The sequence below is a fragment of the Balaenoptera musculus genome, chromosome 14 (genome assembly GCF_009873245.2).
Source record: "Balaenoptera musculus isolate JJ_BM4_2016_0621 chromosome 14, mBalMus1.pri.v3, whole genome shotgun sequence".
Classification (NCBI taxonomy): domain Eukaryota; kingdom Metazoa; phylum Chordata; class Mammalia; order Artiodactyla; family Balaenopteridae; genus Balaenoptera; species Balaenoptera musculus.
The window spans coordinates 1,669,652-1,915,153 of record NC_045798.1 but is presented as its reverse complement, the minus strand read 5'-3'; the positions used below and the strand labels follow the sequence as shown (position 1 = coordinate 1,915,153).

General features: G+C 49.5%; 2 protein-coding genes across 5 annotated transcripts; both read left to right on the top strand.

Annotated features, from left to right (window-relative positions):
• Positions 1–22,763: 22,763 nt before the first annotated feature.
• On the top strand, positions 22,764–27,767 carry RAN (RAN, member RAS oncogene family). 2 transcript variants are annotated; one of them, XM_036823596.1, is made up of 7 exons: positions 22,764–22,876; positions 23,469–23,514; positions 23,932–24,016; positions 24,096–24,221; positions 25,432–25,619; positions 25,743–25,913; positions 26,003–27,767. In XM_036823596.1, exons 2-7 carry the CDS (start codon positions 23,479–23,481, stop codon positions 26,045–26,047), a joined length of 651 nt encoding a protein of 216 aa, XP_036679491.1. In that variant the 5' UTR covers positions 22,764–22,876; positions 23,469–23,478; the 3' UTR covers positions 26,048–27,767. The 2 variants fall into 2 exon arrangements, with proteins under 2 accessions (XP_036679491.1, XP_036679492.1); XM_036823597.1 differs by having other exon boundaries at positions 22,786–22,876; positions 23,472–23,514.
• A 63,748-nt stretch (positions 27,768–91,515) lies between these two features.
• ADGRD1 (adhesion G protein-coupled receptor D1) lies at positions 91,516–241,628 on the top strand. 3 transcript variants are annotated; one of them, XM_036824040.1, is made up of 26 exons: positions 91,516–92,192; positions 92,277–92,313; positions 99,856–99,939; positions 102,082–102,177; positions 103,988–104,110; positions 119,199–119,378; positions 122,178–122,432; positions 124,599–124,663; positions 125,441–125,596; positions 129,632–129,691; positions 132,211–132,328; positions 133,313–133,423; positions 135,238–135,313; positions 145,162–145,303; positions 186,277–186,350; positions 190,538–190,661; positions 208,858–208,961; positions 210,461–210,572; positions 213,093–213,246; positions 218,629–218,695; positions 221,094–221,160; positions 231,811–231,902; positions 235,969–236,095; positions 237,345–237,386; positions 238,706–238,798; positions 240,151–241,628. In XM_036824040.1, exons 1-26 carry the CDS (start codon positions 92,127–92,129, stop codon positions 240,244–240,246), a joined length of 2,721 nt encoding a protein of 906 aa, XP_036679935.1. In that variant the 5' UTR covers positions 91,516–92,126; the 3' UTR covers positions 240,247–241,628. The 3 variants fall into 3 exon arrangements, with proteins under 3 accessions (XP_036679935.1, XP_036679936.1, XP_036679937.1); XM_036824041.1 differs by lacking the exon at positions 102,082–102,177; XM_036824042.1 differs by lacking the exon at positions 122,178–122,432.
• Positions 241,629–245,502: the final 3,874 nt, after the last annotated feature.

Sequence of the window (245,502 nt, the reverse complement as noted above, 5' to 3'; positions counted from 1 at the left end):
TTCTTGGATTATAGTAGAGGAGCAGGGGAAGCAGATACTAGACAGTTTAGAAACCAAAGATAGGGACTTAAACTTGGGTGGACTAGGGGCAAATTTGTCTCTTCTTAATTTATGACTTTGTTATGTTTTTCATAATTTAAATCAAAATCAATAATTTGATGGATATGGGTTGAACAAAAATCCTCCCTTTGACTAAGCAATTAAAATGAGGTGTGAGCAGGGGGTGAGGAGGCAGTAATTGTACAGAGCTTTTCTGAGACTGGAGTTAATATAAAGGGGGTAAAACTGAGTGAGGGTAGAAAAACACCTGGTCCTGGACACAGCGTTTGAGCTCCTGTGTCAAGCAGTACTTGGAACCAATATACCGCAGGACTTTCATAAGCCAATGAATTTCTTTTTCAGTTTTTTCACTTAGAATGAAGACGTCCTAATACATTGCTGTGAGAATTTACAGACTAAGAGGTAAGCTACTTCTGAAATGTAGGGTCCCGGGGAATAGGGGCTTTGGTCTGTTTTGTTCACTATTGTGTCTCCGATTCCTACAAAATGTCAGGCACATTGTAGGCACTCAATACACAATTTGTAAAATAAAATAATAGATGTTCAAAAACTCTAATTCAAGAAGATACACACACCCCAATGTTCATAGCAGCACTATTCACAATAGGCAAGACATGGAAACAACCTAAACGTCCATCAACAGAGGAATGGATAAAGAAGATGTGGTACATATATACAGTGGAATACTACTCAGCCATTAAAAAAGAATGAAATACTGCCATTTGCAGCAATATGGATGGACCTAGAGACTATCATACTAAGTGAAGTAAGTCAGAGAGAGAAAGACAAATACCATATGATATCACTTATATGTGGAATCTGAAATATGACACGAATGAACTTATCTACGAAACAGAAACAGACTCACAGATATAAAGAAGAGACTTGCGGTTGCCAAGAGGGAGGGGTGTGGCAGAGGGATGGCTTGGGAGTTTGGGATTAGCAGGTGCAAACTATTGTATATAGGATTGTATATACAATTTTATATTGTATATTGTAACAAGGACCTACTGTATAGCACAGGGAACTATATTCAATATCCTGTGATAAAGGAAAAGAATATATATATATGTAACTGAATCACCTTGCTGTACATCAGAAATTAACACATTGTAAATCAACTATACTTCAATAAAATTAAAAATAATAATAATAATAATAGATGTCCAGTCCTGGCTTTGAATCCCAGTTCTGCTATTTACTCTCTGTGTAACTTTGGATTGTGAAAACTAATAAAGGGAAACCTCACTAAAATGGAGTCAAGAGGCCAGAGGGGGTGCTCTCACTCAATGTTGCTCTCACTCAATGTCAATACAGATCCCAGCAGGAAGAGATGGTACCTCACATCCCCTGTGGGAAGTGACATTACTACCACCAGCGAGAGGAAGATTTTCTCTTGGCCTGGCAACAGCTCAGCCAATGAGAGACCATCACACCTCAGCCAATGAAAGCCACTGTGTTTCAAATTCCCAGTTTCTTCCAACGGACTTTTTGTTTTTAACAGCCCCTCCCAAGTTCCCCTTCTCCTCTACAAGAGTTTCCTTTCTTTTGTTTTACCAGACTTGCTTGTAGGTTGCCGTAGTTGCACATCCCAAATTGAAATTCTTTGCTGCTCAGGAATAAACCCATTTTGCTGGTAAAATAACTGACTTTTATTGTCTCAGGTTAACAGGACAAAAAGACTAATTTCTCTAAGCCTCAATTTTCCTGCCTGTGAAGTGGTGAAAAGGCAGCTTTCAAGCTGAAAGGCTGTGACTTTCCCATTTTGACCCCACTATGCCTCCAGAGACTGATTCACCCTACTCATTTGCCCTCTTAATTGCAAACAATGAGTATGAATGATGTCCGTTTAATCAATTTATGCTTATTACTCTTAGAAACAATTAACACCTAATAGAAATCTAAACTACACATGGTAAAATTTGTTACAAATTTAAAAAACCGATTGAAAAGTTATATCTGGTTAGCAACAGCAGAAAAAATTACTCAGAAAAATTAGGCTTCGTAGAAAGAATCATTAACATAAAATTAACTTCCTAAAAATGCACACTGCAAAATTTGCTCTTTAAAAATTGATGAAAGCATCAAATCTTAACAAACCTTAGATGTGCAAAATGAAGCCTGGAGAAACTGCACTGAGTAAAAATTATTTACCTATCTGCACACACACCAATACTCTCCAATGCCAGAAGCTGTAATAAATAAATGTTTTATGCTGGAGAGCTGATTAATGAGTAAACTCTTCGCAGCGGAAAGTACAGGGGTAGTGTACTGAGTAGTAGACTACACAGGTTTGAGTAGTGACTCAGACAGGCGGGTCTGATCCAGGTACTCAGACAGTCGTCAGGGCTCAGCTTTCATCCGCCAGGTGACTCCTCTTTATTGGCCTCTGGCTCTGGCGGGAGCCAGATTCAGTCCCAGGGAAAAGAAAGAGCACCTTTTCTGGGTTGCAGCCTCAGATTCCCGAACTTCACTCTGATTGGATCAACTGGGGTCATTTGTCTACCCCCGAACCAATCACCAGTCAGGTGGCTCTGTGGTTGTGATAGGTCAAACCTGGTCATGTGACCTCCCTGGGACCGGAAATGCCTGTCCCGGAATTCACTGGCAGATGGAGGTCTAATGAACGGGGCTGAACCCTGCAGAAGGACAAGGGGTTCTGCGTGGCTGAATAACCACCCCATGCCACTCCATCCCAGGGAAGATAAACTCACCAGCAAGAAATGAAAAAGGAAGACATTGGGGTCTTTCCATTGTACTGTGTAGAACGCTAATTAAGGCATTGATTTACCCTAACACGGTTCCCTCTGGAAAACACTTTCTTAATGAATCCTTACTGATGTCAGAACAATTTTGACTAAATGTGTTTATCCATAAATGTTCCCTGGATTCTGAATGTGGCATCTAAACATCCAGTTTCTGTGGTATCTCACTCGAAAAAATGGAGTCCCACAGTCAAAGCAATTAAAAATGAGTCCAATCTTTATTAAGTTATCCCTAAGAATATTAGAAGAGGTCTCATTTGTAACCCCCAAGATCACTCTTTAAATCCTTTCTACAGTCTTCTAGTGTTTCATGTCTTTTATATGCTATACTTCCCAGAGTACTCTTTTTCTCACTCAGCACCCCCTAAACTTCCCCACCAGGGCACTCGTACTGGGTCAGCACTTTCCATCCATCCACCACCACTGTTAATTTCTCTCCAATAAGTATTGGCCCTGCCTTTTCCTCCCCCTCCCCCAACAGATTATTCCAAAGCATATAATATGGGGAGCAGTTGGATAATGTTGAATTGTCAGCCAGAAGTTTCTTATCCTGCCAGGGGAAGAATGAGGGTGTGGCTACTAATACATAATTTGTCAATTTTCCCTTATTTCTTACATACATAGGCAGTCAAATGTCTCTGGGGGTCAAAATATCAGTCAGATCACGGTAGTGCGTTCAAAACAGCTACTTACCAAGATTGAAAGAGACCTATGTTCCTAAGAAAGAGAATCTGATTACCACCCCCTTGATGGATGGGGGTAGTTCTCGAAGAAAGGGGGTCATTGTGAGTTGGACTTAGACAAGGCCTGAAAAGGTATCCTTTCCTACAGTAGGCCACCTTAGAAAGGAGAGAAGGGAGAGAGAACAGGGGCAACGAGAAAGGTCATTAGTCACTGGGATAAGCATCATAATGCCCCCCCATAGATGTCCACACCCTAATCCTTAGAACCTGTGACTGTGTTACCTTATATGGCAAAAGGGGCCTTGCAGGCTCTTGGACTTTCCTGGATTACTAGGGGTGGGCCCAGTCTAGTCACCTGAGCCCTCGCAAGCAAAGAACTTTCTCCAGATGAAAAAGATGTGGCAGAAGGGGCTGTCAGAGAAACTGCAAATGTGAGGTGTCAGTGCCACATCACTGACTCTGAAATGTAGGGTCATGTGCAAGGACCCAAGAGACTTCTAGGCCCTAAGGGTGGACACCAGCTGACAGCCAGAAAGGAAATGGGGCCCTCTGTCCAATATCTGCAAGGAACTGGGTTCTACCAACAACCTGCGTGGGCTTGGAAGCCGATTCTTCCTTGTACCTCCCTATAAGGGCCTGGGCATTGACACTTTGATTTCAGCCTTATGAAACCCAAGCAGAGAACCCAGCTGAGCCACCCAGACTTCTGACCTATGGAACTGTGAGCTAATAGATATATATTGTTTATAGCTGCTGAGTTTTCAATAACTTGTTATGTCAACAATAGAAAACTAATATAGTCATTTACTAAAATTAGGAATTTAGCTCCTGGAAGATAGGGCATATATCTTAATATTATGTGTCCCTTTTCAAGGAGTGTTACAAATAAATGAATGAAAGAATGAGTAGGGCAAGGATGGTGACACACTGATCTTTCTATCTGTCCTCGCTACCCACATAGCTATGTTTTGGGTTGACATGAACTGAATAAATAAATCATACCTTTAGTTGCCACAGAGTGAGAAGGGCCTACAGAGAGCTAGAACAGAACTGAATGCCTCCTGAAATCACGGTGGGAATCATGTGACAATTCATAGGCCAGAGACTCACAGTTAAGGGTGATGTACACCCCAGCACATTGGCTCCAGCCTTCTCCTATGCAACCTAGAATTTTCATCTAGACCATCGGTTTTATTTTCCGCACCTGATTCATCCATCAGAAATGGTTGACTCTTCAGTACACTAAAGTTGAAGCCAACACTCTGGAGGTTACAGCACACTGATAACATGCTGTGCAGATTGATGGGACCGTTTATAAACCCTATATATATAAAGTATTACTCACTCAGAGTAAAAACTAAAGTCCTTATAGTGGCCTGCAAGGTCCTGTCCAATCTGATCATCCTCCAAGACCTCCAGAGCCTTGTTTCCTCTGCACTTCCCTCCACTGACTCCCAGCCAGCCATGTGTCACCTCAGGGCCTTTGCACTGGCTGTTCTTGTCTGAATGCTCTTCCCCCAGATATCTGTGTAGCTTGGTCCCTTACTTCCTTTAAGACTTTGGTCCAGTGACACCTTTTCTGGGAAGCCTGTCCTGCCCCACCCTGTTAAAAATTGCCATTTCTTCTTCACACTCTGAACCCTCTTACCTTGTTCTTTTTTCTCCTTAACACCTACACCCTCTGACCAACTATGTCCTATACACACTTATTTTGTATGCTGCTTACTATTTGTCTTTCTCCTCCGAAAAGTCCACTCCATCAAGGGCAGGGATTTTTGTCCGCTTTGCTCAGCAATTCTCGCCAACACCTGGAATGGGGCCCAGCACATAGGAGGTGTGTAATAAATATTTGTCGAGCAACTTATGCTGCAAAATTTGCTTAATACATGTATTCATTCAAAAGTAAACTTTATTACCGTGGTGGGAAACTTAACGGAAAATTACAGGTTCGTGAATTTCTGGCCAGCTGCAGAGTTTGAATTTGAACCTAGCAAAGTTCCTGCCTATTTTAAAATTTGTGACTCTAAGTTAATATATTTATTTATTTTTTTAAACATCTTTATTGGAGTATAATTGCTTTACAATGGTGTGTTAGTTTCTGCTGTATAACAAAGTGAGTCAGCTATACGTATACATATATCCCCATATCCCCTCCCTCTTGCGTCTCCCTCCCACCCTCCCTATCCCCACCCCTCTAGGTGGACACAAAGCACAGAGCTGATCTCCCTATGCTATGCGGCTGCTTCCCACTAGCTATCTATTTTACATTTGGTAGTGTATATATGTCCATACCACTCTCTCACTTCATCCCAGCTTACACTTCCCCCTCTCCATGTCCTCAAGTCCATTCTCTACGTCTGCATCTTTAGTCCGGTCCTGCCCCTAGGTTATCAGAACATTTTTTTTTTTTTTTAGATTCCATATATATGTGTTAGCATACGGTATTTGTTTTTCTCTTTCTGACTTACTTCACTCTGTATGACAGACTCTAGGTCCATCCACCTCACTACAAATAACTCAATTTTGTTTCTTTACATGGCTGAGTAATATTCCATTGTCTATATGTGCCACATCTTCTTTATCCATTCATCTGTCAATGGACACTTAGGTTGCTTCCATGTCCTGGACACTTAGGTTGCTTCCATGTCCTGGCTATTGTAAATAGTGCTGCAATAAACATTGTGGTACATGACTTTCTTTGAATTATGGTTTTCTCAGGCTATATGCCCAGTAGTGGGATTGCTGGGTCGTATGATAGTTCTATTTTTAGTTTTTTAGGGAACCTCCATACTGTTCTCCATAGTGGCTGTATCAATTTACATTCCCACCAGCAGGGCAAGAGGGTTCCCTTTTCTCCACACCCTCTCCAGCATTTATTGTTTCTAGATTTTTTGATGACGGCCATTCTGACCCATGTGAGGTGATACCTCATTGTAGCTTTGATTTGCATTTCTCTAATGATTAGTGATGTTGAGCATCCTTTCATGTGTTTGTTGCCCATCTGTATATCTTCTTTGGAGAAATGTCTATGTAGATGTTCTGCCCATTCTTGGATGGGGTTGTTTGTTTTTTTGATATTGAGCTGCATGTGCTACTTGTATGTTTTGGAGATGAATCCTTTGTCAGTTGCTTCATTTGCAAATATTTTCTCCCATTCTGAGGGTTGTCTTTTTGTCTTGTTTATGATTTCTTTTGCTGTGCAAAAGCTTTGAAGTTTCATTAGGTCCCATTTATTTATCTTTGTATTTATTTCTATTTCTCTAGGAGGTGGGTCAGAGAGGATCTTGCTGTGATTTATTTCATGGAGTGTTCTGCCTATGTTTTCCTCGAAGAGTTTTATAGTGTCTGGCCTTACATTTAGGTCTTTAATCCATTCTGAGTTTATTTTTGTGTATGGTGTTAGGGAATGTTCTAATTTCATTCTTTTACATTTAGCTGTCCAGTTTTCCCAGCACCACTTATTGAAGAGGCTGTCTTTTTGCATTTGTATATTCTTGCCTCCTTTATCAAAGATAAGGTGACCATATGTGCGTGGGTTTATCTCTGGGCTTTCTATCCTGTTCCATTGATCTATATTTCTCTTTTTGCGCCAGTACCATATTGTCTTGATTACTGTAGCTTTGTAGTATAGTCTGAAGTCAGGGAGCCTGATTCCTCCAGCTCCGTTTTTCTTTTTCAAGATTGCTTTGGCTATTCAGGGTCTTTTGTGTTTCCATGCAAACTGTGAAATTTTTTGTTCTAGTTCTGTGAAAAATGCCATTGGTAGTTTGATAGGGATTACATTGAATCTGTAGATTGCTTTGGGTAGTATAGTCATTTTCACAATGTTGATTCTTCCAATCCAAGAACATGGTATATCTCTCCATCTATTTGTATCATCTTTAATTTCTTTCATCAATGTCTTATAGTTTTCTACATACAGGCCTTTTGTCTCCTTAGGTAGGTTTATTCCTAGGTTTTTTATTCTTTTTGTTGCAATGGTAAATGGGAGTGTTTCCTTAATTTCTCTTTCAGATTTTTCATCATTAGTGTAAAAGAATGCAAGAGATTTCTGTGTATTAATTTTGTATCCTGCTACTTTACCAAATTCATTGATTAGCTCTAGTAGTTTTCAGGTAACATCTTTAGGATTCTCTATGTATAGTATGTCATCTGCAAACAGTGACAGTTTTACTTCTTCTTTTCCAACTTGGATTCCTTTTACTTATTTATTTTTTTCTTCTCTGATTGCTGTGGCTAAAACTTCTAAAACTATGTTGAATAATAGTGGTGAGAGTGGGCAACCTTGTCTTGTTCCTGATCTTAGGGGAAATGGTTTCAGTTTTTCACCACTGAGAATGATGTTGGCTGTGGGTTTGTCATACATGGCCTTTATTATGTTAAGGTAAGTTCCCTCTATGCCTACTTTCTGGAGGGTTTTTATCATAAATGGGTGTTGAATTTTGTCAAAAGCTTTTTCTGCATCTATTGAGATGATCATATGGTTTTTCTCCTTCAATTTGTTAATATGGTTTATCACATTGATTGATTTGCGTATATTGAAGAATCCTTGCATTCCTGGGATAAACCCCACTTGATCTTGGTGTATGTTCCTTTTAATGTGCTGTTGGATTCTGTTTGCTAGTATTTTGTTGAGGATTTTTGCATCTATGTTCATCAGTGATATTGGCCTGTGGTTTTCTTTTCTTGTGACATCTTTGTCTGGTTTTGGCATCAGGGTGATGGTGGCCTCATAGAATGAGTTTGGGAGTGTTCCTCCCCCTGCTATATTTTGGAAGAGTTTGAGAAGGATAGGTGTTAGCTCTTCTCTGAATGTTTGATAGAATTCGCCTGTGAAGCCATCTGGTCCCAGGCTTTTGTTGTTGGAACATTTTTAATCACAGTTTCAATTTCAGTGCTTGTAATTGGTCTGTTTATATTGTCTATTTCTTCCTGGTTCAGTCTCGGAAGATTGTGCTTTTCTAAGAATTTGTCCATTTCTTCCAGGTTGTCCATTTTATTGGCATATAGTTGGTTGTAGTAATCTCTCATGATTCTGTGTATTTCTGCAGTGTCAGTTGTTACTTCTCCTTTTTACTTCTAATTCTATTGATTTGAGTCTTTTCCCTTTTTTTCTTGATGACTCTTGCTAATGGTTTATCAATTTTGTTTATCTTCTCAAAGAACCAGCTTTTAGTTTTATTGATCTTTGCTATCATTTCCTTCACTTCTTTTTCATTTATTTCTGATCTGATCTTTATGATTTCTTTCCTTCTGCTAACTTCGGGGTTTTTTTTTTTTGTTCTTTCTATAATTGCTTTAGGTCTAAGGTTAGGTTGTTTACTTGAGATTTTTCTTGTTTCTTGAGGTAGCCTCGTATTGCTATAAACTTCCCTATTAGAACCGCTTTTGCTGCATCCCATAGGTTTTGGGTTGTCGTGTTTTCATTGTCATTAGTTTCCGGGTATTTTTTGATTTCCTCTTTGATTTCTTCAGTGATCTCTTGGTTATTTAGTAGTGTATTGTTTAGCCTCCATGTGTTTGTATTTTTTACAGTTTTTTTTCCTGTAATTGATATCTAGTCTTATAGCATTGTGGTCGGAAAAGATACCTGATGCGATTTCAATTTTCTTAAATTTACCAAGGCTTGATTTGTGACCCAAGATATGATCTATCCTGGAGAATGTTCCATGAGCACTTGAGAATAAAGTGTATTCTGTTGTTTTTGGATGGAATGTCCTATAAATATCAATTAAGTCCATCCTGTCCAATGTGTCGTTTAAAGATTGTGTTTCCTTATTTATTTTCATTTTGGATGACCTGTCAATTGGTGAAAGTGGGGTGTTAAAGTCCCCTACTATTATTGTGTTACTGTCGATTTCCCCTTTTATGGCTGTTAGCATTGGCCTTATGTATTGAGGTGCTCCTATGTTGGGTGCATAAATATTTATAATTGTTATATCTTCTCCTTGGGTTGATCCCTTGATCATTATGTAGTGTCCTTCTTTGTCTCTTGTAATAGTCTTTATTTTAAAGTCTATTTTGTCTGATATGAGAATTGCTACTCCAGCTTTCTTTTGATTTCCATTTGCATGGAATATCTTTTTCCATTCCCTCACTTTCAGTCTGTATGTGTCCCTAGGTCTGAAGTGGGTCTCTTGTAGACAGCATATATATGGGTCTTATTTTTATATCCGTTCAGCCAATCTAGGTCTTTTGGTTGGAGCATTTAATCCGTTTACATTTAAGGTAATTATTGATATGTATGTTCCTATTACCATTTTCTTAATTGTTTTGGGTTTGTTATTGTAGGTCTTTTCCTTCTCTTGTGTTTCCTGCCTAGAGAAGTTCCTTTAGCATTTGTTGTAAAGCTGTTTTGGTGGTGCTGAATTCTCTTAGCTTTTGCTTGTCTGTAAAGGTTTTAATTTCTCCATCGAATCTGAATGAGATCCTTGCTGGGTAGAGTAATCTTGGTTTTGGTTTTTTCCCTTTCATCACTTTAAATATGTCCTGCCACTCCCTTCTGGCTTGCAGAGTTTCTGCTGAAAGATCAGCTGTTAACCTTATGGGGATTCCCTTGTATGTTAATTGTTGCTTTTCCCTTGTTGCTTTTAATATTTTTTCTTTGTATTTAATTTTTGATAGTCTGATTAATATGTGTCTTGGTGTGTTTCTCCTTGGACTTATCCTGCATGGGACTCTCTGTGCTTCCTGGACTTATTGAGTATATCATTTCTCATATTAGGGAAGTTTTCAACTATAATCTCTTCAAATATTTTCTTAGTCCCTTTCTTTTTCTCTTCTTCTTCTGGGACCCCTATAATTCAAATGTTGTTGTGTTTAATGCTGTCCCAGAGGTCTCTGAGACTGTCCTCAATTCTTTTTATTCTTTTTTTCTTTATTCTGCTCTGCAGTAGTTATTTCCACTATTTTATCTGCCAGGTCACTTATCCATTCTTCTGCCTCAGTTATTCTGCTATTGATTCCTTCTAGAGAATTTTTAATTTCATTTATTGTGTAATTCATCATTGTTGTTTGCTCTTTAGTTCTTCTAGGTCCTTGTTAAACGTTTCTTGTATTTTCTCCATTCTAATTCCAAGATTTGGGATCATCTTTACTATCATTACTCTGAATTCTTTTTCAGGTAGACTGCCTATTTCCTCTTCATTTATTTGGTCTGGTGGGTTTTTATCTTGCTCCTTCATCTGCTGTGTGTTTCTATGTCTTCTCATTTTGCTTATCTTACTGTGTTTGGGGTCTCCTTTTCGCAGGCTGCAGGTTCATAGATCCTGTTGTTTTTGGTATCTGCCCCCAGTGGGTAAGGTTGCTTCAGTGGGTTGTGTAGGCTTCCTGGTGGAGGGGACTGGTGCCTGTGTTCTGGTGGATGAGGCTGGATCTTGTCTTTCTGGTGGGCAGGGCCGCGTCCAGTGGTGTGTTTTGGGGTGTCTGTGAACTTAGTATGATTTTAGGCAGCCTCTCTGCTAATGGATGGGGTTGTGTTCCTGTCTTGCTAGTTGCTTGGCATAGGGTGTCCAGCACTGGAGCTTGCTGGTCATTGAGTGGAGCTGGGTCTTAGTGTTGAGATGGAGATCTCTGGGAGATTTTCACCGTTTGATGTTTCGTGGGACCGGGAGGTCTCTGGTGGACCAACGTCCTGAACTCGGCTCTCCCACCTCCGAGGCTCAGGCCTGACGCCCGGCCGGAGCAGCAAGACCCTGTCGGCCACATGGCTTTTCTCCTATTCGACTCTTCTCCCATATTTTGGGGTCCACTCTCTCTCAGCTGTTCATGGCCCAGGCGGAGGGGATCGGGATTGCTGGCCGAACCATCTCTGTCAGCCTGAGTCTCTTTTAAAAGGGAAAGATAGCAGCGGGAGTGTGGCAGACAGTCCTCCACGGCTTCCCGCGCCCCAGGTTTGCACAGTATCCATATCAGCAGCCGCCGCAACCACCACCTCCTAAGCCGAGAAACAACCAGTTAACTTATTTTTATTTGACTTAAGGATATACTAGGGGACATTTTCAAAATCCATTCAAATTCAGACCTCTAAAAAATGATTGTCGGCCTTCCCTGGTGGCGCCGTGGTTAAGAATCCGCCTGCCATTGCAGGGGACACGGGTTCGAGCCCTGGTCTGGGAAGATCCCACATGCCGCAGAGCAACTAAGCCCGTGCTCCACAACTACTGAGCCTGCACTCTAGAGCCCGCAAGCCACAACTCCTGAGCCCGCGCACCTAGAGGCTGTGCTCCACACAAGAGAAGCCCCCGCAATGAGAAGCCCGCGCACCGCAACGAAGAGTAGCCCCCGCTCGCCACAACTAGAGAAAGCCCGCACGCAGCAACAAAGACCCAATGCAGCCAAAAATAAATAAATAAACTTATATTAAAAAAAAAAAAAAGACTGTCAATTGACCACAGGATTGTTTGCTCTGATTGTGAGTTGAAGACTGGGTTAGAATTCACTTTGTCTTCTCCTGACCCAAATACAGAATGTACATTTAAATGAGAATGAATCTTTCAAGGTATTTGGAAATGCAATAGCCTTGTTTAATTTATCATGTAAAGTTTAGAAACAGGCTACCCTTTTAAAGATGGGACTGAATACGTTATCTGGAAACAGCCTTATGATGTCACATATTGTATTAATCTCCTACTGCTGCTATAACAAATTACCACAATATTAGTGGCTTAAAACAACGCAAATTTATTATCTTACAGTCATAGGGGCCAGATGTCTCACTGAGCTAAAATCAGCCTTTTCTGGAGGCTCTAGGAGAGGTGTGTGTGCTTCCCTTTTCCAGCTCCTAGAGGTGCCCATGCTCCTTGGCTCACAGCCCCTTTGCTCCGTCTTCAAAGCCAGCAGTGTAGCACCGTTCTGACCTTTCTTGCATTATCACATGTTTCACTCTGAACACAGCCAGCGCTCCACTGTGTAGGACTCATGTGATCAGACGAGGCCCACCTGGATAGCCTCTGCACTCAAGGTCCCTACCGCTAATCATGCCTGCCAAGTCCCATCTGCCATGGAAGGTAACACAGTCACAACAGGCTCCTGGGACTAGAGCATGGACATCTCTGGGGGCCATTTTTCTGCCTACGACACATACTCTTGGCTTATTTTTCAGAGAATTATTTAATGTATTCGCTTATGTGAGTGGAAAGGAAACAGGATGACGTACTCCACAGATCATGACTCATGACTTTTGTTTTGGCACTGATATTATCCAAGAGAAAAAAAAATACTTGAAATGCTATCATCAGATCATTCCTGAGGAGACACTCTTTGAGCTACGAGGCTGAAATGGCACATGGGGATCAGAAAGATACACATATCCCTGATAATCAGGAAAAGCAAATCAAAACTACAATTCAACACTATTTTCCCAACTTCTAGGGAAAATAAAAAATACACATCCCTTTGACGTAGCAATTCCTCTTGCGGAAGCTAAATTTCCATGACTGGAATCCCCTGGCGGTCCAGTGGTTAGGACTCTGCACGTTCACTGCTGAGGGCCCAGGTTCGATCCTTGGTCAGGGAACTAAGATCCTGCAAGCCACGAGCGCGGCCTTAATTAATTAATTAATAATTAATCAATGAAAGTTCCATAACAACAATAGCCCCAGGATGTAAATAGATGTGTTTAAGGATATTAACTGCTACATTGTTTTAGTGGGAAAAAAGCTTAAAAGCAAATGACTACTGGTAGTGGAAGATTTGAACAACTTGGGATTCACCAGTGTAGTGACTATTATGCAGGAGGACACAGAGTCCTGCTGCTTCCCCAGCCTCCATCTCAGTGAGATGTATACATCCAGGCAGGCCTGACACGTGCTGTCAACACTGGCAGAAGAAAACAGTCATCACACTGCCTTAAGCTTGAGCCCCAGGTCTGATCCATTCTACCAAAGCATACTGTGAATTCATGTATTTCCTAAACCCTGTGTTATGGGTTGAATTGTGTCCCCCCCAGAAAGATACGCCTAACCCCTGTACCTGTGAGTATGACCTTATTTGAAAATTGGGTTTTTGCAGATATGATCAAGTTAAGAGGAGGCCGAGGACGGGTCCTCATCTTATAAGAAGAGATTAGGACACAGACACACACGGAGGCAGGGACACAGGAAGAATGCTATGTGATGTCAGAGGAAGCATTGCAGTTTTATCTGCAAACCGAGGGGCCCCAAAGATGCCAGCAAGACCTGCAGCCAAGAGAAGAGCCTGGAACAGATTCTCCCCGAGAGGCTCCAGAGAGCACGGCCCTGCCGTGAAGACCTTAATTTCAGACTTCCAGAACTGTGAGAGACTAAATTTATGTTATTTTAAGGCACCCAGTTGGTGGTAGTTTGTTATAGCAGCCCTAGGAAACCAGTACACCCTGGAATTATCTTATAAATAGCACAGGGATGCTATATTAGTGATTACTCTGTCTTATAAGAGTTAGTTTGTACAGAGTAAGTATTCAAAATGTATCACAATTTTTTGAGTTATTTGTAGTGAGGTGGACGGACCTACAGTCTGTCGTACAGAGTGAAGTAAGTCAGAAAGAGACAAACAAATACCGTATGCTAACACATATATATGGAATCTAAAAAAACAGTACTGATGAACCTAGTGGCAGGGCAGAAATAAAGACACAGACGTAGAGAATGGACTTGAGGACACAGAGGGGAAAGGGGAAGTTGGGATGAAGTGAGAGAGCGGCATGGACATATATACACTACCAAATGTAAAATAGATAGCTAGTGGGAAGCAGCCGCATAGCACAGGGAGATCAGCTCGGTGCTTTGTGACCACCTAGAGGGGTGGGATAGGGACGGTGGGAGGGAAGGAGATGCAAGAGGGAGGGGATATGGGGATATATGTATACGTATAGCTGATTCACTTTGTTATACAGCAGCAACTAACACAACATTGTAAAGCAATTATACTCCAATAAAGATATTTTTTTAAAAGTACCACAATTTTTGAAACCCTGAAAAAATATACATATTGAAATTTTAGATTTATATACTATTAAATATATACTCGAAAACAAATATAGTGGAATTTTTCATACACACTTAAAATTATACACCTATATATCCACATGTCTAAATATCTATCTATAGATATAGATACTGTACAGACACTATACTGTATATATATTACAGTTGACCCTTGAACAATGCAGAGGTTAGGAGTCCCACCCTCCATGAAGGCAAAAATCCACGTATAACTTACATAATCCTCTGTGTCCATTGTTCCTCCAAATCTGTGGATTGAGCCAACCACGGATCATGTAGTATTGCATTTTTTTTTTAATTAATTTATCTATCTTTGGCTGCATTGGGTCTTTGTTGCTGTGTGAGGGCTTTCTCTAGTTGCAGCGAACGGGGTCACTCTTCATTGCGCTGCCCGGGCTTCTCATTGCGGTGGCTTCTCTTGTTGTGGAGCACGGGCTCTAGGCGCGTGGGCTTCAGTAGTTGTGGCACACGGGCTCAGTAGTTGTGGCTCGTGGGCTCTAGAGCGCAGGCTCAGTAGTTGTGGCGCATGGGCTTAGTTGCTCCGCGGCGTGTGGGATCTTCCCGGACCAGGGCTCGAACCCGTGTCCCCTGAATTGGCAGGCGGATTCTTAACCACTGCGCCACCAGGGAAGTCCCAGTACTGCAGTTTTTTTGTTTTTGTTTTTTAAATTTTATTGAAGTATAGTTGATTTGCAATGTTGTGTTATGTCTACTGTACAGCAAAGTGATTCAGTTATACATATACTGAATACTGAATGTATATATATACACATTCTTTTTCATGTCCTTTTCCAATCTGGCTTGTCACAGGATATTGACTATAGTTCCCTGTGTTATACAGTAGGACCTTGTGGTTTATCTATTTTATGTATGATAGTTTGCATCTGGTAACCCCAGACTCCCAATCCACCCCTCCCCCTCCCACTCCCCCTTGGCAACCACAAGTCTGTTCTCTAGGCCTGTGAGTCTGTTTCTGTTTGGTAGATATGTTCATGTGTGTCGTATTTTAGATTCCACATATAAGTGATATCATATGGTTGCAATTTTTACTGTTGAAAAAAATTTGTGTATGAGTGGACCCATGCAGCTCAGACCCCTGTTGTCCAAGGGTCAACTGTATATAGTTACTAGGTATCTGTCTACCTATATCTGGAAGTAAATATAAATACCTAGAGATCTAGATAGATACACAGACAGATGGACAGATAGATAGATAGGTAGATAGGCCTAAAATGTCCAGGCCTGTCTCAACCTCTGAGAAGCCCTGTTATACCCTACTATATACTTCTGTTTTCTTATGGCATTTTCTAGCCTCTTTCCTCAGACTACACCCTCCTAAGGTGACACGGGACACAGAATAAAAGCCTCTTTCACAGAGAGGGCTCTGTGCTACGGTGGACTGCCAACAGGCAGCTTTTAAAGTTCTTCTTGCTAAAAAGAAACAACCGTTGTTCCTGACACAAGAGGCCCCTTGCACTCCTGCGGAGACCCTGAGTTTACACAGAAATACAGCCAAGTGTGAGCCCCTCCTGTGCTCTCTGAGCTGGTGCCCTCCAGCTGCACGTCTCCTGGCAGCCTCGGCCTCAGTGCCTCTGCCCTCCCCTCCCTACCCCCCCAGCCACGAATTCTCTTCCCTCCAACACCTGTGTGGCTCCTTCCCTCACCTGCAGGTCTCTGCTCAAATGTCACCATCTTAGGGGAGGTCTGTTGGTCACCCCATCTCACTGTCACCCCCTTCCTCTGGCATCTGTATCTTCTTTACCTGCTGTATTTCTCACCTGAGCGGTGATCACTATGTCACACATCTATCTCACTTACTTGGCCAGTCCATGTCCTGTTCTTCCTTCTAGGACGAAAGATCCATGAGCCCAGGACCCTGTGGGTCTGCTTTGTTCGCTGCCCCCATCCTCAGGGAGTGCCTGGTCCCTCGAGGTGCTCTGTAAACATCAGCTAAATGAATTAATGAATCTGTATTTTTTCGTCACTGTGTCTCAGACTCACTCAACGAGAGGTTGTGAATTCAGACATCTCAGGGTGCAGGCAGGTCAGTGAGTAGAGCAGGCTGGGTGTCAGATGACAAGTGACCAATAGCAAATGACACCAGGCCTCAAGTCTGAGACATGATGGGGAATGGTGGGGTCCGAGGCAAACGGCAGTGTCTGCCCCAGCCGTGGGGGGCAGTGGTACTTACCTCCAGACAGCGCGGCGATGCAAGATATCAGGCCCAGTGCTTTCCAATCTTGATGTTCAACAGAAACCAGGTATCTGGATTTTTACAGGAAATATCCTCACTTTTTGTGTTAGTTATCTATCACTGCAGAGCAAATTACCCTAGAAGTTAATAGCTTGAAGCAACAATTCACGGTATTATATCACACAGTTTCCAGGAATTCAGGAGTGGTTTAACTGCGGGGTTCTGACTCAGGGCTCAAGAAATTGCAGGTAAGACGTAGGCCTGAGTGGGGCTGGCAGATCCACTTCCCTGATGCTCCCTCACAGGCCAGCAAGCTCCTACTGGCTCTTTGCAGGGGGCCTCAGCTCCTTGTCCTGTGAATCTGTCCAAAGGGCTGTGCCTGTCCTCACCGTATGGTGACCGGCTTCCGGAGTGAGTCGCCCCAGAGAGCAAGGTGGAAGCCTCAGAGCCTCAGTGACTTAGATTTAGAAGTCCACTGTCCATTGTGACACCCTCCATTGGTTAGAAGTGAGTCACTAAACGCAGCCCATGCTCCAGGAGAGGAGAATTAAGCTCAAGTTTTTGAGGAGAGGCGTATCAAAGAATTGTGGACTCATTTTAAAATCATCACTTTTTTTTTTTTTTATTTTGGCCGCGATGCACGGCTTGTGGGATCTCAGTTCCCCTACCAGGAATTGAACCCGGGCCACGGCAGTGAAAGCCCAGAATCCTAAGCACTAGGCCACCAGGGAACTCCCCGAACCATCACATTTAAAAACGCTGGCAAGTTGTTCAGATATAAAGCGTGTTGCTCTTCCCCACCCAGTGTAGGACAAACAACAGCTCTGAAGGCTGGATTCGTTCATGGACCGTCAAAGCATATCCTCTGCACCATTCTGTGGGATCAAAGGGCCATATGGCAATAATATATGCAATCCTCACCTTATTTATGGCTGTGTTGGGTCTTCGTTTCTGTGCGAGGGCTTTCTCTAGTTGTGGCAAGCGGGGGCCACCCTTCATCGCGGTGCGCTGGCCCCTCACTGTCACGGCCTCTCTTGCCGTGCAGCACAGGCTCCAGAAGCGCAGGCTCCAGACGCGCAGGCTCAGTAGTTGTGGCTCACGGGCCCAGCTGCTCCGCGGCATGTGGGATCTTCCCAGACCAGGGCTCGAACCCGTGTCCCCCGCATTAGCAGGCAGACTCTCAACCACTGCGCCACCAGGGAAGCCCACCCTTTTGATTTTAAGGAAAACAATTTCTGTGCTAACGCTAAGAAGTAGCACGTAATCTGTTCATCGTTGTGGTCCCTATGTAGAAAATTGACTGTCAGATAAAGAAAATATCTCACAAGTTTCTGATATTCATCAGCTGGATTGATGAATGAATTAGATAATGAAATTTTTAAGAATAGCTTCCTTATTGGTCTGCATCGTCAACAAAATTGATGGAAACCGCACAAACAGAAAAGTTTGGGGACTTCCCTGGTGGTCCAGTGGTTAAGACTCCACCCTTCCAACGCAGGGAACGTGGGTTCGATCCCTGGTCGAGAAACTAAGATCCCACATGCCACATGGCATGTCCAAAAAAAAGAAAAAGATTCCCAAGTGATTCATGTGTACAGTCACATTTGGGAAGCAATGTTAAAAAAAAGAAAGGCTTGGCCCTGTACGTGATAAATGTTTGTTATTTGCTTTGTGATTAGTCTTTGATATGAAATAGCATTATTTAAATTCTAATAAGTTGTGTATTTAAATCACTATCATTTTTATTAGATTATAATGCTGCTGTTTCTGATGACTCTTTCTGTATTCAGATGGGATTCATAGCAATTCACTTGATAATTCAACAAATATTTACTGAGTTTCCGTTCGGTGCCAGGCACCGTGTCAGATACCTTGAATATCATGACAAACAAGGCACGTAGTTTATTCTAGTGAGGGAAAGAAAGATTTAAAAAAGCAAGCATGTGAATAATTAAGCAAGGTATTTTCAGTTAGTGGTAAGTGCTCTGGGGAAAAGTTGAACAGTGCCTGAGATGGGGAAGGGCTGATGTGGTGACACCACATGAGAAAGGGTGATCAGGGTGGGCCTTCTGGAGGAGGTGACATTTGCCCTGCGACCTGAAGGGTGAGAAGGAGCTAGTCATGCAAAGATGTGGAGAAAGAACATTTTAGGCAGAAGGACCAGTAACTGCAAAGGCCCTGGGGCAGGAATGAACTTGGCCGAGGAAAGATTCAGAAAGGTTTGTGTGGCTACAGCAGAATTACACGGAGAGAGACCTGACATGGGGCAGAGAGATAGGTACAAGATAGGTCATGTAGGACCTGGCTGGCCTTGGGTTTCAGTTATCTGAATGTGATAGATAGGAAAGCATTGCAGGGGTTAAGAGGGGAGAAGGATGGTCTGATATGTTTTCAGAAGATCATTCTGTGCCTCCCGATAAGATGCACTGAGAAGGACATAGCATCACTTCTGGGGTGTCCCAACCCAAACTGCATACCCTGAATCTAGTCCTGAGGAAATATGAGACACATCCAAATGGAGGGACCTTCTACAAAGCAATGGGCCTATGAAATACTCAGCAAAAGGGTCCAGGCCATGAAAGACAAAGAGGAAGGTACTGTCCTAGATTCAAAGAGACTAGACAGAAAGAGAAAGACAAATACCATAGGATATCACTTATATGTGGAATCTAAAATATGACACAGATGAACGTATCTACGAAACAGAAACAGACTCATGGACATAGAGAACAGATTGGTGGTTGCCAAGGAGGAGGAGGTTGGGGGAGGGATGGAGTGGGAGGTTGGGGTCAGCAGATGTAAGCTTTTATATACAGAATGGATAAACAAGGTCCAACTGGGGCATTCCCTGGCAGTCCAGTGGTTAGGACTCCACACTTTCACTGCCAAGGGCCCAGGTTCGATCCCTGGTTGGGGAACTATAATTCCACAAGCCATGTGGCGCAGCCAAAAACAAAAAAAACAAAAAAAAGGTCCAACTGTATAGCACAGAGAGGTCCAGTGGTTGAGACGCTGCACTTCCACTGCAGGGGGCGCAGGTTCGACCCCTAGTCAGGGGTACTAAGATCCTGCAGGCCTCGAGGCGCGGCCAGAAAAAAAAAAAAAAGAAGAATGTATATGTGGGGCTTCCCTGGGGGCGCAGTGGTTAAGAATCCGCCTGCCAATGCAGGGGACACGGGTTCGAGCCCTGGCCCGGGAAGATCCCACATGCTGCGGAGCAACTAAGCCCGTGAACCACAACTACTGAGCCTGCGCTCTAGAGCCCATGCGCTACAACTACTGAGCCCATGCGCCACAACTACTGAAGCCCGTGTGCCTAGAGCCCGTGCTCTACAGCAAGAGAAGCCACCGCAATGAGAAGCCCGTGCACAGCAACGAAGAGTAGCCCCTGCTCGCTGCAACTAGAGAAAAGCCCTCGCGCAGCAATGAAGACCCAACGCAGCCACAAATAAATAAATAACTATTTAAAAAAAAAGAATGTATATGTGCATAACTGAATCACTTTGCTGTACAGCAGAAACTAACACAGCATTGTAAATAAACTATACTTCAATTAAAAAAAAAAAGAGATAGAGATTAGCAGGACAGGTCAACGTAACGTGCAATCCTGGAGGATCTGCACCAGATAAGGGCAGGAGGGAGACAACTGCCAATTAAGTCCTGTACATTTGATAATTCGATATTCGATAACATTCGATATTCGATAACAATATGAATTTCCCAATTTTGATAAGTGTGCTGTGACTATGTAACAGAATGTCCTGAGGTTTTAAGCAGTACACACAGAGGGGTGTCCTGTTTGCCATTTAGTCTCAAACATCGCAGTGGGAAAAAAATCATATATATATATGATCTACAGAAAAATGTATGTACGATATATATACTGTGACAGAAGGCTAGGATGGTAAAGAAAAATGATCAAGTAAATAATGTTAACGTTTGGGGAAATCAGAGGTAATGGATGCTGAAATTCCCTGTACGATTTTTGCAACATTTTTTTTGGTATTTGGCAGCAATTTTTTTAAACTACAGTTTAAGCATGGGCTTGCAATCCACACTGGATGCCAGAGACAAGTAAGTACCTCTGTAAACTGCAAACGAACCAATCACCCAGGAGCTCTGTCTAGAACAGCTAGTACTCTTGGTTTGGTGTATATCTCCTTAGCATTTTTGTCGGAGGAAATTTTTTTTTGAATGACAAAAGGTATAAACAGTGGTGTTCTCACCACCCAGAATTATATAATGGTTAATAGGCTGTCATATTTGCTTCAAATCACCTTTTAGAAAAAAAGAAGCAGACATCGCAGATAAAGTTACGATCTTTGTTGACCTCTCATCGTTCCATCACACTCCTCGTCACCATTTCTTGAAGCGACAGCCATCAGAACTCAGTCTATATCCTTGCACTCAATTTTTAAAAACCTACATTCAAGAACTAATATGGTTTCTGTGTATTTGTAAAAAACTTACATAAGCAGTGTTATACTATATGTATAACCTCTATAAAATTATGTATAGACTGTATAAAGCTATTATCACATCTTCCTTGAACTTGCTTCTTTTTTCTCAACATTAGCCTTTTGAGATCTACCTAACCCTGTTGATTAGATGAGCTTCATTCTTTTTAAATGCTGTACAGTAAATCCATAGTCTAGATAATAGATTTTATTTATAAATTTCCCTACTGATGGACATTTGTGTAACTTTAATCTTTTGCTATTATAAATAATGTTGCAGTGAGCATTGTGATATTTGTCTTCTTGGGCATATGTGTGAATTGAACTCTACGGCATCTCCCTAGAAATGGAACTATAAAGGTCATGAGTCATGGACACTTATGTGTTTTATTAGTCTCTACCTTCCCAAGTGGCCAAACCAGTTTACACTCCCACCAGCGGCATCGAGGTCGGCTTGGCGTTTGCCTGAGGGTCCTTAGGGACCCTCGGACCTGAGTTCCCAGTGGGCAGGTTCTCAGATCTGTTGTGCCCAACTTGCATCACTTGGGTTCCCAGCAGACTTGCCTGCAAGTGTGCTCAGGACTAGGCAGCTAACTCCTTGTCATTTGGGGTTCTCTTTGCTCTGGGAGGACTCCCCATGGTGGCATCTTTCCCGGGGAACTTGACTGTCCTGATGGGGCCGTTAGCTGTCTGCTCTTGCTGCCAGCCGTGGATGCTTGCTTGGGGAGAGGGGCCACCATATGAGTTTAAGAATCCGTGGCTGTCCAGACAAATGCCCCAAACTGGCCTTTTATATTTAGGATGTGTGTGAGTTTGGAGGACTCCCTTTGGCCAACATCTTTGCTGAAAGCCAATGAAGGATAATAACCCACACTTGTTGAGCTGGAGGTGTACCTTACTTTCCATCTTTGACAATACTGAGAGGAGGCTATGCCCCAGGAGAATGTAAGTTCTATGCGTGTACAGTTCTTGTCTGGACCCTTGACCCTGGAACCTAAATACTCATGGATTGCATCCCTGGTTTGTCACTAAGATGAGAAAAGCTGCCACGGTTGGAAACACTAAATTTCATCATCCTGTTTGCAGAATTAGGGCCACAAAGGCGGCCGACCACTTAGATGCCCTAAGAATAAGGTGGCCGTCTTTCCAGGGTGGGAAAAGCATCGGTCTCTACTTCCTTTACTTCCCAGAAGGTCCTGACCAAGACGGGGGCGCGGGCAAAGGGCCGGAGGGAAGGGCGGGTGGGGCGGCCCGCACCCCAACATGGCGCCCGCCCCGGACCCGCCGTGCCGTGTTTGTACGCAGGGGCAGGGCCTTTGTGTGGGCCACCCCGCGAGTTTCCCGCCCAAGGGGGCCTCGGCCCTCTCCTTCCACTTCTGTTCCCGCGGTGGCAGCTGGGCGCGCCTCGTCACCGTCGGCGCATGCGCGCGCGGGAACACGCCCTCCGGGCTGGCGCACGTGGCCCCGCGGGCCGGCGTGCGTGCGCGCGACCGCATAGCCTCCCGCGCCCGGCGCGCCGCGAGCCTCTCCCTATGCGCCAGGCCGACGGGTACAGCCGCCGGATCCGGGGCGGCGTGCGTGCGCGTGCGCGAGGGGCCACGTGGGAGCGACGCGGCGCCGTTGCCCCGCCCTCCCTCGGCGCGCGCCGGCGTCGGCTGCGTCTCCGGGCATTTGAATTGCGCTTCCGCCATCTTTCCAGCCCTCAGTCAGACGGGCGCGGAGACGCTTCTGGAAGGTAGTGGGACCGGGGCGGGGGTCGCGGGGCCGGGGCGGGGGCGGGGATCGGGGCGTCACAGCGGCGGCGGGGAGCGGCCGTGAGGCGGTGGCTGCGTGGGGACCCTGGGCTCCGGGAGGAGAGCCTTCCTTCCTCTCTGGCCGCGAGGGCGCCGGGACCCGAGCCGCGGTGGGCCGGGCGGGCGGCCGGGGCGGAGGGGAGGCCGGGCGGCCGGGCCGCGGGGCTGCAGGGGAGATCCGGCCGGGACGGCCGGGCGGAGTGCCGGGGGGCGGTCGGCGCAGCCCGGGCCGGCCGCGGGCCGTGACCGGGCGCTTTTCGCGCCGGGGCCTCGGCGCCGAGCGGGTCTGCGCTCCGAGCGGGCGCGAGCCGAGCCGGGGAGCAGCGCCCCTGCCGCCATCGCCGTCGCGCACCCTCGCGGCCCCCGCGCGCGCGTGTGCGTGTGTGTGTGTGTCGGGTTGGGGGTGGGGTGCGGGCGGCCGGGCTCCGGGGTGGAGGCCTTTGTGGGCCCGGGCACGTGGGGCGGGTCCGGCCATGCGGCCCCCGGGCCGCGCCGCCGTGCAGCGGGCCTCACTTCTTTCTCCTCTGCCCGCAGTAGCATCGCGATGGCTGCGCAAGGAGAGCCCCAAGTGCAGTTCAAGGTGGGTGATCCGAGGGGGTCGGGAGGAAGGGCGGCCCTAGGGAGGGGCGGGCCCGCGTCCGGACGGCCTTAACGGCGGCGTCTGCTTCGTGACTGCGGCCGCGTGCCGTTGGCCGGTGCTGCGGCAGTGCCTTCGGTCCCCTGACAACGGGGCGGAGGGGGAGGGGAGGGGAGGGGAGGGGGGAGGGGGCGAGCCCCGCCCTGCGCGCGGGGAAGCTGGGCTCGCAGCTCCGCCGGTTCGGGTCGTTCGTGAGATGGGACGGGGCCGCTGTCTTAAGATGCTTTGTCTTCGGTGTGCTCAGGGGGCATGTAGAGTTCTTCCCTGTGAGACGGCGGTCCAGAGCACCGGGACAGTCTCACAATCCCGAGGTCCTGAGACCCGTTCCGCTGTTTACTTCAAAGATGTGTTTCCCAACAGCTCGTATTGGTTGGTGACGGCGGTACTGGGAAAACTACATTTGTGAAACGCCATCTGACTGGTGAATTTGAGAAGAAGTATGTAGGTACGTGGGGGAAAGGATGTGTGAAAACGTGTGGGAGATGGATGAGGTCACTGACTAACTTTCCGCGCTTACGTTCCAGCCACCTTGGGCGTTGAGGTCCATCCCCTTGTGTTCCATACCAACAGAGGACCCATTAAGTTCAACGTATGGGATACAGCTGGCCAGGAGAAATTTGGAGGACTGAGAGATGGCTATTACATCCAAGGTAGGTATCTGCCTCGTAACCGCCGCCTTTGAGAGGATTTGTAGCTTACCGCCCAAGGCAGCTTACAGATCATCAGGTCTGTTCTGGCAGACACATAATGCCGACTGACCTGGCCATTGCGTGAAGCGCTTCGATTCAGGAGCTGGGCGGGCTCCCGAGAGCTGACCCTCAGTGGAAGGGGAGGGGGGAGCCTGTGAAGGTTGTCTGGTGCCATTTGATGGCGTGCTTGCGTCGCCGTAGGCACTGTTTTGAAGGAGGTGATATGATGTATGTTGAGGCTCTTAATTTGAAAAGTGGGAGCAGCAGACAAGGTGTTGCTGCAGCCCCAGGGTCTGAAACCTTAGGTTGGGGTGTATATTTTGGTGGAAGTCGATGATCATTTCTCTGCACTCCATTAAAAAGATAGTAAACAGTTTGACCGGATCCTGGACCAGAGGCCCTAGGCTTTCTATCTTATAAAATGTTGTGTAAGACCAGCCAGTTTCTTTTTAATTTCACTAGGTTTTGCAGAATATTTTTTTCAGAGTGCTTGATTTTAAAAGTGCAAAGGAAATAAATGCTTCTCAGCAAAAAGATGAACAAAGAAAATGCTCAATGTAAGGCTTTCTCTTCTCATGAAAATCGTTGCGAATCTTTCCATGTCTTTTGCTGTACAACTGCAAAGATTCCTCCTTTCCCCTCCCCGCCCCCATTCTTTAGCTAAAAATCTGTTTAATGTATCGCGCGTACCCAGTGGCTTACCAGCTTTATCATGGCTGTTTCTGCAGGTCAACATAGAGAGTTAACTGAGCTTTTAAAACTAGGCACATTATATCCTAGTGTGTTCAGCCATTTAAGAACCTTTTTAAAGAGTAGATTGTTAGATCCTCAGAATATGGGAGGTGAGTTTCCTGGAATGCTGATTTATCATTGATCTACTTGATACTTTTTTGGGATGAGGAAGAATTTATGAAGTATCACAGGTAGATTTCATATGGTAAGCTGGTCTTTCATGGTTTCATGTACAATAAAAGGGACTTTTAAATAATACTGTGTATTAAAATGATTTGAGATTTTTGGAATTGGTAGAGATCTTGAAAATGAGTAGAGAAATGTAGCTGACCTGGAGTTAGGCCTGAGACTGTGAATCCGAGTCCATAGTTCTTAGCGTGTTTCATCCAGGTAGCAAATTCCTAGGCCTACACTGATTTATTGTAAATGCTTCTTTCAGCTCAGTGTGCCATCATAATGTTTGATGTAACGTCAAGGGTCACTTACAAGAACGTGCCTAACTGGCATAGAGATCTGGTGCGAGTGTGCGAGAACATCCCCATCGTGCTGTGTGGCAACAAAGTGGACATCAAGGACAGAAAGGTTAAGGCAAAGTCGATTGTCTTCCACCGAAAGAAGAATCTTCAGGTATGTTTCTTAGAACTTACTGGACTTATGATCCTTACGTAAAATTATAAGTCCATTAAAGTGCTTCATTAATGTCTTTGATGTATGGGTTTTTAAAATTAATTTTCTCTCTCTTTTAAACAGTACTATGACATCTCCGCCAAAAGTAACTATAATTTTGAAAAGCCCTTCCTCTGGCTTGCTAGAAAACTGATCGGAGACCCTAACTTGGAGTTTGTCGCCATGCCTGCTCTCGCGCCGCCAGAGGTGGTCATGGACCCAGCGTTGGCAGCGCAGTACGAGCACGATCTAGAGGTACGATGTGTGCGTCTCGGTAGTGAATGCTTTCAGGTTCCTAGTGGTTTTCATCTGGAGCGTTACAACTCTTTCATCTCTTTGTCTAGGTTGCTCAGACAACTGCCCTCCCGGATGAAGATGATGACCTGTGAGAAAAGTGAAGCTGGAGCCCAGCGTCAGAAGTCTAGTTTTATAGGCAACTGTCCTGTGATGTCAGTGGTGCAGCGTGTTTGCCACTTTATTATATAGCTAAGCAGAACATGTGCTTAATCTTTGGGATGCTGAAGGAGATGAATGGGCTTTGGAGTGAATGTGGCAGTTAAAAAAAAAAAAAAACAAAAAAAAAACCTTCATTTTTTTGGACCTGCATATTTAGGTGTTTTGGAACACAGTTGTTTCCTCCTTGAGTTTCAAATATAAGACTGCTACAGTCACATCACAATATTCAGTGGTGGCATCTTGTTTGTTACTGTCATTCCCATTCCTTTTCGTTTAGAATCAGAATAAAGTTGTATTTCAAATATCTAAGCAAGTGAACTCATCCCTCGTTTAAATGAGCCTTTTAAAACCACTAACAGGGAAAATTGTGCCATGTTAGTATTTGAATTGCCTTTGCTATTACTACTTAATTTGAAGTCTGTTAGGTTAAATTCTTCTAATTTTCTGTACATGTGAATCATTTCACACAAATGGAATGACAGGTCAGCAGTATTGTATTTGGTAAGTCGTTAAGACGTGTAAATACTGTCAATGCAGTTAGGCTAAAATAATACCTACCCCACCTGCCTTTTGGCCTAGGTAGTGTCACACCTAGGGAAGAGCTTGTTTGAGATTTGTGTGACCTGTCAGAATAAAAGTGGTACCTGTTTTAGACGTTTCAAATAGAGATCTTAAGAATTATAGTTGCTTTTGTGGCAGAAGTAACCATGTTCTAATGTAGAGCTTCTCAGAGTCTGATGAAACCATACAGATGGTTGCGGGAACTTGAGGGACGTCTCATCTGTTAAAAACGAATATAAATTGTGCGTTTACTTGCCTTTTGTTTCAGCGTTAACATGTTTAACGTAAAGTTGGTATTCTAGGAGGATGTTCCACGTTTACCTGCTGTTGTCAAGTACTCCCAAGCTTTAAAGATGTCAAAGATTAAGGATTTCATTGGACGCATCACAGCTTTGATGGTTTTTCTCCCCACAAAGAATTTTTGTGGGTGATGCAAGGACACAGCAGGATGCTGCAACAGAAAAGTAGGGCTTAGATTGGCTTCTCAGTGAAGTGAAACAAGACTGCCAAAGGCTCAGTAGGTTAACCACTTATGTTCGTGTGGTTTCCACATGTAAACGTGAATTGAGTCCGTCTTGCCTGAGTTTGATCCCATCGACACCATACTGTAGCAATTAGAAGTCAAAATAAGAGCTGTTTTGCTCATGTAAGTACTACTGTACTATAGTGCAGTTTACCAAAGTTCTTTAGGTGTCCAATTATCCTTAAATGATTACTTTCCTACCTAAAAAGGGAAGGATCACGTCAGTATGTGGAGAACTGAAATATAAAGGGTAAAATTGGATGCATTTTAATTTGTTAAAATATTGAATAAATATTAATAGATTCACTTACAGATTTGAATTGCTGTATATGCTATGCTATATTCAGAACCAGATTTTAGCAGATGTGAAGTTTCTTCCCATGATCAGGATGAGACCTTTCATTCAGATAACTTACGTGAAGGATATGTGTGTGTAACCTTATGTAGAGTGACAAATCCGCTGAATCTTAAATGTAACAGTTAAAATCTTGCAAGCTACTTGGAGGTGGGAGAGAATTTACGTCACTCGTCGGAAGAAAAAAATTGCCAAATACATTGCTTCTACTTTGCCTGGATTTTCTGAATCATCTGGTGTTCAGTTATCTTGTGGGGAATACATTTCTGTCTCGTTTATACAAATGGGGACGTTTTCCCCTCAGTTTGAAATCTAGTCTCTAACGGGGGGGAGCCTTCAGTTGAAAGCCAAGCTAGAAGTGGCTTCTAAGAACAGAATTGGTCAGAGTAAAAGCATGCAGTGCTTTTGAAGGCAGTTGCACGATGTGCCCTGGCCAATTTTTAACAAACCCCACAGAATGGGTCTTTGGTCTCATCCATCTCAAAATATCTAGGAAAGGGCAGAGATTGCTGAAAACGCATTGAACTTGTAAGACGAGTTGCCTGGCTGATCGGGTGCACCAGGTTCTCGTGAGAATTTCTGGTCCCTTGTGTACAAACATCACTTGAAGAAATTGTGTCGAGCAAGTGGTTCAGAATTGGTCTGACTCGGGAGTCGCGCCTCGGAGATGAAGATGAGTGACCTTGTGTAGCGAGGATGCCTTCAGCCGTGTGGGAGCCCTGCCTGACAGTAACCTGGGCTTGTTCTAAGGCGCCCTGCCGGGCGGGCACTGCGCTAGCGGCGCATCCTTCCCACTTAGAGCCGTGTTGGGGTGAAAGGCGGCCCTGGCCCGTTGCACCTTCCCATTAGCGGGCCCTGAGCGGTCCTTGGGAAGCGGCTCTGACCGGCTCCACGTTGCCTCAAGGCCTTGCACGCGTGGGCCCTGCCCTTCTGGGCTTTGCAGTGTTCTTCTGCAGAACCTCCTTTCTCTTTCCTGAAGTAAGCCCACCCGTCAAGTGCTGCAGCTCCTTTACAGCTCACACGTTGGGTTTTGAACTGGGTCGGGGGTCCCTGCCTTGGCCTTATCACTGGACCGCCTTGGCCCGCGTCAGAATGGTAGATTTGCGTTAGAGGTGGTCTCCCTCAGCGGGCCAAGGAGCGTGTCTTTGTGTCTCGTGATATTAAATTTCTGAACCCTGAGGAGGAAAGGAGCTTAGGGGTTGGAGATAGGGCTGGGATCGATGGGATTAGGGTGGGAAGAGGCAGGGAGGATTTTACGCTATCACAGTCTGGTGGTTTTGAAGTTTTTCCCTCCCGGAATTTGTAGTTTGCACTACCTTTGATCCATTTATTCCAGCTTGTCGTATTGACAGGAGTGGGCAAAGAGTGGACCGTCGGGAGCTTTGCCAGTTGTCGAGTCACTAAGTTAGGACAGTGCTGTTGCATGGTCTGCGGTGCCTCAGGTTGAACCATAGGAAGTGGAAGAGGACCCTTGAGTTGGTTTTCAGTCCCCTGCCCTTAAGAAGCAAAGGAGAAGCCACCCCAGATGGGTAGTCTTTCTATAATGTGGGCAGTTCACTCCCTAAATTCTGAGCTCCGTGACCAGGGGTATCATGGCTGGCCGGGCAGCTTTCGTCCTGGGAGGTGGGCAGGCAGGAGACGTCTGCAGAAATGTTAATGACTGTAGTGAGTGCTCAGATGGAAACTCAGACAACGCTGTGAAAGCATGACAGGAATTGAATCTGAGTCCTGGGAGGAAGGGCAGTGATCTGAAGGTATTCGAGAGAAAAGCACGTGAGGCAAAGGGAACAAAACCCCGGGGGCAGAGAACCTGGCTGGAGAGCCGCTGGGTACGGGGCGGCTGGAGACCCGTAGACAGGGCTTTTCAAGCCCAGGTACAGATTTCGATACTCGGGACACGTGGGGAGCCCCTGGAGGAGGGTCAGAGCGTCGTTTTAGAAGCTGTGGCAGCAGGAATGGGCGCCCACGGGCCAGTGACCGTCCAGCCTTGCCCCACCCGAGTCCATTCTCGACTTTCGCTGCAATATTTCAGAGAAGGGAGGGTGACACCGTGGACAAAGCCTCTGTTCATCCAACAAGCATCTCAGCGAAAACTAAATTGAATAAATATCCGCTGGGAGTGCCAGGCACCCTCTTTTTTGCTAGGCACCACACTCACGTTTCTTCCCCAACTTCGTTGAGGTATAATTGACACAGCTTGTGTGTGTTTGCGGTGTGCACTGCGGTGGTTTGATATACCGTCCACCATCCATCACCTCACAGTTATTTTTTGCGTGTAGTACGAACATTTCGGATTACTCTCAGCACATTTCAAGCATACAATGGAGTAGTATTAACTACAGTCACCATGCGGTACTTTTGATCTCCAGGCCCTGTTCGTCTGGCATAACTGAAACTTGGTGCCCTTTGACCAACATCTCCCCATTTCCCTCTCGTGCACCACTCCCCAGCCCCTGGCAGCCAGCTTCCTACTCTGCTTCTACAAGTTCATCTTTTTCTTTTAGATTCCACATGTGACTATTGCCATACACTATTTGTCTTTCTGTCTCTGGCTTATTTCACTGAGCATAATGTCCTTGAGGTTCATTCATGTTGTAAATGACAGGATTTCCTTCTTTTTTAAGGCTGAACAATTTTCTGTCATATATGTATGGCTGGATGTATGTATGTATGTATAGATAGATATATACACACACACTACATTTTCCTTATCCGTTCATCTGTCGATGGACACTGAGGTTGATTCCGTATCTTGGCTGTTGTAAATAAATTTGCTTCTTAAGACAAGGGGGTCTTAAAAAAATTGAGCTTCCCCAAGCAGTAGGAGTGAGACTTAAACCTATTTAAAGTTATGAATTCAAGGCCAGTTGTTTACAGACAAAACTATCGGTCAGGCGAGATGGTTATGTTGTGATCCCCTAGGCATGAAAGATGGGAAACCAAACTGTTAGGAAGGATCCTTTATTCTAGACAACACTGAAGCCAGCCTGGCAGAGTGAACTGATGGGCCATTTGGGGGTGAGTAACGTTTGCTTTTTTTATTTCCTCACACGTCTGACCTTTTTTTTCCCAAAGAGAAAAATGTCATATACTTTATGGATTAAAAGTTTAGGGATTTGAACAGTTAAAACATACACAGCCAGCACATTTTCCCTTTAACCATTCAGAGGTAACTTGTTGACATTTTGTCGACATTTCAAATCTTCCCTCAAAGAGTGGGATTGATTATACTATAATATTGTTTCATAACCATTTTTCACTTTTTATTAGGGGCTTTTCTACATCAGGTGGTTTTATACCACTTTCAGTAATTACCTAGTAACCCACAGCGTGGATGGGCCACCCCATTGTCAGACACATTCTTTCGTTCGGGTTATGTGTCTGTTCTCTGCTCTTCGTTTGGTTTTCAGAAAGTGTCTAGCTCTTATTTCCAAATGCATTGAACTTCCACGTTCTTTCACCTCCATGTACTACTAAAACTGTCATGTTTCTAAATTTTAACTTTTGAAGATGGGTGGAAAATCAAAATTATTTTAAAAATCTTTTGCGTGTGTGTTTTGCCATATCATCTTCAACTTTCTATCCCCGTGTCTGATTGATGCAAGATGCAAACACACTAGTCTGTGCTGAATTAAACACATTTTATTAAATAGTTTCCTTGCTGCTACTTATCTGTGAATTCATGTTTTGTGTTTTCACAGACACTCAAAGTGAGGTGTATACTCTTACCCCCTTTTCAAGTATTTATACTGTGTTATGCTCCAATTTGGAGCTCAGAAAATATTGACTGTGATGGGATTGGATTATAGGGAGAAGATCTGGAAGAAGAGTAGGGCCAACCAAAGAAAACTGCCCTGAGGAAAAGGAAGTGGAAAGCTTAACTCTCAAAAACAGAACCAAAAAAGCACATGATGGTCCAGTTCTGGAAGGGAGCGAACTAGTTTCTTTTTGTGAGCAATTTTACCCCTTCAGGCATAATCTTACCTTTTACTAATAGTTGGCAGTAATTAAATAGTGGGGCTAAGGTGGCCTGTTCTTTCTTTTTTTTTTATTTTTGGCTGCGTTGGGTCTTCGTTGCTGGGTGCGGGCTTTTCTCTAGTTGAGTCTAGTGGGGGCTCCTCTTCGTTGCGGTGCGCGGGCTTCTCACTGCGGTGGCTTCTCTTGTTGCGGAGCACAGGCTTTAGGCACGCGGGCTTCAGTAGTTGTGGTGCACGGGCTCAGTAGTTGTGGCGCACGGGCTTAGTTGCTCCGCGGCATGTGGGATCTTCCCGGACCAGGGCTCGAACCCGCGTCCCCTGCATTGGCAGGCGGATTCCTAACCACTGCGCCACCAGGGACATCCCAGCCTGTTCTTTTCTAAGACCACGTTTGGCCGTTCGGTTGCTGTCAAGTCCCGCTGGGCCGACTGAAGAAGGATGAGCGGGTAGGAAATATAAGGAGTCTTGTTACCTGAGTCTTCATGATTTGAGGCCCTCTACTTATGGGGTTGTGTTAGAAGGTAAACTTTGTCATCACACAGAACTGTTAATAAACTGGTGACTTGAAACTCTAGTTCCCAACTCAATCATCACTTCCTCTGAACACCCGGGGGCTTCTGTCTAGGCCCTCGGCCACTGATGCCTCGATTCCAGAAGCAGGGCCGCTGCCCCCGCCCTCGCCGGGATTAGGAACGCTGTCTCTCTATGACTACTTCTGACTCAAAGCCTGGGGCTAGAGCAGCCAAGAGGCAGAGTCCCTCAGACCCTTTCGTCTGGTTGTGGGAGATACAAAAGAGGGTGCTTGGGAAGGGACGGGCCTGACGCAGACCCAGAGCAAAGCCGGGCTTCTGTTCCCACGGCAGCAGGGCCGAGGTGGGAGATGGCCTTGGGGTGATCATTCACCCTAATGATCACACACTCTATTAAAAATGATTATGTACTTTTCAAATCATTGCTAATAACCAACTTATGCCCATTTTTTACATAACTGCAATGAACATGTTTGTATATATGGTTTGAACATTTTTTTCCTTAGAAATGGGCAGGGGATTATCTGGTCGCAGTTTATGAAAATCATTGTGTTTTAAAAGGCATTGTCCGATTTGTAGCAACATGGATGGACCTAGAGATGATCGTACTAAGTGAAGTAAGTCAGACAGAGAAAGACAAATACCATATGATATCACTTATATGTGGAATCTAAAATACGACACAAATGAACTTATCTATGACAGAAGCAGACTCACAGACATAGGGAACAGACTTGTGGTTGCCAAGGGAGAGGGGAGGGGAGGGAAGGATTTGGAGCTGGGGTTAGCAGATGCAAACTATTATATATAGAATGGATAAACAACAAGATCCTACTGTATAGCCCTGGGAACTCTATTCAGTATCCTGTGATAAACCATCATGGAAAAGAATCTGAAAAAGAATGTGTGTGTGTGTATGTGTGTGTGTATAACTGAGTTAATTTGCTGTACAGCAGAAATTAACACAACGTTGTAAATCAGCTCGACTTCAATAAAAAAATGTTTTAAAGGCATTGTCAGACTCCTCTTTTGGGACCTGATTTATTTTTTTAATATCTGACATTATTTTCATAATTTCCTTTTGCTCATTTTGAAATATTAAGGTTATAGTTTTAATCTTTTTTAGAGGAGGCATCTTTCTGGCATCATTTCATTGTCTGCAGCTACGTTATTTTATTTACTTATTTTGTCTCTTTCAGATACTGTCTTGTATGAGATTCCACCATAATCCCTTTCTCTTGCTTATTTTTGGGGGCTTAGTGTCCTGAACTTTCAGAAGGGAGGGATGGATTAGAGTCGATTTTCTGTGGGATTCGTGACGTTTAAGAAATATCTCCCTACTTGGAAATTTCCTGGTTCTTACCCTTTCCTGCTTTTATTTGGACTCTGGTTTTCCTTTTGCTTCTTTTCCCAGCCCTGCCTACTTGGGAATCCACTCCTAGAAGCTTCTCCTCAGCGTGGGACTGTGCCCGCTCAGGCTGCTGTAGCAAGGTACCACAGGCTGGATGGCTTAAACAAGTGACTTTTATTTTCTCACAGTTCTGAAGGGTGCTGCAGGGTTCGGCTTCTAGTGAAAACTCTTCCTGGTGTGCAAACGGCCCTTTGTCCTCGCAGAGCCTTTTCTCTGAGTGCTCTCTGGAGGGAGAGAGATCTCCCTCTTCCTCTTCTTATAAGGCCACCAATCTATCCCATTAGAGCCCCACCCTCATGACCTAATTTAACCTCAGTTCCCTCCCTGTAGGCTCCTTCTCCACATACAGCCACCCTGGGGGTTAGGGCTTCAACACATGGAGTTTGAGGGCCACAAACGTCCAGCTCGTACAGCTTGTTAGTTTCATGTATTCGTAAGATAAAGATGCTCCAGTCCCTGTTGGTCCTTGAAGCACCGCCTTCTGATGTGTGGGACACCTCTCAGTTGCTGTTCTCAAACCGGCCAGCTTTCTGCCTCTTGGTGACGAGCTTGTTGACTACTTTGGGATTCTGCTTTCAGACCCTGCAGCGGCCCTGCTGTCTTTTCTTTCCCTTTTCCCATCAAAGGTGCTGGTACTAAATGGATCATCCAGGAACCAGTGATTTGTCCCCAGCTTGGTTTTTTGTTTCTTTGTTTTTTTTGAGATGCTGTAATACTTTTTGTTTTGCTACCTTAGGTTCTCTGTCTGTTTTCATAGGCAGAGGCAGAGTAAAAATATGCCACCATGGCCGACATCATAATCCAAAGTCCCACCTGTGAAATATTACTGCCCAAAAGTTTAACCTGAAAAATCGATCGAATCAAGCTCTTAAACTTAACCACCAATTTATAAAAATATGGGATCAGAGGAATATGTCGAATCACACTGTTCAGATCAAGTCTGCAAAATCCAGAATATGAAAAAAACTGAACAGAACAAATTCCTTCTAGGAAAAAAAAAAAAAACCAAGGGAGAAATGATAGCTTAACAGACACTTAAGATCAACATGAATTGGAAGCGATCTGTGGCCCTCGTTTGGATCTGTATTTTGACAAAGTCTAAAAAATTACGTGTTTGGCAGACAATCCAAGAAATTTGAGCGTTGATCGTGTATTTGATGACCCTCAGGAGTTACAGTTCATTTGGTTTTGCTGTGATAAGTTTTTTGAAAGTCTGCTTTGGCATATGGATGAAAATTTACGTAATGAAAATCTAACTGATAAGCGTTCTGCCTCAATCTTTCACCTGATAGCTTTAGCAGTCATTGACCAGTTCTAGATCCATCGGTTCATTAGGGATGGCAAAAAGGCCATCTCCTAGTTCTATCACTCCTCCTACATTTGTTGGCTGGACTCTTTATCAGGAATAACTTCTCTTCATCAACCGTTTGGTTGCCCTGAAGTATGGTCCATGAGGGACAGACAGAATAAATACTTAAGTCCTGTCCTCCATAAATTGTCTGAGTAATTATTTGATGCTGTAGCAACCCTCACAACTGACCAATGAGGTTTTTTTTTTCTTTGTAGTATCATTAGGTACACATATATTTTAATATATTTGGTATGCTTCAATATATTGTAGTCCTTATGTTCTTTTTTATGGTCAAATTGTACTATCTTTATCCCATGGGGACCCCATCCAGTTAGTTCCTGTGTAATTTTGATATGACCCTTCTCTCTTTTAATAACATTTTTGCTTGAGGTGGAACAAGATATCCTCGGGTCCTTCCATACATTTCCTCTTCCAGACCTCAGAGATTTCTCCAGGAAGTCCTAGAGAGATGCTCTTTTTTATTAATTTATTTATTTATTTATTTTTGGCTGTGTTGGGTCTTCGTTTCTGTGCGAGGGCTTTCTCTAGTTGCGGCAAGCGGGGGCCACTCTTCATCGCGTTGCGCGGGCCTCTCACTGTCGCGGCCTCTCTTGTTGTGGAGCACAGGCTCCAGACGCGCAGGCTCAGTAGTTGTGGCTCACGGGCCTAGTTGCTCCGCGGCATGTGGGATCTTCCCAGACCGGGGCTCGAACCCGTGTCCCCTGCATTGGCAGGTGGATTCTCAACCACTGCGCCACCAGGGAAGCCCCTAGAGAGATGCTCTTTAGAGACCAGAATCTGGGTGCTAAGACTGTTTGTTGTTACTAGTTTGTCATTTCTTCTAGCCTTTCAGTTGACAAAGATAGGAAACAAGTCTTTTCTGAAAGGGAAAAATGAGTTCCTACTGTTATTTTCAAGTAAACATTAAGAATGCACTTTTTACTTCTTTGATTTTATAGTTACATCTTTTTATGCTGAAATCTTGGTTTTTAACAATGTTAATGCTTTATCCTACTGCATCTCATAGATCTAGAATAACAATGCCAATATTACCACTAATGAGAACAACACTGAATGTAGTTTACAATCTCCTTCTGTGTATGTGTTTTCTTTCCCACTAACAGCACGTGGTCAAAATACAGTGTTTTAAAATCACTTGAAATAATTCTTCTCTTTTTGCTTATACCATCAACTTGGTACAGAGTTAGGTTTGTTTATTTCTGTTTTGGCCACAATCATTGTTAAAAAGTTATTCATTTTACAAAATTTTACATAAAAATTTAGATTTTCTCTTTCTCTTGAGATTTGGAAAGATCTGGGGACCCCTCTCCTATTCCCACGTGGATGGGATGGGTTCTCTTGGTTGTCAGTACTCCCGCTGCTGACAGATTTGTGTCTGTTTTCTTCCACTCAGCCCAGGCATGGGTTTGTAGGCATTTGAATTTGTGAATTCTGTTATAAGTGGTACTTCATGGTTTTAAATCATCATTACCTGTGACTGAGACAGAAAACGTATCTGCTTAAGCAGTGCTTCCATTTGAGAGTGTGTATGAGTGTGTGTGTGTGTGTGTGTGTGTGTGTGTGTGTGTGTAGAGAGGGCTCAGTACATTTTATACAGTTTTTATGCAACATAGAAATCTGTAGATCTTCAGGTTTTAAAAGTTTTCGTTATTTTCATTGTATAGAAATTGAGTGGGGTTTGAAATAGTGGGACTCTCAACTTTATTTTAGGACCTTTTTTTAACGAGAAACCAGCACAGAGGGAAAGGTATCTGTGTAGGTTAAGTGTGTGGGACCTGGCCTGACCTCGAAATCCAAATCAAGAGTCCGATTTTTATGTCAGACAATTGAGAATTGTCACAGGAGTATGAAGAGGACAGGCTTGGAACGGTGCTTTTGGTGGCAATAATATCACTGCGATGTTGAGAAAGATGCAGATTTTGCTGGTTAGTGATCGTTCTAAGATTAAATCACCAAATATTTGGTAATATTAAATCCTTACAATACTCTAGTTTAATAAAGTTCTTTGATTTATGTCCTTGTAGTCTAATAAGTATTAGAAGTAGTCGCTTGAGATAAATCTGTTTAAAACAAGGATCAACATTTTCAAGTGAAGAGTGAAAAATGATTACGGCTTTATTTTGAAAAATGAAACTAAAAATTATGACAAGTTTTCTATCTAATGCCATTGAGTTTGTAACTGAAATTATATACTAATTCTCTAAAAATGAACTGTGTTAATTTGGGAGGAATACAATTTGTATGGTAGTTATAGTATGTGCTTCAATTCACACTTAATTTTCACAGCATAATCATAATTTTTTTTTTTTTTTGTAAAAATATCTGATTAGGTCTTGATTAGTCTTTCAGGATTTGAATCATTCCCTTTTGGAGCACCGATCACCCCTGTTGATTTCTATTCTGCAATTGTAGCTGGTCAAATTCTGCCAGATAACTTATTTTTTGGTAACCTTGCATGAAATTTGGGCAGTTCTTCAACATGCCTTTTATCCAGTGTATCAAACCTTGCATCTGTTGCAGGACTTAAAATCGAAAGAGATTTTTACTACTACTGATTTTTTTTTTTTAATAAATTTATTTATTTATTTTATTTGGTTTTGGCTGCATTGGGTCTTGGTTGCGGTGCGCGGGCTTCTCATTGTGGTGGCTTCTCTTGCTGCAGAGCACGGGCTCTAGGTGCGCGGGCTTCAGTAGTTGTGGCTCACAGGCTCTAGAGCACAGGCTCAGTAGTTGTGGTGCACAGGCTTAGTTGCTCCGCGGCATGTGGTATCTTCCCGGACCAGGGCTCGAACCCGTGTCCCCTGCATTGGCAGGCGGATTCTTAACCACTGCACCACCAGGAAAGCCCTGCTACTGATTTTTTACTGTAATTCCATTAGTCGGAGAGGGCTGGAGTCACTAAGATGGGAGACGTTTGCCTCCTGGCTTGGGCCACGACAGATGCAGGCACTAAACAGGGAGAGATGTTTAGGAGTCATTTTAAAAATGGTCATTTGTGGGACTTCCCTGGTGGTGCAGTGGTTAAGAATCTGCCCCCCAATGCAGGGGACGTGGGTTCAATCCCTGGTCGGGGAACAAAGATCCCACATGCCGCGGGGCAACAAAGCCCTCACACCGCAACTACTGAGCTCACACGCCTCAACTAGAGAGAAGAGACCCGACGCAGCCAAATAAATAAATTAATTAATTTTAAAAAAAAGGTCATTTGTGAAAAATGTTGTGTTTTGCCGTTTGACCCCTTTCACAACCTCTTATTAGGAATAAGGGGTGATGAGGCCCTCCTGTACATTGTTTCATTCTCAGAGTGATCCTGTCAACAGACAAGGCCTCACAGCTAGGAGACGGTGGTCATTCTGGGCCTTTTGTCACATGCTAGGCCTGGAACTGTGACAGAGACTCTGAAAAGATGACATTTTTAGAGCTGTCAACAATGTGAACATGCATGCCTTTAAAAAGTCTTAAATGTGGATTTTATTTCAAAGAACTCTCTTTCTTTGCTTCTTAAGATTAAAACAACTCTCACATACATACTGTCAGTGTTTTCTTTCATCAAAACTCAAGCAAATACAAAAAAAGTCCAGAAAGGGCCTGAGTGTGCAATGCATTGGGAAATAACAAAACAACTGATCCTGCAAATTTGTACAACTAGGTAGAATCCCGATAGCCTCTAAAAGATTAAGACGGTGATAAATTGGTTTTGATTTGAGTTAAAAATAACTCAGTTTCTTCATGGAAGGCATAGCTTTTTGATATATATTAGTGGTAACGCTAATAATATATATGTTGTTTGTATCTATTTTTATATGATATGTAAATAAAATATATATTATTAGTGTTAAATATATATAAAAACATATATATATATATAATAAAGACAACCAGTGTTTATGACATGTATGAACCAGACACAGTAAGTACCTTCCTGACATGTCATTTAATCCTTTTAACAATCCTAATAGATCCATTCTATCGCTTTCCTCATTTTAGAAGAGAAAAAATGGATGTTTGGAAGATAGATATTAAGACCTTGTCTAAGCTTCACAGTAATGGAGTCAGGATTTTGACTCAGGCAGTCTGCTTGGTTTTTAAAACAATTTTAATTGAAATATAGTGGATTTTCCATGTTGTGTTAGTTTCAGGTGTACAGCAAAGTGATATATATATCTATATATACTGTTTTAGGTTCTTTTCCATTATAGGTTATTACAAGGTATTGAGTATAGTTCTCTGTGCTATGCAGTAGGTCCTTGTTGTTCATTTATTTTATATATAGTAGCTTGTATCTGCTCATCCAAAACTCCTAATTTATCCCTCCCCACCCTTTCCCCTTTGGTAACCATGTTTGTTTTCTATGTTTGTAAGTCTATTTCTGTTTTGTAAATAAGTTCATTTGTATCACTTTTTTTAGATTTCACATATAAGTGATATCGTATGATATTTGTCTTTCTCTGTCTGACTTACTTCACTTAGTATGATCATCTCTAGGTCCATCCATGTTGCTGCAAATGGCATTATTTTATTCATTTTTATGGCTGAGTAATATTCCACTGCATATATGTACCACATCTTCTTTATCCATCCATCCGTTGATGGACACTGAGTTGCTTCCATGTCTTGGCTATTGTAAATAGAGCTGCAGTGAACATTGGGGTGCATGTATCTTTTTGAATTAGAGTTTTCTCTGGATATATGCCCAGGGGTGGGATTGCTGGATCATATGGTAGCTCTATTTTTAGTTTTTAAAGGAACCTCCATACTGTTCTCCATAGTGGCTGTATCAATTTACATTCCCACCAACAGTGTAGGAGGGTTCCCTTTTCTCCACACCCTCTCCAGCATTTATTGTTTGTAGACTTTTTGATGATGGCCATTCTGCCCGGTGTGAGGTGATACCTCATTGTAGTTTTGATTTGCATTTCTCTAATAATTAGCGATGTTGAGCATCTTTTCATGTGTTTGTTGGCCATCTGTATGTCTTCTTTGGAGAAATGCCTATTTAGATCTTCTGCTCAGTTTTTGATTGGATTTTTCTTTTGATATTAAGTTGTATGAGCTGTTTGTATATTTTGGAAATTAATCCCTTGTTGGTCGCATCATTTGCAAATATTTTCTCCCATTCCATACGTTGTCTTTTTGGTTTGCTGATGATTTCCTTTGCTATGCAAAGTCTGCTTGATCTTAAGTCACAACACACAATGAGCTTTCTCCACTTTGCCACCATTCATTGACAATTTATATTATTTCCAGAGGCATTTACTGTGAGTCATTTGTGCAGAGGTGATTTGGGGAAGTGGAAAAAAGACAGTGCTTTTGAGTTAAGGAGACATGGGTTCAGACCACATGAAATCTATGGGCCCCAATTCTTTCCTCCATAGAACTGATTTCTTTCTTCCATTTTCACAGATCATCTGGGTTGTGATGGTTACTCTAAGGGTAGGAGCGGCCAGGCTGACAGAGAAATGCTGCAATTCATCATGTCCTCACACTGTATGAGTTTCCCTGAACATGTCATAATGCAATCTAGTTCCCACAATGACCAGAATTGACATATTTTATTCATCATCCATTTAAAATTTTATTTTTATGGAAGATAACAAAAGTATTGTGTGTCTCAGTTTCCAGGGAAAACTGTGAGAAATTACTTTCTTTTTAAAAGAACTGCTGATGTAAGAAGAGAACAGTGAATTTTTCTCGTGATTCTCAAATCACACTGAGTTGGAATGCGTCTCAGCAACTTTACTCTTGAATCATTTACGTCAACTAACTCATTTTGTATTGTAAAATTTAAGACTTTTTCTTAAGAAAAATATCCAGATGTACAGAAAATAGAATCATATAATGAACCCTATCTAGCATGATCTAGTGTCAATAATTAACGAATGCATTTATAAACCACTAAGTTTCACAGTAGACATTATTTCATGACCATATAATTATCCCAATAATGTTTCCCAAGCCTTGAAACTGAATATCAGGCATAGTGGTCCTGAGGATTTCTATTTAAGAGAATAAAAAAGTATAGGATAAGACACAAATAGAACTGAATTTGGAATGTGTTATTTCTACCTAAGAATATAGTAAGGTGTCTCAATAAGCAAAGAAAATTCTCTTTTTAAAAGAAGATATCCATATTTCTGATTTGTAAATTTTCTTTCTAAAGATGGGCTAAATGTTTTCTTTCTATGGTGTAAAATCTTCTTTGGTTTTTCTTTTTGAGAAATAAATGGTATTTTTGACTTGTTGAAAATTTTCTATGAAATGAAAATAACCAGTTTTTGATTACACAATAGTAGATGTTAATTATATAAAAAATCCAGACTATCTATCTATCTATCTATATATATTAATATAAAAGCCATCTGAAATCACATGTTCTGAGACAAGCACCTTTTTTGGCCTCGTGGTTCGTGTCACCATTCATGTTCTTTTTCTCTTGCACTTTAAAAAAGGACAGTCATTTTCTTTTTCTTCCATCCTCCCACCCAGTAATCAATGGTGACAAACTGGTAGGATATCGTTCCACATACCATACTGTGTGTGTATACAGATTTAATGAGGTTTTAATGCTTTTAATGATGTGAACAGGGCATGCGTAATACATTCATTTGGTCCAAAAATGAAGACACACCAAAAGGCACCCTGGTGAAAACTCCCTATCCTGGCCGTTCCTGTCTCACCTCAGCAGGTAACGGCTTTTATTAGTGTCTTTATGTATCCTCCCATAATTTGTTTATGCATAAACAAACACAGAATATAGACTCTTATTTTTCTACCATTGAAAAAACCACAAAAGTCACCTTACTTACACAATATGCATTTGACTTTTTTCTGCCTACCAATAGACCTTGGAGATCATTTCACATTGGAGATCATTCCACACTGCAGATCATTTCACACTGGAGATCATTTCACATTGTGTAAGAGATCTCTCTCTGTACACTCTTTTTGTTTTTGGCTGCACCACGCGGCATGTGGGATCTTAGTTCTCCACCAGGGATCGAACTTCTGCCCCCTGCAGTGGAGGGTCAGAGTCTTAACCACTGGACCGCCAGGGAAGTCCCAAGATCTCTCTTTAAATAGTTGCATTGCATTGCAGCTGTATGGATGCATCAGAATTTCTGTAACCAGTCTCCCGTTGAGGGTATCTGGGTTGTTTATGATACTCTACTATGACAAACACTGCAGTAAGTATATCCTTGTGCATTTGTTATTTTGTGTGTGTGTGCATATATATCTGCAGGATAAGTTCCTAGAGGTGGAATCATGGTCACCGATTAACTTTGATAGCTGTTACTTACCTGCCTTCCCTAGTGGTTATTTCAGGGTACCTTTCCCCTGGCAAAATTGAGTTCTTATTCTCCCGTAGCTTCAATAGCAGTGTGTTTTATTCAACTTTTGTAATTTTGCCATTATGATCAGTGAAAAATAGTGATTCCGCGTGGTTTTAATTTGCAATTCTCTTACTACCAGGGAGAATGAACCACTTTCTACTTACAGTGGGAATCATACAGCAGGTAGCCTTTCCGGCCTGGCTTTTTTCACTTAGTAATGAGCAGCTAATGCTCCTCCATGTCTTTTCACGGGTGGGCAGCTCATGGCTTTTTGGCACTGAATAATATTCCATTGTCTGGATGGACCACAGTTCATCCATCCACCTCCTGAAGGATATCTTTTTTAAAATTTTTTAAAATTTTGAATATTTTGGCTGCGCCTCACAGCTTGTGGGATCTTAGTTCCCTGACCAGGGATTGAACCAAGACCCTCAGCAGTGAGAGCTCGGAGTCTTAACCACTGGACTGCCAGAGAAGTTCCCTGAAGGACATCTTGGTTGCTTCCAATTTTTGGCAGGCATGAATAAAGCTACTATATACATTTGAACTGATTTGAACATCAGTTTTTCATCTTCATTGGGTAAATAGCAAGAATTGTGATTGGTGGATTTTATGATAAAAGGATGATTAGTGTATAAGAAACTGTCAGATTGTCTTCCACAGTGGCTGCATTCCCACCAGCAATGAATGAGAGAATTCCTGTTGAATTGGTTTATCCTCTGGAACCATATTCACCTGCGGATATTTAAGGGTCTTTTCCTATCACTTTCTATGCTAATATAACAATTCTTATGAAAGCAGTTTTGTTAGATTACACTTTCTTTGAAAAATAAATATTTCCTTTAGGTCTTCTAGTTTATTTTCATAGATGTAAACAAATTGTTCCCTCCAGTTTTCTTCAATTTTCTTTCTCTGCAATTAATTCTCCTTTATCATTTATTTTACATTTGAATATTCTATTATTTTTCTTAGATTAGTTAAAAAACCTAAGTTCTTGGATTTTTAAGATAGCACTCACATTTGTATGTTTCTTAATTAACATTTTATTTCCTCTTTATTAATTCCTTCTTCTTTCTCTGGAATTTTTTGATCTTTTTCTAATTTCTTTAACTTTAACTTAGATATTGAAAAAATTAATTCTTATTTGTTAACAGATTATGTTAGACGGAATATTTTTGTCTAATGCTTTCGTTGGTTTCCATTGCTTCTGTTTCAGAGTTGTCATTTTCTGTATAATGTGCAAATTTATTTTGTATTAAGTCTAAATATTTATGAGCTATTTTTAAACAGTTCCCAAATGGTGGTGTTTTAATTTTTCCAGCTTTATTGAGATATATATATATAATATTGTGTAAGTTTAAGGTTTACAATGTGATGGTTTGATACTTGTGTATATTTTACAAAATTATGGCCACAACAGAGTTAATTAACACCTCCACCACCTCACATAATTATCATGAAAGCATTTTATTTTATTGAAGTCTAGTTGATTTACAGTTGTGTTAATTTCTGCTGTACAGCAGAGTGATTCTGTTTATATATATACATATATATATATATATATATATATTCTTTTTTAAATATTCTTTTCCATTATGGTTTTTCACAGGATATTAATATAGTTACCTGTGCTATACAGTAGGACCTTGTTGTTTTATCCATTTTATGTATAATAGTTTGCATCTGCTAACCCCAAACTCCCACTCCATCCCTCTCCCACCCTCCCTCCCCCTTGGCAAGCACTGGTCTGTTCTCTATGTCTGTGAGTCTGTTTCTGTTTTGCAGATAGGTTCATTTGTGCCATATTTTAGATTCCACATATAAGTGATATCATGTGGTATTTGTCTTTCTCTTTCTGACTTACCTCACTTAGTATGATCATCTCTAGGTCCCTCTTTGTTGCTGCAAATGGCATATATTTCATTCTTTTTTATGGCCAAGTAATATTCCATCGTATATATGTATATTTTTTGTTGTCGTCAGTTTTGTTGTGGTGAGGACATTTAAGATCTACTCTCTTGTAGCAAACTTCAAGTACAGTAAGTCCCCTACATATGAACGAGTTCCATTCCGAGAGTGTGTTCGTAAGTCCAATTTGCTCATAAGTCCAACAAACTTAGCCTAGGTACCCAACTAACACAATCGGCTATATAGTACTGTACTGTAATAGGTTTATAATACTTTTCACACAAATACTAACAAACACAAAAAAATAAAACATTTTTAATCTTACAGTGCCGTCCCTTGAAAAGTACAGTAGTGCAGTACAAGAGCTGGCGCACAGGGGCCGGCATCGAGTGAACAGGCAAGAAGAGTTACTGACGGGAGGAGGGAGAGGAGGAGGGAGATGGTAGAGCTGAAGGGTCGTCAGCAATAGGAGACGGAGGGCAAGCTGCAATTTCACTCAGGCCTGACTCTGATGGCACAGGTTCTGGTTCCTTGTTGGATTCAATTCTATCCACCCTCTCGAAAAAATGATCCAGTGATGTCTGGGTAGTAGCTCTTTTTTTCTCATCGTAGATGACACGGTAGCACTGGATTGCATTCTGATCGGCTGCTGCAACCCTCGTGTACTGTTCTGCGTTCGGGTCCTGTGCCTCCAAAACTAACAGTGCCTCCTCAAATAAAGAAAATCCCCTGCCATTTCCTGCGTCGTGAATCTCTTCGGTTCTTCAGTTACTTCTTCTTCCTCTTGTCTCTCTTCATCCTTTCTCTGGGCCCCCAATTCCATCAGGTCTTCATTAGTAAGCTCCTCGTGTTGCACAGCAACAGTACTGTACAGTAAAGTACACAAAAGCACCACCAATTGTAGAGGATGCACACACGTGACAATATACGCCAGACACATGAACTAGCTTACGTGATTGGACATGCGAACGCACGTTCACATCTTTGAAAGTTTGCAACTTGAAGGTTCGTATGTAGGAGACTTACTGTACACAATACAGTGTTGTTGACTATAGTCACCACACTGTACATTAAATCCCAAAACCTATTCTTCTTGTAACTGTCGGTACCCTTGGACCGACATCTCCCCATTTCTCCCACCTCCTTCCCCTGCAACCATCTCTCTGCTCTGTTTCTGTGAGTTTCACAGTATATTTTTCTACTTGTGAAGATGTTATTTCATAATGACACATTTTAAAATTCATCTTATACTTTTATTTTAACTTTATTTTAAAATTTGCATTCTATTAGACAAATGGAATGTTTTTCTCCATTTTAAGTTTTAGGTGGTTATTGCTAACATGGAAAAAAAAGTTTTTAAACTTTATCTTTAATCCAATGGCTTTAACACACTCCTTTATTTTACAGGTCTTTTGCTTTTTTTCTGAGTATTCAATCACAGTTAGCAGAAAGAGACTATTATGATGTTTCTAATATTTATATTGATTATTGTATTTTCTCATAGTTTTGAATATTCTGGAACCACTAATCAATTTGAATAATAATGGCAATTATTCATATCAATGTCTTGTTCCTTATTTTAATGGAAAAAGCATTAGTATTTACTACTTTAAATGATCTTTACTCTTGGTCTTTGGCAAAGAATTTTTAACATATTTAAGAATTTTATTTATAGAGATTTTATTAGAAACGATTACCAAACTCTAACTATTGCCTTTTCAGCATCTACTTATAATAATTTGTTTTTTCCTCCTTTGATGTAACTTTTTAATGTCGATAGATTTCTTTTTTTATTTTATTGAAGTATAGTTGATTTACAATGTGTTAATTTCTGCTGTACAATGAAGTGATTCAGTTATACATACATATATATATATATACACACACACACACATTCTTTTTTAAATATTCTTTTCCATTATGGTTTGTCACAGGATAGTGAATATAGTCCCCTGTGCTCTACAGTAGGACCTTGTTGTTTATCCATCCTGTACATAATAGTTTGCATCTACTAATCCCAAACTCTCAATCCATCCTTCCCCTAACCCCCCTCCCCCTTGGCAACCACAGGTCTGTTCTCTATGTCTGTGATAGATTTCTTAATATCAATCATTCTTGAATTTCTGGAATACATTGGTTGTAGGATTTATGTGATGCATTTCTGCATCCTCTTTGTTAATTTTTGTGTCTTTATGAGGGGGTTAGATCAGTCGTTTTCTGGTTTTATATTACCATGATCAGGGTTTGGTGCCAGGCTTTGGGAACAGACTGCCTGGGTTTGGGCCCCATTGTCCCCACTCACTGGCTGTGTGTCCACGGAATACTTCCTCTTTCCCTTTTCGTGGCCTCATCTGTAAAGTGAGAATACAGGTAATACTTCTCAGGATTGCCATGAGGATTAAATGAGTTACTACACGTAAAACACTTAGAAGAGGGTTGACATACATTGTGCTCTTAAATGTCAGGAAAAAGTTGTTCTGTCTTCTATTTAAAAAAATTTATTGAGGTATAGTTGATTTACAATGTTGTGTTAATTTCTGCTGTACAGCAAAGTGACTCAGTTATACACATACATTCTTCTTCATATTCTTTTCTGTTACGGTTTATCACAGGATGTTGAATATTGTTCCCTGTGTGTGCTGTCTTCTCAAAATGAAATGAGAATCCTTTACTATTTTCTCTAGTCTGGAATTATATAAGGAATTTGTCTACTGACTTCAACCTTGTACCTAAGGCCCTAAATGTCAAGCAGTCTTGAGATGATGAGGGTGCCTGACGTCGGAAGATCTGAACTGAAAGTGTTTTTAGAGAAGACAGGTCATCAGTGTGGCCTTTGTGGTATCTGACCTTTTTGATGCAGATAGAAAAATCCCTCAAATACTGAAGTTTAGGAGGGGGGCACAAAAAGTCCGTGTCCCCCTCTCGGAAAAGGCCAGAAAGAAGGAATGGGAGGTGTTATCTCCTCGGTGCACAGCTGCACTCTCTCTGAAACTCTCAGATTCTCTGCTAAAACGTTTGACACTCTCTCTCTTATCTCTTAAGAGCCCATGGTCAAGTTGGACCTCTGTCTTATAGGTCATTAAATAGCAATATATTCCAGGAAGATGGGGGTTTCTCTTTCTGCTTTATTTAAATGAAGAGCGTTATTCTCCAACTCGGGAGCAGATTTATGTTTCTAAAGAGAAGACTCACACTCACCCAACTTTAAATATCAGGTTGTGTGTCATAGGGGAGTGAGAAGTAGAGAGTTAAGTTCCTAGGTTAGTCCGGGAATGTCTTACTTAACCAGGTGGTAGAGTTATTTTTGAAAGAGGGCAAACCATGGGACTTAGTCACTCCTGGTGACGTCTGATGTCTCCGAGAATAAAATATAAAGCCTTATCTTGATTCTTCAGTTGATCGGCCATGACTGTCCCCATCGCTCCAGGCACATCATTATTCTCTCTGTCCCATGAATACGCCACGCTCATGGCCTTCTTTTCCATCCCATTTGCCTGAAAGGTTCTTACGTGGCTGGCTCTGCACAAGTGCACTGCTTGACCACCGTTTCCCAGCATTGTCACAGGCTCCATGTGAGTTCTTCTGTCTTCCTGATGGCTTTACCCCTAGTGTCAGGACCATGGGCGGGGGGTGGGGGGGGGACACATAAATAAACTCGCTCACAGGATGCCTAGCCTGTACCAGCCAGTGTTTTCCCTCCTGGGAGCAGCAGACCAGTCAGCTCACTGCAAAGTTTTGAAAAAAATATTTTGTTGCACGGTATGAATTCACTGATAGTTTACCTGGTTTTTTTGTTGGTGGTAGTGTTGGCTGCACCACACAGCATCTCAGCTCCCGACCGGGGGTCGAACCCGCGCCCCCTGCATTGGAAGCGCAGAGTCCTAACCGCTGGACCGCCAGGGGAGTCCGATAGTTTCCCTTTTGACCTACAAAATAGCAAGTTCATACGATCAAGCCTAATGATTGGACACCTTTCGGGCTCTTCGTTTAGATATTTCTCCCCAGTATCCTCGAACAGAACAAAACTCTCCCTTCTACCCACCCAGGCGTATTTTTCTCCTGAAGCTTGCTCTATCTCCTCTCCAAATTTCAGACCATTGCTCACCTCGTCCCCCACGCCCCAAACTAAATTTTTCATTGTCAGTCTGGCTAATCTCAGCCAGCTATTAGGTGGGAAGCAGTCAGAAACAATTTGCATTCGTATGAGAAAGAGTTGATAGCTCTTTGCTCTTACTGGAAGTACTGACATTTAAAAAAAGATTGTTAGTAAACCGGTGAATCTTCAATTGACATAATTGAAGACACTTTAACAAAGTAAAATGAAACAGTTCAAGACGGTGGTCGTCTTTGTCAGCGGTTTTTTTTTTTTTTTTTTTCCTTTCTATTGCACATGACAGAACATCTAAAAGTGGCTTAAAGAGTATTTATTTTGGGCTTCCCTGGTGGCACAGTGGTTGAGAATCTGCCTGCCAATGCAGGGGACACGGGTTCGAGCCCTGGTCTGGGAAGATCCCACATGCCGAGGAGCAACTGGGCCCGTGAGCCACAACTACTGAGCCTGCCCATCTGGAGCCTGTGCTCCGCAACAAGAGAGGCCGCGATAGTGAAGGGGCCCGCGCACCGCGATGAAGAGTGGCCCCCGCTCACCGCAACTGGAGAAAGCCCTGGCACAGAAACGGAGACCCAACACAGCCAAAAATAAAAATAAAAAAAAAAAAGGAAAAAGAAGAGTATTTATTTTCATGTAATGAGAAGTCTCAACTTCTGCTTCTACCCCAAAGGGAGTGATAGAGACTGGATTTCGCCTCCTCCCCTCTACACAAACACCCGAAACAAGTGAAAAGTTGGGCAAAATAGATACAACAGTGGTTTTTAAGACTTGGAACTTCAAGCAGTGAAAACCAGTGATCCCAGGGAGATGGAGGACACGTGAGATGAGCTCCTCAAATGCACCAGTTTGCTGCCCGGAGAGAGTTTCCAGGCTGGGCCCGGGGAGGGTGATGAAGAGCAGCCCCGCTGGCCCCACATCGAGGAGATGGACGTGGGGGTCAAGGAAGCAGAAGCAACTAGAGTGTGAGGGCAGAGTCCTGACACATCCAAGGCAGGGAGAGAACCACCCAGAAGGACTAGAGAGAACAAATCTCACAGCACACACAAGGCTGGGAAGCGTGCCTGTCCCACCAGCTTCTAGGAAAGGGAAGGAAAACTGCATAGTTTCTGGGCATGAGGTAAAGTACTCAAAAGAATTTGCTTCAGAAATGGTACAAAGTTGGACTTAGACCTAAAAGCTGCTCTAATTTTGCCTAAAAACTTAAAATCAAGACCCGAAGGGGTTAAATTTTTCCAGATAACTGAATACATCCCAGAACACAGCTTGAGAATATTTATAGGATACAAAAACATCCAACAATCAACAATGTAAAGTTTACAGTGCTTGGCGACCAATAAAAAACTACAAGGCATGCCAAGAAGTGGGACAGATGTGACCCATAATAAGGAGAGCATTGATCACAATCAATCCAGAAAATGACGCAGACAGAATTATTAGAAAATGATGTTAAAATACTTATTGTAACCACATTTCATTTGTTCAAGATGGTATATATACCTCATACGATCACCCCAATAGAATCCTGGTGAGCATTTGACAAAATCCAATAGCCATTCCTGATTAAAACTGCCAGCAAACTGGTACTAGAAAGAAATTCCCTGGGCTGGTCATATATGCCTTAATTGTGTCAAGGTACGTTCTCTCTGTATCCATGTTGAGAATTTTCTCATGAAAGGAAGTTGAATTTTGTCAAACGTTTTTCGGCACCTATTGAGATGATCATATGATTTTTATCATTCCTTTTGTTAATGTGGCGTATCACCTTGATTGATTTGTAGATATTGAAACATCCTTGCATCCCTGGAAAAAATCCCACTTGATCATGATCTCTTGAAAGTACTGTTGAAATCAATTTGCTAACATTTTATTGAGGATCTTTGCGTCTGTGTTCATCAGGAATGTGGGCCTATACAGTTGACCCTGAACAACACAGGTTTGAACGGCACGAGTCCACTTATATGCAGAATTTTCTCTCTTTTTAAAAAATAGTTTGATTTATTTTTTCCTTCCAGTTTTATTGAGATATAATTGACATACAGCACTCCATAAGTTTAAAGTGTACAGCATAATGATTTGACTTACATACATCATGAAAAGATTATCACAATAAGTTTGGTGAATCTCATATAGATACAAAATTAAAGAAATAGAAAAAAATTTTCCTTGTGATGAGAACTCAGGATTTACTCACTTTACTTTCATATAGAATGTACAGCAGCACTAATTATATTTATCGTGTTGCACATTACATCAGTAGTACTTATTTATCTTATACCTGGGAGTCTGTACCTTTGACCACCTTCATCCAAGTCCCCCTCCTCCCACCCCTTGCCTCTGGTAACCACAAAACCGATCTCTTTTTCTCTGAGTTTTTTTATTTGTTGGTTTTTGAAGTATAATTGACCTACTACACTATGTCAGTTTCTGTTACACGCAGAGTAATTTGATATTTCTATACATTTCAAAATGATCACCATGATGTCTAGTTACAAATATGTTGCCATACAAAGCTATTGCATAGTTGTTGGCTACACTCTCCACACTGCACATTTCATTCCTGTGACTCATTTATTTTGCAACTGGAAGTTTGTACCTCCTAATCTCCCTCACCTATTTCTTCCCTTCCCCTATGCCCCTCCCCTCTGGCAACCACCTGTTTGTTCTCTGTACCTATAACTGTTTCTGTTTTGCTATATTTGTTTATTTGGTTTGTTTTTTAGATTCTGCATGTAAGTTAAATCATAGAGTGTGTGTCTTTCTCTGTCTGACTTGTGTCACTTAGCATAATGCCCTCTGGGTCCATCCATGTTGTCGCAAATGGCAAGATTTCATTCTTTTTTTTTTTTTTTTTTTGGCCATACCTTGCAGCTTGCAGGATCTTAGCTCCCCGACTAGGGATTGAACCAGGGCCCTTGGCAGTGAAAGCGCAGAGTCCTAACCACTGGACCGCCAGGGAATTCCCAAGATTTCATTCTTTTATGGCTGAGTAGTATTCAGTTATATTGGGTTAGCCAAAAGTTTCGTTTGGGTTTTCCATAAGATGGCACAGAAAAACCCGAATGAACTTTTTGGTCAAATATATATATATACCTCCCACATCTTCTTTATCCATTCATCCAGTGATGGGCACTTAGGTTGCTTCCGTATTCTGACTATTGTAAATAATGCTGCAATGAATATATAGAGGTGCATATATCTTTTCTGATTAGTGCTTTTGTTTTCTTTGGCTATATACCCAGGAGTGGAATTGTGAAATCATATAGTAGTTCTTTTTTTAATTTTTTGAGGACTCTCCATACTGTTCTCCATAGTTTATATTGCAGTTTACGTTCCCACCAACAGTGCACGAGGCTTCCCTTTTCTCCGCATCCTTGCCAACACATCTTTCTTATCTTTTAGAAAACAGCCATTCTGACAGGTGTGAGGTGTTTTGGTTGGCGTGGCCGGCCCGTGGTCTGGTTGGTTGTCAGGCCCTGCCTTGTGTGGAGGCTGCAGACCCCGGGGGGTCCTGGGGATGGCGCTAGCCCACTGGCGGGCAGAGCTGAGTTCAGGTGTGGGTGGTTGCAGAGCGGGGGGTCCCAGATCTAGTGTCAGCCTGCTGGTGGGCAGGGATGCTTCCTGACGTGGCTGGCCGAGGGGTCCAAGGTGTCTCAGAGCTCGTCTGGGCCTGCTGGGGGGCGGGGCCAGGGCCCAGGGACTCTGGCTGCAGGGCCCTGGGGTCCCGGAGTGGGTGTCGGCCTGCTGATGTGTGGGACCGGTCCTCGACACGGCTAGGGCGGCAGGGTCCAGAGCTGATGGGGGGGCGCTGGATCCCGAGGTGGCTGGCTGAGGGACCCGAGGGGTCCTGGGGCTGGTGTCCACCCACCGGGGGGCGAGGCCAGGTCTGGAGCTAGTGCTGGCCTGCTGGTGGGTGGTGCTGGGTCTTGACGGCTGGCTGTGGGACCCTGGGGTCCCCCCGGGCTTGTGCCATTGACCTGGTGTGCCGTGCCGGGTCCTGGGCCCTCCGGTGGGCTGGGCTGGGTCTCAGCGTGGCTGTGGGCTCAAGGGGTCTTAAGGCAGCCAGCCTGCTGGTGGGGGCGCTGTATCAGTGCCCAGTTAGATGCTTGGCCTGAGGCGTCCCAGTTCTGCTGCGGGTCGGGTCCTGGAGCTAAGGTAGGACGGCTAACAACGCCACTCGTCCGCACCTGTGTCCACTCAGTAACGTGCGCCTCCCCCCCGATGGCTGTGCCAGTGTCTGTGTCCCCAGGGGGGGGCGCCCATGGCCTCCTGCCTCTCAGGGAGGCCCTCCAAGATCAGCAGGTGGGGCTGACCCAGGCTCCTTTCGAACTCCCCCTTCTGCCCCGGGTCCTGGAATGAGTGAGGCTCTGCGTGTGCCCTTTAAGAGTGGGTCTGCTGAAGGTAAGCCCCGCTGGCCTTCAAAGCCAAAGGCTCTGGGGGCTTGTCTTCCTCGTGCAGGAACCCAGTGCGGGGCTCGGACCCCTTGTTCCTTGGGAAGAACCTCTGCAGTTGCAGTTGTTTTCCCGTGTGTGGGTCGCGCGCCGGGGGTGAGGGCGGGGGGTTGACTGTAGCACGTCTCCACCCCTCGCACACATCTGGCTGTGGTTGTTTCTCCCCGTCTTTAGTTGTAGCGGAGCTTTTCCGCTGCGTTCCCGTCTTCCTCATCAATAGCTGCCCTGTAATTTGTTGTGACGTTGGTGCCCGTGAGAGGAGGTGAGCCCAGGGTCTTCCTCCTCCTCCATCCTGGCCAATCCCTCTCCGAATTTTTTTCAATAAATATATGGGATTTTTTTTTTTTTGAGATTTGAGACAATTGGAAAAAACTTGCTGACAAACCCTGTAGCCTAGAAATATCAAAAAAAGAAAAACTTAGGTATGTCATGAATGCATACAACATATGTAGACGCTAGTCATCCTTACTTAAACTGAGTGGCATGTGATATAAAATTACTAACGTGCTAGTTTCCTGCTGCTTTAAACCTTTGCGTCTACAGCGTGACCCTCCCTCTCATAACTGGAGAAACTGCATGTCAGCCGATCGTGCGGGTAAGAGGTTTTTAAAAAATGTAACAATGTTTCTAATACTGTGTTATGAATATGACTGTAATGCTGTAGGCCGTAAAAATTTTATAATGATTCATTCGTTAGCGTGTAGGCTGGGCTACCATGAAGCAACCACACTGATCACACTAGGTGACCATAAAGCATACTGCAGCTTCTTCCTTACCAAGGCCTGAACCGTTATATCTGTAAATACATGTGGATTTCTTTTTCACGTTATCTTTTCACTTTTTTTAATACACTTTTTTTTTTTTTATAAGTTTATTTATTTATTTATTTTTGGCTGTGTTGGGTCTTTGTTGCTGTGCGCAGGCTTTCCCCAGCTGTGGCGAGTGGGGGCCACTCTTTGTTGCGGGGCTTCTCATTGTGGTGGCTTCTCTTGTTGCGGAGCACGGGCTCCAGGCACACAGGCTTCAGCAGTTGTGGCGCACGGGCCCAGCTGCTCGGCAGCATGTGGGATCTTCCCGGGCCAGGGCTCGAACCCGTGTCCCCTGCATTGGCAGGCGGATTCCCAACCACTGCGCCACCAGGGAAGTCCTTTAATACACTTTTTAAAAATTAATTAATTAATTAATATATTTATTTTTGGCTGCGTTGGGTCTTCGTTGCTGCGTGCGGACTTTCTCTAGTTGCGGCGAGCGGGGGCTACTCTTCGTTGCGGTGCCCGGGCTTCTCATAGCGGTGGCTTCTCTTGTTGCGGAGCACGGGCTCTAGGCGCGTGAGCTTCAGTAGTTGTGGCTCGCGGGCTCAGTAGTTGTGGCTTGCGGGCTCTAGAGCGCAGGCTCAGTAGTTGTGGCTCACGGGCTTAGTTGCTCCACGGCATGTGGGATCTTCCCGGACCAGGGTTCGAACCCGTGTCCCCTGCATTGGCAGGCGGATTCTTAACCACTGTGCCACCGGGGAAGTCCTATCTTTTCACTTTTGATGTCAAGTGTTAGTAACACATAACATCTATAGTGTTTTGTATCATATAAGGCAACATTGATGTAGGTACTGGCAGACAGATGGGCATTCATCTCATAAACAGATGATGTAAACGTACAATGTTAACACAGTCAGTACTGTAAATGCATTTTCTCTTGCTTATGATTTTCTTAATAACATTTTCTTTTCTCTAGCTTATTTTAAGAATACAGTATATAATACACATAACATACACAATATATGTTAATCAACTTTGTGTTTTCAGTAAGGCTTCCAGTCAACAGTAGGCTATTAGTAGCTAAGTTTTTGAGAAGTCAAAAGTTATATGCGGATTTTCAACTGTACAGGGTGCAGGGGGCGGAGTTGGCACCCCTGACGAGGGTCAACTGTGACTTTCTTTTCCCGTAATGTCCTTGTCTGGCTTTGATATCAGGGTAATGCTGGCCTTGTAAAATGAGTTCGGAAGTGTTCCCTCCTTTTCTATTTTTCAGAAGAGTTTGAGAAAAATGGGTGTTAATTCTTCTTTAAGTGGTTGTAGAATTCACCAGGGAAGCCATCTGGTCCTGGACTTTTCTTTGTTGGGAGGCTTTTGATTACCTGATACAATTAAGAACCTTTGTCATGATTGGTGTGTTCAGATTTTCTATTTCTAAAACACCTAGGGTACAGCTGAATGTAGAAATTCCCAGACTCCACCCCATACTTAGTGAGTCAGAATCTTTAGAGGATGGGTCTGGGAATCTGTCCTTTTAAAAAGTCCACTAGGGCTTCCCTGGTGGCGCAGTGGTTAAGAATCTGCCTGCCAATGCAGGGGACACGGGTTCAAGCCCTCGTCCGGGAAGATCCCACATGCCGCGAAGCAACTCAGCCCATGCGCCACAACTACTGAGCCTGCGCTCTAGAGCCCATGAGCCACAACTACTGAGCCCACGTGCCACAACTGCTGAAGCCCACGCGCCTAGAGGCCGCGCTCTGCAGCAAGAGAAGCCACTGCAATGAGAAGCCCATGCACCACAATAAAGAGTAGCCCCTCTCGCCACAACTAGAGAAAGCCCGTGCGCAGCAATGAAGACCCAACGCAACCAAAAATAAATAAAAATTTTAAATGTCAGCTTAAAAAAAAAAAGTCCCCTAGAATTACCTTGCCATCAGTCAAGTTTGGAAAATCACTAAGATGTTTCTCTTCTATCCAGAATGATGAAGTGCTGATTTCATCAGACAGTTTGCCAGTGGTTGTGTGCCCCACCAGGCCTGTGCATGGTGTCCTCGTGTGATGAACGTGTGCAGGGCTGTAGCTCCGCCTGTTTCATAAGCAGATTCAGATCCACCATGTCTCCCAAGGCCAAGAAACAAAATTCTGTTAAATAAAAGGAAAACCTTGCGAGTGACCTCTTTAAAGTTTAAATGATCTATGTAAGTACACTACGCAAAGCCCCCTGAGAGTGAAACCCAGCCTTCCCACGGTCAGCCCTGCAAGGACCCCTGACTTGGCCGGTGCTTCCCTCCTGGACTCTCTCCCTCTCCGGCCTGTTCCCTGGCCCTCAGGTGCACCAGCCTCCTGGACCCCCGGGGCCTTTGCTCTGCTGCTTTTCTCTGCCTGGTCTATGTTTCCCTGTAACCTCTCTCTCTCTCTCTCTCTCTCTCTCTCTTCAGTGGCTTAAAATAAATTTAGTCTCTTACAGTTCCGGAGGTCAGAGTCAAAAGCCAAGGGGTTGGCAGGTCTGCGATCCTTCTGGAGGCTTCAGGCGGAATGGTTTTCTTGCCTTTTTCAGCTTCAAGAGGTCCGATCCCTTGGCTTGTGGCTGCCCCCTCAAAGCCCTCCGACTCCTGCTTCTGTCCTCACATCTCTGACGCTGACCTTCCCCCTCCCTCTCACAAGGACCCCGTGATGACACTGGGGCACCAGGATGGTCCAGGACCCTCTCCCATCCCGAGCTCCTAGCTCAGTCACACCCGCACCGGCCTTTCACCCTGGTGAATTCCACAGGTTCAATTAGGATGAGGACGCAGACGTCCTTGGGGGCACAGCGGGCACCTCCCCGGCTTGTGTGGCACCCCGCTCCCCCGGGGAGCTTCCAGCCCCACAAGGGCTTCACGCTGGGCTCCTTCTCGGGATCCCAGTCTCAGGCCATGCAGCATCTCAGAGGGGTGCCTCCGTGACTCTGGTCCCCTGGCCCCGGTCACCCTCTGCTGTAGCAGCTTTTACGGCGGTCCCTCCTGGTCTTGTATTTTCATGTATCCATTTAATGCTGTGTGTTGAGCACCTGTGTCAGACCCTGTTGCAGACACTCAGGACCATCGGCGAGCAAAGCAGAAGTGCCCGTCCTGGGGGCCTGGACTGGACTGTCGGGCGTCCATCTACTTCTTCCAAGTACCCAGTGTCCCATCCCGCGGGTGCAGAGCCCTCTATCCAGTTCAGTTAGGAGTCGCTCAGGTAGTTACTGGATGAATTCCCCTAAGAGCCACCAGGGGGCACTCACGCTCCATGCTTGCGGCCACACACACTGAGAATCTGTTAAAAACAAAACAAAATTGTCCATGATAATCACCCCTCCAGTTTACCGTCTGGAAAGGGGACGTGAGTGAACCTCCTGTTATGAGTGACCGCAAAACGGATTTGTAAGCTATTAGGGAAAAGAGGCCACCCCGGTGTGTACCAGGGGACCAGTACAGTTTGGCTGCCTGGGCTGGACCAGAGGACCACGTGCCTTTTGGTGTCAATTTCCTTAGCTCTCGCCCAGGTTGTTTGTTCACTGCCAGAGCACCGAGACTCGGGGTGGGCGGGGTGGGACAGGCTGATGTGTCTTGTGAAATGCCAGGCAGAGGCCCGGGTGACTAGAAGTGCTTTACACTCGGCTACTTGAGCTGAGGACCTCCAAGGAGGGAGGGGGTGAAGCCTGGGGCTCGGCACGCGAGGCTGGAGCCGTATTCAAGCCAAGGCTGGTCCTTTGATGCTTGCAGTCGCACACACGACATCGCAGGGAGGTTTTTAGGGAGGTGATCATGCACTTTGGCCCTGCGTCCTGACATAATTTAATGTTCTAAGCCTAAATGAGATTGTGTCTCTGGCAGACTAAGAGCTGAAAATAAAAAGTCAGTCCAGCGAGCCAGACTTTGCAGCAGGGCTTAGGGGAGCGAGTTAACGGTGGAAGCGCCAGGCCAATGTCTGAAGCTGGAAAATCCTTTGAGGAGTCAAGGTGCTTTGTAGGACAACACAACTCTCTCTGCCAAAGGCTGCTGCTTTGGGGGCTCCTAAGATCTTAGAGGTTGTTAGATGCTTGGAAAGAAGAAAGGGGCAAGATTTTAGCAGAAAGACTCGGAGACAAAAGCTATAGCTTCTTCCTTGTTTACGTGTGTTTTCTAAGGAGCACGGGAGTCACCTGGGAGCCTGTCCAACAGCAGCCTCTGACTCAGCAGGTCGGGGGGTGGCCTGAGGGTCTGCGTTCCTGGCCAGCTCCCGGCAGATTCTGAGTCTGTGGTTCTCGGACCACACTTAGCGTTGAGGTGCAGCGCGGTGGGCATCCTGGGGAGATGACTTCTACAAGGACGTAGCCTGTCTCACACCACCTACCCTTTTCATCCGCTTCCGTCATTCAAGAGCACTGAGCTCCCACCACATGTCCCAGTGGCTGGAGGGGAATGGCTAGTAAACTTGAACTTGACCCCTGTCCTGTTAGGGTTATTATTTTCGTTTGGGAGACACAAAATTACAGGGATGGGCGATTCCTAGCTTTCAATGCCACAAGCAATGAAGCATGGCAGAGAGCCTCAGACACATGTCACAGCTTGTGAGCTGGTTTCAGAAGTCAGGATGGAGCCCGAGAGCTGCGGTCTGAGGGATGAGGGGTGATCAGCTGAGGGTCTCTCAGGTGGTGGTGCTGGGGGGAGCACGAGGGGGCCGCGTGTGCAAAGCCCCGGGCAGGAGGGACCCGGGTCTCTTTGAAGAGCTGGAAGGTCCACGTGGCTGGGACACAGTGAGAGGGGGATATCTGGAGCCTCGGCTGGAGGGGACGGCAGGGACCTGGCGGGGTGCGCTTCCTGCTGGAGCGCTGGGTGGTCCTGCCCGGGGGGGTCAACGTAAGGCTACCGCATACTAAGGGGAAGTGGGGTCTCAGACGCCCTGCCTTTACCGTAAGTGCAGCCTGTCTCCATCAGACAGACTTATCCTTGCAAAATGTGAGCACGTCACGGGGCCCAGGGAACCGAGAGGCGTGCAGGAATCTCCACGTGAGGGCAGCAGACCAGCGGGCTTGCGGCTCCCGGGAACGGAAACTGTGTTGCCATTGAATCCTGACGCTGAGATTCCAGATACCTTGGCAGAAACCTTCGCAAACAGCCCACATGCGCTGTATCCCGATTGTCTGGCATCCGTCCTTGTCGGTTTCCAGGTGACAATGACAGACGGAGAGGGTGAAGGGCACCTACCCGCTCCATGTCGCCTGCCTCATCCGGAGCGAGTGGCTGGCGCCTCCCAGGGCGACGGTGGACGTTCATTCCCGTCCGGATATGTGGCAGGGGTCCTGGCAGACACACACAAGCTTTGCCAGATGGTAAGAGTAATTAAATCCTGAATTAGATCTGAGGGCGAGCAGGAGAAGCCGCCCACTGGAGCGCTGTGGGTGGTTCTGGGGACAGGTGGCCAGAGAGCTTCCGTCCCATCGCAGAGGCGTTAGGCTGCCCATCCTTTCTCCATTCAGAGGAAGGAGCCGCTGGCAAACAGCCCTCCGGAGAGGAGGAAGGAAACAGCCGCCAGGTGAGCGAGTTTCCTGCCAGTGTCAACGTCCGAGTCGTGAAGGGGTCTCTTTGAACCAGTGTGTGAGGGGAGCTCTTTCCTTTCTTACATTTTCTTTTCTTTTTCTTTTTTTAAATTAATTAATTTATTTATTTTTGGCTGTGTTGGGTCTTCGTTTCTGCGCTAGGGCTTTCTCTAGTTGCGGCGAGCGGGGGCCACTCTTCATCGCGGTGCGCGGGCCTCTCACTATCGCGGCCTCTCTTGTTGCGGAGCACAGGCTCCGGACGTGCAGGCTCAGTAGTTGTGGCTCACGGGCCCAGCTGCTCCGCGGCATGTGGGATCTTTCCAGACCAGGGCCCGAACCCGCGTCCCCTGCATTGGCAGGCAGATTCTCAACCACTGCGCCACCAGGGAAGCCCTTACATTTTCTTTTGTTTGTTTGTTTAGGTGGAGACGGTGAGGCGGCCCCGATCTCCCCACATCTCCGGGCAGCGGGGGTCAGCCAGTTTCCGAAAGGGCGCGATCGTGCAGAGTGGACACAAGCCCCCCCAGCACCCCTGCGGCCCCTCCTCCAGCACCTACAAGGAAGCTTGTGTATTTCCCTGCACTGACGTCAGAGCCGCCAACTGGAGTCACACGTCGCTCGTCCCGTCCCGGACTTGGCTCCGCGGGGCGGACAGGCGGCCTCGGATGTGCCGGTCCCGTCAGACACGTGCTGCTCAGAGCGGGTGGCGGGAGAGCGGCGCCCCCAGCCTGGGGGTCCGTGCGGGGCTCACATCTTTCCTTCCTTGGTGGGCACAGGGCTGATGGCCGGGCTCCCGGGGCAGGTGGGCGTGGCTGGGGGAGGTGAGCGGACTGATGCGACGCTTCCGGGCCTGACCTGGAAATCATTCCGCACCGGCAGCCATTTCCCCCGGGTCCCGGCCACTGGCTTGAGGGGGGTCAGTGGCATGAGGGCATCTGGGCACCCGGGTCCCTGGTCACCGCACGGGGGGATGCCGCCTGCTGAGTGGCACTGCCATTTGGGGTCCACGCGAGCAGGAAGCGACTGTTGTGTGTGGGCACTGGTGATGTTGGATCCGCTTGTTCCCTGTCTTACCTTGGCACTGTCTTACCTAACAGAGAGCTAGGCTGCCTTTCGGGTTCGGGGACTGAGGGGGCATAAGGAGAACCGGCTGGTGGCGGGGGGATTCTCCAAACTGCCTCTGCACGCGTGTTGGTAACACCATTGCAGCGTGATCCGTGTAACAAAACGGCGTCGAGGGTTCACCCAGGTTCCAGGGGTGCCGTCTTCAGGTGGAGGTGTGAGCTCCCCTGACCTTTCTCCTAGCGGAATCAGGTTCTATCACGTAGGCTCAGAAATCAGACACTGCTTGTGGAATTCAGCACCACCTTCACCGGCCCTTCTCTGCCAACGCGCATTTCATGGCCAAATGATGACCAGGCCTGGCTGTTTGGACTGTCGTAAATTCGCAAGACATGTTCCTGCAGACCTTGCCAAGGGCGTGCCTCTTGGCCGTTGCCTCCCATCTAGTTGTGGGGAGGAGGGGTGGCCGGCTTGGCTGAGAACAGACTAAGTATGTGTAAACATTTTTTCCCTGCTGATATCAAGCGTATTAGTCAGGGAACTTGGTTGCAAGCCATGGACCGACCCTGGCTCTCTTGTGCAAAAAGGAAAGTTTTGAAAGGATGTGGAGGGTTCAGAGCCATTGGGGGGCTGGAGGGTCAGGCTTGGAAAATAGAACCAACAGAGGGGGCTTGGGAAGGCTGGGCTGCAGGAAGCACAGCGAGGTCGCAGCGTGAGCATGCACCGGCCATTGCTCCCTGGGACGCAGAGGCCCGGCTAGAGGACCACACTCGCAGATCCCAGGTCACGCATGGGTTTCCCTGACCCTGCCAAGGTGGGGAAATGGAGGATCTTGTCCCCTTCATCCTCCAGGGTGGGGATAAAGGTCGCCTCCTACTGCACCCATGTACAATGGCAAATTCCTCCAAAACAATTAAGATGACAAAAATGTCTTTCTTTCCTATGGAAAAGTCTAGATACATGTTCCTCGTTGGTGATGCTCTGCCATGCAGAGATTCAGGGATGCAGGCCCTTCCAACCTGGGGCTCAGTGTCCTCTGCCTTCAAGCAGAGAGATGGGGGAGGTGCCCCAAGTACCTCTTAAAGGCCTGACCTGCATGGGAACAGGGGAGACAGGTGACACACACCCTTTCTGCTCACATTCCCAGAACTGGTGACAAGACCAATGTCACTTCAAGGGATGCCAGGAAACAGAAGCAAAAGGATACAGGTGAACGCTATCAGGCCCTGCTAGAGGGTTCTCTCAGGGAGAGGATGCTTGGCTCCGAGACAGATAAAAAGTAACCAGTATCAGCTCCTGGGGGTGGACATGAGTGTGTGGCGTCCTGGGAATCTGAGGAGACAGGGTGGGTACCAGCATTTGTTGAGGGACTACTAGATATTAGGCAGTTTGCTAATATAGTCTCATTTCATCCTCAGCACAACCCTTTGGAGTAAATATCACTCTTTGCACCTTACACACGAGAACACTCACTTAACAGGCTGCAGAGGGGTTCCATCAACCAGCAAGAATCAGAGCTAGGACTCACGCCCAGGTTGTCTGCCCCAAAGCCCGGCTGCCTTTCCATCACGACCCGATTTAAGGATTGCTGGGCTCTGGCCTTGACTTGGAATATACTCTCCTTTTCATTGGGAGGGTTTGGGATGAAAGTCTAGATGTGAATCAAGATAAGCCATAGGCAGTAAAAGTAAGCAGCAGGGGTCAGAGGTTGAATTTCCCAGGGAGACACAATTTTGGGAAAAGCTGGAAGGGGTGCAGGGAAGAAGGGAAAAGGGAGAGCCTGGCTCAAGTGTGGGCGCTTATCATCAAATATTTCCCTAATTACCAAAAAAATGAAGGGACTGAGGGATGCCAAGAAAATAAAGTACAAGTGTACTAGGCGTTGGCTTTTTTGGCAAAGCAAATTTGTCTGAGATCACTTTTAACAGATATAAAAGGAATAGCCTCACACAATGTGATCACTTCAGCCTGGCTTTTATCTGTTTCTTCAGAAACATTGCATTTGAAGGAAGCGCATTAGCTGAAGATGGTGGATTTGTCTGTTAATTGCTTTCTATTTTAAATCGAAGCAATGTTTTAACTCCGCGGGGGAATGTGAAACGATCAAGGAAGCAAAAAGCAGGAATGGTCTTTTTCTGAGTTGACAGTTCTGTTTTCCTAGAATGAATGTTTTAATGTTCACAGAACACCATTTTGTATCACTTAGGGCAATGCTGGGAGCAGAGATTATAAAGCTCCAAGAATCTCGGGTGCTTGATAGGTCTTGTAAGAAGCATCTGAGGCTGGTCACTACTTGGCAAGGTCGTGCTCATCAGTACGCAGCCCTAATAAAAAATATTTGATCCTGAGCCTGGAATGGGGGAGGGGAGATGTCGCCATGCATCTCCCTGCATTTAAACATCTGTGAGGGCCTTTGACCCAAGTGGTATTATTTTCTTTGTCAAATCCCTTTTATAAATTGGTCAGGGACTTCCCTGGTGGCGCAGTGGTTAAGAGTCCGCCTGCCAATGCAGGTGACACGGGTTGGAACCCTGGTCCGGGAAGATTCCACATGCCGCGGAGTAGCTAAGCCCGTGCGCCACAACTACTGAGGCCACGCGCCACAACTACTGAAGCCTGCGCACCTAGAGCCCATGCTCCGCAACAAGAGAAGTCACCACAGTAAGAAGCCTGTGCACCGCAATGAAGAGTAGCCCCCGCTCGCTGCAACTAGAGAAAGCCCGCGCATGCGCACAGCAACGAAGACCCAATGCAGCCGAAAATAAAAAAATTAAAAATTAAAAAAAATTGGTCAGTATCCTCTTTTACAGACACTGAAAACTGGTAGCCCTTGGGCCTTATTTGGCCTGCATACATCTTTTCAGAATATTTGAGTTATTGCCAATTTGCCAATGTTGAAAAATTTGAATTATTGCCAATTATTGCCAATGTTGCCAATGTTGAAAAATCAAAGCGTTTTACACAAAATTTAGAATTTCCAGCTTCTCCAAAGACCCCACAGAAATCAGAAGATCCTGCAAACCTGAGCCCTCATGTCTACCTGGCAGAAACGACCGTATCCCCAAGATCCCCAGGAAAAGCTGTGGAGCCTCCAGAGCAGGTGCTGATTACTTTTCTGCTGCCCAGAAGCCAACCACTGTCCTTTCCTCCCTCGTTCTAGCAGACGCGGTTCGTCCTCGCCAGCGTCCCTTAGCTCACGCTCCCAGCGGTGTGGGAGAGTTCAGACTCCGCCACGTCCTTGCCGACAGTTGGGGTAGCCCGTCTTTGTGATTTTAGCCATGCTGGAGCGTGTACGGTGGGCAATCATGGCGGTCTCAGTTTGCATCTTCCTAATGACTAATGTGGTTGAACACCTGTGCGTTCACGTGCTCGTTGGCCCTTTGCATCTCTTCTTCTCTGAAGGGCCACGGGTGCCAGACACGGCTCTCTACCCCGAGCTTTCCAGCTTCTCCCTGCCCTCCCAGGAGCACCTTGTCACATGCTCGCAGGGACACCAGCCCCAGCTGGGCAGCCCCTCTGCGTGAAGGGTTGGCTCCAGCTCCTTGGGGACCCAACCGAAGCGAGATGCAGGACAGACACCCTTCGTTGCTACCATCTCTGCCGGTCTGCCACCTTTCACACAGAGCCCAGGGGAAAACACAGCGAGAGTTTAAGCCTTAGTTTGCTTTTCCATCAGGCGACTCAAGCCTTTGTGTCTGGCCTGGAGGCAGAGTGACTTGGAGAGCTCGTGGCTCAGGTGGACAACCATGTGGGAGGTGGGGGAAGACGGGGGGACAGAGGGAACCCACAAACGAATACCAGAAATATCATCCTACCTAGTACTGGCGCCCGCTTATCCGGTGAAATCCTCTGCTGACCTCTCAACCATCACGCAGATAAGATACCCTTTGCCTGCCACCACTGCCATCACATCATCTTCCTCCTACAGAGGCTGTGGCGAGTAGAGACGCCCTCACGTTACAGAGTCCAAGCTCCCTCTGCTTGCCGTGGGACAGGCCAGGAAATCGGGAGACAGGGTGCTGAGGCAAAGAACACGACTTTATTCGGAAAGCTGGCAGACCGAGAAGACGGCAGACCAGTGTCTCCAAAAAACCATCTTCTGGGGTCTGGATGCCAGTTTCTTTTACAGAATCAGAGAGGGAAGTAAAGTAAAAAGGCAGAATAGAGAGGGAGAGGTGGGGAGGAAGTAAAGTAAAAGGCCCGTCAGTCTTGCAAAACATCTCCTGGAATGGCCAGCCTTGGGGAGGGAACATTAATAATAATTTCTTCTTTCTTGCAGCCATTCACTGGTGGGTGGGGTTCCCTGAGGCAGGCCATGATGTATGACGATAATAACAGAAGCAACGAAAAGCAGAAGCTAAAGTCAGAGGAACAGATCCAACAAGAAGTCAAAACTGGCTCTTCCCTGTTACATTTAGGTTGACGGCTGCCCGTCACACACCACTTCTGTGGTCTTTACTCTCGCTCATGTGGGTCCGCTTGGTCTTTCCAGCAGGACTGGGAATTCTTTGGGTCAGGAGTCATCTGTTGTATTAATCTGTGTTCCTTCCAGCACTCAACAATGAGCCATGTACCATCCTCGTTTTTGACAGATGGCTGAGTCCAACAAGTCCAACCAGGCAGTAAAAAGTAGGGACTGTGGTTTTCCAAACATAGACCAGTTTCTTCCTAAAGAAGGCAGACACTGCAACAGGGCCGGTGACATTGCCCAAACAAACAGTTTTTCATCTGAAGAAGCTTGAGCTGAATATAGAAGTAAATAGAGGTCAGAAGCTTTGATAACATATGGCATTCTTTCATCTGCTATTTTAAAGTCTTAAAATTGGTAAAGAATATTCTTTATTTTCTGCTTCTGAGCGAAAGTAAGGGATACATTTAGTTTATGTGGTTTGGGGGGAGGGATGTGTCTCTGCTGTTGATTGATCTCACTCAAGTTCTTGGACCTCGTATGGGTGAATTACATGCATTTGGAAAAACAAAAGATGAGTGAAGAATTGAATCTATAATAAAAAACAGTGCAACAAGCTGGTTTTTAAAAAACGTATTTTATTGAAGTATAGTTGATTTACAGTGTTCTGTTTCTCGTGCACAGCAAAATGATTCAGTTACATATATGTGTATATATATATGTATATGTATACATATATATATATATATTTCATATTCTTTTCCATTACGGTTTATCACAGGATAATGAATAGAGTTCCCTGTGCTATACAGTAGGACCTTGCTGTTTATCCATTCTCTGTATAATAGTTTGCATCTGCTAACCCCAAACTCCCAATCATTACCTTCCCCAGTACCCTCCCCCTTGGCAACCACAAGTCTGTTCTCTATATCTGAGTCTGTTTCTGTTTCATAGATAATTTCATGTGTGTCATATTTTAGATTCCACATATAAATGATATCATATGATACTTTGTCTTACTTCACTTAGTATGATAATCTCTATTTGCATCCATGTTGCTACAAATGACATTATTTCATTCTTTTTTATGGCTGAGTAGTATTCTATTGTGTATATGTACCACATCTTCTTTATCCATTCATCTGTCAGTGGACATTTAGGTTGCTTCCTTGTCCTGGCTATTGTGAATAGTGCTGCTATGAACACAGGGGTGCGTGTATCTTTTTGAATTATAGTTTTGTCCAGATATATGCCCAGGAGTGGGATTGCTGGATCATATGGCAACTCTATTTTTAGTTTTTTAAGGAGCCTCCATACTGTTCTCCATAGTCAAGCTGGTTTCTTAAAATGAGAAGTCCTCCTGTGTGCTCTAAACTTTCATGAGACAGGATTTAGTTAAGTCATGTGCTGGAGCCATTCTTCTTGTAAAGACGTGAAATGTTCCGTATAAGACTAGACCTCTTTGACTTCTGGCCCCTCTCTCTGTTTCCAGAGGTACATTCTTTTCTGAGTTTGCTGCCTATGCGTCCAGAACTTTTCCTATGCCTTTACACACATTTATATGTTCTGTGGACAAAGAATGTCACCTGCCACTTCAGTAAACAAAGGATTTGCAGCCATAAAACATCCACAGCAGCTGCCCTGAGGGGATTCAGGATGGAGAAAAGCAGGACACTGGCCCTAGCCAGCTAAGGTGCACATCAGGGGAATCATTTCAATCAGCCCAGACGCTTGCATCTTCCCATACATAGAAAAGCACCAATATCATTAACTTGAGATGCTTGTTTTTTTGTGAAGCAGTAATATTTTTTTGATGATCGACTACATGTTTTTTTTCCAGCAAAACTCCTCTACATCTTGGCTCCTCCCTGACCTCTTTGGAGTGGTCCCTCAGAGCTCTCAGAGAGGCTGCCATCCCGGGCTACAGTAAGGCCACCACATAAAACATGATTCTCAACTTTTAGACTGTGCATTGTTTTTCAGTCGACAGTGTCCAGAGAAAAATAATGGTATGTGTGTGTGTGTGCATGTACTTTACATAAATGGTGTCACTTATATCAGTGGTTCAGTAACTTGTTTTTTTCATGCAGTATTTCTTGTACATCTTCCTAGGTTGGTACCTGTAGACCTTATTCATTCTTTTAGCAGCTACACAACACCACAAAACAAAACATCAACGTGCATCTGTTTATTTAGCCATTTCTAAAGCATTTTGGGAATTCTGGGGCCTCTAAAATTCATATAATTTGACTTGCTTCCATTACCAGGGAATGTGTAATTTTTTTTTTCTTTTTTCTTTTTCCTCTTTTTATTTTTTGGCTGCGTTGGGTCTTTGTTGCTGCACGCGGGCTTTCTCTAGTTGCAGCAGGCTGGGGCTACTCTTCGTTGCGGTGCGCAGCCTTCTCATTGCAGTGGCTTCTCTTGTTGCGGAGCACGGGCTCTAGGCACGTGGGCTTCAGTAGTTGCAGCACGCAGGCTCAGTAGTTGTGGTGTGTGGGCTCTAGGGTGCGTGTGCTTCAGTAGTTGTGGTGCACGGGCTTAGTTGCTCCGCAGCATGTGGGATCTTCCCAGACCAGTGATCAAACCCGTGTCCCCTGCATTGGCAGGCGGATTCTTAACCGCTGCACCACCAGGGAAGTCCTCGGATATTATTTTTGTTTGTTTTTATAAATTTATTTATTTACTAATTTATTTTTGGCTGCGTTGGGTGTTCATTGCTGCATGCGGGCTTTCTCTAGTTGTGGCAAGCGGGGGTTACTCTTTGTTGCGGTGCATGGGCTTCTCATTGCGGTGGCTTCTCTTGTTGCGGAGCACGGGATCTAGGCGCGTAGGCTTCAGTAGTTGTGGCTCACGGGCTCTAGAGCGCAGGCTCAGTAGTTGTGGCGCACAGGCTTAGTTGCTCTGCGGCATGTGGGATCTTCCCGGACCAGGGCTCGAACCCGTGTCCCCTGCATTGACAGGCGGATTCTTAACCACTGCGCCACCAGGGAAGTCCCCCTCGGATGTTTTTAAGCTTCCTAAAATCCCAATCATTTTGAGGTTTCCCCCTTAAATATCTGCAGCAAGTCAGTGTTCCTTTTTGGAAAAATGGTAGTGTTCTTATTTCTTAACTCAGGTTTGACTGCTCGCTGCTTGAAAGCCAATACTCGAGAGACAAGTGTTGGTTGGAAAGGAAAGTTTGCTTTATTCAGGAGGCTGGCAACCTGGGGAGAAGGCAGACAGGTGTCCAAGAAACCAACTCCAAAGATTCTGCCCAACCATGAAAGTTTTTAAAAGGAGAATCATTTGGGGAGGGGTCAGAGTCTCTGTTATCTCCTGCTGTGTGCAGGCTTTCTTCTGATTGGTTGGTGGTGAGGTAACAGGGCGGAATCTTGCTCCAGGAATCTTGCCCTCAGCCTCATTGCCATTTTCCACCTGGGTGGGGGACTTGTTCTGCAGGAGAACTCAAAGATATTATTACATATGTTCCTTGAGGAGGAACCAGGACCCTGCCCCATCCTGTACTGTTGTGTCCTGACTGCTTCTCCTTTGTCTCTGCATCCCCTCCCTTCCCTGATTAGCAACTGTTTGAATCTCCCCTTTGGAACTTAGGGAAGGTCAAGGAGGCTGAAAGAAGCCTATTTCCTATAAACAAGAAATGGGGGACACAGAAAGGATTTGTTCCTTGGAGGGTCCCACAGGGTCCTTCTCCATTTCATTGTCTGCTGTGAGACCCCCTTGTTCTCCCGTATGTTCATTTGCCTAAATTAATTGGTCACTATGCCCTCTCCCATTTCTTGATAACTGAGATTTAAACTGTCATGCTTTTTCTATGATTTTTGTCAGAAACTGGTCTGAAAACATAATCACAATGAGTCAGAGAGGGAACCCAGGCCTGGAGCTGCTGGCATCCTCCCACATCTCTTCACCACAAGGACAGGGTCTGGGGATACAGCTGACATTGGGAGGGCAAAGCTGCATGACAAGATGTCATTCAAGCTCCTGGGTTCGGCTGTGTCAGTCAGAAAGCCCCACTGGCCTTTTCCTCCAGTGGACCAGTAGTACGTTTTCCTTCTGCCTCTATCAGACGGGTTGGCAGCAGATATGGCGCTCACTGGCAGAGATTCCATGTCAGATTTTTTTCCACTCTCGTGGTATGTTTCTTTCTGGCTGCAGCACCCTCCAAGGTGCCCTTTCTTCACTATTTCTTTCAACCTTGCAAAAGCCCAAAAAAGGTCAACAGTCTGTATACAGCTTAAGTCATGACTTATTTGACTGCACAATGGTCACTATGGGTACTGTGTATTAGTTCATATTTGGCTTAGGTAACATGGCAAAAAAAAACCCAAACCCTCCAAATCTAGCATGAATTCTTTTCTCTGCAACTATAGCATAACCTACTTGGCAACACATTTTACTGGGAAAGTAACATATGGAGAAGCTTTGCTACCTCCTCATTACATTTGTGTTTTCCTGTATTCATCATTCTTGAGATCCTGCCAAAAGTTTACATCTAATGGCCTCTACATCCCATTTTCCCCCCTCAAATAGAAAAAAATTGTGTGCCTTATGAATCGTTATAAACACTTTCACTGCACATTGATTTTGTTTTCTTATTCCACACGGACTCACAAATTTAAAATTCTTCGTAAGGTGCCTCAGACTTTATTTCAGGCAAAGCAAAGTGTGAGTGGTACTATTTTTTCCTTATTGAGAATACCGCTGGACATATTGGCCAGCTATTTCCATGCTTTATTATGGTGGCAAATGGGAAGGGACTATTGTTAAAAGGCTCAAGCAGAGATGGAATATGAAGGTTTTTTTTTTTTTTTTTTTTTTGGTAAAGAAAGAAGCATTCTCTTGAGAGGAAGATGTTATGAGACTGGGAAGATTTCCATTTCCAAAGTCTTTGAATCGTTGCACATGAAACCACTGTAAAAAATTTAATTCCTTCAGTGGTGCATGCGAATGTGAGACTGTGTGTATGTTTGAAGAAAAACGAAATTGAGGCAACCATAAGTTGTGTGTGTGCTGGTGATAACTACGTATTTGTGCACTAATGGAATATAATATCAAGGTAGTAGTAACCTTTAAAAACATACACTTCTGGGACTTCCCTGGTGGTGCTGTGGTTAAGAATCCACTTGCCAATGCAGGGGACATGGGTTCGAGCCCTGGTCCAGGAAGATCCCACATGCCGCGGAGCAACTAAGCCCGTGCGCCACAACTACTGAGCCTGCGCTCTAGAGCCCGCGAGCCACAACTACTGAGCCCGCGAGCCACAACAACGGAAGCCCATGCGCCTAGAGCCCGTGCTCCACAACAAGAGAAGCCACCGCAATGAGAAGCCTGCACACTGCAACATCTTCACTGCAGTAGCCCCCGCTTGCTGCAACTAGAGGAAGTCTGCATGCAGCAACAAAGATCCAATGCAGCCATAAATAAATAAGTAAATGAATTTATATATATATAAAAAAACATACACTTCTTTCCTATGAAACATTTTTCTTTTGGAATATTTAGGACATAGAGAGGCTGTACAGTGTAGTGGTGAAGGATGTGGATCTAGAGCAAGACTTCCTGATCTTTATCCCCCTACTCAAGAACTGTTTGATCTTAGGCATCTTACTTCACCTCTTTGGGCTTCAGTTTCCTCATCTGCAAAGCAGGGATTAAAAATAGTGTGTATCTCTAGCATCCCACTCCTGGGCATATATCCAGAAAAGATGAAAACTCTAATTAAAAAAGATACATGCACCCCAATGTTTACTGCAGCACTATTTACAATAGCCAAGACATGGAAACAACATAAATGTCCATCGACAGATGAATGGATAAAGAAGTTGTGGTACATATATACAATGGAGTAGTACTCAGCCATAAAAAGAATGAAATAATGCCATTTGCAGCAACATGGATAGACCTAGAGAATATTATACTTAGTGAAGTCAGTCAGACAGAGAAAGACAAATACTATAGAATATCACTTACATGTGGAATCTAAAAAAATAATACAAATGAATCGATATACAAAACAGAAAAAGACTCACAGACATAGAAAACAAACTTATGGTTATCAAAGGGGAAATGGAGGGGAGGAAGAATAAATTAGGAGTATGGGATTAACAGATACAAACTACTATACATAAAATAGAAAAGTGACAAGAATTTACTGTATAACACAGGGAATTATATTTGATATCTTTTTTTAAAAAAAATAATTAATTAATTTATTTTTGGCTGCATTGGGTCTTCGTTGTGGTGTATGGGCTTCTCATTGTGGTGGCTTCTCTTTGTTGCGGAGCACGGGCTCTAGGCACGCGGGCTTCAGTAGTTGTGGCACGTGGGCTCAGTAGTTGTGGCTCGTGGGCTCTAGAGCACAGGCTCAGTAGTTGTGGCTCGTGGGCTCTAGAGCACAGGCTCAGTAGTTGTGGCGCATGGGCTTCGTTGCTCAGCAGCATGTGGGATCTTCCCAGAGCAGGGCTCGAACCCGCGTTGCCTGCATTGGCAGGCAGATTCTTAACCACTGTGCCACCAGGGAAGTCCCTATATTTGATTCTTGTAATAAACTATAATGGAAGATAATCTGAAAAAAAAAACCACTGAATCTCTTTTCTGTACACCTGAAACTAACACAATATTGTAAATCAACTATACTTCAATTAAAAAAATTAGCATATATCTCATTAGGGTTGTTGTAAGAATTCAATGAATTATCATAGGTAGGTACTTAGAGAATAAGGTCTGCACAGGGTTATTGCTTCATAAACGTCTGCTCTGAGGATGATGAAGGTGATGATGAAGAAGATGATGTCTGCAATGATGAAGACGATGATGATGTTGTCTATGGTGATGAAGGTGATGATGAAGATGATGTCGTCTACAATGGTGATGAGGATGATGGATGATATCTATGATGGTGGTGAAGAAGATGATGGATAATGTTGCCTACAATGGTGATGAGGATGATGATATCTATGATGGTGATGAAAAAGATGATGATGATGATGATGACGAAGATGGTGACAATAAGGGGTGTGATCTAATCTACTTCTACCAAGACTTTGCAGTATCTAGTAGTTGGCCTGATTGAGGAGCTCCTCATGAGTGCAGAGACAAAATGTCAAAGCAAACTGAAAACATGCTTGTTAAAAATCTCAGAAGGTCATGGTTTCAGATATATTTTCTCATTTTCCAAAATGAATGAAAACTTCACTATGCCACTGCCTCTTCTTTGGCTCTTAAAGGTCTTAGATTCTGGATTCCTCTGGATATCCAGTTCAGCAGTTGCACAGATTCAAGGAAAACAAGGCTGGTTATAGAAACAGTCATGCTTTTGGAGCAGGGCTACATGCAAGGGTTTTTTTTCTCCCACTTATATAATGGCCATTCCTGTAGGTCTAAATAAGGTGTGTGACAGTCTGCACAGTTAAGCTTAATCTGTCTTGCTGTTTTATAAGCAATGGTTTGTTCTTTTCCTACACAACGGCCTTCACGGTGCTTTGTACTCCTTGGAAGTACTTCATTCTGAACTTGCAAATGACTTTGAGAAGATTTTCCTGACATTGTCCGTGTATAGATTGGGAGCCTTTTGCCCTAGGACATACTCCAGTTTTCAACTGGAGTTGAAAACAGACAGACTTTGGCCAGTCCACCATCTCCCACTACAGGATATGATTTTGAACCTAAACCAACTGCTCTCAGAAGAATATACTGGGCTTCCCTGGTGGCGCAGTGGTTAAGAATCCGCCTGCCAATGCAGGGGACAGGTGTTCGAGCCCTGGTCCGGAAAGATCCCACATGCCGCAGAGCAACTAAGCCCGTGCGCCACAACTACTGAGCCTGCGCTCTAGAGCCCGCGAGCCACAACTACTGAGCCCACAAGCCACAACTACTGAGCCCGCGTGCCTAGAGCCTGTGCTCTGCAACAAGAGAAGCCACCACAATGAGAAGCCCGTGCACCACAATGAAGAGTAGACTCCACTCACTGTAACTAGAGAAAGCCCGCGCAGCAATGAAGACCCAACGCAGCCAAAAATAAATAAATAAATAAATAAATAAATAAATAAATAAATAAAAAGAAGAATATACTGTTGAGTAGTTTAATATCATTAATTTAAGTTGATTAAAAACAGTATTATTCTCTGCATTTATAATTAGTATGTGTCATGCTCTTTGTCTGATAAGCTCTGAGTACAAATACAAGGGAAATAAAGAAAAGGATTGTTCCTGCCATTATAGGAATAATTTGATAAAGAGACAGAAAAGGAATGAGGTGCATAAATGATGCCCATGCAACCTGCATATTAACATTAATAACAGGAATTAACTAGTTTAAAGTAACCTGTAAGAGATTAGGTTCAGGATTCAGGAAATAGGATCTTTAATGATTGCAGAAAGAGTGTATTTTTCTTCAACGATGTGGAAAAATTTGCAATTGTTAAATGTGAGACAAACCGATGAGTTTAGGGCATAAAAACTTTGTAATTTCAAAAATTCTTCACATTCTGAGACAATTTCTTAGGTGTGGTTTAGAGACATCCAAAATTTAGTGTCAAGGAAATAAAATCATTCAGACTGAGACACATGAACTGTTTAGGTATCTGAGTTCCATGACCTGGATTACTCTACTCTGTGGCAAATGTGAAAAAATCCAGCAATTAACATCAGTGATCACTGGACAGATGTTTTCTACTGTCCCTTGACCCCCTGAGGCTGGGGGTTGAACACTATTTCAAAAGTACAATTTGAGCATTGGCATACTTTTTTTTGGTCACTTTATTTTATTTATTGATTTCTAATATTTATTTATTTTTGGCTGCGTTGGGTCTTCGTTGCTGCACGTGGGCTTTTCTCTAGTTGCGGTGAGCAGGGGCTACTCTTCGTTGCAGTACCCAGGCTTCTCATTGTGGTGGCTTCTCTTGTTGTGGAGCACGGGCCCTAGGCACACGGGCTTCAGTAGTTGTGGCATGTGGGCTCAGTAGTTGTGGCTCACGGGCTCTAGAGTGCAGGCTCATTAGTTGTGGCACACAGGCTTAGTTGCTCCGCGACATATGGGATCTTCCCGGACCAGGACTCGAACCCGTGTTCCCTGCCTTGGCAGGCAGATTCTTAACCACTGCGCCACCAGGGAAGTCCAGCATTGGCATACTTACACTCTTCTTCCCCCACCCATTTCCCCTGTACCCCAAATCTATAAATGCACTGTGGCTTTTGGTCCTCAAAACCATTCCCCCATAAGCAAAATCATTCCACTAAGAGCACCTTTTTAAATTCCCTTTCTCATGAGAGAAGTGTCAGACCCATATAAGCAGTCAATGGCAGTCATCACTTTATTTTAGAAACAGTGCTACGTGAGATAACCTGTCTTCTCTGGAATTTTTAGTGGGTTGTAAGTCTTTTTTTTTTTTTTTTTTAACTTTTGGGTTTATTTATTTATTTACTTATTTATTTATTGCTGTGTTGGGTCTTCGTTTCTGTGCGAGGGCTTTTCTCTAGTTGTGGCAAGTGGGGGCCACTATTCATTGCGGTGCACGGGCCTCTCATTATCGTGGCCTCTCTTGTTGCAGAGCACAGGCTCCAGAGGTGCAGGCTCAGTAATTGTGGCTCACGGGCCTAGTTGCTCCGCGGCATGTGGGATCTTCCCAGACCAGGGCTCGAACCCGTGTTCCCTGCATTGGCAGGCAGACTCTCAACCACTGCGCCACCAGGGAAGCCCCTGGGTTGTAAGTCTTTATGGGAAATGAGGTTGACCAGGAATGAAATGGAACAGCTGGAAGTTTGTTCAATTCTTTTCTCCAAGGATTTATGAAAGATTTTAAGACCAGCGATACGTAGGGGTCTCTTAGCTATATTATCAACTAAATTCCAAGTGAATTTGTCTTTTTTACTGTTTAAAAATGAAACTATATATTATCTTCTTTGGGACAAAGTGAGATTACAAAAAAAACCCAAAGGCAAACAAACATACAAACCAAAAAACCCAATGAACGGAAAACAAAACACTGATGAGATTTCTGTCAGCCAGAAAGGGAGAGTTTTAATAAGTTCGTTCTCCTCCCTGCTTTGACATACCTACTAGCCAAAATCACATCTAATCTATTGAATTCCAAGTGATTTCATTAAACAACAGAGGTTGGTTGGGGTTTGAGGGCTCTGAGATTGACATTGGGTCTAATCGTGCTCTAGGGTCTCAGAAGAAAAGATCAAAGGAAGGGACCTTATATTCTGGAAAGATCTGTGATAGCGGAGAAGGAATAGAAACAGAGAGGGTGCTTTGTTCTTGTTTTTTCCAAAGTTACTTTTAAGGAATTGACTGTAGTGTCAGCTGCATCCTCTCCTGTTCTGTTCCAGCTCAATTGGCAAGAGAGGTACATTCCACGGACACTTAGCAAAACACCACATTGAAAACAAATAAATATGGGTGAGCCCCCTAGAAGGATCCTAGGGAGAGGTCTATGGGGCCGTGAAAGGTTCTTTTGTTAACAACTCCAGCTGCTGGGACCCAGGGATGGACACAGTGGGACCACTCCACTGAAGTGGAGATAAACACACTTCAGAAAGCAAACTGAGCAGCGGGTGTTTCCACCCCTTAAAATTACAAACCAAAAAGTCAAGAAGGACATTTTTAGTTATGCAAGCGGTTTCTGAAGTGGTTCTTGTGGGCAATGTGTGAATTCTGAAGAGCTCCACCAGCCCATGATGTGGAGTAGCCCAGGGAGCTGTGATATATGATACAACCTTGAGATGCGGGGACTCCAGGAGCCCTCAGGGGTCCCCGTGTCCCTTCTTCTGCCTCATAGCAGATCTGCTCTTGGATCCCAAGTGGGAAGCTTTCACATTTTTTGATGTTCTCACAAGTCCCCTGAGTCTCCCAGTGTCCAGGCCACTCCTTGAGGGCCCCCAACATGGCAGCAGGGCGAAGATGTGCTCCAGTCAATCTGCCTTCATGTCAGGAGTCACAGCTCACATCGGTCACCATCTAAGGCCATGTGGGTCCTGGCAGAGTGGCGGGGGGGCGGGAAATCCCTTGGAATCTGGTTATCTATTTAATTCTCTATTTCCAGTGGGTTCAGTACCTCCTTCCCCTTGATTCCAGTTCCCTGCTGCCACCAGCCAGTTCCTTTTCAGCTTCTTTCTTCTTAAATTGCAGAAACACTGATGCTGAAAATTTGGTCTCTGTGCACAGGTGCCGAGTCGAATCTCAGAGACAGAGTGAAGTAGAAAAAAACAGCTTTATTGCTTTGCCAGGCAGAGGGGAACACAGCCGGCTCGTGCCCTGAAAAACTGTGAGTCCCAACCTGGGAGGACTTAGTGAGGAGTTTTATAGCAATGGTTCAAGGATGGGGCTGCTGGTAAGGATTAGGGCCTGCATTCCTTTAATCTGGCCTCAGGTGATCTCCTGATGACCTTCTCCCTGGAATGAAGAATGCTTCATCAGGTAGTTAACGTCTTCCATTTGTTGGGGGTTTAGTTCTGCAGAAGAGCTCAAAGATACTGTTCTGTGAATCCCTTGAGGGGGAACCAAGGCCCTGCCCCAAGGCTGCACTATTGTCTCCTGACTACTCCCCCCTTGTCTCTGCATCCCCTCCCTTCCCTGATTAGCAACTGTTTGAACCTGCCCTTTGGATCTCAGGGAGGGTCATGGAGGCTGAAGTCTATTCCCTACAGATAAGAAATGGGGGTCACAGAAAGGCTTCCGTGCCCAGGAGCCCCACAGGGTCCTGCTCGGTTTCACCATCTACCTGGCTGCTCAAACCAATAGCCCAGGAGACAGTGTAGACTTGTCAGAGTTTCTCCTTGGCCTCATCCAATCCATCATTAAGTCCCAGCAGCTTTATTTCCAAAGTACCTCTTCATCCCCACGGCCACCACTCTGTCCAAGCCACCATTCCCTCCTGGTTCGATGTCCCCCAAAGCTTCTAAACTGGATTTCCTATCTATGGTGCCCAATCTCATGTAAACCAGATGTCCTGCATGCAGTGGTGTCCTGCTCTCCAATAATCTACTATCTATCTATACAGCCGCTGGAGCAGTCTTTTAAAAATATCAAGTAGCTCATGTTCTCTGCTCTTCAAAACCTTCCAGTGGTTTCCCATTCTACGTTGAATCCATGGTCTATAGAGCTGTTCACGGTCTGGCCCCTGCATCTTCCACCTTCCTTTTGGACCACTCTGCCTTTGCTTACTGTGTTCTAGCCACATCAGTTTTTCTAATTCTTGCAGATACCGGGCTCACTTTTGCCTTAGGGAATTTAATCTTTCTTCATCTGTCATGCTCTTCCCTCAGTTTTGCATGCTTGGTTCCATTAAATCACTCAGGACTCGGCTCAAATATCACCTGTTCAGCAAGGAAGGCCCTCCCAGACCATCATCTAGAGTCACACTTCCATTCTCTCCATCCAGTCACAAACACCAAACAGTGTTTTATTTAAAACACTTATCACAATTTTCAATTTTCAATTGTTTTGTTTACTCATGTCTTGTGTGCTTCTCTTGCTGGAACATACATTCCTGGAGGGCAGACAACTGTTTTTCTTGTTCACTGCTCCATTCCCAGAAGAAGAATAGCTGGTATGGAAGAGTAGCTGGTATGTAGTAGATGCTCAATAAATGTTTAATAATAAACAAATCCTCTGAAAAGAGAGTGGCAGGGGGACTGCAGACAATGAGGTGTTTTATCCAGGGTCTTCTAAGATGATGGGTTTATGGGTGTACATGAAGCTTATCCACAGATGACTTCTCCCAGCTGAAGCTTCTGTGAGGGTGCGGATGAATTAAAAACAGTATTTTGGGGGGAAGGTAGTAGTGGGTGCAAGATAAAACGCCAAAGCTAAGCACTATTTCATGACTTCTTAGCTTCCATGATCATATGAGACAATTTCTTGTAGTAAATCAATCTCTCTCTCCATATCTCTGTGTCTCTATACATCTATCTATCTATCCATCTATCTATACTTCTGTATATATAGAATATACAGATATATATTTACTTGTTCAGTTTATCTGGAGAACCCTGACCAATACATCTTCCCTCTGTCCCTCCATCCCACAAATTTGTATTAAGCCTGAATTCAATTTAATAGAAAGTCGATATGACCTGGCCGTTGTGCTCTAGGAGCTAATATTCTAATAAGAGAGTTAAGGACACAAAAACTCAAAATTCAAGGCAGGATTTAATAGGTGACACAAGTTAGGTGTAGACATGACATTCTGAGGGTGCAGAGAAGGGAGGCAGACCTTAAAGTGGTTGGGAGAATTAATTCAGGAGCCAGGTTGTCTGAGTTCAATTACCTGTTCCCCTTTTTATTACCTGTGTGATCTTTGGAAAGTTATTTAATGGTCTGTGCCTCACTTTCTTTACTTATAAAATATAGAAAAGATTACTATCTACGTCATAGAATTATCAGAAATGCTAGGCAAAATAATGCATATTAAGACACTTAAGACAGCACCTTAATATTAAGTATTCAATATGTTGCACTGAGGATGGAGACACTTTATCCTAATGTTGGGTAGGATTTAAACTTAATGTGAAAATGGGCAGGGAAATTCCAAGTGGAATCATGTGAACAAAAGTAGCAGGAAGGGGTGAATGATGGTAGTTGAAATATTCAGTTTGGTTGGAAAACAGGAAGGGGAAGACGATGATATTGGGAAATCGTGTGGGACCATAACAGAGAGGGACATATTAGTAACCAGTCTCTTTTTGGTGAGTAATTATATATCACTGAAGATTTCTAAGCTGAGAAATTGTCTAGATGCCTTAATTTCTGCAACAATTTACTGGCTCAGAAATCTTTGGTGACCTATATAATGTCTTAGCAAAACACTTCTTTCCTTCTGCTTGATTTGAGTTTATTTTACTCTTTCTGTTCTAGTCTTAACATGAAACCTTAGTTTATGGATTTGGGATCTTTTCTTCTTTTAATATACTCATTCCATGCTATAAATTTCCCTTTAAGCACTAGTCTAGCTGTAATCCATAAATTTTTATATGTTGCATTTTCCTTTCCGCTGCATTCAAAAATGTTTCTAATTTCCCTTGAGTGTTCCTTGTTTACCTATGGATTAGTTGGGAGTCTGCTGTTTCATTTCTAAGTGATTGGAAATTTACCTGTTCCTTTTCTGTTATTGATTTCTAGTTCAATTTCGTTATGTCCAGAGGGCATACTTTGTATGATTTCACTTATTTAAATTGGTTAAGATTTGTTTTATGGCCTAGGATTTGATCCATCTTGGTGAATGCTTCATGTGTAGTTGTGTATCCTGCTGTTGTTGGGTGGAGTGTTCCATAAATGCCAATTAGATCCAGATGGTTGATCATGTTGTTCATTTCTTCTGAATCCCTTCTAACTTTCTGTCTCCTAGTTCTATCTGTTACTAAGAGAGGAGTATTGAAGTCTCCAAATCCTATTGTGGATTTGTCTCTTTCTCCTTTCAATTCTGTCAGTTTTTTTTTTCATGTGTTTTGAAGCTCTGTAGTTAGGTGCACACACATTTAGTATTGTTATATCTTCTTGATGAGTTGACTTTTTTTATATATGTGTTATTCCTCTTTATCTTCAGTATTTCTCTTTATTCTGAAGTCTATATTGTCTGATATTAATATAACCAGTCCAGCTTTTTTTGGAGGGGGTTAGTGTTTGCATAGTATATCTTTTTCCGTTCTCTTACTTTTAACTTATCTATATCACTATGTGTGAGTGAGTTTCTTGTGGCCAGCATATATATTTAGGTCATCATATAAAACCTAATCTGACAGTTTCTGTCTTAAAATTGGTGTGTTGTATATAATTTACCATTTTATTATTTTTTTGTTTAATTTTTTATTTCTCTATTTCCTCTTTCCTGACTTCTTTTGGTTTATTGGATTGTATCTTAGCATTTCATTTTATTTATTATTTTCATTTTGACTATGTCTCTCTGCATAAATTTTTAGTGGTTTCTCTAGAGATTACAAAAATGCATTCTTGACTTTTCACAGCCTATTTAGAATATTACTACTTCAAATTTGAACATAGATATCCTGTCCCTCTATAGTTTCCTTTACCCCCCTCTCTTTATGCATGGTTGTCTTACATATTACATTCACATACATTAATGACTCCATTGGTCAATGTTGTCGTTGTTATTATTATTATAATATGATTTTGCTTTCAGCTGTCAACATGTTTAAAAGAACTTTGGGAGGGGAAGTATAGTATATTATACTTGACCATATATCCACTCTTTCTGTTATTCTTTCTCCATTCCTAGAGAATTGAGGCAACAGAAAGTAAGTGGAGACTGACAAATAGAGAAAAACTAAATTTCTGATGACCTTGACTGCATTCTGAATATGGCCATATTATCCTCTGGACTTTTTGTAACTTTTCCCCCCTTTGTTTAAGCCTGTTTTGAGTTTGATTTTCTGTCCTTTCCAACGGAAAGCACCCTGGTTGACACAGTCTTAAGGAGGCGATTTTGGGGAAGGGTACTGTGAAAATTTTTTGTTATGGTTTAAGTTGTAATAGGCTAATAAATGACAAAATTGTAGCAAAATTCAACTGGATTTCAAGTCCAGATATCTTTTTAAAAATTTCTAGTTTAATTCCATTTGTAGGGTCTTTATGAAAGTCAGGATTAGAATATTTGTTGATGTAGGCTCTCCTGGAATAAATCCCTTGAAATGCAGCTCTATCTTTGAAGGTTTTTATGGAGCTTGACATTGTTATTCACTGAGACAGACAGTAAAGTATTAACTAATTGCTAGTTTTGCTGCAGTGGTCCAGCATGGTTTTCTAAAAGGGGCATGATGATTGTCTTTTTCTCTGCAGCTGATTTCACTTCTAAATGGCAGGTCCTATTGTTTGCTGGAGGGTATGTTAATTGCTCATATGATGATGGTGGTGCTAATGACACATGACGATTACTTAGTCCCTCGCTGGCACTGGACCCATCTCTTAATATCTAGAGTTGTTTATTCCTCAGTTGCAGGCAGACGAAAATGAACACAGACTTGTAGGTAGGTACCCGTGACTGCTTAAGTGGCCGAGTTCAGACACAAAGTGGAAAACTCACTCTGGACTGAGAAATCACCTAGGATGAGTAATCATGATGACGTCCAAATCAGCATGGCATCCTGTATCAGTTGGAGATTATTTTCATGTACACGTAACTGAAACTAGACTCCAGTGGCTTAGCTAAATAGAGGGACAGGTATGGTAGTTCCATGATGTCATTAAAGACCCAAGCTCCTGCTCACCTTTGGCTCTGCCATTATTAGCATACACGACTTTGGGGGCAGGGTTATATATATAATTCATATGTACAGAAAAATCACCCTTTTTAGAGTCTAGTTCTATGAGTTTTGACAAACACATAGAGTCATGTAACCACCACCATACCAAGATATAGAACAAACTCAACAACCCCCAAACTTTTCCTTGTGCCCCTTTATAACTAACATCTTCTTTCACCTCCACCCAGACAACCACTGATCTTTTTCCTGTCTCTACTGTTTTGTCTTTATAAGAAGGAACTCATATGAATGAACTCACTCTTTCACTTGGGATAATGAATGTGAGACTTATGCTGCTGTGTGTATCAATATTTTTCCTTTTTAGAAAAACTGAGAAGTACTCTTTTGCGGATATCCCTTTTATGGATGTGGTTTGTTGATCCGTTCACTCATTGAAGGACATTTGGGTTGCTTCTAGTCTTTGGAGATTATGAATAAAGCTGCTATGAACATCTGCATCCAGGCTTTTGTGTGAACATGTTTCATTTCTCTTCAGTACGCACCTAGTAGTGGGATTGTTGGGTCATCTGATGGGGATATGTTCAGGTTTATACAGAACTGCAAACTTGTATTTCAAATGGCTGGACCATTCTTAACAGTAATGTCTGAGAGTTCCAGCTGATTTATCTCCTCACCAGCACTTGGTCTTATAGTTTCTTCTCAATCTAATACGGGTGTAATCCTTGTGGTTTTAATGTGCATTGGTATTATGGCTAGAGCTGTTGAACATCTTTACATGTGCTAATTTTCCATCAATATATCTTCTTTGGTGAAGTGTCTTCTCAAGATCCTTATCCATTTTGTACTGAGTTGTTTGTTTTGAGACTTGAGAGTCTTTTATCAAGATACGCATTTTGCAAATATTTTCTTCCAGTCTTTTGTCTTCATTTACTAACCACTGTCTTTCCAAGAGCTTAGGTTTAACGTTTTGTTTAATTGGATGAAGTCCAATTTCTCACTTTTTCTTTCATGGTTTGTACTTTTTGTGTCTTTTCTAATAAGTCTTTGCCTTACTCAAGGTCACAAGTATTCCCCCCCACCATGTTTTCTTCTAGAAGTTTTATAGTTTTAGACTTTATGTTTAGAACTATGATTCAATTTGAGTTAATTTTTGCTGTGTGGTGAGGTGTGGGTTGAGAGTCCTTTTTTTTAGCTTGTGAATGTCCAATAGTTCCAGCCCCATATATTGAAAAAAACTTACCCTTTCTCCATTGTGTTCCCTTTGTTGAAAATCAATTAACAATATAGGTTAAGTTTACTTCTGCCTTCTCTTTTCTATTTCATCCACATAAATGTATAACATTTTGCTAATACCACACTCTGTTGATGACTGCAGCTTTATAGTAAGTCTTGAAACCAGGTATTAAAGCTCTCCAACTTTGTACATATTTTCCAAAATAGTTTTGGCTATTCCAGTTTCATTACACATTCATTTTAGAATCAGCATGCTGATTTCTACCAGAAAACCCTGGTGGGATTTTGATTGGGGTTGTAGAATTGAGATTTGAGTGGGATTATCTGGGGGAGAATGGACATTTTAACAGTATTCAATTATCTACTCCATTTATTTAGGTGCTCTTTGTACATATTTAGATTTATACCTATTTCATTTTGGGGCACTATTATAAATGACATTTATATTTTAATTTCTAATTATTCATTGATAGCATATCAAAATACAGTAAATTTTTTATGTTGACCTTGTTTCATGTGACTGTGATAAACTCACTTGGTAGTTCTGGTAATTTATATACTATAAAGTTCATCCATTTAAAGTGTACAATATTTTTAGTGTATTGACAGAGTCATGTAAGCGTCACCATAATCTAATTTTAGAACATTTTAATCACCTTAAATCCAGATACCTTTCTTTCATTTGGATTTCTAGTCTAATTCCATTGATTAGAGAACATACCTTACATGATTTCGATATTTTATATTTGTTGAGGTTTTTTTTATGATCAACCTTGGTTAATGTTTTATGTGCACTTGAATATGATCTATTTTGGTTAATGTTTTATGTGCACTTAAAAGGATATCATTTCTCAGTTGTCGAGTGTTTTATAAATGTCATTATATATGTCAGCAATGTACATTGCTAGTGTTGGTCAGGTCTGTATCCTTAGTGATTTTCTGCCTACTTATTTTATTGATTGCTGAGGGAGGAGTCTCCAGATATAACTGTACGTTTGCCTATTTCTCTTTTCACTTATACCAGTTTTTGTATCATGTACTTTGTGGTTCTTTTGTCCATTGCACACATGTTTAGGATTGTTATGTGTTGCTGAATTCATCCTTTTGTAATGTAATGACTCTCTTTATCCCTGATAATATCTCCTGTTCTGAAGTCTAATTTGTCTGATAACATAGCCGCTTCAGTGTTCTTTTGTTTAGTGCTTGCAAGATATACCTCTTCTCTCTACTTTAATTTTTAACTTTGCTGTGTATTTATATTTAAAAAGTGTTTCTTGTAGACAGTATATGGTTTGGTCTTTCTATTTTACCGAGTCTGGGAATCTCTGTCTTTTATTTGATGTGTTCAGATCATCTAGATTCAATGCAATGACTGAGTAAAATCTATTCTCCTTGCTAGTTATTTTCTTTACTTTTTTTTTGCCAGTTATTCTCTATTTGTTCCATCGGTCCTTCCTTCTCCCCTTAGCCCTTGTTTTTGGTCTGCTTTTGGATTAATTCAGAATTTGCTATGATTCTATTTTATGTATTATTATTAGCTTATTATTTATACCTCTATACCATTTTTTTCCAGTGGCTGTCCTAAGGTTTATTATACTTTTTTCCAGTGGTTACCTTAGGATATATTTCTTTAATAGGTCACATGCTACCTTCCAATCATATTATACCACTATGTGTAGTGCAGACCCCTCACAGCTGTGTACTCCCACTTTTTCCCTCCCTTCTTCTGTGACATTTTTCGTACATTATACTTTTACATATGCTATCAACCTACAGCATATTCTACTCTTTTTTTGGACAACTTAGTTTTTATAGCAATTAAAAATAAGAAAAAAAGTCTTTCCTATTTATCTCAATTGTAACCATTTCTGGATAGATTCATTTCCTTGCGTAGATCCACGTTTCTGTCTAGTGGCCTATTGTTCTTTTACATTTCTAGCAGTGCTTGTCTGCTGGCAATGAAATCTTCCAATTTGTGTTTGTCTGCAAAAGTTTATTTCTCTTTCATTTTTAAAACTGAAGTATAGCTGACTTACAATATCATTAGTTTCAGGTGTACAACATGGTGATTTGATATTTTTATAGATTAACTCCATGTAAGGATATTTTAAAATACTGGCTATATTCACTGTGCTGTACATTACATCCTTGTATCTTATTTATTTTATACATAGTAGTTTATACCTCTTGATCCCCTTCCTCCACTGCCATCCCCACTTGTAACCACTAGTTTGTTTTCTGTATTTATGAGTCTGTTTCTGTTTTGTTATATTTGCTCATTTGTTTTATTTTTTAGATTCCACATATAAGTAAAAAAATACAGTATTTGTCTTTTTCGGTCTGACTTATTTCACTGAGCACAATACCCTCTAGGTCCATCCAACTCACTTTTTTAAAGTGCAAAATTCAGTGGTTTTTAGTGTATTTGCAAGGTTGCGCAACCCCCTGCTGTCTAATTTCAGGACATTTTCATCGTCCCCCCGCCTCAAAGAAACTCTATACCCAGGACCAGTCTCTCCTCACTCCCCTATTCTCAGCCTTTTCTTTCATTTTGAAAAATACCGTTACTAGAGGTAGAGTTCTAGGTTGCAGGATCCCTCTTCCCCCGCCCCAAATGCCAGATATTTCACTACATTGTCTTTTGACTTCCATAGTTTCTGATAAGAAGTGTACCGTAATTCTTGTCTTTGCTCCTCTGTATGTAATGCGTATTTTCCTCTTGCTGCCTTTGTGATTTCTCTTTTGATGTCATGTGTCTAGGGGTGTGCAGTGTGTTTATGTGGTGTGTGAGGTGTGTGTGTGTGTGTGTGTGGTGTGTTTGTGTGTATGTGCATGTGTGGTGTGTGTGCACGTGTGTGTATGTATGGTGTGATGTGTATGCATATGTGTGTGGTGTGTGTGTACACTTGTGTGGTGTGTTTGGGATTTATCTTTCTTGGGATTGTCTGAGTTTATTGGGTCTGTGGTTGAATGTATTCCATTATTTTCGAATATTCTTGGCTGTTAGCTCTTCAAACATGTTTTTCTGCCTCATTTTCTCACTTCTACTTCTGGAATTTCCGCTATACATGTGTTAGAATATACACATATCAGAATATTGGGACACTGCTCCTTCATGCTCTGGGTTTTAAAAAATGTTCCTTTTTTTCACTTTGTGCTTCAGCTTGGATCATTTTAATTGACCTAGCACAGGGTTCACTGATTTCTTCCCTGCCTGTACGGAGTCTACTGATGAGCTCATGGCAGCAGTTTGATGTGTTATACGTTTTACTCTTAGCGGCAGCATTTCCATTTGACTCCTTCATATAATTTCTATCTTTCTGCAGAACTTTCCCTTTGTCCATATATGCTGTCACACTTTCCCACTAAAGCATTTAACATATTAGTCAGGGTTATTATTTGTAATTTTCTGACATAGTTTTGATTGTTTTGTCTCTAGACAGTGTGTTGGTTTTTCTTGCTATTTTTGTGTGTCATACTTTTAGAATAAATGCTGGGCATCAGGTGTAAAACAGTGGAGACTGAGGTCAACAGTATTCATGCCAGGAAATGGGTACAGCTCTTTTCTGCTAGGCCATTAGTGTGCGTGTGTGTGTGCGCACTGGTGCACACATGTGCTTGTGCATGTGTGGAAAGGCATGTATGTGCAAGTATGCATGTGTGCATGCATGTATAAACATGTATTTTAATGCATGAGTATGCACATGTCTATGCATGTTATGCATGTGCGTGTGTGCGTGTGTGTGCATGTGTGAGCACATGTTTGCCTGTGCATGTGTGCAGTGTGCATGTGGGTGTGAGTGCACGCACATGTGTGTATATGTGTGCACACATGTGTGTAGGCATGTGTGTGCACGTGTACGTGTGTATGTGTGTGTATGCATGGGTGAGCACATGCTTGCTTGTGTCTGTGCATGTGTGTGAATGCACGTGTGTATATGTATATGTGTATGTAAGTGTATATGCAAGTATGTGTATGCCTGTGTGCATGTGTGTGCATGTTAAGTCAGTCTGGTCGGGAGTAGAGCTGGCTTGGGTTCTGTCGCCATGGTTACCATCAGTGCTACACGGGCTTCAGACTCCTCTGGCGTAGCCTTGCGCCTGGGGTGGGGTTGGTTTGGCAGAGGGAGCCCCTCAGTGTCCTTGCCCCACTTTCAGTTCCAGGACTTTCTCGCCAGCCAGAGCAGCTCCCCATGCTCTCGCCTCTCCATTACCAGGGTGCTGCGTCCTGCCAGCCTGCAAGTGGGACGGCGGGAATTCTGTTTCCCTGGTCAGCCTCAGGCTCAGGTGGCCTGAGTTCCTGCATCTCGGGTGGATGTCCCCAGTGGCTCTGCCCCTCTCCCAGTACAAAGGGATCTCTCTGCCCCTCTCTGGGGACAGAGGGTGGTGTCTCCCCTTCCTCCAGCTGCACAGGTTCTTCCCAGTGCCCTGGGGTGCAGTGTTGGCTGTCCTTCTACAGCAACTTCAGGCCTTTGGTGCCTGGGGGAGAAGGTCCAGGCAGGCGTCATGCCTTCGCTGTGGCGGCCACTCACTTCTCCGGTGAGCCCTGTTGAGAGGTTGCCTCCAGACTCCCACCTGCCATGCTCTTCCCCTGAGCACCTGCTGGGGTCATGGAGAAGGGCCTGGGGTGGGGTGCGAACTCCCCTGTGTCTGCAGCGGCCGAGGGCTGTGTGCTCTCACCTAGCCCACCTTGGCCTTTCCAAATTCACTGCAATTCTTTTGCTGAATTCTCCTTACTGGCTTGGGCCCCGTTTCCCCCGTGCCCTGCCTCGTGTGAGCCAACACTCATGCCCTCCTCTCCTTAGAGGGGTCTGCCGTTTCGGACCACACTTCAGGCTGCGTGGTTTCCCTGACCTCTGTTTGCTGATGGACTCAAGAAAAGTCATGAGTTTGCAGATTTGGAGGCTGCTCTTGTTGTGAGGCGAGTAATGCTCTTTCCAGCTTTCCATGTCCTCAGAGAAAAAGCTTGGGTTTCCATTCCCATGACTGCGGGAGAGCTGCACCATCTCTTCTTATCACTTCTATGCTCCGGCCAGAAAAAAGGTCAAGGTCAGCAGGCTTCAGGAAGAGCAGAGATCAAAAGCGTCTTCTCGAAGCCTGTGCCGCAGACGTCTGCCTCTATCTCGCTGTGTGTAGCCCCCTGGCCACCCCAGCTGAAAGGGAAGCGGCCGTTTTTAACTGAGATTACGGGCACCCAGACACACTTGGGGTACTGCCTGGGGAGAAGGGAGAGACTGGATTTGGGGCAGGGAGTGAGCCACGTCTGCCAGGCACAGTCTTCTTAAAGCCTTCCTCCCCAGCTCAACAATTTCTTAAGATTGCACCCCTCACCTCCTCTTTGGAGACGGGATGAAAGCTATGGACACCGTCCCCGCAGAAGTTCACGTGTGTGCCTTCAGAAGAGCTGTGCATGCGACTTCAGGGCATTCTGTGACCCCATGAAGCTGCGCCTGAATGTCGGGACCCATGGAATCGTCACCCCTGATGGCCGGTCTTATCCTTGGTTCTCCAGGAGCAGAGCCTGGGGTTGACATGTGTGTGTCGTGTTCTTGGGAGCCGATTCTAGGGGCAACGGTGTTTCCACGGGGAGTACAACAGGCAGGTGGGAAAGTGAGCTCAAGGAGCTGTCACTGAGCTGCCGCTCCTGGAGTGGAAGAGAAGGAGCGGGTGTCTATCCACTGAGTCCTGAGCCGCACTGGTCAGGGCCGTTCCCTGGCAGCAAGGTCCCCGTTTCTGGGTGCTGATGCACGCGGCTGCATGGGACCCCCGGGCGTCCCGCCTGCCGCCGAGTGGGAGAGGCCCCTGGCAGAGGCACACCGTGGGGAGGGAAGCGCGGAGGCTGGTGTGGGGCTGAGCCTCCCAGCGCGTCTGGAAGGAGAAGTGAGGCCGCCCGCCGGCCGGGCAGTGGCGAGGGGAGGGTCTGGTACACAGGCCAGCCAAGCGCCGCCTCTCTCTGCCTTCTCCCTCCCCCCCTGCCCTGCTGCCTCCTGTGCCTACGCAGTCACCGAATGACAAACGACTGCAGCTTCTCAAATTCATCCCATTCACCAGACCTCCGACGGCAAGCGACAGAAACTAAGCTCAGACTTTCTCCCGGGAAACAGGAATGGATCGGTGCCTCTCGGCGAAAACTGCCCCTGTATCTCAGGTCCAGGAGCTCAGCAGACACCATCGAATCTCTTAGCTCAGTCTGTCCGTTCTTTCTACTCTTTGTAGAGGCAAAGTGGGCGTGAGCAGCCTTAAGTTAAGATCCTTGGGGGTCAGCAGCGCCACCGGGGGAGGGGAGCCTCCTCTCTTCCAGGGCGGGTGTATTAGCCCCGGGAAGGCGCTGATCAGAGCCCAGGAGGACGCGTGACACGTCTGGTCAATTGCAGGCCCGGGGCGCGCCGAGGTGCTGCAGGGGTCCCGCCCGCCCCGTGACCATCTGCCCACCGGACGGGAGCACGTGGCTGGCGTAGGAAGCACCCTGCAGAGGAAAACCTCACGCTTGTGTCCACAGCAGGGGAAAGCGGGGGGCTGGGCCGATGGTTTGCTGAGGGGTGTGTGGCATCTGGGGAGGTGTAGCTGGGGGAGATGAGACCCGGGCCCTAAGAACTCGGCGTCCTCACAGCCTGGCCGGCGCTCCCAGCACCTGGGAGGTTCTACCGCGCTCCTCCTGAGGTCCAGGCTGTCCGTCTCGGCCGGCGGACACGTCTCCAGTTGCGGGTGAATAATCCACTTATGCCCCCGTCTTCAGCTGGCTTCACACTTCGCTTCATCCCTGTAAAACTTTATTGAATAGAGCCTAATTGGAATTTAAGGTTCCTTTTATTCTTTTTTTTCAGCTTTATCACGGTATAATTGACAAAATTGTAATAATATATTTAAGGTGTGCAACGTGATGATTTGATATACATATGTATACACTGTGAAAGGACTCCCACAGCAGAGCTAATTAACACATCCGTCACCTCTCACCTCACATATTTATCTTTTTTTTTTTTTTTTGGTGAGAACAGAAATTCTACTCTGTTACTCTCTGTTGAAATTGCAAATTTCAATTACACGGTACAATATTACCCATTATAGTCACTATGTTATATATAGATCCTTGGACCTATTCATCTTTTTTTTTTCTTCTCCCTATTCATCTTTTCACTTCATTTTACTTATTTTTTGTTTTTTAAAAAAGATTTTTATTTATTTATTTATTTAGGCTACGCTGGGTCTCAGTTGCAGCACGTGGGATCTTCGTCACGGCATGCATGTGGGATCTAGTTCCCCGACCAGGGATCGAACCCAGGCCCCCTGCCTTGGGAGCACGGAGTCTTACCCACTGGACCACCAGGGAAGTCCCTTCATCTTTTTTTTTTTTAAATTTATTTATTTGGTTGCCCTGGATCTTAGTTGCAGCAGGCGGGCTCCTTAGTTGTGGCATGCGAAATCTTAGTTGCAGCATGCATGTGGGATTTAGTTCCCTGACCAGGGATCGGACCCAGGCCTCCTACATTGGGAGCATGGAGTCGTATCCACTGTACCACCAGGGAAGTCCCCACTTCATCTTTTGAAAAAAATTTTTTTAATTATAATTGATTTACAATGTTGTATTAGTTTCTGCTGTACAGCAAAGTGAATCACTTATACATATACATATGTCCACTCTTTTTTAGATTCTTTTCCCATATAGGCTGTTTCAGAGTATTGAGTAGGGTTCCCTGTGCTCTGCAGTAGGTCCCTATTCGTTCTCTATGTTATACATAGTAGTGTGTGTGTGTGTCAATCCCAATCTCCCCATCTATCCCTCCCTCCCCCCCACCTTTCCCCACTGGTAACCGTAAGTTCACTAAGTCTTTGAGTCTGTTTCTGTTTTGTAAATAAGTTCATTTATACCCTTTTTTTAGATTCCGCATATAAGCGAGATCATGTTTGTCTCTCTCTGTCTGACTTACTTCACTCAGTATGACAATCTCTAGGTTGATGGTGATTTTTATGGTTAAAAAAGGAACAAACCGGCGTGGCTGGGTCTCGGTGATGGGAGAGGTCCATTTAATTAACAATCTGTCTAATTCTTGGTAAATTAAGACCTGGACTAAGAAAAGTCTGCCTCTGCTGTCCCTCCTCATGCATCTTTCTCTTTCCTCCGGAGGCAGGCAACAGGAGGAACAGAAAACTGGTGAAATGCAGAGATAAAAGTTGTAAATTACTTTCCCCTTAGGCGATCAGCCTAGGCGGCAGGATAAAGGTGGCAATTACCACAGTGGAATTCACCATTTTTTTCAAGTGGGGAAGAGATAGAGAAACGTGCACATGAATTTCTGGAGCCCTGCTGAAGCTGTGCCCCGTGGTTCAGCCTATCAGATCATCTGGAAGGTTGTGGGCTGCAGGCACAAGTTAAAAGTAATCGCTTCACGGTTTTGACATCACATTTTTTTCTCCCCCGTGGAGACTGGAGGTCATTTTCTTATCCTCTTTAGGAAGTACTTGGACTCAGGGCTCTGTTCCCATTTAACGTCAGGACAAAGGAGCTAATAATATTAGCTAACATTTAATGGGTGTTATTTTCTACTTTATAATAATAATAACCACAGCTAACATTTATTGAGTGACATTTTTTCTTTGCAAGAAATAGCTAGCATTTATGGAGTGCTACGTATTTTCCAAGCGCTGCTTTGAGAACCTTGTATGTATCCTCTCATTTCGTGTTACAACTCTATGGAGCGGAAACTATTACCTCCATTTTACAGACGAGGAATATGAAACAGAGAGGTTCAGTAACTTGCCTAAGAGCACACAGCCAGTAAGCACTGGAGATGGTACAGTGAGGTAAGTGTTATTTAAATCACATAGCACATTATAGCAGTGATTATAATCATGCACGCATGTGTGTGTGTGTGGACATGTATTCAGTATAGATAAAGTTTTGGTCTCTAGTAAAGTGGGCTGAGGCTGGCTAAGGGCCTGACGCTTTACTATCACCTTGAACAGCGGTCCCCAACCTTTTTGGCACCAGGGACCGGTTTCGTGGAAGACAGTTTTTCCACAGAGCAGGGGAGGCTGGGTGGGGGGCTAGGGGTGAGGTGGAGAGGGTGGGGGGAATGTTCAGGTGGTAATGCAAGCAATGGGGAGCAATGGGGAGCGATGGGGTGCAGCAGAGGAAGCCTCACTCGCCCGCCGCTCCCCTCCTGCTGTGCGGCCTGGCTCCTAACAGGCCACGGACCAGGACCCGTCCACGGCCCGGGAGCTGGGGACCCGTGACCTTGAGAACACTACCCTGGATGCTGTGGTGGGCTGTGGGGATTGGTGTAATCGCCTAGTGCACCTTGTAAATAGTTTCATTCGTCTCTGAAAGGGTTAAAGAGAAAACGTGGCCAGCATCACGTAGAGGGCACGAGGGTGCGGTGTATTTTCTTCTTCCATCCCTAAGTCACCTTCCTTCTCTCTCTGGGCAAACAAGGCTCCGCTCTAAACAGAGTTTACGGTCTGTTGTACGTTTTGTATTTATTAATACTTCTGCTGACTTTGAGGCGCTGGTGGAAGGTAGCTAACGTATGTACGCGCCCCGTGTCTGTCTGCTCTGCTTCTGAACCTCAGACCCTGAAAGTAATTCCCAGTGGTTCTTAACAGGCTGGTGTTAGGACCCAGGAAGGACACAGCAGCCGCGGGATATAAATAGAGAAGCAGAACAGAACAAAGTTTGAGGAGAGAGCCTTACATCCCTCACTCTCTCCACCCCAAGCGCTGGGGGACAGACAGACGGACGAGGTGTAAGCCTGAGTCACACCAGAAGGACTCGGGCAGCAACGCACCAGCCCAGGAGCCCGAGGGAGCTCCAGACACAATTCCTCCCACTTCCAGGAAAAAGAGAAACTTCCAACTCCGAACCTGGGTGGATGCCACTGGAGACTCTTGACAGAAGCAGAAAACCGTGAGGGACCCACGATCACCCCCTGAGCCTCGGCGCTGCAGTCACAGCCCTGGATTTCTTCCCGGGAGCCGGGATCGGAAGCTGCCCTTCTCCTCCCTGCGTCCCCGTGCCGGTCTGATCGTTCCCTTGTGTTTATTGATCACCGAAGACCCTTGAGTCCGGAGACGAAGACGAGACACCCATTAACTCTCACGACCCTCTGCCTTAACTCTCTGCAGTTCACAAACTCTAGTGAGACAGAAGGTTTTCTTCTTTCTGGAACCTGTGAAAATGTCCCTTTCCCAAGGGAGTGAAAGTTAAAGGCGCCACTTCGTCACAGACCCTCAGGAATTCTGCACGGATTACATTTTCACCTCTGTAAACACCATGAGGAAACTGCTGCCTCTTTGCTGCTGGCACTCCTGGCTGCTGTTGTTTTACTGTGATTCTCAGGTAGGGTCCCCAGGTGGTGCCCACCGAGACGGGACGCGCCGGGACGTTCCCTGCATGTCTTACAATGTGGTGTTTTGTGTGCAGGTGCACGGAGCCGACGCCAGGTCACAAGCCCATCCAGGTGAGTAAGGCGGCTTCCCTCCTGGTCTGCTCACTACCTGCTCTCCCTGCCCAGCCCGGGGTCTGGAAGCAGTTTGCTTGTTTGTCTCTAAGACTGCGGGCGAGAGGCCCTTCTTGGGCTCCTCTGGCCCCGCCAGCTGTCCTGGCACCTGGTCCCGTGGGTCACTCATCATCCTACACCTCCATCTTGGGGAAGCAGGTCTCTCCGTGCCCGGATGCTTCTGGTTCTGGGGCATTCAGGAAACGGGGTGTTCACCGGTGAAGCACCTTCTGTCTCTTACTTACATCGTGTGTCTCCAGCACAGATTCACTTGAGCTGACTTAGAGCATCGCCCCCTTCCCGCGCCGCCCCGTTGTGTCCCCGTCCCTCCGACGGGAGCTTGGGTCCTCCGTTCCCTCCGAGGAAACCCCTCGCCCATCCGGCTGGGTCCGCTTTTCCTGTGCCCTCCTGAGCCCTCAGTCTGGAAGCACAACCCTGAGGCTTTCCTCGGGGAGGACAGAGGAGACGTGAAAACTTCCCTTGCCCCTTCCCAGAGGGGGAGGCCTGCGTGACGGCGACGGGAATTCGCTTTGCCGGCCCTTGTTCCCGTTTGCTGCTCAGCTGGCATGCGCGTGGTAGAGGGGACCCTACACTAACGTCCCCAAGTCCTTGCCTTGTCCTGGGGGAGGACAACCCCGGGCTGGGGGTGAGCGTGCCTCTGGCCACGATGACTGTCACGGGCAGCCCTGCCGACTCCACGACCCACCAGAGATGGTGGGTACAGCACCCCCGGCCCCATCCAGCTGGGAAGCCAGTTCCCAGGAGCCGGCTCCGGTCTGGTGGGGGCACCAGAGCCGTGCTGGGCGAAGGTAGACGAGGGGTGGGGCTCTGTCCCCTTTGGAGTGACGCGGCCGTCGCGGTGGGTGCTGGAGCACCCCGCTATCGCTGCCACCTCCACCTGCCGTCTCGGTGGTACAGGGGCTGCCGTGTCTCTTTCATTCGCATGTTTAAGTTCAGTCTTCGGTCGAAAAGGGCGCGAGGGCGGTGAATTTCCACAGGCTTCCCTTTCCTTAGCCAAAACGCTGAAAGAAGGGTTTGGGGATAAATAGAGCATCTAGCATCGCATCAAACGGGGGCCGTTCGTGCCCTGTCGCTAACTCACAGCTCACGCTGGTTTCCCAGGAGAGATGTGTGTGGCCAGGAAGGCGACAAGGCAGCCCTAGGCCCCTGACCGCAGTCAGGGTGGGCAGGGAAGCTGTAGGGTGTTTGCCATGTGGTCCCCTGGCCATATCGCGGCCCGCCGGTTCCACCCACGGCCACTGGCATCCTTGACCCTTAGCTTCAAGGAGTGGCTTGAACTCAGTCTTGGTTCCGTAGAGAAACTGCTCCTCTTGCATTCTAATTTAGGGTAGAAGAAACATTTCTTGATCAACTAACTACCTCAGAGAAATAATAATAAAACTGACGATCATAGAAATGTTACTAAAAAGGAGCAATGTGCACAGAGGCCTGGGGGGAAAGCTGGAGTGCAGGGAGTTTGGGGTCTTAAGCTGCCCTGTGGGCAGCGCTCTGTAGCTGCGAGAGATTCCTCCTCGTCGATTCCTCCCGTCTCCAGCAACCTCTCTTTCTTCTTGTTCTCCCCACCCCACTTTTAAATTTTATTTTAATTAAAAATGTTTTTATTACTCTTTATTGGAGTAGAGTTGCTTTACAATGTGCTGTTAGTTTCTGCTGTACAGCAAAGTGAATCAGCTATGTGTATACACATAGCCCCTCCTTTCTGGATTTCCTTCCCATGTAGGTCACCACAGAGCACAGAGTAGCGTTCCCTGTCCTATACAGTAGGTTCTCATTACTTATCTATTTTATACATAGTATCAATAGTGTGTATATGTCAATTCCAATCTCCCAGTTCATCCCACCCCCTCTCCCCCTTGGTCACCCCACATTTTTAAATCTTTATTTCCTTTTCTTCCTCCCGCCTTCCTTCCTTTTTAGAATAAAGATGAAGGCTGATATTTATTGAACACCTAGGAGTTTTATTGTTTTTATTTTATACCCTATGGACGAAACCCTATTGCTTCCTCTCCTTCCCCCCTTCCTTCCTTCCTTCTTTCCTTCCTTGTTTCCCTCCTTCTCTCCCTCTCTCTCCTTTTCTTTCCTGTCATCCTTTCTCCCTTATCTTCTTCCTCTCCCTCCTCCTCCCCCAGTCCTTTTATTTTGTCTTCTCTTCCTACTCAACCCCCTTTCCTGCTGAAAAGTCTGACCCCTGTCATCTGTGCACCATCAGCACCTGGGAGGCCTGATGCATTTCTGCTTCTGACCTCGGAAGCCTGCAGCATCCTGAGGGGAACCCCAGTGGAGGAAACCTGATTCCCAGGACTTCCACCCAAGGGCATCCGCCTAGGCACACAGTGAACATGCAGAGACCCTGTTCCCAATGGGAAGAAATTTGGAAACACCCTGAATACCCATCAGTGTGGGAAAGGCTATATAAGTTGTAGCATTTTATTCTAAGGAGCGCGAAGCGGTAGATAAAAATGCCAATATGATGGTGTACTGGGTGCTTTTACGTAGATTCTATACAGTCGCCCCAGTGCTTTGAAGCAACTTTGTCAGCCTCCAGGTGACGAAGTGTTTCTTCCCAAGAGTACGTGCTCTGCCCAAGCTCCCAGCACTAATAAGACATAGTGGTAACTAAGGACTCACAAATTTGGAGGGAGCTGGGGGTGGTCAGACTCATACAGAGGTTGAAGATGAGAATAGCGTGGTCAGCCCAGTGGGGGAGGTACGCACGGGAGGTTTGGTGAGCCGGGGTCCCCAGTACAGGCTGGACCCCTAGTGTCCTGAAGGGCAACCACACCAAAGCTTCCTTTCTAAGGTTCTAGGAGGACTAGTGAGCGTTTCCTGGTTTCTCGGTATGGTACCCAGCCCTGTGCCTTATAGATACTAGGTGCTCAGTAAATATCTGTTGGCTGGATGAGGCATTGTCAGTTGAAGATTTGCTGGTTGTCTGGTGAGCTGAGTCCCTGATGACAGCCAGCCTGCTTGATTTTAACACCCAGCTGGGGGTTTTGGCTTCGTTTTCTGCCTTGCCTCTCTATACTAGCCCAGGTAACTCGATATTTTCCTGGTCTTTATCTGTACCGCATAGATAGGTATTTAGTTTCATCAGTAATTGGAAAACAACTTCAAATCATTTCGAGCATTTGTGTGTTTTGTGACTGTGGACTGTCATTTTGTGCCAAACTATAGCATGCTGTTGGAAGGACCACCAGGGGCTATTCTAGCCCACCTCCCCATTCGAGAGTTGATGGAGGTGAGGCCCAGAGAGGGGAAACTGGGGACTCCATCCCACACCTGGATCCTTTTCTCTGGCCCCAGGCTGCCCGATTTCTTGCTCTGGCCCCGAAGACAGTGCTAGGAAGCTGTGTTGGTGGATAAATCTAAATCCATAAATGGCAACGGCCAAGAAATTGCACATCACTTAAAAAAAGTTTATAAACATGCCTTTTACAGATAACTTTTGTAATGAGGGGACTTAATAAACCATGTCGTTATCCAGAAGTTTCCTGGCCCTGGGGTACGCAGAGTGGCTGGTTCTGTTTCCAGGAGATGGGGGCAGCTCATCTCATTGGCCCCATTTAGATGGCAAGGAGGCTAACACAGGTGATTATAGTAATTATAATTCCCATAGTTATGTAGTGGGTTTTTTCCCCTGTGTGAATCAATTGTTTGTTCCCTTTATTTATTTTTATTTTTTAATTGAGATATAACTGGCATGTAAAATTAATGAGTTTCAGGTTTACAACATCATGATTTGGTATTTGTATATGTTGTGCAACGGTCAGCACAGTACGTCTAGTTAATATCCGTCACCAACATCGTGTTGTATTGTTTATAAAGGACCCTCAGGGTCACTAGGTCATGGTAGGAACTTCATTCTTCATCGTCCTAGTGCAAACACAAAAGTGTTTATGATATAATTTTTAAAAGTAATGTTTATACACTATTGAACAAATGGAAATTTGGCATTTAGAGATTGGGGAGCATCAGAATTACATAGTCTTTCTAGGTTTATTCTTTTATTTATTCATTATTGCAATTTCATTCGTTCCACCTATATCATTTTTTAAAAAAATTTTATTTATTTATTTATTTATTTATGGCTGTGTTGGGTCTTCGTTTCTGTGCGAGGGCTTTCTCTAGTTGTGGCAAGTGGGGGCCACTCTTCATCGCGGTGCGCGGGCCTCTCACTATCGCAGGCTCTCCTGTTGCGGAGCACAGGCTGCAGACGCGCAGGCTCAGTAATTGTGGCTCACGGGCCTAGTCGCTCCGCGGCATGTGGGATCTTCCCAGACCAGGGCTCGAACCCGTGTCCCCTGCATTGGCAGGCAGATTCTCAACCCCTGCGCCACCAGGGAAGCCCCCTATATCATTTTTTTAAGAATTAATTGCTAACATTAAAATTGGGGGGAGAGTTCAAATGCAAAAACCTAGATTTCTGACACACACATACACATGCGCATGCACTCACACACATACACACACGCGCACATGCACACACACACATGCACACATACACACACACACACACACACACCAGGCTGTGTTTTACACACGGGGCTAAGGTGCAAATAGAACAAATTCTCTGCACTCAAGTCGCGAAGAGTCTGGTATAGGAGACAGACAACAAACAAATATACTAACAAACAAAAACTTTCAAATTATAGTGTAAACCCCACGAGAAGACAAAACAAAGCATTGGGAGAAAGAGTGGATGGTGGTGGTGATCAGGGCAGGCCTCTTGGAGGGGGTGTCCTGAGGGCAGAGGTTTGAATGACAGAGTCGGTTATGCACAGCGAGAGAAGAGCACGGGGGACAGCAGGCGAGTCCCACTGTGGAATGAGCTTGGTGTGTCATGGGCCAGGCAGGAGGGGTCCAAGATCTGCCCAAATTGGCAGGGACCAATTTTCCTCTGTGTGGTGTAGATTTCTGTTGAATAAAATCAGTGGGCACGTATTGCCCTACACAGATTCAAGGGGTGAGGGCGTCCCTTTACTGACACACAGAGTAAGTGACAGGGAAGGGGTGGAATGGGGAAATCTGGAATAAAAGCTGAAAAGGAAAAATTAAAGGTTTTATTAACTTTTCTTTTTGAATATTGATACCCCTCTCTCCCTCCCTCCCCCTCTCTCTCACCAAACTGGATCAACAAAACATTAAGTATGGATGAGAAATTATTGCTGAAGAACTGATTTTGAAAAAAATTATTTTGTTGAAGTATAGTTGATTTACAATGTGTGTTAGTTTCTGCTGTACAGCAAAGTGATTCAGTTATACATATATATTCTTTTACATATTCTTTTCTATTACGGTTTATCACAGGATATTGAATAGAGTTCTCTGTGCTGTACAGTAGGACCTTGTTTTTTACCCATTCTATGTATAATAGTTTGCATCTGCTAATCCCAAACTCCCAATCCATCCCTCCCCCACTCCCCGTCCCCCTTGGCAACTACAAGTCTGTTTTCTATGTCTGTGATTCTGTTTCTGTTTCATAGATAAGTTCATTTGTGTCATTTTTTTTAGATTCCACATATAAGTAATATCATACGATATTTGTCTTTCTCTTTCTGACTTAGTTCACTTAGTATGATAATCTCTAGGTCCATCCGTGTTGCTGCAAATGACATTATTTCATTCTTTTTTTTATGGCTGAGTAGTATTCCATTGTGTGTGTGTGTGTGTGTGTGTGTGTGTGTGTGTGTGTATCACATCTTCTTTATCCGTTCATCTGTTGATGGACACCTAGGTTGCTTCCATGTCCTGGCCATTGTAAATAGTGCCGCAATGAACACTGGGGTGCATGTATCTTTTCAAATTAGTTTTCTCCAGATATATGACCAGGGGTGGGATCGCTGGATCATTTGGTAAATCTATTTTTAGATTTTTAAGGAAGCTCCATACTGATTTCCGTAGTGGCTGCACCAATTTACATTCCCACCAACAGTGTAGGAGGGTTCCCTTTTCTCCACACCCTCTCCAGCATTTATTATTGGTAGGCTTTTTGATGATGGCCATTCTGACTGGTATGAGGTGGTACCTCATTGTAGTTTTGATTTACATTTCTCTAATAATTAGCAAAGTTGAGCATCTTTAGTAGATATTTTTATGATTTTTTAGTTTTTTTTAAGTCAAGAATAGGTTAAGTCCTTCAGTTTTTCAAGGGTTCTTTTATATCCGTTAGCATGATTTTATTGTTTTCTTCATGAGAATGTTGTATAGTTCTTATTCTTTTGTTCTTAAATGTCTTGGCTGCATTTATAAGTGAGAACCTTTCTTCTGTTTTTTAGTATTATTATTTGAATACAGGAGAACTATTGACATTTGCATATTTAATTTGTGTCAGCCTCCTTACTCAATTCTTTTATTGTTTGTAACAGTTTTTCACTTACCAAATTCTTTTCTTATTTGTAATAGTTTTTCATTTTCATTATCAGGCATATATCATTTGAAAATAATGATTATATTATAATCTCCTCTTAAAAAAACATCTTTTACAATGAACAACGCAAAGATTACTTTATTAATTTTATCTTTTTGGTGATCTGGCAGACATTCAAGGCAGTTGATTACTATTTAGTCATCTGGGCCATTATTTCCACTTCTGGGAACCATTCACAGAGAAATAATCCAAAAGAAGATCCAAGTTAGGAGAACAATTCGATGTGTGATGGTGTAGCCTCTCCAGGGACTATTACCCAAACTCGATTATGAGAGTTAGAGAGAAAAAAATAAATCAAATAATGTGTACGGTATTAAGTGAGAAGAGCAGAATAAAAAAGAACCTATCTGCATAAAATGATGTCTACGCAAAGTACAAGGAACATAAAGGTAATTCTGAAAGGATTCGTTTTTAGGATGGTGGAAGCAGAGAGATAATAGAAAGGTCAGGACCAATTCAGGAGACGTGTATGGAGGACAGCATCTAACACCAGTCCCTGGGTGACTCCTGAGGGGGCATTTTATTCCTTGTCATAACAGATAGGCTGAGAGTACAGTTATAGAGTATCATTAGAATGAAACGAGGAAGTGTTTGTAAAGAACCTCACACAACGTCTGCACGATATCGGTATTGGTTTCCTCCTCTTTTTCAACCTCATTTTTTTCTCTTGTCTGATTGTATCAGCTGTGTCTTCTAAAACGCAGGAAGTAACAATGGGATAATGGACATTCTTGTCTTTTTTTCTGACACGTATTGGCGTGCTTCTTGCGTTGCACCATTAGGCATGGTGGCTTTTATTTTCTTTGGTTAAAAGGTATCTCTCTATTCCTATTTATTATGTTTTATTCTGTAAAAACATTCATTTAATTTACTGAGTTTTTTGAACACTGCGAGTGTGTATTGAATCTATTCAAATGCCTTTTGAATACATCCCACAGCCACTCTGATACTTTTACTCTTCCCCCAATTCCTGATGGAGGTGGTAAGTAGTTCCTTATGTCCAGCTCTTTCTTTCCTAATGGTGATGTAATATTTTTATTCTTTCCTCCCCCAAGGGTTTGACGTCTTGGCTTCTGCTTCCCATTACTGGCCGTTGGAAAGTGTGGATGGGATCCACGAACTTCAGGAGACAACTGGAGGTAGACGGGGTGGGCACAGTGACCCGGGCCCCAGGAATGCACTTTCCCTGGGGAATCGGGGCCGTTGGGAGGGACAAGGGAACAAAAAGCATCCGCTCTGAAGTCAGCCCCGATGACGGAGATGACTAAACATTTGTGTAGCTTCCCCCTAATCATTGTTATTGCAAAGGATTTTACTAGAACTTTTATATGATTTTATGGTTGAAGGACAGGATTTATGCTTCAGAATATTAAGATGTGCATTTCGTCCAACAACCTTTAAACAAATGCAGTTGTTTTCGGCTTTAAGCGGTACACGATGGATCAGTCTCTGTACAAGTCCGGATGCACGTTTTCTAGGTAGGCACAAATGGAGTCATCTACATGTCTGCCAAAGCAGGGACCCATTGGAACCTAGGGCCGAACGTCGTGCCAACGAGGACTGACCCGCTGTTTGCGGGGTCACGATTTCACTTAGCAGAGGTACCCCCCACCCCCCACCTACCCATCATCTCCTCTACACGTCACTGGAAGCCCCCCCTGTGAAAAGGTCCAACATCACCTAAGATGCTTCCAATGGTCCCCAATTCCATGGAAGATAAAGTTTCTCTCTGAAGCAATTCAGACATTTCGAGAAGGAGAAACCCCAGACAGCCCTGAGCACTTTTTGCATTCCAATAAGAAGCTTTTTTAAAGTCTAAGTTTTGAGTGATTTGGGATGCTGTGACATTTTAATTTTTATTTCCTTATTCCTCTTGATCATGTCCAACGACTGACGTGTATAACAGGAGAGTTATGTACAACCATCCTGGCACATGCTCAGATTGTCTCTACTGCTTCTTTGTAATGGATTAAAAAAAACCCCCACACGTTGCTGATTACTATGCTTTCCACAACCAGCACACTGATATTTTCCTTATCCCTGGGACTTCATGTGCTGCCATCAGTTGCCACCTCAGATTCTAAAACATTTTTTTTTTTAATTTGCAAATTGAGAAGCATTACAGCTGAAGTCTGTCCTGCTGGCATCCTTAGAGGAGCTCAGTCAAGGAGCAGGGCCCTCCAGAAGGGTGCTGTCCTCCTGTGTAGGGCCACCGGAGGCCCTGCCTTCTTCTGCATTGCCTCTTGCTTGTCTGTGTATCAGGCAGCGGTGGCGGCCACAGTGAAAACCTTCACTGGGCCACTGGAGCTCCATACTTTCTCCAAATAGTCTGTACCACAGGGATGGAATGTCCCTGTGATAGTTATTTTATGACCACCTCAGGTTAAAAGAAATGGTTTCCCCTTGTTATAATCTAATTTTCTTTTCTCAGGGCCTTTACTTTAAAGCCTTTGAAAGGCGATCATTCCAAGTGGAAATTGCATTGTCAAAATAGCTCCTTGTTTAGGACCCAGGCGCTATTTTAGGAATTACTTCAAACAGAGCTCAAATAATGATCCGTATATTTCTCTCCTCACCCCCTCAGCTCATTTCACTGCCATAGATTATCAGATACAATTACACTGTGGTTGAATTTGTTCACCCAAAGTATTATTTTCCCGTAAAACTCGAGCTATATTGGTGTTTGTCCCAAAACACTTGAATGATGAAGGTTTCACTGCGCTGTTCTATTGGGTCCATTCTTTATGTTATTGTGCTTTACTGGCATATTTCAATTTGATTACAGGCTTCACATTTTACTTCTGGGGACAGTTGAATGGTGCTGGGAATCATTGCGTGGAGGCACTGCTTTGTCATTTGTCGCTGAATTCCCTGTTGTTTTGTCCATTTCTCATAATAACATGCAGTTGTTTTCATGCCGTGTTGCTGTTTCATCAGTTCTTGTGACATCACAACCGTTAATCCTTTCGTTAAGGCTATTTTATGGCCAAGTTCAATTTCGTATCTCTCAACTAAGTATCTGGATGAGGGTGGGAGCCAGCAGATGACAACCAAATACAGCGGCGACCACGCCCCAGGTTTGGGACTGAACGGGGTCGCTGGAGTTGCCGTACTGTCCCCTGAAAATATTAGAGGGAGGTGGGGTCGGAAGAGAAAATCCAAGCTGTTTGCGGGATGAAAGGCACACTTGTCGATGCGTGTTGAGTTGAGAGATATGTCGGTTCCATTTGTTTTTTGTGTCACTCATTCATTGTGCTTTTTTCTTTTGTTGTTTCACCCAGCATTGCGAACCCACAACCTCACTGTGCTTCTTCCCCATAATTCTACCTTTGTATATACCAATGACTCTGCCTACTCAAATTTCTCTGCAACCGTAGGTGAGCACATGTTTCTTCTGTGTTTGTCGAGTTTGGATCTGCAATGAATTGAAAGGCCATTCCAAGTTGGTTCTATATGAATTCACAATATGTTGACTAGCAAACAAGCAAATAACCAGAAAAAGAGCCAAAGATCCAGGGTATTGAAGATAACAACTTCGAATTAGGTCTAAAGGAATTACCACAGATTGCAGTACATTAGGGGGCATCTACACGCTTTCAAGGGACCAGGGTCTTCCAAACCAGCTGCTTGTTTTCAGAACAATACAGACATAAGATGAGTCGTTTCTAAAAATAGAACTTGTTTGGATTTTTAAATGGATTATATTCTTTGGGGGAGGAAAAACATGCCCTCTGAATGGAAAATTAAAGTCGATTTAAAAGTACCTCATCAAAAATTTGATCTCTTACAAACATTAAAATCGGCATTTCTTCTGTAGCTGGAATTTTTTTTTTTAATCATTAGAAGCTGTTTTCTAAGACACAGCCACAAGAGTCATGGCTAAATGACTATCTTATTTAATAACCTCCAGAGCCCGTATGTTTCAGATTTTGCTTATGCAGCACAGAGCAGAATGGATAGTAGCAATTGGGCAGCTCTCTGGTCAGTACGGAGAGTCAGCTCAGATAATTTAGGTCTCACTCCTGATCTTTTTACAATATATAACCTGATTGCTCTTTCAACTATGGGGTGTTTCGCTTCCAAAATTAATTTTGCCAAGCAAACAGTCGGGTTTAAGGGTTTATACAGCCTCATTCAATCACATACTGTGAGTTGCCCATGTAACTTTGTAATATGTAGATCATCTCCAGCAATAAACGAGATAGATGAAAAAAAATAAGTTTAAACACGATAAGGAAAAACTTGAAGCCCTTTGAGTTGGTATCCACATGCCAGTGATTGTCAGAAAATCTGAGCTGGGGTAGCAGTCGGTCAAAGAGCCTCTGATTCTGTACATCTTCATCTGGGTCGACGGCTCCAAGGGCAGGAGGCATGTGCCACAGGGCAGAGGGTCATCTGGGCGACTTTGACCCCAGTCAACAATACGTGACTCATCACCCTTGGCTTCAATTCTGTAAACCACTGACATCGCACTGACACCATCAGAGAGGTTTGCTATGGGAATGGGGCAAACAAAAAGATGACGGAGCTGGGGTCTCTGCCAGGACTGCTGGCCCTGCGGTCTTGTCGTTGGCGGGCTCTTCTGGGACGACTCGAAGTGTAGCTCTGCACGTCCTTCCTAGTGTTTGAAAATGAATTCTCTTAAAATCATGGGCTCCCATGTCTAGGATTGGGGGCTCTCAATGAGAACTCAAAAGGAGAGAGCGTTCATGTGTAGTTTTACGTTCAAACTTGAATCTCAGTGTTTCACTTGGAAAGTCTAGTGTGAAGATGGCAGTGAGAACTCATGAAGAGGTGGATGGAATGAAAGTTTAGGGCAGTAGGAGATTCTAATCACATAGCTTCCGGTAACTCAACTGTCGGCCAACATAGCAATTATAACAGTGTTCTATTACAGTACATATTATACACTGGTATGATATTAATTAATGTGATACAATATTAATAGGATAGAATACTTATTATTTAATATTGACACGAATGTATATTATTTGTGATTTAGTTCTTAATTATAAAATGTTAACTACCGTTAATATTATATAATAATATATAATGTTAGAAATATTTAATTATAAATACAAATAACACAGTATACTTAGACGTAAGTTGTTTGTAAGCCTGACACATCTCTGCACGTTGCATCTCATGCGATTATTAACCTACAGTGTTGCCATTCTTCTCACTTAGATATTGTAGAAGGAAAGGTCAACAAAGGCATTTACCTCAAGGAGGAAAAAGGAGTCACATTTCTCTATTACGGAAGGTACAAAACTTCTTGCATCAGTAATCCAGCACAGTGCGGCCCTGAGGGTGAGTGATGAGCTCCATTCTTTTCCTTTTTCTTCTTCTTCTTTTTTTTTTTTTTAGTTCATTTCATTGCCAGGTACCATCTGTTGCTCTGGGCCGTGGCAGATGTGAAGGCGAAGTTCGGCTGCAGGACGCGTGCAAAATGTCACATACGGCTTTGAGGGGAGGGGAGGGGAGGGATAGGGAAGCAGACACCTAGAATCCTAATGAGAGACTGGTCCTGGAGATGGAATTAAAACACCGTCTTGTGAAGGTGTGAGAGCAAAATATTTAATCTTGTAAAGCAAAAACAAACAAACAACAACAACCAAAAAACCCAAGAAACAAACAAAAAAGAACCCTCCATAAAAAGCAGGCACAGTGATGTCACACTGGAGTTTGGATGGGACCATGGAGCTTGTGGGAAGTAAATTGATGGTGTGGCTCACAGAACGTTATTTCTGGCTCCAGGATGTTGGCGATGGATCTGGGCGGGGCGTGCCTTTTAAGACTTGTGCCATGGGTTTGCTCCTTTTATATCCATCAAGATTGGAGGGGGCAGTGGAGAGAGATGTCCTAGCAAGAGGTTGCAGGTCTGTGGTTGAAATAATGCCATGGACGAAACACACAGATGCAAAAGAGATGTTAGGAACCTATTCCTTCTTTTTTTTTTTTTTTTTTTTCTTCTATGAAAAGTAAACTGCTCTCCAGTATCTGAGCTTCAGACAATGGACATCTGAGCCACATTTCAAAACTTTCTGGGAAATTGTTCTCTGCCATCCAAATCAGCTTCAAGCTTCCAAGTTCCATTATCCTAAGGAAATAAAAAATTTTCTTTCTAGGAAAGAAAAAAGTTTAATGCAAGCCAATTTGAAAGCCCTAAGGCTTTTTGGACATCCATGGCCTTATCAAAACCGCCCTGTGATGAATTCATTGTTCTTGACTCTGGGCCATAATGGGTTACATTCCAGTAAAAGTAAACAAAAGCTTAACAAGGTGATAACATGTGGAAGGAAACATTTTGGACTTCGCAGAACCCAGAGTTTTGAGAAAGGGTTTCGAGGTCCAAAACCACGCCAGGTTTACAAATCCACAGTTCAAGCTGTTCCTGAATTCAAACAGCGCTATAAACACGGCAGCCTTGTTTATTCCTCTAAATTTAAAACAGCCCCGCCTCAGCTACAAGGACTAAGAGAAGCAAGGAGGCAGTCACGCCTGCCTCGCCCCTTCCCTGCCTCGGTCAGGAAGGCGGTGAGGGGGGGCCTCTGCCTGATTTCTCTCTGGGTCTGCAGGGAGCGGCCTCTCCCGGAGGACAGGGGTCTCTACAGCCTCAGCTACCAACCGGAATTGACCCGTGTGGGATGCAAGGTCCCAGGAATTCCAGTGACTGGGGGTGATCACAGATGACCAGTCTTTGAAGGGTGACTATGATGGGACCAGTGGGGCAGCCCAGCTATTGCAAATCAGAACTATTGGGAAGTTTTACCTGAACTCTGCGGTCATAAATTAGAGGCGTCCGAGCTGACTCTGGCCCGTGGCTGCGTTTCGTTTTGCAAAAGCACGGCGTTAAAAACTTTTAAGTAGTTGCCAATGTTGAAAAATAGGAAGATTTCACATAAAAATATGAATTTCCAATTTCTCTTGAGAAATCCACCCCTCCACCCAGCCCCCGGCCCATTCTGATTGGGTGGGGCTGAATGGAACGGCCCCCTTTGTGATGGACATTGCCCTTTGGTTCATCACAGACTTCGGACCCTTTGATCATTGGGCCAGTTGGACACAGAGCACGTTAACGGCATGGGCTCCGAGGCCAGGTGGCCTGGGTTCCAATTCCTGTTCTAACGCTTTCTGCGGTGACCTTGGGTAACCATTTAACCTCTGAGTCCAAGTTCCTTATCTGTAAAATGGGTCCATCAAAGTACCTTGCTCATGGGGTTGTTCTGAAGACTGGCACGTGGTTGGTCCAGCATTGAGAGGCCCTTGGGGTCAAGTTTGGGTGGCTCCAAACTTCCCTCCTGTCACCAGGATCTTGGTCCTCACCCAATCTGCCCGCTTGTATGTGACCCTGTGACGGGGGCTGACATGGTTGGACTGATCATAATAATGACCCACAATTGTTTATCATTTACTTTGTGCCAGTCAATGTTCTAATCCCATTACATGTATTAACTCATTTCATCCTCAAAAAAACGAGACAGACGAGAGCTCAGGTGGTAGAGAGAGCTGTGAACTTTGGCTTCACCTCCCACCCCGTTGACAACTTTTCCTGTGTCACGTTAACTGAAGCCTTTTAAGGTGTTTTTCGGATGGCCGCTTTCTCTAGAGAATGGCCAGATATCCAGGGAAGCCAGGAAGCCTCAAGTCAGCCTTGGCCCCCAGAGACCGTGCTGCTGGGGGGCTTAATGCGGATGCGGAGGGAGGCTGGGTATTCCTCCATCCACCTCCCTTGGTGTGGTCTTCAGACAGGGCCACCGAGCATGGGTGCCATCCTAAGGACCACTGCATGCGTTTCCCCATTTTACTGACCATATCCTTTGCTCTGGTGGGTTTCCCTGGAGCCTCAAATAGCTTGTATTTCTGGGTTTAAGGAGAACAGGGAAGGTCCGTCCAGCATTTTCCAAATCAAAGTCCACATAGCATGTGAAGTAGGTGAGATGATTTCAGGCTGCACTTGGAGCGATTAAACAATTAATGGTTATGTTTTTATTTTAAGATAGCTCGTCAGAAGCTTAAGATAGCTTTCATAGATATTCTTTAGGATGAGACTTCAGTAAGTAGTAAGCTTTGAAAATGGGTTGACTTAAAGAACAGTGTTTCATAATAATAATCTAGGTGCTGTTCAGATAAGATGAAAATGTGAGTGATTAAAACGTAGGCAACATTGGGTCAGCCTTTTCAGATACATTGATCGGGCGTCCTCCACATGTTTTTTGGAGGTGATGGTGGGCACAAATGTATAACCCATTATTCTTATCACAACCATATATATATATATATATATATATATATATATATATATATATATATATATATATATATATATATATATATATATATATATATAAGTTTCGTTATAAGAATAATGGGTCATATATATATATATATATTGGCCTCACTGCACAGCTTGTGGGATCTTAGTTCCCTGACCAGGGATTGAACCCGGGCCCCAGCAGTGAAAGTGCCGAGTCGTAACCACTGGACCGCCAGAGAATTCCCCCAACATTTAAATAAAGAGAGAATCGCTCCCCATGCCCAGTCCAGCAGGTCAACTGTTTTCATATTTGTGATTTCCCAATTCTCTTGGCCTCTGTTCATATTTTTGGCTGATTTTTTTTTTTTAAAGAATGTTTTAGGAGACAGGATTGAGGTTAGAGCCTTTCAAAAAAGGAGAAAACATCTGAGCAATTCAGCCGTCTGTCCCTCTCCAAGTTCTCAGGTAGAACGTGGAATCGTCTTCCTCTGCCAGGCTGCCCACTCCAGACTCTTGAACCCACACCCTGCTCACCCTAGGGCTCCTCTCCACCCGCTCAGCCGGCTTCCCTTGCTTCTCTGAGCTGAACGTGGGGCCTGCCTTTTGGCAAATGGTATCTCCTGGGCAAGTGTTCTTATGGGTGCTGGGTGCAAATGCAGGAGAAGCTTTTGAGGAACTTTTGAGAGAAAAAGGCTATTTGAACATTAACCGAAGGAAACACAGTCTATGTTCCTTAAATGCCAAGGTGTCTCGCTGCCAGCTTCCACGACCAGCAAACACACAAGCGGGGAAACTCAGCGTGGGAAGGGACTCTTCCTGAGATGTTCCAGCCTCTTGTTTCATTCCCCCGTAGACCCTGAGAGCTCGGCTCGAGTGTTACTTTTGCAGGGATGAGTCCCAGACCAGCTGCGTTCCTCTGTCTGTGCTCTCACATCTCCCTTTATGTTCTCCCTCTAGCCCTTGCACCGGTGGTGATGACCTGCTCGTTATCTGTCTTCCTTCTTTGGCCTTTAGCTCTGTGAAGGCAGGGACACTGTCTGTCCTGGTCATTGCTGTATTTTCAGGGGTGAATATCAGCATCGTAGATGTTTGATCCATGTCGCTTGAACAGATACGTCTAGTGTAATTGTCTCTTTGATGTTAAATTCCTTTGAATGCTTCCCCAGCAAATGACTGACGGGCTGTCATTTGAATGTCACCCTTGATGGGTCCTTCTCCATTCCTAAAGGGGCCCGTCCCATTTTTGTTCTCCTTGGACCTCCAGAAACTTATTTCTGATATTGGATTAAATTCCATCTTGAGTAATTATCTCTAATTTGAGTTCAACTCTAAATCACCTTGGCTCCCCGCAGGAAAGACATTCTCTCTGTTTTACTCATTAGCTTTACCTTTCCTCCCTCTGGAAACGCGCCCTTTGTTTTTCCCTCTTTTGCATTAGAGCTTCCCCTGCTTATAAACACCAAGAAGCCTGCTATAGCTCCGTAGCAGCAGCTGGGAAATCTCACCATCCACATTCCCTTCTTCTCAACTTCGATAGGACTTTTTTGCCCTTTGCGTTAGGTTACTAAATTTAAAAAGCTGTCAACAAAAGGCTAAAATAGTTGCAGAATTGAGTTTCAGGACGGTAATTTCCAGAATGGTCTGATGGTTACAGGCTGGGCATGGATCCAACTTCTGTCTCCCTCAGATGACTTGGGGTTATGGGGCTGTTGGAAAGCCTGAAGGAGCCTCAGAGAGAAGTATTCATTCAGTATGCCCATTTCACAGAGGGGGAAACTGAGGCCCAGAGGGGGCACAAGACAGCCTAGAGCCACATGGCGATTTAGGGCAGAGTATCTCAAAGTGTTGTTTCCAGACCATCAGCAGAAGAGTCTATTGCAGAGATCGTTAAAAATGGAAGTTCTCAGGCTCCAGCCCAGAACCCACTGAGTCAAAATCTCCATGGATGAGGCCTGGGAATCTGTAGTTTTAGCCAGGACCTCCAGGTGATTCTCATGGACTGACTCACAGAACGAACTGGCCAAGGCTGACTCCGTCCCACAGATGTGTTTTGTTTGCTGGCATTATGTCGATTCTCGCATATTTTATATTTTAATCAGCTTTCTAAATTGTTCTCGACAGGATGGGTGGGTCCAAATAGCCTGGCTCACTGTTTGCAGAAACAGAGCCTCTCTCACAGTGCTTTAAGTTAATATTTAATTCCTATATAAGAGAAAATTTCATTAAAAAATCTATACTTCTGACTTCTCTTAAAAAATCAGAAAATCCAACAGTGTTCCCTGCCCACCTGGCAGTGGTTGGTTACTGACCGTTTCCTTTGGAATGGTCCGATGGTCTCCAGATTTCCTGAGTCCCCAGCGTTCTCAGTTCCCTGCTTGCTGAGACTGAAGGGCAGCTGCCACTCACCTGTTGGTCTCTTAAAACAATAATGAGAAGAGAAATGGTTAGTGTGAAAGAGAGTCCTACAGCACCAGGTATTTCTAGAAGAAATTAAAGAGAGCCTTTTTGGGGAGCAAGAAGGGTAGACATGAGTAGTATTTGATATGCGTGTTTGATCTGAGAAAGTGTGTCTGCATGTTGAAAGATACAACCTGAGCTGCCTTCGAGAAACACGCTGGCTGTCTTAGAGTTAATCCTCCTGGCAAGATGGGCTTTTGAGCTTATGGCCTCTGTCGTGTACACTAAACTCTGAGAAACACTGCCCCTTTGGGTCTCTATCATCTTTCTCTCTGCATTTCATATATCACATGTTCTCCTACCACTGCAAACTCAACTCTGGCTGAAGATGGAACTCCTTATCTTTCACCCGGTGTCTCTTCTGTTATCCAGATTCCCCGCCACTATGACCTTCAGCTCTTTTTCTCTCCAAAGTTTGCTCTTTGCTGTATCATTTCTCCCACCTTATTTGATTGTTACTTCCTTGTCTTGAAATCATGGAGCTGGGAAAAAAAAAATCTAAGGATATAGTGTGGAAGCTTCACCATCTTCACAGCTTCTCTTTGTCAAGTAAAAATCAGATATTATAAAAAAAAAATCAGATCTTATTAGGGAAGACAATGAACACTGGGCCATGGAGTTGATACCTTGTAATGTTTCTACTTTAAGAGTAAGGTCTCTTGTATTCACTGGACCATATATAACCTCACACTTTGCTCCTCAATTGTTCTGTATGTTTAGGATGAATAAGACAATCTTATGAACCATTCTCTTTGTGTTTTTTGGCAGCTGGGTCTCCACAATATTGAGAATGGATGAGAATAGATCACTTGAAATTTGTACCGAGGAAACTTCCGCAGCCAGACGTAATTCTATTCTCATAGTCCTAAAGTGGACAATAAAATGGCATGTCATCCCCTTAGCTCGACTTTTGTAACATCGACTATCAAGGCAGTGAGGCTGGATGTGTTTATGCCAAAGAAGAAGTCCAAGGGCGGCTTATTTACTTTAATAGGTTGAGGTTGAATGATGTAATTATCTAAATTTCCAGTCATGCTAGAATGTTTTTAAGACTAGTGATTCTTAAATTTCATTCACTTTTAAATTGCTTTTATGATTTTTTTTTTTTACCATATACACATAGCACCTGAGCTATAATACTTATACCTTTTCTTTAAATTTTACTTACTTTGATTCAATTGAAAAGGAAACTTTCTATCACCCGCAAGAACTGAAAACCAATCTTGGTTCCCATAAGTAGAAGATACCTATATTGTTGAATTCTACGTGGGTACCATGGCCCACCAGAGGCTCTAAATTTGAGATGTGGCATTTCTGTGTTAAAATGGGGATTAGCAATTGTTACTTACATACGAATGGACTTTCTCTTGTCACAATCAGAAGAACCGGAACACCATCGAGAAGGGACTCATGAGATTCATGTTATGTAAAGACATGCCTATATGCTAAAATTCTCTTGGAGAAAGTGTCCGACACCAGAGGGGGTGGAATTGTCAACTCTTAGAAAGATGTAGGTAGAAATCATCATATCAACCTGTACTCTGCTGAAATGCAGAAGTAGGGATCAAACTTTAGGGTCTTACAAAATCAGAGTTAGGCATCTACGGCAGAACCTAGCTGGTGGGCTGCTACCTAGGCGTCTGGGTCTCTTCTCAGCTTAGCCAGAAAGCCCAAATCTCCCCATCACTCTCTCCCAGCCTGTGCTCTTTTGGAAGCGCTTGGCAGGTGGTCACTCCATAGAGATGCTCTGTCATCAGAACCCTGCACACTTGCTTCTTTCCTCCTCCTTCTGGGCCACACCGCACAGAAAACCCACTTAGAATCCTACAGTTGGTAGATTCCCTTGACATCCTCTATTCTTTATAAAGAAACCACAGCCCCAGTTCTGGAGCCTCTCTTGACCAAAACCTGGGAGAACATCCAACTTCCATGCCTGAGATACGCCGTAATAAAATTGGATGTTGAACCAGCCAGGTCAGATTAAAGGCCTTCCCAAACGAGCAGAATCTCTTTTTTTTTTTTTTTTATGAAATCCTTTTTATTTTGAGATAATTGTCAATGAACACGCAGTCAGCTGTAAAAAATAATACAAAGCAACCCCACGTACCCTTAACCCATTTTGCAGTGGGTGAAACTGAGTGATTAAGTCAAGGAACTTGAGGTGGGGAATGTCCTGATCTTCCTTGTGGGCCCAGGGTCATGACAGGGGTCCTTACAAAGGGAGGGGGCAGAGGGGCAGAGTCAAAGAGAGGTGTGAAGATGGCTTTGAAGTTGGGGGAGGGGCCAGGAGCCCAGGAACGTGGGCGCCTCTAGAAGCTGGAAGAGGGTGGGAACAAATTCTCTTCTGCAGCTTCCCAAGGGGACGCAGCCCTGCTCACCTCCTGATTTTAGCTCAAGTGGGACTTCTACCTCCAGAGCCTTGAGAGTGAATCGTGTTGTTATCAGGCATAGAACTATGCGGTGATTTGTAGGAAACTAACACAGAGGTGCCGTCTCAGATTTCCCTCCTAACCCTAACCGCAGCTCTCGGACCCAAGTCTCTCCTGGCCACAGCTGCCTCACCAGCCTCCCCTCCTGCTTCTCTCTTACCCTCCTCGCCACATCTCGTCACAAGACTGACATGAGGTCTGCTCCTTCAGTGTTCCCCGGTCCTTCGTCCTGTGCCTTCCCTTGTCCGAGTCACACCCGTTCCCTTCAGATCTCAGGCCCACAGTGACCTTCTGGAAGCCTCTCTCAACCTCCAGGGTAGCTGGCGCCCTGCTCCGAGGCTTGCTGTGCATGTCTCTCCTCCCTTGCCCTCATCACAACCATCACCGGGGAGACTCCCGCGTGACTATTCACGTCAGTCTCTCCCTGCCCACGTGGCAGTAAGTCCAGGAGCCCAGGGACCCCGGGGTCTGCTCACTCTTCTGCCTCCAGACCCTCCCTCATAGTGTCTGATGTGTATCAGCCACTGATTAAATGTTTGTTGAATGAATGAATGAATGAGGGTGCTATGAACTGAATGTGTGCTCCCCAAATTCATGTGTTGAAATCTTATCCCTATGATAGTATTTGGAGGTGGGCCTTTGGGAGGTGCTTAGGATTCAATGAGGTCACGAGGGTGAGGGGTTAAGGCCCTTATAAGCAGAGGAGGAAACACGGGCTCTCTCTCTGTGCACGTACCAAGGAAGGCCACGTGAGGACAAAACCAGCAAGAGGGCTTTGCTGGCAACACGATCACAGCCTTCCAGCTTCCAGAACTGTCAGAAATAACTGTCATTTAAGCCAACCAGTCTGCGAGATTCTGTTATAGCAGCCCGAGCTTACTGAGTCAGGTGTTATCTAAGGTGAGACCGCAGCCCGGGAGTGAAATTGATGGCCTTGTTTCTTTCTTTTTAAGTTTTATTGGCTTTAATATCAAAACATTTTTTATTGAAGTATAGCTGATTTACAGTGTTGTGTTAGTTTCTGCTGTAAAGCAAACTGATTCAGTTATACATATGCATACTTTCTTTTTGGTATTCTTTTCCATGATGGTTTATCACAGGATATTAATATAGTTCCCTGTGCTGTACAGTAGGACCTTGTTGTTTATCCATTCTAGATATAATAGTTTGCATCTGCTGACCCCAAACTCCCAATCCATCCCTCTACCACCCCTCTACCCCTTGGCAACCACAAGTCTGTTCTCCAGGTCTGTGAGTCTGTTTCTGTTTTGTAGATAGGTTCATTTGTGTCATAGTTTAGATTCCACATATAAGTGATCTCATATGGTATTTGTCTTTCTCTGTCTGACTTACTTCACTTAGTATGATAATCTCTAGTTGCATCCATATTGCTGCAAATGGCATTATTTCATTCTTTTTCATAGCTCAGCCGTATTCCATTGTATATATGTACCACATCTTCTTTATCCATTCATCTGTCAGTGGACATTTAGGTTGTTTCCGTGTCTTGGCTATTGTGAATAGTGCTGCTATGAACACTGGGGTGCATGTATCTTCTTGAATAAGACTTTTCTCTGGATATATGCCCAGGAGTGGGATGGCTGGGTCACATGGCACTCTATTTTTTAGTTTTTAGAGGAACCTCCATATTGTTCTTCATAATGACTGCACAAATTTACCTTCCCACCAACAGTGTAGGAGGGTTTCCTTCTCTCCACACCCTCTCCAGCATTTGTTATTTGTAGACTTTTTAATGGTGGCCATTCTGACCGGTGTGAGGTGGTACCTCGTGGTAGTTTTGATTTGCATTTCTCAGATGATTAGCGATGTTGAGCATCTTTTCATGTGCCTGTTGGGATGGCGTTGGTTTTGATGCTCTCAGCTTCCCACTCCAGAACATTCTTGAGCCTGCTCTGCTGGCTCTGGGTGGTTCTCATGGAAACTTGCTTTCAGCTGGTTGTCATAGTCGACATGTGTGGATAAGCTCATGTCCTCTCGTGCCATTGCACTGTAGGTGGACGTGTGTCTCACACAGGCCTAGGGCCACCTCTGTCTTGAACCAAGTCCTCTTGGAAACAGGAAAGGATGGAGAGTCTCCTTGCTCCCCCTGTCGCCCTGCAGCCGCTTCTCCAGCAGCCTCCCCCGAATCAGCCACCCACAGTCGTGGTCAGGAAGGAAGGAGGGAGCCACGTGCACATCCTTGTGGTGGCCTTTGGTGGGACTTTGGGGTCAGGAAGGGGACTCCTCTGTGGATTGTCAAACTTCAGCTGAAAGGTTGGAAGCAACAGAAACGCAACTCAGCTAGGCTTGGGGGATTTACTGAGTGGATCCAGGTAAAGACTGTGTTCTGGTTATCGACTGCTGCGTAACAAGCACTCCCAAACTTAGCAAGTGCAACACAATTTAGCATCACCTCTCATGGTGCTGGGGGTTGCCAGGGCTCTCGTGCAGCTGCAGCCATGGTGGCCAGGACTGGGTCCTCTGAAGGTGCCCTTGAGGTGGATATCCAAGACCACTTTCTTCACTCACATCTCTGGCACCTCCGGCTCTTCTACATGGTTTCTTTCTCCACCAGCAGAGCCTGGACTTGTTCCATGTTGGCTTTGAGCTCCAAGAGGCAGAAAGCTGAAGCTCCCAGACAGTTAACGGCTGCACCTGGAACTTGGCCACGGCCACTTCTGTTGACTCCGCTTGGTCAAATCAGCCAGAGGGCAGGTGGAGAAATTGGCCTGAGTCTTGGTGGAGAGCGGGAAGGTCACACGGCATGAAAGTAGATGGGATGGGAGATGGTGTGGCTTCTTTGGGAGATGGAGCCTGCCACAAGCTGGGTCCAGGTGCTTAGATAACGTCACCAAAAGTCTGTGTTCCTCCATCGCTCTGGCTCCGTTCTAAGAAGGCTTTCCAGGTGTGATAGCAATGTCTGCTCAGAGTCTCCAGGACTCCCTTTTATTGGCTGAAGCCTGTCCATCTCTGAGCCAGTCCCTGTGATTCCAACTGGTCCAGCCCACGTGAACCTGGGGCTGTGTGGTCAGCCCCACCTGATCTAGAGGAAACAGGGGTGGGGAGGATGGTTCCCCCCAAGAACGTGGAGGTGCTGTGCTGGGCGAGGGAGGATGGATGCCGGGCGCCTACATCCCCTGCGGGTTGCCTTGCCCTCCCTGCTGCCTGCTGCTTTGGTCCACTTTGAGTTACCAACATGCAGGGCACGGTGCTGAGTCCACGGGTCTGGGAAGAACTGCTCCTCTACCTGGAGAGATTCCCTACCCACCCCTGCCTGCCGCCTCTGCCCCGCCCACAGCAGACACCGAGAGGATAACGCACAAGGAGACTTCCTCGCCTAGCCCAGGTCTGTAGTGTGCATTTTTCTCCTCCATGGAATGCCTTCGAATCTTTTTTGTCTAATTCAGTGAGTGAGCCCTCTCCCAAACAACACTGTCTCCAAGGGAAGACAGAGAGATGACAAGTGCAGACTCCAGAGCCAGACTGCCTGGTTCAGATCCTGACTCTGTCACTGGCTGTGTGGCCTTAGACAAGTTACTTTACCTCTCTTGGCTTCAGTCCTCTCACCTGTAAAATGGGGACCGTACTAACATCTAGTTCATAACCCTAACTGTAACCCTAACCCTAACCCTAGTCGGGAGGACTAAACGAATTAATACATGAAAATTCTTGGGACATTCTATCTTGCTCAAAGTAAGTTCTCCTTAAGCAGTAGTGATCCTACTTTTCTTTCTAAAGTGTTCTTTATATAGTAAGGAAATTCATTTCTTGTTTGTTCAGTGTTTTACAAATAATTTTTTCCTGGGTTGTCATTTGTCTTTTGACTTTGTCATGGTAAATTTTTTGCCTTGCAAAATTTTATAACATTTATGCACTCAAATGTATCCACCTTCTCTTGGGACAGCTGGATATTTTTTCTTTTCCTTTTTTTTTGGTCTTATTGAGAAAGAACTTTCCTCACATTATTTTTTTCGTACGGATGAGGATTCAATGCTCATAAGAAGAAGAAAAGTATTGAATCGATTTGTCAATATTGCATTTCTTTTTTTTCAGATTTTTTTCTCCTTTGTATTGACAATTCCAAGTGCAAGAAGCAAAGTTCCTGAAAATGCTAATATTAGAGGGCTCATTGTGAATCTTTTAAGACTCTGTGAAGACGTAAATTGATATTTAAATACAAGCTGTTCCTCAGATAGAAATGATTATTTTGTAGGCTGAATGGACAAAAATGAAAAGCTTGGCTCACAGTAACCATTGTTTGCTTCAATCTTCCCTTACCTAATGCCAAATTGAATGTTTTATTTTTATTTGTCTTCCTGGACAGAAAGATATTTGGCCAAGACAGGACTGAGTGAAAGGAATTTTTAAATGCAGCAAAGTGTTTGGAAAAAATGGACTTTTGTGAATCCCGCTGGGACTTTGTTTCATAACAAAAGTTTCACAATGTGCCGTGTTCGTGTCCCTGTGAAATCGGTTGTTTCTGAGTGGAGAGGCATGGCAGGAAGGCGTGGGTTGTTTTTGGACTCTGCGCCACTGCAGTGCGAGGCAGACAGAAGTACTGGGTGCCCCGGGCCTGGGAGTCCCCTCCACCTGCTGAGAGGATCCGTGTCTGGGACAGCCCAGCCGCCCTCTGAGCAAACTGCCGGAGTCCCATCCTTTTGTTGGCGTGACCTGTGTCCCAGGGCACTTTTGGGGACTTTTCTTTTTCCTCAATAACCCTGAGAACGTACGCCTTACGACTTGGAGCTCTACCCCGGAGTCTCTCTGAGCCTCGCCCGTTATTTTGAGGTTCCTCTTCACGTTAAAAAAAAAAATTAGAGAAATTCCAAACCAGGGTTATATAATCATGCCATGTTTTCCATGTTTATATTAATCGTATTAAGGCTTTCGACCTACAAAGGTATAATGCAATGTAATTGTCACAATTATATTGTCACAAGACATCTGAACAACTTGTGACAAATATGTTGATTCATAAAGCATTACAGCCAGGATGGGTGGTGATGGGACAGAAGTTTATACCTGATGACAAATGTCTTCTTTTTTTTTTTTTTTAATTAATTAATTAATTAATTAATTAATTTATTTTTGGCTGTGTTGGGTCTTTGTTTCTGTGCGAAGGCTTTCTCTAGTTGCGGCAGGTGGGGGCCACTCTTCATCACGGTGCGCGGGCCTCTCACTGTCACGGCCTCTCTCTTTGCGGAGCACAGGCTCCAGACGCGCAGGCTCAGTAATTGTGGCTCACGGGCCCAGCTGCTCCGCGGCATGTGGGATCTTCCCAGACCAGGGCTCGAACTCGCGTCCCCTGCATTGGCAGGCAGATTCTCAACCACTGCGCCACCAGGGAAGCCCGACAAATGTCTTCTTTTAATGCAGACTCTCTTAGACTGTGCCCATAATCTCATTTGAAGATAAGATCCAAAGTCTACAATCGGTGCCATTTATATAAATAAGGCCCAGGGCAAATGGCTGCCCCTGCGCCCCTCCCAGCCCCATCCTGGGCCTGTTTTGATCAACTCTGGGCACCTCCTCTCTCAGCATCAATGAAGCCTTCCCACCACAGAGCCTGGGCCAGGTTGGGAGGCCTGAGGCCGCCTGATTTATTTCCGGCTCTCACCACCGAGTCCAGGCAGGCTGCATGCATTCACACACACACACACACACACACACACACACACACACACACACACACACACACACACAGTTTACTCATGGGCAAAGAAAGGGTAAATGTTACTGGATTCAGAGAAGCAGAGTGGAGGTAATCAGGGATCCACAGGGCAATTCCAGGAGCCTCCGGCCAGCTGTGGCCACTGTCGCCCCTCCCCGGGGAGCCTGCCCCTGGGCTGCAAAGTGATGGTGGGTCAGGGTCTCCGGCATCAAGAGCTGGCCTCGCTCCTCACACTCGCCCTGCTTCCCGTGATGGAGACACACCCACCAGTGGGCCAGCTCGTTCACGTGGAGGCTGGGGACCGGGCTCAGGGGTGTGCGGCTGCCAGGGCCTTCGGGTGCCCCGCTTTGTTGGGAATGAACAATTGTAGGTTTCAAAACCTTACAAAGTGGGCTTCCCTGGTGGCGCAGCGGTTGAGAATCTGCCTGCCAACGCAGGGGACACGGGTTCGAGCCGTGGTCTGGGAGGATCCCACATGCCGCGGAGCAACTGGGCCCGTGAGCCACAATTACTGAGCCTGCGCGTCTGGAGCCTGTGCTCCGCAACGGGAGAGGCCGCAATAGTGAGAGGCCCGCGCACCGCGATGAAGAGTGGCCCCTGCTCGCCGCAACTGGAGAAAGCCCTTGCACAGAAACGAAGACCCAACACAGCCAAAAATAAAATAAATATTAAAAAAAAAAAAAAAAAACCTTTCAAAGTGGCTTCCTCTTTGACTAGAAATGCCCTACTGGGAATTTACCCTAAAGGCATATAATCTGAGACGTGCAGAAAGGTTTAGCTTCCAGCTCTGTTTGGGTAATTAAAAGTTGAAGGAGACTTTAAGACCCAGCCATGGGGAGAGGGGTTTGCTGTTTTTTTTTTTTTTTAAAATTACAGTTCCTGTTTATTTTATTTTTTGGCCATGTCACGTGGCTTTCGGGATCTTAGTTCCCCGACCAGGGATTGAACCCGTGCCCTCAGTGGTGAACGCACAGAGTCCTAACCACTGGACCGCCAGGGAGTTCCCTAGAGTTCCTGTTTAGAACGTCATGAGGTGCAGATACAAACAATGATGACATAGAGGTGTATTTAGGGACATTGGAGGGGGTCTATGATGTAGTAAGTTTTCAAAACATGTGGCTTATAAACCGGTATGTATGAGTTGGTTCCTTTCTCTGTAAAATATGTTTATGGAGAGGCTTTGGAAGGAGCTACCTTAACTGCCGAAGTCTGTAGGTCAGACTGAGTTTAGGTCTAATCTGAGTCAGTCTCTAGTTCGGGGACCTTGGGCAAACCGGACTCAAGTTTCTTCATCTGCCTAACGGGGTAAGCCGATGAATGATAATCGGGTTTTGTAGTATTTATGAGGAGAGCATTCATTTAAAACCCTCAGTAAAGTGTCTGGTACTTAGTGAGTTGTTCATAAATATCACCTGTTTTTATGGTCTGTATTTTCTGGATTGAGCATACACTGTCTCTGGAATGAGAGAAAAGAAAACTGCCTTTTAAATGAAAATCAAAGAGCAGCGAGAACGACCTGCTTCGGTGAGGTGAAGTCCCATCCGTTCTTCATTAAAAATAACCCCACGCCTTTTCTGTCCTCAGGGGTCACGTTCTCTTTCTTCTGGAAGACGCAAGCAGAACAGTCCAGAACAACCCCTTTCGCGTTCGGGGGACAGGTCATTTCCAACGGGTTCAAAGTCTGCTCCAGCGGCGGCAAGGGCTCCGTGGAGCTGTACACGCGTGACAATTCCATGACGTGGGAAGCCACCTTCAGCCCCCCAGGTAAGGGTGCCGCTGGCCCGGAGGGAGGCTCAGGCAGGCGGGAGGGGGTCAGACGCTCCGCTGTCGGTCCCCTGGCCTGCGGGCGGGTGAGCCCCGTCCCCTCAGGGGGCTGCCTGGGAGGACTTGCTGGAAAGGGTGAGATGGCATCCTTTGCGGAGATGTCTGCACGGCGGTTGAGGGGCGGGGTCCTTCGGGCGGACGCCTGGGTTCCCCCTGACCGCGGGATGACTGGGTCACTGCGCCATGTTACTTAGCGCCCCGAGCCTCAGTTTCCCTAGTGAAGGCATTAATGATACTTACCTCACAGTTTGGGGGAAATTACATGGAATATTGCACGCGGAGCGCTCAGCACAGCGGTTATTGTTCCTCCTTCTTTTCCTGTCCTCCCCCTCCTCTTCCTGCATCTTTCTTTTCCCTTCTCCTCCCGCCCCTCCTCCTGCCCCTCCTTCTTTTTAGTGGTGTAGACTTGCAAATGTTTAGACTTTGCCGTGAAAAAGCTTTTGGAAAAGAGGGGCTGACGATTAGGGGAAAGAAGGGCTGCCGGAGGGGAGGCGTGTGGGCAGCAGGCCAGTGAGGGCCTGGGGTTCAGGAGGGAGGGTCTGGACCAGCGTGGGGCCTGGGGTTCAGGAGGGAGGGTCTGGACTAGCGTGGGGCCTGGGGTTCAGGAGGGACGGTCTGGACCAGCGTGGGGCCTGGGGGTTCAGGAGGGATGGTCTGGACCAGCGTGGGGCCTGGGGGTTCAGGAGGGACGGTCTGGACCAGCGTGGGGCCTGGGGGTTCAGGAGGGAGGGTCTGGACCAGCGTGGGGCCTGGGGGTTCAGGAGGGACGGTCTGGACCAGCGTGGGGCCTGGGGGTTCAGGAGGGACGGTCTGGACCAGCGTGGGGCCTGGGGGTTCAGGAGGGACGGTCTGGACCAGCGTGGGGCCTGGGGGTTCAGGAGGGACGGTCTGGACCAGCGTGGGGCCTGGGGGTTCAGGAGGGACCGTCTGGACCAGCGTGGGGACCGGGTGTGTGCAGAGGTGGCTGAGTGCGTAGGTGGGTGTTGGGAGGCCACGTGGTTCTGGCTGCCGATTCCTATTTCCCCCGGGGCTCAGTGTGACCCGTCGCTGGCCGGGCATGAGGTCGGAGGTGTGGGCCAGGAAGCTGGGGGAGGCTGGAGGTCTGGAGTGGGAACTGAGATGGGGAGAGGTGACGGGGGACTCAGAATGTCCCGAGGTAGCGTGGACGGGCTGCCCAGTTCAGACTGGAGACTAAGAAGGGAATCGCGGAGGTGGAGGGCAAAGTGAGAGTCTAGAAGGATCTCCTTCAGGAGGAAATGACATCTCTGACATAGGCAAGGAAAATTCATTTTCGGACCATTTAAAGGAGGCTGCGTGTCTCAGTTGTTAAAAAACCATGGACCCTGGAGCCACGCAGCCTGGGCCAAATCCCGCTCTGCACCCCTCTGCTAGCGGTGCGCACCAGGGCGCCCGACTCGCCTGCCCTGTGCCTCAGCGTGTTCGTCTGTAACGTGAGCTCGATAACAGTATTGGGTCATAGGGTGACTGTGGGAGTGGAGAGAGCTAACGCGCAAGGAGCCTACAGGAGAGGGGCCCCGTGAGCACTGACGCATCTGCCTGACTCTGCCGCTGCTGGGAGCTGGGACCAAGCGCGTACCTCCACCCCCGGAAAAGGGGCAAATTCAGCGCACACAGAGTTGGAGAGAATCCTGCGTATTTGCCCTCTCTGATCCCCGAGGCCAGAGCTTGTCTCTGCGTCCTCTACCTGCTCAGACCTGCCTGTCCTGCCCCTGTTCATGGCTCTTATCACCTTCCACCTGCTATCAAGTCTCTTCCGTGAGAGTCTGATCTCCGTGCCCCTTGGGGCTGACACAGTCTCAGGCACCCAGTCGTTTATCTTGAACATATTTTAAGGTCAGATCTGCTGAATCCTGATTGTTTCCCCACCCAGAGAAATGGGGAGAACTGTAAACATTTCTGCCTGGCAATGTGCTCTTTATTTGTTCATTGAAGGGATTTTCACACTCCAGGGCAGTGATACTTTGGACCTGTCTCTGATCCAAGCGCTCTTCGGAGACTCACGGTTAGAAAGTTGCGCAATCCCGAGCGAGGACCCCGGGGTAACTGCTGGGTGATTTAAGATGACCACCTGGCTCGGGTCGTAGGCTTCCTGTAAAGGGCGTCTTCCAGCAGCAGGTCCCTGAGGACATCTGAGCACACATCTGCACAGCGAGGTGTGGCCCTTTGTGGGGCAAGCTGCCACCAGAGTCCAGTGAACTTTCTTCTTGTTGGTGAACGTGGTTCTCATGACACAGAGACGAGTCATCACCAGGGCTCCTGACAGAGGATCCTGGCGGAGCCAGGAGTGGTTTGTTCTCCCTCGGTGCTGCCATGTTGGTTGCTACCACCTGCTTGAGGTCAGGGCAGAGGTGGGTATCAGTGGCCTTTGGGCTGAATCAGGCCCTCAGATAGGTGTCGTTGACCTGCCCTGTGCTGGCCTAGGCTGGATTAAAAAAATATTTTGAACAAGTTATGACCATTAGTTATTACTTCATTTAATTTAAAATGGCAAAGGGTCTCCTTGAACGACTTCTGGGATTTGCGGGGGGCGGGTAACTTCTTTCCTGTGCTCCTGAGGACTGAGGGAAGTGAGATGTGCATTAGGACCTATACGAGGACTCAACCAACGGTGGCACTGACCCATCATCATGAGAAAGACAAATGTGCTTAAAACTAGAATGACCACTGCATGGGGAGCTCGACCCACGTCATCAGAAGGGTGTCTCTGCTCTTTCCCAGGACCCTACTGGACTCATGTTCTGTTTACATGGAAGTCCAAGGAGGGCCTGAAAGTCTACGTCAACGGGACGCTGAGCACCTCAGACCCAAGTGGAAAAGTGTCTCATGCCTACGGGGAGCCCAACGTCAACCTCGTGATGGGGTCTGATCAGGACCAGACCAAGCGCTACGAGAACGGCGCTTTTGACGAGTTCATCATCTGGGAACGGGCCCTGACGCCGGATGAGATCGCCATGTACTTCACAGCTGCCATTGGTCAGTGAGAGGGGCGGGGCTGCGGGCCGGGTGTGACGTCAGCTCCCGGGGAGGGCGCGGCTTCGGACCCACCTCCCCTTCCCAGCATTTTTCTTCTCCTCCCTCTCCTGATGCGGCCGTCAGCGCTGCGGGCTGAGATGTGTCCTGATCAGCCTCATAAATACAGTGGGTTTTCTAGAACCCCTGCTCTCTAAGATGGAGGAATTCACAATTTACCAGAAACACACTGAGATGAATATTCTCCTGCTGGTCACCAGGGAGTTTTCGAGGTGTTTGTGATAGATGGTTATGGAACGCTTTGGGAATCAAGTGTTCCAGGTCCATCAGTGCGTTTGATCCACAGATGTTTACCACATGCCTCCCGCGTGCCAGACTCACCCACCACGGGCCCTCGGAGCGCCCCCAGGACGCCCCCTTCCTGCTTAGCACAGAGCGGTGGTTCAGGTCAGGGACCCGGGGGACAGTTGGACCTGGGTTCAGATCCTCACTCAACCACGATTAACTGTGGGACTTGGAAAGTCACTAATTAAAAAAATGGAGGTAAAATTCATATAACGTGAATGTCACCATTTTACAGTGTACAGTTCAGTGGTACTTACTATGTCCACATGTTGTGCAACCATCACCCCCAAAGGAACCCAGCACCAGTGAGCAGTCACTCCCCCTTTCCTCCTTCCCCAGCTCCTAGCAACCACTAATTTACTTTCTGTCTCTATGGATTTACCTATTCTGGATATTCCGTATAAATGGAATCATATAACATGTGACCTTTTGTGTCTCATATGACGTCACTAGGAATCTCTGTTTTGGACTCTGCCTTCCTTTGCATAAAGATCTGTCTGCACAGGAAGCTGTGAGCTAGGGCTGCAGGTACCCAAAGGGGGCGTTTCCCTGGGTGACCTGTCTGGAGGGGGCCCCTCTTCTAACCTGTTAGCTAGAGCAGTGCCATTTTCTGATGGGTCGGTCCAGCTGAGGCGGCCTCTTCTTTTCTAATTCACCCAAAGGCAGAGTGTTGATCAGCTATCCCCCTGCTCAGGTGTCCCCCCAGCCCTGCGATGGTTGGCCGTTCCTTCTGTAGAGTAGCCGAGGAAGTAGAAGGCTTTGTTCAGAGTCCCACGGTTTGAAAGTGTGTTTCTTTCACACTAGAAACACACTCTGCACAATCAGATGCTCTTATAACAAGAGCCAGTTGGGAACCGAGACTGACTTAGGACCCGGCCGACTCTCGTTTCTCATCCTGGTCTCACGTGGTCATCAGTTATGAGGATGGACAGGGCCTCTGGGCTGAGTTTTATTGTCCTTCACTTTCTCTTATGGACTTACATGAGTTAAATGTGAATTTGATGGGATTCCTTGGCATCCAAGGAATGAATGTCACTCTGACTTGGAGAACAGAGTGTTTGGGGCTCTGATCCCCAGAGCAGTGTCACACCTTACCCTCTCACCAGCTACCCACCTCCACCCACAGGGTCATTTACTCCTGGAACCAGGGACGGGTGATGAGCTTATTCCCTCAGGCCACCCAAAGCAACTTGAGGGATTTCCAGAAATGAAGTAGAGTATCTAGTTAAGTCTGTGTTTTCATTGGGAAATACTAAAATTAGAAGTAGTTGGATGTCTTCATTATTATAATAATTCATAATGGACCAAATGGGGTCTTGAATAGAACCCTCGGGATGGGAGGGGCTCAGGAAGATGGTCTCCCCACCACTTGATGGGGTCCACGCCAGTGTCACCTCACTGGGAGGGGAGGTGGCGAGGTCTCCTGTTTGTCCCAGCCCAGTGATTCACAACCCTCTGTATGTTATCTCTAAGTAGTCCAGATGCAATGGAAATCCATTTCTTTTGCTTCTTTATTTATTTGAAATCAGTAAAAGCATGTATAAAGTCATCTTTTTATGTGATGACTTGCCTAAAGACTATTTCCAAGCAATTTAGACTATAAATGGAAACATAATTTGACCTGGGAAAATCCATACAATCTACCCATTTGGCTGATTTATTAGGCCTTTATCTTTGCAGCGACATTGCTACTCAAAACATTCTCACGCTCTTCTTAGTTTGTCTCTGAAGCTGGTAGATTTTTGAATAAGGACAGGCCTTCCTGAGGGTGAACGAGGTGACCATGGCTTAGCCCTTAATGAAGCATGATCGATTTTTTTCCAGGAAACCATGTTTTGTTGTCTTCAACGCCACCCAGCTTCCTCACGACACCCACAGCAAACACCATGGTGAGCAGATGCATTTAATGTTGTCCCCACCTCCCCATCTTGGTGATGTCTTTTTGCTTGGACCATATGCCAGGGGAGTGGGAATCCCATTACACAGTCTGGTTCTGTCTTACTGGCAGTATAATGAATGTCTGGGAGGAAATAATAAATGGAGGGAAAGCCAACACTGGCACTAAATCTCAACGCTCGGAGTGACTAAGTGGGAGACCTGCTTCCTGTGTGGCCTGTAGCCTCAGGTGCCTACACGGAGTCAACGAGACTTCCCAGGGGCCCCCCTACCCACGACCCGAGACTGTTTTCTGGTGCACTTGGCACCATGAGCGGAGGACGAAGAGCAGCTGGCCTTGACACTTGGCTTCTCTCTGTGCCATTTTCTTCTGATGTTTGAGGAAAGGATCAATACGTTTAGAAAGTGTTCCCCTCTGGAATTAACTTGTGATCAATTAACTTCGCTTCCGTGGGAACTTTAATGTAATAGCGAGTGAGCAGACTCTAGAACCATCTGCTTGGGTTCAATCCCAGTTCTCTTATTTATTTCTGCGTAAGCCTTCCACGCTTAGTATCATCTATCAAATGGGTGCGTATTTCATGAGGCTGCTGTAAGGATGAAATGTTAATAATATTTGTGAAGGAGTCACAAGAGTGCCTAGTATATAGTAGGTGCTATTACCATGATTACTATGGTGTGAGGAGCATGAGACCCAGAGGACACACTGAACTTCTGTAGAAATCTTGGCTTTACTTCTTAAAGGAACTCATGTTGCTGATTTCTTTTAGGTGCCCATTGATGCCTACCATCCCATCATAACCAACTTGACAGAGGAGAGAAGAAACTTCCAGAGTCCTGGAATTGTTCTGAATTACCTTCAAAATATGTCCCTCAGCTTACCCAATAAATCCCTCTCAGAGGAAACAGCATTAAATCTCACCAAGGTAAAGCTATTTGATTTCTGTGCCAAGTGGGTCAGCATTGGCAAACTGCCAGACCATGGCCCACAGATGTGCCTTGTTTGACCTACACAGGGCTGAAAAAATCAGAAACTTTAATATAAAAGTCTGGGTTTCAACCAGATGGCGTGGCCACTCCAGCCAGCTCTACACAGCTCAGTGGAGTCTCCTGCAGATGAGACTCGACTCTTCATCTTGTTTTCCCAGCGCCCGGCCAGCCTGGCCCCTCTCTCCATCCACCTGGCCCCTGTAGGCATTTGGGTTTGCAACTCCTGTTCTAAACTCTGCCACCTCCCTTGGCAACAGGTAGAAGGTGGAGTTGGCTCTTTGGCAGATTTAGCCGTGGGGCCATAGTGTGACCCCAACACTGTGACTTGTATCTCAGTGGGAATTCCCAAAGTTACGTAAAGCACTTAGGGAATGCACCACGTATGGCATTGGAACCAAGGTGTTTTCTCTTTTCATTCTCAAAATCTTTCTAGGTCAAGGTAGAGGAGGATGCTGGGCTCCTGAGGGCTTGAAAACTTCGATCTCAGCACAGGGCTCCTGGTTGATGTGCAGAAGAAGGGATGCTTGAGACCGTTTCATTTCAAAAGTGCAGCATAAGTGTTAAGAGCAGGATGTATAGGGTCTGACTGCTGGGTTGAATGTCTCTGCCGGTTACTTACAGTGCACGCTTGGGCGCGTTATGTAACATCTCTCTGCCTCACTTTGCTCATCTGAGATATGGGGAGATAATAGTACTCACTGGGGACTAAAAGGGTTCCTATGTGCATAGTATGTGTCTGGCACTTGGCGAGTACTTTTTAAGAGTTCTTAATTCTTACTGGTTTCCTTGCTGAAGACAGATCCAAAGAAGTACCTGAACGCATGTGTTCTGTAAACAAAGACATCCTGAAATGCGGGGTGGGTCCTGAACGCCATAGCGTTCCTGCCCAGGTGACAGAAGCAAGAGTTAGACATCTCAGATTTCATTCATTCATTCATAGAACATGCTAGGTTCTGAGGATCTGGGATGACCAAGAACCACTTCCTGCTTCCAAGAGGCTCAGGGCTGAGAGGATGAAGGTGGACCATGGAGTCTGAAAAGTGCTGTGAGGGGATGTCCTGAGCTGCAGGAGCTCAGTGACACTGGAGTAAGGCAAGCCTGGGCTTCACCCCCAGCTCTATGTCCTTGGGCAACTTTTTAACTTCTTCAAGCCTCAGTTTCCCAGTCTGTGTTATGGGGATAATTTGATGACCCAAGTCTCTCTCCCAGAATGGTTTTGGCTGCAAATAAACAGTAATATGACTATTTTAAAAACAATAGGGGCACCTAATTGCTTCACTCCAGGTTTGATTACTTCAGTGTTCATTCACAGCAGGGATTTGGGTAGCAGCAGGACAATTCTCTTGGCGTTCTGCTCTGTTTCCAAGGGGCTGGAACGGTTCCAAGCACCACAGCTCACTACCAACCACGGGGAGGGAAAGCAAGGTCAGCGGGCTCCTCCTTCTTTATAGGGGAGGAAATTCTTTCCCATGGTTCCCCCTGCAGAGATCCGTCACATGACTGCGCCTAGACCAATCACTAGCCAAGGGGAGCGGGCCTGGCTTGGTAGCTCAGCCAATCATATGGCGGTATGGGCGGGGCCAAGGCAGCACTCTGAGCACTTCCGGGCTCCCCACAGGAAGCACTTCTGGGCTCTGCACGTGAGCTCTGGGGGTGGGTGTGAGGTTGCCCAGAGGGAGCAGCCTGCCCAGAGGGGTGAACGGGAGGGTCCGGCCCCTTCCTAGTCTTGAAGAGATGTCTACATGGGAACATAGAATTCAATGCAGGTCTACATGGGAAACAGTTTCTTTTGAAGCTTGGCGATTTCCTCTTTCCTTTCGACTCCCCTTTTCCCCTCAGATATACTGGACACTGTCAGAGGCCCAAACTCAAATGCATGCAGGGGCCAGACAAATAAAGTAAATGGATGATTGGGTCAGACAGACAATAGGGAGGAGTAGAGACTGTGGCTAACTGGAAGGTGCCCACCCACAGGGAGGGGCATCAAGCTGCTCAAGAGTCCCCTGATTTTAACCTTTAGGGTAACCTCTTCTGATTTTACAAGCAAAACTCCGTACCTGATTTTGAAATGGAAAATCATCCAATTAAAAAAAAAAGTGGACAGCTAACTGAAATTTAAAAGCAAGTGTGTACAAACCAAATAAAAGACATTTATGAGGCAGATTCAGCCTGTGGGCCATCAGCTTGAGACCTCTGATGGGGGCCCGTGTTGAGATACCTGACTCTGGGTGTCCTGGAGAGGAATCCTGCAGATTTACCCCAAACTCCACCCATCTCTGATTGGATGAGACATAAAAATCTTTGGCATCCATATCCAATTTTCCATAATGCCCTGGCTTCTCACCACTAACAGTTAAACAGGAAAGTGACAAGAAGTCAATTCTTGTGCTGGGTAATAAGGAGGCCATTAGCCACACGTGGCTCTTGAGCACTTGAACTGTGATCTGTTCAAATCAAGATCTAAAACACACACTGGATCTCTAAAGTTTAGTATAACAGAAGAATGTAAATTATCGAATTGATGATTTTTATATTGATTGCACATTGAAGTGATATTTTAGATATATTGGGCTAAGTCAAATATATTATTAAAAAGTAATTTCACCTGTTTCCTTTTCACTTTTTAAAATATGGCTATTAGAAAATTTAAAATAAAACTGTGGATTGCATTATATTCAGCTGAACTGCTCTAGATCAGGACTCAGCAAACTATGGCCCTTGGGCCAAATCTAGCCCACTGCCTGTTTTTGTAAATAAAGTTTTATTGTAACACACTCATTTAGTTACAGATTGTCTGCCACTAATTTTGCACTACAGTGGCAGAACTGTATGGCGTGTAAAGCCTAAAATTTTTACTAGGTGATCCTCTTAAAGAAAAGTGCTGACCCCTGCTCTAGATTATAAACTCTGCCCCCTAGGCCTCAAGCCCAACGAGGGCAGGGATCATGACTGGTTTTTTCGTATTGAATTTTTAAATTTCATCTTTAAATTTTAAGGCATTGCACTTTAGGGTCTTATAAGTATTTATCAAATAAAGATAAATAAAAGAGTGAGGAGTTTTGATGATGTGTTCTCTAAATATTTAGTGTCTAAAAGTGTGAGGAACAATGTGGCTTTTTGGAGAAGGCAGTTTGGTGGAAATATAGGAGGTTTAGATCAGGCTCTAAGTTTAATTCTGATGTCTGTAGTAGGAGACGCACTGTTAAAAACCTACATGAGTAACGTAAATGAGTGAAACAGATTAGGTGTAAGGCAATAGGGAGTGGTGGGGACTGGGGTGAGCTGGAGAATGCACAACTACCTAAGGGGTCAGCTGCTGTTCAGTTTTGGTCGATGGTGGCCATGTGGGACTATGGGATAAGAATTGTCCAAGCTTCTGCTTTTTTCACAAGAAGGAGGAAATTCACATAGTTTCATTTAAATCTCCCAATTTGAAGATATAAGCTACTTTCATTTTTTTAGAACAATAGTGAGCCAAACCCAACATAGTTTTAAGGTGATTTGTCCAAGGGACCCTGAGTAACTTCTGCTTATGGAGGGGTCATTTCCAATTAAACAAGTGGGTTTTTATGTCAGCTTGGCTTCTCATGCCAAGAAAAGCACACGGAGCAGGCCATGATTTGTTCATTTATTCATTCGTTTGTTCAACAGGCTTTTACCGAGGGACGGTTATATCTTCCAGGTACTGTACTTAGGGCTGCTGCCGTAACTAAGCTGTGAGCACACATCTAACATCTAAATGTTTGTCACTGACTAAAGGATTGTCACCAGGAGCAAATAAGACAACATCTATAACATCTATAAAAGGGCTGTGTACAGTATAACCAGATCCACTAATGGGAACTATTTTGGTTTACTACTGTGTATATGCAAAACCCAGCCCGTGGTTGACAGAGATGGGAAAATCAAAGGTCTTATCATTTTGAGGCTTCAGGATACATGCTAAGCAGTGTCATCTTGTCTTCCTTTAGACTTTCTTAAAGACCGTGGGAGAGGTTCTTTTTTTGCCCAGTTGGACTGCTGCATCAGAGGTAAGAGAAAAGAACATTTAGATCTTCAAAAGGGGCACCTTTTTGTCTTTCTGGAAGTGGCGTAAGTGTGGCCCAGTTCACATCTGTAAGAGAAATGATGCATCTCGGGGATATTAGAGCTAATTTTGACTGGATATACGACTGATTTGCAATGCTCTGTCTTCTCTATGGACCAGTTCTATGAGCATCAGTACCATGGTCCTGTTGTCAACACTGAACAGGAAAACAGTTGGATTTCTTCATGAGGAATGTATGCTTGTCTATCATTTTAAAAATATATTTTTTACCATCACATTGTTCTTCAATGATAATAGAACACATGTTTGATGTTTAAAGATCACTAGATTAAATGAAAAAAGTAGAACATGTGACAATATACACTTCATGATTATAAGAGTAAATATCAAAGCAGCCTCTCCTTTCCTCTGTACGCTAAGGAATTAGGAGAATGGAATACTTTTTCTTTTCTTTTTGAAAATAACTTTCTTGATTTTACTTATTTAAGAAATAAAACAGGTGAATACGTTGTGGAGAAGTTAGAAAATGCAGATCATAAAAATATATATAAAATAAAAATCACCTGAAATCCTCAGGCTGAGAGATAATGATTATTAACACTCTTGTATATATCCCTTCAAATCTAGTTTTCAATTCACTTATATGCATATATAGTCTACACATATGCTATATATCTGAATTTATCTGTTTTTCTTTAATTATGGCAAGGACATTTCCCAATAATATTAAGTATCTTCTGCGATGCTCTGTCAGTCAGGCTAGGCTAGGCTATGCTGCAGTAACAAATAGGCCCTACATCTCAGTGGCTCAGCGCAGTGGACATTTACTTCTCACTCATGCCAAGTCTGACGTGGGTCAGCTCTTCTCCACCCAGTGACCTGGGGATCCTGGCTCTGTCCCTTTTCTGATGCTGCTGTCTCAAAAATGTGACTTCCAGGTTGCCCGGCAGGGGTGGAGAAGGGGGAGGAAGACTCCTAACTGCCTTGCCTGGAAGGGCTGGGACCACACCATTATTTAAAGTGCTCCCTCTCCTGAACTCCTGTAAAGTTTAAAACATTTGCCAGTTTGGAGCAGAACGACATCACCTTCTCTCGTTATGAATGAGATGGCTCCAGGGTTTACATTTGATGAAATTTTTATTTGAACAGTTTCAAATGGAATGAGATCGGGCTTCACATTGGCAAAGGGAGAGAAAGGCGGTCATGAACTTAAGATTGATATAATCTTACCTAGAAACACATTCTATTTTAAAAGGCACAGCACTCCAGAGTTCACGATTTCCGGGGGGACGATGTGTGCAGGGCTGCTGCCTGGGAAACACCCAGAGGATGGCCAGTGGAGGACCTGAGCAGATGTATTTTCTGCATCATCTTAAATGAACTTTTGCTTAATGCTCTGCCACAAAATATGAATAATCATGAAACTATTCAGACTCAGGCAGGCTCTACTGTGCATTAAAGGGAAGGTATGAATCAGCCACTACCCAACAGATCGGCATGCCAGAAACACAGATTTTCATGTGCTTAACTGTGCTTGGCTGATTGAAATCAGGCCACAGGCCTGAAAGAAGATGTCTAAAATTGGCCTCAGTGTTCTATTTCCAGCTCGTTAGAGTCTCATGGAGCGTGTGTTTTTGAGAGAACGCCTGGGACGCTTAGCAACAGACAGATGCTTTTTCAGAAAGGCGGGAAGGAGAGAAGGGGTGTGACGGCAGAGAGTCACACACCGCGTTCCCAGGGAGCTGAGACGCCCCTGCCCTGCTAGACGTGTGTCTGAGGACGAGGGATAATCGGCTGATCCGAGCTGGCTGCAGAGATACGGGGCCACCAGGAGGGACCCCTGCCTTCTTGGGGATCCACTGGGATCATCTCTGCCCTGGGGACTCAGAGTGGAGAGGCCCTTGGAGGGGAAGGGACACCCCAGGCACGTCAGGGAGGCCAGGGGTGACTTGAGGTGCTGGCACCTCCGAAGCCTCCTCCCCTTCACAGAGACTAGGACACAAGTGCTGGTGTCTTCATCCTGGAGGGTATTTGGGAGCAGTGATCTCCCTCCTCGTGAAACAGGAGGGGATGGAGTTGGGGGGGCCGGTCAGAGACCTGTCAAGGTCCCCAGTGAGTTCAGAGTGGAGCGGGGACCAGGTCTGGTCACTCTGTGTCTGAGCGTGGAAGCCTTGGAGCTGATGGTCTGGGTGACCGGGGTCAACCTCAGCCCGTGTCCACATTCTGCGAGCTCGGCTGGGCTGGGTGACCTCAGTGGTCCCCTGCGCGCCTGTGAAACGGGGTAGCGGCGTGACTGTCTCTCCTCTCGTCTGGTCATCGTGAGGGCAGAGCCTGGCCCACCATGTTGGTCAGCAGATGCTGGGCGTCGTCCTTTGCAGGAATGTTGACAGTGAGCATGAAGCTTGATCTTGTGCGTTTGTGCATTTGCTGCCTCCGTCGGGCGCACGTGCTGAGCGAGCTCCGTACTGACGTCTCCTTCCTTCCGTGTCGTGCTGTTTGCAGGACAGTGCCGTGGTGCTGGGCTTGATAGACACCGTGGACACCGTCATGGGCCACATATCTTTCAACCTGCAGGCCAGCGAGCCCCAGGTTGCCATCACGGGCTCCTCATCCATGGCAGGTAGCTTGGCAGCGTGGGTGCGGGCGGGGACCGGCTGTGCGGCGGGAGGGGAGCGGGGTGCAGGGGCTGCCACCCGCCTGTTGAGTTCCGCTCCACTCCTGCGTCTTCTTGCGCGCGCCCAGGGACGCACAAACCTCTCGCACCGTCACTGGAGATGCACCTCTCCGCTGTCCTAAACTACGCTGCCTGATGCACAATGATATGTTGGGGGAAGACGGAGTTGGGTCGGGGCAGCTGTGCTCAGCTGGGATGTGCACACAGGACCACGGGAGCCTTTCATGCTGACTTGGGGGCCAGATTCGTCTCGGGTGACAACTGTCTCGGTTCAGAACAGGAGGCGAGCAGCGGCAGCCCCGGGAGTGTCCGTGGGGTAGCAGGTCTCCCGGGGTCAGCTGGAGCCTTTGCCAAGCCAGCAGGCACGGGGTCCCCTACAGGCCGACATCGCAGCCCTTCTGTTTTCAGGGTCTGTGTCTAGGGAGCGTGGTACCCTAACACTTTACCACCAGAGCCACTCTCTGGAAAGTAAGCTTAATTCAGCCACTTGGGTTCATTCTGATGGGAGTTTGTCGGCCAAGACAGGTCCCTCCATGGGATGACGCGCTTGCCTCACTTAGGTTAGTGTCTCATTTTCCTGTGGCTCGTGGGGTCCCTGGCGTGGCGGAGGGGCCCCTCAGCACAGGGGTCTCCCTGCAGGACGGGACGCGGTCAGTACCCGAGGCATCGTGAGCTGAGGGGCTGCGCTGAGGGAGAGGGGTCGCCTCAGGCTGGGAGAACGCCCACCAGCAGTGGTAGATGGATGCGTCGGCCACAAGGCCGCAGTTACTGCCCTGGACACTCTTATTTTTTAGGTTCTCGCTTAAAGGTAATTACACTCCCCAGGAGAGCTCCTTCTGTTAAACAAAACAAAAGAAGGTGGGGTTTTACAGCCCAGTTTCCTGCCCTGGAGTTGACTGACTGCAGCTTCCTCTCTCTGGCTTGTTGTAGACTTTTCCGTGGCCAAAATGCTCCCCAAGACCATGAATTCCTCCCACTACCGCTTCCCGGCCCAGGGGCAGAACTACATCGAGATCCCCCATGAGGCTTTCCACAGCCAAGGTGAGCACAGCTGGGGGGACCTGCACCCCAGGACCCTCGGGGAGGGACTCGGCCCTGTGAGCTGTCGGCGGGCGGAGGGGCTGCCCCCGGGCCTCCTCTCTGTGCCTGTGGGAACACAGTGTGTCATCCGACGCTCTTGAGGTGTTGGCACAGCGCCGACTCGACTCCAGGTCCGCTGCAGCCTGATGCACCGGGAGTGGGAGGGAGGGGCTGGGAATCTGCATTCTAGACGGGCTCACTAGGCGACTCAGCGGAATGTGAACTGATGTGGCCACCTCCCCTCCCCGCTGGGGGGCCTCTGTCTGCTCAGTGGCCCGGTGCCCTCCTCCTGGGTGGGTCCAAGTCCAGGCCTGTGATGAACCCGCCCCGAGGGGACCCCGATTACTCTCTCTGGCCCTGGAGCACCGTCGGGGGCCCGGGTGGCTCTGGCCATTTTTGCTGCCATGACTGTCCCGTCTGCCCCTTGAAAAGTGACTGTGCCTCTGTAGGCGTGTCCCTCCGTCCCAGGGGCCTCGGGCGGTCTGGGGAGTCGTGGATTCTCAGCTCCTGACAATCTGGCCGGAGGCCATGCACTTGCCGGGTTCTGCCTTCAGGACTGGGGGCCGAGCTGCGGGGTGTAGGGCCATGGTGTCCCATCCCCAGCACGGGGTCCTCACTCCCCAGCCCTTGGGAGCCAACCTCTGCTCCCTGTACCCTCTAGTTTGCCTGTGTGAAAGGTGCTCAGGGATGTCGGGGTGTCCTGCTCTCAGGGGACTGTCCCCCTGCACTCAGGCTGAACTACAGAAATTGGGGGGGTCCAGGGACAATGTCGAGGTCAACCGACTGCATGTGGGATCTTTTGCCATCTCACGTGGCTGCACGATCTGTTAGAAATCCTCAGTTTCTCAGAGTTGGCAGGACCGCAGCCTCATGGTCTGTACGTACGGAAGCTTCTCACACTTGGCGGTAGAGCTTATTCGTCACAAGCACCAACTCTGTGGATGGAACTCCTGGGCTCGAATCCTGGGTCAGCCACATACTTACTGGGCAAGTTATTGAACCTGCCCGGCCTCAGTTTCCTCATCTGTGATAGGGGACAGTCTTAGTACCTCCCTCAATATAGTGTGGTGAGAATTAAAAGAGCAAAGCTTATACCAGTACCTGGCACACGGTAAGTGTTATGTGAATTATTAAATACGTCCCTGAAATTTTAACACACTCAACCAATATCCTGAAGAGCTCGGAGGTCAGCTTGCAGTTTGCTCCTCCCGGCCTCCTGTTAAGCTCATGCGGGGAGGTAACAGAATAGATGATTCTTGTTTCCAAGTTGGAATATCACAGAGAGGTGGGACCCAGCCGAAGGCGTGACAGACGTCTGGGTGACTGTAAATCCTGCCTCTCTTGAGCGCTGGCGTTGCTGTAAATACTCCAGATGCAGACAGCCACTGAGATGCGCTCACGGCTGCAGTGCTGTCGCCTGGCGCTGCCGTCCACAGCTCGACGGGGGCTCTGCCTTCAGAAGCTCCTGGTGTCTGGCTCTCCGGGAGCTGCAGCATCCGTGTGTCCAGAGCTGACCCCCGGGCAGCGTAGGGCGCGATCGCCGCGGTTGGATTCACAGTTGAAGAGTGGAGGGGAGTCTCTACTCAAATTCTGTCCTTGTGGCCAGTTCTGCCCCTGAGTGTCCCTCCCCTCGCCCCCCGAGGAGCTGCCGGGTTCCGGGGTGTGAGGTCTGCACCGTGTGTTGCTGGGCGAGTGGGTTTGGCGGGGAGCTCTGTGTCTCTCCTGCTTGTCACCTGGGATGCTGACAGGTGTCTGGCCATCTGCTCTTTCCCCAGCCTGGACCACCGTCGTGGGCCTTCTCTACCACTCGGTGCACTATTACTTGAGCAGCGTACAGCCGGCCAACACCAAGTGAGTCTCTGGGGGCCACACAGCACGGAGCGGGAAACGGGGTGCTTGTTTGTTGGGTGGCTGACGGCTGTGACACCTGCACCTCCCCACCATCACCAACACACGCAGTATTGTATCAGAGAACTTGTGACGCTGACTCCTGGTGCTTCACTGTTAGGGCAAAGGAGGAAGACGCAGGGACCCCTACACTGGGGGTTCAGCAAGCCCTGGGGTGTAGGCTGATAGTGCAGTGGTCAGGAGCATAGGCTGAGTGACCATATCAGTTCCACCTGGAACTGTGTGACCTTGGACAAGTCAAGTGACCTCTCAGCCTCAGTTTCCACTTCTGTAGAATGGGAAGCCAGTAGCACATGCCTATGTCAGTCAAGACTGTGTTGGATATATCAGCTTAGGCAGAAGGTCAGGGAACTGAGGGCTCATGCGACTAAGAAGGGCAGGAGTCAGTCGGGTTCAGGCACGGCTGGATCCAGGGACCCAGAGGATGCTTCTTTGACCTGGTCTCTATGTCCCCTGCCTCTGCTCTCCTCTGTGTCAGCTCATTTCCAGGCAGGCCCCTCCATAGAGGCATGGCTGGCTCCGGGTAGCTTCAGGCCCACGTGGGTTGGGGTCCTGAGATCTCAAGAAGGAAATCGAGTCTCTTTCATCGATGAAAAGTCAGTTTCATTCAAAATCCAGAGAGGGCTGTGGTTGGCCCACTTGGGTCACATGCCCATCCGGGCCCCCAGCCTTGGTGGGAGAGGATCCTGCCCTCTCATTGGCCAGGTCTGCTCACATGACCCACTGGGGCTTGGGGGGTGGGTCAGCCCGACTCCGACCACAGGGAGGGGCTGGTTCCCTTAGGAGAGGTGAGAGGTTAGGGCCGGGGCCCCCTCCTCCCTTTCATGGGGTCCCTGGGAGGGGGCAGGGCGGCAGAGCCCAGGGCCGGTGCCGGGAAAGGGCCAACGAGGTATGAGCCCAAGGGACCCCTCTCTGCAGTTAGTGTTTGGAAGGTGAAGCCGGTTTTGTCGGGCACAGATCCGCCCCAGACAGGGGCTCCGTGGAGGGCAGCAGGCAGGGGCTGGTCCGTCTCTGTTCCCGCACGTCTGGCGCAGTGCCCGGCCCAGAGCAGGGGCTCCGTCCGAAAAGTTGCTGGAGAGAGAGCCGTGCATCTCAGAGGGAGCCGCACAGGGCCTCCACCCCTGGCCCCGAGGCCCCGCTGCCCTCCCCCCCGGGACAGAGCCTGGGAAAGCTGATGGTATGAGGACGGGCGTTCCTGCAAGTTCGCTGTCTCTGCTGATGGGAAGGCTTTGCAGGGGCGAGTTTCGGACACTGGCGCTGCTGCCGGGTATTTGGAGGCGTGTGTGATGGAAAAGCAGGCAGCTATTTTTACCGCCTACAGATAAACAAGAAATGATAAATACCTTCTAATGATGCAGATACCTGAGCCCTGGTATCATGTGTCTCTCAGGCTCCTCTCCCGCCTGATGTGAGGGACCAGCTCATTGTACAAAACCCTGGAGGAGGGCGTGGGAAGGGAGCAAACAGTCGTGGTTTAGCTGCAGACCTGGAAGAAAGCCCGGTTCTGGGCCTGGTTGCCTGGGGGAGCCTTATAACTACAGAAAAGGGACCTGGCACTCTGGGTGTGCTTTCCAGAATTCTTCAGGAAAGTCACAAAGGAAGATGCCACACACTTTCCTCGGAAACATGCCTTCTTGAATATTTGGGGGAGATTTCTCCAAACCTGAGATTATGAATGAATAGTGGACCCATCCTTGGCCCCAATTTATCAATACTTATTTACAGCTCTCACTGCTGGAGGTTCCGACTGAAACGGACTTTTCAGTGAAATCCATGAACGTGTATTTCTGGGGATGGCCGAGCCCTGCCGCGGGCTGGGGTAGGGGCGTGGGGAGGACGGCGTCTGTACCACGTTCTCGGTACCCCTCGCCCTCAGGAAAGGGGAGAAAGGCAGGATCGAGGGTTGCAGACGGCAGCAGGCACTTTGAATTAATGTGACCGGAACCATCGCTCTATCTGGGTGTTGGCAAGCTTTTGCATAAAGGGCCAGGTGGTTAATATTTTCGGCTTTACCTGCCATAGTGTCTCTATTGCAGCAGAGCTGTGGGAAGGCAGCCCCAGACAATACATAAGGACATGGGGTGGTGTGTGCTGATAAAACTTTATTTATAAGACTAGGCAGTGCCTGTGGTTTGCACAGCCCTGGTGGACAGTTACATCAGTGCTGGCAGCAGCGCACGGGGCTGGGGCTGACTTTGAGCTGCCGTGGAGAGTCGAAGTGTGTGCTTGAAGCTTGGCCGCTGGGTGTGGTTCCCTCCGTCCTAAGGGCTCCAGCCTTCCCTCCCCTCCACCGTCCTCACTGCCCAGGGGTACGCAGCAGGACTCCTGGGAGCCTCAGGACCCGGGGCGCCGTGATCAGCTCTTATACCCCCTGCAAATCGTGGGCTTGGAGACCCGCACAGGCAGAGAATTCCCCTCCTCACAGCCCTCTACCCATTGGCGTTAACACCATCGACCTCTGAACTCTGTCAGCAGAGACTTTGAGTGCTCATTTTCCTGAAGTCAAAAACAGAATGATTTTGCAATGATGACGGTGTATTTCTCAGGTGTTGAACCTTTAGCTCTAAAGCCAACACTTGATGCAAAGATGTCTTACTGTCAACATTAACGTCAAAAAAGAAAATCACCCCCGAAGCTCTGCAAGTGTGGCCCCTGTGGTGCTTGCGCCTGTAGCACAAGGCAGCGCGGAGGTGACACCTACCAGTTGGGCTGTGGTTCGCTCTCGGATGTGGGAGCCGGGCTCCCGGCTTTCTTCTCGCAGCTGGTTGCCCTCGCCAGCTGGTGGTCTCTTTGCTCGCGTGCCCCTTTCTAAGAGGGAGGACGGCCGGGCCACTTTCTGAGGGTCTCCGTGAGCACGGAGTTAATGGTTTAAGTAAAGCCCTGGAACACGGTATGGAAGCACTTCCCTTATCGCTTCATGAGGCGTTGGATGTTCTCCCGCTCTCCGCCTCTAAGACGATCATCAAATTCCACGCAGGATTAGAAGCGGGTTCGCGCAGTCGCGCTGTTAGCGACACAACGTTCTAGTGTCCGCACTCGCCCGCACAGCTGACTTCATTCCGTTTTAGTTGTGTGCGTCGTCATCTTCACACATTTATGGTTTTTTGTGCGATCGGAAGGTTGCAGTGGAATCATAATGTCCTTTAAAGCCCCCCGGGGAGTGGAGTCAACACGTGCGTTTAAAGCACGAGGAGGGGGTCGGGGCAGGACGGGCTCTCCATCCCCCCCGCCCTGGGTAGGCCACTCGGGGCCCATGTGCTGGCCGCCCGAGGCAACGCCTGACCGTCCACAGGTCCTGCGCGGGGGCTTTGCTGGTCTCTGCAGGCGCCTGCACACGGGGGCTCCTCCGTGGCCCCTGGCCCCTGGCCCCGTAGTGATACGGAGAGTTCTGTTCTTGCTGATTCTCACCTGCCAGGCCAGCAGCTGGGGCTGCCGTTTCCTTCCAGAGAGCCGTCCGAGCTGAGCAGGGAGCGGAGTCACCTGCTTCTCCTCCGCAGACAGACCCGGGACCCAGAGGGTGCGGCACTCCACGGCGGCGGCAGCAGCGGCAGGGCTGGGGCTCGTGCCTCTGGGTTCCAGCGTCTCAGCGACGGACTCACACAGGCTTCAGAAGGACACGTTCTACGGGGGTTGACTTGGCTTAAATGTCTGCACTTCTGCTTTGTAGAGTAACGCCGAGCAATCCAGGCCGAAGGATGGCAGGGTCACGGTCGCCACGTGGCAGCCCTCGGGGTGGCCATTGATCGGGCAGACCTCCTCGGGGCAGACACCAGCGGGTGAAGGGCTGTGAGGGCCCGGGGTTATTCCCCGTCACCCCTCAGGGTACCCGCTACTCAGCTCGTGAGAAGGTCCCCAGGAGCGGAGACACTGTGAGCGCCAGTTCAGCCGACAGGTCACGCTCGGTGTCACCGACGTCGGGACAGGCTGACGTCCTGCGTCCCCTGATGCGAAGCAGTGGGAAGGGTCCTCCTGCCCCCAGACGCTCGGTCCGACGCTCCCCACGAGGAAAGTCATGGGACGTTTTGCAACACTTTGGTCTGGACTGTGAAACATGCATGCAGTAAAAGCAGTAACAAGAGTGGGGACTGTTCTGGATCAGAGGGGACTGAGGGGATACGGTGACTAAATGGATGCCGTCCTTTCCTTGACGGGAAAGAAGCCACACTCGGAAGGACACCATGGGGACAATGGGGACATTGGGCGGTGGACCAGACACCAGATGATGACGGAAGCCGTGTCAGATTTCTGATCGTGATGATGGGATGGTGATTATGTAGAAGGCAGTCTTTATTTTTAGAGGGTCCCTGTTAAAGAATTTAGAGGTGGAGTGTCATGATGTACTTTGTGATGGTTCAGCAAAAAGGCATGTGTGTGTGTGTGTGTGTGTGTGTGTGTGTGTGTCTAGAGTGTGAGATGCCAGATAAAGCAAATGTGGCAGAATGGTAGGAGCTGGGAATTTAGGTGCACAGTTTCTAGCAAATTTTCTGTGGGCGTGACTCTTTTGCAATGCGAAGTTTGGAGAGGAGGGTCCCGGTTTAGGCAGAAATTCTGGTTCTTGCCGTTCTCTCTTGAGAGACCCCGCTGAGCTACTTCTGGACACGGAGAACTCGGCCACTGAGCCACCTGAGTACCGTGGAGCTCACGTCCACTGTCCTGGTGGGCGCTTTCCTCTTTGGTTGTCCGTTGGCCAGAGGCCTCACGTCCACTCGAGAATTCTCCCGAGTCTCTCCAGTGCTCTCTCCCCTGTCACCACGGGCAGCATCTTTCATGAGGTTCAAGTTTCCTCTGCTTGGTGTTTTCAGTGTCTCATTGCTGCTGCCCTGATGGTCAGCGAGAACACAGCTCTGACGGGTGGATGAGTATAGACCCCGGAGTGAGCAGGGCACCATGTTTGAGTGGGAACTTGTTAGAAAAGTAGTCCATTTACTAGGGAATATTTCCAGTTAAAGTTTTTCTTTTTAATTTCCCTATACAACTTGGCTTAACTGTGGGCCCCTTGTACTCGGAGGGATCTCTTCCTGAGGCCCCTTTTCTTATCCCATGTGTGCTAACTTCTCTTGCTTGAGGACCAGAGCTCATCTTGCCACGCGCTTGGGTGTTTTGCTTGAAGATTTCAGAGTTCCCAGATCTGCCCCTGAGATCCTGGAATCTTCCATCCTCTCTGGGCTTAGTTGAAGGCAGAGATGACCAGCAGAGGGGTCGTGGCTCAAATGTGCTGAAATAGGTGAGGCTGCAGGGCCAGACTTTGGGCTGTGTCAGTCGGGTCCCCCATAGGGGCCAAATGGGTAATTTGGGGGAAGTTAAATGGAAGGGCCGTTCGCAAGGCCATGGTCGGGGTGGGCTCCCTACTAAAAAGGATAGAGTACAGTAACAGGAAAGTTCTCGGAACAAGGAGACAGGGCGTACTGCTACGGCCCTGGGCTGAAGGCGGTAGGAGAACACAGTTCCCTGTGCAAAGAGGGAGGGGTGCGTGTGGGTACCAGACGGGTACCGGGCCCTTCGGTGGGCTGGGGCCAACTTGGGGTGACGCCACGGGAACAGCCCTGTGTGGTTCTTACTCTCCTCTCTGACGCCTCTGATTCCCTACCGGTGCTCCCGTTGGCTGAACGCGCCCAAAGCAGAGGGCATGGGGCCTGGATGAGGCAGCGCGGCACAGGGGTCTGTGCAGAGGAGGGAACAGGGCGTAACACTGCAGCCCCCGCCCCCTGGCTGCCTCCTTTGCCCCATTCCCTCCTTGCATCTAGAATGAGCTGGTTTTCCCAACCAGAAAAGACCCCCAAGCCCTGGTGTGATCAGCTCCAAAGTGACAGATAATCCAGCCTCCAAGCGTTACTGCTCCCTAGATTAGAGATTAAAAACAAAAAAAATCAAACCTGGATCAGATTTATGAAACCAAAGCGAAACTCTTATTACAGTTGGAGGTACCAGAGAGATTAAATGAAGTGGTAAAAAAAAAAAAAACAACAACCCTCTTTTTATTATGAAAAATTTTGAACATCTGTAAAAACAGAGAGACGGTCATCACCAGGTTATGACCAGGACAACCCACGGCCGTTTGGGCTTCCTCTGCGCACCCGGCCTCACCAGTTATTTGGAAGCAGTCTCTGACATCATGTAGTTTCATCTGTAAATATTTAGTCTCTATTTTTAAAAGATAAAGACTCTTTAAAAACTACAGAGTAAACTCCCGCCATTATCACATCTGAAAAGTAAACAGTAATTTCTTAGTTCTTCTGGTGTCTCGTCGTTGTCGACTTGGGTGGGTTGTGTGGAAGCGGTGGGTTCCTCCTGGCCCGGTGACCCTGGACCCCCACCAGGGCCTCTCCGCAGGGCGAACCCAGCCAGAAGGAAGGGCCTCACTGGCTGCACGAGAAGTGAGTCGCTGGAGAGCATCGGTGTAAACCCGTCCGTAATGGGAAATTGCATTTTTCCAGATTAAAAATGCTCCTGAGGATGCAGTGTAGACCGTCAGCCTTACCATGATTTGGTGAGTCTGGTATCAATTCCTGCCCTCAAAGGCGGCGTTTCCCAGACTACATCTGGCTGAATCCATGTGTTCCCGGGGTGGAATCCAGGAATCCACTCTGGATTTGCATTCTGTCTGTTGAGAGAAGGTTCTCCATGTGTTTTACATTTTTCCCATATGTTTTTCTTAAGTCGTCATTGTCTGCCTGTGAGAAGATTCATTCATTCAACACATGTTAATTGAAAACGTACCGTGTGTCAGGCATGGTTCTGGGAGCTGGGAGAGCAATGAACAGAATGGGTAAGAATGCGGCCCTGGTGGAGCTGACCTCCCAGCGGGAGAAGAGAGCTGACTGGATGAAATATTAGAAAACGTACACGGAGGGGGAAAGAGGGGTGTGTGACAAATGATGCTGTATTTTTAGGGTTTCATGCTCATGGTTGTGATTTTATTGTTGGCTAATATTGGAGTCCTAATTTTTGCTAGAAAAATGACTTCTAGCCTGTTTGCTGGAATTACATACGTGCTGAGCGCACGGAGTTCTGCGGAGGGAAGCATGGATTGCAAGGCGCTGGCAAGGGTGAGTGCAAAGCATCTCAGCTCCCCGGAATCGCGGCCAGAGAGGCTGTCCACCTGGGCGGCCCCCTCGTTCTGCGAGCGAGCTGGCCTCTGTGTCACCGGGGACCACATCTTTCTGTCTTTGGGTCTGATTTGGTCCCTGGTGACATCAAGCCAGTCTTAGGTTTCCACGGCAGTGGCTGAACCCCATGCATTTTCAGTGGGGGTGATATCACCTCTGTGGGGTGAAGACTGGTTTTGGGGGCAAGGAGTCTGAGCTATTACAGTGGTTGTGACTCTGCAGAGTTGTGTAGAGCATGTTTTATGTACGTAGGCAGATTTACTGTATCTCTGTGGCACTAAAATCTCACAGGATGGGCGGGGTGTTGATGGGTGATGGCAGGGTGTTAGGGAAAAAGTGTCTAATAAGACTCTTGAGGGGGTGATGATGAAAACAGTGGTTGAGAAACACTGAACTAGCGTGCTGCTTTCTTTTCAGTGTCTTTTGTTTTTTTTTAATGTGTGTGACTTATTCTACGTGTGTCTTCTCGTTCTGGGCTTGCACCAGTGACATTTTCCCAGAGAAGGACAATCAGACAGAAAATCAGCCGTGTTCTCTGAGCTTCCAGCAGCCCCTCAAGGTTCCAGCCTCGGTGATATTCAGACACGAGGAATCCATGCCTCTGTTTTGCTACAGACCCAGGTCCTTGGTGACCTTCTGTTGGAAAGACCCTCTTGCAGGGTCTTTCCATGAAGGCAGGGCTGGGGTTTTAAACCTTTACAGTGATATTTTTTTAAACATCTCATATTGACAGTTCCAGAAACAGTTCTGTGTGCCGCTGGGGACCGGCTCTCTTTTAGGGACACGTGTAAGGGGCCTGTGTGCAGAGCCGGGTGTGGTGTGTGAAGGGGGCCGGTTGCAGGAGCCGCATGGGTCCCACGGGCTCCACTCCAGGTCAGCAGCGTTGAGGCTAGTTAGTAGGCACAACTAGTTGAGGGAGGAGGGAGAAGATGGTGCACCCAGCTCCCAGGGCTCGGCTTGATGTTATGACGATAGTCCTGCGGACATAAACGCACATAGGGGGCAGAATCCCCAGTCGGGCTTTGGAGAGCGAAGAGGAGACACGCAAAGTCCAGATTGGGCAAGAGACCAGCAGGCGAATGGGCGGCCCCAGCGGGGGCCGAGGGACTCCACGCCGCAAGCATCCCAGCGTAGCTGTCTGAAATTCAGATTTAGGCAACAGACATTTGCCGATTACCTACCACACGCCAGGCTGGGTGAGGGCTGGGCGAGGGCTCGAGCAGACACCGAGAACACAACATTCAGATCGGTGTGCATTCTGGGAGTCATTCAAGCACCACACGTGGCAGGCCCTGAACGTGAACACCTTCTAAGATCTTGCACCCCAGGTTCCTTGCTTGCCTCGCCCTAGTCCTGGCCCTGAATATCATTTCAGCCTCATAACTCCATGAGACAAGTACTGTGTATATCAGTCAGGATTCTTTTGATTGGGTTGTAAGTGACAGAAACCCCAGTGTAAGCTGTTTTTTTTAAAAATTTATTTATTTTATTATTTTATTTAATTTATTTATTGTTTCTGGCTGTGTTGGGTCTCCGTCACTGCGTGCAGGCTTCCTCTTCGTTGTGGTGCGCGGGCTTCTCATTGCGGTGGCTTCTCTTGTTGTGGAGCATGGGCTCTAGACGTGCAGGCTTCAGTAGTTGTGGCATGCGGGCTCAGTAGTTGTGGCTCGTGGGCTCTAGAGCGCAGGCTCAGTAGTTGTGGCGCACGGGCTTAGTTGCTCCGCGGCATGTGGGATCTTCCTGGACCAGGGCTCAAACCCATGTCCCCTGCATTGGCAGGCGGATTCTTAACCACTGCACCACCAGGGAAGCCCCGTAAACTGTTTTAAGCAAAAGAGGAGTTTGTTGGATCACCTAAGCTGAAAGGTGCACGGGCAGCTGGCTTCAGGAGCAGCTCGATCCAGCATCCAGTCGATGTCACTCAGCTCCACCTCTCAGCTCTTCCAGGGGGTGGATCCCCTTCCCAGTCAGTCTCTCTGCTCATGATTGTAAGCCACTTCTGGGACCTCATGCTTCAGGGCTGATGTCTAGCAGAGAGAAGTGAGAATCTCTGACCCAGCGTTTCCTTCTGAATCTTGTTACTTCTCCTCGGATCTTCTTGGACCATGTGCTCACGTCTGAACAGTCAGCATGGTCTGAGGAATGCAGTGCACTGCTGCATTCAGGTCAGGATAGCAGGCTTTACTCTTAGTCAAGGATGGAGTTCCCTCCAAAACACGTGGGCTGCAAGTGGGGAAGGGATGATCGCCTGGAGGGAAGCTGAGGTGCCTTTATCAGGAGAAGGGTGAAGGGCTACTGGGTGACAAGACAACAGGCATCTATCACACTACTATTTACCACACCGGTTTATAGTTAGGGCAAATAGAGTTCCAATAGGTATGTCACTTGTCCAAGGTCAAGTAAATGGATGGCTGAGATTCAGGCTCATTGTTTTGACCTTTCTGTTCTTCCCCACATCCTGGGCCATCCCCCCTTCTTCTACTAGATTATAGGCTCTGTGAGGTCAAAGACTCCATCTCACCTTTTGGTACCAGCATCAAGCCCTAAAGAGAGCAGCTCTTTGATAGAAATCAAAGCCCCATCCCAAAAAGATTTCAAAAAATCTCAGGCTTAACATTAAATTTTAAACCCAAGGTTTTTTTCTTTTTTTGTGTGTTTTGTAATGATTTTTCATTTCTTTCCAAGGATTGCTGAGGCAGCAAACTACAAAAACTGCTTGCTGTCTGTGACCAGCTATCTGATTTCCCTGGAGGTCTTCCCGACGCCGAAGCTCTCCCAGAACTTATCGGGCTCCCCGCTCATCACTGTTCATCTCAGGCACCATTTGGTGAGTTCGAGTGAATTTGTCGTCATTTCTGTTCTTTGATTTCGTTTTGCAGCAAGGAATATTCGTATGTACGATTGTATAAAGAATCTTAGATGGATTGGTGCTGGCCAGGATTAGCATTTCCCTCTTTTCTAGTGTTCGTTTTCTTGGGATTATCTTTGAACAGCAGTGGAAAATCCCCCAGATGGCACTGGGGTTGGGCACACAGTATTGACTTTGGGTAAAAAGGCTTCTAAGAACAGATGTCACTTTCATAGGTGTGTGCGCCACAATCATGGGTATTTCTGATTTACAATAAATGTCATTTTTGTAGGAGGGGGATGTACTGACTGGTTCTCCCTTATCTTGATAATAGCCATTAGTAAGTTGGAGAGCTTGGTTCTCTCTGGGAAACACAGTTTAGTGTTTCGAAGAGACTTTTTTATGCTTTCGGTTTTGAGTGATGAACTGTTTGTTTTGCCCCATTGTAACCATAATTCTCTCTGCCTTCACTTTATCTTTGTCAGTGATAAGAACGACAAATGTACTGGGGACACAGGTGTGCACCTGTCCTTTAAAAAGTACGATTTTCCCTGTGTCAGGATCGTGTGCTGTGATACAGTGTTGATTCGACACCTGAAGGTGTGGTTTTTCAAGGAATTTATTTTAAAAAATGCAATATATATATATATATATATATAAAATTTAGTTTATTGAAGTATAGTTGATTTACAATGTTTTGTTAATTTCTGCTGTGATTCAGCTATACATATAAATATATATATATATATATACACACACACATTCTTTTTCTTTTCCATGATGGTTTATCATGGGCTATTGACTGTAGTTCCCTGTGCTATACGGTAGGACCTTGTTTATCCATTCTATATGTACAATAATAAGAACTAAATATATTTTTGATTGCTTGAAGTCATACAAAGACGTTTCCCGCCAGGATTTTCTATTTTGTTCCGTTTTATACTGTTCCATCCCATTCCACCAACATTACCTGAAGCCCTACTGTGTGCCAGCCTCTGGGGCCGTCCACGTGTGTTTTCATCCCCTCCTCCATGAGACGGCCATTGAGGGAAGCCAGTGAGTCAGGACACAGTCGCTGTCACTGCAGCTCCCGTCTCACCCTGCCCCCCGACCCTCATTCCCCACGAAGGTCAGGCCCCTTCTTGGTTCCCTCAGAACCCAGCTCTGCCCGGCTGTCCACACTTTCTGGCCAGTGTTCGTCTGTATCTGTGCTTTCCCAGGCTGATGGCACCACCCGACAGCCGTCGCTCCGTTCTCTCTTTCATCCTGACCATCTCGCCGGTTTCTCACGTCCCTCTCATCATTCCCTCCTTCCTCAGGGAAGGACGTTTTCCTTCTCTTCTTCAGGAACCTTCCCTCCCTTCCTCCGCCCCCACTCTCTGCCTGCTCCATCCCTCTCTCTCACGCCCTTTCCATCCACAGGCAAACTGTCCTGACCTGAGAATGCCCCTCTCACCCTACCTACCTCTCTGTCTCTCTTTCTGAAGATCACAAAACATTAAAACATTTTAAATTGTGGTAAAATACACATAACATAAAATTGACCTTCTGAACCATTTTCAATCTTGCAGTTCAGTGGTGTTAGGTACGTTTCACATTGCTGTGCAACCGTCACCACTCTCCATCTCCAGGACTCTCTTGATCTCGAAAAACAAACTCTGTCCCCATTAAACACAAACCCCCCCTCCCCGTCCTCAGCCCCCGGCACCCACCCTTCTCCCTTCTGTCTCTATGACTTTGGCTACTCTGGGGACCTCGTGTAAATAGAGTGATAGAGGATTTGTCCTTTTGTGTCTGGTTTATTTCACTGAGCATCAAGTCCTCAAGGTTCATCCGTGTTGTAGCAAATGTCAGAATGTCCTCCTTTTTTTTTTTTGGGCAGTGCCATGCGGCATGTGGGATCTTAGTTCCCCGACTAGGGATTGAACCTGCGCACCCTGCAGAGGAAACGCAGAGTCTTAACCACTGGACTGCCTGGGAAGTCCCAGAATGTCCTCCTTTTTAAGGCTGAATCATATTCTATGGTGAGGATGGACTACATACACTTTGTTTATCCATGCATCCGTCAATGGACACTTGGGTTGCTCCCACCTTTAGGCTATTGTGAATAATGCTGCCGTGAATGTGGGTGTGCAAGCATCTCTCCAAGACCCTGCTTTTGGTCCTTTTAGGTGTGTACATGCAGAAGTGGCATCGGTGGTTCCCAAGTTCCAGAGATCTTATGTGACATCCACCTTCCCTTCCCTTCTTCAAACTATTTAAAGTCGATTTTTACTATGGTTTCCAAGTTCCAGAGATCTTATGTGACATCCACCTTCCCTTCCCTTCTTCAAACTATTTAAAGTCGATTTTTACTATCTCCACTTTCCATACACATTTTCGAGCTGCAAAAATGGTCTCACACGCCTCCAGAGACCCCTGCTCACCTGGGCTCCGTCGAGGCCCGTGCCCCGCCGCAGCCCCTGACGCCCCAGCCCCGGGCTTGCCGTCCACGCCCTGCAGGTGCCGCCCTTTCCCTGGTGTCAGCTCCGCCTCTGCTGCACCCCCTGCTCTAACTCCCGAACACAGCTGTTCCCTCAGCCCCTCTGCATGAACGGTTACTTCTCTGAATTCATGGGCATGCCGTGATTTCAGCCGTCACCTCCGGGCAGATGTTCCCGATGACACAAAACCCACCTCTTCCCTCGGCCTCGCTCCTGTTTCCGGGCAGGTTTCTCGGCTCCAGGTGTGCAGGTGGGCACGTTACCCCCGAACCCGCACGTCCTCTGTGTCTGTCCTCTGTCACCACGTGGCCTTCTCTCCGCTCTGAGCCTGGCACCCTGGCGCCCTCCTGGGTCCGGGTCCCTGCGCAGGACCAGCTGTGACCCTATTTTCAGAGCCTCCCTCGCACCTGCTCTGCCCCGCCGTGCCTCCCCTGGTTCTGCCTGAGCTAGAAGCTTCCTGACTGTTCTCCCTGCTTCATTCTCCCCGAGTTCCAGGCTTATCTTCCAGAAACACATGCCAGGTGGTCTTACTCACCTATTTAAAATCTTTCGGTGACTAAGGTTTCCCTGAAGACACATTTCAACTCCAGGCCTCACGGTCGGTCTCTAGCGGACCTTTCCAGTCTGACTTTCTGCTTGAACATCTGTCTGGAGGAATGGAAATGCTCGCTCTCCCGTGAAGTCCAGGCCTGGTGGGCCTCCACCCTTGCATGTGCCCCTCCCTTTGTCTGGAAGGCCTTCTTCCCACATCTCTGGGGTCAGTCCCACCTCCTCCATGAAGCCCTCTCTGATGTTCCCAGGGAAGGACCACGTTTCCCTCCAGGCCGTCTTTGCACTGCATCAGTACCACCTCCGTATGTTATTATTTATGCAAATCGACCATCTCTTAAACCAGCCCGTGCGTTTCTGGAGAGGCTGCCCTGGGCCCTGTTTGGAATCACTGATTCCTTCCTCGCGATGCCTGGCGTCGAGCTTTGGCTCCCAGCAGCGGCTCCGTAAGTGGTTGTTGAGGGAACGCCGAGCTCAGAGCCAGCAGTGCCACAGAAGTGGCCTCGTCAGGAGCTGTGTTGTTACTTGTGTGTATCTGTGCGGCTCCTCTTCCCATGGAGAGATGCCCGTCCCCGGGGCAGAGGCTCTTCCCCTGCTGCCACTGCGAGGACGCAGCCAACTCGGCAAGAATGAGCTCGGCGGGCTCAGCTCAGCGGGCCCAGAGGCTCAGTGTTGGAAATTTGGTCCTGGCGTGAAGCAGCGGTATTTTTAGTGCTTCCAGTGTTGGGGGTTTTATAATGTGGCATCTGTAACCCAGGTGTATAAAAGCAGAGAAGCCTTGCTCTGAACGACTCTGGAAGCGATGTGTGTTTGAGGCTGAAGTGGCCCTAGGGAAGGGGGCTGTGAGTCACGGTGGACGCTGGCGACCAGGCTGTGCTGGGGCTGTGGGTTGTACTGGGGAGCGGGGGGCTTGGGCACCAGGGCCTGAAGCTGAGGCACGAGGCTGAGCGGGCAGGGGAGGGAGGGGCGGATGGCCTGAAGGCGGGGCTTCCCGGTGTCCAGACCCTCAGTGAGTTCACGGGGCGGGGATGTGTCCGTGCGTGCACACACACACACACCCAGGGCATACGCTGACACACAAATACACGCACACATGCAGACCTAGCACACACACACACATACACACATGCACCCAGGACATACGCTGACACACAAATACACGCACACATGCAGACCTAGCACACACACAGACACACGGACACACATAGACCCGACACACACACACAGACACACACACGCACCCAGGACACACATAGACCTGACACACACACACACAGACACACACACACACCCAGGACACACATAGACCCGACACACACAGACACACACACACCCAGGACACACATAGACCCGACACACACACATAGACACACACACACACACCCAGGACACACATAGACCCAACACACACACACACACACACACACACACACACCCAGGACACACATAGACCTGACACACACACACACAGACACACACACACACACCCAGGACACACATAGACCTGACACACACACCCAGGACACACATAGACCCGGCACACACACACAGGACACACAGAGACCCGGCACACACACACAGACACACACATGCCCACACTCCCACACTCACCCTCCTTGTTAGATCAGGCTGGTGTGAACCTGGAGTTTGAAGAGCGGGGGTGATTTTGTTTTGTTTATCACGGTTCCCTCCCTCCCTCCCTCCCTCCCAGCCCCTCTCTGAGTAGGGCCGTCTCCAGAGCCCCCGACCCTCAGGACCTCACCATCAGCCAATGTCTTTTGTGATGTTCTGCCATAAAGATCCTTACATTAAAAAAAATGTTCTCAGTATTTTCTTAGGAAGCCAACTCGAGTCGGTTGTGGGTGCAATGAAATAAACAAACCGGAGTCCACTGCCCTGATATCCAGGGGCTTTGCCTTGAGTCCCCAGTGCTCATTATGGTTCTGTGCTGTCTGTGGGTAGCGACCCGGGTCTGACAGACTGTGACGGCCAGCGTAGCCAGGGCTCCTGTGCCATGTCTTCTTGGGAATCTCTGTCCCAGGCATGCCTGGGGCCCAGCGTGTGTGTCCTCGGAGCCTGTGTTCAAACCCATCGCAGTGCTTTGCTTCACTCATGTCCCCTGCTTCCCACGCCATCAAACTGTCCAGATTCGGACCCTGTCCTTTGGCCGCGACCCCAGTCGTGCTGATTTAAAGGGGGCTTCCTGCTGCTTCGCCGTGTGTCCCGTCCGGCGCGGGGACCCCGCTGGGCTGCAGCCTTGCCCAGCTCAGAGCACTTGGCCGGGCAGCTGGCAGTGATGTAGAGGCTGTTGCAATAGACCGTCCAGCTGAGGAGGATGGAAACGGGGAGCAGATGCACAGCCCCCTCTAGAAGTTACTCAGGGCACCACCCTGCTGTGGTTAACTGGTCCCTGCCCTGTAGCAAGTGCCAAAGTCCCCTGCCTAAAAGACGGGTCAGAAATGGCAGTGTTCTGGCCAGTTAGAATCGCTCACAGCCTCTAATCAGAATCTTAATTTGTAAATCGAGACTGAACGGTCACCTTTCCCTGGTCGACGAAGATGAGACCTTTGCTACCCCCAGGAGGAAGCAAAGCCTGAGACAAGCAGATTCTTCGGAAACTCTGAGAATTAGAAAACCAAAAGCCAGTCTCTTGAAGAGCTAAGTGCTGTCAGTTTCGATAGCTATTGTCTAAAACTTACTCATCAATCCGGCTTTAGCGCTCTCTGACTGTCAGTGCCAAAGACAGGCCGTCGTCCATCAGGATTGTCGTAAAGTTGGGAGGGGATTGGGTCCAGTGACAGCGATGATCTAGCATCGGTGATGTTTGGCCCGGGAAGTGGCCAGAATGGAGGGTCTGCCCCTCTGCGCGTCTGACGCCAGCTCCCGGAGGACCAGCGGCGGGGCCGTGGTCAGAGCACACACTGTGCTGCCTGCCCGGCTCCGACCCGTGACGGCCGTGCGCCCCTCAGCGGTGAGTCCGTGGGAGGCTCGGTGGCTGCCACGCGGGAGGACGCCCAGGCAGGATGCGGACCACGGTGACCAGCTCAGAGGCTGGGGCGGCGTGGCTGCCACAGCCATGCACAGCGCGAGCCTCGTGGGGAGGGGCTGCAATCGCCCATCTGAAGTCGCTTCATAGTAAGAGAGGCGAGTAATCTAGCGGGTAGTAAGAAAATCTGCATCATGAAACACTCACAAGTAAACACGAGGGTATCATTTGTCCTCCGGGATGTTTATTCATTGGCTCGTACGTTGACTCAACAAAAACCAGCTGTGTGACCTCGAGTGGGGTGTTCTCCTCCCTGCCTCCATGTCGTCCTCTGTAAGCCGGGACGGGGGTTAGTTAGCGCTTGTTCGGTTCATAGTCTGCGGTGCAGGAACAAACTCCAGCCTTGGATGAACTTTAGCAAAGAGGGCGTTTTCCAGGACATCCTGCAGCTCACAGGACCGGAGGGAGCTCCAGCCAGGGGTGGTCAGGGCCGCACAGGGGCCCTGCGCTGGTGCTGGGTGAGGGCCACCTCTGTGTCTGTGCATGTGTCCCCTCCTCACAATTCAAAGCCCCGGGAGAGAGCAGGAGGGAGGATGTCAGTTGGTGTGTGAGGGTCGTACGCCCGTCACGGGCCAGAGGGTGGCGGGGAAGTGGGTGTAGTTCCCCCAGTATCACCTGTGTGGGGTTCGTGCACCTTGACAAGTGTAGCATCTAAATGATGGGGTCGACCGTGTGAACAGAAGTCCTGACAAATTCTAGCCCCAGGACTTCCATCTGAGTCTCAAGACGCACACGTGCTTGGGGACAAGCTCTGAGGGAAGCCCTGGGCTCTCCCCTGTGGGGGGCTGGGACCCATGTGCCCTCAGGGTGTTGTACCTTCTCAGGCCATCTGGATGCGGGGAACGGCGTCAGGACACAGGGGGCTTTGGTCCTGCCGATGGGGGCGGGTGATGTGGCGTGGCTTCCTCAGAGGTAGTGCCACAACTTCTGATCTTTGAAGGGAAGCCATACACCTGGATTTAAAATTATATCTCTGGATTTGTATTGTTGGCAGCTGATTCAAATTCGCTTTTAACATTTTCAACCAAAATACATCTGTGGGTTGAGCTGGGCTAGTCGGTCACCAGTTTACAACCTCTATGGTTTTTTTAAGATTTTTATTTGAAATGATTTTAAACTTAAGGAAAAACTGCAAAATAGGACAGAGTTCCCATACACCCGGCTCACCCTAATGTTAATATTTTAAAGTACAATTCTTGAAACCAGGAAATTAACAGTGATATTAACTAGTCAATAGACATGCTTTGGATCTTGTCAATTTTCCTGCTTAGGGCTTTTCCATATAGGACCTCACCTGTCTCCTCACCTCCCAGCCTGTCGTGGTTCTTCAGCTTTTCTTGGTCTTTCAGCACCTTGACGCTTGAATTGTCCAGGACACTCACTTTGGAGAACATCTCTCAGTGTGGGATTATCTGATGTTTTCTCACAGCGAGGTTGAGTTTATGCATCTTTGACAAGAGCACCCCAGAAGTGAAATTGTGCCTTTCTTATTGGATCACACCAGACTATGTGAGTTTCCTGTGGCTGCTGGAACAAAATAACACAGACTAGGGGGTTAGACAACAGACGTGTATGGTCTCACATCCTGGAGGCTGGAAGGTGGAGATCAAGGTGTCGTCAGGGTTGGTTCCTCCTAACTCCTCTTACCTTGGTGTGTAGACGCTGCCTTCTCTCTGTGTTCTTATGTGATCTCTGTCCTCTTCTTATAAGGACACCAGTCATGTGGGATCAGGGAACAACCCTATGGCCTTATTTACCTTAATTACCCCTTTAAGGCCCCGTTTCCACACACAGTCACATCCTGAGGTCCTGGGGACTAGGTCTCCAACAGATGGATTTGGGGGCACAATTCAGACCAGACGCAGGCAGTAAAGGATGGCATTTATTATCATCCGTGATGCTCACTTTGATTGCTTGGTTGAGGGGGTGTTTTCCAGGTTTATCCATTGTAAAGTTATCGTTTTTCCCTTTGCAAATTATAATCTCTTGTGAGAGAGATACCATGAAACTACACAGCTGTCATACCTCTCATGATACTTTCTCCAAAAATTTTAGTGTCCATCAATGGTTATTACCTGCAAAAATTATTGCTGTAGTGTTTGCCTAATGTTGATTTTCTATTTCCATCATTCTTTCTACATTTATTAGTTGGAACTTTAATATAAGGACAAATTATTCAATTATTTATTCATATCAATATGATTCTTGGACATTTTGTTCTGTAGGCTAAAATCCAATACTGTCATTATTTATTTTGTTGTTCAAATTGTCCCAGCTTTGACCATTGGGAGCTTTTTTCCAGTTGGCTCTGTGTCCTTTTGATATGCCTTCCTCATTTTTGAGTCTTTCCTTACTTTCTAGCATTAAAGATATTCTAGGCTCATGGAATCCACCATTTCTCCAAGGAGCCCTGTTTCATTTTATTGGCTAGTGGTGTTTAGAAACCAGGATCTGGGTGCAAAGTGTGCTCATTTCTACTGGGGTGTCATTGCTTCTGAAATGTATGTGTGTACTTAAACAAACAAACACATGCATTTATATATTTATCTATATCTGTCCATCTGTATGTATATGTTAAGAAGTGTAAGTTCATTCTGATAACGCTTTGCAATCAAAGACCACAGGATTCATTCGAGGCTTTTTTTATATCTTTCCTTCTCCAAAGCTGGCTCTCATGATTCTCAGTATTTTTACTTCTTTGTAAAATAAAATATATTACACATACAGAGTAGTTCAGGATTGCTAACCCACACCCCCGTGGGAAACAAATGTACTAACTAGAGGACAATATTTGTTCACCTTCTCTTTGCCATTAGCTTACACTATACAGTTGAAATTCTGTTTTACAAAGTTACTTAGGTTGGTTCCTTTCTTCTCCCTTCCCTTCAGAGTGGGTTAATCATTTGTGATACAGTTAGATTCATCTGTGGTTGTTTGTATTCAGTGATGGATGTGCCCCATTCTGGTCAATTTTAGTTATTGATTTATTTGGGGGGCGGTATGTGAAATGTAACCAGAGTCCTAAGGGTCAGATCGACACAAGCAGGTGCACTCAGAGGCATGGCACCCCATCCTGCCCTGCTCCATCCTCTGTTCTTTGTTCTTTGCACTCCATCCCCAGCTATGCCCTCTAGGTAAGCTGTTCTCTTAATTTCTGGTTTATCCTTTCTGTGTTTCGTTTGCATTGAACAAATAGGCGCATGTACATTTTCTTATATCTCCTTTCTTCCATGAAGGGTAGAGTGCTATAAAAACCCTTTCGAACTTTGCAGTTTTTCACTCCACAGTATACCCTGGAGATCACTCTAAACCAGTTCATAGAGGTTGTCCACATCTTTTTTTTTTTTACAGCTGCATAGTACTCCGCTGTGTGGATTTATTCAACCGTCCTGTGGTTATCAACTCCTCTCCTGCATATGGGCATTTGAGTTGGTTCCAATATTTTGCAAGCAATTTGTTGGAGTGAATGACATCGTTTGCCTGTATTTCCCCGTTGTGAGAGGTATAGCCTCTCTTCTGTGCTCTTGGAAAAGCGTGTGTCTACTTGCACATGGACCCCTCTCCCCAGGCTGCTCTCTCCCTCCTGTGTTGGCCTCTGGCTGTTCGGGGAGCAGTGGAGTGACAAATAGCAGAGAGAACAGGAAGAGCTCAGTCTCTGCACACGAGGTCACTGTGAGAATGGGTGCCGCCAGCCGGATTCCTTCCCCGGCTGCTCTAGTGATCTGTGTGTGTGTGTTTAACTCATTTCTGAAGACGCAGCATTATGAGCTGTCGACCACAGACAATAACAATCACCCAGATGGCCCAGATGAATACAGCACGGGGAGCAGCCTTCCTGGAACTCGCTGCCCCCAAGTGACAGTGCGTTCTTGCCCCCCGGCACAGAGGCCCGGAAGGCGTGGGCAGGAAGCAGGTGCCGACGCCTCCGCCTGAGCTGTGCTGTGTGACCTGGGTCATGGCTGGAGGGAGGCGGGGCATGGCTTCGAGTGGTGCTGAAAGCCGCTGGCCTTCAGGGGTGGCTGGAGAAGCAGCACCAGGTGAAATTGAGTGTTGCTATGCTTTTTGAAAACACGGTTCTTTTTTCTTTAAGAACACCACCCTTCCAGACTCCAGCAGCTAAGGAGAGATGCTTGGATAAGCATCCCTTTGCTCTGGGAGGCTCTGGGCAGGGGCTCCGTCTTTCAATGATCCTTGACACCTTGCCCCTGGAGTGGTTCAGAAGATGGTGTGGACGGGGGAGTGGCGGGAGTAGGGGGGGGGAGTGACGGTGGGGGGCGGCAGGGGGAGTCAGTCCTTCTAAAATACTTCTCACTTTCCTGCTGCAGCTTGAATTCCGGCTTGGGCTGGCCTCGAGGCAGCTGCTGGACGTTTGGTAGAAGTTTACATTTTTTCCTTCTCTGAAGTCAGGAAGGTGCCAGTTTGGAAACCAGAGAACAAGAAAGGGTGGATTAGAATGCAATCTCTGTTCTAATGGTGGGTTACTGTAGTTATTTTTAAAAAAGAAAGTCTTTGAGTGAAGACTGTCGTCCTGAGGAGAGACGGAGAGGAAATTTTGTCAGACCAACCGAGGACAGTAATTGCGGCTTGTCTCAGCCGAGCGTTCTCTAGGGTTTTGGGGGTTTTTCTTTTGAAGGTTGCGTTTGCATTTCTGAGGACGATTTTGGAGGCATGCTCTTCTGAGTTAAAATGATTTGTGCGATGGGAAGCGGTTTTTTGAGGAAGCCCGGGCCGGTGGGCAGGGGCGGGGCGAGAGGGGCTCCGCGGACACGTGGGGACTGTCCCGCCATCGTCGAGGGGTGCGTGGCTCAGAGCTGCTGCGCTTTATCCCGGCAGCGGGGCCCGGGCTGACGTGGCGTCTTTTCCTGGCACAGAGCGGGGACTCCCTGGGGTTACTGAGGGACAGTGGCCGCAGGCCGGTCCCCAGGCCTGTCCTGGGGGTCCTAGAGGGGACACTTAGTTAAACCCAGGCATGAGGGTGGCCCACCAGACGCGCTGGGCTTGCGTTTCTGGGACACCACGTGGTCATGTCATCAGTCCATTTCCGAGGACATCGGGTCCCATCAGTTAGTCCAGACGGTCAGGCTGCAGAAGGCAAGTTGGATCAGGACGTTCGTGAGCCCAGCGTGTCCTCTGACCCTGGGCACTGTGAGAGGACAGAGGGGGCCGTGCTGAGGGGCCGGGGTGGTCGCAGGCCTGGCCGGGCCATGGGGGGACCCGTCTGGGGCCCAGTCACTCCCTGGCGCCTGTCCCCATCCCCCCCACCCCCCCAAGCTCTCCTGAGCTTTGCCTTCCGAGCCCGACAGATTTCTTCTCCCAAAAAGCCTGTTTAATGTCTCGGGGGCACCTTGGTCCCTGAGTCAGCACACGTGTTTCATCAGCCAAGGTGTTTGAATAGAGAACCGTCGGGGGTGGACTCCAGGTGGCTCCTGAGTGACCCCGAGCCTCTGGCCTTAACGTCCCCACTGGACAGAACTGTGGCTCAGACACATGCAGGCACTTGGCCTTTGAAGTTGCTTTTCCTTTGGGCACTTGACCTCCCGACTGAGATGGTCCTGGCTTCCTCTGTTCAGCATTACCTGGATGAGATTCATCTAGGACAGGGCTTCGGACCTGCAGCACTATTTATATGCTTGTTCACCATCCTGGTATGCCTTTTTGTGTATATTATTCAGGTCTTTTGCCTATATTTGTATTGGGATGTCTGCTTTTTTTTTCTCACTGATTTTTTTAGGAGTTCTTTATATAGTTTGGGTATGAGTCACTTGTTGGATGTGTGCATTGCAAATATCTTTTCCGATGGGGTCTTGCCTTTTTACTCTTGGGCTGTCTCCTGGAGTTTTAAGTTTTAATGTGGTCGACTTCATCAAGCTCTCCTTTTATGCTTCGGGCTTTTGTGCCCTGGTGGAGGAATGTTGCCTCGCCCAAGGTCATGAAGATAGTCCCCCGAGCTCCCTGAAAGCTTTATTGTTTTCTCCCTCACCTTTGGATCTAGTCCTTCTATAATTGTTTCTGTGTGTGCTATGAAGTGGAGGTCAAGATTTATTTATTTTTCCCAGGTGGATAGCTAATTTTCCTCGCTCTATTTGTTGAAAAGATAACACCCCCTCCCCCTCCCTTTACACTGCAGTGTCACTTTTGTCATAAATCAGTTCACTGTTTACATGCGATTCTGTTTCTGGACTCTGCTCCTATCTGTTTATTCTGGTGCCAATACCTCGCTCTCCAAACTGCTGCAGATTTCTAATAGGTCCTGAGATGAGCTCAGACCCCCCAGCTTGGTTCTTCCAGGCTGCCTTGGCTACTTTTGGTGAGATACACATTTTAACATTTGATACACATTGACACACACCTTTGATACACATAATGCCCTTCAAAAGCTTGTAAGAGTTTACATTGTCCCCAAGCGGCCCCGATTTCCCCACATCATTGCAAACTCTGATGGCAAGAAGTCTCCTAGTACTGTTATTGTTGTGTTTTTATTTGCATTTCTTTGATTATGAGTGAGGCTAGACACTTTTTCCTATTGAATTGGCCATTTGCATTTTTTTTTTTTTTATAAATGACTTTATTTTTTGGCTGCGTTGGGTCTTCGTTGCTGCACGTGGGTTTTCTCTAGCTGCGGCGAGCGGGGGCTGCTCTTTATTGTGGTGCACAGGCTTCTCATTGCGGTGGCTTCTCTTGTTGCGGAGCACGGGCTCTAGGGTCATGGGCTTCAGCAGTTGTGGCACGCGGGCTCAGAAGTTGTGACTCGTGGGCTCTGGAGCGCAGGCTCAGTAGTTGTGGCACATGGGCTTAGTTGCTCCGTGGCATGTAGGATCTTCCCGGACCTGGGATCGAATTCATGTCCCCTGCATTGGCAGGCAGATTCTTAACCACTGCCCCACCAGGGAAGTCTGGCCATTTGCATTTTTATTGCTTATATCCTTTGACTTCTAAGGGCCGTCTGCCTATCACAGCATTAACTCATTGTCTGTTATGTTTCATTTTGACTATCTTGGTCATGTGCAAGTTAAACGTTTTTATATTATCCAATGTAGCCACCCTTTTCTCCAGAAGAAGGTGTGTTAGTTTCCTATTGCTGTTGTAACAAATCACCATAAGCGGAGTGGTTTAAAACAACACAGCTTTATCATCTTAATGCTCTGGAGGTCAGGTCTCCAACATCGGTCTCCTTGGGCTGAAGTCAAGGTGCCAGCAGCTCTGCATTCCTTCTGGAGGCTCCAAGGAGCCCTGTGTCCGTGCATCTTCCAAAGACCCTGCCACTCCTTGGCTTGTCTCTCCCTTCTGCCTGCACGGCATCTTCAAACCTCTCTCTTTGACCTCTGCTTCTGAGGTCACCTCTCCTCTGCCTCTGCCCCTCCTGCCTCCCGCTCACAAGGACTCTGGTTGATCACACTGGGTCCTTACGGAACAGCCAGGAGAATCTCCCCATCTCAGGGGCTTTAACTTAACCCCACCTGCAGAGCCCCTTTCCCTCGTAAAGTGACACTCCCTGGTTCTGGGGATTGGGATGGGATCTCTCCGGGCGAGGGGGTGTCGTTTTGTCTACCGCAGAGGGTAGTGTAGGAGTCTATAGGAAGCCCCTTCCAGGTCAGTAGGGCTACTGAAACCCTCGGGGAGGGTGGCCAGGTTTCTAAGTGTGACAGCCACCACTGCGGGGTGGCAGATTTCCCCTCTAAGGCGTGAGATTTCTGTGCCCGGACCGTTCACTCTGATTGATGTGCTGGAACACGGAGGCGGATGCATGATCACTGCACCTCATCCCCCCTCCACAGAGGAACCCAGCTGTGTGTCAGGGCCGGGGTGGAGGGTGTCAGCCTGAGTCCGAGAAACAGCGCTCTTGCCACTTCCAAGGAGCAGCGAAAGTGCTCTCCCCCGCCTTTATGGCCAAACATGGATGCCGGATAATTCAGTGTGTAGCAACTGCCGTGTTTCCCAAGTACGCTGAAAAGAAACAGAAGACCAGTAATCTAATACTCCTGTAAAAGCCCATCACTTAACTAGCCAGTTTGCCAAACACAGAGCACCTATTGTGCGCAAGGGAAGCCTGTTCAGCCGACAGTGTGGTCCTGGGGTGACTGTGGGTACCAGGTGCCTCTCATCACTCCGCATCCTCCCGTGGGGCGTTCCGGGTACACCCGGGCAGAGGAGATACCGCTTCTCACTCTGTGTTTTTGAAATTGCCACACGGACACCGTGGGAATGAGGGTCGGGCAAAGCCTTGGTCCCATTGTCTGTAGCTCCAGTTAAACGCAGGTGGAGAGGGCCTCAGGCTGCCCAGAACTCCCCGCCTTAGTTTACGGCTGCTCCTTGGAGATCACTGCTGAGATTCAGTGTCTCGGGCTGGTTTGTGTCTTTCCAGCCCTCTCTCCTGGGCCGGCCCACGTCCCTTCCTGAAGACGCGCTGGGCTGAGGCCTCTGAGAGCAGAACCGGCTCTGGTGGGGGAGGCGTGAGGGCAGCTGTTTGCCTGGCTCAGCTGAGACTCTGGGCTGTCCTCCTGTTCCCTCCCTCCAGGCCTGGCTGACTTTCTTCCCGGATCTGAGTCTGTGGGTCCTGGTGGATTTTGTGGGATTGATGGAAACTCTGGGACTTAGCTGGAATGCACCTACCTTTTGACCCATTATTGGGATGACTTGGTCCACAACTCGAGACACCATACGGTCACCTCACATACCTGTCCTTTTCAGTTAATCACCCCACCCCATCCCCGCCCCCGACTCCAGCTTCCATGCTCCCAGGGCTCAGATTCATTCTCGTGCTTATCTTTTCCAAAAGGTTGGGTCTTAGCAAACAATAGCCCTCCACCCTTAATTCAGTCCCTGTCTTAAATTAGGTCATTGGTTTCAGGGCACCCATTTCCTTTCTCTGCCATTGGCCTTTACTGGACCACCCAGGTCCACCACACAGAGCTCCGAGACTCCGCAGCTCGTGATGGGGCACGCGGGTGCCAGCCACCTGTCTCCCCAGAGACCTGGGGCTTCTTAGGCAAGATGGCCTACCTTCCTTCTGGGGACCAGCTCTGCATGCCAAACAGTGGGGTGGCTTTTGCTGCAGCTCAAAAACCCCCCAAGATGCTGTCAGCCCCACCTCCCAAATCTGGGGTGTCTGCCTGCTGTTCAAGTGACTCCTCTGTGAATTGCCACCTGGGCAGCATGCCTTTGAAATGACCCCAGGCTGGCCTCCTTCCCCATGCAGATTCCTACCCGCCCCTTTTTCTTTTGGCCGCGCTGTGGCACGCGAGCTCTTAGTTCCCCAACCAGGGCTCGAACCCGCACCCCCTGCATTGGGAGCGCGGAGTGTTAACCACTGGACCGCCAGGGAACTCCCATGATTCCGACCCCTTTGACCCTCAGAGAGAAGAGGTGACGTTTCCATGCAGATGCGGCCCTTAGCCCTGCAGACACAAGCCACAGGAGCTTTCCCCAAGGAAGCAGCACCAGCTCACAGCCTCTCACCTGGAGGGATGCACGTCATCCCCAGCCTTGCCACCTGCCGCCGGGCTGCTGCTGCCAGACGAGGTGGAGCAACCCTTCCGCCTGGGGTCCTGGTCGAGCTCACGAGCTGCCTCTCTTCAAAGACAATCTCACACACCCACCCTTTATTGTTCAGCTTGTAGCTCCTTTTAGACCCTCCCCATGGGCGAGTCACCTAATGGATTCTGACACTGGAAATTCAGCTTTGTGGTGGGTTTCACAGCTCAGTTTGGTTTCCCGAAAATATATTTGTTGTCTCGGCTGAAGTTTCCAGTCATCATTCTGTGACCTTTATGGTGAGGAGCGGCGGCTGGGCAGCTTATTAGGGGCGCGTGGAAGGTCCGACCACGAATCTCCCCGTCCCCCTGAAGGGCGGCAGTCAGCAGAGCCGTGGCCCCGCAGCTCCAGTCACAGCTTGTCGGGGTTTCACTAGCGATCTCTCTCCTTCCTTCCCCCGGTCCCCAGAGGGTTATGTTTATTGGAGAAATCCCGAGACTGTCCCAGCGGCCACTTCGTTAGTCTGGTCACTCTTCTCCCCAGTGAAATAAAACTGTCATTAACACTCGTTCCCGAAGCTCTTGATGATTCTGTGGTTTGCGCAGAGTCGCCTGCATTTTTCACTCTCGGCCACGCAGCAGCCGAGCTGGCGATGCCAAGTTTTCTGTTTTGTGCGAGCGGGCTCTTGGGTGGGTCCCCTGTGAGCTCGTCCAGATGGGGTTGGGTTGTGGTTTTGCGCAGCGCAGAGGCAGGGGTTGGGGGGCAGGGTGGCGGGGAGGAGTCTGAGGGAGCAGAGGTTTCCAAAGCCGGCCATGCCCTCGGCTGCTTTCATCCTGGTAGGCACTCCTGCAAACTGGGGATGCAGACCTTCATTCATTCATCTGGCAAACATTGATTCAGCCCCACGCCTGTGCTCTGCACCGTTGTGGACTCTGGGGACGCCGATGAGCAGGACAGACTGGTCCACAAATGGCGTTCTCTCCCCCGCTGGGAGGGTGGGCGTGCAGTGTTGGTTTATTGATCCTTTCTCCTCTGAGGTCAGCCTGGATGTGTGGAATTGTTATTTGCGGCTGGGCTGGGCTGGCAGAGCGTGTGCATCGGTGAGGGCGTCTAGATAGGCACCTCTTTGATGGGAAAGTGAGCGTTCACCCCTCTTGTCTAGCTAGCGGGAGTTGAGGTGATGGAGGCTTGGGCTGCCTCTCTGCCTGCTGGGGGGAGGACAGCCTGCGGGGTGTGGGCGACCGCAGGAGGGGGAAGGGGCATGGTCCTAGCCAGGAGCTGGCCCAGCTGCAAGATGCCCTGTGACTGCTTCCACAGCTGCTGCATCTGCTGGGGGCGGGAACGGCTGAGTCATGCTGGGGCCTCGGTGAAGTGGGTGAGGACTGGGGACACACACGGTGTCACGTGATGCTGAAGAAAATTCTGGGCACGTTGATGACCTGGGGCATTAGCGTCCAAGCACTTGCATCGTGCGCTTGGCAGGACAGAGCCTGCCCTCTGCTGGGCCCGCCGCACAGATGACACCGAGCAGGAGAAAACAAGACCAGCCTGCTGGCTGGGTTCCCAGCTCACGTCCCCAATCCATTCCTGCCCCGTCTCCACTCACTGTCCTTGCCCAAGACTGTCATCTCCCCTCCGAACCACCGTGACGGTCTCTCAACTGCTCTCCCGCTGCCAGGCTTGCCCCTGCTACACACAGCATCCAGAGGAATACGGTCAGTCCTCTGCACCCACGGGTTCAACCAATCTCGGATCAAAAATGTTAGAGAAACAAATTCCAGAAAGTTCCAAAAGGCAAAACCTGAGTTTGTTGTGTGCTGGCAACTGTTTGCACAGCATTTACGTTGAATTTACAATTACATAGCATTTATATTGTATTAGGTATTATAAGTAATCTAGGCATGATTTAAGGTATATGGGAGCATGAGAGTAGCTTATATGCAAATACTACACCATTTTGTATAAGTGCCTTGAGCGTCTTCGGATTTTGGTGTCCAAGGGGGGTCCTAGAGCCAATCCCTCTTGGATACCGAGGGATGACTATTCGAAATGTCCATTGAACTGTGTGACTCTTGCGCTTAAAACCCTCGACAGCCTTCTGTGCATTTCGAGTACCATCTAAGTCTACAAAGCCTTGTCTTTCTTTCAGCCTTGCTCTGTGCCACCTTCCTGTTCCCTCTCTGCCTCAGCCACAGGACCTTTGCACGTGCCGCATCTGCCTGCAGCTTAGATCAGCTGTGTTGTCACTCTCTGAGGGGCCTTCCCTGACCCACCTGGACACTATTGTGTCCCATTCCTTGGTGGTACTTACACTCATCCTGTGGTCATTGGATGAATGCTTGTCTTTTCCCCTAAACTGTACCTTTCCTGCATTTTTGCTTATCATGTTGTGTGCAGCATGTGGTGCATAGTGGGGTCTTCTGATGATGAGGATGCTGAGCTTGGAAAAGTAAAATGACCTTCTCCACATTTCCTGGTTGGGGAGTGCTGGCTCCAGGTACTGAATCCAGGTCTGCGAGCCACCAAAGCTCTGCCTTAAAATGCAGCCTGTCCTCCCTGGGAAATAAATGCAGACTTCAGTCAGCATCTTCGAACTTGTTCTATGTTTTATGCTGTGAACAAGAAAAATACGCTGCTCAAGGCTTAGCTCTTCTGCATTTAGTTGTTGCTGTGATGTTAATAGCCGGCCCCCAAACATGATGTTGAGTTGATTGCTTTAAGATTTGAAAATAGAAACACTGCAGTGGTCCATCACTTAACGGGTGTGATACTGTTATTATTTTTTTAAGGAACCAGATTATAACAATGTTAATGGAAGTCAAAATAAAAGAAGAAAAATTCGCCCATTTTCCTAGATGTAGACCTATTAATGCCTTACACTCATGCATGCATTTTATACAGCGGGAATCGCAATGTAAATGAAGTTTTTATTCTCTCAGTTAATTATTTTCAATATATCTATAAACGGCAAGATGATTGCTTGGAGATTCATCCACATCAAAACCAATAGAGAGAAAAATCATGCCACTAGTAAGTGCTCTTATTCTCCTCCTTGTTTATCTACTTAAACCAAAAAACAAGCAAAGCTCTAAAAACAAACCGGTGTCGGGGAAGCATGAAGCTGCTCCTGTCTCCAGCCTGTTCACGTGGGTGCTTGTTTGCGTGTGCTCACCATCCGAACGCACGTTCCCGCGGCAGCTGAGGGCTCGGTGACCCGGCACCTGGGCCGACCCTCCCTCCCTGCAGGCCAGGCAGGTCCCGGGCTCAGCCCAGGCAGCATGTTTGCTGCTTTATTTGGTATCTCAGAGTGGGGTTTGTGTTTGATGGAGAGAGAGGGCATCAAACACAAACCCCCCTGTATTTTCTAAACTAGACTTGACAAAGCTTCCCGTTTTTTAAGAGACTCGAGAATTTTTAACATGAAATTTTCCAAAAATTTGGAACCCTGTTCAGGGCACATAAAATACGCCTGGAGGCAGGGATGGGCCACCAGCTGCACGACTGCAGCTCCCTCGTGCCGCTCCCAGGTAGTTTGCTCTGGAGCCGTGGAGACACAGCCAGGAGGGGGCTTTCGGGTGAACGTGGGAGATGGGGCTCCGTCGGCTCGGACCTCGTCGGGGATGTGGACAAGGAGGTCCTGAGCAGGTGAGGAACCCGGGTGTGGGGGGGGGGGGCTCTGCAGGGGTGGTGACTCCTTTCTGTCCCGAGGGGGATTAAAGGATACTCAGATGACACTGAGTCCGATGGAGGTGGAAGGGGAACAGGTCAGCTCAGGCCCCGCCGGGGGGAGCCTGGTTTCCCAGGACGGTGGACGTCACCTCTGTGTAGCCCCCACCCGCCCGCCCTCTCCACTGTGATGATGGTGCAAGCAGCAGCTCCCAGCTCCTGAGCGCCCCCCAGCCAGGCGCTGGCTGGAGCACCTCCCTGACGGCATGAGCCCACCCAGGCTGTCAGCTGAGACCACATCCTCTCTCCTCCCCTACTGAGGCCAGACAGCGAGGGGCTGGTACTGCAATGCTGGGGCAGGTGTGACAAACTAACGCCCCCGGGAGCCAGCCCGGAAGTGGCCCAGGGGTGAGACACCTGTCCACTCCTCCTCCCCCACCCGTGGGACCTGCTCCTGCCTGCTTAGGGTCAGAGGGGACGGAGGGGCCCACCTTCCTCTAACTCTGTGACAAGAGCGTGGCCCCGGCAGCAGTGCCTGGGACTGACCCTTGACCTAGGACTCAGGAGAAAACTGGACGTGACTGGGGACCCCTCACCCCACTGATGCGGCCGCGGGAGGGGATGCACATCCTGTCTCCCTGCCCTGCTGATTTTCCCAGAGAAGTGGCTTTTGCAAGAAATCTGACTTTTCACTACAGACAACGCTCAAAAAAGAAAAAGATGAGGGCTGAACGTGCGAGGGCTGGTGGATGCACCTCTGGGCCCTCGTGTGCAGGAGGGGCAGGGAGAACCCCAGTCCTCAGGGAGAAGGAGCTGCTGACTTCTCTTCAAAAGGATGCACGAGCGAGGAAGAGGTGTCCTTCCGGGCCGGTGTCTGGGGCTGGACAGGACAGGTTTCCCCAGGGGAGCCCCAAGCAGGGGCTGCCGGCCGCGGATCCCCTGCCTTCTCCTTTGCCGGGACAGTGGGCAGAGGTGGCGGTCGGTCGGTGGAGGACTCAGCCCTTCCGGGGCCTTGTCTCGGCCCCCGTCCCAGCAGGACCCTCACAGCAAACACAGCTGCTCTGCTCCAGGGCCAGGGAAATGGGAGGGGGGGACCCAGCCCAGCCTGAGCTGGGGTTTCCGTAAAGACAGGTTTCCCGGTGGGGACTGTGTGGGCATCATCTGGAAGGACGGTGACAAGCGCTGCCCAGGGCCCATGGTGGCCCGATGGAGACAATGGAAAAGAAAGGAAGCAGGGAGACAAAGCAGTGTCGGCCCCGCAGAGATGCCCGGGAGGGACGGCTGGACACATGGGCCTCGGGAGGCTGACTTTGTGTCTATCAGGAGGGCGTCGCTTTTCTCCCCAAGCACGTCCCCACTTAAAACAAGGTGGCAGCAAACCCAAACCAGCCACTGAACACACACCTTGTGAGGGGAAGAGCGTCCACCTGGCGAAGGTCAGCTCTGCCCGGGGCCTGGAGAGGGTTTCCTGCTTTAAAACAGTGAATTGGGCTTCCCTGGTGGCGCAGTGGATGAGAATCCGCCTGCCAATGCAGGGGACACGGGTTCGAGCCCTGGTCTGGGAAGATCCCACATGCTGCGGAGCAACTGGGCCCGTGAGCCACAACTACTGAGCCTGCGCGTCTGGAGCCTGTGCTCCGCAACAAGAGAGGCCGCGATAGCGAGAGGCCCGCGCACCGCGATGAAGAGTGGCCCCCGCTTGCCACAACTGGAGAAAGCCCTCGCACAGAAACGAAGACCCAACACAGCCATAAATAAAAACAAACAAACAAACAAACAAAAAACAGTGAATTGGCTGCAAACACTTTAAGACTGGGAGATTTCACATGAAAATCTGAGTTTTTGTCCGTTTTCTCCCTTGGAAAATAGAGGATCAGAGATGGGGCCCACATGCACATCTGGGCCACCGTCCCCTGGGCTCTGGGTCCCCGCAGAGGCCCATCCCCTGCAGGCAGCACAGGGCTGCTATGGCTTCCAGGAGTGCGTCACCTCCCAGGCCGTGCAGGAGCCCTTGTGTGAGACCAGGGAAGTGGCTCTTCCTCTCCTGGGAGGGTCTGCTGTAGCTCTGTTGCTTTCCCAGGCTCTGGAAGAGATGGATGGGATTTGTTGTGAGGCGTTTGTCATGAGACGTGTGCAGCCAGTGTGGAGAAGGTGTTGTCACTGTCTCCTGGTCCCCCCCCTTCCCCCTCCTTCTCCTCCCTTCCCCTCTTACCCCTCCCCTCCTCCCCACCTTCTTCTTCTCCTCCTCTTCCCCTCCCCCTCCTTCTCCCCCCATCATGCCCCTCCTCTCCTCCCCCTTCTCCTCCCCCTCCCCCTTCTCCTCCTCCTCTCCTTCCTTCCCATGCCCCCCTTTCCTCTTCCCCACCTTCTTCTTCTCCTCTTCTTCCCCCTCCGTCTCCTTCTCCCCCTCCCCGTCATGCCCCTCCTCTCCTCCCTCCTTCCCCCCCCCCTTCCTCTTCTCCTCTTCCCTCTCCCTCTCATTCAGAAGGAGCTGACACCCACTCATTAAAAGGAACATGCTTGTGAATCATGGTTTTGATGTGTGGTTCTATATTTTTAGATTACTCAGTAAAATAAATTTATATTATTTCTTAAGATGAGGGTAAAGTCTTAAGCAATAACATACATAACTTTTTAAAAATAAATTTATTTATTTGTATTTATTTATTTATTTGGCTGCATCGGGTCTTAGTTGCAGCATGCGGGATCTTTCATTGCAGCGCGAGGGCTTCTCTCTAGTTGTGGCGCACTGGCTCTCTAGTTGTGGCACGCGGGCTCCAGAGCACACAGGCTTAGTTGCCCCGTGGCGTGTGGGATCTTAGTTCCCCGACCAGGGATAGATCCTGCGTCCTCTGCATTGGAAGGCACATTCTTAACCACTGGACCACCAGGGAAGTCCCATAACATCTTGTGTTTGGCATACATTTTTCAGATAGACCTGAGAAGAGATCCATCACTATTAACTAGAAAGTGCTCCTATTTCCCTTCCTTGTGTGGACCTAGAATCATCTTGCAGCACCCGTGGTAGATTGCGGCCCCTCAGGAAACTGTGAGCTAACAGGGGGCTTGGGGTCAGACAGCTCTGGACGAGCCCCGGGTGTGTCCCCGCATTTGGGGAAACTGTGATTTGGGGAAAATTGTCCACCAGCCGAGCCTTGTTGCCCATAATGCAGGGATCACGGTAGTAACGTCTGCGCCAGCCTCGTGGGGCAGTTGGGAGGACCGATCACAGGTGAATGTCGTCATGAAGCTGCAAAGTCCTGTTCGCTCTTGGCTCTGAGCTTGCAAAGGGGCCCTTGTACCACCTTCAGCCCACGGATGACCTGGGCCGTGTTTCAAACAGTTTTGAAACCATTGCCAATATTCGAAATCAGGGGATTTTTAACCCTAACATCTTAACTTCCAGCTTCTCTCCAGAAGCCCGAGCAGGTCGTGCTCTGTGGCGGGATGGTCGGGGCTGAGAGGTGGCTGCGTCCCGTGTCCCCCGGGAGGGGCCGTCGCCCCGCTGGCCTTCCCTGCCGTCACCTGAGGTGTGACCTCCGTCAGTGGGGTGCCCGTTTCCTGGGTGCATCCTGGGGTGGGAGGGGGAGTGAGAACTTCACGGGCCACAGGAGGTCGGGGGCGCTGGCCCCTGGGAAGTGAGTTTGAGAATGAGGCCTTGGGATGAATTAAGGACCCGTCTGCCCTCCTTCACGTGTGAGGGCCTCGGGGGGCCCGGCCTTCCTACGGAGCTGGCCTGGTGCTGCGCTCCAAGACATCAGAGAGGCGTCAAGCGTCGCCGCACGTCCTCTTTCCCCAGTCCTGTCTTGCTCAGGTGAGACCAAACCAGGGCTGGGAAGGAGGCGGGAAGGATGCCCGCCTTGTTCCTTGATGTCCCATCAGCCCGGGTTCTGGAAACACCTCTTCCCCTGGGGCTGGCGGTAGTCCTGAACCTCAGGATATGAGCTGAGGGTTGGAGTCAAGGATGGAAAGGGAGGTGAAGACACACCAGCTAGGGCGGGAGGCTGAGGAAGCTGCGGGAGTGGGGGTGGGAGTGCAGAGGGCAGCCCAGCAGACAGACGGCTTCCAGGTCCGTGTTGGGGACCAGACCCCCAAATGGGCGTGGGGTGACAAACGGCAGCCTCAGTGTCGGGGAGACCACGGCGACGTGGCCTGGAGGACGCGGCCCGTCTAAACAGGACTCTCGCCTCTTGGCTGGGACGGGGCCAGAGCCGCCGGGACCTCTAAGCTTTGCAAAGGGGCTTCGAGGCCAGAGGCTCCTGTGCAGTCACCTTATTTTCAAACACTGGCCGCTAACCCTCATCCTCCCGCCCTTCTGATTCCCATGTTCTGTTTTTCTCCGTAACACATACCGGAGTCTAAATATCACGTATTTTGTACGTTTGTCTTGCTTATTGTCTGTCTCCCTGCACTAGAAAAGCCATCCCGTGGAGGTGAGAAATCGCCGTTTTGCTCACTGCTGTATTCTGGGCTCATAGCAGACATCTAATAAATGTTTGTTGAATGACTTATGTGTAGGCTAAAGAAAAAAATCCAACATGGCGTATGACTTAGTATGTTCTCCATTCAGAAAAAAACAATTAAGATTAATCACTTTCCAAACTGAAGACGCTTTGTTTTGAAGGAAATACCCACCACAGATCAGGGGGCGTCCCCCCATCTTGTGCTGTCTGCAGGGCCCCCGGTGGAACGGCTTGCTGTTTACGGGGTGACCCAGGCGAGCAGGGGGAAGGGATGTGGATAAACAACGTACTGAGCACGTGTGACTCTGCAGCACAAACTCTGGAGTTTGCATTTCTTCCGAGGGAGTTTGGAGCAGGATTCAGGCCAGAGTTTGACACGGTGGCTTCCGGTCAGATGGATAATTTGATTTAGCTGGTGACAATTAAAAGCTGATAAATTCCAGTCGTGGGGCCTTTTGGGGAACATGCAGAGTTCAGGGGCGCCTTCCTTGGTGATGACGATTGAGCTGAGTGGCCGCCGGCTCCTTACCTGGGCGGGGGTCTCCTCCCACTGGCCCACCTGTGCCTCCGTCCCCTCGTCTGGCCCCGCCCGTGCCCCTGGGAAGGTGGGTTTGTTATTTCTGCTCTCAGCTGGGGGCCTCCAGGCCTCCTGAGTCAACTCAAAGCCAAGCGGAGGGTGGCGTTGTGGGAGGGGTGAGGTGGGAGCGGAGGGGCACAGACCCAATCAAGATGGAAATACACTGAGGCCTTAGGATCCCCAGAAGCAGCCGGGGTCAGGGTGATATTAGTTCTTTGCTTTTATACAAGCCACTCCCACCTGTTCTCATTCACTTCCCGCCACAGCTCTGGGATGGAGAAGAGGGAGCGGGTGTGCTGAGATGGGTGGGTCAGGGCCCGTGTCTAAGAACAGGCAGGACGGGAGGAGGGCCAGGCTTTGGACCCCGTGGGGGAGGGATGCTGGGATGAGCCCATCGCTGATCGTGTGCTGCTCCACGGTCCACGCGGAAACGGCACCGCTGCGGGCGTGCAAATGCACAGTCACCTCGGGGCCGGCACGTTGCCTGCTGCAGTCCAGTGCGTGAGTAGCACTAGGGTTATAGGCGACACTCCTGGGTGAGACCCACGTGGGTGTCAGTCACGTGCGCTCGCTACCGGGGAGGGGGCAGCACAGCAGGCGACCCACGGGGCTGCACCCGGGAGCAAACAACCGGGGGCCTTGGCGGGGACAGGCTTATGGTCCAAGAGGGTGGGTGACCCTTGGTTCCGTGGGGGGATGAGGATGGGATTGGCTGGTTTGATGGCCCTGCAGCCCTGGGTGCTGCCAGCTTCTCTTCTCACGTGCTCCCTGGGGGGTGAAAGGTAGGAGACCCGTGGCCAGGAGGCGCTGACGGTTCCCCTGACTCCGCCACTGCCCAGGTCCCGCGCCCTGGATGTCGGGTGATGGAGTGCTCCAGGGACCCTCTGCACCCCTGCCCTGGCCGCCGCGATGGGAGCTCAGGTCACCGGGCGGTCTGGCCTGTGGCCCTGAGAAGAGTGGCAGAGGCGGAGGGCGCGTGGTCTGTGGGATGCGGAAATGGCCAGCACCACCTTCACGTCATCACCAGGTGCTTCCTTCTGCCGAGTTGGGGGCAGGAATTCTTGTCTGAGCTGCGGCCTTTCCAGAGAGAAGTTGGCGTCAGCGGGAGGGGCATTCCCTCCACGTGCTGGGTGACCCCATAAGCGCCCCACCTCGGCGCCTCGTGGAAGGCGACGCATCAGTGGGAGGGGGTTCGGCTTCCCATAAAACGGCGCCATCACCGGCAGTCCTCGCCCCCCAGCCCCCGTGGCGGCAGCTTGAACAGCGGGCTCTTTCTCTCTCTGGGGGTGAAGAGTCCCGAGACTTGCCGTGCGGGGCCCTGGGGACCAGCCCGTCCAGGATCTGGACCCTGTCCTCCAAGCCCAAGATGGCGCTCTGCTTGTCCCCCCCATGTCACACATCTCGGGGGGCAGTGGGGCTGGGGCCCCCGTCAGCTCCTCTGCGGGAGGCTCCTGGCACCTCCGATCAGACTTTAGTCACGTGGCAACTCCAGCTTCATGGGTGGGAGGCGTGGTCTCTGTAGGGTCAGTCAGAGGCTCTTTTCTCTGCGCGATGGAGAACAGATGTCCGTCTGCCGCGGCTCCCCACCTGGGTGCTCGGGGCTGTGCATCCTGTTTGCTGAGTGGGAGGCAGCAGGCGCAGGGTCAGTCCGGGGCCAGCGGCCTTTCTGAAACCGAATGAGGCTGTGGACAGCCCTGGGTGGGGCGCCCCCATCATCTCTGAGTCTCTGCCTCCCCGGGGAGGGCGTCTCCCTTCAGCTGTCCTGCAGCTGGCCGGAAGGCACGGCCACCCACCTTCTGGGCTCGGAGGTCCCGCTGCCGGTCTGGTGCGGCCCAGATGCGCCCAGGGCTCGCCTGACCTTCCCGGATTTGAACCCCCTACCTCTGGGAAGCAGTAAGGCGGGATGGGAGAGTGCTTGACGTGTAGCCCTGGAGGGAGGTTCTGGTGACCTGGGCTCCTTGGACTTGCAGGGTGGAGGGCCTTCCAGGCATGTCCCGGCTGATGCTCGGATCGGTGATTCATTGCACGATGATAACAGGCTGCTGATCCGGGGACTTTTTCTAGTTCACATCAAAGACTCTTGTCCTCATTTGCGGGCAGGACGCGATCACTCGCAGATGTCCGCGTGGCCCTCCTGCCTAGCACGGGACAGACCCGCATGCAAGCGCACGTCCTGCTGGGTCTGGGCAACAGGACCTGCCTCCTCTCCTCCCGGAGGCCGTGAAGGGACCCGGGCCTTCTCCTCCATAAGCCCCTCTCCTGCGCTTCGTCCTGCGGACAGTCCCGGGGCTGAGTGCAGCGGGGAGGCCGGCTGCCGTGTCAGCCTCTGGGTCCCCCCTGGGGCTAAGCCAGGCCACTGCTTTCCCCACAGGCAGAGTGCAGGCTCTGGAGCTAACTCCCTGGGTTCAAGACCCAGCTGTGCCCTTGGGCTAGTTCCTGGAGGTCTCTGTTCTCAGCTTCCTCCCGTGACCAGTGGGGCCTGTGATGCTGTCTGCAGACGGCATCACCATCACCATCATCACCATCACCACCATCACCTTCACCATCATCACTATCATCACCATCATCACCATCACCCTCATCATCACCATCACCATCACCATCATCACCATCACCACCATCACCTTCACCATCATCACTATCATCACCATCATCACCATCACCCTCATCATCACCATCACCATCATCACCATCATCATCACCATCATCATCACCATCATCATCATCACCATCATCATCACCATCACCATCACCATCATCACCATCATCATCACCATCACCATCACCATCATCACCATCATCATCACCATCACCATCATCATCATCACCATCACCATCACCCTCATCATCACCATCACCATCATCACCATCACCATCACCATCATCACCACCATCATCATCATCACCACCATCATCACCACCATCATCACCACCATCATCATCACCATCATCATCACCATCACCATCATCACCATCACCATCACCATCATCACCACCATCATCATCATCACCACCATCATCACCACCATCATCACCACCATCATCATCACCATCATCATCAATGCAGTTCTCAGGACATGCTGGCTGCATCCATGGCAGGAAGTGCTGTGAGTCAGGTGGGCCAGCTGTTCTGGAGTTGCTCCAACCACAACTTGACTTGTATTTCTCTAGTCCAGATTTCCAGAGGCCATGAACCTCTCCCGTGGTTGCTCCACTTCCGATGTTCACCATCTGTGTTTATCTGGAGGGATGAGGATACGGTCCTCTTGGTGATGCCGTACTGTGTAAGGTTTAGGATTCTGCTGCTACGCCTCAAGAAACAAGAATTCCTTGTCTCTTTCGATGGATGTCAACAAAGGCCACTGGCATATTCATTTCATTGTCTTTTCCATTTGATTTGAAACAGAACTTGGGTGTTTGTACTTAAATGGTAACTTTCCATCAAGATTCCTCTGTTTAAACAGATTGGGAAGTCTCAGCAACAACATACACTTGTCTGGAGTGTAAGATCTTTGGGACAGCAGTGGACATCTTTCTTAACATTTCTCCACCAGCAGGGAGCTCCTTAAAGGAAGAGAGGGGGTTCCCTTTTCCAGGGTGTCTGGGACAATGAAATGACACTCACCTAAGGAGGGCTTCAGGCTTGTTTTAAAGGATGTTTCCAAACTCATGTCTCAGCCCACTTTTTTGGCAGGCAGATTCTCAACCACTGCGCCACCAGGGAAGCCCCCCACTTTTTTAAATTAAATGGTTTATGTTGAGGTCTCCTCCTCCTCACGCTACAGAAATCACATCTTTCTTAGCCCTTCCCAGTGAGCTCTGATCTGAGAACCTCCAGACGTCTCCGGGGGTCTGTCGGCAGGTATCAGGAGAAGGAGGGGTTCCCAAGACAGAGCCAAGGGAGGTTGCTGCCCACACCACACACTGGAAAAGCTCCGCCCGTAAGTGCTGCACTTCAGGGGTGCCCCCCCCCCCAGGCGCTCACTCTCCATCTCTGGCAGCTCTGAGCCTCCATCACAGCCGCTGGCTCAGGGGCTGGAGGAGGACGGGCTGGGCTGCAGCCGCAGGAGGGCCTGAGACTCTGCACAGAGTTCAGCCCCCGCAGGGCCGGGGTCCTGAGCCGTCCCGGGGGCTCCTGCCCGGCCTCCAGCCGCTCCACCGACGGCCGTGGTCACCCCTCATTCATGTCTCTGAGCCTGGACTCAGCGCACCTTCCGTTCGGGGCAGGAACACGGCTCTCCCTGCGGGCGGAGTGACTGCTCCTGTTCACGGTCATCGAGGAGCCAAAGGAGCTTCCAGGGCTTTCCTGGGGGTGATGGGGAGTATTCACCCCCTCCCTCCTCCAGGGACCGACGGGCTTCTCTTTCAGTGAATAGTCAGGGAGCGAAAATGCACCGATTAGCTTAGACCCAGCTCATGGGGAGCTACTGAGAGAGAGGGAGAGCGAGGAGAGACCCACTGGAGTGAAATCAGGTGAAACTGAGGTACGTGGGAAGAGATTCCGAGCAGCCAAAATGATGGCAGTTGAGGGCACCAACCTTTCTTGGTGGCTTTATGCAGTTGAGTCAAGGAAGTTGGCTTCGTGAACTCTTTAGGGATCATAGGAGCTCTGAAGGGGCAAGGACCCAGGGGAAGGACACCAGCAGCCAGACCTGCCAGAATGCCGGCCGCGCAGTGCATTCGAGACCCGGTTCCCAGGCACCTCGGCCCCTGTTTGCAGCATAGAACGCATCTGGGGGACTTGGCCGGCCAAAGGGTCCCCTCACGCGCACACAGCCTGGGGCTGTTCTCTCTCAGATCCGGGCACTGAGACCTCCCCCATCATGTGCTCGTTTTCCAAAGCGTCATTTCCAGTCTTTCTTGTATTTTCTTTTCTGACAACCTTCATGGGACCGGCACCGTCACGGCGGAACCAAGGACGTCACCGACTGGTCACCCTCTTCGCTGCCGTCTGTCCTCCTTCTCTTTCACTGTCCTGTGCTCTCACATTTGCATCCTCCTTTTTGCCCTATTTACACCATGACGTACTATGAGTGTTTTGTTTTTTTTCTTGGAAATACTTCTTTGTTCAATGCTGCTAAATTCTCCTGGAATGCTCTGCCAGTTCAGGAAGATACATATCTTTAAGTTGAAGCTTTTCCATAGAAGCAAACATAGTGGTTTGGAAAAAAAATCGCACATGGTTTTTGTACCCTGAGAATGACAGGTGTTCATTTCACAAGTAATTGGCCATGTTCATATTTCAGGACCTTTGGGATCTGGCTTACGAAATCATTTTCTATGAACTGTTCACATTGAGATCTGTAATTCTGTCCATTGAAATGCAAATGTTGTCTGGCAGAGACGGAGAGTCAGTGGAATGATTATTTCCCTGTGGATATCAACCAGTTTTGCCAGTTTTGTATCTATTAAGCAAATTTACTTCAGCATTCCTGGTGGCTTCATGGATGTATGATTCTTTGGATTTTCCTTTGAAGTGATGCTAACATCTTAGCGGTAGCTTCAATCATTAATGAGTTAGATAATATAGTTAATAGGTGTTCATTTTATATCTATTTGAGAGTCATGATTTTACCCTTTTCAAATGTAGTCTTTTAATATGTGAGAAGAGAATTTCAAGGGAAAAGCTTTATATATTCTCTGTTGCCTTAAGAAAATGATTTTTTTTTTTTGCATGTGTGAGTTTAAGGCCTGGGGAAATTTGGGTTAAACTATTTTGTATATGAGCTAATAGAATAGAGTAGCAAGCAGGTAGATGGGAAGCAAAGATGATTAACGGGAATCCGTATCACTGAACACATCTTTCATTAGACTGTTCTAGAATGCAAATCGTGGGCTTCTAAATTCCTACTTTCTTTTCTAAGAAAAATTGCTCATCATTCATGAAAAATAACATCATTTTTAATGTGGTTTGTAAGGGGGTTCAAGACCACAAACATGATTTATTATTATTAACAGCCACAGAACCAGGCTGTAAAACAGATCAGAATTTTATACCCTTTAAACCCATCTCATTATTTGCATAGAAATAAAAGTATTACACTCCCTGGGACCTTCTGATATGACCCCCAGGGGTATACCTGTAATTGAAATTTCCTGATTATCTGCAAACCCTAAAAATTTATTTCGAGAGTTCTGCTTTGTAGTTTGTGTTATGAAAATACTATTTTTTCCCTCCCACCTGAGGACACTGATATACATGGGGCAGCGTTTACCTGTTTTTAAAAAAAATTTAATCAATTAATTAATTTATTTATTTAGTTTTAGCTGCATTGGGTCTTCGTTGCTGTGCGCGGGCTTTCTCTAGTTGCGGCGAGCGGGGGCTACTCTTTGTTGCGGTGCGTGGGCTTCTCATTGCGGTGGCTTCTCTTGTTGCAGAGCATGGGCTCTAGGTGCGCGGTCTTCAGTAGTTGTGGCACGTGGGCTCCGTAGTTATGGCTCGCGGGCTCTAGAGCGCAGGCTCAGTAGCTGTGGCGCACGGGCTTAGTTGCTCCGCCGGCTGTGGGATCTTCCCGGACCAGGGCTCGAACCCGTGTCCCCTGCATTGGCAGGCGGATTCTTAACCACGCTACCAGGGAGGTCCAGCATTTACCTGTTTTGATCGCAGACTCTTTTCAGAGATACATTCAAAGTTATAGTTGAGTTTATAATCCCAGAATTTTGGGGCTGTAGGTGACATTGGAAGTAAGCCAGTGTGGACTGTTGATTTAGGGATCACTGCCCTTCCTTTTCCCTTCGTGGAGAACATCTTCAGGGCGGGAGGGAAAGGCAGCGAGTTCATTTGGGGAAGATCAAACCGATCAGTACTGAAGCCATATTTTAAGTCTAGCTTCTTCTTTCCCCCCTTTCTTATATCACAGTTCAGATAACATTAAAGTGTGTGAAACGTCTTTGAAAAATTCAAACCAGGTGTCCAGGGAAAAAAATTATAACACAGATATTCCACGAGTAAGAGGCATCTGGGAAGAGAATATTCCAGAAGGAGACCTGAAGGTAAAAGCTGACCACTTTTTTTTTTTTAGATTCTATATATATGCGTTAGCATACGGCATTCGTTTTTCTCTTCCTGACTTACTTCACTCTGTATGACAGACTCTAGGTCCATCCACCTCACTACAAATAACTCAATTTTGTTTCTTTTTATGGCTGAGTAATATTCCATTGCATATATGTGCCACATCTTCTTTATCCATTCATCTGTTGATGGACATTTAGGTTGCTTCCATGTCCTGGCTATTGTAAATAGAGCTGAAGTGAACATTGTGGTACATGTATCTTTTTGAATCATGGTTTTCTCAGGGTATATGCCCAGTAGTGGGATTGCTGGGTCATATGGTAATTCTATTTTTTTTTTTTTTTAAGGAACCTCCCTACTGTTCTCCATAGTGGCTGTATCAATTTACATTCCCACCAACAGTGCAAGAGGGTTCCCTTTTCTCCACACCCTCTCCAGCATTTATTGTTTGTAGAGTTTTTGATGATGGCCATTCTGACTGGTGTGAGGTGATACCTCATTGTAGTTTTGATTTGCATTTCTCTAATGATTAGTGATGTTGAGCATCCTTTCATGTATTTGTTGGAGATCTGCATAGGTTCTGAAGAACCTAGTGGCAGAACAGCAATAAAGACGCAGACACAGAGAATGGACTTGAGGACACGGGGAGGGGGAAGGGTAAGCTGGGACGAAGTGAGAGAGTGGCATGGACATATATACACTACCAAATGTAAAACAGATAGCTAGTGGGAAGCAGCCGCATAGCACAGGGAGATCAGCTCGGTGCTTTGTGACCACCTAGAGGGGTGGGATAGGGAGGGTGGGAGGGAGATGCAAGAGGGAGGGGATATGGGGATATATGTATACGTATAGCTGATTCACTTTGTTTCACAGCAGCAACTAACACAACATTGTAAAGCAATTATACTCCAATAAAGATGTTAAAAAAAAAAAAAAAACAAGCTGACCACTTTGATGTGCGTGGGCATGGACTCCGACGGAGGCCGGAAGGCTGTGGTTGGACCCTCTGCGGAACGATCGTTTCCCTTGGTTCCGGCCCAGACCACACAAGAGATACTTGTGCTTTAAGTGGGAACAAAACACACACCTCAGGATGCAAAAGGGATGTTAATATAGCAACCAGGGCCCCAGGAGGCGGAAGGAGGTCCCTGGGAGGAAGTGAGGGGGCCCACACCCGGGTCTGCCGTGCACCTCGTCGTGCTGGGTTTGCCTGGGACTCACATGTGGTGACAAATAGTTGAGATCCGAGGCGCTGGGGAGGAGGAGAGGATAATTATGAATTATGGTTGTATTGTCCCCGACGATGAGACCTGTGGTCCCCTTAACTGGCTTACCAACTAATTCCACACTCCTGTGCAGAATTCAGCTAATCAAAATGAAACTTAGATATTAAAATCCCAGGCTTAATGGTTGGGGACATTTTATCTCCTGCCCAAGTTGTGTTTCCTCCAGCTAGAAAGCTTGGCTTGGTGATCGTTCATCTGATGCTGGTTTAACTCTTTAAAAAATTTTTATTTTGGAATAATGATAGATTCACAAGAACATCACTGAAATCAAGATACAGAGCCATCTTACCACCCAAAACAGCTCTTTTGGTTGCACTTGCATCCGTAACTCCTGGCAACCAACGATCTGTTTTCCATCCTTATGATTTTGTCATTTTGAAAAGGGTATATAAATAGAATCATACAGACCTTGCCTTTAGAAATTGGCTTTTTCCGTTCAACCTAATGCCCGTGAGAGCCATACAAGCTGTCACGTGTATTGCTAGTTCAAACCTTTTTTGCTGAATAGTCATCCAGGGTCTGGATAAATTGCAGTGTGTTTAGCCAGTCACCCACTGAGTTATGTTTTGGTTGTTTCCAATTTTTGACAATTACAAGTAAAGCTGTTATGAAGAATTGTGTACAGGTTTTTGTGCGGAAATAGTTTCTCTTTCTCTGGGGTAAATGCCCAGGAGTACAATTGCAGGGTCATGGGATAAGTATTTTCAATATTTCTTAAAACTTCCAAACTCTCTTCCAGAGGGGCTGTACAATTTCACGTTCCCACCAGCAATGTACGAGCGATTTAGTTTCTCTGCGTCTTTGCCAGTGTTTGGTTCAGTCAGTCTTTTAGTTTAGTTGTTCTCATTGTGGTCTGAATTTGAATTTCCCTAAGGGTTAGCGATGTTGAAGATCTTGTCTTCTGCTTATTTGCCATCTGTGTACCCTCTTCAGTGAAATGTCTCTTCATGTCCTTTCCCCTTTTTCTAACGGGATTCTTTGTTTTATTTTGTTTTTTTACAGTTGAGTTTTTTTTTTTTAACATCTTTATTGGAGTATAATTGCTTTACAATGGTGTGTTAGTTTCTGCTTTATAACAAAGTGAATCAGTTATACATATACATATGTTCCCATATCTCTTCCCTCTTGCATCTCCCTCCCTCCCACCCTCCCTATCCCACCCCTCTAGGTGGTCACAAAGCACCGAGCTGATCTCCCTGTGCTATGCGGTTGCTTCCCACTAGCTATCTATTTTACGTTTGGTAGTGTATATATGTCCATGCCACTCTCTCACTTTGTCACATCTTACCCTTCCCCCTCCCCGTGTCCTCAAGTCCATTCTCTAGTAGGTCTGTGTCTTTATTCCCATCTTACCACTAGGTTCTTCATGACCTTTTTTTTTTTTTTCCTTAGATTCCATATGTATGTGTTAGCATGCTGTATTTGTTTTTCTCTTTCTGACTTACTTCACTCTGTATGACAGACTCTAACTCCATCCACCTCACTACAAATAACTCAATTTCGTTTCTTTTTATGGCTGAGTAATATTCCATTGTATATATGTGCCACATCTTCTTTATCCATTCTACAGTTGAGTTTTGAGAATTCTTTATATGTTCTGGATATGACTCCTCTGTCAGATACGTGGTTTGTAAATGCTTTCTTCTAATCTGTAGCTCATCTTTTTATGCTCTTAATAGGGTCTTTCACACAGTGTGAGGTTTTTAGTTTTTATGAAGCCCAATTTATTTATTTTTCAATTTTATGGACTGCATTTCATACACTGGCGTCATAGCTGAGTACTCTTCAACGGACTGAGGTCCTGAAGATTTTTTTCTATGTTATCATCTAAAAGTTTTACAGTTTTATGTTTAACATTTACGGTAGGATCTATTTTCAGTTAATTTTTTGTAAGGTGTGAGATTTAGGTTGGGTTATTGAGTGATTGATTGATTGTCCTATGGATGTCCAGTTGCTCTGGCATTATTTGGTGAAAGAACTATCTATCCTTCCTTCATTAAATTATTTTTGATTCTTTGTCAAACATCAGTTGACTGGACTTGTGGGGGCTGTCTCTGGGTCTCTACTCTGTTCCACTGATCTATTTGCTGACTGTCAGGGTGTGTCTTTGTAACTCATTTTCTTTCTGAAAATTCACCCTGTATTAGGACAATGTTGTTATCTTAGACTTGTGAGCATGTACAGAATGTATTTTATGAGTCACTATAACAAAAGTAATGGCACTTATTTTTTTTAAGGAGGACATTTTCTCATGGGAGGAGATGATTCCAGAAAAATGAGGATCTTATGTTTTCCCTGGAAAAGACTTTTTTGCTAGTTTAATGAATTTGTCCGAATTCAGACAAATCCCAAGGTGTCCTCCACCGTCCCCTCTTGGATTAGGAAGGAGAGGGCATTGAGGGTCTCCTTTGGGAGTTAAACCCTCCAGGGTCAAGGTGCCCCTCTTAGGTACAGCTGGCCTGGCACTGGGGTCTGTGAGCCGCTGTTCCCTGGAGGAGTTTCTGGGGACACCTGATGTCTCTGTGGTTAACTTGAGCTGGGAATGAGGGGGCAAGGGGTGAAGTGGGATTAAACGTTAGGAATCTGAGGCCAGGACAGGTGCCCTGGTCCTGTTTGAACCAAACTGGAAGCAAATCTGTGTGGCAACCCCAGACTCACGAGAGAGCTGTAAATAAATAAGATGTGTGGCATCAAACAGTCCTACGTGTGCGGCTCAACACAAGATTTTCCTTTTTAAAAAAACAAGAATCTTTGCAGCCCATTCCTGTGAAACGGGGATGGAGGTTTTGGAAAGAACCCCGACTGCGGGCTGACAGGAGCTCAAGGCCGCCCTCGCGCTCACACAGTCCTGCCTCTTTCTGCTTCTGTTTTCTGCTCCCCGCTCCGCCTTCCCTGGGACCCATCTCTCTGCTCTGAGACGCCGCAGCTGTAAATGCCAGACGCAGGAACGGGCCTGGGGACCAGTCTAGCCCGTGTCAGCGCATTTTCCACTGAGACCTTCCTGACTCGTGTTACCTGGGCCACGGGGACGATTTGAAAACACGTTCTGTTCAGTTTTGAGGCCGGCTGTTCTAATTCCAGATCCCCATGTAAGTAAGTTCACAGGGCTTTTTGTGTTTTGCTGGAAGCATCGGAGCAATTTCCTCTCTGCGTGTTTCCCTCACCCGCTGGGCAGGTTTACACACCGAATATAAACCGTGAGCTAAGAATCAGAAGTCTGCAGGCCCCGTTCCTCTCCAACTGGAGCCGTGAGGTTTAACAGAGGAGAGAGGGCCTGGGAAACCACGGGCGATCACATTTAGAGTTGAATTCCCTTCTGGCACCGGACCCACCCCTGCGCCCAGCACCCCGCAGGGACAGGGAAGGCGGAGAAACCCGAGTTTCCCACATGTGTGGACCCCGCGTTCCCCGGGTCTGGACAGGTCCTCAGTGGGTGTCTCTGACCCGGACCCGGTGGCCGTGGCCGTGCCGCTGTGTCCCGCACGAGCCCCTCCCGGCGTCCCCGGCCGTGCTCAGCTGCACGTGGGGGGATCGGCAGGTCGGGGGCCTGGGGGCATCTGGGCCTAAGGTCCCGCCGCCAGCGGAGGGTGAGGACGAGCACGTGTCAGCACCTGCCGGGCCGTCTGTGCCTCGTGTGGTCACGACGTGTCTGTCCACGGACAGGACGGACCGACTCAAGCCCAAAGGGGCCTCTATCGGCCGGTGGGCCCGCAAGGGCCGGGCGAGCCGGGGATGCAGGCGGCATTTGGACAGGGGAGGGCGCGTGCGGGGCCCGGGGTCAGGGCCTTGGGGTGTCCTCGGATGACCTGGTCACACATTGAGGGATGTCGGGAGGGTCCGAGGACAGCGCCTGAGGGTCCCCAGCACCCCGGGCATGGCCCGCCCCTCCGGGGAGCCAGGACAGGGAGAGCTCAGCGCAGGTGGTGCTGGGGTGGTGCGGGCGTGGAGCCGCAAGGCCCCCTGAGCCCCTGCTCCGTGAGGTCAGAGGTCTCAGCGTCTCACCCTGTCTGACCTTTCACCCTCAGCACTTGGGCCAGCTCAGCCCACCAGGCTGCCCGGGTCTCCCTTTCCAGAGGTGAATCTCAGGTGTCTCCTTCATGGGGCCCTGCCCTGCCCCCATCCTGCCAGATGCTGGAATCTGTCTTAGCATCTTCAGGAGGGACTGCCTGTGATTCTGTGGGAGAAAGAAGCACTCCAAAATGCCAGAGGAGACTGAGGCTGGATAAACAGTGTCCGCCGTCATCGCCACCCAACATTACCTCTGTGATTCTTGCTTCCCCTAAAGGTGGGATGTTTCAATCACGCAGAGTCCTGGCCCCTGGCTTGTGAGGGGAGCCTGGCTGGAGAGGAGGGGGCCGACAGCCGTGCGCACCTGCCCACAGCTATGAGGGGGGGCACTTGGACCCCTTCCATTGCTTTACTAAGGGTCAGAATTAAGGGCCGTGGAGACATCTGTGTTTTGCTTGGGACAGAGATAGGCAAGTACCTTTCCGACCAATGTATAAGTTAAACTATATACAGTCAGCCCTCCGTATCTGAGGGTTCCACATCCACAGATTCAACTAACCTCGGATGGAAAATATTCAGAAAAAAATTCCAGAAATTTCCAAAAAGCAAAATATCAATTTACCATGCACTGACCACTATTTACATGGTATTTACATTGTATTAGGTATTATACGTAATCTAGAGATGATTTAAAGTATGCAAGAGGATGTGTGTAGGTTATATGCAAGAACTACACCACTTTTTCTACAGCACTTGAGCATCTGTGGACTTTTGTACCCTCGGGGCTCCCGGAACGAATCCCCCATGGTTACCGAGGGGCGGTTGTACTGGCCTAAAAAGCAAGCGCATTTCTAAACAAGGAACATTCACAGGCTGTTGTCGGGTAGATTTTCTCCTCTCCTGATGTGCGTCTCTCAGAAGGAGACCCCTTGCTGTACTAGCAGCAGACAGTGAATACTCGATTAGTCCCATTTGCTTCTCCCCAAATGGGAAGTCCTTACGGTTGTTTGCAGAAGTCTCGGATCCCGTAGGAGAGATTCCGCAGGGCCCGTGTAGCCCTTCCCCGTGGGATGTGCTTAGGTGGACACGTCTGGTGAAGAGTCAGGGCTTCCCTGTGGACCACAGGGCTCCACAGGCTCCTCGGCGTCAGGACCCAGCCGAGGGGGTCAAGGGGGATGCTGCTCGCCCACCCCACCCTGATGGGGACGCCGTACCTCCTGGGCCCTGGGGTGACTGGCTGGGATGATCTTCCGCCCTCGCCCAGGCACTCGGGAGGCTGATGGGCGGGCGGCGCCTCCCACGCCTCTGGGAAAGTGGGCCGTGACCTGGATGCCTTGCTCTCCTTTCTCTGGCAGCGCCGTGACCGGGGTGTTCACACCATCCCGTCGTGCTCCTGGGAACCGTCTAGGTCTCCTTTCCTGGAGACGTGCTGACAGCCTTTGTTCCATTTCAGCTGCAAACTTCAAACACAGAAGGAGGGGATCTGCTTTTTCCATCACAGGCGCGGAGCCGGGAGGAACCCAGACAGAGGCAGGAGTTTCCCATCTTGGGTGTGATCCTGGCCTCAGACCCCAGTCTGCCCTCCACCCTGCCGACCACACAGGCACTTGGCTCGTGGGTTGTGCCTGATTTTTAAATTCCCGTTGAAGAGTGATCTAGATCCAGAGTCAGAGGGTCAGGACTTCGGCCTCTATGCCGCTCCCACATGGAAAGGCTTCCCTGTGCTCAGAGCAGGGCTGGTGATGAGAGAAGGGGTGACCCTTCTTCCTGGGGAAGCGTCAGGGCCTCTGATGACGTGGGAGCCTGGTTGCTGGCTCCTTCTAGCGCTGGGGCCGTCACATTTCATTACTTTACACAAGCATCACACGTAGTTTAAACAAACGGGACCTAGTTAAACTGAAAAACTTTTGCACAGCAAAGGAAGCCATGACAAAACGAAAAGACAACCTACCGAATGAGAAAAGATATTTGCAAATGGTACGACTGATAAGGGGTTAATATCCAACATATATTATAGAAACAGCTCATATAACTCAACATCAAACAAACAAACAACCTGATTTAAAAATGGGCAGAAAAACCGAATAGACATTTTTCCAAAGGGCAAATGCAGATGGCAACAGGCCCATGAAAAGATGCTCAACATCTCGAATCATCAGGAAATGCAAATCAAAACCACAATGAGATATCACCTCACACCTGTCAGAATGGCTATCGTCAAAAAGAACGCAAATAACAAATGAGCATGTGGAGAATAGGGAACCCTCCTACACTGTTGGCGGGAGTGGAAATTGATACAGCCACTGTGGAAAACAGTATAGAGATTCCTTAAAAAACTAAAAATAGAAGTACCATATGACCCAGCAATTCCACTCCTGGGTCTATAGCTGAAAATAAAAATAAAAACACTAATTGGAAAAGATATATACACCCCAATGTTCATAGCAGCACTATTTACAATTGTCAAGGTATGGAAGCAACCTAAGCATCCATCAAAAGATGAATGGATAAGGAAGATGTGGTCCATATATACAATGGAATACTACTCAGCCATAAAAAGGAATGAAATTTTGCCATTTGCAATAACATGGATGGACTTGGAGGGCATTATGCTAAGTGAAATAAGTCAGACAGAGAAAGACACATACTGTCTGATGTCACTTATATGTGGAATCTAAAAAATACAGCAAACTAGTGAATACAACAAAAAAGAAACAGAGTCACAGATATAGAGAACAAACTAGTGGTTACCAGTGGGGAGAGGGAAGCGGGGAGGGGCAATATAGGGGTAGAGGGAGAAAAAAAGGGGAAAAACCGGCACATAGCAGTGTCCTGGAGGGTCTGGTGCTGCCCGGGGCCAAGGAAGCCTCGCTGAGACTGGGCGGGGGTCACCAGCAGGTTCTTATTTGTATTTTCGATTTTGTGGGGTTTGCACATTGCACACTGCCAGTTCCCCTGCTAATGACCTTCTGTGGTTCTGAATGGCTGCAGCCACAGGGCTGTCTGGGACGCAGCACGAAGGTCACAGCAGGCTGAGACATGAGGAGGGGACAGAATAGGCAGCCTCTGTCTAGCTGTTAGTGGCCCTCAGGTCCATGTGTGTCGCCTGAAGGACTTGTGGAAATCCGGAGGCCGTCCGCACCCCCAGAGCTTCTGAGTCTGTGGCGGGGCCCTGGGACGGCCTGGGATGACCCCGAGGCTGCTGTGAGGACCACTCTTTGAAAACTGTCCTCAGCATTGGACGTGGGATGGGCTGCCAGCCGGGGTGGCCCAGGTGGCATGTGGATGAGGCCAGGCGTCTCGGACGCAGCCTGAAAAACAGGGTGGGAGAAAGGAAGGCTTAACCTTCTTAGGGTCTTTCCCGTGGACTTTCTTGAGCCTTTGGTTGTGTTGCCCCCTGAGTGTCCTTATAGGGTTTGAGGCTCAGGTAAGCTCATCTCCCTGAATACCGGGTCCCTCTCTCCTGAACCAGTGTGTGCTCAGACAGAGGATGCCCCTATCGGTTTCTGACCCACACGTTCTCCTGCAGCCCAGCCCGGTGGTTGGGTGCCCGGGGACATCAAGTAGGAGGTTCTTGACCTATTGATTGGGAGTCGATGAGATACCATTGATCCCGCTTTCCTGTGGTGCTGCTGGCTTCCCAAGCTCCCTGGTAAGATTCCTGGATGAGTCTCTGCATCTCGTGGAGGGCAGAGCAGCTGCTGCCAGGTGCCCTGAGCTGGCATCCAGGAAAAGCCCAGGGACGAGACTTTCTCTCTTGGGAGAGCGAGAATCCTAGGAACAGGGTCATTGATGGAACTGTTCACTTATTCGTTCTTTTGTCCACTGGTTCAATAAATATTTAGTAAGCGCCTGCTGTGCGCCAGACACTAGGGTAGGTGCCAGGGATACAGCAGTAAACGAGATAGCTCACTGTGTGCACGTTCTAGAGAGGAAGACAGCAGACAAATAAATAAGTAAATACATAACGTGCTGCGTGGAGATCAGTGCTATGAAAAAACGCGGTAAGAGGAATGGGCAGGTTGGTATTGTTTTGAATGAGCCGGCAGGGTCTCCTGAGGAGAAGGCCGGGAGGGGGGGAGGGAGCCACGTCGTTGTCTTGGGGGAGAGCTTTCTAGAGGGAGGACACAGCAAGTGCAAAGGCCCTGAGGCGGGAGCACAGCAAGTGCAAAGGCCCTGAGGCGGGAGCCCTGGCAAAGGAGAGCCGGGAGAGAGATGGGGTGACCTGCCCTCTCCGACCACAGGGGTTGCGATGGAAGGTCAAGGGCTTTGTGTATTGCCAACCTCGTGGGGTCTTGTGGGCTGTGAGGGTGCGGCTCTCACATCAGTTTTGGCAGCTTGGCTTCTCCGGCTGGATCATGAGGCGTATCCATCCTCTGTCATTTCAGACTCAAAGGCAGTACATCGAGGCTACCAATGAGAGCAACCGAATCTTCCTGTATTGCGCCTTCCTGGACTTCAGGTACTATCTGCGTGGGCGGGTCCCGGGGCGAGGAGGGAGCAGAGGAGGGGAGGGAGGGGGCCCAGGGTGTCCACGCTCGGTCACACGTCTGTCCAGGTTATGATCTACTTTTATTTTTTTGCTTCTTGTATTCTCTTTTTCTTACTCCAGTTGGATTTTTGTGTGTATTTTTTTTTTAACATCTTTATTGGAGTATAATTGCTTTACAATGGTGTGTTAGTTTCTGCTGTATAACAAAGTGAATCAGCTATACATATACATGTATCCCCATATCTCCTCCCTCTTGCGTCTCCCTCCCACCCTCCCTATCCCACCCCACTAGTTGGTCTTTTTGTGTGTATTTTTGATGCCACTTTATCTCTGCTATTGACTTCTGGTGCATACTTCCTTTTAATTTTTTTGTAGTGGTTGCCCTGGGGCTTAGAGTATATATATCTTTAATTCATCCGTGTCTACCTTCCAATAATATTTTATACCACCACACATGTATTCTGAGACATTACAACAATCTTTTCACAATTCTTCTTGCCCATCCTTTGCACTCTTCTTGTTGTACATTTTACCTTTACAGATGCCAGAAATGCACAATACATTGCTAGGATTTTTGCTTTAGAAAGTTAGTTATCCTCTAAAGCAATTCAAACTAAGAAAATAATAATTGCATATTTCCCTTCATTTTTTTCCATCTCCAGCTATTTCATTTCTTTGTGTAGATTCACAGTTTCCATCTGGTATATTCCTGTAACTTTTCTTGTAGTGTGAGTCTGCTGGCAGTAAGTTCAGCAGACTTTTATTTTTGAAAGATATTCTCACTGAGCTTAGAATTCTGGGTCACTTTTTTTCCCTAGACTTACACTTTAACAAATGATAGAAGCAATATATCAAAACATTATTCTTTTAAAAAAGAAAACATTATGAAAAAAGCTTTTGTCCCGTTGGACCTTTAGATCTTATCCTGATCTCTCCTCTTGCCTGTAGTAGCCACAGTGGGGAGATGTTTTTTGTGTATTTTTTGAAAATTTATGCATGTTTTATATTTATGTTCCTGGGAAATATATGGTGTTGTTTAGTTCCATGTTTCTTGCATCATTCCGCCATCCTTATTTTGTGTTCTGCCCACATCTCTTTTCACCAACATGTAGTATTTTTTCTTATTTATACACACACATTCCATTTATGCATGTGAAAGAGCAGTTTTCTGCTCAGATGCCAACTTCCTAGGTCACAGGGTAAGACACATATTTTCCTGTTATTTGATATCTCTTGACCTGGCTGCCATGGAAGATTTATTTATTCACAAGTCGGGGAACCAGGCTTCTTGTTTCCGCGGGCTCCCTGGGACGCGGATCTTTCCCTGCACACAGAGGTGATGCCACGCGGGGCTCAGCTCCCCTGGTTAATGAAGACATCGTCACGGCTTCGTGGCTCCATTTGGGAAAATGTGACTTTCATGGTTTTTAATTCGCAGTCACTCTTGGTGCCAGCAGAGGGGACATGTTACATCCTAGGACCACGCTCCCCGAATTCGTGCCCGCTAGTTCTCAGGTCACCCTCTACTTCAAGTGTGGCGTTCATACATTCCATGGACAAAGGTCACATACAACCCAGCAGCCGGTGTCGCTGGTTCTCCTCAAGGACCAGGGACAGGTTAGCCCTAACAGGTGGCAGGGTGGGGCAGGACGTGCCCATCTTTAAGGCCCTTTTATCCTGACGTTATTGGGGGGTTGCTCCTGAAAACTGGTAGGTTCGAGTGGTCCTGGCTGTGCTCTCTGGTCTCTGCTAAATGCTCCCCACCTCACTCATCACAAACACTGCCTCTGAAGCCGCTGTCCCCGAGCCTCGGCCATCAGGCTCAGTGCCACCCCTGAGCCACCTCCAGACGACCCTTCCCACCTCACCCTCGGGTTCCACGCTGCCCAAGCTCCCGAGAGTTACAATCACACAGCATCCTCGCAGGGACACCCTCTGCCTCAGGGATGAAAATAAAGATGCCGCTAGTGTGTGCTTTGTTCACAGAACACCGCAGGAGCGGGGCAGGACTGTCTTTATCCATCACCCCTCTGGGACGGCCACGTTTCTCATCCATGGCTGACATTGCCGTGAAAACTGAATGTACAGCAAAGAGAAACCTAGAGCCTTTAAATTTCTTCAGCTTTATAAAAGCTTTCCCCAGGGGCCCCTGCCTTTGGCCGAAGCAAAGATTTGTCTTTGCTGATCACTCAAAGTTGCAATTTCTGGGAAGAGCCATTTAAGCATCCTTTTTTTTTTTTTTTTTTAAATTTTTATTTATTTATTTATGGCTGTGTTGGGTCCTCGTTTCTGTGCGAGGGCTTTCTCCAGTTGTGGCAAGCGGGGGCCACTCCTCATCGCGGTGCGCGGGCCTCTCACTATCGCAGGCTCTCCCGTTGCGGAGCACAGGCTGCAGACGCGCAGGCTCAGCAATTGTGGCCCACGGGCCCAGCCGCTCCGCGGCATGTGGGATCCTCCCAGACCAGGGCCCGAACCCGCGTCCCCTGCATTGGCAGGCAGACTCCCAACCACTGCGCCACCAGGGAAGCCCTAAGCATCCTTTTTTTTGAATTTGAAAATATAGAGAGATACAGGGAAGAAAATTGTAGTCGCTCATATTCTTACCACAAGAATGACCACAGTTAACATTTGTGCGTTTTTGCTTCAAGTCATTTTTGTCTTGGTTTATACTTTAAGAAATAAAGCAAGTAATACGTCAAAACATTATCCTTTAAAAAATTATAAAAAAGCAAACATGTAAAAGACTTTTATATCTTATTCTGGTCTCTTGCCCTCTCTGTGGGGAGTTTTCTCAATAAGTTATCTATAATTTATGGTTATGTTCATAGAAAATATATGATCTTCTTTCGTGTCATGCCCTTACATCATTATTACGCATTCAACATTGTATATTAAGTTTCTGTGTTTAATCCATATGGATACATGCTGCTTTTGACTGATGTATATACCCTACCAAATTTTATCCAGGTCCCCGAGGTGGACATTAGGTAACTTTAAAATGTTCTCTAGTATCACACATCATTCAGTAAGTACCCCAGGCGCGTCCCTGTGCACAGAGCTCAGAATTCTCTAGAAGTGGGATTGCTGGGTTGCAGGGCCCGCACACTTCACGTTTTCTAGATTTTATTGAAATACAGTTGATTTACAATGTTGTGTTAATCTCTTCTGTACAGCAAAGTGATTCAGTTATACATATATATATTCTTTTTCATATTCTTTTCCATTCTGTTTTGTCACAAGATATTGAATATAGTTCCCTGTGCTATACAGTAGGGCCTTGTTGTTTATCCATTCTATATATAATAGCTTGCATCTGCTGACCGCAAACTCCCACTCCATCCTTCCCCCAACTCCCTCCCCCTTGGCAACCACAAGTCTGTTCTCTATGTGTGTGAGTCTGTTTCTCTTTCATAGATAGGTTCATTTGTGTCATATTTTAGATTCCACATATAAGTGATATATGGGATTGGTCTCTGTCTTTCTGACTTAACTTCGCTTAGTATGATAATCTCTAGGTCCATCCATGTTGCTACAAATGGCATTAGTTCATTCTATTTTATGGCTGAGTAGTATTCCATTGTATATACGTGCCACATCTCCTTTATCCATTCCTCTGTCGATGGACATTTCGGTTACGTCCATGTCTTGGCTATTGTGAACAATGCTGCTGTGAACATTGGGATGCATGGATCTTTCTGAATTAGAGTTTTGTCTGGGTAAATGCCCAGCACAGGAAACCATCAACAAAATGAAAAGACAGCCTACGGAATGGGAGAGAATATTTGCAAATGATGCAACTGACGAGGGCTTAATTTCCAAAATATACAAAGGGCCCATACAACTCAATAACAACAAGAACAACAAAACCAACCCAATCAAACAATGGTCAGAAAATCTAAATAGACGTTTCTCCAAAGAAGACATACAGATGGCCAGTAGACACTTCATATTTATTGGACGTTGGACCAGGTGTTTTGCAAAGTGATTGGGCCAAAGTGGTTATGCCGCTTTCCCCTCCCGGAAGGAAAGAGGTGCTTGTTTCGTGGGGCCTCATCAACACCAGAAACACCCTAGTCTCGTCAGCCTGGTGGCGAGAACGCTTTCTCGGCCCACGGGTGGGCTTTGCTTCCCACTGACGGTTCCTCCTGTGTCCTCAGCTCCGGAGAAGGCATCTGGTCGAACCAGGGCTGCGCTCTCACCGAAGGGACCCTCAGCTACTCTGTCTGCCGCTGCACGCACCTCACCAACTTCGCCATCCTGATGCAGGTGGCCCCGCTGGAGGTAAGCGCCAGGCGGGGAGGGGCTCTGGGACCGCGAGGAGGTGCCCTCTCTCCGTCAGCCTGCGGTGGGGGCCGGGTGGCAGGGCTTCGTCGTCAGCGCCGGGGCTTCAGCCGCAGCCGGGCAGATGGGAGCCTGCGCAGGTAGGGATGCCCGGTGGTTGGGGACATCCATGACGCTCCGCTTCTTTGACAAAAGCTCCTGTGCTCCAGGTTTCCTCAGCCAGCACCTGTGCAGACCCTGGGTCCCTCTCGAGGATGCACGTGCCGCCTAGGAGGTGGTCATGGCCGCGTTTTCTGTCTTTGGTCACTGGGCTGTGAAACCCTCCCTGTGCCATGGGCGTGTCCAGCAGAGCGAGGTCCTCGGCTATAAGCAGTGTGCCTGGATGTCCAGAGAAAGTGTCACCGGGGGTGGCATACAGCTGCATCTATGTCCAGGGTGGCCACGCCGTGTCCTCGGAGCATTTCTGCTGTGAGACAGGAGACCCTGGGCTGCAGACGGGGCCCTGGACCTGTTTCTGAGGGACCTGACTTCCAGCCCCAGCGGGAGTGAGCCCTGAGGTGGGGGAGGGGATTTCCGACCGCCCCCTGCATCCTCCTCTCCAAACGAGGACGTCTATCCTCAGGTTAAGGATGGAAGAGGCCCCTCCTGGTTGGGTTTCTCTGCTTCAGAATATCTAATCTTTATTGCCTACTAGGCTTGGTCAGCACTAAGAACTAGAGGTTAACTTCTGTGGTTCGAGGGAGGCGTAGCTTGTAGGAGAAGACAGAGTGCTCTTTAAAAATGCAGATGTGGGGCTTCCCTGGTGGCACAATGGTTAGACATCCGCCTGCCAGTGCAGGGGACACGAGTTCGAGCCCTGGTCCGGGAAGATCCCACATGCCGCGGAGCAGCTAAGCCCGTGCGCCACAACTACTGAGCCTGTGCTCTAGAGCCTGCGAGCCACAACTACTGAGCCCACGAGCCACAACTACTGAGCCCGTGAACCACAACTACTGAGCCTGCGTGCCACAACTACTGAGCCCATGAGCCACAACTACTGAGCCTGCGTGCCACAACTACTGAAGCCTGAGCGCTTGAGCCCGTGCTCCACAACAAGAGAAGCCACCACAATGAGAAGCCCGCGCACCGCAACGAAGACCCAACGCAGCCGAAAATAAATAAATAACTTAAAGAAAAGGCAGATGCCCTGCGGTGGGACCCTCCGAACTATGACCAGTCCCTGACACCAGGGCGTGATGACTTCCTTGGCTTCTTAGGCCCACAAAGAAAACTGAATTTTCCTGGTGGGGGTGGGAGAGCAGGGAGTCGATGGGGCTTCTCCTAGGATCTCCTAAGATGCAGGGCGGGTCGGGCACCTGGAGACAAGTTCGGTTTCATCCCGTCCTGGTTGTGGAGATTGAGGATGTTTACGACTCTGAATTTCTGGCTGCTCCTGAAGATCTGTGGCGGCGCTGGGCCGGAGCTCTCACCTGGGGCAGTGGGTCTGGAGCTGGGCAGGGGCTTTCTCCTCCTGCGTCAGTGGAGCTGCGTCCTCCAGCCACTCGGCACACCGGCCGCTTGTCAAGAGGATGCTCTGACCTCCCCACCCCCATGTGCCTGAGGGAAGGGAGGTGGCGGCTGACGGGCAATGAGATGCCCCGGCCGCTGGGTCTCCGTTGCCGCATGACCTGCTCTGGCAAACCCACCTCCCGTCACGCGGGCCGTCCTCTCGGGGTACGTCCACTCGCAGGGTCTGTGTGTTTATGAACAGGCTCCGTTCTCCTGGGTGTTGTACTCCAGGCGCTGCACACACTGGGCGTCAGGAGGTATCTGATGAGCCCGTGATTGCATCCGTTTTGTTAGGGAAGGTGTGGTTCTTATAGCAACACCCAGATGGCAAGCGGCGTTTACCTAAGGGTTGGCTCCTTATCCACCATCATTCGACAAATACCTATCGGGTATTGCCAGGCCCAGAGGTTCATTTGTAAACAAGAAAAACCATGCGTTTCTGCTTTGGAGTAGTTTATATTCTAGTGGGAAAGACAGAGCATAAACAAATTAGCAGGTAAATAGGTAAGTTCGAAGAGCAATAAGTGTAGGAAGAGCCTTGGAGGGAGCGATGGAGGAGACGGCAGGTGGGGAGGGAGCGATGGAGGAGACGGCAGGTGGGGAGGGAGCGATGGAGGAGACGGTAGGTGGGGAGGGAGGACGCCTTCTGGGAGTGTGGTCTGGGCGGTTGTCTCCGAGGAAGTGACATTTGAATGGCCAGCAGAGTCTTGTCTCTAGGAGGCCTGGGAGAGGAATATTCCAGGCTGAGAAGGGGAGTGCAGAGGGCAGGAGGACTGACGAGGTTGGCGTATCGCGGGGGGAAGGTGGTGAGCAGGGTGGCCTTTCCATCGCGAAGCGTATCACGGATTTCACAAGCAGGCTGGGAATTACTGATGGAGACTTCGGAGAGGAGTTCCTGGCGGTCCCTAGGAGGACACGGGGGCTGCTCCGCCCCCCACCCGGCAAACTCCCCGCATGGACACATGCAACACTGTCGATCTGAACAGATGACCCCCTTTGCTCTGCTCGTGGTGAAGCTTCAAGCGAGGGTGGGGCGAGCAGACTTCTCAGCAGCCCCATCAGACCGAGTCGCCAAGAGTTGCTAGATTACACCTGGGAAAACTGGCGACGCGTGAAATGAAGCCCAGGCGTTGACGCATCAGCTTTTAGTTTCAGAGCGGGCAGTTCTGTCGTAGACTTGAGGGGTGCAAGCCCACCTGTTCGCCCAGCGCACCTGTTGTCCAGGCAGGTGTGACCCCCCCAGACAGTCCCAGCGGGAGCGTCTTCTTGAAGGTGTGACCTTTAGGGGGCAGTTGAGTGACTGGCACCTCCTCCCTTTCCGTTTCCATCCTTCCCACGTGCTCGGTCAAAACCCTTTCTCAGGACTTCCCTGGCGGTCCAGTGGTAATGAATCGCCTTCCAATGCAGGGGATGCGGGTTCCCTCCCCGGTCGGGGAGCTAAGATCCCACACGCCGCGGAGCAACTAAGCCCGCACGCCACAACTACTGATCTTGCGCACCTCAATGAAAGAGACCGCGTGCTGCAAACTACAGCGCCCACGCGCTGTGGAGCCCGCGCGCCACAACTAGAGAGAGAAAACCTGCACGCCACAACTGGAGAGAAGCCCGCGCGCTGCAATGAAAGATCCCGCATGCCTCAACGAAGATCCCGCGTGCCGAAACTAAGACCTGACGCAGCCAAAAAAACAAAAAAACAGAAAAAAAACACCTTTCTCTCGTTGACCTGCAGCTCTTTAATCCTAAGTCGGGGCGCACACTGGGTTGTGAACCATTGGTAGCTGGGGGGATCAGTGCGGTGGGCCGTTGCTAGTGATTTAAAGAAAAATGAAATAAGATGACAACACAGCCGAGTGCATTGGGAGTCGGGAGAGTAAGTCCCTGTTCGCGAGACCCAAGCATCAGCCGCCCTGACTGCGCGAGGCTCCGGTTCTGCTGGTCCCTCCACCCAGTCGCTTCCTCTGCCGCCCTTGCTTATCCTAGTCTGCAGGTCCTGACGCCACTCGTATCTCCTGGCACATCAGGCCCTGGCAGATGAGAAGCATGGCTTCTGTGGGGCTCCCGCCTCCACCTCTGTCCTCCACCCAGGGCCCCGGGTCCTCCCTCCTGCCAGGGCCTCGGCCCTCGTGGCTCCGTCTTCATCCTTCTGGTGTCACAGGGGAGCGTCCAGCCACTCACGTTGGCCCCTGGCAAAGGCACCGCCCTGCCGCCACGCGGCACCTGTGTCAGTAGTGCCCGGAGAGTCTGAGGGTCCTGTGACCCAGCCCCCTCCTGGACAAGTGGAGAAAATGAAGCCCAGAGGGCGGGCTGGCCCAGCCTATGGTCACTCATCCATTCATCAATGAATTGTTGAGCTCCAGGTGACCCCTGGGCTTTTTAGGTGTTATTCTGGAAAAATACAGCGCTCAAGATCTTGAGTGCAGACGGGGACACGGCCTGTGAGGGCAAACGTGGGAGGGTCAGGCGGGAAGACAGAGGTGGCCCCGCAGGGCCTCCTGAGCGGGGGGCGATGGGTAGAGACCCCAGGGGGGTGCGGGGGAGCCATGCAGACGCAGATGGAAGGGCGTCCGGGCAGGGGGGCCGTGGGTGCGAGGCCTGAGCATGAACAGCAAGGAGGCTGGTGCATGGCAGGCGCCAGGGAGCTTCAGACCCAAATGTCCGGGGTGCCGAGAGGCTGCAGGGGTGACAGGAGTGGAGGCCATCGCGGGGGGTGTGGTGAACTGAGAGCCCTTGCCCTGCTGACGGGGCAGCGGCTATGCACGCGGGCTGGAGCTGCCGCCTCTTTGATTGAGAAAAGCTGGAGACGGGTTTTGTGCAAAATCTCCTGATTTTTAGATGTGTCATTAGTTATCCTTTCTAGGCCACGTGTGAGAGATGTATCCGTGGCCCGGGCCAGTCCGATGTCTGCAGACCAGCAGCCTGAACCCCATGTGCTCAGGGACCATCGGGTCTTGTGAAAACGCTGATCTAGGTTCCTCAGGTCTGGGTGGTTCCCTGCTCACAGGGCCCAGGCGGTGCCCAGGCACTGCTGGCCCCAGACCTCTCTCTGAATAGACCCTAGAGTCAGGCATCTTGTCTGTCAAAGTCAGATCAAGCTTGTGTTCATGTCCTGTGAAAGTGGCTGGGCCGGTTGTTACAGATTTGAAGGGCGAGTTAGGGTTAGTCTGATTCTAAACGTGTGCTCTGTAGCAGGTGGAGATGGGACCACGTTTGGGGGTCTGAAGGGCAGTGGGACAGATGGCTCTCCAGGAAGTAAGATGCAGAGGAGACTGGTGAGACTGCCTCTTGGGAGAGCAGTTCCAGGGACGCAGGAAACAAGACTTGTTCTACAGTGAGCTGCGGGCAGACCGAGAGCCAGAAGAAGGGCAGGTGTTCTGTCTGCAGCCGTGGCAGCCCTGGGGTCACTGGAGGTGGGTTGTGGTCCTGGGGGTCACAGAGCAGAGTGCCTGCTGGTGACAGTGAACACAGGAAAGGCACTGTTTGGGGGTCTCTCCCCTCCTTCTGGCCTCGCCATGCGGGCCTCACAGATGAGGGTTTGGGGACTTCCCCAAGGTCACCAGAGTCTGGACTTGAGCTCTGCCCTCCTGTGCAAAGCTCAGGCTGGTGGTCACGCCCCTGGATGGACCCTTTACCCACCGAGGACTAAATCCAGTTTCCTCTGTGACATGGGTGGGTCTGTTGGGCAGTGGGAGTGGGCAGAGGGGCAAACACTCAGCAGGAAGTTGTGTTTGTGCCTGCCGGTGGGAGAGGGAGAAGAGGCAGCTCGGTCTAGGAAGCTGGAAAACTGTGGTCACAGAGCATCTGTGATTACAGATCTGTCGCCACTCAGTGGCAACACCAGATTTAGACACAGTCAGTGGGTGTCTTCATGGAAGCAAATCATATCTACTCATCGCCAGGAAAGGTCGATTTGAAAATGGTTTAAAATTAGCTGTGCTAAAAATGAACGTTTTCATGAACGTTAAAAAAAGCAACAAGGCAGTTATCACAGGTAGATGCCAGATCCGTGGGGCTTTCAGAGAATGAATGAAAACAGCACGAATGCCTTTACTTCCCTGACGTTGAGCCCGTGCCTTCCTGGGCTACTGGGCAGGCTGTCTCCTCCGAGCCCGCGTTGCTTCTCCCTGCCCGTCTCTCCTGGCTCCTCTCCACCCAGCTTCTGCCTCGGGGGTCTGCCCTTGGACCCCCGCCTCCCCGAGCGAGTCAAACAAGGGTCGGGAGAGACTGGACCAAGCCCCCCGGCCTGTGTGATACGCCCCCGGTAATGCATTTGTGTGGAATGATCTCACGTAAGGGAAGAATACAATTCGCAGCTTGGGGAGGCCGTTGCTGAGGTCTGAGAGTGCATTGCTCGTGGCTCCTTCCCGGTGCCCAGCGGCTGGCGTTCGGCAGGGGGCCGGCTGAACAAGTGTGTGCATGAGGTAGTCAGTTCCACAGGGGAGAGCAGCTTGGAGGAACGCAGGAGCGCTCCCCGCCCCGGATGCCGGAAAGCCTGGTGCATGCGGGTTTAGTCAGGACCCCTGACTCCCAGGCACAGGGACCAAAGGTGCACAAGAGGAGGCCGGTGGGTGCTGGGACCTCGCTTATCTCTAAGGACTGACCAGCAGCGGATGCCGGGGACCGAGGGACAGAGGCTCCCGCTCTGGTGGGCTGCTCCAGGCAGGATCCGGGGCAGGGGGCAGGCGGGCATCACCCCGGGTTTCTTGTTGAAGCAGCAGTAACCGCAGTGGCTGCCTTATGAGTGGAATTTGTAGGTAGGAAGGGAAGTCAGCACAGGCGGGATCAGGGGCTGCCCCTGGTTCCCTCATGCGCTCCTTGACAGCAGCCTGGGCCTGGACGTCTGTCCTGGGAGGGGCAGGAGCACTGTGCTGGGACAGGTGCACCTGCGAAGGCTGGACCTCAGGGGCCCCTTCGCCTTCCCATCAGTCAGGGAGCCTGGGGCCGGGGGCCTGGCAGCCACAGGGAAGGAACGGTCCCCTGAGACAGAGTCACAGCCCGTGGCTGCAGGCTGACTTTGGCCGGTGGACGTGTTTCAGTTAGCCCATTATTTTAAAATAATTTTTAAAAATTTATTTTATTGAACAAAATAACATTTTACAACATTATGTTAATTTCTGCTATACAGCAAAGTGATTCACGTTCTTTTTCATATTCTTTTCCATTACGGTTTATCACGGGATATTAAATATAGTTCCCTGTGCTCTACAGTAGAACCCTGTTGTTTATCCATTCTAGATATAAGAGTTTGCATCTGCTAATCCCAGCCTCCCACTCATCCCTCCCCCACCCCCTCCCCCTTGGCAACCACAAGTCTGTTCTCTAGGTCTCTGTTTCTGTTTCGTAGATAAGTTCATTTGTATAATATTTTAGATTCCACATATGAGTGATACCACATGGTATTTGTCTTTCTCTGTCTGACTTGTCCTGGCCATTATAAATAGTGCTGCAATGAACACGGGGGTGCACGTATCTTTTCGAATTATAGTCTTCTCCAGATATATGCCCAGGAGTGGGACTGCTGGGTCGTATGGTAGTTCTATTTTTAGTTTTTTCAGGACCCTCCATACTGTTCTCCATAGTGGCTGTGTCAATTTACATTCCCACCAACAGTGTACGAGGGTTCCTTTTTCTCCACACCCTCTCCAGCATTTGTTATTTGTAGACTTTTTAAAATGATGGCCATTTTGCCATTTGTCAACATTTCAAAACTCAGAGATATTATCTAAAATTTTGGATTTCTGGTTTTCTTAAAAAGAAGAAGAAGAAGAAGAAGACGATCTGGCCACACAGAGCTTCCACTCCTGACAGAGCAGCCCTGCTCCCTGTGGGCGGGGGTGTTCACTGCAGTTCTCCACAGTCCCCACCACTCCCTATCACCTCCCTCACGCTAGGGGCCATTCGTCATCATGCTCTCATTATTCTGCTTTTAGGAAGACAGTAAAATGCTTCTTGTTCTTTTCTCCGGTGGGAAAGCGACATACGCGCTAAGAGGAACTGTTGGAAAAGAAAGGAAGATAAAGATGTCTCTTTGTGGAAGAATAGCTTCACTTGTTTAGTATGTGTGCACGCTCCCGGCTGGCCTCCTGAATTTATATGAGCTGCCTCTCTGGAGGCACTGGCGTTTGTGGTCTCTGACTCAGAGGAGTCCATGTCCTGAAGCAAACTCCAGGCTCTTCTGGGCATTTCTAAATCTAGCCGCTGGTGGGAAAGGAAGGGCACGGCTGGGGCACACCACGCCTTCCTGAGGCTGGAGCTGCAGTGCGGGGCTGGGAAGGGGGTGGTGTCCCACCTTCATAGGAGCCCCTCCTCCGTCTCTCAGGGCCCATGTCCAGCCTGGGCTGATGGTTAGAGGACCCACCAGTGGCTGCCACACCCCCAGACTCTGGCTGCCAGGGAGGGGCGCCGGAGCCTAATTACAAGGCGGCCCTGGGGCTGGTGAAATGCCCCCTCTCTGAGCTGTATTTGTGGTCCTGGTGGGTGTATCACAGACAGGCCGGGCCAGCATTTAGTCCGGTGCTGGCGGAGGGCTTGATTCACCATCGGGAAGCGGGTTCTCTCCTCCAGGGTCTCCAAGCGTGCAGGTCACTTAGGCAGCTTCTGATGGGCACCTACTGTGTGTGGCTCTGTCCCCATCACTGGGGTGTGGCCAGCAGTGGCCCCACTCTGCTTCCGGGTCAGCTGGGCACTCGGCCCCGCCCCCAGCACACCGCATGACCTTGAGCAAGGGCCCGCTCTGAGCTTTGGCTTCCCTGCCTGTGACGTGGGTGCGGACCCCCTCCTCATGGAGCTGTGGGGGGGGGGTCAGACACCTCCCAGCCCAAGTGCTGAGCTCTGAGCACCCAGCAGTGAGTACTGAGCTCTGAGCACCCAGCAGTGAGTACTGAGCTCTGAGCACCCAGCCCCAGGCACTCGGCCTGACCGAGGCCGCAGTGATGGCAGCACTAGCACCGCCTGGGATGTCCTGGCAGCCGAGGAGCCGCATCAGAGAGGAGTAGGGAGGGGACTGGGATGGAGCAGGGCTGAGCCTGGGGACCACAGACCTCCCCGCAGGCAGCATCAGAGCTCCGGGCCGGGTGTCTCTCCCTCTTCTTTCATTCTTCCGAAGGACGGCAGGGTCCTGAGCCTCTAGGTGCGGAGTCAGGACTACTGTCTCCTTGTTGACGGGGGTCCTGCGGGAGGAGGGAGCTGAAAAGTCTCTTGTTTTGCCCTTTATTCCCCGCCCCCCCAGGATGTAATGCCTCACCTTGTGTATCTGCAACGGAGGGGCCGGTCCTAAATGCCTTCCTCTTGCAGACCCAGAAAGGCCCCCCGCGTCACTCCTCAGTTCCCTGGTCCCTGCAGTTATGTAGGAAAGGGTAGCAGACAGGCTCCCGCTGGGTCCTGGCTGGTCCTCTGGGCTCTGCTTTGCATACCTGCTCTCTCCCTCCTGCTGATTCACCAGCCAGGCCCTTCCAGGCTGTGTTCGGACCAGGAACTTCCTCTTCGGACCCCCCACCATCCATGTCCACGGAGTGAATCTCACCAGCCTCTCCGGAGAGCCTGGGACGGTGCTGAGCGGGGCACTGGAGAGGTGCAGAGAGTGCCTCCCTTCCCCCCTCCCCCCTCCCCTGCCCCTCCCATCTCTCTCCCTCCTGCCTCCCCCTCCCCTGCCCCTCCCATCTCTCCCCCTCCTGTCTCCGCCTCCCGTGTCCCTCCCATCTCTCTCCCTCCTGCCTCCCCCTCCCCTGCCCCTCCCATCTCTCCCCCTCCTGCCCCTCCCATCTCTCTCCCTCCTGCCCCTCCCATCTCTCTCCCTCCTGCCCCTCCCATCTCTCTCCCTCCTGCCTCCCCCTCCCCTGCCCCTCCCATCTCTCCCCCTCCTGCCCCTCCCATCTCTCTCCCTCCTGCCCCTCCCATCTCTCTCCCTCCTGCCCCTCCCATCTCTCTCCCTCCTGCCTCCCCCTCCCCTGCCCCTCCCATCTCTCCCCCTCCTGCCCCTCCCATCTCTCTCCCTCCTGCCCCTCCCATCTCTCTCCCTCCTGCCTCCCCCTCCCCTGCCCCTCCCATCTCTCTCCCTCCTCTCCCCCCTCCCCTGCCCCTCCCATCTCTCCCCCTCCTGTCTCCCCCTCCCCTGCCCCTCCCATCTCTCCCCCTCCTGCCCCTCCCATCTCTCTCCCTCCTGCCCCTCCCATCTCTCTCCCTCCTGCCTCCCCCTCCCCTGCCCCTCCCATCTCTCTCCCTCCTGCCCCTCCCATCTCTCTCCCTCCTCTCCCCCCTCCCCTGCCCCTCCCATCTCTCTCCCTCCTCTCCCCCTCCCCTGCCCCTCCCATCTCTCTCCCTCCTGCCCCTCCCATCTCTCTCCCTCCTGCCTCCCCCTCCCCTGCCCCTCCCATCTCTCTCCCTCCTCTCCCCCCTCCCCTGCCCCTCCCATCTCTCTCCCTCCTGCCCCTCCCATCTCTCTCTCTCCTGCCTCCCCCTCCCCTGCCCCTCCCATCTCTCCCCCTCCTGCCCCTCCCATCTCTCTCCCTCCTGCCTCCCCCTCCCCTGCCCCTCCCATCTCTCTCCCTCCTCTCCCCCCTCCCCTGCCCCTCCCATCTCTCCCCCTCCTGTCTCCCCCTCCCCTGCCCCTCCCATCTCTCCCCCTCCTGCCCCTCCCATCTCTCTCCCTCCTGCCCCTCCCATCTCTCTCCCTCCTGCCTCCCCCTCCTGCCTCCCCCTCCCCTGCCCCTCCCATCTCTCTCCCTCCTGCCTCCCCCTCCCCTGCCCCTCCCATCTCTCTCCCTCCTCTCCCCCCTCCCCTGCCCCTCCCATCTCTCTCCCTCCTGTCTCCCTCCAGGGCTTCCTCGGGCTCTTTCCCTGAGTCCTTGCCTTGCTGCCTCTCTGGGGTGGGCATGTTGGCTGAGCTCTGGGGCTGGGCCCTGCCTGCCATCCCCTCTCTCCCCACTAGAACCCCAGGCGTGCAGGCACTACGACCACCTGGGACTGGTAGGAACGGGCTGAGGCGGTAGGAGCAGACGTTAGGCGCAGGAGACAGCAGCCTGGTGCCGTGGGGTATCAGCTTGGCATCGGCCCAGCCCTGCTGTCCTGGGAACAGTGCCTCTCTGTGGGGTCAGGACTCCCCCCCCCGGCCAATTTCATTATCCCCCAGTCCTCCACCCAGACTCAGGCTTCTACTTCAGGGGAAAAGCAGCCACTGCTTCATTTATCCTAGAATCTTCTGAGAAGCATCTGCTCTGGAGCTGTGACGTGGCTTGAGCTGCACGGGAAGCTGGCAGCGGGGTCCCCGAGGGGTCCTCTCTCAGGGCTGCCCTCAGGATCGAGAGCGCCCTCCGTGGGGTTGGGGTGTGAGCATGGTGGCCAGGAGCGAGGACGCCGGGAATGAGCCAGGGTGGAGCTGGGGCGTCTCCATCCTGAGGATCCAAGGACTGATGTGCAGCCCCCCAGAGGGAGGGAGACGGGAGAGAGAGGGATAGAGGGTAGGGCAGGGAGGCCAAGGGCTCCACAGTGGTTCAGGGCGGTCAGCTCTGGCCTGGAGGACTGAGTCGGGGACTGAAGTGTGTTATGACCCAGATCGGGTAGATTCCACATTTTTTGTCGTAAGCATTATGGATCTCCGCATGGTGGTGGAAAAAGGGGCAAAGGGGAACCATCTCTGATAAGCTGCCACCCCCTGTGTCAGGGGTGAGGAGCCCTACAGGAGCCCAAGGGCTCCTTGCCGGACTGAGGTGAAGCCAGGGCCAATTCCTTGGGGTGTGTTTGCTGTAAAGATGCTACACCACGTGGGAAAAATGCAACAACACAGAAGGCAGAGTTGAGCACGCCGGCTCCCCCCTCCATCCTGGGTCTCCCAGGGCCCTGCCTGGAGCAGCGGCTGGCTCTGTCACCTCAGAGACAGTCTCCGTGTCACCCCCTGTTCCTTCAACACAGTGCTGCGTGCTGTAAAGACTGTTGTGTGCTTCTGAAAGACGTATCCTGGTGACTGGTCCATCCCTGTCTGCGCGGACCTACCTCACTCATTTTCACCACTGCGTGCCTCGCCCCGCCCACCCCGTGACTTCTCTGCGGGTCAACATCAGGTGACGGCAGTCTTTGGCTGCTGTGAACAATAAATATCTGTGTGCAGACTCCCTTCCCTTCACTGTGAGCGCGTCTGTAGGAGAACTCACCACAGTGGCCGTGCGGGGTCAAGCAGCGCGAGGCTTTAGCTTTTCATAGATGCTTGAAGCCACCATTTATGGGGGGGGGTGTGTCTGCTCCAGCCCCGCCTCCGTGCAGAGAGTGTTGGGGTGACGGGTGTCTTGGGTCCACATCCTCCCGTTGTCCACACGCCTCCCCCAACAGAGGCTGTACGTGCCTTGCAGTCTCAGTGTCGCGTTACCCCCGTCCCACCCCCATGTATAAAGCTGGAGGTCACACAGCTTCCGGTTAGTGTCTTGGGGGCCGGCAGCCTCAGGGGCAGGGCCGGCGGCTCCGCGGCTCCCACCAAGGAGCTGGACGCAGGAGAGATCCGTTCCCCAGGACCCCAGTCTTGTCCAGGTCCCGGGCCTTTGCTCTCAGACCCACCCCTTCCCCTGCTGGGCTCTGCATCGCAGGGCTGACCACTGCTGGCTGGCTTCCCAGGTCCCTGCCCCTTGGGGCTCTGGTAGGAGGTGGGAGGGGAAGGCGGTGAGGCCCCGTGCCCATCCTCTCTCGCGAGCCTCAGGCGGCTTTCCTGGCCTTGTCTTTGCAGCCTCCCGCTGGGCAGCTCCTCCAGCCCGTGGCCCTGGCTTCCCCAGGTGACCATGGGCCAAGCAGGTGGCTTCCTGCTGTGATTAATTGATGCCTGGGTCGCGCCATCGTCCCCGTGGCATCTCTGTTCCCCTCTCCCCTTTGTGAACACTGCCCTGAATTAAGTCTCCAAATCTTTGAGAGGCTGAAGCGGTTACTGTTTTCCTAGCCGGCCCCAGACCGGCACACAAGCTGGGGGGCGGACGGGAGATGGTGAGGCTGGCACACAAGCTGGGGGGCGGAGGGGAGATGGTGAGGCATCTCCAGGAGGCTGGTCTGGGTAACAAGGGGGTGAAGGGGCTCCGTCCTCGCCCCCGCTGGCTCCTTTGATGAGGTAACCAGCCTGAGGAAGGCAAGTCACTGACATCTTTTGAAAGACATCGGCGCCAAGTCTTCATGCATCCCGCGGGGAGAAATCCCACCCGATGCACCACTGCAGGGCTGTGGGTACCAGACCAGGCGCCAGCAGTCTGGTACCGATGACCTTTGGACAGAAGCTCATCTCTGCCTGTCCTTGGGGCTGTGGGCTTATTTCCACCCCTGGAATGTGAGATTCACCTGCCGTCTGGACTCAGCGCAGCGGGTGTGGCCCGCAGAACCTGCAGGTTGTTAAGCCCAGGGACTGTCGCCACACCCCCGGCTGCCCAGGGGCTGAAGGAGGGCGCGTGGCTCAGCCGCCCCGCGGAGGGCAAGCTCCACCTGGATCCCAGCAGGAGGGGAGACCAGAGGCAGGACGGAGCCGGCCTGGCGGAGAGCTGGGGGTGGGGTGGCAGAAGCAGAGGGAACGGAACACGGGGTCCAGGGGCAGCGAGGGGCTGAGAGCATCCGCACCCGGGCTGATCCGGCGAGTGGGCTGCATGCGCTCAGACGTGTCCCCACTTGTCCTTCGCTCTGCTCGGGCGCAGGTTCCCTTGACGACTGGTTCCTGCCAAGTCCAGCCAGTGAGAGCCAGGCACGAAGTGATACACCTCTGCTGCCGCTCAGAGGCTCCTGACGCTGCCTGTGTCACCTCCGTGGTCCCTGCTCCTGCTGTACCCCCCCTCCGCCGCCGACCTCAGCTCATGGGACAGGCCTGTTGTGTTTCCAGCTCTGCCAGTGGCCCCAGCTCTGCTCACATCTCCCCTTCCCATTGTCCTTCCCACCCTACGAGGGCGGAGGCTCTTGCTGCGGCTGTCCTCTGGGGACCCTCACCATCATCTCCTTTTTCAGGGTTTCCCACACTTCTACACCTACTTCCTATGTTCAGTCCCCTCTGCTGAATCTTTCCAGAGGCGTGGACCCTCCTGCCAGAGCGACTAAGGTGGTGAGGCAGAGGTGCAGGCGGGGCTGATCACTCGGGGGCCTTGGAGACCCTGGGAGGGAATGTGGATTTCATTCTAGGTGCAGGGGTGCCCAGGAGGCGGGTAAGCTGGGAGCCATGTGTGCTGAGTGGCGACTTGGCTGAAATGGGGAGCGGTGAGGGGGTCCAGGGGCTGGAGGAGGTTAAGGCAGAGGCTCGGAAACTGGGGAGAAAGAGGGATGCATAGCTACATGTCAGCTGAGGAACCCACAGGACTGGGTGAGGGTGGGCTCTGAGGGGAGAGGGAGGACCCAGCGTGACTCTCAGGTCTGGGCCCCCCTCCCCGTCCCCCACCCATCACCTCACCACGGCCTCTGTGTCCATCACAGCCTGGTCAGTCTCAGAACTAGCATCCTTATTTCCTCACTCATGTATTTATCTGTTTATGCCTTTGCTCACTATCTGCTTTCCCCACCGCAGTGCAAGCCCCAGGCTTGGCACACAGTGGGTGCTTAATACGTGCTTGATGCAGAGGGGGGCCCAGGCCTTCTGGGGTCAGCACTGCTTTGCCAGCTGTGCAGCGCTGGGCAGTCACGTTTCCTCATCGTGATGACCAGGATGGCCGCAGGCTGCTCTGCGGGTTCAGTGCCCGCATGCAGCAGGTGCCCAGTAAAGGCAGCTCCGCTCTTCCCCTCTTGACCATCCACTCTTCTGTGAATGCCCCACTACCCCAGACAGGCATTCTGATCTTGGTTCACCTCTGGAGCATCTGGAGTTTGCCAGTCCTCTGTTAGATGCTGGGGATCCCGACACGAGCAAGACAGACAACTCCCGTCTCGGCGGACCTCACCGCTTAGAGCGCACGCTGCTTCCGGGCCGGGAGACCCTCTCCCGTCCTCTCCGTCCACTTCCCGCCGTGTGTCGGGGCCTGTGTGAAGCCCACACCCCCGCCCATCCAACCTCACAAGGCACAGGCTGTCTGCAGGTTACAGCGGAGCCGTGTTTAACACAGGATGCAAGTTCACTTAATACACTGACTAACCGATGGGCTGAACGTGTGTTAAAGTTATAAAGCTCATATAAACAGAGAGAGGGAAGTAAACTCTTCAGGCAATCAGGGTCTCTCAGATTGTCCCCCACCAACACACACACCATTCTGCTCTGTAGATTTGACAGCTGTTTTAAACCAGAAAGGTCTGAAGACCCCGACTTCTGCAGGCAAGTTCCTCCTGGTCCCTCCTTTGGTCTGCCTCAGTGCTATTCAGACCACTGTACAGAAGGATGATATATGAGGTTACCTGCACAGACTGTGGATACTCCAGTTTATGGGGGATCTTAGGGGTTTTCAAGGGTCCTTTTGATCACCTCTAATTTTTACCTTATGGCCTCACTTTATAATTCAAGTGCCATGGAAAATATGATCTTCCAATCTAGTTTGCCTTATGTTCTGTATAACCATTTCAAGACGGGCTGGCCAGGATGTTAGCAAGGGAGGGGCCATATCTCATTTTTTAAGTGTTCCCTATCGTGCCTGGCTTGAGGCTGGCTTTGGTTGGGTTTGGTAAAAGTTGTGATGAAGAGTTGGTTGATTGGTGGGGTTCGTTGATGGTGAGATTGGTTGATGGTTGAATTGGTTGATAATAGGGTTGGTTGATGGTTGAATTGGTTGATAATAGGGTTGGTTGATGGTGGCGTTGACTGATGGTGGGGTTGGAAGGCATATGGTACAGGGTTGGGTAGGTGTGGGTCTGAGGCTAGGGCTGGACTCCCATTTATCAGAAGCTCTAGGCCGAGTGTGTGTGCAGAAAACAGGAAAAGATTTCAGCTAGTCTGGCTGGCCAGGTACAGCCCTCACGCCTGGAAGCTTCTACATTGTGCAGTGAACTCTCACGTGAGCCTACTGGAAGCTCCCTAGCTCTGTGAGTGGAGGAGGTAAAGATTTATTACCTCTCTAAGAGGTATGCAAACAGTGATGTAGATTAAATACATCTTTTATGGTGAATCAGTGCGGGAGTCAGGGGAGTAGACTTGAGGGCTCTTTCTACCCTAAAACCTTCAGCAAATACCTGTGGAAAACCATCATTCTCAGTAGTACCCTGCTGTTCTCAGAGCTGTGGTTGATGAGACAGTGGAAGTTTCAGGAACGTGATCTCTGTCCTTGAAGAGCTCACCGTCTCTCTGGGAGTAAGAAGACTCTCCCGTGAAACGTGACAGTAGTATCAGAGTGGGACGCATCCCACTGGGGGGATGTGAGATGTTTGGGCAGTACAGCGATGAACAGGGGTGGAAAGAGCTGCAACTTCGGGGTGCGAGGACTCGTGTGGAGAACTTGGGCTCAGGGCCAGCCTAGGAACGGGACGTCCCAGTGGCAATGGGGTGAAGGTGTCACGGGGGCCAGGCTAGCTCTTGGATGCTGACATGTTGCTATCCTTCATTTGCTGTCATTTCCATTGGTAATTTAGGTTAATTTCAATTAGGTGAGTGCTGCAGAGGTGGACCTTAGTTTCCAAGAACAGTTGATGATCTGTGATGCCCATAAACTCTGGTAACTGATACTTCCCTCCACCTCTAGGCAGAGATCATTGTCATGGTGGGACAGGACTTTTCAACTGTCTTATGAGACAGCAAAGAAAGGTGACATAGTTGGTATAATGTTAGTGATTCCTCACCTGGTTTTTTTTTTTTTTTTTAAAGAGTAGTCAGATACTATTTTATTTTTAAATTTTATTTATTTATTTTATTTATGGCTGTGTTGGGTCTTCGCTTCTGTGCGAGGGCCCTCTCTAGTTGTGGCAAGCGGGGGCCACTCTTCATCGTGGTACGCGGGCCTCTCACTATCGCGGCCTCTCTTGTTGCGGAGCACAGGCTCCAGACGCGCAGGCTCAGTAGTTGTGGCTCACGGGCCCAGTTGCTCCGCGGCATGTGGGATCTTCCCAGACCAGGGCTCGAACCCGTGTCCCCCGCATTGGCAGACAGACTCTCAACCACTGCGCCACCAGGGAAGCCCCCCTCACCTGGTTTTAGTTCTCCGTTTCTGAAAAGTATCGCTTGAAGTAAAGAGGTACTCTCTTCCCCTTCCCCAAAGAGTTTGAGAAATGCCAAGTTTAACATAGCTCTCTCCATCTATATATTTACCCGAAGGAGTCTCAGAAGCCTTAAGTTGCTTGTAGTCACCAAAAGTCTTTAAAGGCAGATAGAGTGCAGCTTTTCCGAAACTTATCTAAAACCAGAAACATCGTTTCACAGAAGACCAGTGACAGCATCGCTCAGGAATTAGTGTTAAGCAATACAGTGCAGGAAAGTGGCTCTAGGAATGTATTTCCATTTGCCTTCCTCAGATATGTGATGGCTCAGAACACCGCTTGGCCTTTCTATCTGCAGATGGAGAACTTTAGGGTCCAGATCTTGGGATGTTGCCGAGAAGGCCGCTGCAGGAACGCACTGGTGGCCCCTCCTGTCTAGGAAGCTTGTTTTCCTGCATAGACAGGGGTTACTCATGAGGGCCCTCCCGCCCCCATGTCCAGGGCTGCTGGGTCCAGGCTTCTGCCTCCCCTGCCAGGGATTCAGCCAGGGACTGAAAGTGTTTCTTGACCCCTCATTAAGTTATCAGTTCTCGGAAACTGACCGGCTGGCTCCCAAATTGTTCCCTGTGACCCACTTACATTTCCTGGTGGGGCCTCCTGGGCCCCGCGTCCTGGACAACAGCCCTTTTCCGTACCTCAGAGTTGCCTCCTTTTGTTCCCAATTAAGTCCCGGTGAACAGGGAAGAAGGCAGTTTAGCTGGAGGCCAAGGTCCCCAGGTGTCCTGGCCAAGGCTGGAGGGACCTTGATGTCTGGCGCTGGACACAAATGCAGAGCGAGCTCCAGGCTGGGTCTTTGACGCTGACGGAGGAGCAGGAAGCTCCCGGGATGCTGGTCTCCTAGGCGTGTGGCTTAGGGAGCACGGAGTTTCTTGGATCCCAGGGTCAAATGTATGTGACCTCGAGAGGCCAGCTCCTGGAGTTCGGGCTTGTGCTGTTAGGTGAGCTGTCGTTTCTGTCCCCGTCCTTTGTGGCTTTGCATCCACTTGACTTAACCGCCTACGTTTATGCTCTACTGGGCATCAGGGATACCAGCCAACTCTTACATTGCTCCGAGCACTTCACATATGAAAATTCATTCCTAGGTCATCAGCTGGGACTTGCACCGGGGCCTATGGGTCAGGCTCTTACGGGAACCCTACATGCCGGGCGCAGAGGCACGGGGCAGGCGGGCCGCCTGCGCGGGGGGCAGTGGGGGAAGGGAGGGGATGCAGTAGCAGCGCAGGGGCAGTGCGGGTGGAGGGACCTGAGTGATGGGTGGAGCCATTTGGAGCGTCTGAAATGCGCAGAACCAAGGGCCAACACCAAAGGACTGGCCCTGTGGGTGGCAACACCAGGGCATCAGGGGGAGAGGCAGGCACTGGCGGTCACCACCAACCCCGGACGGTCCAGTGGCCGCCTCGTGCTCAGCTGTGCATTAGCCCTGGGACCCCTTCCAGCCTGAAGCCCCCCGATCAGGCTCGGGCCACATTAGCCACGGGGCCAGTCCCCCTCTAGGGCCTGGACCCGGCGGCGGCTGACTGCCTCCGCTCTGCTTCCCGCGCAGCTCACGCGCGGACACCAGGTGGCGCTCTCGTCCGTCAGCTACATCGGCTGCTCGCTGTCCGTGCTCTGCCTGACCATCACGCTCGTCACCTTCGCCGTGCTGTCGTGAGTCATCTTCTGCTCTCCCCCGGGGCCCAGGGGGTTGGGCGGCTTTGTGCAAATGTCAGTGCCACCCCTGCCCACTTCGATTTCCCTTCCGGCACTTGCGCTCGGCAGGCGGCAAATGCCGGGCCCTATTTAGAGTCTGCACACGGTGTGTGACAGCTGGGCGGCTGTTCCTCGATTACCTTTTGTTTTGAAATCTGGGGCGCAGGGAGGGGGCTCTGGGCGCTGGGAAAGAGCGAGGGGAGAGGAGGTGCCGTGGAATTGGAGGGCACCCGGCTTCAGCTAACCTGGAAGGCTCTGGAAAGGTCCTCAGCCCACAAGGCTTTCTGTCCTCTGGCCAGGGGAGAGCCAGAACTGAGGACCCCCCCAAATGATATCAAAACAGCCAGAGCTTTGTGGGGCTGGGCTGCAGGAGGCCCCCGGGGTGGGAACACTGGGGGGCCCCTGCCTCCCTGCCGGCTGAAGCCTCATCTGGTCAGAGATTGAGGGCACCCCTGCAGCCCCCCAAGAGGAGGCCGGCAGCTCAGTCCCTCCGTGGCCCTTTCTGAACCGGGACAGAAAAATAAGACGAGAGCCGTGAGTCTGGGCGGACAGCTGACTGGGGACTGCTTGCACACTCCCCTCCGAGCTGCTGGGCCTCAGAGAAGGGCGTTTTCCCCACACCTGGCTGGGCCCGCTCTCCGGGGATGCTCGCGAGTTTATCTGCCCCTCTTCCTCCACGCCTGGGCTTCCTCCTGGGGGTTCCCAGGTTTGGCTGGTCGGGGGGCTGCGAGAGCATCAGCAGGGGAGGCTGTCAGCTTCCCCGGCTCCCCCCGTCCCCTCTCCCCGGCTCCCCCCGTCCCCACTCCCCGGCTCCCCCCATCCCCACTGCTGCCCACTGGGGACCCGGGCGCCCTGGGGGGTGGGGGGCAGGGGTACACCTTGGACACGGGAGCTTCTGGAGGGATCCGAGCCGGGTGAGAGGAGACCGGCGCGGGTTTGGAGGGACCCCAGTGTTACGCTCAGGACGTTCCTCGTTCCTCAGCTATTTGCTCAGCAAGCCCACCCCACCCAGGCGTAGTCAGCTCTGAGGACGCAGCTGCGCCCAAGACAGATAAAAACACACCTGGTCGGGGGGTGGGGGGGCAGACAACGAGTGAGGATGCAAAGGCTGAAGACACATCTTCACAGCCGTCCGAGCCCTGAGAGCAGTTCAGAGAGGAAGTGGGGCTCCTTCAGGCTCGGGAAGTTCTCTCTAAGGGGAGACCTGGGAAGGGACTTCACTGCAGAGGAACGGCTGGTGCAAAGGCCCCGAGGCTGGAGCGGGCTGGGGGTCTGTGAGCAGGGAAAGGGAAGAGCTGAGCCGGGCAAGGCTCGGGCCCTGCAGGGCCTGTGGAAGGAGCTGGGTCGTTTCCGAGAGTGATAGGGAACCACCGAGGGTCCACAGCCGGGAGCGGCAGCATCTGGGCGGGCTTTTCAGGCCCTCTTCGGTGGCCTCACCCCTGCCTCTCTGCCCCCAGCTCGGTCAGCACGATCCGGAACCAGCGCTACCACATCCACGCCAACTTGTCCTGTGCCATCCTGGTGGCCCAGGTCCTGTTGCTCGTCAGCTTCCGCTTCGAGCCGGGCACGGTGAGTGCGCCCCCTCGGTCCTGCGGGGTCCACAGCGGGCCTCCCTCCCATGCCCTCCTCCCCCGACTGTCACCAGGGCTGGCACCTTCTCCTGCTGGCTTCAGTTCAGAACTCAGACCACCGGATAGCCAGCCTATGTTTCCCCTGGGAGAGACAGGGACGATGACAGGCACGAGTGGCTTCCCCGCTCAGCCTCAGTCTCGGTAATGACGACACTTACGGCCCTGACTCTGTGCTGGGCGCCGTGCTGAGGGCTTACCTAGACCCACTCAGTTAATCCTCATAACAAGCCCACGAGGCGGTGCCGTTGTAACCCGCCTGCTACAGATGCCAGGTTGAGGCACGAGGGAGTTACAGCCACTTACCCAGGGTGGCCTGGTAAGCACTGACCAGGTCCTGACCTCGTGCGGTCTTGCTGCAGACACTGCCCTCTATCGCTGCTCTGACCATACACACAGCCGCATCCCCTCTGCCTGCCAAGGGCCAGCGGTCTCTGCAAAGGGACTGTGAAGACCCAAACCCACCTTGTCTCTGCCCTTTGTATCAGGCGGGGGGTTCTCCGGGGACCTAGGAAGCCTTAGATCTCACAGAAAGTGAAATGCTGAGACCAGACTGACCCAGGCTTGGGTGATGTGGGTCATAAACCTAGTTGAAGGGAAGAAGCAGCAGAGATGTGCTTGCTCTGCACCAGGAAGGAAGGGGGACCAAGCAGTTTAAGTCAGTGGTCCTGGGGCGCGATCACGATTGGCTAATGGAAGATGAACTCTTTATCCCACGAAGTGAGGGTCAGCAGAGCATCTTGTCCTCCCTGCCCAGCAGGGTCCTCAGCCCACCTGCCTGTCCTGGGGCTGCTGCCTAAGGCGAGACCCGCCCTCCTCTGCTCACAGGTTTAGGGGTTCAGCCAAGCACCTCAGAAGTTCCCGGCTGTGCCGTGGGCAGATGAGGCCTGCACCAGCGTCATTCTCTCCTGCTGGGTGCTTTTCGCGCTCCACTGTGGATCATCACACGGGGTTTTCTTAAAACACAGCTTTGGGCTCAGCAGGCCCTGGAATTCCTGTTTCCATCAGGTTTGCAGGTGGTGGCTGAGGCTGCCTGTCCCAGCCACGCCGTGAGGGGTGAGCGCCCACTGTGGGATGGCAGCGGGGGGGAAGCGGTCCAGGCGTCCACCGTCCCGATGGTGAGCCCAGGGACCGGGAGAACCTCCCGTGTGTCTAAAATCCCAGGCAGGGCTCTGAGTGATCCGTCCATCGGGTCACCTCTGTGGCAGACAGGACAGGTGACTGTGGTGGCCAGTCTCTGTGTGGGGAGGGGCCGCTCCCCACATGAAAGGGGCAGCTGGTCCTAGAAGACGCAGGGCCACCGGTGCTGGGGCTACAGAAGTAACAGATGTGTCCCATATTTGCATCTAACTTTAACAGAGCCTGACAACCAGAAGCACAGCATTTCAGTAACTTGTTCCTTTTATTTCTTCCCTGAGAATCAGCTGATCAGGGGGCCTTGGGAGGACAGGACATGGAGCCCCCATAGAGATGGTTGTTCTTGGTTTCCATATTTGTTTCCTTCCCCAGGCTCCTGATTCCCTGGCCCTCGTATCCGAGCTTAGGGTTGGGTGGCGGTGGATTCACAGAGAGCATGGGTGGGGGGATCTCTGACTGAGGCTCCGGGGTGAATCTGAGCCCCCATGGCTGGGCTTGGAGTTGTGGCCAAGACGCTAGGAGCGAGAGGGACCAGCAGACCGCTGCCGCCTTGAACAGGGGAGAGGCGCACGCAGTGCTGAGCAGGCCGCTGCCCTTGTCTGCTTGTCACCGAGAAGGCAGGTGGGGTGTCAGTGCCCCGGGCAGCCAGAAGGAGCAGACATTACAGGTGGTTTGTGCACCTCTGTTCAGTACACCTGCTGAGAGTAAAGTCCCGTGAAGCGGCCGTGTCACTCAGGCCTTTCGGCTCCAGGTAGGCAACCAACACCTTGAAACGGAGAACTGAAAATTCCTGAGTCGGGAGGTGTCAGCTACGTCACAGGCTGCGCTCTCTCTGCCCCTCAACTCCCTTCCCCTCACGCGCTCCGCTCTGCAGCCCTCCCCTCTGGGCCGGGGTGGCTTCCACAGCTCCGGGCTCCCGTCCTTGGGTCTGAAGGAAGGAGGGAAAGCTGCTCACCGGCGCCGCCGCCCACCCCGGAGCCCACGCCCGGCGACCCGGCCAATCACGTGCCCACCCCTGAGCCAATCCTGCTGCAGGGATGGGGATGTGTACGCTGATTGGCCGGACCGAGTCCCTGCCCTCTCATGAACCAATCACTGTACCTGGGAGGGGGTGTGGTGCAGTGATTGGCTACTGCCTGAGTCACGTGCCCCACTCAGACCACTCAGCTGGGAAAGGCGAGACGTGACTCCACAGGAAGAAAGTGAGGCCACGTGTTTAGAAGGCTCCCCCAGAAAACGGGTGCAGGGAGGTTGGGACAACAGCAAGCTTCCACCGCTCACACCCCGAGAGAGCTTATCCTCTGTGCCACTGCTTTGATCCTAGACCCCGTGCCAGGTGCTGGCCATGCTCCTGCACTACTTCTTCCTGAGCGCCTTTGCGTGGATGCTGGTGGAAGGGCTGCATCTCTACAGCATGGTGATCAAGGTCTTTGGATCAGAGGACAGCAAGCACCGCTACTACTATGGGATCGGATGGGGTAGGTGGGGATGGGATGGGGCAGGTGGGGCAGAGGTGGGTTGTGATTTCGTCTTCATGTGAAACACCTCTAAGAGGCCAGGTGCTCTTAGGGTTGAACTTCCCCACACTCTTTTTCAAAAAAGTCAGTTTCCATGGGGAGTGCTTTGGATTTCTCTGTTCTAATGGTCAGCTTCCCTCCTCCCTGGGAAAAATCCCAGAGGCACTTCTCTGGAGCCGGTGCGGGGACAGTGGCCTGCTTCTCTTGGATTGACACCCCGGCTTTAATGCAGGGCACCAGGCAGGGGAGGTGGCCTCTAATCTCACAGTGTATGGGTGCCCTGGGGCGAGGGCAGTCGGGGCCCTGTGTTCTCAGCCAGTCACGCCTGGGATGGACCCTGTACACTATGGGTTGTGGTTGGAGGGAGGAAAGGAATTCTGATCTCTCGGTCGCTCTTACCTGGAATAGAGTTTCTGCTCTTACCTGGAATAGAGTTTCTGCCCCGTGGTGCTGGGGAGAATGAGAAATGCAGGCAGCCTGCCCCAGGGAGATATTGTGGCTCTGGACTGGGTCCCGGGGGAGGGAGCCTGTCTTGTTGGCCACAGCTGCCTGGAGTGGAGCAGGTTGTAGCCCAGGTGTCCCAGCGTGTCAGTTTTACCCAGACTTAGTAGGTTTTCTTGAGTAAATTTTTCTTAATTTGCTGCATGCCCTTAAGAAAATTTATAGAGACTTTAAGTGGTTGTGTTTTTTTAAAGCTAACTTTCACTCGTTATGGTGGTCCTTCATCCTGGGAGTCACCTCCCCACTGACTTGACTTTGTTTAACTTCCTTCTTGCCCATCCTGAGGAGGAGCCCCGGAGCACAGGAGACCCTGCTTCCTGCCAGAGTAATTGACACCTGGCATTCTTGCATCTGCTGTAAAGCATTAATCCAGCATAAGGGACCTGCTACTTGTGTCTAGTTTTCTTGCGATAGATTTAATTTTCACAGTCCCCATGGTGCAGGGAGCAGACAGACATTTTATTTTGTGCTTTGAGCTGGCTAACGTAGTTTATCTGGGGGACGTAGTGGAGGTAAATTATGTGCCCCTCCTGGCTTTCCTGCGGAGCCCAGAGAGGCTCACGGGGGCAACGTGGAGAGAGGAGGCACAGCCGCCGCCTCCCGATGGGTGTGGCCTCGCAGGGAACTCCCGGTGGTCACCAGCGATGTCCTGTGTCCCACCTGCGGGCAGGCTCGCTGTTCATGCCGCGCTCCTCCTCACCTGGATGCCTTTGCTCTGGCTGGGCTCTCAGCAGGAATGTCCTCTCCTCTCCATTTTCTTCTTGGTGAGCCCAACTCAAGCATGACCTTCTCCTTCCATCCTGCCATGACTCCCTGACAGAGGAGGGTTGCTTCTGCCTCTGACTTCTGACTTCATTTAGTAAAAGGGTTTACAGGACAAGTGACCAACCACCTGTAATGGCTAGTTTCTGTATGGAAACGGTCAAATAGTTTAGAGATATGTGCACGCACACACACGCACACACCCCGTAGCCACAGCAAAAACAGTTGAAATGAATTAAAAGTGTGGAGTTTGTCTCTGCAGTGACAGGAGTCAGGTGTGTTGGTTCAAGATGGAGGTGGGGGTCATAATCCAATCCAGCCCTGAAGGATCTCTTCTTTGGTCTGCACAGTGTTGGAGGAAAAAAATGAATGATTTGCCAATACTTAAAAATGGAGAGATTTTGCATAAAATTATAGAGTTCTTTTGAAAGGTGAGGTGATCTGGGAACCCTGAGCTTCCGTTCCTACTTGACAGCATTGGCTGCGACTGTACGGTTTCTGATGCCAGCATCTTCCCTGCGGGTGTCTGAGTGTACAGCCTCTGTCAGACGCTCCCTGCAAATGGAGCGCTGGGCTGGGTTCCAGCAGGGCTCTGTCTCCACGTCAGCGTCCCCTTAACTGATTTCCTCAGGGCTCTGAACTGCGTCCTTCCTTCTGATGGGGTTCGACTTGGCTGTGGGCCTAAGTACGGACAGTCTGCAGGCAGCTGGCCTCTCTGTACCTGCAGTTATGAATTAAGAGGGAGCTGGAGGCTGACCCAGGGCCCAGGGGGGTCACCCTGCAGGGAGGGTCCCCCAGAGAGAGGCCACTTCCCTGGAGATTTTCACCGTGCTCTTACCCTGACCTTCAAATGGTATCATGTTTTGAAACTCAAGGACTGTGTTTTTGACCGAGTTGGGATTGGAGGTGTCAAATTAACAACATACCTGAAGTTTAGCTGCATGTCAGGTCCTGTGCTTGAACTTGAAAGGTGAGTGTAATGCAATCTTTGTCCTCAAGGAGTCCATGTGGGAACTGGGAGATCAGGTGAGTGATAAAACAGTTGAGCCTTTACACGTTGGTGCAGCAGACATGAATCTCTGACCACAAACAGCAGATGTGAATCTCTGACCACAAAGTCAGAAGTGAAAGAAATAATCATAAACTCAGTAGCGAAAGAAATGCAACTTGCTTTATTTTCCTCTGTTACGACTTCACTTCTTTTGTGAGTGCCCACTCATCAGAGGGTGAAATCGTCATCAGAGTTCATTCTGGACCCCGCCTTTCTCTGAAGTTGCGCTGGTGTCCCAGGGAGGTGACACAGTGCCAAGACCCCGGGACGTGCATCCGTCAGGGCAGGCTAGGTTATGCTGCCGTAACAAGCAGCCTCCAACTCACATGGGTTGACAACAGTCGCATTTATCTCCTGCTTACACTGCGTGTCGTCAGCGGCCGGTGGCAGTGGGAGGGGCTCTGCTCGGGGCAGTCCCTCAGGGGCCCGGGGTGATGGAGAAGGTGCTGCCTGGAGCCACTGCTGGATGCTGTGAGAGAGAAGACGAGCCGGGGGGATGTCACCCGGGAAATCAAATACTTAGCCGAAAGAGGCATGGGTCAATTCTGTTCACAACTCACTGCCCAGAAGGAGCCGACAGCTCAACAGCCCCAGGGTGCAGAAGTGCAAGCCTCCATGTGCCCAGAACGAGGCATCCAGAGTGTGGCACAGTGACTTCTACCGGAGGGCGGGCCACTTGTCTCCCAGCGTTGTCATCTCTCTGCCCCTCCTCTGTCGAGACGCCCCACCCCTGTATTGGGTTTCATATCATCCATCCTCTCGGGGCTTTGCTCTGCGGGTCTGGGTTAACATTTCATAGCACTGCTCCTTATGGTCGCTTCTCACATCACCCCTCCCTCCTTCCCTGGATCTTAGGGGCCAGCAGCCAGGGGAGCACCAGTGTGATCCCTCTGAAAGGTCACCACATTCCAAAGAGAGCACTTCTTGAGCTCCACAAAGTCAACGTCCATAGGACAGGACCAGAGGAACCCCAAACTGCGGAAGCAGGTCGCGTGTCTGCATGGGTTATGGGGGTGTGAATTTCAGATGCTAGCAGCAGTGGAAAAGGCATCGGAGTTGGTTCATAAGAGTGGAGATTATCATGCAGAGATGGGCTTCATACGTCAGCACATCCTTAATCACATCCATGGCCGCAGCGCGTGTGATCCTCACCACAGCCTGATGGCACGTGCTGTCATCTCCATTTCCAGAGTGAGAACGTGGCAGCCCAGAGAGGTTCAGCCGGGTCCCTGAGGCTGCACAGCTGGTCCAGGGGCCCTGGGACTAGAGCCCGGTGTCGTGTGGCTCCGAAGCCCAGGCTTTTCCCACTCGCTGACTTCTCCATCCTGTTCCCACGCTCCTCTTCCCGCCGCCTGTGAACTTATCCTTGTTAACAGCACCCTCACCCAGTGCCTGTGGCTCCTGCAGCGTGTTTCAGAGAAAGCAGAGGGTAGGGCCCACCTTCTTCTCAGACCCTTCCGGTCACTGCCCTGTGGCCTGTCTTCTGAGCGTCAGTGTTGCTTTGGGGATCGTAGGAGAAACGTGTCAGTTGTGAAGGCAGAAAAAGAATCCTCAACTCCTCCGTTTAACTTTGGGCGGCAAAGAGATGCCAGCCCCTGACTTGGGCCCTCGCCGTGGCCACGATCGGGGGAGGGAAATGTGGTGTTGACTCAAAGTGAAGTCAACCTCAACCCCTGAGTTTGAAAATCCGTCCTCCCAGGCACCTCGGGTTCTTACTGCACCTTCCAGAACACCCCCGGACGGGGCCCTGGGGACGCTGCAGGGTCCTGCGTGCACCTGCTGGGCTGTCCTGTGGACCCAGATCTCCTGCAGTGCCCACTCCTCCCGCACCCCAAGGCTTGAGCTTCCTCGGGAAGATGGGGTGGGGGAGAATCTTGGTGCTTGATGCCCCCAGGGCCCTTCACCATCTCAGGGCCCATGTGATCCTCCCAAGAGAGCCAGGCAGCGGGGTTCCCTGCAGCGCCTGAGGAAACCGAGGCCCTAAGTGAGTGGGTGGCAGGATCGGGCCGGATCCTTGGCGTCCCGCTTGTCTCCTGTGACTCTGGGTCCATCAGGGCAGGAGGGCCGCAGCCAGAGGCTCCAACACCAAGAAAAAGGCTCTGGCTTCTATGAGGTCATGCACGCGGGTAGAAAACCCGAGTGTGACAGCGGGTCAGCAGTGAGAGGTGCGTCCCCTCCTGGCCCCTGGCCTGTCCACCTCTCCCCAGAGGCTGCTTACTGGTCTCCTTTGAGGGCCCGGTGACTGTCTTGTCCAGATGTGCTGTGATGTAGTCAGACTATTTTGACATCCAGACAAAGTGTTTCAGAGACAGGACCACTCTCCAAAGACTCCTTTTCAAGGAGAATCATTTAACACTGCTCCTCAGAAGGGCCGGTGTGGAGCTGACCAAGCCACCAGAGGTCGCAGGAGGGCTGAGGCCTTGAGGCGCCCAGGCCTGGAGCCGGGAGCAGGCTTCCCTCTGGGTCCTGGAGCAGATCTCCCATGGGCGGGGCAGGCTCGGCCAGAGGGGCACAAGGAGCCACCTGTCCTAATGTATCTTCCCCTGCCCCCTTTTATCCCAGCAATCTGCAAAGTGCAGGGTCCTGGTCAGGAGCCCTTCCTCCTGACCACCCTCAGGAGGGGAGGGTCAGTGGGTGGAAGGGGACCCTTTGCTGTCTCTTCTTCCCCCTCCCTTCCCTGCAGGGGAGCAGAGGCAGGTGCTGTGCTCAGGGCGCCGATCAGACAGAGGCCCTGGGCATGCTGCTTCCCCAGCAGCCGGAAGGGCGTTGTTTTCAGATACAGAATCAGATTCATAACGGATCTGCCCTAAAATGCACGTGTGTGTGTGTGTGTGTGTGTGTGTGTGTGTGTGTGTGTTAGTTATCTCTTTGTTTAGACTCTAAATTCTTGGAGCCTAGGGGCTGGTCTGTGTCCTCAACACTTAGCACACATTTCTTTGTACACATCAGGTATAAAATGAATAAATGAATGAACGAGTCAGAGGAGACTGGAGCAAGCTAATAAAATATTCTGCTCTCATTTTCTGCAGGTTCTCCTCTCCTGATCTGTATCATTTCAATAGTCTTTGCCATGGACAGTTACGGAACAAGTAAGAAGTAAGTGAAGGGGTGATCCCTGTGTGGGCAGGACTCCCGTGGGGAGGGGCACGGTGAGGGTCCCCGTGGCTCGTTGTCTTGCTGTGTTCTTCTCAGGGGGGGGCGGCGTCTGTCCAAGGCTGGTATCCTCCAGCCCTGGCAGTAAAAAAGGCCTGATAGAGTGAGAAACACCCCCAGCGGTGCTCTGGGCTTCCTCCCACCTTGGAACTAGCATCGAGGGGGTCGGAGTGCCTCCTGCACTGAGTGGCCGGGACAGGTTTCTGATGGGAGCTCTTCATCCATGTGGTTGTCCTGGACGCAAAGTCTGGTCACCTGTGGAGCCCCGTTTTGTGCTGACCCTTTCTTGGGGTGGTCAGCAAGTGCCTAGTACATAAGAAGTCCCGTTAAGTTACAGCCGAGTGAATACATGACTGTGTGAGTAAGTGTGGTCTGATGTGCACCCGCAGGGGGCGTTCTCATCGCTGGGGCAGCAGCAGAGGTGACAGTGTATGTGCCGGACCTCGTGCGCCATTTTGAAACTGCAGCTGGTGGGTCCCTAGTTGGATCAGGAAGAGGCTGGGTTGGGACAGTGCGACCAGGTCAGGTGTTCACCTCCCAGAAATTTGAATTCCTTTCCTCCCAAAGAGAAAAGGGCTTTAGCTCACCTGTCTTTAGGGAGCTGCCCCTCTCCTCAGCCAAGCTGAAGAACCACTGAGTGACAATGCCATGGAGAGACTTTAAGAGGAGAGAGAGGGAGTTAAACACTCTTCCAGCTTCAGCCTGAGATAATTTCTCAGCTGAGTTGCTAAAGTGGGAGGAATCTGGCTTTTTCTACTTTAGGGCGACAATTTCCTGAAGATGAAGCACTTAAAGCGCTGAGTCCATATTGAAATAAGAATGATTAAACAACCATTGTTCTGGCCCATTCCTTGCAAGCCTGCGTGGTATCCGAAGTCAAGGCACTAATTAAAAGAAGAAACTTCTTCTCAGACACATCTCATTGGCATTTGTTCCGCGTCTTTCCATCTGGGAGCGTGCAAATGCTGGGCCGCCCACGGTGCGTCTCAGCTCCAGGGTCTGTTTCTGATGTAAGCCTCTCACCCACTCATGTGCCCGAGAGCGAGGCAGCCCCAGCAAAGGTCCGGAAGCTCACTGAGTGTCCGGGGAGGACAGGGGATCTGAAGATTCTCATCCACTTAACATTCTGCACGAAAATGGTGGAAAGCACAAGCCTCCTCTTGCAGAACCCTCACCCTCCCAGGGAGCCTGGGTTGGAGCTGCCCCTTTGCAGAGGGACCACCAGACTCGCCGTGAGTTTCCATGTTAAGTGCCGCGTCCTCGGACGGGAGGCTATTTTCTGCAGGCTCTGGGTTCCAGACGGGAACGAGCCTCTTACAGGCGCTGTCACCTGTCTGGGGCATTTCGTGTCTCCTGGTCCAGGAGGTCTCAGGGGAGGACGCGGGCAGAAAGGCAGGGCGCAGGCGTGGACTTGGGTCCCCTAACGTCCCTGGGCCTCAGCCTCCTCCTCTGCAGGGTGGGGTCATCACAGCGCTTGCCTCAGGGGCGCGTGGGGTTATGGGGGCGACGCTGTGCCGTCAGGGGGCTGTGCTGGGTGAGCAGGGGTGAGTGAGTGACCAGGCGGCCCCGCAGGGACGTCCGCGTCCTGCGTCCGTGAGGATGCGCCGTGCGCCTCACCAGATCCTGGCGGGTGTGCCAGGCCCCCGGATCCAGGGAGGTGACGTGTCTCAGGGACCCCGGGCTCTTGGCGGCTCTGATGCTCTGGAGAGGAAAACGGTGGTCCTGCCTGAGCTCCTGGAATCATGTCTCGTAAGCCAGGAGCAATTTCATATCCTCAGACTGGACCCTACTTCCCAGATGGGGCTTCTCTGGAAATCAGAGCCATGGCTGGGATCCACTGGGACCTTTCTTCTCGGTTGTGGAGCGGGGTCGGGGGATGGCGCTGCGGGGGGTGGACTGACTGACAGCTGATGAGAAGACGAAGATGGTCCATGCTGCCACGTGATGCCTCCTCACTCCTTGAACCCCTGCAGAAGACACTAGTTAAGTCAGTATTTGAAATGCTCTGGAAGGAAGCCGGCCCCTGGCAAAAGCCTATTTATTTATTTCTCGCATAAAATTAAGACCTCCTTTGGATTTTGGCTAGACTCTTCAGAGATTGCGAGTTTTTCCACTAACCAGGTGACCTGTAAAAGCCTTCTTTTCCCCGAGCCAGTCTACAGACCTGGAACGTTCTTCCCAAGAGCGGGAGGCGTGAGGTCATGGACAGGATACAGACACGTTTGTAGGGATTAGCAATGTCCTTGTGACTGTGCCCCACGGTGTCCCTGTACTGTCCCGGACGCAGGGCCCCTGGGACGTGGGATGGTGCACTGAAGTAACCTTCTGCCCCCTTCCACAGTTGCTGGCTGTCGCTCGGGAATGGTGCCATCTGGGCCTTCGTAGCTCCTGCCCTGTTCATCATCGTGGTACGTCCTCTGCCGTGCGGGCGCGGAGCTGGGCTGGGGAGGGGCCGGAGTGGAGGAAGCCCTGGGCTTTGTGGAGGTGCAGCTGGGCCCCCTGAGAGCACGTCCTAAGCTGGGGCAGCATAGGTCCTGTTACAGCCCCTCGTGGGGGTGTGACCCAGAGCCTCCTTTCCCCGAATGATACTCAGGAAGGTTGGGCAGGTTTTCAGGTTTAATGCAGATCTGTTTGAGGCCCTCGGTGCTTTTCATGCTGAAGCAGCAGGTGTGGGTGTGTGTCCAGGAGGGGCAGTGCAGACCCAACTGGTTCTTTTCTTTCCCGATGCTCTTCCATGATTTCCTCACGTGCATATCTCCGTGGTCAAGGAGATGCAGGATCCAAGGCTATGTTAGGGAGTTTTCGTCCGAGCCTCCTGGGAACCACACAACACAGGATTCCTGTGATAATGAGGGACCTATTCAGAAAGGGTGACAGAAATTGGGACTTCTAAGCTCACAGTCAGGAACGTTTGCCGTGGCTGTGCGTCTGGGGTTCAGACGAGGCCGTCTCCACGTGGTTCTGGCTCCCCACCTCTCAGCTCTGTTTTCCTATAAGTTGGCTCCATTCTTAGCTAGGTTGCCCCAGATGCTGGTAAGAAACTCTAGGACCACACAAAGTTATAATAACTGCCATGGGAAAAAAACCCTCCTTTGTTGTTCTTGCTATTGTTCTACCGACATGTCCCACAAAATCCTGGGATCGATTTTCATCATTTCTGATGGGCCTGGCGTGGAACTCTGCCCACCATGGGCCCCTCGCTGAGTCCAGAGGAGCAGCATGCTCTGATTGGCCAGAGGAACGGAATGTTCTGATTGGCTAGCCTTCACTGAAGGCAGTGGAAGTAGAATGTTCTGATTGGCCAGCCCTCACTGTGGCCAGAAGAATGAAATGCTCTGATTGGCCAAAGGACTGGAACGCCTTGATTGGCCAGGCCTGGGTCACAGCTCTAACCCTGGGTCCTTATACTTGGTTTCCCATGAAGTTATTTAACGTTAATAATAAAGCTCAAATTTATAGAGCATCTTTTTTTTTTTTTTTTTAAGATCTGAATGTGTTTTTACATTAAATTTCTCTCTTACTTGCCCCTAAATTAGCTGCTTGGAGAGATGGTAATTTCTATTATTACAGAGGGGCAAATTAAGGTGCAGGGAATAAGTAGAATGATAAAATCCTGGCCCGTGATGGTAGCTGTGTTAGTTTAGGTGTCCCCTTCCTCTCCTCCCCCCCATCCTTCTACTCTCCCTCTTCCTTTTGTTCTCTCTCCTCCCCCTTCTCCCCAGGTGCTAGTAAACCAGCTTGAGTGCCCTTGAGTAGAAAAGGCTCAGTCCTGGGAAACAGGGAAATCAGTCATGGCTGGTTGCAGGCACTCAGTGATGTCCACAGATATCTCCTGCTCAGCCCACGGTCCCATTGCCTCCTTGCTGGCTCCATCTCAGGCAGGCTTTCCTGGGGGGGACATGATGGAGCTGGTACCCTGACACATCCTCCAGCTCTGCAGTTCAGGGTAAGGAGGGAGGCACTGTTCCCAGCAGTCCCAGCAGAAGTCCCAGGGCAGATTCTGATTGGCTCCCATGGGTCAGGTTTCCAGAGCCAATCACTGAGGCTGGGGTGGAGGCAGATGATTGGTCAGGCCCGAATCACATGACTACCCAGGGGCAGGGTTTATTATTTTATCCCCCTGAACTCTCGGGGCTAGAGGTGGGGATCCCCAAGAAGCCCTAGGAAAAGGGCCTGGGAGAGGGGGGTGCCAGGACCTGGGTGCTGAGCCTGGCTGAGGTCTGGTCAGAGGTGAGGCATCACCATGCTGTCCCAGTCTGGGCCTCTCTCCCCACAGGTGCTGGGGGCTGACAGCAGGACACCCCCATCCCTCCTGCCCACCTTGTGAAAATCCACAAAGCACACTCTCCACACCCTTGGCTGGGGCCCCAGAACATGCTGTCCACGCACCCCCAGGGTGGGAGCCAGGCCATGCTCACTGCCTCTAAGGGTGCTGCCTTTGAAGGGTGTCGGGCCCCCAGGTGGGCCCGGTACTGGAGGTGACGGAAGGGACTCCAGCCAGAGACACTTGAGACTTTGGTGTCCTCATCCGTCGCCTCCCCCATCGGGTGTCCCGGCTGTGGTGGCACATGAACTGTCCTCCCAGTCCTAAGGACAGATCCAATGTCCTGTGTCACCAAGGATGGCTGCCGGAGGATGGACTTATTTGGAGAGGGTCTGTGGATGGCACTGAAGCCCAGCGCTCCTGCCTCCCCTCCATGTGGATCTTTCCTAAATATTGTGAAGCCAGCCCTCCTTTCACTCACCCCCCTGCTCCCTTCCCCAACGGCTGATTCGAAAGCTTCTTTTGACTTTGTTCCAAATTCGGTGGCACTGACTGAGGCCGTGGGCCCTGGTGGTTAATTAGAAACGTATCCAAGGGAAGACGCCTAAAGATGTGGCTTCTTCCTCCTTAATTAAAATTCCACTCAGACATCTCAGGCCACACAGAGGTGCAGCAGCGTCTTCTTGGTAAAGGGTTTCCAGAAGGGCAGCGTGGGGGGCATCATCGTGGTGTCACCGTCTGTTCGGGACATGAGGGAGGGCGGTGGTGCCAGCCCCACACACGCTCCCCCCGTTCGGGCTGCGTTGACTCTGCTCCCCTCCACGCCGGTCTCCTGCCAGGTGACGTGTGCTCAGGGGCGTCCGCGGGGACAAGCAGGAGACGGGGGCGTTCCCTTCCTGACATGCTGGCTCTGCGAGCCCCCTGGGTCCCCCGTGGCCCCGGCCCCCGGGCCTCGGTGCCAGAGGAGAGGCGGGGCTGTGCTCCCCCCTCTGCAGGGCTCGTGGGCCCACCGGGCTCTCTGTAGGGTCCGCGCAGGGCCCTGGGGGGAGGGGTGGGCGACGGGGAGACGGGGGCCTTGCGGGCGTCAGCTGGGTGCCCCTCCCATGCCACTCCCCTCCTGCTCTCAGTGTCCCCGGGGGTCCGGTCTGGATGGAAATGGACCAGGCTCAGAGGGAGGGAGGAGCCGGGGGCCGGGAGTGCACCCCCCGATCCCTCGTGCAGGGCAGTGGGTGCACGTCTGCTCCGTCCCCCTCAGGCCACACTCCTGTCGACAGCGCCGGCCCAGCCCTGGCCGCAGGGTCCCTGACGCGGTCCCTCTGCCCTCAGCCCTTCTGTCTCACAGGAGCTGGTGGCCCCGGCGCCCCGTGAGCCCTAGCCGTCTCTCCGGTTGCTGGCTCCCTTGTGGTGCTTGGGACGGTTTCCTTCTTTGTCCATCACAGATGGTTAGAATCACACTGCTGTGTCACCTCTGCGAGGGAAGGGGGACGGCAGTCTTTGCCAGTCCAGGGCGATGGCACACCAGTTCTGTAAAGGAGATCTCCTTCCAGGAAGGGCTGCCGGGTCGGGAAAGGGATGGGACTGTGGTCTCAGGGCGTCCGTCCTTGGCGTTAACTCCGAGCTCTGAGTACAGGCCCAGGTCCCTCCATCAAGTGCTTTCAGCTGCGGGAGGCGGTGCGTTGTCGTGATGACACGTCCCTGAGCTTTCACTCCAGGCTGTCCCCTGTCCCAGGGCTGCGTGAGGACCATCTGCAGTCACTTTACCACCCGGCCTTTCACAGGATGACAGAGGCTCCCGTGAGCGACCCCGCGGGTGCCCTCCCTTCCTGCTCCTGGGGTCAGGGAGGACCACTCGCCTTGTCACCCAACTGGAGACATAGGCTCAGACCAGACTCCAGTACCCCCGACAGTTAAACCCTCCTGGTCAGAGCACGGACAGTGGGAGGGGTGGAAGGGGAGTAAGTGAGTGTGTAAGTCCTCCGCCCTGTTCTCTCTCTGCGCTGACTTAACCCCCCAGGTCTGCAGGGCCCGGCAGCATCGCCCCCTCCCAGACTCCCCGGGTGATCCGGCTGTTTCCTCTGACTTTGGTCAGTGACGGCGGGGGATCCGAGGCGGCCCTGCCTGGACCCTTCCCTACCACCCCCCACAGCGAGGGGTCCAGCAGCAGGGTCCCCGCATCCCACGTCCTCGAGGCTCACTGGAGCCCTGCTGTCCTTCCAGAGGGGGCGTTACCTCCACCCCACCCCACCTGCTCCCAAGGGGTTAACATGCATCACCTGGGACAACAGCCCTGGGGGCCTCTGCAGAGGGGGCGTTACCTCCGCCCCACCCCACCTGCTCCCAAGGGGTTAACATCCATCACCTGGGACAACAGCCCTGGGGGCCTCTGCAGAGGGGGCTTTACCTCCGCCCCACCCCACCTGCTCCCAAGGGGTTAACATCCATCACCTGGGACAACAGCCCTGGGGGCCTCTGCAGAGGGGGCGTTACCTCCGCCCCACCCCACCTGCTCCCAAGGGGTTAACATCCATCACCTGGGACAACAGCCCTGGGGGCCTCTGCAGAGGGGGCGTTACCTCTGCCCCACCCCACCTGCTCCCAAGGGGTTAACATCCATCACCTGGGACAACAGCCCTGGTGTCCCCTGCAGAGGGGGCGTTACCTCTGCCCCGCCCCAGCCCCTCTCCTTGACATCAGCCCCGCGCCTTCGAGGACTGCAGTTCTCACACTTGTTAGTAATGGAATCCCTGGGGAGCTTGGGAACGGTTCCTGCCTGAGCCCCACCTGGGAGGTTCTGGGTTTACTGGACCTTTCAGAGCTCCCGGCGATTCCGGTGTGGAGCTGGCTTGCAGTCCGAGGTGGGCTGCGGGAAGTCCGAGAGCCCTGGGCTGGGGGGAGGGGGTGTCCGCTGAAAGCGGTCAAGTGCAGGGTCAGCTGGCCGTGGCCCACGTGGTAGATCCCGCGCAGGTGCCGGGCACTTATTTACAAACTGTGGCGTCTGTCACGCTGCAGCCGTTGAGTTTAGCTGTTACAGTAGAGACTGGGAGGCCTGAAAAGCCAAAAATGTTTGCTCCCTGGACCTTGAGAGAAAAAGCATGCAGACCCCAGGCCAGGGGATGTGGCGGAGGGGTCCTGAGACCCAGCCTCTCCGACTGTCCGGGCTCAGGCTGGCCGGGGGCGGGAGTGTCCCGTGTGTCTCATTTCCTCTGAGGACCCTGGGTTGTGCCAGCTGAGTCGTGCCCCGTTGTTCCCAGAGGCGCTCTGAAGACAGCAGGTTTCAGCATCACAAGTAGGGCCTGGCCCCATTGGGTAACGTGTGCAAAGCTCTGTTCGGGCGCGTGTTCACGTGAGCACGTCCGTGGGAAAGAAATGTCTGGATGGATGCACCCGGGATGGTGTTCCCCAGAGAGGGGTTTGTGTCCGGGGGGTACTTGCTTGCACATCCCATCCATTTAAAAACACCCACATGTCACGTGCATCATTTTAAACTAAAACACTTTGGAAAGGTGCATGTTCACATTGGGGTGTGTGGTTTCGCTGTGTCCCAGTGAGGTTGGTCCCGGAGGGGCAGGCACCTGTGGGACGGGATTGTCACCGTGGCGCCTGGTGGGCCCAGTGCTGGGGGGGAAAGGGCAGAACCGAGCCCCTTCCGGTTCACAGCTCACCTGTCACCCCACTGCCAAATACGCACCCACCAACTGTCCCTTCACAAACTGTTCTCCCCGATTGTGAAGGGACATGGATGTCATTCCCTGGGCGACTCCAGTGAGGCTGAGTGCAAAAGTGCCCACGGGGCAGGCAGGTCTTACAGAAGCAGGGACGCCGTGGGCCACAGGGGCCGCCTTAGCCTGAGCCCCCCCAGGGGGCTTGTTCCGTGCTGGCGCCACCTGGGAAAAAGGCCTCCAAGTCAGGGAAGAGAAAGAGTCTAGAGTTTTAAAATCCTCCTCTCACCTGCGGATAAGCCAAGCTAGTTGTGTGACTCTGCAAATACAGGTACATAAATAAAGATACATAGATACAGATCCAGTTACCAGTTCCTGAGAACAGATATGGACATGGGTACGATTACAATGATGGTTACAGACCTAAGGATGCAGAACCATAAACACCTGTATGGACATAGAAACAGGTATAGATACACGTGAAGCGTTTACTATGTCTTTATGTGTGTCTGCACCTGTAACCTTTCACTGTGAAACCGTGGTACACATCCCAATGATTTTTCACAAACACCTGAGTGGCCCTGAGTCCGGTAAAGAAACAGAGCGTGGTCCCAACCCCAGAGCCCTGCCCAGCCGTTCCCTCCCCCCCAGCAAAGATCCCCATGGTCTTGAGTGTATGTCCTCCCTCCACCCCTCCCCTCCTTTTTTTTTTTTTTTTTTTTTTTGCTGAAATGCAGCCTGTGAATTATTGGTTTGACATCTGTCATAAGTAGCTTGTTGGCTGTTCTAACGCGGAGATACTTAGTTGATGAAATACCCCATATTCACGTTACAAACGCCTCACCCCAGGGCCTTTCCCAGTTTGCAGCCAGGCACAAGCCAGGGCGAGTGAAATGGAGTGAGGGGGCCAGGCCCGCTTCTGTTTTGTATTTTCATGAAACGCCAGATTTGTTTCACCCTCAGCTGCTGTCTCCCACTTAATTGCGCATTGATGTAGGCTCGGAGGTTCGCCTGCACCTTCTCTCATGCTACCGTGGCCAACGTGATTGTCTTACAAACGCGGGGGGGAAGCGTGCATGGCAAATGAAATCAGACAGGCCCCCCGCTGAAAGAGGGAGAGGGGAAATAAATAAACCCCAGCAAAAGCTTTGGAGACATGGGCATGATGATGAATTGTAACAGCCAATCACGTGGGCAGCTTAAACATTATTGAAACGCTTCCTTCCGGGTCTTCAATACAGAGGCCAAGAAATAACAAAAGACCTGAAATCAAATTAATCACTTGGGGCATTTCTGTGTCTGTGGAACAATTTGCCATAATCTGATCATCCATTCAGTGGCCACATCACAGAGCCTGTGAACAGCAGTCTGAATCGCCTGGCGTCACACCCGAGAGGTCTAGGGCAGAATCCCGGGTCAGCCTCCAGCCGGCGAAGGGAGAGATGGTTGAGATGAGACCTCTGGGGTCACGTGGGGTGTTCAGGCTCCTCCCCAGAGGCTGCCTGGCGTCCGTCTCCCGGGTCCCAGGCTCTGTGGCTCCTCCATCCCCTTCCCTGAATTACTGGGACACCTCACAGTGGAGCCTCTTTTCCTCCTGAGACCAAGGTCATAACTGAGACGTTCGCAGGAAAAGGGATTGAGGTTATTTCCCTTTTATAATTTAATTAAGCAATTTGATTTTTGAACATTAACACATATGGTTAAAAATTTGAAAGCAAAGCTTAATAATGTATATATCTGAGCAGTCTCTGCCCACGTCTCTCTCTTAACTCCCTGGTTTCCACCCGCCCACCCAAACAGACAACCCCTGATGCTAACTTCTTGTGTATCCTAGGGGTGCTATGAAGATACAGGCGAATATAAATATATATTCACCTCATTCTGTGCCTTTTCCACGCACACAGTGTGTGCCGGACCTCTGGCTTTATCAGCACAGGGAGAGCTGCCTCGGTCCCTGAGCGTCCACAGAGTAGGCTGCCCCCAGCTGCCCCCAAGCCTGCTCCCTGGTGGAAACAATTCAAGTGTTTCCAGTCTTTTCTGGTTACAGACAAGCCTTCAGCTTTGGCCAGTGGGTGAGGAACCCAAGATATAAATTCCCAAAGTGAAAGAGGCAGGACTTACAGGATGGCACACGGGGGACCTCAGTAAATGTTCTCCCCCTAGAATACAAAGAAGCTGCTGGAAGAATTATACGTGGAAAAACCTCAAACATTTCAGAACTCCAGAAATCAACCAAAGGCTGAAAAGCATTTAATCACGAAAAATCGCTGAATCTTGGTGAGAGCAGCAGGGTCTGTGGCTTTTGATGGGCCACTCGGGCCCCACGTCCCAGCTCCGTGACGCAGCTGTTGTCACTGGAGGTGAGGACGAGCTTCCTTCCGGGCGCGCGGGGGTGCGGCGCCTGTCTGACCTCAGAACAAGCTGTTGGCAGACCTCGCTGAACCTCAGCGTCTGGAATAGACATCCCCATTCTTAAAGCGGCGACCAGTTCGTCCCCTGGCTTTGGTCACTGACCCGGTTGAATGGAAAAGTCCCTGCGTTTTCACACCAGTAGCCCGGCGTCCGTGCTGGCCCGCCTCTTTGCTGTCTGCTGAGCGTGGCCTTCCTGCGGTGCTAAGCCGGTCAGCCAGCGCGGGGCGGGGAGGCGTGGAGGGCGCGGTGTTGCTGACGGTTCCCATCTGCCAGCGTCTCCCGTGTGCCTGGACCTCGGGAGACTTCCGTCGTCATCCCCGCTTTACAGGCGAGAAAACGAGGGGGAGTGAGGCGGCCCGTCGGGAGCCAAGCTGCCACGTGTGGAGATGGTCAATTAAGACGAGGGCCCCACTGACGGCACCTGTTCTTTGTTTGCTCTAAAGACTGATTAAAGCTTTACTCGCTTAGAGTGATGGTATAAGCAAGGGGCTAAGCGGGCAGAGGTGCCAGCTTCCCAGGGCTCCGTGCCACGGAGCAGCGCTGGCAGGCTGAGCGGGTTCTTCAGGAGCGGCTGCTGCTGAGTCCTGGACCTGCGTGGGAGCTGGGAGGGGGAAGCAGGAGCAGAGCCGGGAGTGGGGAAAGCGCTGGGTACTGAGGCAGAGCGCGGAGAAGTGTCTGCAAGGCCCCTGAGGTAAGGGGTATCAGCAGAGATGCTTTGGAAAGGCCTCAGGCTGGGCCCCCAGAAGGAGGCCTCTAATGAGGGCCTTCAGGCCAGGCACGCGGATGTGTGTGCGGCGTGGCCGGCCGGGGCAGGAGGGGCCTGAGTCCCCTGCAGAGCCCGGGATGCTCTGCTGGGCCCCAGGTCTTGTGTGGGGAGGGCCACTTTCCCTGTGTGGCCTGCCAGGAAAGCCTCTGTCCTTGCCTGTGGTCAGGCCTGAAGGTTCACACGTGGCCGGGAGCGGGACTCCTCACCGACTCTATAAATGACCTCAGAAGTTTTCAGATACAAGGGAGAGGTCCTGTCACAGCACAGCCCCGAACCAGCTGTGGACCCTGTAGCGGAAGGAAATGGCCGGGCCTCACTTCCCCTGCTGTCACCTGCCTGGTCAGGCTCCTGTTCAGGACCCTGGAGAGCTGCCCACGGGAGGGGACACTGTGCTAGAGCCTCTGCCAGAGACCCTCACAGCCCCCAGCCCCTAAGGGGAGCCTCCGAGCCCCCAGCCCCCCAAGGGGAGTCTCCCAGCCCCCAGACCCCCAAGGGGAGTCTCCCAGCCCCCAGACCCCCAAGGGGAGTCTCCCAGCCCCCAGACCCCAAGGGGAGTCTCCGAGCCCCCAGCCCCCAAGGGGAGTCTCCCAGCCCCCAGCCCCCAAGGGGAGTCTCCCAGCCCCCAGACCCCCAAGGGGAGTCTCCCAGCCCCCAGCCCCCCAAGGGGAGTCTCCCAGCCCCCAGACCCCCAAGGGGAGTCTCCCAGCCCCCAGACCCCAAGGGGAGTCTCCGAGCCCCCAGCCCCCAAGGGGAGTCTCCCAGCCCCCAGCCCCCAAGGGGAGTCTCCCAGCCCCCAGACCACAAGGGGAGTCTCCCAGCCCCCAGCCCCCAAGGGGAGTCTCCAAGCCCCCAGACCCCAAGGGGAGTCTCCAAGCCCCCAGACCACAAGGGGAGTCTCCCAGCCCCAGACCCCAAGGGGAGTCTCCCAGCCCCCAGACCCCAAGGGGAGTCTCCCAGCCCCCAGACCCCCAAGGGGAGCCTCCTAGCCCCCAGACCCCCAAGGGGAGTCTCCCAGCCCCCAGCCCCCAAGGGGAGTCTCCCAGCCCCCAGACCACAAGGGGAGTCTCCCAGCCCCCAGCCCCCAAGGGGAGTCTCCAAGCCCCCAGACCCCAAGGGGAGTCTCCCAGCCCCCAGACCCCCAAGGGGAGTCTCCCAGCCCCCAGACCCCCAAGGGGAGTCTCCCAGCCCCCGGCCCCCAAGGGGAACCTCCCAGCCCCCAGCCCCCAAGGGGAGTCTCCCAGCCCCCAGCCTCCAAGGGGAGTCTCCCAGCAGGTTCCCAGCCCCCAAAGGGAGTCTCCCATCCCCCGGCCCCCAAGGGGAGTCTCCCAGCCCCCAGACCCCAAGGGGAACCTCCCAGCCCCTAGACCCCCAAAGGGAGCTTTCCTAGCAAGGAGGAAGCATTGGGCAGAAGATGCAGAATCCTCTGCTGTGGCCTCCGGGGATCCGTGCTGTGGCCTCTGTGGACGCACAGCCGTGGGCCTGGGCTGGGGGCAGGAGGTGAGAGCCAGGCTGTGCTCCAGTGCTCAGACTGCACTGCGGGCGTTCCTGCTCCTTCTCATTAACTGGAGAAACTGAGGTTCGGAGGACTTCAGTACGTTACCCAGGGCCACACCCGGGGAGCACGTGGTGAAAGGAGGCTGGAACCAGCTCTGTCTGATTCTGAGGTCCACAGCCTCCTTGCCCTGGTGGTGAGCAGAGGGGCACTTCCTTCGGCGTGCTCCTGGGGACTCGACCTGGGGTGTTTGGCCGTCTTTTCTCAGGAGCACAGATGTGGGCTCCCAGAAGGCAGTCTTGCAGGTGACCTGTGCAGGTAAAAGTTCAAGGACACGGCTTCGATTTCTCCCAGAGACGCCCCCTGTTTGCCTGGGAAGGCTGGCTGGGGAGTGGGCCAGGTGGGCTCGGAGGTCCTGCAGGTGCGGCTGCAGCTCTCACCTTGTCTCTCGTGCTCCTCATGCAGGTCAACATGGGCATCCTCGTTGCGGTGACCAGGGTCATTTCACAGATCAGCGCCGACAACTACAAGATACACGGAGATCCCAGCGCCTTCAAGTAAGCGGGACCCTGGGCTGTCAGCCATGCCCCTGCCCACAGAGGCTGCTCGGGGGTAGCAGGAGGCGGGTCACACTCTTGGGCTTGCTTGGTGTCCTCATGATGTCATGGGGAGCATGGAGCGTGTGTCCTCATCGGTCTCTGTGACCAGCACCAGCTCGCTGCCCCCGTTTGTGAAAGAAGGGGGTCTATGAGATGCTCTCCCGGAGACTGCTTCACCCCTAGGGTGAGAGGAGCTGGCGGTGGGGTCCAGAGGAGGGTTCTGGAGCCCGACCGCCCTGCCTGGGTCGGTCCTGCCTCAGCCCTACCATCTGCTGGGACCTTGTGAGCTATTCAACCCCTCAACACCCTGATTTCCTCGTCTGTGTGGTGAGGGTGATGGCGGCCGTCTTACAGGTTGTCCTGAGGAGGGTGGAGCTTCCTGACCTGCTCTGGGACTGGTTCATCCTCAGAAGGAACAGGTGTCTCTGAGTGGGGCGGGGGTTCCACTCACACACTCGCTGCCTTCTGGGGTTTCTTCACCCCATTGTCGGGGCTCTGCCAATTGCAAGTGACAGAAAACCCAACACAAACTGGCTAAAGCACAAGGCGTACCTATCGACACAGGCAACCATAAGTCCAAGAATGAGTCTAGAATGGCTTGGTCCAGCGGATCAGATAATATCACCAGGACCCAGCTCCTCCTGCACTTCTCAGCTCCATGCCCTCTGTCAGCTTCACGCTGAAACGGACTCTGCCTCCTGGTGACAAAATGGCTGCACAGGAGGTTCAAGTCCATGGGAAAGTGTGTCTCTTTCCCCAATGATCAGAAGTCCTGAGCCTGGAGACCGAGACTCAGACCAGACCACATGCCCATCCACAAATCAGTCCCAGTGGATGGAAATCACCAGTTAACCCTGGCCTGAGTCACACGGTCCATCCTGGCTCTGGGGTGCAGTCAGCACCCCTGAACCACTGGGCCAGGAAGTTGGGGCAGTGGCCCCTCAAAGGGAATTTAGGGGCTGCTATAGAAACAGGGTACAGTTACTAGGCAGCTGACATTCTGTAAGTTACTTTATCTACACTATATCTCTTCCGATCTGAAAGGGAAAACAGTAGACATAGCAGCAGCAAATCGATAAGACAATTATTCTGTAATGAATTCCAGACACTGTAAGTTAACCTGACCAGTGGCTCCGGCCCCCTCGGGCTTTTTCAGCCCCTGGAAACCTTCGAGATGCTCCTGGGTCAGGGTCACTCCCCTTCCTCTTGCATCAGCGAGAACAGGCAGCGCTGCCCTGTGAGGCCGTCAGTCCCCCGGCCCCGGGGGCCTGGCTGGGGAGCAGCCTGACCCTCCCTCACCCCAGCCTCAGCCCCCAGGCCCTCCCCTCGGTGCGCAGGGCCCCGTCTGACCCGGCACCCGCAGGACCACTGGGCTCGCTGCGCCCAGAGCAGCCCGGATCTCACCCCACGCCCGCGCCCCCGTCTCTGCCCCGCCCCCTCTTCACGCTCCGCGGCCCCGAAAGGCAGCTGAGCCCACGACCCATCTGCCCTCCGTGGGGACCTGGTCCCCAAGTGGAGGCTGACACGGGGGAGGTCGGGGCCGTGCATCGCAAGGGCGTTTCCGCGTCTCTTCGGAACCAGGGCCGGGGCGCAGCCGCTGTTCCCTCCCGTGTCCTGTGTCCTGCACGTGACGCGGCGCCCAGGACCGACCTCCTGGAGAGAGTCCGGCCCGTCCCTCTGGACAGACCCCCGACCCTCCCCGCCCAGCACGCTCCCTGCCCCGCCTCCTCTTCTTCGCGTGGCCGAGCGGGACCCTGGGTCACTGCCTCACTCCCTTCTGAGTGTCCCCGCCCTGGGCTGGTGAAGCAGGAGCCCCGGGAGCCGGGCGGAAGACGCAACACAGCCTCCTTGGAGCACTTCTGGCTCCTTCTCTCCTGGTTTCAATCTAGTCCTTTCCTTCCTGCCCAGCGGCTCAACGCCCAGTGACTTAACTCGATGAGATGCTTCCTCAGGAGCCCTAACAGGGCTGCCTTCCACCTGCTTTCTCACCTCTATTTATTGGTCATGATTCCAGACTCCCCAGAAAGCAGCAGAGAACATTCAGTTTTCCCAAGTGAGATCCGGGTCCTGGGGGCGGGAGGGAGGTGGATGCCGGCCCCCGGGGAGCAGGGGGGCGGGCATTGGGGAGTCTCATGCGTCCGGACCGCGTCCCCCACCTGCCCAGGCCTCCTCTCCTGCAGGGACCCCGCTCCTTCTGCCTTTGACAAGGGACCTGGCTGCTCTGGCCGTGTTAACAAGTCCTCAGAGAGCCTCAGCTAGAGGAGTTTCCTCCAAGATTTTATCATTTATTGCTTTATTTTTGAAGTAAAAATGAACCATCCCTTTAAAAGTAACACATTGATACCGACTTTTCAGCAGCTGCTCCTTTCAATTATGGATTTTCCAGGATCTAAAGATCGAATCTAAATCACTCATGATATCTTGTTCCCCAGATTCAGGTGTCTTATTTGAACTGTATTGACTTTATGAAAACACGCAGCTGCAGCTTCCCTGAGAGATGACGTGTGGGGACACATCCTTGGTTTTCTAGGGATTTATTTGCTGCGAGGAGCTGTCCCTGCCGGGACCTCGGGCTTCTGACCAGGAGGCTCCTTAGGGCCATCGCACCTCCTCCTGGGAGGGGCTGGATCCCTGAGCGGCACTTCTGCATGTTCATGCATTTGCTCGACCATCATCCATCCTGTGGCCTCTTCCTCATCTTGCCCGCTGGTCCTGGCGCTGTGCTGGCTTTGGGGCTGCAGAGATGCAGAGCCCAGCCTTTAGAGGACTCACCGTCTAGTGAGGGAGACCGTGCGGGTGGCAGCGCCAAGGGACGAGGGCCTTGGAGGTTGCTTAGCTGGGCAGCATGGCACCCATCCGTCTCTGGACTTCTCTGTCATGCTTACGTGCAGAAACCGCCCTGTGGAGAGCTGAGCTGTCTGAGGAGTCAGGGTGGGCTGGGCCCCAGTTAGCGTACGATGATTTGCAGGGCGTATCAGAGGCAGCCAGGACTCAGACAGCCCCTGGGGCATTGCCGCCACACCAGCTCCGTTCTGGGCTCTGCAGACACCGGGTGGGGGGGGGGCCCAGATCCTTCTCAGGGAACTCACATTCCAAGGGAGAGCCTCAAGGCCGACGCTGCAGGTGCCGCGGCGCTGGGTGTGTCTCCTGCCCCCTGGGCTCCTCGGCTGCGCTCCGCTCTGTGGGCACCTGGCATCAGCATTTCCCTCAGCATCACTACCAGTTGGATTGGCGCGGTCAGCCTGAGTGCCCAGAGGATGCGCTGGCTCCCAGAAGCCCGGTGCCAGCTGCCGTCCTACAGAGCTGCCTGCTTGGCCCAGAGCTGGCCTTGCAGGGACCCCGTCTTACACGTCCGGGGTAGTCAGCTCCTGACCCAAGGCCTCCTGCAGGGAGGAATCAGGTCTCAGTCCCAGCGGGGCCTGTGTCTGCTCCCACCTGGAAGCCTCGCGTCTGGACCCCCCGCCTGCCCGCCCTCCCTGTCTCTCTTGGTGTCTGGACCCCCCGCCTGCCCGCCCTCCCTGTTTCTCTTGGCGTCTGGACCCCCCTGCCTGCCCACCCGCGTCTGGACCCCCCCGCCTGCCCGCCCTCCCTGTTTCTCTTGGCGTCTGGACCCCCCCGCCTGCCCGCCCTCCCTGTCTCTCTTGGCGTCTGGACCCCCCGCCTGCCCGCCCTCCCTGTCTCTCTTGGCGTCTGGACCCCCCGCCTGCCCGCCCTCCCTGTTTCTCTTGGCGTCTGGACCCCCCGCCTGCCCGCCCTCCCTGTTTCTCTTGGCGTCTGGACCCCCCGCCTGCCCGCCCTCCCTGTTTCTCTTGGCGTCTGGACCCCCCCCCCGCCCGCCCTCCCTGTCTCTCTTGGCGTCTGGACCCCCCGCCTGCCCGCCCTCCCTGTCTCTCTTGGCGTCTGGACCCCCGCCTGCCCGCCCTCTCTGTCTCTCTTGGCGTCTGGACCCCCCCGCCTGCCCGCCCTCTCTGTCTCTCTTGGCGTCTGGACCCCCGCCTGCCCGCCCTCCGTGTCTCTCGCGCAGGCTGACAGCGAAAGCCGTGGCCGTGCTGCTGCCCGTCCTGGGAGCCTCGTGGGTCTTCGGCGCGTTTGCCGTCAACACCCAGACCGTGGCCTTTCAGTACGTGTTCGCCGCGCTCAACTCCTCACAGGTGAGGGCCCGATGGGACTGTCGGCTTTGTGGGTGGACGCGCGGAGCAGCTTGCCTCTGAGGCGGGAGGGAGACCCTGTGCTCTGTCCCCTCCACACACACGCACCTCGTGGACCCCGAGCGTGGAGGGTCCCCAAGGCCTGCGGACACGGGCATGGGCGGGGCGTGCACCGGGGTCTCTGAGCAGATGGGCCGTGCAGGACCCCATTCACAGCAGGGCTGCCTCGTCCTCCTGGACAGTATCTGTGGAGGCCCATCCGGGCCTGGAAGGAAGACGGTCAGCACGTGGGCAGCTCCTGAAAGGGAGCCGGGCGTGGAGAGGTGGTGATGGGGGTACCTTGGGCTCTGAGTTCTCATCTGCCCTCTGCGTGGAAGGACGGCAAGGGTGACAGCCTGGAAACCAGAGACTTGGGGTGCCCAGAGTCTTGAGTCCCCAGAGCCACAAGCCCCCAGAGGAAGGGTGGAGGCGGGTGCCCGTGGCCATACACAGCCTACGCGACCGAGCCCAAGGCTTAATCCGCCCCGGCCCCCACCGTGATGTCCTTGCCGCATCTGGGTCTGCGCAACCAGTGACGGGGCCAGGCTTCTAATTTGTAATAAGCCCCCGTGCATAGTTTCCTTCTGGCTGTTTCTAATGAAAGGGGACAGGTTGTCCCGGCTGCAGCCCTACACACCCCAGGGCCGGGCTCCTCATTTATCCTCTGTGTCCCATGAAGTTTCCTCTTCCGTAAAGTGGGAACAATAACGGGACCCACGTTGTGGGGGGCTGCTTTTCAGCACTAAACGAGATGACGCACGCGAAGTGTTTGTCCAGTGCGGACACAGAGGGGCAGTCTCTAGGTGTTTGGGGAGATCCTCACCTTGTGTCTGTTTTCACTGTCATCGTCCTCCTCAGTTTGCAGGTGAGGACGCCAGGGCTCGGTTTAGGTGATGCGCTCGTGCCCCCCCATTTGTCCGCCCCAGCATGTTTGCTCCTCTCCGAGGTTAAGCCTGTCTGGGCGTCCACCTGTCTTCGTATCTTGGTCATGGCGGCTGCCTGCGTTTAGGTTAGATTACAGGATGCCCTTCCACCCTTATGGACTCCAGACCGTAGGGTCCAGCATCACGGCTCACTCCCATGCTCCCCAACACCAAGCCATGCCATTGCCACTCTCAGAGCCCATGGGTGGCATTGGAAAGCACCCTCAGAAAGTGTTTGTAACAAAATGCAAGTGGCTCTAATTCTGTGTTTTCCTCCCCTTCCTTCCCAGGGATTTTTCATCTTCCTTTTTCACTGTCTCCTGAATTCAGAGGTATGTCTGCTGCACTTCGTGACAACATGAAGCTGGTTTTTCATTTCTGAAAGGGCACAGAGCGCAGGAACCACGATGCCGCATCAGGCTGGCGTCCGGAAATGTAACCCTGAATAAGCCTTGGTATTGCTGACAGGTTGTGTGCGGGGGGGGGCTGCTTTCTGTCAGCTCTCTCTCCCTCATCCCGGTTGCTAAGCAACACACACACATCCTCCCTCACTGCTGTCACACGGGCACGGCTGGCTGTGTGGAGGACCAGGGGAGATGGCGACAGTGTGGAATAGCTGAGCTGGAGATCCAGGACCTTGCTTGGCATCCGGCATATTAGGGAGAGTAAGATGCAGATGTGCTCCCAGCAGATCCTCCCCAAAGGCATTCGGGAAGCTGGCCTGGGGTGTAAGGAGGACTCCTGACTGCAGGGGTTAGAGAGGGGACTTTTATGATGCGGCCTCCAAGGGCATTGGGGTACCTGGAGTGGGCTCATTCCTCTTGGTGCAGTCTGGGGCATTGCACCTGCTGTGTACTTGGCCGTAGGGATGGTGGAAGCTGCTCTAGATCCTGTCCCTCGGGACCCATAGTCCGTGGGAGAAGTTTTACCTGTAAATTGTGGGAGTGGCATTGTGTTCCTTGGCATCTGAGTCCCTTCCAGGCTGTGGTCCTGGGGAAATGCCTCTGGAACGGTGACTGAGAACAGGGCAGAAGCGCCACCCGCCTCTGTGCTTTTCCAGGAGGGTCCATCCATTTGCACGAGGATAGGTCAGGCGGGGAGGGAGGAGATGGGGGGAGGGGCAGGCAGGATGAGTGGCCCAGGACGATGGCGGCCAGTGGAGGAGAGGTCACGTGTTTGCAAAGACCAGGTAGCAGCCCAAGCAGGGCCTGAGACTGATCCACGTGGCAGAGGGGGCAGGAGGGAGAGGCAGCCTCGGAACCGCACACGGCCCGCCCCACGCGTGCGTTTCTTCATTTACGTCTTTGTGTGGTTTCTGTGCCCGTCACACTCTCGGCCCCCAGGCTGTTCACCGTCGAGTGTGTCCCATCTCCCCACCCAGCACTGTGAGGGCGGCAAAGGGCAGGCCAGGTCCGGCTTTCTCCCCGTGCAGGGCTGGGAATGGCGGGGGGACGCAGCCTGTATCTGTCACACGAATCAGTGACACATCGGTAGCGCAGCTCCGGAACCGCCGACTCTGTTTGGATCTGATGCCTCAGAGTCCTGTCCTCACCCTGCAGCACAGATTCCTCGGGACCTTTCAGAATGACCTCTTGTTGCTTTTTCAGCTTCTGAAATTGCTTCTAATGAGCCTTCCATTCTGCCTTTGAAGGTGAGAGCTGCTTTCAAGCATAAAACCAAGGTCTGGTCCCTCACGAGCAGCTCCACCCGCCAGGCCAACGCGAAGCCCTTCAACTCGGACATCGTGAGTGCGTGTGGTGTCTCGTGTACGCCCCTCCTGCGCTGGCCGATCCTGCTCTGACTGCCTTCCATCCCCAGCCCACACTGACCCAGGCCTCTTGTTCTCTGTCCTCATCAGCCGGGACTTGCTTTCCAGCTTCACTGAGCTGCACGCAGCCTCTGCCTTACAGAGGACCGCGTGGTCCTGAGGCTGCGTCTCTTAAAGCCCGAGCCCCAGGCCCCCCGCTCACTCCTTCCCCGAGCTCCATCGTCGGCACCATCAGTGTCGGGCAGACGGCCGCCCAGGTCGGGGTGATGGAGCCTCGGCTCGGGTGCTGGTCCTCTCACACCTGACATAGGCCTGCAGGCAGCACGAGCTGATGTCACACCCACAACAGGGCCCCCCTCCTCACGAAATCACCTGGCCCTCTCTCCTGCCCCACTTCCCAGGGCCAGTACTTCTTATGTTGACTTAGGGGGATGGAAGGATCAATTGACCAGGAGACAGACACAGGTCATGCTGATGGTGTCCTATAAGAGGCACAAAAGTCACTGGACACAGCCCGGCCTCTGCATCAGGTCTCCTCCCCCTACAGATGCCTGAGAAATTGGGTCTGGATGGTCGGGGGTCTGAACAAGCCGCTCACCTTCCAGCACTGGGCTTGGTTCACCTTTCTCCTGCGGGAAGTGGTCCCTCATCCGTCCGCCCCGCAGACCCCCAGGCAGGGCCCCGGGCCCCCTGGAGCAGGCGGTATCGTGGGTTCTCACTGCACCGCAACCTTGCACCTGTCAGCTAGGCCCTCGCTCAGGGGTCCCGTCCTCAGGAGGTCCCTCCTGGACAGCACTGAACAAAGGTGCCCCCACCCCGTGCCAGCGTCCCGTGCCAGCTACTCGTGGCAGTTGTTTGGTTTATTCACTTGCTTGACGGCCACTGTCTGCCTCCCCCACTGGGACGCGAGCTCCGCGGGGGCAAGGGTCTGGTCGGCTCTGTTCACTGGCGTGAGCCCATAGCCTAGATCAGGCCCCGGTGCCCAGCCTGCTCGATAAATCAGTGTCGAAGGAGTAAGTGAATACGCGGAGGGAAGAATAGAGGCGTGAATGAGTGAATGAACGAATGAGTGAGCGATAGATTGAAGAATGAATGACTGCCTGGGTGAGTGCACCCCAGAACCTGGGAGCCACGAGGCAGGGGAACCTGTGCGGAGAAGGTGGAGAGAACTGCGCCCTCCGGGTCCTCATTTTTCTGGGGGGCGGTGGGGCCGCCCCCAGGAGGATCCCCAGGCAACTTTCTGGCACAAGGCTTTGCTCTCAGCACTCCTGTGGGACTTGGGTTTCTCGTCCCAGAGTCCCCATTTCTCGATCCTCTGTGGTCGGCAGGTGAACGGGACCCGGCCTGGTACAAGCTCCAGCAAGCTCACCCCTCGGGACAAGAGCAGCCACTCCGGGCACCGCGTGGACCTGTCTGCCGTGTGAGCAGAGCGGCCGCGGACCCGGCAGCCTGCCGCTCAGAACCCCCCGACCCGCCGCAGACAGCACGCAAGCATTGCTCTGCCTTCGCCACTGGGACCCTTTCCTCGTCGCTCTCTGGACCTGGGGGTCACGGCCCTCCCCCCTCCCCCCGTGACAGCCATCCTCTCCTGCGACCCGCTCCTGTGACAGAGCCCACCGCCCAGCCCGCAGCCTGATACACGGCGAGGGACGGCCCCCCGGAGCACACAGCGGTCCCTGCCCTTTATCACTGCAAGTGCACAGACCCTCCACACTGTGCGCGCACAGGACCCAGGGGCCATGGCACCCGGAGGGAAGTTTAGCCTCGGCAGGCGCCGCGATGGGGACTTGGGACCAGAGACGTGGGGTCCCGCAGGGGAGGCTGGGCGGAGGTCCCTGGGGGCGCGTGGGGAAGTGCTCGAGGGTGTTTTCCACCTGCTGACTCCACCCAACGCAGGGTCCCCGATGCCTGGCACCTGCTGACGCCCAGGGCGTCGGGCTGGGGGCACCGGCTGTCCAGCCTGTCTGTGCGCTTGGGCCTCGCGTAGGCGCAGAGCCCGTGGGGTTTTCTGCTCCGGCAGCTCCTCCGCCCCTTCCTCGTGAGTGCTGGCTCTTCCGACTCCAAGTCAGCCTTCAGGTCGCCCCCTTTCCTGGCACCTGAGCCTCCTCTGTGTTCGCGGGGGCCCATCAGAGCCGCCGTTTCCCAAGGCATAACGTCCCCCAGAGGGTTTCTTCCTCATCACCTGTAAATGCTTTTCCGTGTTTCTAGCGAGCGGATCACAGCGGAGGGGAGCGCGGTAGGTGATTTCATGTTGCCACAGGGGCAGACCTTGACGCCCAGAGCCACTTGGCAGGCTGCTCGGGGGGTGGGGTGGGGGGGACCCTGGTCCTGACCGACCCGGGGAGGGAAGCGTGGCAATAGCTGTATCTTCTGAGTTGATGTTAATTTATGGACCCGGACTCAGCCCCCTAGGAAATGGGATGATCGTTAGGACTCCACGTGTGGGCGAGACCCCGTGGAACGCTAGGGTTCGGTCATAGACGCGAACCGAAACGCCATCGAAAAGCTGGGAAACAGACTGTGAAAGGTCACCCTGTGATGACGGCACCAAAGGTGCCTGTGAAATGTGTGGGTACGAAATTCCAACTTGTTTTCGATACTGGAAAATCTTCCTTGAAAACTGTGACGGCGACAGCATTAAAGGCCTCCCCACCGCGTCGCCCCGCCTCTCCCAACACGTTTGCTTTGTTTCCGAGTGAGATTTTACATCGTCTTGCAGACCTTTTCCATCTTCCTCTGGCACCTTCGTGAAGTAACTCACGCCCTGATGATGATGAGTGTGACAGCCATCTTCAGGCATCTCCCACGGTGGCGGGAGGGGCGGCGGGGGACCGGGATGGGGGCTGGGACACAGAGCAACGTGTTGACGCAGGGGTTAACCTCTGTCCTTCCGTCCGGGTGGGTCCCAGATGCACCAGCCCACTCTGCACGTTGTGACAATGCCATGGGCATTCCCCAAGGGTGTGCCGTAGGGGTGAACCTGGCTGAGGCCGGCAGAGACCCCGTGTCTGGCGAAAGGTGCGTCCAGCCCCTGCTCCAGGCTCTCCTCATGATTCCAGAAACCAGATCACCTGTAACTTGGCATTAGATCCTTGTCATGCCCAAGAGCACCTAGAAGTGAGAACACTATATTCCTAAGACTTACACTTGGATTCTTTTTTCTTATTTAGTTTCTGGTGAAGCAAATCAAGTAAGGAACTGTTTTTATTTTAGATGGAATTCTTTGTTTTTTTTTTTTTTTAACTCTCCGCATATTCACCCTACATAGCTAATATATCAGGAGAAGTAATGAGCAAACTCTTTATTTCTAAAGAATGAGAGTAGTGCACTTTATTTATAGGCTATATATTTTGGCTTCTGCAGTATTTTATTATCTACACATAATTTGGCCAAAGATAAGCAGTTGGAGAGAAGCGTGTGTTTAAAGTAGTTTATAGCACAGGAGAGACGATGAATGCCACTACTAGTGAAAATAGGTTGTGATTTTTATGAAATAAAATCTTAATGTCCTTAAAATAAAGTGTGGTCTTTAGCGTCTTTTGCTAGTGGAAGGTGAACAGGACTGTGGGTCTCTCGACAAAAATCTGAAGAGAAACACACGTGGGTTAAATCCAACCCTGGGATTCACTCAGCAGACATTTATTCAGCGCTTTCTCTATGCCCAGCACATTGTAGCTCTTGGGACACTGTGATGGGCAATGCCCTGCCCTCTCAGGAGCCTCCCTGGGTGGGGCAGGTAGTGGGATTTGTGCAGCCCTGTGTCTTCCCAGGTTAATGTACCGGACAGAATACTGGTGCTTCTTTTTTTAAAAAAAACTTAACAATATATTTTATTTAAGCTAATATGTCAAAAATATTTCAACACGTAACATTAAAAATTATTGAGCTATTTTACATTCTTTTTTTCTATACTAAGTCTTTAAATCTGGTTTATTATTTTTTAAAGTCTTTAAAAAATGTTTACATCTGTGACTCTATTTCTGTTTTGTAAATAAGTTCATTTGTATCATTATCTTAGATTCCATGAGAAATAGAGTCACAGATGTAGAAAACACACGGTTACCAAAGGGGAAAAGTTGGGGAGGGGGGGAGGATAAATTGGGAGATTGGGGTTGACATATACACACTATTATACATAAAATAGATAAGGGCCTACTGCAGAGCACAGGGAACTCTGCTCAATACTCTGTAATGGCCTATATGGGAAAAGAATCTTAAAAAGAGTGGATAGATGTATATGTATAAGTGATTCACTTTGCTGTACAGCAGAAACTAACACAACGTTGTAAATCAACCCTACTCCAATAAAAAGAAAAGAAAAATGCTTACTAAACTAAAAAAAATTTTTTTTTAAAGTTTATACTCCATATACAGTTATTACAAAATACTGGCTCTATTCCCCATGTTGTACAGCACATCCTTGAGTCTATCCTACACCCAATAGTTTGTACCTCCCCCTCCCCCTCCCCTATATTGCTCCCCCCTCCACTGGTATCCACTAGTGTGTTCTCTGTATCTGTGAGTCTGCTTTCCCACTTTGTTGTATGTTTTAGATTATATATATGTATATATACTGGTGCTTCTTCTCAAGAGGTACAGAGATCCTCCCAGCTATATTTGTTCATTTGCTTTACCACATTGCTCTTGGTTCCTTGCACACAGCAGACATAATCTACTTGGTCCTACATCATATCTGCTATGCAAACATCTGCTTTTAAACTTGCTGTACTCTCTTAAACCATTTTCCATATTACTAGATATTGTTCATAATTATAATGTATATACATAAAACATTCAATTACATACTATATTTTACCAAAAGCTTGTACTATTTTACAATGAGGTGATTTCTATGCTTCTATATCATCGACAGCATATGTAATGAGTATTTATTTTCATATTATATATGTATTGTAATATATTTTATATCTACTTATTCTAGATAGATAGAGCGATAGATATGTATTGATGTCTTTCTGCTTATGGCTTTTTTTCTTCTATTGATTATTTTCCAGGTTAAAATTTCAAAATTGGGTTTCTGCATCAAAAAGAGTCAATCATCCCGTCACTCTTGAAACGTTCTGCCAAAATGGTTACTGAGTCAGTTCTCGCTGCCAATGATGACTTGTTAGTATTCTCATTTTCCAAATACTTTACCAGGAAAGAGCGTTATCAGTATTTTTATTCCCAGCTTAATATGTGTGAAATATCGTGATGAGCATTGCTTTGCTCACTCCTGAGACTGCAAGGTTTTCCACACGTGTCTTTGCTTTCCCTCCTCTTTCTCTTAGAAGGAGGGGATGAACATTCTGCATATACAGGGGAAATAGTTGCCGTATTCGTGCGGTTTCCTCGCTGCTCCTGCGGCTGGCGTGAAGCAGCCTTGGTGAGAGTCAGGGCCGGGACGATGTCCCACACCAGCCGCGCTCGCGCACTGCGGCCCCCTGCTCTCGGACCCATGGCGCAGCCTGCTGCGTGCGTCCTGTGGAAACGCCCTGGCGGGTTCCCAGGTGTTTAGGTCCGTCTCCGGAGACCCGGTCAGCCCCTGGGGCGCGGGCCCGGCTCGCTCCTGGGAGGTTGGAGGAGGTGGGTGCAGGCCGGGGAGGGGAGTGCCGTGCAGGCCTGAGCGCGGTGGGTGGCGCAGGGGCGCCCCGGAAAGGATGCTGTAAGGTGGATACCCGCCGCTGCCCTGGAGCCTGATGCCCTCCTGGTCCCCGCCTCCTTCCGCCAGAGCCCACCGCCGCCTTTCACAGCAATCTTCTCATGCCATCTTTCCTGCAGAGATTCCTCGGAACTTGGAGTACACACATGGAGGACATTATCTTTCTGGGCTCCAACTGGTCTTTAAACTATTTTTTCACCATGTTTAGGGAGTTTGGGTGTGAGTGCTGGGGCGGAGATGGGGGTTAGAGGCGGTCCTCCGTTCCCATCATTGGCAAATTCCTTACGTCCTTTCTTTTTCTAATTTTATTATTATTTTTTATTGAGGTATAATTGACATACAACATCATAGTATTTTTAGGTGTACAACATAACGACTTGATACTTGTATACACTGCAAAACAATCACCGCAATAAGTCTAGTTAACCTCCGTCACGATACATGATGGTGATGAATGTCATAGCTACAGAAGTTTTTCTTCTTGTGCTGAGAACTTCTAAGATCTTCTCTCTTCGCAACTTTCAAATATGCAAGACAGTGTTATTAACTGTAGTTGCCACGTTGTACATTATAGCCCCAGGACTTATTTATTTTATAACTAGAAGTTTGTACCTTTTGATCCCCTTTAACCCACTTCACCTACCACCCAACCCCCCACCTCTGTCACCACCAACCTACTCCCTGTTTCAATGACTTCAGCTTTTTTAGATTCTTCATATTAGTAAGATCATACAGTTTTTATATCTTTCTCTGCCTGACTTATTTCACCTAGCATGAGGCCCTCAAGGTACATTCATGTTGTCTCAAATGGCAGGATTTCCTTCTTTTGGCAGGTGAATAATATTCATTGTGAGTGTGTATGTCTGTGTGTGTATTTTTTACATATATATAGTACATATAAATATATATTACGCATATATGCCACATTTCTTTATCCATCCATTCATTGATGTTGATTCTGTATCCTGCAACTTTACTGAATTCCTTTGTTAGTTCTAACAGTTTTGGGGGGGAATCT

Excerpts from the sequence above, each read along its gene's own strand:
- RAN (XM_036823596.1), top strand. The coding sequence starts at position 23,479 with ATGGCTGCGCAAGGAGAGCCCCAAGTGCAGTTCAAG. Across the intron at positions 24,017-24,095 it reads ATTTGAGAAGAAGTATGTAG|CCACCTTGGGCGTTGAGGTC; the intron begins GTACGTGGGGGA and ends CTTACGTTCCAG. Across the intron at positions 25,620-25,742 it reads ACCGAAAGAAGAATCTTCAG|TACTATGACATCTCCGCCAA; the intron begins GTATGTTTCTTA and ends TCTTTTAAACAG.
- ADGRD1 (XM_036824040.1), top strand. The coding sequence starts at position 92,127 with ATGAGGAAACTGCTGCCTCTTTGCTGCTGGCACTCCTGGCTGCTGTTG. Across the intron at positions 119,379-122,177 it reads AGCCACCTTCAGCCCCCCAG|GACCCTACTGGACTCATGTT; the intron begins GTAAGGGTGCCG and ends GCTCTTTCCCAG. Across the intron at positions 190,662-208,857 it reads TGCAGGTGGCCCCGCTGGAG|CTCACGCGCGGACACCAGGT; the intron begins GTAAGCGCCAGG and ends CTTCCCGCGCAG.